The sequence below is a fragment of the Coregonus clupeaformis genome, chromosome 21 (genome assembly GCF_020615455.1).
Source record: "Coregonus clupeaformis isolate EN_2021a chromosome 21, ASM2061545v1, whole genome shotgun sequence".
Classification (NCBI taxonomy): Eukaryota; Metazoa; Chordata; class Actinopteri; order Salmoniformes; family Salmonidae; genus Coregonus; species Coregonus clupeaformis.
Window position 1 is genome coordinate 47,907,380 of NC_059212.1, and position 288,358 is coordinate 48,195,737.

At 44.1% G+C, this 288,358-nt stretch overlaps 6 protein-coding genes and 1 non-coding gene across 12 annotated transcripts; 4 read left to right on the plus strand and 3 right to left on the minus strand.

Moving 5' to 3' along the window:
* Positions 1-1,411: 1,411 nt before the first annotated feature.
* On the minus strand, positions 1,412-19,806 carry hhatla (hedgehog acyltransferase like, a). The gene is made up of 12 exons (XM_041842402.2): positions 19,579-19,806; positions 15,315-15,455; positions 11,630-11,697; positions 11,208-11,321; positions 9,664-9,858; positions 8,688-8,897; positions 8,255-8,426; positions 6,839-6,983; positions 6,415-6,450; positions 6,011-6,212; positions 2,278-2,419; positions 1,412-1,666 (listed from the first exon to the last, which is right to left on the minus strand). The coding sequence occupies exons 2-12, from the start codon at positions 15,418-15,420 to the stop codon at positions 1,491-1,493; spliced, it is 1,566 nt and encodes a 521-aa protein (XP_041698336.1). The 5' UTR covers positions 15,421-15,455; positions 19,579-19,806; the 3' UTR covers positions 1,412-1,490.
* An 8,153-nt stretch (positions 19,807-27,959) lies between these two features.
* LOC121535384 (CTD small phosphatase-like protein) lies at positions 27,960-75,101 on the plus strand. Of its 2 annotated transcripts, XM_041842403.2 has the most exons (8): positions 27,960-28,628; positions 56,757-56,914; positions 59,300-59,332; positions 64,146-64,247; positions 67,286-67,342; positions 71,491-71,583; positions 74,509-74,694; positions 74,967-75,101. In XM_041842403.2, the coding sequence occupies exons 1-8, from the start codon at positions 28,553-28,555 to the stop codon at positions 75,090-75,092; spliced, it is 831 nt and encodes a 276-aa protein (XP_041698337.1). In that variant the 5' UTR covers positions 27,960-28,552; the 3' UTR covers positions 75,093-75,101. The 2 variants fall into 2 exon arrangements, with proteins under 2 accessions (XP_041698337.1, XP_041698338.1); XM_041842404.2 differs by lacking the exon at positions 59,300-59,332.
* A 7,097-nt stretch (positions 75,102-82,198) lies between these two features.
* On the minus strand, positions 82,199-143,697 carry plcd1b (phospholipase C, delta 1b). 2 transcript variants are annotated; one of them, XM_045205945.1, is made up of 17 exons: positions 143,394-143,697; positions 129,632-129,739; positions 124,373-124,423; positions 117,303-117,409; positions 116,624-116,745; positions 101,269-101,398; positions 96,432-96,660; positions 95,903-96,104; positions 94,037-94,181; positions 93,597-93,749; positions 91,078-91,227; positions 87,855-88,014; positions 86,184-86,300; positions 85,628-85,806; positions 83,813-83,945; positions 83,525-83,674; positions 82,199-82,489 (listed from the first exon to the last, which is right to left on the minus strand). In XM_045205945.1, exons 1-17 carry the CDS (start codon positions 143,422-143,424, stop codon positions 82,401-82,403), a joined length of 2,256 nt encoding a protein of 751 aa, XP_045061880.1. In that variant the 5' UTR covers positions 143,425-143,697; the 3' UTR covers positions 82,199-82,400. The 2 variants fall into 2 exon arrangements, with proteins under 2 accessions (XP_045061880.1, XP_045061879.1); XM_045205944.1 differs by lacking the exon at positions 143,394-143,697 and adding an exon at positions 138,946-139,161.
* Positions 143,698-159,150: 15,453 nt separating this feature from the next.
* On the plus strand, positions 159,151-187,222 carry LOC121535386 (serine/threonine-protein kinase OSR1). Its single transcript, XM_045205946.1, has 17 exons — positions 159,151-159,365; positions 161,379-161,491; positions 162,810-162,918; positions 163,847-163,988; positions 164,898-164,953; positions 165,192-165,301; positions 165,499-165,600; positions 165,983-166,116; positions 169,176-169,224; positions 179,487-179,552; positions 180,682-180,804; positions 181,359-181,388; positions 181,894-182,066; positions 182,369-182,421; positions 183,281-183,349; positions 183,500-183,564; positions 183,683-187,222. The coding sequence occupies exons 1-17, from the start codon at positions 159,296-159,298 to the stop codon at positions 183,755-183,757; spliced, it is 1,539 nt and encodes a 512-aa protein (XP_045061881.1). The 5' UTR covers positions 159,151-159,295; the 3' UTR covers positions 183,758-187,222.
* Positions 187,223-211,966: 24,744 nt separating this feature from the next.
* Positions 211,967-251,473, plus strand: slc22a13a (solute carrier family 22 member 13a). 2 transcript variants are annotated; one of them, XM_041842412.1, is made up of 10 exons: positions 211,967-212,373; positions 212,488-212,591; positions 212,772-212,926; positions 213,064-213,232; positions 213,440-213,560; positions 219,854-219,948; positions 220,070-220,284; positions 236,568-236,676; positions 238,589-238,795; positions 251,287-251,473. In XM_041842412.1, the coding sequence occupies exons 1-10, from the start codon at positions 211,999-212,001 to the stop codon at positions 251,372-251,374; spliced, it is 1,638 nt and encodes a 545-aa protein (XP_041698346.1). In that variant the 5' UTR covers positions 211,967-211,998; the 3' UTR covers positions 251,375-251,473. The 2 variants fall into 2 exon arrangements, with proteins under 2 accessions (XP_041698346.1, XP_041698347.1); XM_041842413.1 differs by lacking the exon at positions 251,287-251,473 and adding an exon at positions 239,013-239,722.
* A 14,789-nt stretch (positions 251,474-266,262) lies between these two features.
* xirp1 (xin actin binding repeat containing 1) lies at positions 266,263-285,022 on the minus strand. Of its 3 annotated transcripts, XM_041842409.2 has the most exons (9): positions 284,943-285,022; positions 282,362-282,533; positions 280,557-280,611; positions 279,974-280,366; positions 279,744-279,825; positions 272,501-272,652; positions 272,188-272,229; positions 267,093-271,631; positions 266,263-266,593 (listed from the first exon to the last, which is right to left on the minus strand). In XM_041842409.2, exons 2-9 carry the CDS (start codon positions 282,496-282,498, stop codon positions 266,591-266,593), a joined length of 5,403 nt encoding a protein of 1,800 aa, XP_041698343.2. In that variant the 5' UTR covers positions 282,499-282,533; positions 284,943-285,022; the 3' UTR covers positions 266,263-266,590. The 3 variants fall into 3 exon arrangements, with proteins under 3 accessions (XP_041698343.2, XP_041698344.2, XP_041698345.2); XM_041842410.2 differs by lacking the exon at positions 284,943-285,022 and having other exon boundaries at positions 282,362-282,779; XM_041842411.2 differs by lacking the exons at positions 279,744-279,825; positions 279,974-280,366; positions 280,557-280,611; positions 282,362-282,533; positions 284,943-285,022 and adding an exon at positions 276,957-277,081.
* On the plus strand, positions 278,210-278,281 carry trnag-ucc. Its single transcript has one exon. It is a non-coding gene; the product is annotated as a tRNA-Gly (tRNA).
* Positions 285,023-288,358: the final 3,336 nt, after the last annotated feature.

Below are 288,358 nucleotides of genomic sequence, written 5' to 3' on the forward strand. Positions count from 1 at the left end.
GTTTGAACTTCTTGCGGTCAATTTGATCTAGAAATTATTTGTAATTTTGTTTCCGGTACCCCAACCATCCGCTCCAGAAAAAAATTGTCCCGTCGCTGAATATAGTTGGTGATCCCTGCTGTATGGAGATGAGCAGTCATGGATAATGTATGGAGATGAGCAGTTATGGATACTGTATGGAGATGAGCAGTTATGGATACTGTATGGAGTTGAGCAGTTATGGATACTGTATAGTCCCGTGTAGCTCAGTTGGTAGAGCATGGCGCTTGCAACGCCAGGGTTGTGGGTTCAATTCCCACGGGGGGCCAGTATGAAGAAAAAAATAACTGTATGCACTCACTAACTGTAAGTCGCTCTGGATAAGAGCGTCTGCTAAATGACTAAAATGTAAATGTATGGAGGGATGTACTGCAGTGCTATAAGGTTGGGGTTGGGGTTCATTCCATATGAAAAAAATATACACAAAGATCTATTCATAAGAATGTAATCCATTCTATAAATTATTTAATCCATTTTGAACCACATTTTTCTGTTCAATAATATTGTAACCCTTTGATCCTCGTTAGACATGGGCACCAACCAATTCAATAGCCGGAAGAGCTAAAGTAGGCCTCTTCTGTAACGTGGGCCTACTTAGTTACTCAGCAGGGACTACCACTGGATGTCTTACTTTAAGGTTTGTTACCGTTATTGTTAGGCTACTTCAAGTTAAAAAAAAGAAATTACCAAAAGAAATACCCAAGATGTAAGATGAGAAATGTTGATGTAATTTCGGACTCAAGTAGAAATAAACGTTCTGGAAAAAAAGGCTATGTAATGTTAACACAAACGTGACAGAGTTATGAGGTTTCAGCTTTGTATTACTGCAATACCTTTGGTACATTAAAAACACACATTAAAAGACACTTGAACAGAATGTAGAGACATTTAGCTCAGAGGTGTTTGATAAGACCTTGCAATGCCAATGTTGTGGGTTTGATTCCCACGGGGGACCAGTGCTAAAATGTGTCCAATCACTACTGTAAATTGTTCTGAATAAGAGCGTCTGCTGGATGATGTAAAAGTAATTCTGCATCTTCAATATATTAGCTGTGTCTGCATAAAATATTTGGCATGCCCATATTTTGTTTAATATGAATATACAAAATGCACTCTCGGTGTATGTACCAAAAAGGACGGGGTACTTGGCAAATGGTGATTATCTACAGCAAGTGCACTTCAGGACTTTTCACATAAAAACAATGCTTTGTTTTTCAAAAAACAACACACAGAGTGGTAAAGTAGTAGTTGTCATGGTGACAACTTGGTGGTAGCAGTAGAAGAGTTGCCGCGACGATGATTCCCTGTGACTTGTGACAGTCTGGTTTGGTTCAGTACAGTAGAGATACTCAAGGGTGTAAAAATATGGGGGGCGGGGGGGGCGTTGTTGACTGTTGACGTGAAAACCAGGTCCTCAAAAAACAAAATGAAGTTTTTCCTCGTTTGTGCGTTTACTCAACTTTATTTTTGCCGACCTCCTCAGGCTTGGGGGGCATGTCTTTAGGTGTAGGGGGCACAGCCGCTGGCTCGGGGTCTTCCAAAAGGGCTTGCTTCCTCTCCCTCTCCTTCACCAGCTGAACACCACAGTAGGTCACAAACAGTACAGACAGGGTGGACAGAGGGAAACCTGGAAGATAGAGACAATAAGTGAGAAATATACCAGAGAAAGACACGGTGATGTGAAATATAAGATGGAGAAAATATACTTTTGAACGACTGCAGTTTTCGATGTAATCAGTTTCCACGGAAGGAGTACATCTTTATCAGACTGGTCAAGAACAGTTTCCACGGAAGGAGTACATCTTTATCAGACTGGTCAAGAACAGTTTCCACGGAAGGAGTACATCTTTATCAGACTGGTCAAGAACAGTTTCCACGGAAGGAGTACATCTTTATCAGACTGGTCAAGAACAGTTTCCACGGAAGGAGTACATCTTTATCAGACTGGTCAAGAACAGTTTCCACGGAAGGAGTACATCTTTATCAGACTGGTCAAGAACAGTTTCCACGAAAGGAGTACATCTTTATCAGACTGGTCAAGAACAGTTTCCACGGAAGGAGTACATCTTTATCAGACTGGTCAAGAACAGTTTCCACGGAAGGAGTACATCTTTTGTCAAACACCTCAGACAAACAAGAAGTTATTCTCTGCAGTAACTACATACAATATTTACTTTTGACCTGTAATGTAAATATATTGTTCTTTGTGTTGTCCACAACAGTACTGCTCAATCTTACCTTGAACGATCAGTCTTTTTCCCACCAGCTTGGCGAACTCCAGACTGTTGAGAGCCAGGATGTTGTAGAGGATGATGGTCCAGAAGTTTAGGGCGCCGAAGATGGCTCTGATCCTACGAGACATAGCCTCACCTATGGCATACTGTGGACAGAGGGGACAGAAGGACAAGGCCATGGCTTTTGCTGAAGGCCCAATCGGTCTCCAGCCCCTACTTCCTATAGACACTCCTGCAGATCTGACTGGCAGGATTGGATAGCGAAGCAATATTGAAATATTGGGAGCAAAATGGCAACATTGGCAGCACACCTGATTCAGCTAATCATGAGTCTAAGGAACAGCTGATTCATAGAGGTATATAGCTGGGGTCCAGTAACCCCCCCCCAGAGGGTACAGTATCCCCCCCAGAGGGTACAGTATCCCCCAGAGGGTACAGTATCCCCCCAGAGGGTACAGTATCCCCCAGAGGGTACAGTATCCCCCCAGAGGGTACAGTATTCCCCCCACAGGGTACAGTATCCCCCAGAGGTCCAGTCCCCACCAGAGGGTACAGTATCCCCCAGAGGGTACAGTATCCCCCCAGAGGGTACAGTATCCCCCAGAGGGGTACAGTATCCCCCCACAGGGGTACAGTATCCCCCCAGAGGGTACAGTATCCCCCACAGGGTACAGTATCCCCCCAGGGGTACAGTATCCCCCCAGAGGGTCCAGTAACCCCCCCCAGAGGGTACAGTATCCCCCCACAGGGTACAGTATCCCCCCAGAGGGTACAGTATCCCCCCAGAGGGTACAGTATCCCCCCACAGGGTACAGTATCCCCCAGAGGGTACAGTATCCCCCCAGAGGGTCAGTATCCCCCCACAGGGTACAGTATCCCCCAGAGGGTACAGTATCCCCCAGAGGGTACAGTATCCCCCAGAGGGTACAGTATCCCACCAGAGGGTACAGTAACCCCCACAGGGTACAGTATCCCCCCAGAGGGTACAGTATCCCCCCAGAGGGTACAGTATCCCCCCACAGGGTACAGTATCCCCCCAGAGGGTACAGTATCCCCCCACAGGGTACAGTATCCCCCCAGAGGGTACAGTATCCCCCCAGAGGGTACAGTATCCCCCCAGAGGGTACAGTATCCCCCCACAGGGTACAGTATCCCCCCAGAGGGTCCAGTAACCCCCCACCAAGGGTACAGTATCCCCCAGAGGGTACAGTATCCCCCCAGAGGGTACAGTATCCCCCAGAGGGTACAGTATCCCCCCACAGGGTACAGTATCCCCCAGAGGGTACAGTATCCCCCCCACAGGGTACAGTATCCCCCAGAGGGTCCAGTAACCCCCCCCAGAGGGTACAGTATCCCCCCAGAGGGTACAGTATCCCCCCACAGGTACAGTATCCCCCCAGAGGGTCCAGTAACCCCCCACCAGAGAGGGTACAGTATCCCCCCAGAGGGTACAGTATCCCCCAGAGGGTACAGTATCCCCCCAGAGGGTACAGTATCCCCCCACAGGGTACAGTATCCCCCCAGAGGGTACAGTATCCCCCCAGAGGGTCCAGTAACCCCCCAGAGGGTACAGTATCCCCCAGAGGGTACAGTATCCCCCCAGAGGGTACAGTATCCCCCACAGGGTACAGTAACCCCCCCAGAGGGTACAGTATCCCACCAGAGGGTACAGTATCCCCCCAGAGGGTACAGTATCCCACCAGAGGGTACAGTAACCCCCACAGGGTACAGTATCCCCCCAGAGGGTACAGTATCCCCCCAGAGGGTACAGTATCCCCCCAGAGGGTACAGTATCCCACCAGAGGGTACAGTATCCCCCCAGAGGGTACAGTATCCCCCCAGAGGGTCCAGTAACCCCCCAGAGGGTACAGTATCCCCCCAGAGGGTACAGTATCCCCCCAGAGGGTACAGTATCCCCCCAGAGGGTCAGTAACCCCCCAGAGGGTACAGTATCCCCCCAGAGGGTACAGTAACCCCCCAGAGGGTACAGTATCCCCCCAGAGGGTACAGTATCCCCCCAGAGGGTACAGTATCCCCCCAGAGGGTACAGTAACCCCCCAGAGGGTACAGTATCCCCCCAGAGGGTACAGTATCCCACCAGAGGGTACAGTAACCCCCCAGAGGGTACAGTATCCCCCAGAGGGTACAGTATCCCCCCAGAGGGTACAGTATCCCCCCAGAGGGTACAGTATCCCCCAGAGGGTACAGTATCCCCACCAGAGGGTACAGTAACCCCCCAGAGGGTACAGTATCCCCCCAGAGGGTACAGTATCCCACCAGAGGGTACAGTATCCCCCCAGAGGGTCCAGTATCCCCCCAGAGGGTACAGTATCCCCCCAGAGGGTCCAGTATCCCCCCAGAGGGTACAGTATCCCCCCAGAGGGTCCAGTAATCCCCCCAGAGGGTACAGTATCCCCCCAGAGGGTCCAGTAACCCCCCAGAGGGCAGTATCCCCCAGAGGGTACAGTATCCCACCAGAGGGTACAGTATCCCCCCAGAGGGTACAGTAACCCCCAGAGGGTACAGTATCCCCCAGAGGGTACAGTATCCCCCAGAGGGTACAGTATCCCCCAGAGGGTCCAGTATCCCCCAGAGGGTACAGTATCCCCCCAGAGGGTACAGTATCCCCCCAGAGGGTACAGTATCCCCCAGAGGGTCCAGTATCCCCCAGAGGGTACAGTATCCCCCCAGAGGGTCCAGTAACCCCCAGAGGGTACAGTATCCCCCAGAGGGTCCAGTAACCCCCCAGAGGGTACAGTATCCCCCAGAGGGTACAGTAACCCCCCAGAGGGTACAGTATCCCCCAGAGGGTACAGTATCCCCAGAGGGTACAGTATCCCACCAGAGGGTACAGTATCCCCCCAGAGGGTACAGTATCCCCCCCAGAGGGTACAGTATCCCACCAGAGGGTACAGTATCCCCCAGAGGGTCCAGTATCCCCCCAGAGGGTACAGTATCCCCCAGAGGGTACAGTATCCCACCAGAGGGTACAGTATCCCCCAGAGGGTCCAGTATCCCCCAGAGGGTACAGTATCCCCCCCAGAGGGTCCAGTAACCCCCCAGAGGGTACAGTATCCCCCCAGAGGGTCCAGTAACCCCCCAGAGGTACAGTATCCCCCAGAGGGTACAGTATCCCCCAGAGGGTCCAGTAACCCCCCAGAGGGTACAGTATCCCCCCAGAGGGTCCAGTAACCCCCCCAGAGGGTACAGTATCCCCCCAGAGGGTACAGTATCCCCACAGGATGAGGGTTGGTCTACCATACAGTAGCTCCTTCCCATATAGCATCCATTCATTTTCAATAGCAATTTGCCAGGAATTTTTTTAACCCTTATTTTACCAGCTAAGTTGACTGAGAACACATTTTCATTTACAGGAACGACCTGGGGGATAGTTACGTGGGATGAATGAGCCAATTGGAAGCTGGGGATGATTAGGTGGCCAGATTGGGAATTTAGCCAGGACACCGGGGTTAACACCCCTACTCTTACGATAAGCGCCATGGGATCTTTAGTGACCACAGAGAGTCAGGACACCCGTTTAACGTCCCATCTGAAAGACAGCACCCTATAATGTCCCCAATCACTGCACTGGGGCATTGGGAAGAAAATGCCTCCTACTGGCCCTCCAACACCACTTCCAGCAGCATCTGGTCTCCCCATCCAGGACTAACCCTGCTTAGCTTCAGAGGCAAGCCAGCAGTGGGATGCAGGGTGGTATGCTGCTGGTATTAACTTACCTCGATGTTGGAGAAGGGAGGTATGGAGAAGAACTTGTCTACCCAGAGCTCCAGGTTGAGACCAAAGCAGTTGAAGAACGACCAGATGTAGACCAGCTCACATGGACCCAGCCACAAAGTGGTCACAACAAACGTACAGATGGTCGCCACCAGCTCCTTGAAGACATTTGTGTGGCTTCCTCCAATGTAGTCGTAAACATACCTGTTAGAGGAGATCAAGATTCGAGACACAGTTTGTTAGCACTGAAGAGTTCATAGCTTTGTCTTTGGTCATCAAAGGATGTTCCCCAATGATGGAAGTGGAAAAAGTGAGTGAACCATTAATATAGAGGAGTATATCATCTTCTGGGCATTAAGATGGTTTTGAAATGTTCTTCACCATCTATCGACTGTGGGACACTCACTTGCACAGCCAGTCGTTGATGCCTCTGTCAAAGTGCCTGCAAATCGAAGAGAGGATATTAGTTTGAGCATGTAGTCTATATTCATTGACCTAAAAGTCAATACTCATTGTGATGTCCACATCCAGTAGTAGACTGAATACAGTATCCTGAAACAGACCACAGCTTCCAACCATCACTTACCAAAGTCGCTAGACAAGTGTTCATATGTGAAGGGTTCTGAGACGTACATTTACGAGCCGCTCTTATCCAAAGCGACTTACAGGAGCAATTAGGGTTAAAGTTCCTTGCTCAAGGGCGCATCAACAGATTTTTTTTTCACCTAGTTGGCTTCGGGGATTCGAACCAGCAATCATTCGGTTACTGGCGCAATGCTCTTAACCAGGGATTCACTTCATGTGAATCCCTGCGGAGGTTGGACACTTACGTCTCAGCGAACACGTAGAGCATGGTGATACACTTGGGAGGCTGAGGAGGATCCAGATGATCCAGTCTGGCCACAGTGTTGATCACCCCGAACATCACCGCTGCCTTCACCCAGTCATACACCAGGTTAGAGTAGGCCAGACCAGCTACAGACGAGAAACAACAAGTTATGTTCCTAGCACCACGTGTCGTTGATAAGATGTATACACTATATAGAGAGAAGATAATACTGTAGCATAATATCATATTTGTATTAACCACAACCACAGACATTTCTGCTGCAGAGAAATCATGCTAAACTTGATATCTCTGTTAGGTAGTGATATAGGCCTATAAGATGAGGTTGTATTTTTAGTTTTACTGGTCAGGTTTCCTGGTCAGGTGAGGAAATAAATAATGGACAGGTCAGGATTCAATCCAGTGGATTTATGCCGGGCATACACTACACTATTTCGCCATGTTTTTTTTGCCGTCCTAGACACATTTTCATGATCGGGGTGAAATCCTATGAACTTGGACTAGGGTCAGTACGTCAGGACTGGTGTAATTTTAGCAGGTCAAGGACGCACCGATGATGACTGTTCCGTTCTCCAGACCCCTGTCGGATGACCCTATAATTTTCTGACATGTCTGAAATTTTTGTTGTGCATCTTGTAGTATGAGCAGTGCTACGACGCAATTGGGCAAGGACTACTGCCAATAGTCAATGAGCACTCAGCATGTGAGACCAAAACAAAGATGGTGAAGAGGAAAGCAACAACAGCATGCACCGTGCGGACCGAGGTGACAGAAGACAGATAGGTGGAGCTGTGGAGAGAACGCAGCTGCCTTTTCAATATTAAAGGTTTTATATTAACTCCATATTGTCCACGTCTGACCAACATTTGGCTGGTCCATATTCTCCGCCTCTGTCTCTTTTTTTATGTTTCTGAACATATTAATTGTGCACACTAATAAAGCAGCGTTGCGGCATTTCTTTCCTACGACAACCAAGAAATGCAGGGCATGATTAACTAGGGAATCATAATGTAATGTGAGCACCCACGTCCTGGGGTTGAGGATGGATGGAATGAAAGATTTGGGACACGGAAATCGGGAAATGTGAGCACGTCGTTGTTACTATTTAGAAGTCGTGTAGCGTATGCCCAGCATTAGGCAGACAATGCGCCATTAAAAGGTCATTTCCGATTGAGAAAACACATGCAGTGTTTACCGCGAATGCGGTCTCTGCGAACACGGGAACATTGCCTTTAAAAGGTGCATTGCCGACAAAGTGTGATGGGATTGAATCCCGGCCTTGGTGCATTTCGATCCTTGATACGAAGGTCTACCACCTTTTTCATGATTATGTGTCCCGACCAGGAAAAACTCCTGGCCCCACTGATAAAGGTTGAACCTTAAAGTTAGCCGAACTGACCCAGGGACCAGTCGGACAGCTGCTTGACCAGCTTCATGTCGTTGGGGATGGTCAGGATGTACAGGTAGTGGAAGAACACGTCCACCACCAAAATGGCTCCCAGGTGCAACAAAGCCCTGGTGGTAATGTTCCACATCTCTCTCTGCTTACGGGTCAGGTTAGGGTTGTTGGCCTAGGGGGGGATTAAAAGTTCAAAGTTTAAAGATCATGGTATGGTAAAAAAAAGAACTGACAAATACATTAGTTCTATAAAACACAGAATATATAGAAAACAAACTAAAGTGACAGCAAATTGACAGACTAAATACTCTAGAGAAATCTTACAATGTCAATTTAATTATGACTGCCAGCTTCACCTGCTCAAGGATATAACTCACCTGAACGTGGTACTGATGGAAGGTCTGGATGGGTCCAAAGTAGAAGAATGACTCACCTGGACGTGGTACTGATCGAAAGTCTGGATGGGTCCAAAGTAGAAGAATGGAAGGTAGAAGTTGTACTTGAGCAGGTCAGCGAAGCTGTAGTTGCCGTCCTTCTTCTCACAGTTCTCCAGAGCAAAGCTCATACAGCGCATGATGGTGAAACAGGATCCTCCGTAGAACAGGATGTCTTGCAGGTCGAAGTAGCCCGTCACAAAACCTTCCTGGAGGAGATGTGAACATGATGTCAGTCATTACTGAGGGGGTTTTGTCAAACAACTGACATCTTCCTAATATGGATGCCATACTTTAGAGTTTTGTCAAACAACTGACATCTTCCTAATATGGATGCCATACTTTAGAGTTTTGTCAAACAACTGACATCTTCCTAATATGGATGCCATACTTTAGAGTTTTGTCAAACAACTGACATCTTCCTAATATGGATGCCATACTTTAGAGTTTTGTCAAACAACTGACATCTTCCTAATATGGATGCCATACTTTAGAGTTTTGTCAAACAACTGACATCTTCCTAATATGGATGCCATACTTTAGAGTTTTGCTTCTTCAAGACTTCAAACGTCTAGTCAAGAGTAAATACACCAATGACTGTTAAAAAAAATCAATTCCGAAAGCTAAGCTACATAACTTTAGAATTTTGTTAATAATACTAATGACGTTTGGTGCATATTTACTTTGAAATGTGTGTCTAATCGCAGTCACAAAGATAGCACCTCCAGGACCGACGTTTATTCCCTCAGCTTCGGAAGAAAGTGCATTTACACTAGCTATGTACCATGATAGTGTTGGACTGTTAAAGGTAAGTTCTGAATACACAGGACATGGTGTTATAAATCCATTGTGCCAATAGTTGATTGTGAGCACAAACCTGACACTTGCTTTCATGTTGTTGAGACAGGGGCACGGATAGGGCAGATATTTCAAGTGGTTCAATCAATCAGAGAGATCTAAGTTCAGCCAACCCACCTGCCAGGTGTTAAACGGTTCCATCTTGAAGGTGGCCAGGCTGGCGAGACCGGCGACGAAGACAATCCACTTCCTCTTGACCAGGGCCACGCTGTAGAGGATGAAGCAGTGTGATAGGACGAGAGCCAGGAAGCCCCCGCCCATACTGACCAGCACCGTCAGTCCACCGTACAACCCATAGACCAACGACCTGTGCTGTGGAGCAGGAAGAACCAACGATATTACAAGGTTGTAACAAGGTTATTTTAATGTTGTTGTTTTTTATATATATATATATATATATATATATATATTTTTTTTTAAACGTTACAATAATATTGCAAGGCTGTTAAAAAGGTTCCCACAAGGTTATTACAATGTTGTTATTATAATGTTATTACAATGTTGTAATAATGTTGTGACGATGTTGTAAAATGTGTATGATATGTTATTACAACTATATAGCAATGTTATTAGAACTTAATTACAAGGTTAATACAATGTTAGCGGAAATGTCAATGGTTGTAGCGATAAAACTATGACTATACTCTAGTCTATGTGACATATACACTGTGTGAATCAAATCAATAATGCACAGACATTAGTAGCCAAACAGATACACTAGTAACCGATAACAGACATTAGTAGCCAAACAGATACACTAGTAACCGAACATCAGTGATGACTACGTCATAGATGGTTGATTACACTAAAGTGATGACGGTTGGGATGAAATGAATTACTTTTTTTTTTATATAAAGAGTTCATTACTGTGTTTAATAATGTTACCTTGCAATACCAATCATCCACACCAATCTTCATCGCAAGCGCAAAACAAAACAAAACAAAAGCATGTTTAAAGCATACATGAACACACGTTTGTCAGGTGTTTACCCATTCGATTATTGGGAGCATATGTTTGAGACTATCTTTGATTTGACATAAATGTGCTACTCCGTTAGTCAGCCAACTCGTGCTTTGTACTAGGCAGGATTATACAAAAAATTACAAAATACACTCCAAATTACATTGCTATGCAATTAACATGCAGTTACTGTGTAACAACATGTTAATACAATTTAGTTTCTGGTGTAATTACAGTGTTACTACACAGGTATGACAGCAATTAGGGGCGGCAGGTAGCCTGGCGGGTAGGAGCGCTGGGCCAGTAACCGAAAGGTTTCTGGATCGAATCCTCGATCCGACAAGGTAAAAATCTGTCGTTCTGCCTCTGAGCAAGGCAGTTAACCCCCAACAACTGGCGCCGATGACGATTAAGGCAGCCCCCCCCCCCCCCCCTGCAACTCTCTGATTCAGAGGGGTTGGGTTAAGTACAGAAGACACATTTCAGTTGAATGCATTCAGTTCTATAACTGACTAGATATCCCCTTTCCCTTAATGTAAATTGTGTTACCCCATACCTAAAAAGCTACATTTTCGCTTTATCCCAAATGGTACCCTAGTTCCTCTATAGTGTACTACTATATTGACCAGAGCCCCCTATAGGGTGCCTTTTGAGGCTTACATTTTGAGTGTGGGAAGTCATCGTAACTGTGAATACTCACCCGGGGAGATATCAGGGAGCAGACTTTGGCAAAGATCACATGACCGGCGAGGGCGAATAGGATGTGATTGCGGAATGTTGTGAACCACATCACCCATTCAAAATCAGCAACGTCCTATAACACATGAAAACAAATAGTTGAAAAACAAATATATATATAAATTCACACTCATCCATTTTTATCAATTCAATCAATTAAAAAAAGTGTGTAAAATGTGTTAGTGATGCAACATTGTCTCACGAGTAACAGAGAGACAAATATATTCCATTAGTTAGAACAGACTAGATTAAACCTAATCCTGGACTAAAAAAACATGCTCAATTGAGAATCTCACTTTTCAGTCCAGGACAAGGTTTAATATGTGTCCGAGATTCAGTGTATGGGAGGGCTTGTACATTACATACTGGGAATGAACCACTGACCATTTTCCTGCCAAAGTAGTGCCAACCTGGTTTCACGCTCTTCTTGAACACCTTCCTGTTCACATTGTCTGAAAATCAAATAGGAAAGGGAATACCTGTTCACTGACGACTGACGGACAAACCATTTAAAAACAATGAACTGAGAGTTTTGTTGGATTCCATCAGAGACAAGGGAACCCAGACAGGCTCTTTAGGAGTGGGTTACGTGGACTAGCTTGAACTGAGATCTCCAGAAACATGTCTATAGTGTGATTGATCTGTTGTTAATGTGTTTCTCCATTTTAGATCGTTTACATCATATCCTAGCCTGACGACTCAAACTGGGCCGGAGTAAGGAGTCTGTGTAGCCAATCAAAACGTATCCATCTCCTGTCTGATACGATCCTTTTTTTTTACCTTTAAACTTGTGTTATTGCAAAAAAATTACTATAAAAAAAAAAAAATGAACAGTTACATGTCGATATTTCCAGTAAGTGTGTTATTTTGGCAAGAGCAGTAGGATATTGAGCAAAACCCCAACAGCATTGCATAACCTACTTAGTTATCACAAAGCCCTTCATATTTTCCACAATAATAATCATAACCTAAAAGCCGTCCTCTATTTGGGGAGATTACGCTCCAGCATGCAGCGTGGCCCTCAATGATTAAACTGAAATATTCCATGGAACAGGAGACAAGGAAAACAACAGCGCTCTCTGGGGCAATACTCTGACAGGAAGCCATAGCGCTGCGCTTCTCCGGTCCAAGGCACAAACAGACACAGCCTTGCTGTCGGGTCCACCGGTCCATCTGAAGGCTGAAGGGCCATATGGTAGATAGATATCAGAGGAGGTCAGGAAGACGTAATGATAGCGCTCTCTAAAGTTCAACTGTACATATTGTGACAATGAGCACTAGTCCAGCAGTTCACACGTTCCTACCACAACCTACAGTACAACCTTACTGCAGGTGCTCTTGATAAACCTGATGGTTGGTCTCATTAGGGTATCAGATGTATTTAGACGGTCGGTTCAGTTAAGGGACGCTGTTAAGCCCTGGGGAAATAGGCTGATGGCCAGAGCAGTACCTAGAACCTCTACTCTAATGTACTGTAACCTACTCTACTCTAATGTACTGTACTCTAATGTACTGTACCCTACTCTAATCTACTCTAATGTACTGTACTCTAATGTACTGTACCCTACTCTACTCTAATGTACTGTACTCTAATGTACTGTACCCTACTCTACTCTAATGTACTGTACTGTACTCTAATGTACTGTACCCTACTCTACTCTAATGTACTGTACTCTAATGTACTGTACCCTACTCTACTCTAATGTACTGTACTCTAATGTACTGTACCCTACTCTACTCTAATGTACTGTACTCTAATGTACTGTAACCTACTCTACTCTAATGTACTGTACTCTAATGTACTGTACCCTACTCTACTCGAATGTACTGTACTCTAATGTACTGTAACCTACTCTACTCTAATGTACTGTACTCTAATGTACTGTAACCTACTCTACTCTAATGTACTGTACTCTAATGTACTGTACCCTACTCTACTCTAATGTACTGTACTGTACTCTAATGTACTGTACCCTACTCTACTCTAATGTACTGTACTCTAATGTACTGTACCCTACTCTACTCGAATGTACTGTACTCTAATGTACTGTAACCTACTCTACTCTAATGTACTGTACTCTAATGTACTGTAACCTACTCTACTCTAATGTACTGTACTCTAATGTACTGTACCCTACTCTACTCTAATGTACTGTACTGTACTCTAATGTACTGTACCCTACTCTACTCTAATGTACTGTACTCTAATGTACTGTACCCTACTCTACTCTAATGTACTGTACTCTAATGTACTGTAACCTACTCTACTCTAATGTACTGTACTCTAATGTACTGTACCCTACTCTACTCTAATGTACTGTACTGTACTCTAATGTACTGTACCCTACTCTACTCTAATGTACTGTACTCTAATGTACTGTACCCTACTCTACTCTAATGTACTGTACTCTAATGTACTGTACCCTACTCTACTCTAATGTACTGTACTCTAATGTACTGTACCCTACTCTACTCGAATGTACTGTACTCTAATGTACTGTAACCTACTCTACTCTAATGTACTGTACTCTAATGTACTGTAACCTACTCTACTCTAATGTACTGTACTCTAATGTACTGTACCCTACTCTACTCTAATGTACTGTACTCTAATGTACTCTACCCTACTCTACTCTACTCTACCCTACCCTACCCTACCCTACCCTACCCTACCCTACTCTACCCTACCCTACCCTACCCTACTCTACTCTACCCTACCCTACCCTACCCTACCCTACTCTACTCTACTCTACTCTACTCTACTCTACTCTACTCTACTGTAATGCATAATGCAGATTTGAGTGCAGGACATGTACTCTATATTATCCTCAGTGAAACCACGACTGACAGTGAGAGGAAAGCAAGTAAACATTATCCCCTAAAGAAATCCCTCTACTACAAGGTAGGCTGAGCAGAACACTAGGGCACAACGCTACACTGTTTCAGTTTCATACAATCGGACTGCAGTGCACACAGAGCAGAACACTAGGGCACAACGCTACACTGTTTCAGTTTCATACGATCGGACTGCAGTGCACACAGACCTCAGCACGTGTAATTCCCTCCCTGTTCATGCACCCATCCACAGAGGTTACATAATCTGCCGGTCACTTCATTCAAATCAATACATAAAAAGATAATAGCTTTAGTAAGCAGACTGACAAGGAAAACACTGGCTGGTAACACTTTTTATATAATGACTTTCATCAAAAATCCGTTACACATGCGTATAAATGCTGTATACGTGTTTACAAGTTATACAAAATATAATACGTCGGCAGACTATAGTATTTCTAGTTGCGTTTGACTCCTTGACACGTTCTGTCATTAGACACAAGAATATCCTCCTTGTGGTCCTCTGTAGCTCAAGCCTTGGTAGAGCACGGCGGTTGTAACGCCAGGGTAGTGGGTTCGATCCCCGGGACCACCCATACGTAAAAATGTACGCGCACATGACTGTAAGTCGCTTTGGATAAAAGCGTCTGCTAAATGGCGTATTATTATTATCTAAGGAGTTCAGAAGTAGGACATTAGCTGCTAATTAGGCCACTTATAATAACCTGACACTCATAATAGACAGATGAATAATAAGAATCCATTATGGCCTCTTAATTTCAATCAGATACTGTAGACGCAAACACTTCAAGCAACATGATGTGAAAGGTTTGAATACCATGCTTGACTGAGGATAATGTACAGGGAGAAAATCTATATACGAGAGACAAAACGCTGAGCCATGTTCTGCAGAGTCAGTTTTCAATCAGCATGTAGGCAGGTTAATTTGAAACTAGGGAACGAACGCAGGTTGGTTATGAACGTAGAGTCTATAGGACATGGTGTGGATAGCTATGAGATAAATATTTTACACAGGGAGACCTGTCCCAAGAAAACTGCAATTCAGACATTAGTTACATCAGATCAACAATACAGTTACACCATGGGCCCGTCCCAAATTGCATATTATTCCATAATTAGTGCCTTTATTTTGGCCGGAGCCCCAGTGCACTAAATAGTGAATAAGGTGTAATTTGGGACACATCCCCATAACAACTCATGGTCCACTACTCACCAGAGGAGGCATCCCAGATCCAGGTGCCGGCCCACAGCAGAGACAGGTAGAGAACCGCTGTATAGAGGTACAGCTCCAGCTTAGGAAGGGCTGCCTTGAGCCCCATGGTGAATTCTCTAGCACCAAACACACACAGGGGACCTGAGGGGAGGGAATGGAGGATATTAGGACAGGCTAAAACTGATAATAGGCATTATAGAGAGAGAGCGAGAGAGAGAGAGAGAGAGAGAGAGAGAGAGAGAGAGAGAGAGAGAGAGAGAGAGGGAGGGAGAGAGGGAGAGCGAGGGAGAGAGAGAGAGAGGAGGGAGAGAGAGAGAGAGAGAGAGAGAGAGAGAGAGAGAGAGAGAGAGAGAGAGAGAGAGAGAGAGAGAGAGAGAGAGAGAGAGAGAGAGAGAGAGAGAGGGAGAGAGGGAGAGAGGGAGAGAGAGAGAGAGGAGGGAGAGGGAGAGAGAGAGAGGCGCGAGAGAGAGAGAGAGAGAGAGAGAGAGAGAGAGGGAGAGAGGGAGAGAGAGAGGGAGAGAGGGAGAGAGAGAGAGAGAGGGAGAGAGAGGGAGAGAGAGAGAGAGAGGGAGAGAGAGAGAATGTAATTATAATACTGACCTGCTTTGGAGAATAATTTACCTCAAGGAGATGTTGACTATTCTCGGTAATACCAGTCGGTAGTGGTTCGAAACACAAAAACACCCCATAGTGAATCTTGTTCATGAACATAATGTGTTTTGCAAGCTTCTATCTCAGTCACTGTCACAGAAATGCACACGTTGCATAATATCTGTTTGACCATTTCAACCATCCTGTGTGAAAGCCACAAAGTACTCAGTTCAAATGTTGAAAATAGGAGACTGATCTTTTTAATTTTTATGTGAACAAGCAAAGAAATGAATGTATTCCATTACTTCAGCATAAAGATGTTTAGGTGCAATAAAAACCGAAAAAACAACCATTGACAACTGTAGGACTAAGCCTTGTATTACATTGTGGTTCTGCTGTCAGTGCCTTCACAAAGCATCACACCCCTTGACTTATTCCTCATTTGCATTATTATCTTTCAGAATTCTTCAAGCTCTAAATGGTTGTTGATCGTTGCTAGACAACCATTTTCAGGTCTTGACATATCTTTTCACGTAGCTTTAAGTCAGAAATGTAACTCGGCCACTCAGGAACATTCACTGTCTTCTTGGTAAGCAACTCCAGTGTATATTTGGCCTTGTGTTTTAGGTAATTGTCCTGCTGAAAGGTGAATTCATCTCCCAGTCTCTAGTGTAAAGCAGAGTGAGACGCGTTTTCCTCTAGGATTTTGCCTGTACTTAGCTCCATTCAGTTTATTTTTTTCCCTGAAAATCTCCCCAGTCTTTAATGATTACAAGCATACCCATAACATGATGCAGCCACCAGTATGCTTGAAAATATGAAGAGTGGTACACAATAATGTGCTGTATTCGATTTGTCCCAAACCTAACACTTTGTATTCAGGACAAAAGGTTAATTGCTTTGCCACATTTTTTGAAGTATTACTTTAGTTCCTTCTTTTCACTCTGTCATTTAGGTTAGCATTGCAGAGTAACTAAAATGCTGTTGATCCACACTCAGTTCTCTCCTATCACAGCCATTAAACTCTGTTTTAAAGTCACCATTGGCCTCATGGTGAAATCCTTGAGCGGTTTCCTTCCTCACCGGCAACTGAGTTAGGAAGGATGCCTGTATCTTTGTAGTGAATGGGTGTATTGATACACCATCCAAAGTGTAATTAATCATTTCACCATGCTCAAAGAGATAGTAAATGTCTGTTTTTTGTGTGTGTGTGTTTTTTTTTTTAATCTACCAATAGCTGCCCTTCTTTGAGAGGCATTGGAAAACCTCACTGGTCTTTTTGGTTGAATCAGTGTTTGAAATTCACTGCTCGACTGAGGGACTTTAGAGATAATTGTATGTGTGGGGTACAGAGATGAGGTAGTCATTCAAAAATCATGTTAAACACTATTATCACTCACATGCAACTTATTATGTGACTTGTTAAGCACATTTTTAATCCTGAATTTATTGAGGTTTGCCATAACAAAGGGGTTGAATACTTATTGACTCAAGACTTTTCTGCTTTTCATTTTGAATTAATTTGTAAAGATGTAGACAAATATTATTCCACTTTGACATTATGGGGTATTGTGTGTAGGCCAGTGACAAAAATCTCAATTTTATTCATTTTAAATTCGGGCTGTAACACAACAAAATGTGGAAATAGTCAAGGGGTGTGAATACTTTCTGAAGGCGCTGTATGTAACATGTATTCAGTTTCTGTCAAAATGCTACACAGGAACATGAACTACGGTTAACATGCCATCTAACTTAGGAACTTTGGCTTTACTTGAAATGCTAAACCTAGTCTTATAAAGGTTAAAAAGCCACAGAAGCTATTTGTTTGCATAACTTTGATCTTTGTTGATAATTACAATCATAACAATTAGCCTTTTGGTGGCCCTTAGCGAGATTTGGTTGGGGGGCCCCTCCCAACCAAGTGGGCAAATTTTTTTAGTGGCCCCCCTCTTTACCACGGAGAGAAACAAATTACTTTTTAAAGCACATTTTCTGCAGTTCTACGCATTTTTCCATGAGGCGGAGAGACAATTTGACAACATATTTCATGCAATTCTGAGACATTTTTGCAGTTTTAAAGCAAGTTTTCTGCAGTTCTACACATTTTGCCATAGGGCAGAGAAAAATGTTTGCAATTTTCTAAGACATTTTATGCAATTCTATTTATTTTGCCATGGGGCAGAGATAATTTTTTGCAGTTTTAAAGCTACTTTCCTGCAATTCTACACATTCTGCCATGACTTATGCCATGTTAATGATCTGAGTGAGAGTGACTAACAAAATGTATGTGGGCCCGTGCCGGGTCTGTATTCAGCCATGATTACTACAAGTTTAGATAACTGGCTCAGGCCTCCTGTAGCTCAGTTGGTAGAGCATGGCGCTTGCAACGCCAGGGTTATGGGTTCGTATTCCCACGGGGGCCCAGTATGAAAAATGTATGCACTCACTAACTGTAAGTTGCTCTAGATGAGAGTGTCTGCTAAATGACTGAAATGTAAAAATGTACCAATCAAAAAATGGTTAGCTGACATGGCTAATTCAGTGACAAAGCAAAACAAGAGAAACAATGCTGATGCACAACCAAATGTCGAACTTGCACCTTGTATAATCTACTATTGTAAATTGAGACCCTGAGTTCCCAAATTGTTTTATTAAAAAAAGTGATTACATTTTTTGGGTCGGGGCCCCCTATTGGCCGCTGGCCCTAATTGACCGCCGGTGTCCCTTATGCCTGTAACTGGCCATGATTGCAATACATAATATCTTGTACAGTTTGAAAATAAAATAGTCCTCCCTTATCAACCTCAACTGTAGGCCTACATTGTTTCACACACTGTTTCTAAATTGAAAACAATGATAATGGTAACAGTGGTAATGGTAACAGTGGTAATGGTAACAGTGGTAATGTATGAACAATTTGCCAACATTGATAGTTGGATCCCTAGAAATGCTGGTCATATAAAGAACACTAAACATTCTCAATAAAAAATAAATAAAATAAATGCTATTTTCCTGTTAAGCCTTGGAGGGACAGTCAGTGAGAGTGGCCGAGACAGTTTTCTAAATTGGACTGCAACGCCTCACAGACTGCCCTGCTCAGAGATCCACAGAATCAGCACTGTCAGCTGAGCAATCCTACCTCCTCTCCTATTTTAGCCCTAGCAGTTGATCTTTCTCACTCTCTCTGCCACGGTACAGCAGCTGCAATGCTACGTGATATATCTGCACTGAGACGCATCGGGGAATCACACCACAGTGTAAATTAGCATCGCATAAAATGACCAAGAAAGGCGCACTGGAATACACAACTAGCTATATGCCTAGGCTATGTTTATATTATGGCTATAGTTGGAAGAATAACGCACCTGTGCTGGCATTAAAAACAGGGTTATATGACCACACTGCACCAAGTTGAAAGAGTTACATGGAGTTGGAATAACAAACCCAATTGCCAATATCTTTTTAATGCCCAAGAAGAACTCCAGCTTCGGCTCGGAGTGTGTTGCATACAAATTAAACGCTATTTAGCAGTAGGTCTATTGTTCCAAAACCTCCTACGCTGCCAGCATGTAATGATACATTGTTGCAGTAAAATTCTACGGTATTTCTTTGCGATTATGTCACAGTCATCCGATAGCGCAAAAACATGAGAAAGTGCACCTGTTCTACTGACCTTTCTATCCGCTTCTCACTGTCAGTCAGCCACGGGACAGGATACAAGGTTTATTGCTGTCCCTCTCCCCAAAAATGCCCAAAAATAATAAGTAAAAGGGGATTGGGTTGGTAAGGCGTTTTGTTTTTCTAATTCATCCGTCCCTGCTTTTGGTAACGCCGGTGCCGTACCCCCTGTGATAGCCAGCCGAAGCAGTTGAGGATTTTGCAAACTAAGACGCCGGAGGGAGGGTGGGGGTGGGGGTGCGGGTGGGGGGGGGGGGGTGCCACTCTGCGGGGATATATTTATATTTTTCAGAACTGCGCCGCAGTGAGAGGTGGTCCACTGACTGCCTGTCAAAACAGACGCAGGCTCCTCAGCGCAGAGAGAATGGAATGGAGACTGTCGTAGCCTACTCTGACATGATGATGGTTCTGCTGTATCATATTCCAGAAAGCGTAGCCTACATGAATGTTCACATATTACAATGATAGGCTACCCACTGGACACACCGTGTCATTTCAACGTGGATAATTGGGTAATACTTGGTTGAGACGTTGATCAATGAGATTACCAGCTATATTCACCCACTCAAAAAGACAGCCAAAAGTTAGTTGAATTTCCAATGTGTTATCACTATGCTTTCAACCATCTAAAAGCACAACCAAATTCCAATGGAAAAACAATGTCTGATTTTTGGTTTAGTTGTCACCCAAATGTCTATCACTGCGCTTTCAAACATTTAAAAAGCACAGCAAAGTTCAAATGGGAATACACAATGTCAGATATTTTATTTATATTTACAGATTGTGTTATCACTGTGCTTCATCAAATAGCTAAACCAAATGACCTGGATTGCAGTTGAGATTACATTAAAACTACATGGTGCAAGTGATCAATGCCATTCGAGATTCTGCGCAGATTATTACACCAATTGTGAAGATCTCGACAGACCTGCAACTACCTATGCATGCTATCAAATAAAATAAGATGTTATTGGTCGTGTACACATACTTTGCAGATGTTATCGCAGGTGCAGTGAAATGCTTATGTTTCTAGCTCCAACAGTGCAGTAATACCGAACACAGTAGTGGGTCGCAGTTCCGGAGCCAACCACTAGGTGTCATCCTCCGACAACCATAGGCACCTCCTCACTCACAGTCGGGACTAATTATCTGCCTATTGGTGTCACCTGTGACTATCTGATTCACCTGTGTATTTATGCCCTCACTTCCCTGTGTTCCCTTGCTCAGTTTTCTCTGCTAGTTCCTTGATGTCAAGCAGTACGTGTCAGATCACGTGACGGAGTTACAGGTACTCGAGAAGTGTTCTCCCTGTGTCATTGTGTTTTTCCAGTCAGAGTTAGTATTTCATACTGCTTGTCGGCAGGGTGACCGTTCAGTTACGGACTACTCCGTGGAGTTCCGGACCCGGGCTCGGGAGGCAGGATGGGATGAGGCCGTCCTGGTCGTCCTGTACGCGATGAAGGACGAACTCTCCTTCAGGGAGCTGCCTGAGCAACTGGACGGCCTCGTCGACCTCTCGGTGCGGGTGGACAATCGGCGTTGTGAGAGGGCGTACGAGAGAGGCATGATGCAAGGCTCGCCTCCGCGTCTCCCCTATCAGCCCGGAGGCTTTCCGCCGATTCAGGGAGGAGACGCTTCAGGAGGAGGCTATGCAGCTGGGTGCGGCGCGCTGGTCCCGGATGGAGAGGCAGAGGGGTCTGCCCCAGGGACGTTGCCGGTACTGCGGCCACGCAGGTCACCATGGCGACTCATGCCTGGAGAAGCCGGAAAAATGGGAGGGCTCGCTGGTATCGGGAGGGGTGCTAGCGAGCCGAAACCAACTCCAGAGACGCCTGGACTTTTCACCCCGTCAGGGTTCAGTGGGCCCGCGCTGCGAGTCGGGCGCATGCACTGGTGGATTCTGGGGCCGTGGGAAACCTGATGGACGAGGGGCCACAAAGGTGGAGCGTTCTGCTACTCTCTCTCTCTCTCCGAGCTGGTCATGGGCCTGGACGGCCGGCCGTTGGGGTAGGGCTGCATCACCCGGCGCACTGTCCCTGTTTGTGTCCGGGTGGCGGGGGGCTATGGGAGTGTATCCAGTTTTTCATTGTCCCCTCGTCCTCGTGCACCCCTGGCTGGCCACAACCACCCCGGATAGACTGGTACACGGGGCGGCTCATCCTGGAGGGAGGCTCCGCCCCCGTCCTGTTCGGGTCGCCACCGACCACTCATCAGCCTAAACCACCGTCCCAGACCACCTACCAGTCCTCACCTCTTCCCCAGGAGTATTGGGATCTGGGGGAGGAGTTTAGTAAGAGGCGTGCCAAGGGCCTACCTCCTCACAGGCCTTATGACTGCGCTACCGATCTCCTGCCGGGCGCCATGCCCACACGAGGTCGATGGCTTTCCTTGTACCGGCCGGAGACGCTGGCCATGAGGGACGACCTCATTGTCCCCAATGCCCTGATGGCTGCCCCAGTTTCGTGGGGAATTGATAGGCTGGTCAGAGCAGCGCTACGGCGGGAGCCCGATCCGGGCGGGAGGTCCATCGGGAAGGATGTACGTACCCAAGGCTGCGCGCTCTTGACTGCTTCAGTGGGCGCACGCGTCCGACCTCACCAGCCATCCGGGGGGGGGGCAACAGGACGTTGGAGTTCGTGCGTAGAAGGTTCTGGTGGGCATCTGCTGAGGGGAATATGCGTGCCTTCGTGGCTGCTTGCCCGGTGTGCGCACGCACGAAGAGCTCACGTCAGCCCGCGGCAGGGCTGCTCCGACCCCCAAGCGCCCCTATTCCCCGAGCAAGAGAAGGAGGCGGCGGTTCCGTCGGGCCAATCAGAGTGGTCCGGTGAGTCAACCCAGTGACCTACCGTCTGCAACTTCCCCCCACCATGCGGGTGCATTCCACATTCCATGTGTCCCTCCTCAAGCCCGTCACCACCTGTCCACTGGCTCCCCCTCCTCATCCTGTTCCCCCGCTGCGCCTCATCAGAGGGCAACCGGCTTTTACGGTGGACCGGATCCTGGACTGCCGGCGGGTGGGGAGGGGTCTCCTATTTTTGGTGGACTGGGAGGGTTATGGGCTGGTGGAGCGGTCCGGGGTGCCCAGGAGGGACATTCTGGACCCAGGGCAGATACAGCATTCTGTCGCCTCCACCCGGAGGTGCCAAGGTGAATGGCTGGGGCTGTTTGTCAGGGGGGGGGGCACTGTTACAGGAGTGGGTCGCAGTTCCGGAGCCACCCACTAGGTGTCATCCTCCGACAACCATAGGCACCTCCTCACTCACAGTCGGGACTAATTATCTGCCTATTGGTGTCACCTGTGACTATCTGATTGACCTGTGTATTTATGCCCTCACTTCCCTGTGTTCCCTTGCTCAGTTTTCTCTGCTAGTTCCTTGATGTCAAGCAGTATATATCAGTGTCAGATCACGTGACGGAGTTACAGGTACTCGAGAAGTGTTCTCCCTGTGTCATTGTGTTTTTCCAGTCAGAGTTAGTATTTCGTATTGTTTGCTGTCAGCCTGTTTTTTGGAGACCTATGTGCTCCTCATTTGTTTTCATGTATAGTCTGTTGTTTTGTATCCTGGTCTTTGGACCACCAGTAAAGATCCTTGTTTCACCATCCTTGCCTACTGCCTATCCTGCACCGCACCTGTGTCACACCTCACACCAACCCTTACAATTCTACACATTTTTCCATGTTTTCTTTGTGTTTATATGATACCAAGGGTCGAAGCCTGACCACGTTTTTTTTTTTTTTTGTAGTCGTGACCCGATGTCCGTATTGACCCCATTCTGGGTCCGGATCTGGACAGCGATCCGCCAGTTGAGTACGGGGGTCTTAGACCTTCTTTTGTCTTCTCTGTGTTTAGTTAAATTATGAGTTGAATTGAAACAATAATAAATACAAATAGCTGTTGACGACTTTACAAATGGTATACAGGCCTAAATGGCATCATTGATAATACATGAGTGATAATGTTTGGTCACATTTCATTTGCCCTTTTAAACCTAACCTTTGGAATGACTTCAATAGTAACAGTGAATCTATTTCGTTTTTAAGTGGAGAACCCTGAACAATCATTCTCACGATAGCACATTGGTAGTAGTCAGTGACATACAGTGGGGAAAAAAAGTATTTAGTCAGCCACCAATTGTGCAAGTTCTCCCACTTAAAAAGATGAGAGAGGCCTGTAATTTTCATCATAGGTACACGTCAACTATGACAGACAAATTGAGAGAGAAAAAAATCCAGAAAATCACATTGTAGGATTTTTAATGAATTTATTTGCAAATTATGGTGGAAAATAAGTATTTGGTCACCTACAAACAAGCAAGATTTCTGGCTCTCACAGACCTGTAACTTCTTCTTTAAGAGGCTCCTCTGTCCTCCACTCATTACCTGTATTAATGGCACCTGTTTGAACTTGTTATCAGTATAAAAGACACCTGTCCACAACCTCAAACAGTCACACTCCAAACTCCACTATGGCCAAGACCAAAGAGCTGTCAAAGGACACCAGAAACAAAATTGTAGACCTGCACCAGGCTGGGAAGACTGAATCTGCAATAGGTAAGCAGCTTGGTTTGAAGAAATCAACTGTGGGAGCAATTATTAGGAAATGGAAGACATACAAGACCACTGATAATCTCCCTCGATCTGGGGCTCCACGCAAGATCTCACCCCGTGGGGTCAAAATGATCACAAGAATGGTGAGCAAAAATCCCAGAACCACACGGGGGGACCTAGTGAATGACCTGCAGAGAGCTGGGACCAAAGTAACAAAGCCTACCATCAGTAACACACTACGCCGCCAGGGACTCAAATCCTGCAGTGCCAGACGTGTCCCCCTGCTTAAGCCAGTACATGTCCAGGCCCGTCTGAAGTTTGCTAGAGTGCATTTGGATGATCCAGAAGAGGATTGGGAGAATGTCATATGGTCAGATGAAACCAAAATAGAACTTTTTGGTAAAAACTCAACTCGTTGTGTTTGGAGGACAAAGAATGCTGAGTTGCATCCAAAGAATACCATACCTACTGTGAAGCATGGGGGTGGAAACATCATGCTTTGGGGCTGTTTTTCTGCAAAGGGACCAGGACGACTGATCCGTGTAAAGGAAAGAATGAATGGGGCCATGTATCATGAGATTTTGAGTGAAAACCTCCTTCCATCAGCAAGGGCATTGAAGATGAAACGTGGCTTGGTCTTTCAGCATGACAATGATCCCAAACACACCGCCCGGGCAACGAAGGAGTGGCTTCGTAAGAAGCATTTCAAGGTCCTGGAGTGGCCTAGCCAATCTCAACCCCATAGAAAATCTTTGGAGGGAGTTGAAAGTCCGTGTTGCCCAGCGACAGCCCCAATACATCACTGCTCTAGAGGAGATCTGCATGGAGGAATGGGCCAAAATACCAGCAACAGTGTGTGAAAACCTTGTGAAGACTTACAGAAAACGTTTGACCTGTGTCATTGCCAACAAAGGGTATATAACAAAGTATTGAGAAACTTTTGTTATTGACCAAATACTTATTTTCCACCATAATTTGCAAATAAATTAATTAAAAATCCTACAATGTGATTTTCTGGAGAAGAAAATTCTCATTTTGTCTGTCATAGTTGACGTGTACCTATGATGAAAATTACAGGCCTCTCTCATCTTTTTAAGTGGGAGAACTTGCACAATTGGTGGCTGACTAAATACTTTTTTTCCCCACTGTATATCATAGCTGGGCTTGGTTAGGACCCTGGATGGGAGACCAAAGGGTAGCTGTAGATAGATTCAATTCTCCAGTAGGAGGCGCTGCCAATATATATATATATATATATATATATATATATATATATTTTTTTAAGTGGATATAGATCTGACGTTGTTTACCATGATGACATAATCTTGTGGTTGAAATTTCACCCTCAAAACAACAGTTGATTACTTTTTTTCAAATCCAATGTATTTTCCACGTAGATTCCACTTCACAATATGTTGACAAATGACGTTGAAACAACAATGATTCAACCAGTTTGTGCCCAGTGGGTATTGAATGAAGATCTCACTGTTTGTAACTACCACAGGCTACTAGACACCAAATACCCAGATAACTGTATACCAGACATGTCTAGGCTACTCAAGTCTCCCTCACCAGATTATAACTGATGGGTGATAGCCTTTACCTCTGGCTACTGGGGAGCCACAATACCCACCCTTATTCTGGTTCAGATAACGTTCCATGTTTATTGGCTATCCATATATAAACCCAGGCTATCAGGCTACGTCCTCCTGAGTGGCGCAGTGGTCTAAGGCACTGCATCGCAGTGCTAACTGTGCCACTAGAGATCCTGGTTCGAATCCAGGCTCTGTCGCAGCCGGCCGCGACCGGGAGACCCATGGGGCGGCGCACAATTGGCCCAGCGTCGTCCAGGGTAGGGGAGGGAATGGCCGGCAGGGATGTAGCTCAGTTGATAGAGCATGGCGTTTGCAACGCCAGGGTTGTGGGTTCAATTCCCACGGGGGGCCAGTATAAAAAAAAATATATTCACTAACTGTAAGTCGCTCTGGATAAGAGCGTCTGCTAAATGGTAAAAATGTAAAATGTACTATAGCCATGAAGTATTGTTTTCAGGGTGTACCCTGGTACATTCAGTAGACCCATAGGGCTATGTACAGTACGGCTCTGGGTATAGCCTATGTGCTATCATCACCACTATCAAATGACGAGGCCTGCTGTGAACCAACCCAGATAGTGTGCATCGTCCTCCCCGTCTGTCCATACCATTAGCCTCATCAGCTTGAGGCACTGGGCAGGCAGGGCAAACTGGTCGGGACAAACTGTTAGAATATAATATAACATAACAAAATATAATATAATGGAATTAAACAGAACAGAATATAACTACATTTAATGTAATAGGTTGCTACACAGCGAGATGTAGCCCAGAGGTGTTTTTCAAGTTTACAAGTTTTAATGTCACGTGCACAAGAACAGTGAAATGCCTTTCTTGCAAACTCAAAACCCAACAATGCAATAATCAGTAACAATGTATTGCTAGAAAAAAAACACGAGAAATAAGAATAGGAAATATGAAATACACAATCAAGTAGGTAAGTAAGCATACTATCTACAGGAAATATGAGAAAAAAAAGTCAGTGGTATAGGGTGTCGTTAACATCTGTGATCACTAGAGGAAGACTTCTAAAAAAATGTATATTCTACTGTGTGAAGTAATGTTGTCCTCGCAATAGAATTGTATTAATAAAATGTCAATGAATGTTTATACTCATAATTTTAGATGGTCAAAGTTACAGGAACCACCATCCACGTGTTTCTTGTGAGCTGTTGAGGGGCTCAGGGAGACCAAGAGGATGGTAACCTATAGGAGGAGCTGCAGAATTGAAATCTACAAATGCTCAATACAAAGGTCACAAATCCATAAAAATCCTGCAGCAATCAATAGGTTGTTAAGAATAATATAGTGCGCTGGTCTACAGAGAGCGGAAGAGGCCACGAGGACTTTGGTCCGTTATGATGATCAATTGTTTCATGCTTTACTGATGAATAACATGCACACACACAAATGGGGTCATGGAATCTAGCTTTATTGATGCATTCATTAAACAGTATTTCCCATCAGTGATAAGGAAAGTATGGGTAAATAAACATTAAAACATAGGCTGCTCTATACATATATATATATATATATATATATATATATATATATACTGTATACACAACCAACGTGTACTATGCAACTGGTGGGCCCAACTGCTGTGTATTTTCGCTCCTCAGCTGGAATCTAACCCAAATTTAGCCTCCACACTGAACCTCCACCCACACAAAGACAGAGATAGGTTACACAGCTCTGAAGGCATTCAAATGATGTGTCGGTAACGTGAGAGCAATGCCAAAAGGCAGCTTCTGATGCAATCGAACACTTCGGCCACCAGATGGCGCCCATGTCATTTCAGATAGATTGGTCCAGTGTTGTTGATAGGGTCCAAGCTGATTGTGGACCCATCCGTCCATCTCAAGGTTCCATATGCAATTGTTGAAAGAAAAACATTCACAAGCGTTTTTACAGGTGGAGTAGAGTTCTTGAGGTAAAATATTGATCTGTGTCAACATGGACATCTCCATGATACCCCCTGACTTTTTTTTTTTTACCCAATTCATGCATTGGCTGGAATCTGACCTAAATTGTGCAGAAGCTATGATGTACTGGCCATTAATCATAGACTGTCAATAATTTTGGAAGCAACATTTCATAAGGCAGTGACTCAAATATCATTGACCCAAAGTGGTATGTTGATACAGCCATAGCTACGGAGGTTTTATTTTTGATCCAGGGGAGGGGGTTCCTAGAAACCGCCCCCTCCCACTTGAGCGCTGCTAGCTTGTGATCCATTTCATGAATATCAAATACACACGACGCCTCCATGTTGGAAAGAGTGTAGAGGGGATACAATTATTTTGAAAATGAGAGTTCAAGAAACGGGATTATCGGAACTCGCCCACTTTCGTATTGAAACTTGACGGAGGCGACCGCGGGAGGGCTTTTTCATCGTTTCAGTCAACGTCAATTTTATGTGGAATTGAACACTGACCAGTTCAAGGCTAGCTCTAGTGGCTAGCCAGACGTTAGCAACGTTTTCTTATTTTTAGTTCAACGTTGGGAGTTTGTTTTGCCCATGCTGTTCTTGGATGTTGCTTGCTAAATTTGGGTATTCCCAGCGTTTGACAAGTGGTGGTATTTTGCGTTTAAACCACTAGTTAGTTACATGTAGCCCCTCCTGTGTCCTGTCTCAGTCCATTTGGCCATCGTTACACTAGCTAGCTAGTTTAGGGCCCGGCTGCCATTTCAACACAGTTAGCAAGGCAGCTACGGTAGCTAACGTTAACCTTTGTGGACTAGGACTAGCTGGACATCTTGCTTGTAGAAAACAAGCAAACAAACATAAAAAAATAACCAAAAAGGAATAACCATCGCGTCGCAATGGACCACACGTCTATAATAACCCAGGTTTCCAATCCAAAGGAGGAGGAGATTATCTCGTTTAATCAGGAAAAAGGTAAGAAAAAGCCCACGTTAATGTATGGGAGCTAGTTGACTAGCACCACCAGTGGTTGTTGGGAAAGTGTTCGCGCTGTCAGAAACTGTTGCAGTATTAGCTCTATGCTACAAATGGATAGACATGATGATGGCTTGGAGACGACTAACCCATTCATAGAGGCTACTTTAAAACAAACTTCCTTTTGATAGTTTTTTTTTTAACTGTTTTTCCATGTACAAATCTGTTATTCAATGCGTTTCAATGGGCTAATAGCAGAAAGGTCAAATTCAATGTTTCATTTTTTTTTTTTTGTCCTAACATTCAAAATCAAATAGCTAAATGATCCTTGGTATGACCTTCTTAAAACAATTCCATATGTTATCTTATTAGACCACGTCCCCCATCCCCAAAAATGTGGACCCATATTTTACCAAAAAAATATGGCCCTAAACTACTAACATATATTTTGATTTGATTTTATACAGTGCCTTGAGTAAGTATTCACACCCCTCGACTTTTTCAAAATGTTGTTACAAAAGTGGATTAAAATTGATTTAATTGTCATTCTTTGTCAATGATCTACAGAGAATACTTTAATGTCAAAGTGGAAGAAAAATGTTAACATCAAAAAATTAAACAGGAAAAATAAAACACTAATATATCTTGATTAGATAAGTATTCAACCCCTTGAGTCAATACATGTTAGAATCACCTTTGGCAGCGATTACAGCTGTGAGTCTTTCTGGGTAAGTCTAACAGCTTTCCACTCCTGGGTTGTACAACATTTGCCCATTTATTATTTTCTAAATTCTTCAAGCTCTGTCAAATTGGTTGTTGATCATTGCTAGACACCCATTTTCAGGTCTTGCCATAGATTTTCAAGCAGATTTAAGTCAAAACTGTAACTTGCCTACTCAGGAACATTCGCTGTCTTCTTGGTAAGCAACTCTAGTGTAGATTTGGCCTTGTGTTTTAGGTTATTGTCCTGCTTAAAGGTGAATTCATTTCCCAGTGTCTGTTGGAAAGCAGACTGAACCAGGATTTCCTCTAGGATTTTGCCTGTGCTTAGCTCCATTGTTTCTTTTTTATCCTGAAAGCCCCCCCAGTCCTTAACGATTACAAGTATACCCATAACAAGATGCAGCCACCACTTATGCTTGAAAATATGGAGCGTGGTACTCAGTTATGTTTGAGGTAAATCCAATACAACACATAACACTTTGTATTCAGGAAATAAAGTGAATTGCTTTGACACATTGTTTTGGAATATTTTTTATTCTGTACAGGCTTCCTTCTTTTCTCTCTGTCATCCTCAGTTTTCTCCTATCACAGTCATTAAACTCCAATTGTTTTGAATTCACCATTGGCCTCATGGTGAAATCCCTGAGTGGTTTCCTTCCTCTCCGGCAACTGAGTTAGGAAGGACGCCTGTGTCTTTGTAGTGACTGGGTGCATTGATATACCATCCAAAGTGTAATTAATAAGTTCACCATGCTCAAAGGGATTTTCAATGTCTGCTTTTAAATTTTTACCAATAGATGCCCTTCTTTGCGGGGCATTGGAAAACCTCTCTGGTCTTTGCGGTTGAATCAGTGTTTGAAATTCACTGCTCGACTTAGAGATTTCGCACCAGCTGTTGTTAACAAAGAGACACACACCTCTCTCCTTGAGCTTACCCGACTCTGCCGTTCTGTCCTGCCGATGCATAGAAAAACCATCTAGATGTATATTATCCGTGTCCTTGTTCAGCCACGACTCCGAGAAACAGGATATTAAAGTTCTTCAGGTCCAGTTGATAGGATAGTCTCGAACGGTGCTCGTCCAGTTTGGACACACCTACTCATTCAAGGGTATTTCTTTATTTTTACTATTTTCTACATTGTAGAATAATAGTGAAGACATCAAAACTATGAAATAACACATATGGAATCATGTAGTAACCAAAAAAGTGTTAAACAAATCCCAATATATTTGAGATTCTTCAAAGTAGCCACCCTTTGCCTTGATGACAGCTTTGCACACTCTTGGCATTCTCTCAACCAGCTTCATGAGGAATGCTTTTCCAACTGTCTTGAAGGAGTTCCCACATATTCTGAGCAGTTGTTGGCTGCTTTTCCTTCACTCTGCGGTCCAACTCATCCCAAACCATCTCAATTGGGTAGAGGTCGGGTGATTGTGGAGGCCAGGTTATCTAATGCAGCACTCCCATCACTCTCCTTCTTGGTCAAATAGCCCTTACACAGCCTGGAGGTGTCCTGTTGAAAACAAATGATAGTCCCACTAAGCCCAAACCAGATGGGATGGCGTATCGCTGCAGAATGCTGTGGTAGCCATGCTGGTTAAATGTGCCTTGAATTCTAAATAAATCACAGACAGTGTCACCAGCAAAGCGCCATCACACCTCTTCCTCCATGCTTCACGGTGGGAACCACACATGCGGAGATCATCCGTTCACCTTCTCTGCGTCTCACAAAGACACGGCGGTTGGAACCAAAAGTCTAAAATTTGGACTCATCAGACCAATGGACAGATTTCCACCGGTCTAATGTCCATTGCTTGTGTTTTTTGGCCCAAGCAAGTCTCTTCTTATTATTGGTGTCCTTTAGTAGTGGTTTCTTTGCAGCAATTCGACCATGAAGGCCTGATTCACGCAGTCTCCACTGAACAGTTGATGTTGAGATGTGTCTGTTACTTGAACTCTGAAGCATTTATTTGTGCTGCAATTTCTGAGGCTGGTAACTCTAATGAACTTATCCTCTGTAGCAGAGGTAACTCTTGGTCTTCCTTTCCTGTGGCGGTCCTCATGAGAGCCAGTTTCATCATAGCGATTGATGGTTTTTGCGACTGCACTTGAAGAAACGTTCAAATTTCTTGAAACGTTCCGGATTGACTGACCTTCATGTCTTAAAGTAATGATGGACTGTCATTTCACTTTGCTTATTTGAGCTGTTCTTGCCATAATATGGACTTGGTCTTATACCAAATAGGGCTATCTTCTGTGTACCACACTTACCTCACAACACAACTGATTGGCTCAAACGCATTAAATTAACTTTTAACAAGGCACACCTGTTAATTGAAATGCATTCCATGAAGCTGGTTGAGAGAATGCCAAGAGTGTGCAAAGCTGCCATCAAGGCGAAGGGTGGCTACTTTGAAGAATCTCAAATATAAAACATTTTGATTTATTTGTTTAACACTTTTTTTTTCTTTTTTTGGCTACTACATGATTCCGTATGTGTTATTTCATAGTTTTGATATCTTACTGTTATTCTACAAGGTAGAAAAAAATAAAAATAAACCATGGAATGAGTAGGTGTGTCCAAACTTTTGACTGGTACTGTATCTATCTAGTTAGCATGCTCCGAACACCTGTGTGTGTGTGTAACTGGGGAGAAAGTTGATCTAGTCTGTCAGCTGGAGGCAGACGGCGTATGGACCTCCTACAGTAAGTGTATCTTTTCATTTATTTATTTATTTATTTATTATTTCTCGCTGATATGAAAGACAAGGGCCAAATGTTCCGAAAACCGTTTCGCAAGCGATGATTACTGATGTTTCTAAACATTAAAACCTAAGCGTTTGAATTGTAGTTTACATTTACATTTTAGTCATTTAGCAGACGCTCTTATCCAGAGCGACTTACAGTTAGTGAGTGCATACATTATTCTTTTTTTATTATTCTTTTTTTTATTTTTTTTACTGGCCCACCGTGGGAATCGAAACCACAACCCTGGCGTTGCAAACGCCATGCTCTACCAACTGAGCTACATCCCTGCCGGCCATTCCCTCCCCTACCCTGGACGACGCTGGACCAATTGTGCGCATGGAGCCAGCCGTGGGTGAAGCTAACTGCAGAAAACCCTACAGAGAGAAGGGATTTTGAAAGCTAGGAGACGACTTGCTAGCTAACGTTGCCCACTTATTTTAGCTAGCTAGCTAATTAAACAGCTAGCCAGGTAAATTTATAGGTGGACTTGGATGTAATGCAGTACTGTAACTAGCTAGCTATCTGCTCTCTAGAGTTTGCAGTGAGCCCCACTCCTTTCTCACAAACACACACATGCACGCACACGCACACTAAAAGCATTGTATATGATTCGAAAAACATTCTCTAAGACCTAAACCTCAACTGGAGTTGTGCACAAACGGTGGGACCATTGAGCAGGTTGAGAAAGCTAAACTCCTAGTTATAACACTGGATGGTCACTTATCATGGGCAAGTCCTATTGACAAAGTTGTTGTGAAGATGGGGAGGGGTATGTCTGTTTCTAAAAAGATGTTCTCTGTTTTTGATACAAAGATCAACTGTACTAGTTGTTCAGACTCTGGTCTTGTCCCATCTTGATTACTGTCTGATAATATGGTCATGTGCAGCAAAGAAAGACCTAGCAAAGCTGCAGCTGGCTTAAAACAGAGCAGCACGCCTTGCCCTTAACTGCACATACATAACTAACATCAACAACATGCATGCCAGTCTTTCCTGGTTGAGGGTTGACGAGAGATGAACTGCTTCTCTTCTAGTTTTTATGAGAAATATTACCGTGATGAAAATTCCAGATTGTCTGCACAATCAAATAACATTCAGCTGAGATACACATACATACCCCCCTCCCCCCCCAAGACATGCCACCAGGGGTCTCTTCACAGTCCCCATGTCCAAAACGCATTCACGACAATGCACAGTATTTTACAGAGCCAGGATCGCATTCCATCTCCCAATGACTCAGCAAACAGCAAAATTACCGTTAAAAAAACAGATTAAACATCTCATGGGACGGTGGGGACTGTGAAGGGGACACAGACACACTCCAACACGCACTATTTGTGTTGTTGTAGAATGGTTTGTATATTGTTGTATTTTACATTTGTGTGACTGTCCTTGTCTCTCAGTCTTATCAGTGTTTTACTTGTCATGTTTTTGTGGACCCCAGGAAGAGTAGCTGCTGCTTCTGAAAAAGCTACTGGGGATCCAAATAAACAAACAAACAGCTGTAAATGGTATGCCTGTCACATTTTTCCTGGGGTTGATCCGGTGTTGTGCCATTTACAGCACGATTTTTGGCCCGGTCCTGCCACATTCCAGTAACATGCTGTACTCATAACGAGCGTTTTTTTCCGCCACTGTTTTCCCCACTACTGTTTACGTAGGCAGAGTACTAATGTAACTCTTGATAAAGTTCACTTACAGGCTTGTTCATATCAGAAAAACAGATGGCGCTTGCCAAAACATGAATGTCACGGTAGCTAACGAGGTTTTCAAAGGGACTAGGTGTCAATTGACAGGCATATAATAATAATAATAATAATAATAATAATAATAATATAGAGGGGACCTTTCAATTGACACACAAACACCGGTACAACTAGCAATGCAATATCTCTACTCCCGTAAAGAGGTGTCTTGTTTCCATCAGAGTTGAATATATAGCTGTCCAAAATGGCCACTCTTCAGCTGTTAAGCTAGGTCACTCCATGTTTAGCTGGACCCAAAATGGCCGCTCTACAGCTGTTAGCCTAGGTCACTCCATGTTTAGCTGGCCATAAATGGCTGCTCTACAGCTGTTAGCCTAGGTCACTCCATGTTTAGCTGGCCATAAATGACAGCTCTACAGCTGTTAGCCTAGGTCACTCCATGTATAGCTGGACCCAAAATGGCCGCTCTACAGCTGTTAGCCTAGGTCACTCCATGTATAGCTGGACCCAAAATGGCCGCTCTACAGCTATGAATAAGTGCGGTAGTGCCAATACTTTTGAGTGAATTGCCAAACTGCGCTGGAGAGCATAAATTAAATAATGTATGTGATTTCAGGGTGTTCTGGTTGTCTAACATTTTCAATAGCTATCTCCACACACTAAGGAGCCCTCTTGAGATCCATCATTCTGAATAGCCTGAGTGAGGCAATGACACAACCTTTTTATGTTAAGGGTAATTCCACATGAACAGATTTGATTTTTCAAAAACACAGTGCAGATGCAAAAGTTCGGTAACAGACTTGACGGCACAAACAGCACAGCGCAGACCATTCTGTTACCGAACTTTGCGTCGTAAAATCCTCTGTGGAAATTGTTCAACGTAGTCCGTGTGCATAGAGTTGTATGGTGTGTTTTAACTTTGCAATCATTGGTTTTTGGTTTGGCGTCCATTTTTTTAAAGTGAAAAAAAAACGCTTAAGTCTCAGCATCATTCTGTTACCGTGGAATTGCCCTAAGGCCAATGCTTCAGTGTGTGTGTGTGGTTCAGCATGCTGTGTCTCCGATGGCTACTGAACGCGTTGTGGTGGCACACCCACTACTTGCCATGGAGGCAAAATTTATTTTCTGGTGTAGGCCTAAACAGACAAATTTAAAGTTTTCATGATTTCAACATCGAGCCTAAACCTACTTCGCAAGTGTGAACAAGTCGATCCGTTCCGTCTTCATTGCTTTCCTTTTGCGCGCTTACGCCGTCAGGCCTCATGACATCGCTCATGACATCGCTCATGACATCGCTCATTCTCAGCCTGTGAGTGGATAAAGCGTCATGACGTTAAACCTCTTGTGCCCAATGTTGTTCCCTTTCAGTCAGTGGCTGCTACTGTACGTTACAGTGTGTGTGGTGACTGGGTTTCCCGGGTCATCCAGACGCTATCGGTACCAGTATCTGGTGTGGATCAGGTAGCTTAGTGGTTAAGAGCGTTGTGCCAGTAACCGAAAGGTCGCTGGTTCTAATCCCCCAAGCCGACTAGGTGGAAAAATCTGTCGATGTGCCCTTGAGCAAGGCACTTAACCCTAATTGCTCCTGTAAGTCGCTCTGGATAAGAGCGTCTGCTAAATGACTCAAATGTAAATGTATCGGTACCAGCCAGTTCCCTGAAGGTAGCAGGCTTTTAAACCAGAACAATGGCAGGTATTTCCCTGGTCCTTAGCTACCTGGACTGGTGAGGGTGTTGAGGTAGATGGAACTTTCATAAGTCCGAATAATACTGACTGTAGCTCAATAGACAGGAATAGGCTGGTGACTGTTTGAGAATTACTTCAAGGCTATGGGTGATTGATTGTCGTATTTATTTATTTAACTGAGGTTTAGGTCTAGTATTGGATAGACCAGTATTGCCTCTGCCCTTGCCTCACTCCCTTCTATACAATGATAGGGGAAACTCTAGGACTGTGACGATACCAGTATTGCACCAATTTTTTCCATGGGAAAAATTGACACATTTAACATTTTATGTCATTTAGCAGACGCTCTTATCCAGAGCGACTTACAGTTAGTGAGAGCATACATTTTTTTCATACTGGTCCCCCGTGGGAATCGAACCCACAACCCTGGCGTTGCAAGTGCCATGCTCTACCAACTGAGCTAACGGGGACACAAAGCGGCCCACTCTGTGGTCCTTTAAAAAAAACCTGCTGTATGTAAAATATTGTGTGCTATAGCTTGGACAATACACAGAGTGTACAAAACATTAGGAACGCCTGCTCTTTCCATGACAGACTGACCAGGTGAAGGCTTTCGCTTATTGATGTCACTTGTTAAAATACATTTCAATCGGTGTAGATCAGGGGTGTCAAACCTACGGCCCGCGGGCCGGATCAGGCCCGCAAACGGGTTTAATCCGGCCCGCGAGATGATTTTGAAAAAAAGAAATAAAAAAAAATATATATATATATGTGTATATATATATTTTTTTTTAAGTATAAAAATGCGCTGCAATTTTTCAATAAAATAAACTGCTGTTCCAATTGCGTCCACTGGATGGCGCAATAGCAATTGTGTTAAGCAAGCAAACTGTTTATACCGGGGCAGAGCAAGTAGGTCAAGCACGTGCAGCCAATGAGCTACTTTGTTTTGCCCGCGATATTTATTACGGCTTCTACTTTTAACATTATGTGCTTTGGCACCCTCATTGCCCCAATATGTCTCTGTCAAAAAAGAAAAGTGGACGCAGAGTGCAGAGTGTTCCAAGAAAAATGGTCATCCTATTTAATCACGGAATTGAATGGGAAAGCTGTTTGTTTGGTGTGTTCAGAGCATGTTGCAGTGCTGAAAGAATATAACCTTCGTCGCCACTATGTGAGTCTTCATGCCAACAAATATGACAACTTTCAAGGACAGCGGAGATGAGAGAAGGTGAATGAACTGTTGGCGGGTCTGAAGAAACAGCAGTCTGTGTTTACTCACAGCCGAGACATCAGTGACGCTGCAGTGAAAGCTAGCTACCTCATTGCTAATGAAATCGCAGTGGCTTCAAAACCATTTAGTGAGGGTGAATTTGTAAAAACATGCATGATGAAGGCAGCGGAGATTGTGTGCCCTGAAAAGCGGCAGGCTTTTTGCAAATATCAGCCTGACAAGAAACACAGTTGCAGACAGGATTTCCGATCTTTCAGTGGATTTGGACAGCCAGTTGAAGCAAAAAGTAAAGTCATTTATTGCGTTTTCGGTTGCAATTGATGAAAGCACGGACATTACAGATGTTGCACAACTGGCAATTTTTTCATTGAAAAACACATTGACCGTCACCGAGGAGTTCGTGGAGTTGGTGCCGATGACAGATACAACGACAGCAGCTGATATTTTTACCGCACTCGTCGGCGCGCTGGACAGGGTCGGAGTGGACTGGTCCCGCGCTGTCAGCCTGGCTACAGATGGTGCGCCCTCAATGATCGGGAAAAAAGCAGGCGTTGTGACAAAGTTCAGAGAGAAAGTGCAATCTGCAAATGGAGGACGTGATTTTTTGACTTTTCAATGTATTTTGCACCAGGAGGCTTTGTGTTGCAAGTCATTAAAGATGGATAACGTCATGAAGGTGGTCATCCAAACTGTTAATTTCATCCGATCCAGAAGCCTGAATCACCGTCAGTTTCACAGCCTTCTCAGAGAGAAAGACCACATCTATGGCCTGCCATACCACACTGAGGTAAGATGGTTAAGCCGAGGTGCTGTGCTGAGGCGTTTCTTTGATTTACGAGAAGAAATTGAACAGTTCATGGAAGAAAAGGGCAAACCAGTGTTAGAATTTCATTCCGCAGAATGGATGCCGGACCTTGCATTTATGGTGGATGTTACAGAGCACCTGAATAACTTGAACAAACAGCTGCAAGGGCGCAACAAAGTTGTCACGCAGTATTATGACAGCATACGTTCTTTCAAGTTGAAGCTGTCATTGTGGGAGACGCAACTTGCCGGTGGTGATGCAGCTCACTTCCCCTGTCTGAAAAATGTGCACGACCCAACATGTGGCAGACATGAAGCGGTTCAAAGATAAAATAACTGGACTGTTACGGGAGTTTGAGCAACGCTTTCAGATTTATGTTATATGTTTTTATGTTGATGTGCTATTGTTTTTAATTGATTTTATTTTATTTGTATATTTAACCTATTCTTGACTCTGTGGTTCTTGCACTTGTTTGGGGAACAGGATTTCATTATTTTTATCTACATTTCTGCCTGAGAAATGACACCCTGATATAGTTCTGTGATCTGTGATATACTTCTGTGAATCACTGAGGCATTGTGTGGTGTGTGTTCTTTGTCCTCAGAACTTTCAAATAACTTGAGGTGTTTTATGATTAATAGTGATGTTGTGCTTTTGGACACTGTCCTCAGGCTCCAGCTTTATGTTTATATGTTTTTATGTTGATGTGCTATTGTTTTTAATTGATTTTATTTTATTTGTATATTTAACCTATTCTTGACTCTGTGGTTCTTGCACTTGTTTGGGGAACAGGATTTCATTATTTTTATCTACATTTCTGCCTGAGAAATGACACCCTGATATAGTTCTGTGATCTGTGAAACAGTTCTGTTAATCACTGAGGCATTGTGTGTTTGTGTGTTCTTTTTCTTTAGAATTTTCAAATAAACTTGACGTGTTTTATGATTAATAGTGATGTTGTGCTTGTACTATTTTGGACACACTGTCCTCAGGCTCCAGCTTTATGTTGTATGTTGATCGTATTAAAACAAAGAAAACAATCTGAAGTTGTTGTTTTTAAGTTATATATACCATGATTTTTCCAGTCCGGCCCACTTGGGAATAGATTTTCCTCCATGTGGCCCCTGAGCTAAAATGAGTTTGACACCCCTGGTGTAGATGAAGGGGAGGAGACGGCTTAAAGAAGTAATTTTAAGCTTTGAGACGGATTGTGTAGGTCTGTTTGTGAATGGGCAAGACAAAATATTTAAGAGCTTTTGAACGGGGTATTGTAATAGGTGCTAGGCGCACCAGTTTGTGTCAAGAACTGCAACGCTGCTGGAGTTTTTCACGCTCAACAGTTTCCTGTGTGTATCAAGAATTGTCCACCACCCAAAGGACATCCAGCCAACTTGACACAACTGTGGGAAGCGTTGGAGTTAACATGGGCCAGCATCCCTGTGGAACGCTTTCGACACCTTGTAGAGTCCATGCCCCGACAAATTGAGACTTGTTCTGAGGGCAAAGGGGGCTGTAACGCAGTATTAGGAAGGTGTTCCTAATGATTTGTACAGAGTGTAAAATGTGAGTGGATGACAACATAATGGTGTTTGTTTCCAACATCAGAATCCACAAATACATTGTTAATTGGCCACATCAAAATACACAAAGAAATTATTTTAATTGGCCACAAAATCAACATTTTGCAACGGCCATCTCAGTCTCCGGACTTGAAACCCATTGAAAACCTTTGGTTTGAATTGTAGAGGGCAGTCCATAAGCGCGAACGTAGGATATCAAGGATCTGGAAGGATTCTGTATGGGGGAATGGACTACGATCCCTCCCAATGTGTTCTCCAACTCATTAAACATTTTAGAAAAAGGCTCAGTGCCGTTATCCTCGAAAGGTGAGGTATTTCAGTATGAAAATGTATGCACTCACTAACTGTAAGTCGCTCTGGATAAGAGCGTCTGCTAAATGACCAAAATGTAAATGTAAATGTAATTAGGGCTGTTTTCCTATAGAAGTTAAACCCGCTTTGTGTTTTGTTTCCTTGCCAATATACTAACGAGTATCGCGATACTGGTATCTCCCCGTCCCTAGGAAACACTGACAGGGCAGAGGCACACATTTCCCGGTTCCCAGCTGTTGCTCTTTCCTCCTCCTACCCAAAACATTCCAAAAGGAGCCAAACAGGGTCACACCGGGGTCAAGTAGGGTCATGGGGTCAAAGTGTGAAGGTATGGGCAGTGGCCAGTCTGGGAAAGGTCATGCACTTTGACCTGTGTCAACCAATCACTGAAGCCCAATGACAGATGGACCAATAATCTGCTATCCACCAGAAAAGACCAACCAGCAAAGAGTGAGATAGGATGCATCCCAAATGGCATCCTATTCAAATGGACCCTGGTCAAAGTAGTGCACTATAAAGGAAATGAGGTGCCATTTGGGATGAACCATAAGGACCTGTGTTGGTTAAACAGAGGGCCTAAAGCCTTTTACTAATGACCTTAGTCGTTCAGGTTTCATTAGATGAGTGTGGCTTTGTTCTAATCTCATTAGCGATGATTAGCCTAGCGCAGCACAGACAATTACCGTCGGCTCCTTCCTTCCTCCTAAGGAAGAATGCATGTTGTCAGTCTGACAGCCAAGTGAAAATTGCAAACATTTTCTTTCTTCTCAAACTTATGGCTGACTTACAATATCTCGATTTTTCTAAATGTTTTCTCTAAATAAGCTTTGTTGTACATTTTAAAGGTCAAATATACTACATTTCAAACAGTCAGCAATAATCTAATAAATTCAGGGCTTGTGAAATTATACCCAGGCTAAATATAAGCCTTCCACAACCAAAAGACCCACTAATAATTTAATTATTTTATCAAAATAGTTTAACCTGCTTTTTTTTTTGCAATAATCACTCATCTGGCTATCAAGGCTGTCTATGGAAAATACCCTTTTTGTTAGAATTTTAACCAGAACCATGCACATTCACTAATAATGACTAACTTATTTTATCAGGTATTATAGAAAATGAACACAGGTCTCATAAACAATTTCTCAAGCACAAGCCCACGTCCTAGTGAGTAGCCAGCTGATCTTTTATATTTCAAGTTTAGCCAACATGGATCTATTTGCTAGCTAACAAGGTAGAGCAGTTGAATTGTTATGAACACACCCTTCTGTCCGTCTCCAACTGTTTGAACAGCATGCTAGCCTGTCCACTTTAAGATGTTGAAATCAAATGGCCTACCTAATTTCTCAGAATGAGAATGAGTTGCCAATTGCACATTTATAAAACAGACTAGACAGCTGGTATAACAGTCTTTGGCTAAAATGCTGCTAGTGGTACCACAATGCTGCGCGCGACAAACTGAACATAATCCAGAATGGTGTTCATTGATACTCCTGTTTTTAGTAGTGTCTACTCTCCGCAATTTGACGAGTTGAGACATAAAGGGTATCTTTAGAAAGGTTAAATTGTCCTCTATTACCAGGGATCTAAAGTGCAACCAATTAGGTTGCATATGCGGCAAAATATTTTGCTGTGTGACCAGGGCCCCGTCTGGCTCTGTGGAGAAAGGGCCCCTTCTGGCTCTGTAGAGAAAGGGCCCCGTCTGGCTCTGTGGAGAAAGGGCCCCGTCTGGCTCTGTGGAGAAAGGGCCCCGTCTGGCTCTGTGGAGAAAGGGCCCCGTCTGGCTCTGTGGAGAAAGGGCCCCGTCTGGCTCTGTGGAGAAAGGTACCCGTCTGGCTCTGTGGAGAAAGGGCCCCGTCTGGCTCTGTGGAGAAAGTGCCCCGTCTGGCTCTGGGGAAGTAGAGAAAAGGCTCTGTCTGGCTCTGTGGAAGTAGAGAAAGGGCCCCGTCTGGCTCTGTGGAAGTAGAGAAAGGGCCCCGTCTGGCTCTGTGGAGAAAGTGCCCCGTCTGGCTCTGGGGAAGTAGAGAAAAGGCTCTGTCTGGCTCTGTGGAAGTAGAGAAAGGGCCCCGTCTGGCTCTGTGGAAGTAGAGAAAGGGCCCCGTCTGGCTCTGTGGAGAAAGGGCCCCGTCTGGCTCTGTGGAGAAAGGGCCCCGTCTGGCTCTGTGGAGAAAGGGCCCCGTCTGGCTCTGTGGAGAAAGGGCCCCGTCTGGCTCTGTGGAGAAAGGGCCCCGTCTGGCTCTGTGGAGAAAGGGCCCCGTCTGGCTCTGTGGAGAAAGGGCCCCGTCTGGCTCTGTGGAGAAAGGTACCCGTCTGGCTCTGTGGAGAAAGGGCCCCGTCTGGCTCTGTGGAGAAAGTGCCCCGTCTGGCTCTGGGGAAGTAGAGAAAAGGCTCTGTCTGGCTCTGTGGAAGTAGAGAAAGGGCCCCGTCTGGCTCTGTGGAAGTAGAGAAAGGGCCCCGTCTGGCTCTGTGGAGAAAGGGCCCCGTCTGGCTCTGTGGAGAAAGGGACCCGTCTGGCTCTGTGGAGAAAGGACCCCGTCTGGCTCTGTGGAGAAAGCGCCCCGTAATGATGTTAGTTATGTTCCAACATTCCCTCCATCTTGTGCCAATATCGTTTATTTTTAAGTCTTGGTTGCAATAGAAGAAGAAAAAAACTAATAGATTGTCAGTTGGATCGGCTCTCTGCAAGGTTTTGTATATATTACCTATCATATGAATTTATTTTTCTGACTCAAATATGATTCCCTCAAGATTGCTCTGATGTCCAAAAGATTTCGAATCAAAATTTCTTTATGAAACTTTTAAGTTGCATGTATTTGAAAATATCTACATGGGTCAGTCCAAAATTGCTTTTTAATTCTGTCATGGAAATAAATGTATTTCCTGTTACCAAGTCATTTACAGTTTCTATACCTTTAGTTTCCATGGGTACCAATTTATCAGGGAATTCTGAAAAGCTATCCAAGGATTGTTCCATAGGGTTGGGTTTTTAGGAAGTGATATTGATTATTGTCTAAAAGTTTCATTGTTATAGTGTTCTTAACTATGAAGTTGTTCATGTTCTTAGCTTTAGCCTTTAAAATAGACAAGTGAAAAGATTCTGGGGATGAGAATGTGCATCTTCAATATGTTACCCATTGTCCCTCTTTTGTGCATTTAACTATATGTCACAAGTAAAAGCCCTGGGTAGCGAGTTGATACAATTCCAAGTCTGGAAGGTTAAGAACACCCTCAGACTTTGGAAAATGTAAAACTTTTCCCTTTTTATTCTGAGTATACCTTTTTTTTTTTTTTGAATGTCTTCGGTGGGGTAATTGTTATTACCGAGAATAAATATAAGAAAATTGGGAGCCATGCCATTCTGAAGAGGTTTATTATAGCCTGTAAGATTTATGGGACGATTGTTCAGTTTAATTAGATCTGCTTTCATGTTGTTGAGTAATGGGATATATTTGTTGTTTTTTGTCACTTATTAAGCATCCTAAGTATTTGCTCTGTTTTTGTGGTCCGCTTAAAGGACTGCAGTAGATCGTGAGTTATTCTTTTTATTTTTCCCACGCTCATTTTATATCCTGAGATTTTAGAGTATTCTGAAAATGTTTTTTGCAGAAGAATTTAAGCAGGAATATGGCCTTTTACTTTTGAAGAGAACTACAGGTTAACTCAAATAAAGCATACTATTTTAATGGCAAATAAACCTGGTAAACATCTCGCAGCCCTCACAAAACTAATCCACACCAAACCAGTTATAATGTTATAAGATAAAGACACAAATGCATGAATGACGAACAACAATGTGATTTTAATTACCGTTTTTAAAATCTTATATGAAAATCTATATAAATCAGAATTAAACAACAGTTGGACTGATCCTACAGCCTTTCTTTTAGACTCAACAACCCTGAAGTAATTATCAGCAGTCAAAAAAATAATCACTGAAAACAGAGATCACCCAAGAATAAAAAATGAGCCACTGTTAAAACAGTTGTGCGGAGAAAAGCGCCAGGACTGCTTTCCCATAGAATTCTATTCAACAGTTTGGGACAAAGTAGATCCACTATTTACACCCATAACAACACACGTCACTCAATTCAGTGATTCCTAGTTCAGTGGATCAAACGGTTATTTCCGTTATATTAAAACCAGGAAAATCGGAAGTCTCCTGCTGATTTACAGACCCAGTTTTTAATAAATAGTGACGAAATAATAACAAAGCTCATAAGCAATAGAATGGCAAAAGTCTTACCAGACTTGATACATATTAATTAAACGGTTTATTTAAAAAATAGACACAAACAAATACAAGAACAGGTTTCAGTTTAATACAAATACGCTAAACAACAAGATATAGATTTATCAACAATGGCGGCTGATGCCGAAAAGGCTTTTGCCTGCCTTGAATGGCCTTTTCTATTCAAAACTTTGGAAGCTTTCAATTTTCCATCTGAAATAATACATTAAAAAAATATATATAAATGTCCTAAAGCAAAAATATACACACACAATACATTATCTGATGAAATTGCTTTAGAAAGGGGCACAAGACAGGGATGTCCCCCCTCCCCCCTCCTGTTTGCACTGGCAATTAAACCGCTTGCAGAAATGATGAGACGGGACCAAAACGTAACAGGTATCAGTATTGGTAAACATGAATATAAACTAAACTTATTTGTAGATCACCTGATATACCTGACCAATATTATTGAAACCACCCACCCCTTTACTACAAATGACTAATTTCAATGACAGGTATTCGTATCAACATTTTCGCTTTTATAATATATGAATGCGTCCTCCCGAGTGGCGCAGTGGTCTAAGGCACTGCATCGCAGTGCTAGCTGTGCCACTAGAGATCCTGGTTCGAATCCAGGCTCTGTTGTAGCCGGCCGCGACCGGGAGACCCATGGGGCAGCGCACAATTGGCCCAGCGTCGTCTAGGGTAGGGGAGGGAATGGCCGGCAGGGATGTAGCTCATTTGGTAGAGTATGGCGTTTGTAACGCCAGGGTTGTGGGTTCGATTCCAGTATTTAAAAAAATAAATAAATAAAATGTATGCACTCACTAACTGTAAGTCGCTCTGGATAAGAGCGTCTGCTAAATGACTAAAATGTAAATGTAAAATGAATGTCTTTACAGTGTTACATATTAGTTTCTAGGGCGCAGCATGTTCTTCAAAATTAGCAAGAATTCATATAGCCCCAATAAAGGCTCTATCCCAATCAATTTAAACAATCTTATTCTCTGGGGCTCCTAAATTTCATGTGGGGCTCCTAAACTTTTTAGTGCTACCAAATATTTTGTATGAATTTAAAGCCCCCTCTATTACAGTAAAATGTTTGTTTGTTTGTGTCCAAATGACCGATTCTGTTGGACCAAACCTCAAATGCAAATAGTGAGTTGAATCCACTTGTGAGATAGGAGGACGTGAATCTCTCATCTCTGTTGTTGTGAGTGGCAGGGGGAGGGGCTTGGTGTGAGTGGCAGGGGGAGGGGCTTGGTGTGAGTGGCAGGGGGAGGGGCTTGGTGTGAGTGGCAGGGGGAGGGGCCTGGTGTGAGTGGCAGGGGGAGGTGCTTGGTGTGAGTGGCAGGGGGAGGGGCCTGGTGTGAAGGGGGAGGGGCCTGGTGTGAGTGGCAGGGGGAGGGGCCTGGTGTGAGTGGCAGGGGGAGGGGCTTGGTGTGAGTGTCTAAAATGGGATTCATATTTAATTAATTCAATTAATTTATCACCCAGCCCTAATTTCAGTACACCCACAACAGTTCATTTGATGCTACTATCAGTTCTGAGTCTGACTGAAGTAACGGAACAAGGAGTGTCTGTATGCCGTAGTTTAGATGTGAGTAGGTCGGAGAGCAGGCCCTCTTCTCAGTTCAGAGCCGGCTCAGATGACTCTTAACTCCCCATGGCACTGACCCAGAGAGGGTGAGCTTGAGAGGCTGGGGAGAGAGGGAGGTTAAAGGGATGAAGGGAGAGGGAGTGTCTCTGTGGTTGTCATATTTGAGGCCAGGCCACTGAAAGCAGAGCTCCGTGCTGCTGCTTCTCAAACTGGTTGTGTTTTGCTGCTCTGCTTCCTTCACTCGCGTTCTTTCCCTAATCCAACATATCTCTCCTATCCATCCATGCTCTCTTGCTCGCTCTCGGTTTCTCTCTCTCTCTCTCTCTCTCTCTCTCTCTCTCTCGCACTGAATGAGTCACACAGAACAGTTCCTCAGGGGCCAACGCAAACATTAACATTGCAAATAGGATTGTATGAGTGAAGGGATTGTTGTTTTTTCGCCTGTGTTGTGTAGGCTGCGTCTGTTTCGTCTGATTTAGGATTTCACATGCATGAGAAAAAAATATATCCTCCTTGTGTTGCATTGTACAAATGGGTGTCATTTTCTTACCTATTTCAAGCAGTTGATTTGACCATGATGCACGTCCCAAACTGTCTTTTGAGTCTTGGTTAGTAGGCTAACGTGAATAAAGTAGGCTAAAGTTAATGGCAGAACAAGCACCGTACCAACTGCCAGGGACAGAATTAGCCACCACCTTTTGGCCTCAGTCCACCTCTGCTCTCCCGGCCCGCCGTCAAACACAAGTGTCCTTCTGTTCTCTCTGTCGACTCTACAGCCACTGTTAAAGCTGCTGCTGCCTGCCAGGCTGGCTAAATATAGGCTAACTACCCTGTTGGTGCTGGGGGGCTGGGGTATGGTGCTGGGGTATGGTGCTGGGGTATGGTGCTGGGGTATGGTGCTGGGGGGCTGGGGTATGGTGCTGGGGGGCTGGGGTGTATGGTGCTAGGGGGCTGGGGTGTGGTGCTGGGGGCTGGGGTGTGGTGCTAGGGGCTGGGGTGTATGGTGCTGGGATATGGTGCTGGGGTGGGGGGCTGGGGTGGGAGGCTGGGGTATGGTGCTGGGTGGCTGGGGTATGGGGCTGGGGGGCTGGGGTATGGTGCTGGGTGGCTGGGGTATGGTGCTGGGGGGCTGGGGTGTGGTGCTAGGGGGCTGGGGTATGGTGCTGGGGGGCTGGGATATGGTGCTGGGGTGTGGGGCTGGGGGGCTGGGGTATGGTGCTGGGGTGTGGGGCTGGGGGGCTGGGGTATGGTGCTGGGGTATGGTGCTGGGGGGCTGGGGTATGGTGCTGGGGGCTGGGGTATGGTGCTGGGGGGCTGGGATATGGTGCTGGGGGCTGGGGTGTGGTGCTGGGGGGGCTGGGGTGTGGTGCTGGGGGGCTGGGGTATGGTGCTGGGGGCTGGGGTATGGTGCTGGGGGCTGGGGTATGGTGCTGGGGTATGGTGCTAGGGGGCTGGGGGTATGGTGCTGGGGGCTGGGGTATGGTGCTGGGGGGCTGGGGTATGGTGCTGGGGGGCTGGGGTATGGTGCTGGGGGGCTGGGGTATGGTGCTGGGGGGCTGGGGTATGGTGCTGGGGGCTGGGGTATGGTGCTAGGGGGCTGGGGTATGGTGCTGGGGGGCTGGGGGGTGGTGCTGGGGTATGGGGCTGGGTTATGGTGCTGGGGGGCTGGGGGGCTGGGAAAGGGGTTAGAGCGGGGGTATATTAGTTTTTTTATTATTATGTCGTTGCCATTATCCTCAAAATTCTTACAGGTAATAGTCCTGTTGTTGACTAGTTTTGGCCAGATTTGACTAGCCCCATAGTCTCAGTTACTCTGATGTCCATGTAAAATAGCCTTTTGAGTGACTAGAATATTATAGGTCACCTAATACTATATTAGGGGATAGAAAGTACTTTCTCTCTCACGGCTAACTACCAGGAAGTTTGAAAAGACCTCTCACGGCTAACTACCAGGAAGTTTGAAAAGACGTCCTGAGTGGGCTGGGAGCTTTGACTGACAGCTCTTTTGAAACGCCTATGTTAAGAAACTTGGATGCAGTGTTGCAGTAAAATACATACAGTGCATTCAGAAAGTATTCAGACCCCTTGACGTTTTCCACATTTTGTTACGGTGCAGCTGCACAGCTATTCTCAGGTCTCTCCAGAGATGTTAGATCAGGTTCAACTCCGGGCTCTGGCTGGGCCACTCAAGGACATTCAGAGACTTGTCTCGAAGCCACTCCTGCGTTGTCTTGGCTGTGTGCTTAGGGTCGTTGTCCTGTTGGAAGGTGAATCTTCGCCCCAGTCTGAGGTCCTGAGCGCTCTGGAGCAGGTTTTCATCAAGGATCTCTCTGTACTTTGCTCCGTTCATCTTTCCCTCGATCCTGTTTAGTCTCCCAGTCCCTGCCTCTGAAACACATCCCCACAGCATGATGCTGCCACCACTATGCTTCACCGTAGGGATGGTGTTGGCCAGGTGATGAGCGGTGCCTGGATTCCTCCAGATGTGACGCCATGACGGCCTGATTTGGTGGAGTGCTGCAGAGATAGTTGTCCTTCTGGAAGGTTCTCCCATCTCCACAGAGGAACTCTGGAGCTCTGTCAGTGACCATCAGGTTCTTGGTCACCTCCCTGACCAAGGCCCTTTTCCCCCTCAGTTTGGCAAGGCGGCCAGCTCTAGGAAGAGTCTTGGTGGTTCCAAATGTCTTCCATTTAAGAATGATGGAGGCCACTGTGTTCTTGGGGACCTTCAATGCTGCAGACATTTTTTGGTACCCTTCCCCAGATCTGTGCTTTGACACAATCCTGTCTCTGAGCTCTACGGACAATTCCTTCGACCTCATGGCTTGGTTTTTGCTCTGACATGCACTGTCAAGTGTGGGACCTTATGTAGACAGGTGTGTGCCTTTCCAAATCATGTCCAATTAATTGAATTTACCACAGGTGGACTCCAATCAAGTTGTAGAAACATCTCAAGGATGATCAATGCAAACAGGATGCACCTAATAATAATAATAATAATAATAATAATAATATGCCATTTAGCAGACGCTTATATCCAAAGCGACTTACAGTCATGTGTGCATACATTTTTACGTATGGGTGGACCCGGGGATCGAACCCACTACCATGGCGTTACAAGCGCCATGCTCTACCAATTGAGCTACAGAGTACCACCACCTAAGCTCAATTTCGAGTCTCTCATAGCAATACTTATGAATACTTATGTAAATAAGGTATTAAGGTATTTCTTTTTATTATTTTATTTTAATTGTTTTTAAAATCTAAAAACCTGTTTTCGCTTTGTCATTATGGGGTATTGCGTGTAATTTAATCCATTTTAGAATAAGGCTGTAACGTAACAAAATTGTGAAAAATTGAAGGGGTCTGAATACTTTCCGAATGCACTGTAACTCTAGTCCTGGAGGTACTGCAGTGAATCTGTTATAGCCGGGGTTCATAACTTTTTCCACTGGTGCTACAAACGTTTTCAGTTGGTGGCACCAGAACATGATTTGTATTTGTATTTATTAGGGATCCCCATTAGCTGCTGCCAAGGCATTTGTTCCATAAGGTGTATTTTTACCTGTTTAAAAAAAAAATCTGATTCTACTGCTTGCATCAGTTACCTGATGTGGAATAGAGTTCCATGTAGTCATGGCTCTATGTAGTACTGTGCGCCTCCCATAGTCTGTTGTTGACTCGGGGTCTGTGAAGAGACCTCTGGTGGCATGTCTTGTGTGGTATGCATGAGTGTCCGAGCTGTGTGCCAGTATTCCAAACAGACAGCTCGGTACATTCAGCTTGTCAACACCTCATACAAAAACAAGCAGTGATGAAGTCAATCTCTCTTCCACTCTAAGCCAGGAGAGACTGACATGCATGTCATTAATGTTAGCTGTCCGTGTACTTTTAAGGGCCAGCCGTGCTGCCCTGTTCTGAGCCAACTGCAATTTATCCAAGTCCCTCTTTGTGGCACCTGACCACACTACTGAACAGTAGTATAGGTGTGACAAAACTAGGGCCTGTAGGACCTGCCTTGTTGATAATGTTGTTAAGAAGGCAGAGCAGCGCTTAATTATGGACATACTTCTCCCCATCTTAGCTACTGTTGTATCTATGCTTTGACCATTACATTTTTACATTTTGTCATTTAGCAGACGCTCTTATCCAGAGTGCATACATTTTCATACTTGACAGTTTACAATCCAGGGTTACTCCAAGCAGTTTAGTCACCTCAACTTGCTCAATTTCCACATTATTCATTATGAGATGTAGTTGAGGTTTAGGGTTTAGTGAATGATTTGACCCAAATACAATGCTTTTAGTTTTGGAAATATTTAGGACTAACTTATTCCTTGCCACCCATTCTGAAACTAACTGCAACTCTTTAAGTGTTGCAGTTATTTCAGTTGCCGTAGTAGCTGATGTGTATAGTGTTGAGTCATCCGCATACATAGACACACTGGCTTTACTCAAAGCCAGTGGCATGTCGTTAGTAAAGATGGAAAAAAGTAATGGGCCTAGACAGCTGCCCTGGGGAATTCCTGATTCTTCCTGGATTAAGTTTGAGAGGCTTCCATTAAAGAACACCCTCTGTGTTCTGTTAGACAGGTAACTCTTTATCCACAATATAGCAGGGGGTGTAAAGCCATAACACATACGTTTTTCCGGCAACAGACTATGATCGATCATTTCAAAAGCTGCACTGAAGTCTAACAAAACAGCCCCCACAATCTTTTTATCATCAATTTCTCTCAGCCAACCATCAGTCATTTGTGTAAGTGCTGTGCTTGTTGAATGTCCTTCCCTATAAGCGTGCTGAAAGTCTGTTTTCAATTTGTTTACTGTAAAATAGCATTTTATCTGGTCAAACACAATTTTTACCAATAGTTTACTAAGGGTTGGTAACAGGCTAATTGGTCGGCTATTTGAGCCAATAAAGGGGGCTTTACTATTCTTAGGTAGGGGAATAACTTTTGCTTCCCTCCAGGCCTGAGGGCACACACTTTCTAGTAGGCTTAGATTGAAGATATGGCAAATAGGAGTGGCAATATCGTCCGCTATTATCCCCAGTAATTTTCCATCCAAGTTGTCAGACCCCGGTGGCTTGTCATTGTTAATAGACAACAGTAATTTTTTGGATCGCACCAATTTCGGTTTATATATTTTTTTTTTTAAAGTAATGACCTGGCCTGTCCCTTAATGTGCATACCATACAGAACCAGGCTAATAATGACTAGACATCTTTCCAACAGGCATGTCCTTGTTTTCTTCCGTTGATTTGGATACTTCAACAACACTGCATACATAGTCTACTCCTTACATTCATTGTAATATTGGAAAAAGCTTTGAATTTAGATGACTACATTTGTGCTGAGAAGGTCTTGTTGCTAGCAGACCACTGTGATAGAATATTATATTTCATTTTAGTGCATTTATTTTGTGCAGACATCCTTCACTGTTTTAATGGTTCACACCTCTAGTAGTACACAGCTAAGGCAGTACAGGACCAGTCTGTGTGGACCAGGGGAAGCACATCAGGCCCAGTCTGTGTGGACCAGGGGAAGAACATCAGGACCAGTCTGTGTGGACCAGGGGAAGCACATCAGGCCCAGTCTGTGTGGACCAGGGGAAGAACATCAGGACCAGTCTGTGTGGACCAGGGGAAGCACATCAGGCCCAGTCTGTGTGGACCAGGGGAAGAACATCAGGACCAGTCTGTGTGGACCAGGGGAAGAACATCAGGACCAGTCTGTGTGGACCAGGGGAAGAACATCAGGCCCAGTCTGTGTGGACCAGGGGAAGAACATCAGGCCCAGTCTGTGTGGACCAGGGGAAGAACATCAGGCCCAGTCTGTGTGGACCAGGGGAAGAACATCAGGACCAGTCTGTGTGGACCAGGGGAAGAACATCAGGACCAGTCTGTGTGGACCAGGGGAAGCACATCCCAAATCTTACACAAGCAAACAATTTTATATGATGTGTCAACAACCACAAACCAACGAGACTGGACTGCAACGCACGTAGCGCACACACACACACACCTTCTGGCAGAGAGGCGGGCTGGTTGGCAAGCTGCTTTGGTGTTGGAATAACACATTCTCCTGAAATGGTTAGACCATGTTGAAGCTGTTGTTGCACCCTCTCCCTAATGCCTTATTTTCGTGTGTGTGTGTGTGTGTGTGTGTGTGTGTGTGTGTGTGTGTGTGTGTGTGTGTGTGTGTGTGTGTGTGTGTGTGCGTTTGTGAACAGTCTGGTGTTGAATGGAATGAGCGGCTGCCTGCTTTCCAGAACAACTGGGACCACAGGTGATTTTATTTGTGCTCTCCTGTGTAGATTGACAAATGTATTTGACTGTCAAGGTCTTCTTCCAAAATGTGTGTTCATCCCAAAGGTGTTTCGATGTGGGGGGGTTGAGGTCAGGGCTCTGTGAAGGTCAGTCAAGTTCTAAAGGAAACCCTGGTGTGTATGCAGCCAGCAGCATAAACCAACTCTGTTTGTATAGGTAGGCTATAGTGCTGGACAGTTCCCTTCATCTGTCTGTCTGTGTGCACTGCATCCTCCCCCAGCTGTGGGCTATATTTGGAGCCGTGCAGCGGACTGAGCAGAGCCGGTCCTGGTTGATGTTAGTTTGTGTGTGTGATGAGTCATACATAGGAAGCACAGAACGGCCTCGTCGCCCCGGCCAGCTCGTCGTTGCCTAATTTTAGCATGATATGGGTCGTTCCATGTCATTTTATAGCAAGCCTTGAAGCACAGTGGAAGTCCTATGAAGCGCTGTGGAAGTCCTATGAAGCGCTGTGGAAGTCCTATGAAGCGCTGTGGAAGTCCTATGAAGCGCTGTGGAAGTCCTCTGAAGCGCTGTGGAAGTCCTCTGGAGCGCTGTGGAAGTCCTCTGGAGCGCTGTGGAAGTCCTCTGGAGCGCTGTGGAAGTCCTCTGGAGCGCAGTGGAAGTCCTATGAAGCGCTGTGGAAGTCCTATGAAGCGCTGTGGAAGTCCTATGAAGCGCTGTGGAAGTCCTCTGGAGCGCTGTGGAAGTCCTATGAAGCGCTGTGGAAGTCCTATGAAGCGCTGTGGAAGTCCTATGAAGCGCTGTGGAAGTCCTCTGGAGCGCTGTGGAAGTCCTCTGGAGCGCAGTGGAAGTCCTCTGGAGCGCAGTGGAAGTCCTCTGAAGCGCAGTGGAAGTCCTATGAAGCGCAGTGGATGTTTTATGAAGCGCAGAAATGTCTCCTTCACTAGTGGTGTTCCACCTCCTCACTGATGACTCATCGTTGAAGACCAACTGTATCTCTAGCCTTAGTAGGCTCACCATCTAACCGGATTCATATTGCTTGAAAAATATCGTCTTTGTGGGGCTCTTGAATGTTATGTGGTGTTTACATGAACGTTCTTTCCTCAAATTTGAGAAATCAGCTTTCTGAGTATCTTTCTAGGTTTTTTTTAAGCAACTAGCTCTCACAGCCTCACGTCAGCGTTAGACATTCATCCGTGTTTCTCGAACGTCAAATTTCGAAGTTGTTGCAAAATTTAAGGTTAAGTTTAGGCATTAACTCCGAATGGTTAAGGTAAGAGTTAAGGTTTAAGAGAGGCTTAAAACAAAAATCTCAAAAACAACTTTCTATCGCTGGATTCTGACTTGCGACCTTTGGAATCAGAAGCAGATGCTGACGCCCATCCACCATCCCTGTCCTCAACGCCCTAGCAAACCAAAACCTACTTGAAGGTAACAGCGTTCACTGTTGCCCCTAGAAGCCGGTTTCCACATCAACTCCCATACAGATTTTATTTAATTTTCTATAATGATGATAAAAATATTGGTGAATATTCCACTCTAAAATCAGAAATCGGTATCGGATCCAAAACTCCCGTATCGGTCGTGCTCTAATCTTGATGCTCTATAGACCAGCTCTTTCATCGATGGATTGATGGATGCCTAGGCTAGTTCGTTAACTCTCTCTCCCTGTCGGTCTTAGATTGAAGGAGAGATTTAAATACCCAACATACTGAAGTGAGAGGAGCAGTCATTAATTTGACAGGAAGCCAGAGGGAGCGCGGGGGAGAGGGAGAGAGGATGATGATAGGAGAGGGAGGGGGGAGAGAGGGGGAGGGAGAGAAGATTGAGACAGTGTGAGAGAGACAGACACAGTCAGGGAATTTGAGAGAGAACGACAGACAGGGAGTAACAGACAGGTCAGTGAGAGAGAGACTGGGTAATAGAGAGAGAGAGACTGGGTAATAGAGAGAGAGAGAGACTGGGTAATAGAGAGAGAGAGACTGGGTAATAGAGAGAGAGAGACTGGGTAATAGAGAGAGAGAGACTGGGTAATAGAGAGAGAGAGAGAGACTGGGTAATAGAGAGAGAGAGAGAGACTGGGTAATAGAGAGAGAGAGAGAGACTGGGTAATAGAGAGAGAGAGACTGGGTAATAGAGAGAGAGAGACTGGGTAATAGAGAGAGAGAGACTGGGTAATAGAGAGAGAGAGACGGGGTAATGAGGAGAGAGAGAGACTGGGTAATAGAGAGAGAGAGACTGGGTAATAGAGAGAGAGAGACTGGGTAATAGAGAGAGAGAGACTGGGTAATGAGGAGAGCGAGAGACTGGGTAATAGAGAGAGAGAGACTGGGTAATAGAGAGAGAGAGACTGGGTAATAGAGAGAGAGAGACTGGGTAATAGAGAGAGAGAGACTGGGTAATGAGGAGAGCGAGAGACTGGGTAATAGAGAGAGAGAGACTGGATAATAAGAAGTGTATGAGAGAGACTGGGTAATAGAGAGCGAGAGACTGGGTAATAGAGAGAGAGAGACTGGGTAATAGAGAGAGAGAGACTGGGTAATAGAGAGAGAGAGACTGGATAATAAGAAGTGTATGAGAGAGACTGGGTAATGAGGAGAGCGAGAGACTGGGTAATAGAGAGAGAGAGACTGGGTAATAGAGAGAGAGAGACTGGATAATAAGAAGTGTATGAGAGAGACTGGGTAATGAGGAGAGCGAGAGACTGGGTAATAGAGAGAGAGAGACTGGGTAATGAGGAGAGAGAGAGACTGGGTAATGAGGAGAGCGAGAGACTGGGTAATAGAGAGAGAGAGACTGGGTAATAGAGAGAGAGAGACTGGGTAATGAGGAGAGCGAGAGACTGGGTAATAGAGAGAGAGAGACTGGGTAATAGAGAGAGAGAGACTGGATAATAAGAAGTGTATGAGAGAGACTGGGTAATGAGGAGAGCGAGAGACTGGGTAATAGAGAGGGAGAGAACTCATGTAACTGGGATGTCATCATGGTATTTGATCGCTCTCTACCCTGATAGATGTGACACCATCATCATGGTATCTGATTGCTCTCTACCCTGATAGATGTGACACCATTATCACCATCATCATGGTATCTGATTGCTCTCTGCCCTGATAGATGTGACTCCATCACCATCATCATGGTATTTGATCGCTCTCTGCCCTGATAGATGTGACACCATTATCACCATCATCATGGTATCTGGTTGCTCTCTGCCCTGATAGATGTGACTCCATCATCACCATCATCATGGTATCTGATTGCTCTCTGCCCTGATAGATGTGACTCCATCATCACCATCATCATGGTATCTGATTGCTCTCTGCCTGGATAGATGTGACACCATCATCATGGTATCTGATTGCTCTCTGCCCTGATAGATGTGACTCCATCATCACCATCATCATGGTATCTGATTGCTCTCTGCCCTGATAGATGTGACTCCATCATCACCATCATCATGGTATCTGATTGCTCTCTGCCCTGATAGATGTGACTCCATTGGAATAATGTCTATTTTGTCAGGAGATTACTCCAATCCTTTTAGAGGTGAAGTGATGGTGATTTGACATCCTGTCTGCGTCCCAAATCAAGTTGTATTAGTTGTGTGTACGGGATACGGGGAGGGGGGTTTGACTGGGAGTGTTGAGGGGCGGGTGACTGGGTGTGTGTGTGTGAGCGTGGGTGGACCGACCGCAGCTCTCGCTCGAGGGGAGGAGGAGAGAGAGGGAGGGAGAGGAATGCGGCCTTGTATAGGCTGGTTCTACCGGGGGTCTCTCTCTCTCTCCCCCCCCTCTTCTCTCTCCCTTTCTCACCATTTTCAGGCTGCTGTACTCCCTCACCTGCCAAACTAGACCCTGTCTATAGAGGCAGGCAAGCCCTCAAAGTGGATGCACCTACGACCAGCCAGACTGACTGACAGAGCTGTGGGGAGAGGGAGATGAGGGGTGGGGGGAGGGAGATGAGGGGGGTCGCAGGGAAGCGGGAAGAGACCGAGTGAGTGAGTGAGTGAGTGAGTGAGTGAGTGAGTGAGGGAGTGAGTGAGTGAGTGAGGAGTGAGGGAGTGAGGGAGTGAGGGAGTGAGGGAGTGAGGGAGTGAGGGAGTGAGGGAGTGAGGGAGTGAGGGAGTGAGTGAGTGAGTGAGGGAGTGAGGGAGTGAGTGAGAGAGACTACAGCCTACAGCCAGGCTATGTGTGACTGATGTCACCGGTTATTTTCTGATCAGTGGTTTAGTCTGTCACACCAGGGTCAACAACAGCTACTCTGCTACCGTCATCACATGGGTTGTTTTCTGTTGCAGGAAAGCGGCGAGCTATAAAGAATGTTATAGACCCTCTTCCACTGCGCTTTGCTACATTTAAGCTAGCAAGAGGCTCATTCATTCATTAGTATTTCTCTCTCCTCTGTTTTTCCCAGAATGCTATACTTCTGCTCAATAATATAGTTGAGGGTTGTTCATTGATTAGCTTAGTAGTGCGTCTCTACTCTCTTAGTTTCTCAGTCCAACAGCAGTCTAAAGATGAAGAAACAGAGGCTGTTAGTTTCTCAGTCCAACAGCAGTCTAAATATGAAACAGAGGAGTCCGGCGTCTTCAGTGCAAGAGATGCATCCATTCCTTGATTAGTGTTTCTCTACTCTGCTTCCCCCTGTAGTATCTCAGTCAACCAGCAGTCTAAAGAAGGCGATAGCAGGGTCGCGTTAGCTTTCAGAAATCAGCATTTTCAAAACGCAGACCATCAAAAACGTGCGTTTTAAACCATTTCACCTTTGTTTTATATTGAAAGGCAACAGTGTTTTTTTTGCTTTCTATAGAGCGATATGGGGCAGGCAACTAAATTCATTAATGCTAAACATTAGACAGAAAATAGCGTAGTTTTGTCTCATCTGAGTGGAGAAGTGCAACTGAAGCACAAAATTAGTCTGTGGCTGAGCAGAAATTACAATAAGAAGCATTTTAGATCTGCATTTACAAAACGCTGCAAGATGCTTCTTCTGTGTTTCATCTTTCTTTTTTTTTTCTGGGTTAAAAAACGAAAAATTCTGCATTAACACGACCGCCTGTATAGACTAGGCTATACCTACCTTAGTGTTTCCTCTCCTCTAGGTTCCCCCTCCAGTCTCACAGTCCAACAGCAGTTTGAAGAAGCAGAGGAGTCCAGGAATCTTCAGTAGCTCTGTTTCTTTACTCATAACGTTTTTAATGTCTCACCCTCTATTTCCCCCTCCAGTGTCCCAGTCCAACAGCAGTTTGAAGAAGCAGAGGGGCAGAGGCATCTTCAGTACGTTCTTCTGCTGCTTTAGGAAGTACAATGTGGAGCCTCCTGCCTCCAACAACACAACCACCTCCCTGCCTCCTGCCCCAGAGGAGAACGGGACACCACCAAAGGTACACGCAAGGTCAAGTCACAGACACAAGGTCAAGTCACAGACACAAGGTCAAGTCACAGACACACGGACAAGTCACAGACACACGGACAAGTCACAGACACACGGACAAGTCACAGACACACGGACAAGTCACAGACACACGGACAAGTCACAGACACACGGACAAGTCAGACACATGGACGCACACATAGAAATGTCATACACACACGGCCATGCAGATACACATGGCCATGTAACATACAGTACCAGTCAAAAGTTTGGACACACCTACTCATTCAAGGGTTTTTCTTTTGTTTTTTTAAACTATTTTTTACATTGTACGATAATAGTGAAGACATCAAAACTATGAAATAACACATATGGTATCATGTAGTAACCAAAAAAGTGTTAAACAAATCAAAATATATTTTATATTTGAGATTCTTCAAATAGCCACCCTTTGCCTTGATGACGGCTTTGCACACTCTTGGCATTCTCTCAACCAGCTTCATGAGGTAGTCACCTGGAATGCATTTCAATTAAACAGGTGTGCCTTATTAAAAGTTAATCTGTGGAATTTCTTTCCTCCTTAATGCGTTTGAGCCAATCAGTTGTGTTGTGACAAGGCAGGGGTGGTATACAGAAGATGGCCCTATTTGGTAAAAGACTAAGTCCATATTATGGCAAGAACAGCTCAAATAAGCAAAGAGAAACGACAGTCCATCATTACTTTAAGACATGAAGGTCAGTCAATACGAAACATTTCCAGAACTTTGAACTTTCTTCAAGTGCAGTCGCAAAAACCATCAAGAGCTATGATGAAACTGGCTCTCATGAGGACTGCCACAGGAATGGAAGACCCAGAGTTACCTCTGCTGCAGAGGATAAGTTCATTAGCGTTACCAGCCTCAGAAATTCAAGTCACAGACACATCTCAACATCAACTGTTCAGAGGAGACTGTGTGGATCAGGACTTCATGGTCGAATTGCTGCAAAGAAACCACTACTAAAGGACACCAATAAGAAGAAGAGACTTGCTTGGGCCAAGCAACACGAGCAATGGACATTAGACCGGTGGAAATGTGTCCTTTGGTCTGTAGTCCAAATGTGAGATTTTTAGTTTCAACCACCGTGTCTTTGTGAGACGCGGTGTGGGTGAACGGATAATCTCTGCATGTGTATTTCCCACCGTAAAGCATGGAGGAGGAGGTGTGGGGGTGCTTTGCTGGTGACACTGTCTGTGATTTATTTAGAATTCAAGGCACACTTAACCACCATGGCTACCACAGCATTCTGCAGCGATACGCCATCCCATCTGGTTTGGGCTTAGTGGGGCTATCATTAGTTTTTTAACAGGACAATGACCCAACACACCTCCAGGCTGTGTAAGGGCTATTTTACCAAGGAGAGTGCTGGAGTGCTGCATCAGATGACCTGGCCTCCACAATCCCCCAACCTCAACCCAATTGAGATGGTTTGGGATGATTCGGACCGCAGAGTGAAGGAAAAGCAGCCAACAAGTGCTCAGCATATGTGGGAACTCCTTCAAGACTGTTGGAAAAGCATTCCAGTTGAAGCTGGTTGAGAGAATGCCAAGTGTGCAAAGCTGTCATCAAGGCAAAGGGTGGCTACTTTGAAGAATCTCAAATATAAAATATATTTTGGTTTGTTTAACACTTTTTTTGGTTGCTACATGATTCCATATATGGTATTTCATAGTTTTGATGTCTTCACTATTATTCTACAATGTAGAAAATAGTAAAAATATGATTAGGTGTGTCCAAACTTTTGACTGGTACTGTACACATACACACACACACACACACACACACACACACACACACACCTACTTCTAGGCGGCAGATAAACAATGAAGAAGATAAATGTCTTTGAAGAACTCCAGAAAATCTGTTTCAACATTGACTGTTATGTTTCCATGTTTGTGACGTGCTCTCTCACTCTCTTTCTGTCTCTCTGTGTCTCTCGCTCTGTCTCTGTGTCTCTCTCGCTCTGTGTCTCTCTCTCTCGCTCCGTCTGTGTCTCTCTCTCTCTTGCTCCGTCTGTGTGTCTCTCTGTCTGTCTCCCTCTCGCTCCGTCTGTGTGTCTCTCTCTCGCGCCGTCTGTGTCTCTCTCTGTCTCTCTCTCGCGCCGTCTGTGTCTCTCTCGCTCTGTTTCTCTCTCTCTCGCTCCGTCTGTGTGTCTCTCTCTCTCTCTCTCTCTCTCTCTTGCTCCGTCTGTGTCTCTCTCTCTCTGTCTCTCTCTCGCTCCGTCTGTGTCTCTCTCTCTCGCTCCGTCTGTGTCTCTCTCTGTCTCTCTCACTCCGTCTCTCTCTCTCTCTCTCTCTCGCTCCGTCTGTGTCTCTCTCTCTCTGTGTCTCTCTCTCTCTCTCTCTGTGTGTGTCTAGTTTGACCAGGTCGAGGTTATTCCTATCCTTAGTGTATGTATCACTATTTATCTTTCCTTCTGCATGTGTCCTTAAATGGCTGAATCCTAACTTGAGATCCGTCTGCATGAAACAACTTGAGATCCGTGATCCTAACTCTGACTATTGACTATCGTGTAAATCATTAAGTCATTCATTGCTGTCAATGAGATATAAGTGAAAATGTGACTTATAGGCATGGATCTCAAGTCTAAGATTCGGCTCTGTATCTGTGAGAATCAGTGCTGCTCTGAATGTCTTGGCTCTATGTAGGGCTGCACGATTAATCCAATTTTAATCGAAATTGCGATATTAAGCTGCAAATGTGCCAACAAAATATGGGTTAGCCCCTAATGCTAATCGCTAGCTAGCTGGTTAGCTAAATCCACTGAGATGGAGCAAATCTTGCTAGCAAACTTTTTCTCTAATACAGGCCGGTACCAGTGGTGGGGTATATCAGCATTGTTTGTGCAACAGCTTGTTCTTAATCAGAGAGGAAAAGGCATAGAATATTCTAAAATCGTTGCATGAATGTACCTATCTATTTAAATCTAATTAGGGTCCCATGGGAAACACTGACCAACACTTTGGTTCCTACTCTGTCACAACCATCTCCTCCCTTACTTCTGTTGTCATGCCAACAAAACTACATTCCACTGTATTCCAACCATAAAATTAGAACGATCGTTCTATTTCTATGATTGCAACAGTTTACCCAAGTGTTTTGATCTAGAATCGCAAGTAAAATTGCAATATTTGTTACGCAATTCGCAATTCGATTTTATTGGCTATATTGTGCAGTCCTAGCTCTGGGACTGAAGTCCTCTTATATCAGAATTTTGCGTGGTGGTGGGCTTAATTTAAGGCGTTTGTAAACAATCAAACGGTGTTCAAGCTAATTGGATCGCCTGCATGAGTGATACAGTGGTTTGGTTGCCTTTGAAAACTTCCTAACAACACTAACTGCCAGCCTGACCAATCTAGTGTGATCTATCTTCCTCCATTCCTTCTAAAGCCAGTTAGCGACGTGTTGAGTTTCTACTATTTCTCTTGTATTGCTCTAATGAGTTGTCTTCATTTGGTTTAACAGACAGACAACGTAATAATCTGTTGGGACCAGAATGAGACGCTCTCTAGGTAAACAAAGTAACTGAACCTCCTAGACATCCTGCCCATCAATTATGTAGAATGTCAATTCGCAGCCAAGACCGCCTTTACTAGAAGAATCCACTATGGCCTCTTGAACACGTTTTGACAAGGAACAATAAATGTAGCTGTAGGGGCGACATGTTTGCTTCTTTTAAGGCACAAGAAGGAAATTGTCATTTAAGTCCTGTCTGCCTACAATGAGGTTTATGCTACATTCTGCACCTAATACATTGCTTTTGCACTATGAAAAAGTTGCCCCCGATTTGTCTTGCAGACATAGGCTTACTCTGTGAGGGGCTTCAATCCTATTGGTTCTTGTAGTCTACGGGCTACATCCCAAATAGCACCCTATTCTCTACATAGTGCACTACTTTTGACTAGAGCCCTGTGCACTACATAGGGAATACGGTGCTATTTGGGATGCGGCCATAGCCTTCTGCTCTCATGGAGAGTAGGATGTGATTGATCCCATTAAGCTAATATAGGGTATTAAAGGAGAGCTTGTTATCTAGTTACTAAGATAAACACTGGCTAGATCGCCTACCACTGTCTGTGTCTGAGCCTAAAGCCCATTAAACATAGATTCAGCTTCGGCCTCAAGGCAGGGAACAGATGGTACTAGTTGCAGTGGCCACTGTTCACTGTACAGTGCCTTGCAAAAAGTATTCATTCCCCCTTGGCGTTTTTTCCTATTTTGTTGCATTACAACCTGTCATTTCAATGTTATCTTTATTTGGATTTCATGAAATGGACGTACACAAAATAGTCCAAATTGGTGCAGTGAAAAAAAATAAAAATAAAGTTTAAAATAAAAAGTTTAAATAATTAACGGAAAAGTGGTGCGTGCATATGTATTCACCCCCTTTGCTATGAAGCCCCTAAATAAAATCTGGTGCCACCAATTAACTTCAGAAGTCACATAATTAGTTAAATAAAGTCCACCTGTGTGCAATCTAAATGTCACATGATCTGTCACATGATCTCGGTGTATATATACACACCTGTTCTGAAAGGCGCCAGAGTCTGCAACACCACTAAGCAAGGGGCACCACCAAGCAAGCGGCACCATGGAGACCAAGGAGCTCTCCAAACAGGTCAGGGACAAAGTTCTGGAGAAATATAAAAAAAATATCCGACACTTTGAACATCCCACGGAGCACCATTAAAGCCATTATTAAGAATATGGCACCACAACAAACCTGCCAAGAGAGGGCCACCCACCAAAACTCACGGACCAGGCAAGGAGGGCATTAATCAGTGAGGCAACAGAGACCAAAGATAACCCTGAAGGAGCTGCAAAGCTCCACAGCGGAGATTGGAGTATCTGTCCATAGGACCACTTTAAGACGTACACTCCACAGAGCTGGGCTTTACGGAAGAGTGGCCAGAAAAAAGCCATTGCTTAAAGAAAAAAATAAGGAAACAATTTTGGTGTTTGCCAAAAGGCATGTGGGAGACTCCCCAAACATATGGAAGAAGGTACTCTGGTCAGATGAGACTAAAATTAAGCTTTTTGGCCATCAAGGAAAACACTATGTCTGGCGCAAACCCAACACCTCTCATCACCCCGAGAACACCATCCCCACAGTGAAGCATGGTGGTGGCAGCATCATGCTGTGGGGATGTTTTTCATTGGCAGGGACTGGGAAACTGGTCACAATTGAATGAATGATGGATGGCGCTAAATACAGGGAAATTCTTGAGGGAAACCTGTTTCAGTCTTCCATAGATTTGAGACTGGGACGGAGGTTCACCTTCCAGCAGGACAATGACCCTAAGCATACTGCTAAAGCAACACTCGAGTGGTTTAAGGGGCAACATTTAAATGTATTGGAATGGCCTAGTCAAAGCCCAGACCTCAATCCAATTGAGAATCTGTGGTATGACCATGATTGCTGTACACCAGCGGAACCCATCCAACTTGAAGGAGCTGGAGCAGTTTTGCCTTGAAGAATGGGCATAGATCCCAGTGGCTAGATGTGCCAAGCTTATAGAGACATACCCCAAGAGACTTGCAGCTGTAATTGCTGCAAAAGGTGGCTCTACAAAGTAGGTGAATAGTTATGCACGCTCAAGTTTTCTTTTTCTTTTTTTATTATTTCTTGTTAGTTTCACACACAAAAAATATTTTGCATCTTAAAAGTGGTAGGCATGTTGTGTAAATCAAATGATGCAACTCCCCCAAAAAAATCTATTTTAATTCCAGGTTGTAATGCAACAAAAAAGGAAAAATGCCAAGGGGGGTGAATACTTTCGCAAGCCACTGTATATGATCATCTCCTGTTACCTTTTTAAATGGATTAGGCTAGATATGCTGCATGTCCATCTCTCACTAGCACCATCATGGCTTCCATTTAATATCACTTCAGGTCCATGCAGGAAATTGCAGTTGGCGACAGTGATCTGGTGTTAATATAGTCTGTGTTCCTGTGAAGGACAGTAAGTGATTTCCTGGAAAGTGGTCCTGCCTGTCAGTCTGGTTGCGTCACAAATTGCACCCTATTCCCTGGTTAAAAGTAGTGCCCTGTATCGGGAATAATAAAACATATTTTTAAAAAATGGGACGCAGGCTGTCTGTAATGATTGACCGCAACATGACCTGTTACTGTCTGTCAGAATGTGTGAAAATGGTTAACTTAATCTCTTCAGATTAGACTGGAGGGATTAAACACACTATATTACACTGGGTTGGTGTTGAGAGGGAAGGACAGAGATGAGAAGGGAAGAAGGGACTCTTGTGGAGGGGATTCCTGTTCTGAGGTGATGCCAGGAGAGAATGCACTCCATGCAGGGATGGGTAGCTTCAGTCCTCGGAGTGTTGTTGGGTAGCTTCAGTCCTCGGAGTGTTGTTGGTTCTGTTTGATGTAGACCCGATCTGTGCAAAAGAGAGAACCACAGACAGTTCCACAGTGTTAGCTAGCGCTAGTGTTCATGTTTCTCTCCATTCTTCCTTCTTCATGGGAAACATCAGACTCACTATTTATACTGGGCTGCTAATCACACATTAACTAATGATATCTCTATGTGTTGAATAATTCTCTCTCTCTCTCCTTCTCCCCTCTCTCTCTCTCTCTCTCTCTTTCTCTCTCTCTCTCTCTCCCCTCTCTCACTCTCCCCTCTCTCTCCTTCTCCTCTCTCTCTCTCTCTCTCTCTCTCTCTCATTCTCTCCTCTCTATCCTTCTCTCTCTCTCTCTGTCTCTCTCTCCTTCTCCTCTCTCTCTCTTTCTCTTTCTCCCCTCTCTCTCCCTCGCTCTTCTCTCTCCTCTCTATACCTCTCTTTCTCCCCCCCCCTCTCCCTCTCTCTTCTCTCTCGCTCCTCTCGCTCCCGCCGTCTCTCCTCTCTCTCTCTCTCTCTCTCTCTCTCTCTCTCTCTCTCTCTCTCTCTCTCTCTCTCTCTCTCTCTCTCTGTCTCTGTCTCTGTCTCTCTCTGTCTCTCTCTCTCTCTCTCTACCTCGCGCTCTCTCTCTCTCTCTCTCTCTCTCTCTGTCTCTCTCTCTCGCTCTGTCTCTCTCTCTCTCTCTCTCTCTCTCTCTGCTCTCTCTCTCTCTCTCTCTCTCTCTCTCTCTCTCTCTCTCTCTCTCTCTCTCTACCTCTCTCTCTCTCTCTACTCTCTCTCTCTCTCTCTCTCTCTCTACCTCGCTCTCTAACATATAATCTCTTCTCTCTCTCTCTCCTTCAGCCTCCAGCCAAATTCCTCCTACCAGAGATGAACATATCAGACTATGGGAAGAAGTGTGTAGTGATCGACTTGGATGAGACATTGGTACACAGCTCATTCAAGGTAAAAAAAAATTAAACCCTGGTAGGCTGGGTATTATCAATGTACAGTTTTCATGTCTTATGTTAGATTATTGCTTCAAAACCCTCTGAGACCATAAAGTCGAACTTGGTACTCGGCTCGTTCAAGGTAAAAATCCTCTAACTTTTGTTGCCAAGCTGGGGGGGAAAATGTGCACTACAGATTGTGCTCTTTTATCGCGTGTGTAATGATGTCCGATAAGAAAAAGGGTAGGGGGTTAGATGTTTAGTAACTTCTTTGTTGTTGTAATGTTGGCAAACAGATGATTCCCACTTTTTAATTCTCCCCTCATCAGCCTTTCTAGTATGTTGAACGAGGCTCATCTTGCCTTTTGTCATAATGTAGACACTTAGCCTACATGGTGTAGAACTGTGTCATGTTTACTTTCAGTTCCCCGAGATCTGCTTCTCTCATTCTGTTCATTGGCATCATGAAGGCATACACACACACTACAAACGGTGTGTTTGCAAAGCACTTAGTTCTGAGCCATTAACCGAAATGTCGGTTATTTTTCAGGTTTCTAAACAACTAATTGACAGACTTCCGTTTCGATTATTTAAAATCAAATGTATTTTTTTCTTCTTCTGAGAGCTCAATGTGCACATTGCAGATTTTCTCTAGAGATGAATCAGATCCAGCCTGAACTGTGCGATTTAGTAGGGAGTTGTAGTTTCCAACAGGCCAATATTCTACATAGTTTAGCACAGAAAAACATGGTAATTAACTACAATGACCACAATCCATTGCACATCTACTTGTCCGTTCTGTGTTGTTGTTTTTTTACCGCCTGCTACAGAAGAGAGTAGAATGCGTGATCGTCAGGTGATGTAGAGAGCAGCTGTTCCTACACAAGGTATCTCTACCTGAAAATACAAAGTGATGGATATTTGGTATTCAGCAGTCATAAATGTATGCCTTATTTACTTTGAAGAACTACTAAATAGTGATTTTATCTGACAACATAGGCAGCAGCTCTATAGAGATGAGATGACTTGGAATGAAATAATGAAGTCATCAAATAAAACAAATGTAATAAACACAACAACTGAAATATATAAAGTGATGTGAATAATTGATGGTTAATAAGTGATAAGCAGTAATGGGCAGTCACTACCATCATGGGACTTTTATTAATTGTTTTATTCTGTGTTGTTACAACATTCAAACCAAATAATTGAAACCGAAATTGAAAACCGTGATTATTTATAATTGAACCGAACCGACCACAAAAAGCACTTATCTCTCATCACTTAAAGCAGTCTGAGCTGTAGAGAAACAACACAGAGAGCGTCACCATTTACCTGTTCTGGAAAAAAAGTAATTTAAAGGTAGCTACTAGTTAGTGCACTGACGGGTAGATAAGGAGACTCAGAAAAGTATCCTCTTAGATCCATGCAAATGGCTTTCGGTCACAGTAGAGACTGTTCTGTCCCATGTTATAGAGTCAACAGCAGTAGAGACTGTTCTGTCCCATGTTAGAGAGTCAACAGCAGTAGAGACTGTTCTGTCCCATGTTAGAGAGTCAACAGCAGTAGAGACTGTTCTGTCCCATGTTAGAGAGTCAACAGCAGTAGAGACTGTTCTGTCCCATGTTAGAGAGTCAACAGCAGTAGAGACTGTTCTGTCCCATGTTAGAGAGTCAACAGCAGTAGAGACTGTTCTGTCCCATGTTAGAGAGTCAACCGCAGTAGAGACTGTTCTGTCCCATGTTAGAGAGTCAACCGCAGTAGAGACTGTTCTGTCCCATGTTAGAGAGTCAACAGCAGTAGAGACTATTCTGTCCCATGTTAGAGAGTCAACAGCAGTAGAGACTGTTCTGTCCCATGTTAGAGAGTCAACAGCAGTAGAGACTGTTCTGTCCCATGTTAGAGAGTCAACAGCAGTAGAGACTGTTCTGTCCCATGTTAGAGAGTCAACAGCAGTAGAGACTGTTCTGTCCCATGTTAGAGAGTCAACAGCAGTAGAGACTGTTCTGTCCCATGTTAGAGAGTCAACAGCAGTAGAGACTGTTCTGTCCCATGTTAGAGAGTCAACAGCAGTAGAGACTGTTCTGTCCCATGTTAGAGAGTCAACAGCAGTAGAGACTGTTCTGTCCCATGTTAGAGAGTCAACAGCAGTAGAGACTGTTCTGTCCCATGTTAGAGAGTCAACAGCAGTAGAGACTGTTCTGTCCCATGTTAGAGAGTCAACAGCAGTAGAGACTGTTCTGTCCCATGTTAGAGAGTCAACAGCAGTAGAGACTGTTCTGTCCCATGTTAGAGAGTCAACAGCAGTAGAGACTGTTCTGTCTCATGTTAGAGAGTCAACAGCAGTAGAGACTGTTCTGTCCCATGTTAGAGAGTCAACAGCAGTAGAGACTGTTCTGTCCCATGTTAGAGAGTCAACATCAGTAGAGACTGTTCTGTCCCATGTTAGAGAGTCAACATCAGTAGAGACTGTTCTGTCCCATGTTAGAGAGTCAACATCAGTAGAGACTGTTCTGTCCCATGTTAGAGAGTCAACAGCAGTAGAGACTGTTCTGTCCCATGTTAGAGAGTCAACAGCAGTAGAGACTGTTCTGTCCCATGTTAGAGAGTCAACCGCAGTAGCAGGGATAGACTGTAGTTCACAGAGAGACTGTAGACTAACGGTGACCTTGCTTGGCCTCTGGTGTCGTTAACCAGAATATCTCTCTCGTAATCCCCCTCTGCTCCCCCCCCCCCCCCTCTCTTTTACTTGGTCCAAGTTTTCTCTCTCTCTCTCTCTGTCCTATAGTTTGGTAGAAAGAAAGGCAGAGAGAAAAGGAGGTGGAGAAAGGGAAAGGGAGATTTGTTTTGGCAGAAAAATGGAAGGAGGAGGAGGATAATTAAAGGAGAAGATGAGTTTTCCTTTCTCGAAGGCGACTGAATGGGTGTGTTAGCCTACATCTATGGAACAGTACAAGGTCTCCCCCTGCTGTGTGACTGTTGTATTGCACAGCTGTGTGAACGGTTTCTGGGACACACTGGCTAACACGTTGTGTTTATCTCTCCTCTCTACAGCCCATTAGCAATGCTGACTTCATAGTCCCAGTGGAGATAGATGGAACAGTTCATCAGGTACTGTGGGATCACTACTCTATCTGTCTTAATTCACTTTTTAAAGCAACTGGTTATTTGATTATGTACACTGGAATCATTAGTGTCTCCAACAGTGTTGTCCGAAATGACCCGTTTTGCTTTTATAGAAGCCAAATTAAAAAAGTTATATTTTCACAAGTCTTTCAAAACCCCGACCAAATGTTCCACTGTTGCTCCCAGTTCCTCTGAGCTGAACTCCTTCAGAAGAAGAAGAGGAGGAGAGAGGTCGTGACCCAGTTCAAGTAATCCAGGATAGGCTGTGTGTATCCTGGTTGGCCTATCCATGATTACTTGTACTGGGTGTCGGCTACTGCTACTGGTCTGGGAAAGAGAAGAGGATGGCTGTCTGATTGTTTGACTTAATGTGTGTGTGTGATCAGTGCTTGTTGTAATTCTGACTCTGGTTTCAGTTATATGATCCTATATAAATCACTGGTTGTAGGTGTCATAGTATGGCATTGGTTGAAGCTCAATGTTTAATTCAAATCTCCCTACCATCATATCTAAGCCAATATGACAGCAATGTGGATTTTTTTTTAATCTCAAAAGTTGATTGGCACATTTTTATCGGATTGGAGGTACACAACACACTCCCTGCCTCTCGTCATGAGCTGTCCGGCCATTACCGAGAACCACATACCGGATTTTTAACAGGGTTGTTATTTCTTGCCCCAACCTAACTCAATATTTAGGTGTCGGATAAGAACGAGCCCACAGCGTCCATAAACTGACCATTAGACTTGCCATCTTTCGGACTGAATAAGTTTGTAGGTGCAATAGTTTTGATTTAAATGTATAATTTATCACTCAAGTGCTTATTTCTGGCCATTAAGAACCAACAATGGGCTAGCTACCTTTTTGTAGATTTTCTGACAACGCTAACATATTTTCAGCCAAATCTCAGAGTTCTGAAACCGGACCAAAGCACTTGGGTTGCGCAGCAACAGTGCTAGTAGCTAGCTAACGCCAGTCGGATGAGAGGTAAGCTACAAGCAAAGGAAGCTAGCTATATTCTGCTATGGAAAGTTTTTCACATGGCTGAAGTCATCTGTGTAAACTGTTGGCCTTGACACTTGCGTGTAATCAGAGCACAAACAAATAAGCACAAATAAAGATAGCGAACGTCCTTGGCTGCTATTGGCAGTTAGCTAGCCAACTAAGGTTAGCAAGTAATGTAAGCTACCTAGCAACAAGCCATTTTCAAATCGCAGACCATCAAGAAATCTGCGTTTTAAACCCATTCACCTGTGTTTTATATGGAAAGTCAACAGTGTGTTTTTGCTTCAATAGAGTGATTAGGGGCATGGAACTATAATTTTCCGTATCAAAAGATATATTAGTGCAACACATTCGGCCGAAAATAGCTTGGTATTCATCAGATGACAACAGAAGTGCAACTCTATTTGGCTAGCAGCCACACAAGTAAATGAGCTTACAATGATAAAGCAAGGTATTTTTTTGCAAAAACGATTCATGGCCATCAATCTTTCTAATGTTTATTATAGAAAGTATGTAGCCAGCTACATTTCCTAATGTTTTGCTTGAAGTTAATCCGAGAGAGTCTGCGGATAGAATGCCCGTTCGTGAATTCTCATCCAAGTGGAGAAGTGCAATTTAAGTACAAAATTAGTCTGATGCCAAGCAGAAATTACAATAAGAAGCATTTTTGATATATGTTTAAACGCAGCAAGATATTTCTACATAAAATAAAAAAAATCTGTGACCCCTGGTTTAGCAATGTAGCTAGCTAACTTTACAGCCCTTATCTTATGCGTTGATTCAGTACGCTCCCTCCTCTGTCAATGACATTTTATTCTTGTCACTATACTCCAAATGTGCTCTGACTGATTAACACAGTGTCAAGTTAGTTTTCAATGTGTTCCCGAAAAACTGAATTCGCCATCCAAGTAAAAAGTAGCCATTTACTTGTGTGGCTGCTAGCCAAATAGAGTTGCACTTCTGTTGTCATCTGATGAATACCAAGCTAGGTTAAATAACACCACCATCATTGCTTGCGCGACCTTTGCGCAGTCAATAGAAAATACCATGCTTGCTAACTTGGTTAGCTATGTGACTATTTTCAACACATCAGCTGTTTTCGACAACAACAAAAACATTTTTTTTTACCAAGCAAGATAAATAAACGTTCAATCAGTACTGAGTGAATGGCCAACACAAGTTTCCTGTCATCACCAAGGCTGTCCATTTGAAATAGTGTGAAGATAAATGCGTTCATGACAGGGTTTGTAGCGTAAGCGTAAACGTCACCACCATGGGATCTGAAGGTCCTGGGTTCGCTTCACGGAGGAGACATTTTGACCATTCTTTCGTGTGTAGTTTTATCCCCCCCCTTCTCAATCCTGACACGCAAGCATGGTGTGTGCTTATTTTCAATTATAAGGGTCTCTTAAAAGAGCATCGTTGCGTGGCAATGGACAGGGACTGTGGTGTGTACACACTACTGCGCATATCTTGCTACTATGGAGGAGAGAATGGTGGGAGACTGGAGAGAGCAACTCTCAAGGAGTATGTCATTGCCCTCATCAGTCGGATGCACTCCACTGCTACGGTATATCCCAGGGACACACTGCTTAATGGCAGGGGGTGGTGTTCCCTGAAATGTGTACACCAGCTGATGGGCGGAGCGCCAGACCCCCTCTATGCACTTGTTCATCTTCTGGTTCCACTGGAACTTCCGGCACCTTCCGCTGCATATTATCAGAGAAGACTACAGTTGTCCCGGGGACCAGTTGGATGACCACCTCCTGAATCCACCCATCTGCCGCACCAGTGCGGTCTACTTGGGTGTATCCCAAGTCGTTTCCACCGAGGGTGGGTGAGAAGTAGGTCAGGTCCTCTGCTGGTGCAGAACACAGAACAGTTTGTGTCACTTCATGCCTTGCTTGCTCTCTGAGCCACATAATGTGACAGTCAATAATGTATGGAAATTGTTAATGGGTTGGCTACATGTTGATTATTGGTGTATTTTCCAGGAGCTTGCTCGATTGTCTTGTTAAAAGAGATCAGGGAAGTTTGTTTTTGCCAGTTTACTCCATATTGGCTTAAATGGGTTTCTGGTTTTTCTATTATAATGTTATGCTGTATTATAACGTTATGCTGTATTATAATGTTATGCTGTATTATAATGTTATGCTGTATTATAATGTTATGCTGTATTATAACGTTATGCTGTATTATAATGTTATGCTGTATTATAACGTTATGCTGTATTATAATGTTATGCTGTATTATAACGTTATGCTGTATTATAACGTTATGCTGTATTATAATGTTATGCTGTATTATAACGTTATGCTGTATTATAACGTTATGCTGTATTATAATGTTATGCTGTATTATAACGTTATGCTGTATTATAACGTTATGCTGTATTATAATGTTATGCTGTATTATAACGTTATGCTGTATTATAACGTTATGCTGTATTATAATGTTATGCTGTATTATAATGTTATGCTGTATTATAATGTTATGCTGTATTATAACGTTATGCTGTATTATAATGTTATGCTGTATTATAACGTTATGCTTTATTATAATGTTATGCTGTATTATAATGTTATGCTGTATTATAACGTTATGCTGTATTATAATGTTATGCTGTATTATAACGTTATGCTGTATTATAATGTTATGCTGTATTATAACGTTATGCTGTATTATAACGTTATGCTGTATTATAATGTTATGCTGTATTATAATGTTATGCTGTATTATAATGTTATGCTGTATTATAATGTTATGCTGTATTATAAGGTTATGCTGTATTATAATGTTATGCTGTATTATAATGTTATGTTGTATTATAATGTTGTATAAAAGGTTGTCTAATCACTTTCCGGTGTAAAAAACATGGAAATTAGGTTTTTACACCGGAATGTGATTAGGCTGTTTGAGAAAGTTTGAATCCTAAGTGCAATAGACCAACATAGCTACTGTTGTAGGTCAAAGCTGTTTGCTGGAAAACCTTGGTAGAGCATGGTTGAAGTAGGCATTGTGGTGCTAATGTGAATTTCCTTTCTTTTTCTGCTTCAGACCAATGCCTACATCTCACATAAAACTGTTTTTTTTATTTTTAATGATCCTATATAAATCTGTGGTTGCAGGTGTACGTGCTGAAGAGACCTCATGTGGATGAGTTCTTGCAGAAGATGGGAGAGCTGTTTGAATGCGTTCTCTTCACGGCTAGTCTCGCAAAGGTACTTTCAACAACTCTAATCCTTCGTCACTTGTCTGACATACTCTAGTAGTGCACTGTAGGGAATAGGGTACATACTCTAGTAGTGGACTATAGGGAATAGGGTACATACTCTAGTAGTGCACTGTAGGGAATAGGGTACATACTCTAGTAGTGCACTGTAGGGAATAGGGTACATACTCTAGTAGTGCACTATAGGGAATAAGGTACATACTCTAGTAGTGCACTATAGGGAATAGGGTACATACTCTAGTAGTGCACTATAGGGAATAGGGTACATACTCTAGTAGTGCACTATAGGGAATAGGGTACATACTCTAGTAGTGCACTATAGGGAATAGGGTACATACTCTAGTAGTGCACTATAGGGAATAGGGTACATACTCTAGTAGTGCACTATAGGGAATATAATAATAATAATATAATATGCCATTTAGCAGACGCTTTTATCCAAAGCGACTTACAGTCATGCGTGCATACATTTTTTTGTGTATGGGTGGTCCCGGGGATCGAACCCACTACCTTGATGTTACAAGCGCCGTGCTCTACCAGCTGAGCTACAGAGGACCACATAGGGTACATACTCTAGTAGTGCACTATAGGGAATAGGGTACATACTCTAGTAGTGCACTATAGGGAATAGGGTACATACTCTAGTAGTGCACTATAGGGAATAGGGTACATACTCTAGTAGTGCACTATAGGGAATAGGGTACATACTCTAGTAGTGCACTATAGGGAATAGGGTACATACTCTAGTAGTGCACTATAGGGAATAGGGTACATACTGTACAGTGGGGAGAACAAGTATTTGATACACTGCCGATTTTGCAGGTTTTCCTACTTACAAAGCATGTAGAGGTCTGTAATTTTTATCATAGGTACACTTCAACTGTGAGAGACGGAATCTAAAACAAAAATCCAGAAAATCACATTGTATGATTTTTAAGTAATTAATTTTCATTTTATTGCATGACATAAGTATTTGATCACCTACCAACCAGTAAGAATTCCGGCTCTCACAGACCTGTTAGTTTTTCTTTAAGAAGCCCTCCTGTTCTCCACTCATTACCTGTATTAACTGCACCTGGTCAAGCCAGCGCATGTCCAGGCCCGTCTGAAGTTTGCCAATGATCATCTGGATGATCCAGAGGAGGAATGGGAGAAGGTCATGTGGTCTGATGAGACAAAAATATAGCTTTTTGGTCTAAACTCCACTCGCCATGTTTGGAGGAAGAAGGATGAGTACAACCCCAAGAACACCATCCCAACCATGAAGCATGGAGGTGGAAACATCATTCTTTGGGGATGCTTTTCTGCAAAGGGGACAGGACGACTGCACCGTATTGAGGGGAGGATGGATGGGGCCATGTATCGCGAGATCTTGGCCAACAACCTCCTTCCCTCAGTAAGAGCATTGAAGATGGGTCGTGGCTGGGTCTTCCAGCATGACAACGACCCGAAACACACAGCCAGGGCAACTAAGGAGTGGCTCCATAAGAAGCATCTCAAGGTCCTGGAGTGGCCTAGCCAGTCTCCAGACCTGAACCCAATAGAAAATCTTTGGAGGGGAGCTGAAAGTCCGTATTGCCCAGCGACAGCCCCGAAACCTGAAGGATCTGGAGAAGGTCTGTATGGAGGAGTGGGCCAAAATCCCTGCTGCAGTGTGTGCAAACCTGGTCAAGACCTACAGGAAACGTATGATCTCTGTAATTGCAAACAAAGGTTTCTGTACCAAATATTAAGTTCTGCTTTTCTGATGTATCAAATACTTATGTCATGCAATAAAATGCAAATTAATTACTTAAAAATCATACAATGTGATTTTCTGGATTTTTGTTTTAGATTCCGTCTCTCACAGTTGAAGTGTACCTATGATAAAAATTACAGACCTCTACATGCTTTGCAAGTAGGAAAACCTGCAAAATCGGCAGTGTATCAAATACGTGTTCTCCCCACTGTAGTAGTGCACTGTAGGGAATAGGGTACCATTTGGGACAGGCTCCATGGCTCTTCATCACCAGTCTGTTCTCATTGTTTTGGTTTCTGTTTCTTCTTCTCCCCTGTCTTCCTTCCCTCCCCCTGTCTTCCTTCCCTCCCCCTGTCTTCCTTCCCTCCCCCTGTCTTCCTTCCCTCCCCCTGTCTTCCTTCCCTCCCCCTGTCCTCCCCTCCCCTTTCCTCCCCTCCTGTCCTCCTTCCCTCCCCCCTGTCTTCCTTCCCTCCCCCTGTCTTCCTTCCCTCCCCCCGTCTTCCTTCCCTCCCCCTGCCTCCTTCCCTCCCTTCCCTCCCCCGTCTTCCTTCCCTCCCCCGTCTTCCCTCCCCTCCTCCCCCGTCTTCCTTCCCTCCCCCTCCTCTCTTCCTTCCCTCCCCCCGTCTTCCTTCCCCCCCCCCGTCTTCCTTCCCTCCCCCGTCTTCCTTCCCCCCCCCCGTCTTCCTTCCCCCCCCCGTCTTCCTTCCCTCCCCCCGTCTTCCTTCCCTCCCCCCGTCTTCCTTCCCTCCCCCCGTCTTCCTTCCCTCCCCCTGTCTTCTGTTCTTCCTGCGTTAATATCTTTCTACCCCCTCCTCTTGTCCATCTCTTTGAGCCGCTCTCCGTCTGTCTGTTAACCTCTAATGCATGATGGGCAAGTGTCCACTGTGTGGTAAATGAGCATCTCCCATTTTCAATGTGCCCTATCCCTCAGTAGTGGGATTTCACTGCATTACGGAGACTACCAACCAGCTGCATTAAATAAGTAAGATGTGCTAGTCTAGCCTGGGTACCGGTCTGTTTGTGCCATCATGCCACAGGTTTGGCAGCTGATAGCGGAAACAGAGTAGTTGTACCACGCTAGCTTCAGAGCTTCCTGCTTCCATCTCTGTACAGTGTCCTCTTTGACTCTGTACGGTCTGACCTCTGATCTGTAACCTCTGACCCCTGTGTGTCCAGTATGCGGACCCTGTGGCGGATCTTCTGGACCAGTGGGGTGTGTTCCGAGCCCGTCTGTTCCGGGAGTCGTGTGTGTTTCACCGGGGGAACTACGTTAAAGACCTGAGTAGGCTGGGTAGAGAGCTCAGTAATGTCATCATACTGGACAACTCTCCTGCCTCCTACATCTTCCACCCCGAGAACGCTGTGAGTTCACTAGTTACGTGTGTGTGTGTGTGTGTGTGTGTAGAAGACAACTCTCCTGCCACTGGCCAAATGATCTTCCTTAAAAGCTCCTGACTTTGCCAGGTTTTGTTGTAGCAGCCCGGCTCTAACACGCGTGATTCTTCTAATCAGCTGCTGATCTGGACATTGATTACTTGAATCAGGTGTGTTAGTGCAGGCCTGGAACTAAAGCAGTAGACCCTGTAAGCCCAACTGTTTGAACCAGCATGTCCTGTCCTGTCTGTCTGTCTCAGGTACCGGTCCAGTCGTGGTTTGATGATATGAGTGACACAGAGCTACAGGACCTGCTGCCTTTCTTTGAGGGGCTGAGCAGAGAGGAAGAGGTCTATGGTGTGTTGCAGGACCTCCGGGGAAGGTAGCGCCAGGATAACACCACCACCCTCCTTGTTGATCTCCCTCTCTCTCTCTCTCTCTCTCTCTCTCTCTCTGCCTCTTTAACGACACACCATCGCTCAGGCTCAGACAGATTTCCCAAACCAAGGGGGCGACCTGGATTCACACTGTGGACAGTAGTGGGTAACCCAACACCAAGCACCCCCAAAACAGTACACCTCTCTCCGCTATGGTATCCTCTCCTGGAGGCTGTGGGCTCACTGTAGTCAAGGGTGGAGAATACTCCGACTCCCATGGAGCACAGTTGGCGGAACGAGGAAGCCCGACTGTGACATCATCGGTTAGAAGATGTGTATGGAGCGGCAGAATGCGTATCTGTTTGAGGGAGTCGACGCAAGGAAGAAACCCTAGTCTTGTATTGTGACACCGACTAAGAGGCGGAGTTGTCCGGGCAGAGAAGTGCTTACTTTTAACCAAAAATCTATATTTTGTGTGGAGATGTTTTTGTTGTGACGATAACCGATAAATTCAGTCTTGAGTATTAGGTCCTTGTAATGTTGCTATGCATCAGGCTGTTTCTGGTAGTTTGAAAGGACTGTGATTTATTTTGTTCCTTTTCTTACCGAATGAAGTGCCTTGTTTGAATGTGGTTATGAGGAGATATTTTGTACATGGCATATTTCCAGAATACTTCTTCAGTATTTTATTGAATTCTGTCTATACTTTAAAATGGAGAATGCTATTATTCTTTATAACAAAGCACTGTTGTTATTTTAGCGGGAGGTTATCATAAGAATGCTGGTTACATGTCTCCGTTATATTGGTTACATGTCTCTCCGTTATATTGGTTACATGTCTCCGTTATATTGGTTACATGTCTCCGTTATATTGGTTACATGTCTCCGTTATATTGGTTACATGTCTCTCCGTTATATTGGTTACATGTCTCTCCGTTATATTGGTTACATGTCTCCGTTATATTGGTTACATGTCTCCGTTATATTGGTTACATGTCTCCGTTATATTGGTTACATGTCTCCGTTATATTGGTTACATGTCTCCGTTATATTGGTTACATGTCTCTCCGTTATATTGGTTACATGTCTCTCCGTTATATTGGTTACATGTCTCTGTTATATTGGTTACATGTCTCCGTTATATTGGTTACATGTCTCTCCGTTATATTGGTTACATGTCTCCGTTATATTGGTTACATGTCTCCGTTATATTGGTTACATGTCTCTCCGTTATATTGGTTACATGTCTCTCCGTTATATTGGTTACATGTCTCCGTTATATTGGTTACATGTCTCCGTTATATTGGTTACATGTCTCCGTTATATTGGTTACATGTCTCTCCGTTATATTGGTTACATGTCTCTGTTATATTGGTTACATGTCCCGTTATATTGGTTACATGTCTCCGTTATATTGGTTACATGTCTCCGTTATATTGGTTACATGTCTCCGTTATATTGGTTACATGTCTCCGTTATATTGGTTACATGTCTCCGTTATATTGGTTACATGTCTCTCCGTTATATTGCTTACATGTCTCCGTTATATTGGTTACATGTCTCCGTTATATTGGTTACATGTCTCTGTTATATTGGTTACATGTCTCCGTTATATTGGTTACATGTCTCTGTTATATTGGTTACATGTCTCTCCGTTATATTGGTTACATGTCTCTCCGTTATATTGGTTACATGTCTCCGTTATATTGGTTACATGTCTCCGTTATATTGGTTACATGTCTCTCCGTTATATTGGTTACATGTCTCTCCGTTATATTGGTTACATGTCTCCGTTATATTGGTTACATGTCTCTGTTATATTGGTTACATGTCTCTCCGTTATATTGGTTACATGTCTCCGTTATATTGGTTACATGTCTCCGTTATATTGGTTACATGTCTCTGTTATATTGGTTACATGTCTCTCCGTTATATTGGTTACATGTCTCTCCGTTATATTGGTTACATGTCTCCGTTATATTGGTTACATGTCTCCGTTATATTGGTTACATGTCTCCGTTATATTGGTTACATGTCTCTCGTTATATTGGTTACATGTCTCTCCGTTATATTGGTTACATGTCTCTGTTATATTGGTTACATGTCTCCGTTATATTGGTTACATGTCTCTGTTATATTGGTTACATGTCTCCGTTATATTGGTTACATGTCTCCGTTATATTGGTTACATGTCTCCGTTATATTGGTTACATGTCTCTCCGTTATATTGGTTACATGTCTCCGTTATATTGGTTACATGTCTCCGTTATATTGGTTACATGTCTCCGTTATATTGGTTACATGTCTCTGTTATATTGGTTACATGTCTCCGTTATATTGGTTACATGTCTCTCCGTTATATTGGTTACATGTCTCTCCGTTATATTGGTTACATGTCTCCGTTATATTGGTTACATGTCTCCGTTATATTGGTTACATGTCTCTCCGTTATATTGGTTACATGTGTCTCCGTTATATTGGTTACATGTCTCTCCGTTATATTGGTTACATGTCTCCGTTATATTGGTTACATGTCTCTCCGTTATATTGGTTACATGTCTCTCCGTTATATTGGTTACATGTCTCCGTTATAGTGGTTACATGTCTCCGTTATATTGGTTACATGTCTCTCCGTTATATTGGTTACATGTCTCTCCGTTATATTGGTTACATGTCTCTCCGTTATATTGGTTACATGTCTCCGTTATATTGGTTACATGTCTCCGTTATATTGGTTACATGTCTCTCCGTTATATTGGTTACATGTGTCTCCGTTATATTGGTTACATGTCTCTCCGTTATATTGGTTACATGTCTCCGTTATATTGGTTACATGTCTCTCCGTTATATTGGTTACATGTCTCCGTTATATTGGTTACATGTCTCCGTTATATTGGTTACATGTCTCCGTTATATTGGTTACATGTCTCCGTTATATTGGTTACATGTCTCCGTTATATTGGTTACATGTCTCTGTTATATTGGTTACATGTCTCCGTTATATTGGTTACATGTCTCCGTTATATTGGTTACATGTCTCCGTTATATTGGTTACATGTCTCCGTTATATTGGTTACATGTCTCCGTTATATTGGTTACATGTCTCTCCGTTATATTGGTTACATGTCTCTCCGTTATATTCAGTTTGCTTTTGCCACCATATAAAAGTGTTTTATTTTCTCTTTCTGTCTTCACAATACGGTAGAATAGTGCATTATTGTTAATTTGTTTTAAAAAAGCAAAGGAATATGTAACTTTCTACATAGCAATTAGGCCGAATTTTGGAAAAACATCCCAAACCATAGTTGAATATGTGCCAACATTTTTCTATGTAATTCTTTATTCGTTTTTTGCCAAACACGATTTAAATTGTTAAAAATCTAAATAGGGGTCCGACTCAGTCTATTTTAAGGAGTTTCGCCAGTTAACGAATGGCATTCAGTTGTATGTTTTTAAGTGAATGGATCCTACTTTGTTAACAATCCATTTAATTATTTTAGTCTGCTAGTTTTTAACTAGCATGCAAGTCATCTTATTTTCTGCACACTGATTTTAAGTCTTGCAACAAACAAAACAAATATCCTACAGGAGGCAGTAACCCCTACCCATCTCCCCCGGTGGTACACTGTTGCCATGGTATCCCTCTCATTGTTTCCAGTGATCTGGGTTGCGTCCCAAATGACACCCTATTCCATATTTAGTGCACTACTTTTGACCAGGGCCCATGGTCCAAAGTAGTGCACTACATCGGGATTAGTGTGTAATTTGGGACGCGGTCCTGGTGTTGTACAGTATTCTAATGGGTAGAGTGCCATGTTTCTCCTCACCGCAGTGCCTGACTTGAGTCCCGAGGACGGACACACACACACACGGAAACAGTACTGTAACCATGGGCGATGACTTTCAGGACACTCAACCTGGGTCAGTGTTAGGGCAGAGTTTTTCCCGTACCGTGTGACCTGATCAGGAAATACTCTGGCCCCTTTGTTATTGGCTATTACTAGGGCCTGAACTTGTGCCCAGAGTTTTTCCTGACTTATTCATTTATTTTAACAGGAAGTCCCATTGAGACCAAGGTCTCTTTCACAAGGGAGCCCTGTAAACACATACGTTACAAAATATAATACAAATACAACGATTACAAATACTTTCAAGAAAAACGGTCACATTCCTCAGCAAGGCGGTCCCCAATCCTGTTGTAGGGAACTCTGTAGGTTGTTCCATACATGAAATGCAAAGAAACTAAAAGCTGATTGACCTAACTCTGATCAGGTTAGGGAAAACTCCTGTCCCTCCCCCATCTCATTGTGTAGGAGTCTGGAACAGTGAATACAGGTTCTGTTGCATCACTCTGGGCACTGCTAAAGGACCGCAGGACTCCTTTGCATGGCAATAATGCCTTAAAGCAATTCTCAGTCATGAATCCCAAGGTATCTAGTCTAGCTATGACGTCATAGACAAGGAAGAAACGCAACGTCCCGACCAACGGTTAAAAGCAGTAGGCGGTCACGTGATCACCTGCTGGAGTGTCGACGAACGGTGCGATTCGTCGAGAAATGAAACAGAAAATGATGTTCTGTTCAGAGGCAGTAGGGGACAGTCACCCGCTGCTTTTAACGGTTGGCACGCTGTGTTTGGACCTTACGGCGACTATTGGTAGCTCCTATGGGGGTCATGGTGTGTACCACATTGTCAACCTGTGGTTGTTGGCATGGACATTTTAATAATAATGCTTGTGTATTATTGCTGATAATTGGGGTGTCATGCTTTCAAGATGTTACTTGGTTTTAATGCAATGAATACCCTTTAGTGTAATAGAAAGTGTTACTGGGTTTAACCTCTCTGACAAACTCTCTCTCTGAAACTGTTTTTCATATCATTGTGATGTTTTTCTAGTTACCCTTTTGTCAGTATTTGGTTTTGAAAAGTTGCTTTACCCATTTTTATCCAGCTGGTGTTTCATTAGTCTTCTCTCTCAGCACGGTAACGTCCCTCTCGCTCTGTCTTAGGTGATGACTAACACCTCTAGCGCACTTTGAGAAAACAGGTATTCGTGACAAATCTATTCAATTAAGTTTTCAATGAGGACTATTTTTTTACCACACATACATGAAGACTATGTGTACGTATGACGTCAGATATCACACTGCACTCAGTCAAACTCTCACACACTCAGTCACACCTTACTCATTGTCTAAACACCAGTCTTCTCTGATTTCAACTCACGGGGAAGTTCAGTAGTTATTCTTTGTCAAGTTTTTTTGTTAAGCCACCTTTCTCTTCTAATTTGTTTACTTTTGAGTGTCGGCATGTTTTGTTTTCACGCTGTACTCCCCACACTATCAACATTTCTTTGCCATCTTTAAATTGTAATAAAATGTTAATCGCAACTCATACCTTCATACCGCATATTTATTTCAATCCCTACCAGCCCATACCGACCCCTACCAGCCCATACCAGCCCCTACTAACCTATACCGTCAGGCATGACTTGTGATATTGATTTGTCAGTTGTGATTTAATCTATTGCTACACAGTTTAAAGCTAAAGTATGGCTACCGACGGTACATTGTTTAATTGAAGCGAAAGGATCATCAGAGAAGACTGAAGTGACAGAGATCTGGGCCTGTATTTGGTGTCAGAGTACCTGTGCTGATCTAGGATCTTGTTTAGGATTTAAAAGGTCAAACTGAGATCAGCACTCCTACTCTGAGACCTGAATACAGACCCTGTTGTGGCTCCATCCGAGTCTCTCAAACCCCAGCAGGTCGGAGAGGGACATTGCTGTACAGCGTATATTTTTACAGTATATTTCCTTCTTTGTCACAAAAAAAAACATTTTTAAGAAAATAAAAAAAGGTGTCATGTTTTATTCATTTTTTTTTAGCACTTTTTCCTCAATTGGTGGATAAGCCGTTGGCAAGTTGAATCGGTTTCCTCTAATGACGGATGCCTTATGAATGTACACTGAGTGTACAAAACATTATGAACACCTGCTCTTTCCATGACAGACTATCTAGGTGAACGCTACGATCCCTTATTGACGTCACTTGTTAAATCTACATCACCTAATACTTATATTACCCACGGACACAGGAAGTAATATAATATTTAATTCATTTGTAGTGTTCATTTCCCACACTGCTCGTAAGTAGTACATATATTTAACTACTCATACTGTGAATTACTGACACCAACGGACAACGCAGACACAGACAATTCATTTTGTATTCTTAATTGATCAGAGATCGCATATTCCCTGAACAAATTAAACATGTATATATTACTGTTGGTTGACGTCACAGATACAATGTGGATCTTGATTCATAAAAAAAACTGTAAAAGCTGAAACATCTAAGTGCTTATTTGTAAAACATTATTTTCTCTGGTCTATGTTTGTTGGTTTCAAATAGTGTTAATTCAATGAATTCTCCTAAAATTATCATTTGAATACCTTGATTTAAATAAACAGATTTTACAACACTGAAAATAAAATGGTGGACATGAAAAGAGGCAGTAGAAAAAAAATACAACAATCCCAAATTAAAGTTGTTTAACACTATAATAATACCTAGCATACAAAAACTATGGTTTGCACAATCCCTGGGATGTGGTTTGATAAACTTGTTCATTTGTCACAATTCCCCAAAATACCTAAACAAAAAGCTCAAATGGAGTTCTACTGTTACAAATAATCTTATTGCCTATATGATAAACTAATTATAATTGTTTTACAAAAAAAGAAATGCCCAAGTAAAAACAACTAAAATCCGCAGCTGGATTCCGGAGTCGTGACGCAATAACGGAGGACGTCCTCTGGGCCCAGGCCAACCCCTAACCCCGCCTCCCTAGGGCCCAATCCCAGACATTTCACATTTACATTTTAGTCATTTAGCAGACGCTCTTAACCAGAGCGACTTACAGTTAGTGAGGCATACATAATTTTTTTTATTTTTCATACAGACCAACCCTTAACCCCGCCTCCCTAGGGCCCAATCCCAGACCAACCCCAAGCCCCGCCTCCCTAGGGCCCAATCCCAGACCAACCCCTAGCCCCGCCTCCCTAGGGCCCAATCCCAAACCAACCCCTAGCCCCTCCTCCCTAGGGCCCAATCCCAAACCAACCCCTAGCCCCTCCTCCCTAGGGCCCAATCCCAAACCAACCCCTAGCCCCTCCTCCCTAGGGCATTTACAGCTATCCAATCATTTCAAATCCACACTAGTGCCCTAGGGTGTAGTGGTATAGGGGCTGAAGGTCTGTTTGGGACTGGGCGATAGTCACAGTGGTCATTATGGCACATTCATACAGGGAGTGTGTTAGGCATCCATGATCATGATGTGTACGAACAGATTTGATGAGGGAAGGGGGTCTCCTTCTTTGTTGAGTAGAGGCACGTGTCTGTAACCTAAACAGAGAGAAGAGTCTCAGTCAATCAACAGTCAGTGTGTATAGTTAGAGAGAGAGAGAGAAAGAGAGGAACAAAGCTTTAATTGTGTACTGCCATTATGACAGAGACTGTTCTCTGTGTCAGAGAGGAGACAATACTTCCCTGTCATCTGGTCACACTGACAGGAAAAGCATAGCATGGGCTTTCAGTCTTGGTTGATTGAGAATCGTTTTCATCAAAACAAAGAACTAATGGTTGAGTTTGGACTTTTGAACGATGACTCTTGCCAGTGTATTAAAAAACAGAAGGAACTGTTAGGAGTGATTACCAACTCACCCATCTCATCTGGCAAAGGGTATGACTACTAACTAATCTATAAACTAGTGAATGGCAGGGTATGAGTACTAACTAATCTGTAAACTATTGAATGGCAGGGTATGAGTACTAACTAATCTATAAACTAGTGAATGGCAGGGTATGACTACTAACTAATCTATAAACTAGTGAATGGCAGGGTATGACTACTAACTAATATATAAACTAGTGAATGGCAGGGTATGACTACTAACTAATCTATAAACTAGTGAATGGCAGGGTATGACTACTAACTAATCTATAAACTAGTGAATGGCAGGGTATGACTACTAACTAATCTATAAACTAGTGAATGGCAGGGTATGGCTACTAACTAATCTATAAACTAGTGAATGGCAGGGTATGGCTACTAACTAATCTATAAACTAGTGAATGGCAGGGTATGACTACTAACTAATCTATAAACTAGTGAATGGCAGGGTATGACTACTAACTAATCTATAAACTAGTGAATGGCAGGGTATGACTACTAACTAATCTATAAACTAGTGAATGGCAGGGTATGACTACTAACTAATCTATAAACTAGTGAATGGCAGGGTATGACTACTAACTAATCTATAAACTAGTGAATGGCAGGGTATGACTACTAACTAATCTATAAACTAGTGAATGGCAGGGTATGAGTACTAACTAATCTGTAAACGATTGAATGGCAGGGTATGACTGCTAACTTACCCATCTGTAAACTGGTGAACGGCAGGGTGAACTGTCCGACGAAGTCATTATCAGTAAAAGAGTCGTAGTCCTCGACCACAAAGCGGACCAGGGCCAGCTCTGGCACGTGCACGTCAAACTCAAAGTTTTCATTCCACATCGGGTTAAAACCTGGGTAGTCCAAAGGCAAGAAAGCAATAGGTTACACATTGTCGTATACTGTACATCTGCTAGTTAAAAGAGCTTTGTTGAATTCAGAAGGTCAGAACAGTGTCACTGCCAAGCACTTGGGTGTGTGAATTCTCATACCATTGTTCTCGATGTATGGCGTCTCTTTCTCTGCCGTGTCAGCAGGCACCCCATGTATCTCCACTCTGACCAGCGCGTCCACGATGGATGTCTTCTTCTGGTTCACTTTCGGAAGCTGCTGGGCTGAGATGATCTGGGAATAACAAAGGGGAAACAAGCTACAGTTGAAGTCGGAACTTTACATACACCTTAGCCAAATACATTTAAACTCAGTTTTTCACAATTCCTGACGTTTAATCCTAGTAAAAATTCCCTCTCTTCGGTTAGTTAGGATCACCACTTTATTTTAAGAATGTGAAATATCAGAATAATTGTAGAGAGAATTATTTATTTCAGCTTTTATTTCTTTCATCACATTCCCAGTGGGTCAGAAGTTTACATACACTCAATTAGTATTTGGTAGCATTGCCTTTAAATTGTTTAACTTGGGTCAAACGTTTCAGGTAGCCTTCCACAAGCTTCCCATAATAAGTTGGGTGAATTTTGGCCCATTCCTCCTGACAGAGCTGGTGTAACTGAGTCAGGTTTGTAGGCCTCCTTGCTCGCACACGCTTTTTCAGTTCTGCCTACACATTTTCTATAGGATTGAGGTCAGGGCTTTGCGATGGCCACTCCAATACCTTGACTGTTGTCCTTAAGCCATTTTGCCACAACTTTGGAAGTATGCTTGGGGTCATTGTCCATTTGGAAGACCCATTTGCGACCAAGCTTTAACTTCCTGACTGAGGTCTTGAGATGTTGCTTCAATATATCCACATCATTTTCCTTCCTCATGATGCCATCTATTTTGTGAAGTGCACCAGTCCCTCCTGCAGCAAAGCACCCCCACAGCATGATGCTGCCACCCCCGTGCTTCACGTTGGGATGGTGTTCTTCGGCTTGCAAGCGTCCCCCTTTTCCTCCAAACATAACGATGGTCATTATGGCCAAACAGTTATATTTTTGTTTAATCAGATCAGAGGACATTTCTCCAAAAAGTACGATCTTTGTCCCCATGTGCAGTTGCAAACCGTAGTCTGGCTTTTTTATGGCGGTTTTGGAGCAGTGGCTTCATCCTTGCTGAGCGGCCTTTCAGGTTATGTCAATATAGGACTCGTTTTACTGTGGATATAGATACTTTTGTACCCGTTTCCTCCAGCATCTTCACAAGGTCCTTTGCTGTTGTTCTGGGATTGATTTGCACTTTTCGCACCAAAGTACATTCATCTCTAGGAGACAGAATGCGTCTCCTTCCTGAGCGGTATGATGGCTGCGTGGTCCCATGGTGTTTATACTTGCGTACTATTGTTTGTACAGATGAATGTGGTACCTTCAGGCATTTGGAAATTGCTCCCAAGGATGAACCAGACTTGTGGAGGTCTATAATTGTTTTTCTGAGGTCTTGGCTGATTTCTTTAGATTGTCCCATGATGTCAAGCAAAGAGGCACTGAGTTTGAAGGTAGGCCTTGAAATATATCCACAGGTACACCTCCAATTTACTCAAATGATGTCAATTAGCCTATCAGAAGCTTCTAAAGCCATGACATCATTTTCTGGAATTTTCCAAGCTGTTTAAAGGCACAGTCAACTTAGTGTATGTAAACTTCTGACCCACTGGAATTGTGATACAGTGAATTATAAGTGAAATAATCTGTCTGTAAACAATTGTTGGAAAAATTTACTTGTGTCATGCACCGACTTGCCAAAACTATAGTTTGTTAACAAGAAATGTGTGGAGTGGTTGAAAAACGAGTTTTAATGACTCCAACCTATGTGTATGTAAACTTCCGACTTCAACTGTATAACCAACAAGCCAGAGAATGAATGAGTCTGACCATGAGGTGGAGCGTCTTGTGCTGCTGCCACGATCCCCTGCTCAGAGTGATGGGGTCAAACTCTGACCCCCGGTCCCTCATGTAGGCCGGCTTCAGGATGTATCCTGTCTTTCCATTGGTCAGGAACCGACCCTGGTTCACATCCATGTGATTACAGGACGTCTGGAAGTTCAGGGTCACTGACAGGAGGAGAGGAGATAACGGTTGTGGGGAGAATCCTTACCCTTCTAGAATGCTCACTCCTCATGGATTCCTCACTCCAGTCCATTCCTTTTAAATCCATGAGGGGGAGTGTACATTTACATTTCAGTCATTTGGCAGATGCTGTTATCCAGGATGCCTTGCTCAAGGGCACATCGGCAGATTTTTCAGCGAGTCGGCATCGGCGATTCAAACCAGCAACCTTTCAGTTACTGGCCCAACGCTCTTAACCGCTAGGCTACCTGCCGCCCAATGTACAAGTGCAAACTTCAAGAGAGAATTATACCACAGCCCAATTTACCACATGAAAACATTCCGTCTAGCCCTTGCCCCTTCTTCTTTTAGAAAGTCTTACCGAGCTGACAGCCTGCGTTCCACAGGGGTACAGGGTTATAGTTTGAGGAGTCTGTTCTGCTGCCTGCTGGATAGATACGACTCAGCTTGTCCACGTTGTGATGGATGTAGCTGTTGGCTGGAGCAAGACAAAGAGAGAGAACAAAGAGAGAGAGAGAGACAGAACAGAGAGAGAGAGACAGAACAAAGAGAGAGAGAGAGAGAACAAACAGAGAGAAAGGACAAAGAGAGAGAGAGATAACAGAGAGACAGAACAAAGAGAGAGAGAGAGAACAAACAGAAAGACAGAACAAAGAGAGAGAGAGAGAACAGAGAGACAGAACAAAGAGAGAGAGAGAGAGAACAAACAGAGAGACAGAACAAAGAGAGAGAGAGAGAACAGAGAGAGAGAAAGGACAAAGAGAGAGAGAGAGAGAACAAACAGAGAGACAGAACAGAGAGAGAGAGAGAACAAACAGAGAGACAGAACAGAGAGAGAGAGAGAACAAACAGAGAGACAGAACAAAGAGAGAGAGAACAAAAAGAGAGAGTGAGAAAGAGAACAAAATGAGACCAAGAACAAAAAGAGAGAGAGAGAGTGAACAAAGAGAGAGAGAGATGTCACTTAGCTATACAGAAATTCCAGAACAACGTCATTCTCATATTCTTACTGGAGTGTGATGAGAAACTATTAACAATAAGTTTTGTGTACTAGCTTTGTCCACAAGTTCAATAAAGTTTCAATAAAACCCACAAAAAGAGACAGAACTGATGCAGATACCATACAGTCTACAATCATGACCTTCACAGCAGTGACGTAGTGGTAAGAACCTTCACAGCAGTGACGTAGTGGTAAGAACCTTCACAGCAGTGACATAGTGGTAAGAACCTTCACAGCAGTGACGTAGTGGTAAGAACCTTCACAGCAGTGACGTAGTGGTAAGAACCTTCACAGCAGTGACATAGTGGTAAGAACCTTCACAGCAGTGACGTAGTGGTAAAAACCTTCACAGCAGTGACATAGTGGTAAGAACTTTCACAGCAGTGACGTAGTGGTAAAAACATTCACAGCAGTGACGTAGTGGTAAAAACCTTCACAGCAGTGACATAGTGGTAAAAACCTTCACAGCAGTGACGTAGTGGTAAGAAAAAGGGTGGATAAACTGATCGCCGTTCGTGGTGAATAAAATAACACTCCCTATATTTGTTAAACATTTTCCATGATAGGTAGCTTTAGGTAGCTTTAGGTAGCGATAGGTAGCTTTAGGTAGCTTTAGGTAGCGATAGGTAGCTTTAGGTAGCGATAGGTAGCTTTAGGTAGCGATAGGTAGCGATAGGTAGCGATAGGTAGCTTTAGGTAGCTTTAGGTAGCGATAGGTAGCGATAGGTAGCTTTAGGTAGCTTTAGGTAGCGATAGGTAGCTTTAGGTAGCGATAGGTAGCTTTAGGTAGCGATAGGTAGCGATAGGTAGCTTTAGGTAGCGATAGGTAGCTTTAGGTAGCGATAGGTAGCTTTAGGTAGCTTTAGGTAGCGATAGGTAGCGATAGGTAGCTTTAGGTAGCGATAGGTAGCTTTAGGTAGCGATAGGTAGCTTTAGGTAGCTTTAGGTAGCGATAGGTAGCTTTAGGTAGCGATAGGTGTTTGTTTACCCCCCACTACAGCCCTGCTTCAGTTAACATGTGGTCTCGCTCACCAGACTCCACAGCCAGCGTCATAGCTTTCCTTTCCTTGAAGGAGGACATCTCGTAGAAGCCCAGGTTGTCTTTAGCGTCCTGGAAGCCGTTGAAATGGACGCTCTTACAGTAGATCACCATGTCTGACAGCTCCTTCGCCAGCTTCAGCTTTTCACCTTCCTACAGACACTCACACTTCAGACACACTTCAGCTCTACGGTACAGTGGGTTGGGCAGAATGGTATTCCAGTACTGTGCAGCAGATAAGCATTTATTGTCCACAGAAATGCGATTTTACCCATTTAAAACAGGTAGGCAGAAACATACAGAACATATAAAACATACAGAAAGAACATACAGAACATATAGAACATACAGCACATATAGAACATATAGAACATACAGCACATACAGAATATATGGAACATATAGAACATACAGAATATATAGAACATATGGAACATACAGAATATATAGAACATACAGAACATACGGAACATACGGAACATATGGAACATACAGAATATATAGAACATATAGAACATACAGAACATATAGAATATACAGAACATACAGAATGAACATACAGAACATATAGAACATACAGCACATACAGAATATATAGAACATACAGAACATATAGAACATATAGAACATACAGAATATATAGAATATATAGAACATATAGAACATACAGAACATATAGAACATACAGAATGAACATATAGAACATACAGAATATATGGAACATACAGAACATATAGAACATATAGAACATACAGAACATATAGAACATATAGAACATACAGAACATATAGAACATATAGAACATACAGAATATGTAGAACATACAGAATATACAGAACATATAGAACATACAGAATGAACATACAGAACATATAGAACATACAGCACATACAGAATATATGGAACATATAGAACATACAGAATATATAGAACATATTGAACATACAGAATGAACATACAGAACATATAGAACATACAGCACATACAGAATATATGGAACATATAGAACATACAGAATATATAGAACATATGGAACATACAGAATATATAGAACATACAGAACATACGGAACATACGGAACATATGGAACATACAGAATATATAGAACATATAGAACATACAGAACATATAGAATATACAGAACATACAGAATGAACATACAGAACATATAGAACATACAGCACATACAGAATATATAGAACATACAGAACATATAGAACATATAGAACATACAGAATATATAGAACATATAGAACATACAGAATATATAGAATATATAGAACATATAGAACATACAGAACATATAGAACATACAGAATGAACATATAGAACATACAGAATATATGGAACATACAGAACATATAGAACATATAGAACATATAGAACATATAGAACATACAGCACATACAGAATATATAGAACATATAGAACATATAGAACATACAGCACATACAGAACATACAGAATGAACATACAGAACATATAGAACATACAGCACATACAGAATATATGGAACATATAGAACATACAGAACATAGAGAACATATAGAACATACAGAATATATAGAACATATAGAACATACAGAATATATAGAATATATAGAACATATAGAACATACAGAACATATAGAACATACAGAATGAACATATAGAACATACAGAATATATGGAACATACAGAACATATAGAACATACAGAACATATAGAACATATAGAACATACAGAACATATAGAACATATAGAACATACAGAACATATAGAACATACAGCACATATAGAATATATAGAACATATAGAACATACAGCACATACAGAACATATAGAACATACAGCACATACAGAATATATAGAACATATTGAACATACAGAATGAACATACAGAACATATAGAACATATAGAACATACAGCACATACAGAATATATGGAACATATAGAACATACAGAATATATAGAACATATGGAACATACAGAATATATAGAACATACAGAACATACGGAACATACGGAACATATGGAACATACAGAATATATAGAACATATAGAACATACAGAACATATAGAATATACAGAACATACAGAATGAACATACAGAACATATAGAACATACAGCACATACAGAATATATAGAACATACAGAACATATAGAACATATAGAACATACAGAATATATAGAACATATAGAACATACAGAATATATAGAATATATAGAACATATAGAACATACAGAACATATAGAACATACAGAATGAACATATAGAACATACAGAATATATGGAACATACAGAACATATAGAACATATAGAACATACAGAACATATAGAACATATAGAACATATAGAACATACAGCACATACAGAATATATAGAACATATAGAACATATAGAACATACAGCACATACAGAACATACAGAATGAACATACAGAACATATAGAACATACAGCACATACAGAATATATGGAACATATAGAACATACAGAACATAGAGAACATATAGAACATACAGAATATATAGAACATATAGAACATACAGAATATATAGAATATATAGAACATACAGAACATATAGAACATATAGAACATACAGAATGAACATATAGAACATACAGAATATATGGAACATACAGAACATATAGAACATACAGAACATATAGAACATATAGAACATACAGAACATATAGAACATACAGAACATATAGAACATACAGCACATACAGAATATATAGAACATATAGAATATATAGAACATATAGAACATACAGCACATACAGAACATATAGAACATACAGCACATACAGAATATATAGAACATATAGAACATACAGCACATACAGAACATACAGAATGAACATACAGAACATATAGAACATACAGCACATACAGAATATATGGAACATATAGAACATACAGAATATATAGAACATATGGAACATACAGAATATATAGAACATACAGAACATATAGAACATACAGAACATATAGAACATACAGCACATATAGAACATATAGGACATATAGAACATAGAACATACAGAACATATAGAACATATAGAACATACAGAACATACAGAATATATAGAACATACAGAACATACAGAACATATAGAACATACAGAACATATACTGTATGTTGCAAGATAGTTAAATGGTATAAAGGGGGGGGGGCGTCAATGATACTATTGGAGTGTCATAGTAGGTTTGGCTCCTCTTCCCCTACCTTGGCCTTCTTCTCCTCTTCCTCCTCCTCCTTTTCGTCGTCCTCCTCCTCAGTGAAGCTACCATCATCCACGGCTGTCGCCTCAGGGCCAAAGCAGGCCTCCAGTTTAGTTAACCTCTTCCCTTTGACCAGGAACCTCCCCTTCAGCTCCTGATGAATGTGACACATGCAGAAATGCAGTAGTTGGCCTACTTTAGAATGTGTCTCTCTTAATGTGTCAGTTCACAAATCCTCTGATAATGTGATGCAATAAAACTATATACACTGAGTTTACTAAACATTAGGACCCCCCCCTGTATGTTCTGTATACTAAACATTAGGACACCTTCCTAATATTGAGTTGCACCCCCCCCTTTTTGTCCTCAGAACAGCCTCAATTTGTTAGTGTCGAAAGCGTTCCACAAGGATGCTGGCCCATGTTGACTCCAATGCTTCCCACAGTTGTGTCAAGTTGGCTGGATGTCCAATGGGTGGTGGATCATTCTTGAAACAAACGTTGAGTGAGAAAAACCCAACAGTGTTGCAGTTCTTGACACAAACCGGTGTGCCTGGCACCTACTACCATACCCCGTTCAAAGGCACTTAAATATTTTGTCTTGCCCATTCACCCTCTGAATGGCACACACACACAATCCATGTCTCAAGGCTTAAAAATCCTTCTTTAACCTGTCTCCTCCCCTTCATCTACACTGATTGAAGTGGATTTAACAAGTGACATCAATAAGGGATCATAGCTTTCACCTGGATTCACCTGGTCAGTCTATGTCATGGAAAGAGAAGGTGTTCATGATGTTTTGTATACTCAGTGTATATTTTAAAGTTCTTCCTGACTAGGGACTAGAGACATTCCTGGACAGGAAATGCTCCTGGTCCTAGGAAGCACTAGGCTCATAAAACAGAGGGAAGTAAATCTAGCACGTGTTGTCAAAAGAGGGAACAGTGAGAATTCCACATATCATACACATGTAGCCAAACATACAGTGGGGGAAAAAAGTATTTAGTCAGCCACCAATTGTGCAAGTTCTCCCACTTAAAAAGATGAGAGAGGCCTGTAATTTTCATCATAGGTACACGTCAACTATGACAGACAAAATGAGGAAAAAAAATCCAGAAAATCACATTGTAGGATTTTTAATGAATTTATTTGCATATTATGGTGGAAAATAAGTATTTGGTCAATAACAAAAGTTTCTCAATACTTTGTTATATACCCTTTGTTGGCAATGACACAGGTCAAACGTTTTTCTGTAAGTCTTCACAAGGTTTTCACACACTGTTGATGGTATTTTGGCCCATTCCTCCATGCAGATCTCCTCTAGAGCAGTGATGTTTTGGGGCTGTCGCTGGGCAACACGGACTTTCAACTCCCTCCAAAGATTTTCTATGGGGTTGAGATCTGGAAACTGGCTAGGCCACTCCAGGACCTTGAAACGCTTCTTACGAAGCCACTCCTTCGTTGCCCGGGCGGTGTGTTTGGGATCATTGTCATGCTGAAAGACCCAGCCATGTTTCATCTTCAATGCCCTTGCTGATGGAAGGAGGTTTTCACTCAAAATCTCACGATACATGGCCCCATTCATTCTTTCCTTTACATGGATCAGTCGTCCTGGTCCCTTTGCAGAAAAACAGCCCCAAAGCATGATGTTTCCACCCCCATGCTTCACAGTAGATATGGTGTTCTTTGGATGCAACTCAGCATTATTTGTTCTATTTTGGTTTCATCTGACGTTATGACATTCTCCCAATCCTCTTCTGGATCATCCAAATGCACTCTAGCAAACTTCAGACGGGCCTGGACATGTACTGGCTTAAGCAGGGGGACACGTCTGGCACTGCAGGATTTGAGTCCCTGGTGGCGTAGTGTGTTACTGATGGTAGGCTTTGTTACTTTGGTCCCAGCTCTCTGCAGGTCATTCACTAGGTCCCCCCGTGTGGTTCTGGGATTGTATGTCTTCCATTTCCTAATAATTGCTCCCACAGTTGATTTCTTCAAACCAAGCTGCTTACCTATTGCAGATTCAGTCTTCCCAGCCTGGTGTAGGTCTACAATTTTGTTTCTGGTGTCCTTTGACAGCTCTTTGGTCTTGGCCATAGTGGAGTTTGGAGTGTGACTATTTGAGGTTGTGGACAGGTGTCTTTTATACTGATAACAAGTTCAAACAGGTGCCATTAATACAGGTAACGAGTGGAGGACAGAGGAGCCTCTTAAAGAAGAAGTTACAGGTCTGTGAGAGCCAGAAATCTTGCTTGTTTGTAGGTGACCAAATACTTATTTTCCACCATAATTTGCAAATAAATTCATAAAAAATCCTACAATGTGATTTTCTGGAGAAAAAAATTCTCAATTTGTCTGTCATAGTTGACGTGTACCTATGATGAAAATTACAGGCCTCTCTCATCTTTTTAAGTGGGAGAACTTGCACAATTGGTGACTGACTAAATACTTTTTTTCCCCCCACTGTACATGCAGACAGTGACTCTTATATAAAACAGTAGAGTAGAGACTATAGCCAACTCACCTCTGGGGAGGGGAAGTGTGTGGGCATCTGGTCCCTCAGGTGGGAGGTGAGCAGAGCGCTGCCCAGGATGGAGCTCATGTGCTGGGCCATGACCCTCTGCTGCTCCACACTACAGTGATTCTCCAAGGACAGGATCACTGGGTAGTCGGAGGTCTGAGGACAGAGGCAGTCAAATACAGTAGGCGCTTGATTTCGCATGTTTACACTTTGGGGAGTATTCCTTTGATTCCATTGTACTGGGTAAACAAAATAAAAGTGCAGCTCAAGTATTTGACAAAGGGCCAGGCCGAGCCTTTTGGGTCTGCTGTCGATGAGGATGATGACCGTCTGTAATTAATCCATTGCAAAAAAGGAAATCTGTGTCATCAAGCATGATATGAATTAAACATGACAGGACAGACACACAATTCTACAAAGTTGACATGGAACTCCTTTCCTACCTTAAAGGCGTACTCCTTGATGGCTTTGATGGTGTCTTTAAAGAGGATCTTGGAGGTGAGGGTGTAGCCATGGTAGATGACTGGCTCTCCGTCTGACCCGTCCCAGCAGTCCAGCTCCACACAGCGACAGCCCTTTAAAAGAGCCCTACGAAGGGTTATAACTGTTTTAAAAGAGCTCTACGAAGGGTCATAACTGTTTTATAAGAGCCCTACGAAGAGTCATAACTGTTTAAGAACATGTCCTGACTTGACTCATTCACAGGCAGACACTGACACGTTAAGGTTTCTAAACGTTAAACTCATTCACAGGCAGACACTGACACGTTAAGGTTTCTAAACGTTAAACTCATTCACAGGCAGACACTGACACGTTAAGGTTTCTAAAGCGTTAAACTCATTCACAGGCAGACACTGACACGTTAAGGTTTCTAAAGCGTTAAACTCATTCACAGGCAGACACTGACACGTTAAGGTTTCTAAACGTTAAACTCATTCACAGGCAGACACTGACACGTTAAGGTTTCTAAACGTTAAACTCATTCACAGGCAGACACTGACACGTTAAGGTTTCTAAACGTTAAACTCATTCACAGGCAGACACTGACACGTTAAGGTTTCTAAACGTTAAACTCATTCACAGGCAGACACTGACACGTTAAGGTTTCTAAACGTTAAACTCATTCACAGGCAGACACTGACACGTTAAGGTTTCTAAACGTTAAACTCATTCACAGGCAGACACTGACACGTTAAGGTTTTAAAATGTTAAACTCATTCACAGGCAGACACTGACACGTTAAGGTTTTTAAATGTTAAACTCATTCACAGGCAGACACTGACACGTTAAGGTTTTTAAACGTTAAACTCATTCACAGGCAGACACTGACACGTTAAGGTTTTTAAACGTTAAACTCATTCACAGGCAGACACTGACACGTTAAGGTTTTTAAACGTTAAACTCATTCACAGGCAGACACTGACACGTTAAGGTTTTTAAACGTTAAACTCATTCACAGGCAGACACTGACACGTTAAGGTTTTAAAATGTTAAACTCATTCACAGGCAGACACTGACACGTTAAGGTTTTAAAATGTTAAACTCATTCACAGGCAGACACTGACACGTTAAGGTTTTTAAACGTTAAACTCATTCACAGGCAGACACTGACACGTTAAGGTTTTAAAATGTTAAACTCATTCACAGGCAGACACTGACACGTTAAGGTTTTTAAACGTTAAACTCATTCACAGGCAGACACTGACACGTTAAGGTTTTTAAACGTTAAACTCATTCACAGGCAGACACTGACACGTTAAGGTTTTAAAATGTTAAACTCATTCACAGGCAGACACTGACACGTTAAGGTTTTTAAACGTTAAACTCATTCACAGGCAGACACTGACACGTTAAGGTTTTTAAACGTTAAACTCATTCACAGGCAGACACTGACACGTTAAGGTTTTTAAATGTTAAACTCATTCACAGGCAGACACTGACACGTTAAGGTTTTTAAACGTTAAACTCATTCACAGGCAGACACTGACACGTTAAGGTTTTTAAACGTTAAACTCATTCACAGGCAGACACTGACACGTTAAGGTTTTTAAACGTTAAACTCATTCACAGGCAGACACTGACACGTTAAGGTTTTTAAATGTTAAACTCATTCACAGGCAGACACTGACACGTTAAGGTTCTTAAATGTCCCCAGAGTCTTCCATAAGAATAGAAGCTAGTAAAACTTGCTCCAGACCAATTGAATGAAGTGTGCTAATACCAGAATGGATCAAATAAGTGGAACTAGATGGGGTTACTCCAGGAGAGGTTTGAGAAACACTGCCCTAGATGATGTCTGCCATTCATACCTGACATAGGCCTCAGTATTGCTGGGCCCTTTGAGCTGGTCTTCCATCAGGTATGTGTTGTGAGACGAGGAGATGAAGTAGTGGTTCAGGGGCTGGCTCATGTCCTGGTGCACGGCCTTATGGGTAGGATTCAGAACCAGACCCTCGGGCATGTGGAGATACATCAGGAAACCATCTTGGGTCATCAGCTGCTTCTCTTTGACTGCAGAGAGACCAGACAGATGTCAGACTCTAACTACTAAGATAGACTGGTGAGAATTCAAAAATGAACAGAAGTCTCGCTATTGAATAGAAAGTTAACTCAGAACTGTTTGAAATTATTTGGACAGCTCCCATCTGTCATTTGAGAGCTGCCCAGACTCACCCTACAGGGAACGCTGTGTTTAGTAGGATTTTTCTTATAAACGATTTGTGAAACATCTACTGTATGTAGGGCTTATGAAGACTTTATGAACGCTCGTATAAGTTGTTGTGAAGGCATAGTAACTAAAGTCAACATGGTCATTCCCGAAGAACAAATGGTAATCACCTTCATCATCCAGTTCGTACTTGTTGATGAGTCTGTGTGCGTCGGCTAGCGTCGCATCCTCTCTCTGCTCTTTAATCAGGAACTCCAGTAGATTTTCAGCGCTCATGAAGCCCGTGGTCTTGGCGTATTCTCCGTAGATCGTGTCTATTTCCTGGCGATGGGTCAAAAGGTTGTAGAAATGCTCTATCTCCTCACCAGCCAGGTGGCCACTATTAGACTTGTCACATTCCTACAGGATGGAGATAGGGAGAAAAAGATTCATTGGTGCTTCAAAATGCTGTTGCTCTCCTGACCCTGCCTCCTGACCCTGCCTCCTGACCCCTGCACCCTAACCCTGCCTCCTGACCCTGCACCCTAACCCTGCCTCCTGACCCTGCCTCCTAACCCTGCCTCCTGACCCTGCCTCCTGACCCCTGCCTCCTAACCCTGCCTCCTGACCCCTGCCTCCTGACCCCTGCACCCTAACCCTGCCTCCTGACCCTGCCTCCTGACCCCTGCACCCTAACCCTGCCTCCTGACCCTGCCTCCTGACCCTGACTCCTGCCCCTGTTCCTGACCCTGCCTCCTGACCCTGCCTCCTGACCCTGCACCCTGACCCTGCACCCTAACCCTGCCTCCTGACCCTGCCTCCTGACCCTGACTCCTGCCCCTGTTCCTGCCCCTGCCTCCTGAACCTGCCCCCTGCCTCCTGCCCCTGCCTCCTGATCCTGCCTCCTGACCCTGCCTCCTGCCCCTGCCTCCTGCCTCCTGACCCCTGCCTCCTAACCATGCCTCCTGACCCTGCCTCCTGATCCTGCCTCCTGACCCTGCATCCCTGCCTCCTGACCCTGCCTCCAGACCACTGCCTCCTGACCCCTGCCTCCTGACCCTGCCCCCTGCCTCCTGACCCCTGCCTCCTGACCCTGACTCCTGCCCCTGTTCCTGACCCTGCCTCCTGACCCTGCCTCCTGACCCTGCACCCTGACCCTGCACCCTAACCCTGCCTCCTGACCCTGCCTCCTGACCCTGACTCCTGCCCCTGTTCCTGCCCCTGCCTCCTGAACCTGCCCCCTGCCTCCTGCCCCTGCCTCCTGACCCTGCCTCCTGACCCTGCCTCCTGACCCCTGCACCCTAACCCTGCCTCCTAACCCTGCCTCCTGACCACTGCACCCTAACCCTGCCTCCTAACCCTGCCTCCTGACCCTGCCTCCTGCCTCCTGACCCCTGCCTCCTAACCATGCCTCCTGACCCTGCCTCCTGATCCTGCCTCCTGACCCTGCATCCCTGCCTCCTGACCCTGCCTCCAGACCACTGCCTCCTGACCCCTGACTCCTGACCCTGCCTCCTGCCTCCTGACCCCTGCCTCCTGCCTCCTGACCCCTGCCTCCTGCCTCCTGACCCTGCCTCCTGACCCTGCCTCCTGACCCCTGCCTCCTGACCCTGCCTCCTGACCCCTGCCTCCTGACCCTGCCCCCTGCCTCCTGACCCTGCCTCCTGACCCTGCCTCCTGACCCCTGCCTCCTAACCCTGCCTCCTGACCCCTGCCTCCTGACCCTGCCTCCTGACCCTGACTCCTAACCCTGTCCCCTGACCTTGCCACCTGACCCCTGCCTCCTGACACTGCCCCCTGCCCCTGCCTCCTGCCCCCCGCCTTCTGACCCTGTCCCCTGCCTCCTGACCCCTGCCTCCTGACCCTGCCACCTGACCCTGCCTCCTGATCCTGACCCCTGACCCCTGCCTCCTAACCCTGCCTCCTGACCCTGCCTCCTGCCTCCTGACCCCTGCCTCCTAACCATGCCTCCTGACCCTGCCTCCTGATCCTGCCTCCTGACCCTGCATCCCTGCCTCCTGACCCTGCCTCCAGACCACTGCCTCCTGACCCCTGACTCCTGACCCTGCCTCCTGCCTCCTGACCCCTGCCTCCTGACCCCTGCCTCCTGCCTCCTGACCCTGCCTCCTGACCCTGCCTCCTGACCCTGCCTCCTGCCTCCTGACCCCTGCCTCCTGACCCTGCCTCCTGACCCCTGCCTCCTGACCCTGCCCCCTGCCTCCTGACCCTGCCTCCTGACCCTGCCTCCTGACCCCTGCCTCCTAACCCTGCCTCCTGACCCCTGCCTCCTGACCCTGCCTCCTGACCCTGACTCCTAACCCTGTCCCCTGACCTTGCCACCTGACCCCTGCCTCCTGACACTGCCCCCTGCCCCTGCCTCCTGCCCCCCGCCTTCTGACCCTGTCCCCTGCCTCCTGACCCCTGCCTCCTGACCCTGCCACCTGACCCTGCCTCCTGATCCTGACCCCTGACCCCTGCCTCCTGACCCTGCCTCCTGACCCTGCCTCCTGATCCTGACCCCTGACCCTGCCTGCTGACCCTGTCCCCTGACCCTGCCTCCTGACCCTGTTCCTGACACCTGACCCTGCCTCCTGACTCTGCCTCCTGACCCCTGCCCCCTGCCTCCTGACCCTGCCTCCTGACCCTGCCTCCTGACCCTGCCTCCTGACCCCTGCCTCCTGACCCTGCCCCCTGCCTCCTGACCCCTGCCTCCTGCCTCCTGACCCTGCCTCCTGACCCCTGCCTCCTGACCCTGCCACCTGACCCTGCCCCCTGCCTCCTGACCCTGCCCCCTGCCTCCTGACCCTGCCCCCTGCCTCCTGCCCCCTGCCTCCTGACCCCTGCCTCCTAACCCTGCCCCCTGCCCCTGCCTCCTGCCCCCTGCCTCCTGACCCTGTCCCCTGCCTCCTGACCCCTGACCCCTGCCTCCTGACCCTGCCACCTGACCCTGCCTCCTGATCCTGACCCCTGCCTCCTGCCTCCTGACCCTGCCACCTGACCCTGCCTCCTGACCCTGCCCCCTGCCTCCTGACCCTGCCCCCTGCCTCCTGACCCTGCCCCCTGCCTCCTGACCCTTCCCCCTGCCTCCTGACCCCTGCCTCCTGACCCCTGCCTCCTAACCCTGCCTCCTGACCCCTGCCTCCTGCCCCTGACTCCTAACCCTGTCCCCTGACCTTGCCACCTGACCCCTGCCTCCTGACACTGCCCCCTGCCCCTGCCTCCTGCCCCCTGCCCCTGCCTCCTGCCCCCTGCCCCTGCCTCCTGCCCCCTGCCTCCTGCCCCTGTCCCCTGCCTCCTGACCCCTGACCCCTGCCTCCTGACCCTGCCACCTGACCCTGCCTCCTGATCCTGACCCCTGCCTCCTGACCCTGCCACCTGACCCTGCCTCCTGATCCTGACCCCTGCCTCCTGACCCTGCCTCCTGACCCTGCCTCCTGATCCTGACCCCTGACCCTGCCTGCTGACCCTGTCCCCTGACCCTGCCTCCTGCCCCTGTTCCTGACACCTGACCCTGCCTCCTGACTCTGCCTCCTGACCCTGTCCCCTGACCCTGCCTCCTGACCATGCCCCCTGCCCCTGCCTCCTGCCCCCTGACCCTGTTCCTGCCCCTGCCTCCTGACCCTGCCTCCTGACCCCTGCCTCCTGCCTCCTGACCCTGCCTCCTGACCCCTGCCTCCTGACCCTGCCCCCTGCCTCCTGACCCTGCCTCCTGACCCCTGCCTCCTGACCCCTGCCTCCTAACCCTGCCTCCTAACCCTGCCTCCTGACCCCTGCCTCCTGACCCTGCCTCCTAACCCTGCCTCCTGACCCCTGCCTCCTGACCCTGACTCCTAACCCTGTCCCCTGACCTTGCCACCTGACCCCTGCCTCCTGACACTGCCCCCTGCCCCTGCCTCCTGCCCCCTGCCCCTGCCTCCTGCCCCCTGCCTCCTGACCCTGTCCCCTGCCTCCTGACCCCTGACCCCTGCCTCCTGACCCTGCCACCTGACCCTGCCTCCTGATCCTGACCCCTGCCTCCTGCCTCCTGACCCTGCCACCTGACCCTGCCTCCTGACCCTGCCCCCTGCCTCCTGACCCTGCCTCCTGACCCTGCCTCCTGACCCCTGCCTCCTAACCCTGCCTCCTGACCCCTGCCTCCTGCCCCTGACTCCTAACCCTGTCCCCTGACCTTGCCACCTGACCCCTGCCTCCTGACACTGCCCCCTGCCCCTGCCTCCTGCCCCCTGCCCCTGCCTCCTGACCCTGTCCCCTGCCTCCTGACCCCTGACCCCTGCCTCCTGATCCTGACCCCTGCCTCCTGCCTCCTGACCCTGCCACCTGACCCTGCCTCCTGATCCTGACCCCTGCCTCCTGACCCTGCCTCCTGACCCTGCCTCCTGATCCTGACCCCTGACCCTGCCTGCTGACCCTGTCCCCTGACCCTGCCTCCTGCCCCTGTTCCTGACACCTGACCCTGCCTCCTGACTCTGCCTCCTGACCCTGTCCCCTGACCCTGCCTCCTGACCATGCCCCCTGCCCCTGCCTCCTGCCCCCTGACCCTGTTCCTGCCCCCTGACCCCTGCCTCCTGATCCTGCCTCCTGACCCCTGCCTCCTGCCTCCTGACCCTGCCTCCTGCCTCCTGACCATGCCCCCTGCCCCTGCCTCCTGCCCCCTGCCCCTGTTCCTGCCCCCTGACCCCTGCCTCCTGACCCTGCCTCCTGCCTCCTGACCCCTGCCTCCTGCCTCCTGACCCTGCCTCCTGCCCCCTGACCCCTGCCCCCTGACCCCTGACACCTGACCCTGACACCTGACCCTGCCTCCTTGTCTGTCTTGGAGGTGGAGTGGGAAAGACAGAAGACAAAGTTTTCCCTCAAGAACAAGCACCTTAGAGACGCACTGCTGTGCACAAGGCCTCTACATTTGAAGTCATATTTTATATTATGATGTGTTCACCTGGAAGAGGATTTGAGCTCTTAGATGTTGTTTTTCTGAGAATTATAAAAGTTATGTAATTATACAATAAAATAAAGTCTAATTCAAGTGTTCACCTGGAAGAGCTTCTCTGCGTATTCATCGTCCACCTCAATGTTGATCTGGTGCAGGAAGTCCTTCAGCTCCTTCTGACTCAGCTTGGCGTCACTGTTCTTGTCTGCTTTCCTCATGCAGTTGAAGATCCAACTGAAGAAGGGTCAATGTAAGGACTGAACTCACCATATAATTTGGGCACAGCATGCTGATATGGGTTACTGTTAGTGTTTATGATCAGTATCATTACCTACTGCAAAGAGGTGGCCAGCCCTCCTGCATCTACCCTTCTGCAGGGTTTTTGATAGATTAATTATTAATGACAAATTATTACACCCTGAAACTGTGTATAATGTGTTAGAAATGTGTGAGTGTAGGACCAGTAAAGGCTATGGCATTGAGCCACTATTTAGCAATGTGAGTAAGATTTAGGCCAGACAACAAAGACAACTGAGAAACTAAGATAAAGAGGCCTCCCAATTTAGGGAGGGTAGAAACTGTTATGAAAACATGGTGCAGAATATTGTGAGAACGGCAATAACTGAGTAATGCAGGGAGTAGGGTATGTGTGTGTGTGTGTGTGTGTTTGTGTGTGTATGTGTGTATGCATGTGTGTATATGTGTGTGTGTGTGTGTGTGTGTGTGAACTGATGGTCAGTAGAGCAGTTTTAGAGTGGAAAACTACAGCCCGCCTATTTTTTTGTATGACGTATGAGTATAAAAGATGGACTCTGAAATTGTGATGGCAGAATTCTCAATGAATAAATATCTCTGACTATGCAGACCGGGACTCTGGCCGTTACTTAAATCCCAAAAGACTTACAACCTTTTGGGAGACGCACAGAGAAACTGAAATAGTTTGTTAAATAATTCACATAACAGCTTGGTCCTTCTGAGCCGGACTCCAATACCCTGTTTCTGTCATTCCAGGTAACTCTGAAAACCGTCGACGGGCGAATGATACATTCGTAAATAGAAAGTCCTGCCCTTTGACATTAAGGGTTAAAACAGGCCAGAGGACACCTGATTAATGACAGAGACGGTGACGGAATCCAAACCTACATTGAATCTCGGCTGCAAGGATAAGGTCAGTAGTCTTTATTCATTACTTGGTGAAATTGATTTGAGAACTTGCTAAAATATTGATAAGTAGCAAATTGATCAATGCGTAGCCATTTTAAGTGAAATGTAGGGGACTGTCAGGAATTATCAAGATTACATTGTGAGGATAGACTCCTCCGTAGAGTAGGAGATAATTCTGGGGGACTAGTCAACCTGTTGGTGGGTCCGTAATGATTCACAGTAATAGGCCATTACCAAAAGAAACTACCCGGTGTTGAAATAGAAGGAACTATTAAAAGTACACCTATGGGATGGAACCTGTAAGAGATTATTGAACAGTCAACAAATAATCCGGGTTAAACAAATACAAAAAGTACACCAGAAGGAATTAAAATAGCATGTGTGAGAAATATAATATTAGTAAAGTCAAAAGTCACAAACAACTGTAGATTTTGCTGTAACTCTATCCGTTCTGGAGCCTTATAAACTCCAGGCTACCGATATAACACCAATAATCATGTAAGGTTGTATACGTGTGAGACCTAATGTTTGCTCAAAAGTCACATTTATGAATAATTCCAGGTGGTTGTATAGAGGGAGGGAGAACCCATTCCTGTTGTATGAGACTGTCAGGAATTATCAAGATTACATTGTGGGATCAAATCCCTCTGTAAAAGTATGAGATAATTCTGGGGGACTAGTCAAGATTACATATACAGGAAGGGGTGATTCAAGGTGTTGTTGTGTGAAGCTATTTTGAATTACTTGTTAAATTGACTTGTTATATAGAAGAGGTGGCTAAGGGATTTTTAACAGTACCAACCATGGGGGGCAAATCCTCACAAGAGGTCCCAGAATTTACTGGGGACGAGAAATACTTGATGTAATTAAAATGGAATCCAGGGATAGAAGAAATCTCCATTATGTAACCAGGTGGAGGGAGAGGTATGGTTTTGAGGGACGTCTAGACGCAGATAAACTCGAATCCATGCTTAAACAGATACATAAGGTGTGTAAAGGAGAAAGAAGCAGTGAGAGAGAGAGAGAGTAGGAGGGGGCCAGTACCCACTGATAGCCTTACCTAATCTATTGGCGGGGAATGAAAGGGGCCCCAGCAACCTTAGATGTATACAGTAATAATAATAATGCCATTTAGCAGACAGGCCATGAACACAGAGGACGTGGCCAGAGCGGTAGAAGGAATGACCCACCCAAAACAGGAATAGTAAGGTTTGGGCTGCCGTTAGAGGGCAGTGGGTTTCAGGGGATGCCCATAGGACACTTTTGCCATGGGCCGATCACGGAGAGTATGTTGGGAAAATAACTGAATTGTGTAATAGCCTCAGAGAGACATGCAATCCATCATGAGCAGAATAACAGACAGGACAGAGCCAAGAAAGAAGAGGAAGATGCAGAGTAACTAATTGCCACTCTGGGAGAGATGGCGGGTAGAACTAGAAACTTAGGAGAGAGAGGAGATAAGGCAGGAAAGAGTGAAGGCCACGGGGGGAATAGGGGCTTTAACTGTAACAAGGGAGGGCACTTCGCCAAAGAATGTGAGGCCCCGTGTAAATACTGTGGCAAGATAGGCCATAACTTTTCCCGATGCAAACATAAAGGAGAGGGCAAGAAGGGAAACCGGGGAGAGAAAAGAGAGAAGCCTAACAGACGTCCATCCCCCAGCTTTGAGCGTGAGTGAGAAAGAGTAGACTCTAGTGAGGGGAAGACTAAGGAACCCTTTTGATCAAAATTGTGAGGTGTTTGAATTGGCTACTATTGACTTAGCACTTCAACAGGAACAGAAACCTTATTTGACATTGACAGTAATGGGTAAGAAAATTAAATTCCTTTGTGATACGGGAGCCTGCAGGACAGCAATCTGTGCAACAGACAAGCCAGATGGAGTCAGGATTGATGGGGAGAAAATCATAGTGCGATCTGCCTCTGGTCATCAATTTATTGAAAGGTTATCAGCCCCAATAACCCTAAAACATGACCAATCAGGATGAGAGGCAACCATTCCCATCCTGATATCTAAGCTGTGTCCGGTAAATTTACTAGGACGTGATGTAATGACTAAATTGAATGTGGCCGTCATTTCCACTGAGAGGGGAATGAAAGTACACATAGTCAGAGACAATATGGTGGTCTGTGGGGAAGGGGAGCCATGTTATTGGTATAGGCAAGATTTGTTAAGGGGGGGAATAACTGATATTCCCCGAACCTTGATGGAACTTGCTGGTGATGTAGTACCAGGCCCCACTAAAATGTCCCCCGATGACCTACACTGTACTCTCTGGTATAACCAACACCCAGGTCCAGATGCAATCTATGAGGAAGCATTATTTAAAACCACAGAAAGGACTATAGCCTTGAAATGGTTTCACTACGACAACACCCACGCAGCAGTGGAGGTGGAACTAGGGCCCCAAAGTTCAGGGAAAGATGGAGCCCACATGTGTCCCTAGCAAAGGAGCCAGCAGAGGACTGGAAAGACATGGGCCAGTGGGTATCCAAGGGTAAGAGGATCACTGATTGGGTCAATATTGTGAGTGGCGATCAACACAGCCTATCCACAGATAGTACATTTAGATGAGAATAGCAGATGATGAGGAGAGGAATACCTGTTGACAGAACAACAGGAGTCAGACTTAAAAGAAGTTCCAGAGCATTTGTGGTCCCGGGGTCCAGCAGACGTAGGATTAATAAAAGGGGTAATTCCAGTACAGGTGATACCCAAATCTAATCATAGGCCATATCAGAAGCAATACCATATGAAACCAGAAGCAATAAAAGGTTTGCAGTTTACCAAGAGCAGATTGGGAGGGACCTTGAGGGAGGGCCAATTCCCGGGGAGATAGTGAGGCCAGAAACAAAGGTGCAGTGTCCTGGAAATCACAGTCTGTTTTTTGTTTTTTTTTCAGTTCTGCTGGGAGTACATTGGATGATGGGGTTTTGTGTTGAATTAGAGACAGTGAGACTATTAGTCAATACCTAGGAGAGAAGAGAGGTTACGGTAGCAAAGACAGACAAGAAGGAAATGGTAATAGTGGAGACAGGAGTGAGTGGAAGTGTTACAATTGTGACAAGACGGGACATTTTGCTAGAGAATGTGAGGAACCGTGTAGTTACTGTGCAAGGAAAGGGCACCAGTTAAGAAACTGTAGGCAGAAGGGGAAGAGAGAAATCAGGAGTCCTCATGACCTGGCTGTTTGGTTGTTGTTTTTTAATTGTGGTTTTCAAATAAAAAACAACACACCTAGTATGATGTTTATAAAGCCTTGTTGTTTCAATTTTGGGGGGTTTTCAGCAGGTCAAGGGTGATAGGTCTTGGAGGAGCACGCACAGTGAATTTTATGGAGTTTTCGGTTTTGGCTGAGTTTGGGGTATATATGATTTCTTATGAGAATGAATGTCATGAGGACTTAATGAACACTTGGGATAAGTAACATTTATTACATATTTAGAATAATGGTAATGTTTGGTATACTATGGGATGGAATTTCAATTGCCTCTGAACTCTGTTTTAACTTTCTGGTGTTAATTAATCATCCACACTGGTCAATTCTAAAGGCATGAGAGGAGGACTTTAAGATAGTTTATTTTACCAATAAATAAAAATAAGGGATGGCAATTGGATGATAAATTACCAATATTACCTAAGTGATTGTTTAGATAGGTGGTAATATTGACACATGGGCAGTGACGTGTCAAAAGGAGGGATGGATGGTAGAACAGATTAGACAACACTTTGTTGCACATGGGATTACTAATTATTTAAAATAAAAAATAAAAAAAACTTTTGTTCAAGATGTGTTATCTGTGCTCAAAATAATCACCAGGGCAGACAAAGGGCACCTCAGGGTGAGTATCCTCCGGCTAAGTACCCTTTCCAGCAATTGGAAATGGATTTTATAGAGTTATCACGGAGTGAAGGAAAGAAATTTAGAGTAACCCCAGATAAAGATGGGTTATCCCCCTTTGAGAAAGTGTTAGGAAGACCTTACAGAATGCCACAGTTGGCAGGACCAGACAGGCAGACATAGAACTAGAGAGCACCCTAGCAGAACACGTGAGAAGATAATTTATTAACCACACCCGTATGTCAGAGGTTTTGTGCCCCACAGGTGAACTAAAGGAGAAGGTGACCCACTCTATCTAACCAGGAGACTGGTGAGCATCCAGTCCCTAAAAGAAGAAAAACTGGAAGCAGGCCTGTTGGGAAGGGCCCTACCAAGTCCAATTGGTTACTGCCTTTGCCAGCAGAATAGCTGAGAGATCCATCTGGGTGCATGTCACACACTGCAAAAAGGTAAACCCAGTTACACCTGACGAACAAACACAGAGTTAGGAGAAAGAACCGATCACCACTAGGGCTCGGGGGTTGGCTCCTTAACGAAGATTCCCTTACCCTGTCTGATCATCCCTGTGTGAGTTCGATAGAAGGTGAAGCAATGGGTTGGCCTCTGGCGTCTGACATGTTCTCAGGGCGAGGGTGGGGATTCACAGGTCTCCTGACGGTAGGTAGCTGTCTGATTGTGGGGGTCATATTCCTAACACACTCAGGCCCTCCTGATCAGCCAGAAGTAGTAGTTAACCTAACACAAGTTGATAAAATAATACCTGAGCACAGTCTACGAAGGCATAGGAGACAGCTAGACGTAGGGAAAGGGGAAGTACTAGGGACTTTAGGGAAGGACATCACCATATGTATGTCACCATGTAGTTGCTCATACCGAGCGGGGGGATATGTCAATCTCCATACACAGTTTAAGGACAGGTGTAGTATTGTGAAAGTAGGGAATTACCAGAAATGGCAGTGCGACCCATATAAGGGTAGGTACTGTCTGAAAGTCTGAAATACGCTAAAACAGGTTACAGACCTGACAAGTGAGATATCCTCTTCAACTGGGGCACCCTATAGAGTAAACCTCTCTGAGGGAGGTAGTGAGACCGGGGCTGTGGAAGTAGTACAGGTGGAGACGGGGAGTGGAGATCCTAACCTGTGGTTGGAATGGATTCAGTATACGGCAAGAACTATGTCTAAAGAGGACTGTTATGCCTGTGGGACAGCCAAACCAAGGTTAACAACTACTCCGTTCCCCTTGACAGGCTTTGACTCTCTGTCAGGTTTATCCTCCATTATTAAATTGTTCAAGCCACCTGGGAATGTGGTGAAGGAGTCTTATGGTAACTTGCACTATCTGTATCCCCCGATAACAAAGTCACCCCGACCTAGGTTGCCTCCGTTTGAAGTCTCAGGGGATTATTCTTGTTTTTCTAGGACTAATAAGATAGGATACAGGGTAGGGCATCTTAGCTCCTGCTCCCACACAGAGAATGTCACAACTAAAGAGACCATGACTAATCTCTCCTCATTGTTGCAGCCAGAGGATTTTAGGAACCAAAACCAGGCCCGTGCTGACATCTGATGGTTGTATGGTGATAACAGATTGTGAACTCGCCTACATACGCAAACAATCAAACGTGTCAGAGACTGGTGAGTTGTCACGTAGAAAGTGGGACCTCCTCCCGGGATCCTTTGATGAAAGGATATATATTGATGGGATAGGAGTACCTCGAGGGGTTCCAGAAGAATTCAAAGCTAGGAATCAGATCGCAGCTGGGTTTGAATCAAGTATTTTCTGGTGGTCAACAATTAATAAAAGCGTAGATTGGATGAATTATATTTATTATAACCAGCGAAGATTTATAAACCACACTTGTGATGCAATAAAGGGATTAGCTGAGCAGACAGTGGCAACTAGCTTAATGACATGGCAGAATAGAATAGCTTTAGATATGCTTTTGGCTGAGCGGGGCGGAGTTTGTGTTCTGTTTGGATCTATGTGCTGTACTTTCATCCCCAAACAATACAGCACCGGACGGGTCCGTGACCAAAGCACTTCAGGGACTAACCACGCTGGCTAACGAACTGGCTGAGAACTCTCGTATTGATAGCTCCATAAACGGTTGGTTTGATAACATATTTGGTAAATGGAAAACTATTGTTGTAACTATTCTGGGTGAAGTTATAGCTTCTATGGGTATACTTGTTCTTTGTGGATGTTGTCTTATTCCCTGTGTCTGAGGGTTGGTGAGAAAAGGAGATGGAGAAGGTGGTTTCCCAACAGATGGTGAGATACGGCCCAATCCCGGACTCCGACCTAAGGAATGAAGGATATGACCTACCAGGCTTGGTGGAGGACGACGACGATCCAGTTTGAGACTGGATGTTTTCCTAGAACTATAAATCTCTAGTTTAAAAGTTATTGTAATGATCTTTTGTGTATTAAAGTCTCGTTTTAAGTATGATGTACTAGTTACCATTGCTAAAAAGTAACGTTACGCTTTTAATCATGGGGTAACCCTGATGAACCTGTAATGTTTTTATATGCAAACCAACTTATATACTTCAATGAGTGTGATTAATTTCTATAACAACATATATTTTGTATGTGTGTAATATTTAGTCAAAGGGTGGAATTGATAGATTAATTATTAATGACTAATTATTACACCCTGAAACTGTGTATAATGTGTTAGAAATGTGTGAGTGTAGGACCAGTAAAGGCTATGGCATTGAGCCACTATTTAGCAATGTGAGTAAGAGTTAGGCCAGACAACAAAGACAACTGAGAAACTAAGATAAAGAGGCCTCCCAATTTAGGGAGGGGAGAAACTGTTATGAAAACATGGTGCAGAATATTGTGAGAACGGCAATAACTGAGTAATGCAGGGAGTAGGGTATGTGTGTGTGTGTGTGTGTGTGTGTATGTGTGTATGCATGTGTGTATATGTGTGTGTGTGTGTGAACTGATGGTCAGTAGAGCAGTTTTAGAGTGGAAAACTACAGCCCGCCTACAGAGGGGAGGGATTTTTTTGTATGACGTATGAGTATAAAAGATGGACTCTGAAATTGTGATGGCAGAATTCTCAATGAATAAATATCTCTGACTATGCAGACCGGGACTCTGGCCGTTACTTAAATCCCTTTTGGGAGACGCACAGAGGAACTGAAATAGTTTGTTAAATAATTCACATAACAGTTTTGTTCCAGCCACACTAGTTTAATTACGTGTTTGTGTAGGGCTAGAGCAAAAGCCTGCTCAGCCAGTATTTCTACAAGAGGGTTCCTTGTCATATTGTAGGGCAACACCCGAAGGGACTCTCCTCTGTTTTCTTAGGAATTCAGCATTCTCTGTGCTGTCTTAGGAATTCAGCATTCTCTGTGTTGTCTTAGGAATTCAGCATTCTCTGTGCTGTCTTAGGAATTCAGCATTCTCTGTGCTGTCTTAGGAATTCAGCATTCTCTGTGTTGTCTTAGGAATTCAGCATTCTCTGTGCTGTCTTAGGAATTCAGCATTCTCTGTGCTGTCTTAGGAATTCACCATTCTCTGTGTTGTCTTGCCAACCCCCATTATCTCAACTCTGAGAAGCAGAGGTTACATCATATAGGTCTGATATCTGATTGGTGGTTAACTTTACAGTAATACTATTGGTCAACAACTCAGATGCTTATAAAAGGGTCTAAGATTCATTTTTCTTTTCTTATTTGTTCCTGACCTGCTGTGGTGAGATACTCACTCTCTCTCTCTCTCTCTTTCTCTCTCTCTTTCTTTCTTTCTCTCTCTTTCACTCTCTCTCTCTTTCTCTCTCTTCCTTTCTCTTTCTCTTTCTCTCTCTCTCTCTCTCTCTCTCTCTCTCTCTCTCTCTCTCTCTCCACTCCATGGACTTTTGGGGCATGGCCTTTCAGGCTATGGTTTCTCTCTCTCTCTCTCTGACCATGCTTAGAATAATGCCTTGTAATGCTTGTTAATGCTTTATAACGTAAGTTTTATGCCTTGTATGTGAATCCATTCATTTTACAAAGTAATTAAATACATATATCATCGAGTTTGTTTTCCAGTGATTGCACGTTGGCCAATAGAACCGATGGTAATTGCTGTACCATAGTGCCTTGTTAGGATTCGTAGGCGAGTGAGTAAATCGCCATTACCATCGGTTCTATTGGCCAACGTGCAATCACTGGAAAACAAACTCGATGATCTACGATCGAGACTATCCTACCAACGGCACATTAAAAACGGTAATATCTTATGTTTCACTGAGTCGTGGCTGAAGGACGACATGGATAATATAGAGCTGGCTGGGTTTTCTGTGCATCGGCAGGACAGAGCAGCTACATCTGGTCAGACGAGGGGCGGGGGTGTGTGTCTATTTGTCAATAACAGCTGGTGCCCGATGTCTAATATTAACGAAGTCTTGAGGTATTGCTCGCCTGAGGTAGAGTACCTCATGATAAGCTGTAGAGCACACTATCTACCAAGAGTGTTTTCATCTATATTATTCGTAGCCGTCTATTTACCACCACAAACCGATGTTGGCACTAAGACCACACTCAACGAGCTGTATAAGGCCATAAGCAAACAAGAAAACGCTCATCCAGAAGCGGGGACTTTAATGCAGGCAAACTTACATCCGTTTTACCTAATTTCTACCAGCATGTCACATGTGCAACCAGAGGGAAAAAAAACTCTAGACCACCTTTACTCCACACACAGAGACGCATACAAAGCTCTCCCTCGCCATCTATTTGGCAAATCTGACCATAATTCTATCCTCCTGATTCCTGCTTACAAGCAAAAACTAAAGCAGGAAGCACCAGTGACTCGTTCAATATGGAAGTGGTCAGATGAAGCGGATGCTACGTTACAGGACTGTTTTTCTAGTACAGACTGGAATATGTTCCCGGATTCATCCAATGGCATTGAGGAGTATACCACCTCAATCACCGGCTTCATCAATATGTGCATCGATGATGTGGATTACAGGCAACATCAGCACCGAGCTAAAGGCTAGAGCTTCCGCTTTCAAGGAGCGGGACACTAATCTGGATGCTTCTAAGAAATCCCGCTATGCCCTCAGACAAACCATCAAACAGAAAAAGCGTCAATACAGGACTAAGATTGACTACTACACCGGCTCTGATGCTCGTCGGATGTGGTAGGGCTTGCAAACTATTACGGACTACAAAGGGAAGCACAGCCGCAAGCTGCCCAGTGATGCGAGCCTACCAGACGAGCTAAATGCCTTCTATGCTTGCTTCGAGGCAAGCAACACTGAAGCATGCATGAGAGCCCCAGCTGTTCCGGATGACTGTGTGATCACGCTCTCCGTAGCTGATGTGAGTAAGACCTTTAAACAGGTCAACATTCACAAGGCCGCGGGGACAGACGGATTACCAGGGCGTGTACTCAGAGCATGCGCAGACCAACTGGCAAGTGTCTTCACTGACATTTTCAACCCCTCCCTGACCGAGTCTGTAATACCCACGTTTCAAGCAGACCACCATAGTCCCTGTGTCCAAGGAAGTGAAGGTAAACTGCCTAAATGAATACCGCCCCGTAGCACTCGGTAGACATGAAGTGCTTTGAAATGCTGGTCATGGCTCACGTCAACAACATCATACCAGAAACCCTAGACCCACTCCAATTCGCATACTGCCCCACAGATGACGCAAACTCAATCACACTCCACACTGCCCTTTCCCACCTGGACAAAAGGAACACCTATGTGAGAATGCTGTTCATTGACTACAGCTCAGCGTTCAACACCATAGTGCCCACAAAGCTCATCACTAAGCTAAGGACCCTGGGACTAAACACCTCCCTCTGCAACTGGATCCTGGACTTCCTGACGGGCCGCCCCCAGGTGGTAAGGGTAGGTAACAACTAGGGGTGTAACGATTCGTTTTAACAACGATTCGATTTGTATCACGATTCGTGGTTGTCGATACGATTCAAGGACGATATTGGTTCATTTAGAATGATACGATCCGAAACGATTCAGTGACTTGAAATCGATTCAGTAACCTTTTAGCCAAAAATTCAACCAGTGTGACTGAAATAAATACCTGGATACTGGACAGTGCAGGTGAAGTTTCCTAGATTCCTGTTTCTTGTAAGGACCGCAATGGTGGCTTGATAATTTCTCGCTCGTCGCCTTCTCCTCTGTCGTCCGCCATGCTATGTTTTGTTGTCTTGGTGCCTTTGCGCTGCTGCTGGCGCGATGACGTCACGGATAGGCAGACTGAATCGAGTAATGTTTAAAGCCTTTATCATTAAAAGTGCTAAGAAAAAACATCCATATAAACAGGGGTGCACATACCTTTTTCAGTGAGTTACTCAGGTGAGTACCAGCAGATGGTGTCTGGTACTCACCCCATATGTAGCGTGGTCTTAATAAGTACAGTCTTCCTCACTGTCCTCTTCAGTGTCGCCCCCCACTGTCCTCTGCTTCAGCTTCCTGCATGGTAGATGAAGATGCTGCAGATACACCTCCCTGTCCTTGGTTGAGCCTCCGATTAGCTGTCTCCATCCACAGATCAACAGCAAGCTTTGGGTCAAATGTCTCTGTGGTCTGCTTTGACAGGTGAATGTGCATCAGGGCTGAGAGACGAGCATGTGACAGACAAGATCTGTACTTGGTTTTTATTATGTTGAGATGTGAGAATCCCTCTCACAAGCTGCACTGCTTAAAGGCAGTGTAAGAGACAGCTTAACCACCTTGTTGATGTTGGAATAAGCATCTGGGTTACTTGTACTTACTATTTGGACCAAGTCATACACAGAAGAGGCTCCCAGGCGTTTTCCTGCCTGCTTTAAGCACATCCATTCTGTCACAGTGGTATCTTTGTCAAGTTGCAAGGTGGCCTCATATTTCTTGAGAATGCTGCAAACTGTTGTGTTTCCAAAACTGTGGAGGTCTTTCATTTCCTGAGGCCATGTTGAAGGATCAAATACTAAGAAATGATCACATGACTTGAGGGAGTCATATCTGATTTCAAACTCTTCAATTAACCCCCTGAGTAAGTGTGTCTTGTCTCTGTCAGCATCAGCATTGGAAACAGTGTGTGCCCTGTGGCTTTCACCATCAAGCAGAAGTGTGAACTGTCCAATGGCCACCATGAGTTCATCCTTACATTCTCCAATGGTCAGCTTTTTCCTTCTGAAACCTAATGGATGTGGTCTTCAAAATGTTGCAAATGTCAAGCATGTTTGACAGAAAGCACTGAAAACGCTCTGTGCAGATATGCTGCAAGTCACTTATCACTCGTAACCAGTTGCATTTTAATGGCTGGCAATAGTCTTGATATTTTTAACAGTGTTTCATGCCTCCATGCAGACCATCTGGTATTATGAAACTTACCCAGTTCCACAAAGGAGATCCCATTTTCTTCACATAGCTTTATTCAGTGCAGCAGTTTTTTTTGCTCCACCTTTTTGTAAATAAAACTGCAGCAGCTTGACCACAGAGCGATGAAATGTCTCACAGTAAGGAACGTTGCGATCAGCTGATTTCGCGCAATTCTCCAGTGTGTGTGCGGTGCACAGAATGTGCACAAGGGAGTCTCCACCCGCAGCATGTTGCCAGAGTTTTGGCACAACGCCGTTGTAGATACCTACGTTGACAGCAGCCCCGTCTGTGCACACAGCGACCAACTTTGTTGTCCAGTCATCCAAGCCTGTGTCCTGGAAAAGTCTCACAAGTCCGTCTGTTATGGCCTGTGCGGTTCGGTCAGCACCCAATTCAATCAGTCCAATAAAGTCCGAAGTAAACTCTCCGTTGCTGGACACAGACACAATGTAAACTATTTCCTGCTCAGTTTTTGTGATGTCCTCAGATCCACCAAAAAGCAGCCCCCAAAATTCAGCAGACTGCAACTTGGCTCGTAACTCCCCGCTGATGGTGTGAGCGATGCTCTGCATGATCCGTGTGCCCCCTTCACGTGAATGATATGCACCTCCGACATTTACTCCTAGCCGCTTCAGTAAAGGAACATCCTCAGAATAGGAAGACATGGGACGTGCGTGTTTAGCTTTATGGAAAGAGAAAAATATTAAACAGAGCTTGCCGCTGTTCTTCATTCAGCTTGTCTCGCCATCTGGCAAGTGGGCGACTGGACATTTATTCTCGGCTAGCTTTTAGCAATGGCTTGCGCCACATTCGTGTGCTCCTTGCTCTTTTCATGTTTGTCAAATAAAGGATGGTTGAAATTCTTTGAGCCTTTATAAAATGCACCTGTTTTGTCTGCTAGATGTGGATTTGAGCGGCAAATCTTGCACCACATTTCAGTGCGCTCATCGTTAGCTTCAAGCCACTGCACATCTTGGAGCCACTTTTCCGAAAAAAATTATTTTCTTCGGCTCTGGCTCCAGTTGGCGTTTCTTTGTAGGTGGCGAAACGCCAAAGAAGCTGCTTAATGTCTGTTGCTTTTTGGACATCCCTGACAGTAGTTGACAAGCAACATGTCATGTGTAAGGTTAGATGAGAAGATCGGTCAAGTACGCAAAGGCGCGTAGTAACACAAGTGGCATTACGCATTCCTGATTTTTGTCGCGCTTGCGTATCTGCGTACCAGTTATGTGCACCCCTGCATATAAAGTCTGACGTGCTTAAATCCAATGGGTTATTTCCTAGTATCGATACAATCGATTTATTACATTTTAAAACGATGTTAGATCGATATATGTTGTCCAAAAGGCCAACTGTTAGATTAATTTGGATTTTAAGAATAATGACTAAAGGATTTTACCCCAAATACAGTATAAATGTTAGAATTATCATGTAGTGTCAACCCACTAACAGAGGGGGTACTAAACATTCAAGGGTAAAGGAGAAGGCGGGAACTGTTAAAAAAGCCACCTAAAGGTGGGAGGAGCATAGTGCCTTTGTTTGTCAAGGGGTATAAAAACAGTATGTTTGTGTTTTTGGCCCCAGAGCTCTCGCCATGAATAAAAATACAGATAAGACTTGTGAGTTGTGGACCTTGAATCATTGATGATTAAAACCAGAGCCTTACAACCTCTGGTAATGATTCAAGCTTAGGGTGAATTAGAGATAAAAATTCACATGACACCAACTCGCCGAGCACAGATCGATGTAGTTGGATCATATGAATATAAATCGATACATCGATGTAGTAGATGGATCGTTACACCCCTAGTAACAACATATCTGCCACGCTGATCCTCAACACTGGGGCCCCTCAGGGATGCGTGTTTAGTCCCCTCCTGTACTCCCTGTTCACCCATGATTGCATGGCCAAACACGACTCCAACACTATCATTAAGTTTGCTGATGACACAACAGTGGTAGGCCTGATCACCGACAACGATGAGACAGCCTATAGGGAGGAGGTCAGAGACCTGGCAGTGTGGTGTCTGGAGAACAACCTCTCCCTCAATGTGAGCAAGACAAAGGAGATGATCGTGGACTACAGGAAAAGGAGGGCTGAACACGCCCCCATTCACATCGACGGGGCTGTAGTGGAGCGGGTCGAGAGTTTCAAGTTCCTTGGTGTCCACATCACCAACGAACTATCATGGTCCAAACACACCAAGACAGTCGTGAAGAGGGCACGACAAAGCCTATTCCCCCTCAGGAGACTGAAAATATTTGGCATGGGTCCCCAGATCCTCAAAAACTTCTACAGCTGCACCATCGAGAGCATCCTGACCGGTTGCATCACCGCCTGGTATGGCAACTGCTCAGCATCCGACCGTAAGGCGCTACAGAGGGTAGTGCGTACGGCCTAATACATCACTGGGGCCAAGCTTCCTGCCATCCAGGACCTATACACTAGGCGGTGTCAGAGGAAGGCCCAAAACATTGTCAAAGACTCCAGTCACCCAAGTCATAGACTGTTCTCTCTGCTACCGCGCGGCAAGCGGTACCGGAGCGCCAAGTCTAGGTCCAAAAGGCTCCTTAACAGCTTCTACCCCAAGCTATAAGACTGCTGAACAATTAATCAAATGGCCACCCGGACTATTTACATTGACCCCGCCCTCTTATGTTTTTACACTGCTGCTACTCGATGTTTATTATCTATGCATAGTCACTTTACCCCTACCTACATGTACAAATTACTTCGACTAACCTGTACAACCTTAGCCTTATTACGAGTCACATGTTATGTATATATAATATACTGAATATTCACTATCAAATATTACTGCCCACTACAATATCGATTCAGTAATTTCAAATGAATACAGGTTTCTCAAAAACAAATGGTTAGTAACTAAAGTATACTTTGAGAAATAGTACCCTAATCACAACTAGGCTGTTATGACCATGGAAATATAATCTATAGAACGGACCTCCCCATTCAAGTCAATGATCGCATAACGGGTGGACTGGCAGCCATTGTACTCATGAGTTTACCAGTCAAATTGGCAGAGTTAGAGGTTCCAAGCCCTTTCTATAGATTCTGTTTCTGTGGTTCTGACTCTATATCTGTGAGAAGGATACTGCTCGGTCTTCTGCCGACGGTTGACGTTCGCCATGTTGGACATGATCTTCTCCAGACTGGCGACCCACTGCTTAGCCTCCTCCTCAGAGCTGGCCATCAGGTCCACATTCTTTCTTCTGCCCTTAAAGATAATGGAGGGGCAAATGCAACTGTGATGTAAATGTGATCATGTAAATGCAATGCCGTACCTAATCTCAGAAACCCAGCACTATAATCTTGTGTAAATGTGTCAGATGATCCATTAGGTTCTGGGGTTTACTCTTAGTAAAGATATTAACGAGACAAGAGAACTCTCCACCCCCCTAAACAGAAACTCTCAGCCAAAGCATGGCCAAATGTCCCCTCCCCTTCTTACAGTCGAAAGATGCTAACACCTGCGAAATCGTGATTTGTCCAAATGATTAGTGACTAAAAAAATCTGCGCACCGGAACAAAGTTCCTCGTTAGTCGTCGCATCCCACAGTCTGTTGACAGACGCTTCGATATCACCCTATGTTACGTGCGTCTGTCCACGAGAGATTATGCTGTACCTAATCTCTGTCTGACCTCCAACCACTGCCATCTCTGCTTGAACTCCAACCACTGCCATCTCTGTAATACTGTACCACGAAATAAAGCCTGACTGAAATTCCATTGAATATACTGCAAATTGAGTTGTTAAAAAATATTTAAAAGAACCTTGAAGATTATGGAGAAACATCTCCCCTCCACCGGCTCCTCTGTGTTCTTCCTCAGACCATCCGATTGACGGCCAGCACGCACCGCCGAGATGTCCTCAATGGAGACTGTAGAAGAGAGGAGGGGAGGGGAGGGGAGAGGAGGGGAGAGGAGGGGAGGAGAGGAGGGAGAGGAGGGGAGAGAGAGGAGGGAGGGAGAGGAGGGGGGGGGAGGGAGGAGGGGAGGAGGGGAGGGGAGGAGGGGGAGGAGAGGGAGGAGGAGGGGAGAGGAGGGGAGGAGAGGAGAGGAGAGGAGAGGAGAGGAGAGGAGAGGAGAGGGAGAGGAGAGGAGAGGAGAGGAGAGGAGGGGAGGGGAGGGGAGAGGAGGGGAGGGGAGGTTATTGTCTACAACAGGATCACTCAGACTATATTGTTTATTTATTTATTTTATTTTATTTTTTATTTCACCTTTATTTAACCAGGTAAACCAGTTGAGAACAAGTTCTCATTTACAACTGCGACCTGGCCAAGATAAAGCAAAGCAGTGCGATAAAAACAACAACACAGAGTTACATATGGGGTAAAACAAAACAAAGTCAAAAATACAACAGAAATACATATATATACAGTGTGTGCAAATTTAGCAAGTTATGGAGGTAAGGCAATAAAATAGGCTATAGTGCAAAATAATTACAAATAGTATTAACACTGGAATGATAGATGTGCAAGAGATGATCTGCAAATAGAGATACTGGGGTACAAATGAGCAAAATAAATAACAATATAGGGATGAGGTAGTTGGGCGGGCTAATTTCAGATGGGCTGTGTACAGGTGCAGTGATCGGTAAGGTGCTCTGACAACTGATGCTTGAATACCAAAGAACCAGTGTTGAATACCAAAGCACCAGTGTTGAATACCAAAGAACCAGTGTTGAATACCAAAGAACCAGTGTTGAATACCAAAGCACCAGTGTTGAATACCAAAGAACCAGTGTTGAATACCAAAGCACCAGTGTTGAATACCAAAGAACCAGTGTTGAATACCAAAGAACCAGTGTTGAATACCAAAGAACCAGTGTTGAATACCAAAGCACCAGTGTTGAATACCAAAGCACCAGTGTTGAATACCAAAGCACCAGTGTTGAATACCAAAGCACCAGTGTTGAATACCAAAGCACCAGTGTTGAATACCAAAGCACCAGTGTTGAATACCAAAGCACCAGTGTTGAATACCAAAGAACCAGTGTTGAATACCAAAGCACCAGTGTTGAATACCAAAGCACCAGTGTTGAATACCAAAGCACCAGTGTTGAATACCAAAGAACCAGTGTTGAATACCAAAGAACCAGTGTTGAATACCAAAGAACCAGTGTTGAATTCCAAAGAACCAGTGTTGAATACCAAAGAACCAGTGTTGAATATCAAAGCCCGACTCCTCACCCTCAATAAGTCCAGGCAGCGCATAACCCCCCCCATCAAATCAAATCAAGTTGTATTTGTCACATGCGCCGAATACAACAGGTGTACACTTTACCGTGAAATTGCCCCAACGCATTGATTACAAGATCCTCCTTCTGACCTACAAAGCCTTTCACCACCTCACCCCCCCCACCACAGCAGGCCACCTTGTCATCCCCAGGTCCAAGCTCCAGCGCGTCGGTGACAGGGCTTTCTCCAGGGTTGCTCCTAGGCTCTGGAACTCCCTCCCTCATCTTTCAGTCCAGGGGGTGGAGAGGAGTGTCTTTGCTGTATTGCTTTGCGTGTCTGTGTGTGACACTCCTCGCTCCACCGTACTGAGCACCACTTAACATAAACCCTTACCCTACCTCTTACCCTAAACCGGGTTTGTATCCTAACCCCAATCCCGCCCCTTACCCTAAACCGGGTTTGTATCCTAATCCCAACCCTACCCTCCCCATACACTGATACATCACACGCTTTCCCTTTCTTGAGCCACCCCTCTCTTTATTCATTTTTTTTTTTAAACTTTGGGTCCTTGAAAAGCACTCTATAAATCCCATGTATTATTATTATTAAAGCACAAACAGAGAAAAATAATGATAAACAAGAGATAATTTGGATAAACAGGAAACCACATACAGTGGGGAAAACAAGTATTTAGTCAGCCACCAATTGTGCAAGTTCTCCCACTTAAAAAGATGAGAGAGGCCTGTAATTTTCATCATAGGTACACGTCAACTATGACAGACAAAATGAGAAAAAGAAATCCAGAAAATCACATTGTAGGATTTTTTATGAATATATTTGCAAATTATGGTGGAAAATAAGTATTTGGTCAATAACAAAAGTTTCTCAATACTTTGTTATATACCCTTTGTTGGCAATGACACAGGTCAAACGTTTTCTGTAAGTCTTCACAAGGTTTTCACACACTGTTGCTGGTATTTTGGCCCATTCCTCCATGCAGATCTCCTCTAGAGCAGTGATGTTTTGGGGCTGTCGCCGGGCAACATGGACTTTCAACTCCCTCCAAAGATTTTCTATGGGGTTGAGATCTGGAGACTGGCTAGGCCACTCCAGGACCTTGAAATGCTTCTTACGAAGCCACTCCTTCGTTGCCCGGGCGGTGTGTTTGGGATCATTGTCATGCTGAAAGACCCAGCCACGTTTCATCTTCAATGCCCTTGCTGATGGAAGGAGGTTTTCACTCAAAATCTCACGATACATGGCCCCATTCATTCTTTCCTTTACACGGATCAGTCTTCCTGGTCCCTTTGCAGAAAAACAGCCCCAAAGCATGATGTTTCCACCCCCATACTTCACAGTAGGTATGGTGTTCTTTGGATGCAACTCAGCATTCTTTGTCCTCCAAACACGACGAGTTGAGTTTTTACCAAAAAGTTCTATTTTGGTTTCATCTGACCATATGACATTCTCCCAATCCTCTTCTGGATCATCCAAATGCACTCTAGCAAACTTCAGACGGGCCTGGACATGTACTGGCTTAAGCAGGGGGACACGTCTGGCACTGCAGGATTTGAGTCCCTGGCGGGGTAGTGTGTTACTGATGGTAGGCTTTGTTACTTTGTTCCCAGCTCTCTGCAGGTCATTCACTAGGTCCCCCGTGTGGTTCTGGGGTTTTTGCTCACCGTTCTTGTGATCATTTTGACCCCACGGAGTGAGATCTTGCGTGGAGCCCCAGATCAAGGGAGATTATCAGTGGTCTTGTATGTCTTCCATTTCCTAATAATTGCTCCCACAGTTGATTTCTTCAAACCAAGCTGCTTACCTATTGCAGATTGTCTTCCCAGCCTGGTGCAAGTCTACAATTTTGTTTCTGGTGTCCTTTGACAGCTCTTTGGTCTTGGCCATAGTGGAGTTTGGAGTGTGACTGTTTGAGGTTGTGGACAGGTGTCTTTTATACTGATAACAAGTTCAAACAGGTGCCATTAATACAGGTAACGAGTGGAGGACAGAGGAGCCTCTTAAAGAAGAAGTTACAGGTCTGTGAGAGCCAGAAATCTTGCTTGTTTGTAGGTGACCAAATACTTATTTTCCACCATAATTTGCAAATAAATTCATAAAAAATCCTACAATGTGATTTTCTGGATTTTTTCCCCTCAATATGTCTGTCATAGTTGACGTGTACCTATGATGAAAATTACAGGCCTCTCTCATCTTTGTAAGTGGGAGAACTTGCACAATCGGTGGCTGACTAAATACTTTTTTTCCCCACTGTAGGAAACGTGCAAAAGACAGTTAAGGTTTGGCGTTCCCTAGAACCAGGAACTAGATTATTCCAGTCCTGCATAAATGACTACTACTCGGGGATGTTTTTTTGTGTACTTTGGATACTAAATTGGCTGAGGCTTTTGTTCAGTTAGTCTTCTGTGCATGTTCTGCATTCAAGTGAACTTTGCTTTGTGTCATAAAATATAATAGACTATAAATACTCAAAAATCAGCTCTGGAAATTTCCACTCAAGATGACAGAATTGACAAAAACAAAAACAACACCTAATTTCAAATGTATATAAAAGATCAAATAAAATAAATAAAATAAAATAAAGACTCACTTAAAGACCCATACATGTATGGAAAAAAATATTTAGACCCTTGAAACCCCTTGTTAAAAACTACGAACAAAATGCTCAGCTGAAACCCATTCCTTCAAATTCTTTCTTTAACTCCTTTTTGTGAAAAAAAAAAAGCTTATCCAATGAAAGCACTAATTTCTCTCTGACTCAGAGACCTGTCAGGGCTAAGAGAGATTAAGAAAGCCATAAACTCATATCACCATGGTTATTATCAAACTCTCTCTCTGTGTTGACACACTTTTATGGTCTGTGAACCTAAAGATTTAACCCATAAAAAGGTGACATCATGAAGCTGAATGAAATATCAAATCATGTCAAGTACATACATACAGTGAGGAGAACAAGTATTTGATACACTGCCGATTTTGCAGGTTTTCCTACTTACAAAGCATGTAGAGGTCTGTAATGTTTATCATAGGTACACTTCAACTGTGAGAGACGGAATCTAAAACAAAAATCCAGAAAATCACATTGTATGATTTTTAAGTTATTAATTTGCATTTTATTGCATGGCATAAGTATTTGATACATCAGAAAAGCAGAACTTAATATTTGGTACAGAAACCTTTGTTTGCAATTACAGAGATCATACGTTTCCTGTAGGTCTTGACCAGGTTTGCACACACTGCAGCAGGGATTTTGGCCCACTCTTCCATACAGACCTTCTCCAGATCCTTCAGGTTTCGGGGCTGTCGCTCGGCAATACGGACTTTCAGCTCCCTCCAAAGATATTCTATTGGGTTCAGGTCTGGAGACTGGCTAGGCCACTCCAGGACCTTGAGATGCTTCTTACAGAGCCACTCCTTAGTTGCCCTGGTTGTGTGTTTCGGGTCGTTGTCATGCTGGAAGACCTAGCCACGACCCATCTGCAATGCTCTTACTGAGGGAAGGAGGTTGTTGGCCAAGATCTCGCGATACATGGCCCCATCCATCCTCCCCTCAATACGGTGCAGTCGTCCTGTCCCCTTTGCAAAAAAGCATCCCCAAAGAATGATGTTTCCACCTCCATGCTTCACGGTTGGGATGGTGTTCTTGGGGTTGTACTCATCCTTCTTCTTCCTCCAAACACGGCGAGTGGAGTTTAGACCAAAAAGCTCTATTTTGGTCTCATCAGACCACATGACCTTCTCCCATTCCTCCTCTGGATCATCCAGATGGTCACTGGCAAACTTCAGACGGGCCTGGACATGCACTGGCTTGAGCAGGGGGACCTTGCGTGCGCTGCAGGATTTTAATCCATGACGGCGTAGTGTGTTACTAATGGTTTTCTTTGAGAATGTGGTCCCAGCTCTCTTCAGGTCATTGACCAGGTCCTGCCGTGTAGTTCTGGGCTGATCCCTCACCTTCCTCATGATCATTGATGCCCCACGAGGTGAGATCTTGCATGGAGCCCCAGACCGAGGGTGATTGATCGTCATCTTGAACTTCTTCCATTTTCTAATAATTGCGCCAACAGTTGTTGCCTTCTCACCAAGCTGCTTGCCTATTGTCTTGTAGCCCATCCCAGCCTTGTGCAGGGCTACAATTTTATCCCTGATGTCCTTACACAGCTCTCTGGTCTTGACCATTGTGGAGAGGTTGGAGTCTGTTTGATTGAGTGTGGGGACAGGTGTCTTTTATACAGGTAACGAGTTCAAACAGGTGCAGTTAATACAGGTAATGAGTGGAGAACAGGAGGGCTTCTTAAAGAAAAACTAACAGGTCTGTGAGAGCCGGAATTCTTACTGGTTGGTAGGTGATCAAATACTTATGTCATGCAATAAAATGCAAATTAATTACTTAAAAATCATACAATGTGATTTTCTGGATTTTTGTTTTAGATTCCGTCTCTCACAGTTGAAGTGTACCTATGATAAAAATTACAGACCTCTACATGCTTTGTAAGTAGGAAAACCTGCAAAATCAGTGCATCAAATACTTGTTCTCCCCACTGTATATGTATTTAATTATACCAGTCTAAATAAAAGAAATAAAAAACTATCCACCTTTTCCATTTATCTATATTAATGTCAGATTAGATACCTGTACAGATTGCAGTGATTACCATAACAGAAAAAGATAATAGTTATTTTAAGATTTTTATCTGAGAGACCTACTGAGTTTAAAGGTATTTATTTGACATCTCCCCAAACCACCAACGGCTATTCTATCTATTCAATCTCCCTACCACGCCCACAATTAACAAGATGTATGCCAAGCCCATATCCTGGCCAGGCCAGTCTTCCTACTCTGACTATACCCTGGCCTGGGGGGGCAAAGCTTTGGAGTTAGAGGATACTGGTGCCTTTGGAGTTAGAGGATACTGGTGCCTTTGGAGTTAGAGGATACTGGTGCCTTTGGAGTTAGAGGATACTGGTGCTTTTGGAGTTAGAGGATACTGGTGCCTTTGGAGTTAGAGGATACTGGTGCCTTTGGAGTTAGAGGATACTGGTGCTTTTGGAGTTAGAGGATACTGGTGCCTTTGGAGTTAGAGGATACTGGTGCCTTTGGAGTTAGAGGATACTGGTGCCTTTGGAGTTAGAGGATACTGGTGCCTTTGGAGTTAGAGGATACTGGTGCCTTTGGAGTTAGAGGATACTGGTGCCTTTGGAGTTAGAGGGTACTGGTGCCTTTGGAGTTAGAGGATACTGGTGCCTTTGGAGTTAGAGGATACTGGTGCCTTTGGAGTTAGAGGATACTGGTGCCTTTGGAGTTAGAGGATACTGGTGCCTTTGGAGTTAGAGGATACTGGTGCTGGTGCTGAATTCTAAAACATTCCCTACCCTAACCCTAGGCATTCCTGTAGATCTGAGAGGACTAGATAGGTTTCACCTTAAGGTAATTACGACTCCCATTTTCACAAGCAGATACACTACTAAATATAATATATAATATACTAAATACACCCCTATCTCCCACTGGACACCATAGAAGAAGAGTGAAAACAGAACAGAGAGCCAACAAACTCCTATCCACCACACGCCAACACTAGAGAGACAGACGGTCGGGTGGTGTGGATGGATTGCACCATGGTGGTTTGCACAGACAGCACTCACAGGTCTGGGTGGACTTGAAGATCTTCTTGGACTCGTGCCACATGGTCTGGCTGTCAGACAGGTGTGTGTGTGGATGAGTGTCGGAATCAAGCGCAGGCACCAGGATGACTTCAACCGTCTTTAGTAACGTAACCAAGCACGTACACAAAAATATAACCAACCCAACCGGGTGGCGCAAAACAATTACGCACCAAACACAGTGCGCAAATAACAACGAAAAAGCGCACGCAGTCGCGAACTCTCGGGCACAAGCCAACAACGAGAGAAACTAGACACGATACAGAGGCAGTCTGACATAAACAATCACGCATAACACCTGCCCCAAACCAAGAAACTAAATAGGAGAACAATCAAGACACAAACAAGGGACAGGTGTTATGCACAGACAAAACCAAACGAAACAAGAAACATAGAACGGTGGCAGCTAGTACTCCGGAGACGACGACCGCCGAAGTCCGCCCGAACAAGGAAGAGGAGCAGCCTCGGCCGAAACCGTGACAGTACCCCCCCCCCTTGACGCGCGGCTCCAGCCGTGCGCCGACCCGGAGCTCGGGGACGACCCCGGACGACGCGGAGCAGGGCGCGCAGGATGACCCCGATGGAACTCGGTCAGTAGGGACTGGTCCAATATGTCCCTCCTGGGCACCCAGCACCGCTCCTCCGGACCGTACCCCTCCCACTCCACGAGATATTGAAGACCCCCCATCCGGCGTCTAGAATCCAGGATGGACCTCACGGTGTACGCCGGAGCCCCCTCGATGTCCAACGGGGGCGGAGGAGTCTCCTCAATCTCAAAGTCCTGGAGTGGACCAGCTACCACCGGCCTGAGGAGAGACACATGGAACGAGGGGTTAATATTCTTGTAGTCAATAGGTAATTCTAACCTATAACTCACCTCGTTCAATCTCCTCAGGACTTTAAAGGGCCCTACAAACCGCCGACCCAGCTTCCGGCAGGGCAGGCGGAGGGGCAGGTTTCTGGTTGAGAGCCAGACTCGATCTCCCGGTGCGTACACTGGCCCCTCACTGCGGTGTAGGTCGGCGCTCGTCTTCTGTCGACGTATGGCACGCTGCAGATGGACGTGTGCAGCGTCCCACGTCTCCTCCGAGCGCCGCACCCACTCATCCACAGCGGGGGCCTCGATCTGGCTCTCGTGCCATGGTGCCAGAACCGGCTGGTACCCTAACACACACTGAAAAGGGGTTAGTTGGGTGGAGGAGTGGCGAAGAGAGTTCTGTGCCATCTCGGCCCAGGGCACATATCTCGCCCACTCCTCCGGCCGGTCCTGACAGTATGACCTCAGAAACCTACCCACATCCTGGTTGACACGTTCAACCTGCCCATTACTCTCCGGGTGATAACCCGAGGTAAGGCTTACCGAAACCCCCAACCGTTCCATAAAAGCTCTCCACACTCTGGACGTGAACTGGGGGCCTCGGTCAGACACTATATCCTCGGGTACCCCGTAATGCCGGAAGACATGGGTGAACAGAGCCTCAGCGGTCTGTAGGGCAGTGGGTAGACCCGGCATGGGAAGGAGACGACAGGCCTTCGAGAACCTATCCACAACGACCAGGATGGCCGTATTCCCCTGTGAGGGTGGAAGGTCGGTAACAAAATCCACCGAGAGGTGGGACCAGGGTCGCTGTGGAATAGGCAGGGGTTGTAACTTACCCCTGGGCAAATGTCTGGGTGCCTTACACTGGGCACACACCGAACAGGAGGAGACATAAATCCTCACATCCCTAGCTAACGTTGGCCACCAGTACTTCGTGCTAAGGCAGTGCACTGTCCGGCCCGATACCCGGATGGCCAGAGGAGGGGGACGTATGAGCCCAACAAATGAGGCGATCGCGTATCTCGAGCGGAACGTACGTCCGACCCACAGGACACTGAGGAGGACTCGGGTCGGTGCGTAACGCCCGCTCGATCTCCCCCATCAACCTCCCACACCACCGGAGCAACCAGACAAGACTCCGGTAGTATGGGCGTGGACTCAACTGACCTCTCCCCTGCGTCATACCGCCGGGACAGAGCATCTGCCTTCCCGTTCTGGGACCCAGGGATGTATGTGATCTTGAACACAAACCGGGCCAGGAACATAGCCCAACGAGCCTGGCGAGGATTCAGTCTCCTAGCTGCCCGGATGTACTCCAGGTTACGATGGTCAGTTTGAATGAGGAAAGGGTGTTGAGCCCCCTCGAGCCAATGCCGCCACACCTTTAGGGCCTGTACTACGGCTAACAGCTCCCTGTCTCCTACGTCATAATTCCGCTCCGCCGGACTGAGCTTCTTTGAGTAGAACGCACAGGGGGCGGAGTTTAGGTGGAGTGCCAGACCGCTGGGAAAGAACGGCCCCTATCCCGGCCTCTGACGCGTCCACCTCTACTTGGAACGGTAAGGAGGGATCCGGATGCGCCAACACCGGCGCCGAGGTAAACAGGTCCTTCAGTCTCCCAAATGCCCTGTCCGCCTCAGCTGACCACCGCAAGCGCACCGGACCCCCTTTAACAGAGACGTGATGGGAGCTGCCACCTGTCCAAAACCCCGGATAAACCTCCGGTAGTAATTCGCAAAACCCAAGAACCGTTGCACCTCCTTCACAGTGGTTGGGGTCTGCCAATTACGCACAGCCGAGACCCGGTCTACCTCCATCTTCACCCCTGACGCAGACAACTGGTAACCCAGAAAGGAGACCGACTTCTGAAAAAACAGACATTTCTCTGCCTTGACATATAGGTCATGCTCCAACAGCCTCCTCAATACTCGGCGCACCAGGGCTACATGCTCAGCACGGGTAGGGCTATACACCAGAATGTCGTCGATGTACACAACCACTCCCTGTCCCTGCATGTCCCGGAAAATCTCATCAACGAAGGATTGGAAGACTGAGGGAGCATTCATCAACCCATATGGCATGACTAGATACTCGTAGTGCCCAGAAGTCGTGCTAAACGCTGTCTTCCATTCATCGCCCTTACGTATGCGCACCAAGTTGTATGCGCTCCTAAGATCCAATTTTGTAAAGAACTGCGCACCGTGCAGTGACTCCGTCATAGTCGCAATCAGAGGAAGTGGATAGCTGTACTTCACTGTGATCTGATTGAGACCGCGGTAATCAATACACGGCCGCAGACCTCCATCCTTCTTCTTCACAAAAAAGAAACTTGAGGAAACGGGTGAAACGGAGGACCGTATGTATCCCTGTCTAAGAGACTCAGAGATGTATGTCTCCATAGATCTTTTCTCCTCTTGAGACAAGGGATACACATGGCTCGCGGAGAGCTGCGCCTGACTGGAGATCTATCGCACAATCCCCCGTCTATGAGGCGGCAGCTGAGCAGCCCTAGTCTTACTGAACGCCAGTGCCAAATCCTCATACTGGGGAATCTGCAATGCTGGCATTAGATTCGGACTCTCCACCGAGGTCGCCCCTATGGAAACACCCAGACATCGCCCCTCACATTGAGCAGACCACCCTTTAAGAGCTTTCTCTCGCCACCCAATAATAGGGTCATGAGTTATCAACCAGGGAAGACCCAACACCACCGGATACGCAGGAGAGTCAATCAAATAAAGCTGAATTCTCTCCTCATGACCCTCCTGCGCCATCATCTGAAGTGGTGCTGTGACTTCCTAATCAAACCAGACCCTAACGGACGGCTATCTAGGGCATGGACGGGGAAAGGCTTATCCACTGGGATGAGGGGAATCCCTAACTCTAAACAGAACTGGCGATCTATAAAATTCCCAGCTGCGCCTGAATCTACCAGCGCCTTATGCTGGGAACGAGGTGCAACCTGTGGGAAACAAACAGGCAAGGTTAGGTGCACGACAGAAAGCTCTGGGTAAGCAGGGCGCCTACTCACCTGGGGTGACCCCCAATGCCTGTCCTGCCATCTCCTCCTCTGGAGGACCCGCCCCAGCACCTAGCCGCAGTGTGCCCTCCACGACCACAGTTGGTGCAAGGGCCGGGTCCCCGTGGGCTCCTCCTCCTCCGTTCCCTAGCGCCAGCACCCCGAGCTCCATAGGACTCGGCTCGGAGGCGTTGGAGAGTGGAATGGGCGAACCCCCCTCCGGGACGCCCACGGGTGGCGAGCAGGGTATCCAGCCGGATGGCCATGTCGACCAGTTGGTCGAAAGTCAACGACGTGTCCCTGCACGCCAACTCTCGCTGGACGTCCTCTCGGAGGCTGCAGCGGAAATGGTCAGTCAGGGCCCGCTCATTCCACCCTGCATCAGCCGCTAGGGTCCGGAACTCTAATGCAAAGTCCTGGGCGCTCCTCATCCCCTGTCGGAGGTAGAACAGACGTTCCCCCCGCCGCCTTCCCTTCTGGTGGATGGTCGAATACCGCCCGGAAGCGGCGGGAGAACTCCGCGTAGTTCGTCGTTGCGGCGTCCATTCTCCTCCACTCGGCGTTGGCCACTCCAACGCCTTGCCGGTGAGACAGGAGATGAGGGCTGAGACGCTCTCGTGTCCCGAGGGCGCCGGGTGGACGGTGGCGAGGTAGAGCTCCACCTGCAGCAGGAACCCTTGACACCCGGCGGTGGAGCCGTCGTACGCCCTCGGGAGCGAGAGCCGAATCCCACTGGGTTCCGAAGAGGACACTGGAGGGCTGACCGCTGGATCTGGGTCGGTGTGTGGAGGTTTGGGAACCCCGCTGGTCTCCCAACGGTGCAGCGTGGTCATCACCCTATCCAGAGCGTGGCAGACCTGGTTCATCCGGTCCTCCTGACCTCGAAGACGTTCCGCCAAATCAGCTGGTGGCGCGGTCGCTCCTGCTGATTCCATCTTGATGCGTGATTCTGTCAGACAGGTGTGTGTGTGGATGAGTGTCGGAATCAAGCGCAGGCACCAGGATGACTTCAACCGTCTTTAGTAACGTAACCAAGCACGTACACAATAATATAACCAACCCAACCGGGTGGCGCAAAACAATTACGCACCAAACACAGTGCGCAAATAACAACGAAAAGCGCACGCAGTGCGAACTCTCGGGCACAAGCCAACAACGAGAGAAACTAGACACGATACAGAGGCAGTCTGACATAAACAATCACGCATAACACCTGCCCCAAACCAAGAAACTAAATAGGAGAACAATCAAGACACAAACAAGGGACAGGTGTTATGCACAGACAAAACCAAACGAAACAAGAAACATAGAACGGTGGCAGCTAGTACTCCGGAGACGACGACCGCCGAAGTCCGCCCGAACAAGGAAGAGGAGCAGCCTCGGCCGAAACCGTGACACTGGCAGTCCTCCTGTAGCTTGTAGAAGCGGGTCTTCTTCCAGGAGGAAGATTTCACCTTCAGAAGGTCTCCACCCACCAGCAAGAACTGGAGGTCTGCATCCCCCTCCATACCTGAGGATGGGAGAGACAGAGGCTCAGGAGGATAGTAGCTACTTTATAGGCAATAAAGGCAGGTTATTATTTTTTAAAGGAGGAAGTGGTGATTCGCATCTCCCTCAGGATGGATAGATATAAAATACAGACTATCAAGACAATAAAGCGATACTGTAAGAGGGAGACTTAGCTGGATCAATAAACAATGAATAAATATATAATGTAGCCTATAAGGGACAGATCTAAATTTACTGGGGGAGAGGGTTGGTCCAAAATAAGGAAGGGTTGTCAAACTTATTTTTTTTGTTTTGGGGAGGGTTGGGTGGTTTTTATTGGGAACAGGGGAGGGTTTGGTGGGTTTTATTGGCCACAGGGGAGGGTTGGGTGGTTTTTATTGGCCACAGGGAAGGGTAGTGTGGTTTATTATTGGGCACAGGGGAGGGTTGAGTGGTTTTTATTGGGAACAGGGGAGGGTTGAGTGGTTTTTATTGGGAACAGGGGAGGGTTGGGTGTTTTTTTATTGGGCACGGGGGAGGGTTGGGTGGCTTTTATTGGGAACAGGGGAGGGTTGGGTGGTTTTCATTGGGAACAGGGGAGGGTTGGATAGTTTTTATTGGGAACAGGGGAGGGTTGGGTGGTTTTTATTGGGAACAGGGGAGGGTTGGGTGGCTTTTATTGGGCACAGGGGAGGGTTGGGTGGTTTTTATTGGGAACAGGTGAGGGTTGGATGGTTTTTATTGGCCACAGGGGAGGGTTGGGTGGTTTTTATTGGGAACAGGGGAGGGTTGGGTGGTTTTTATTGGGAACAGGGGGAGGGTTGGGTGGTTTTTATTGGGAACAGGGGAGGGTTGGGTGGTTTTTATTGGGAACAGGGGAGGGTTGAGTGGTTTTTATTGGGAACAGGGGAGGGTTGGGTGGCTTTTATTGGGAACAGGGGAGGGTTGGGTGGTTTTTATTGGGAACAGGGGAGGGTTGGGTGGTTTTTATTGGGAACAGGGGAGGGTTGGGTGGTTTTTATTGGGAACAGGGGAGGGTTGGATGGTTTTTATTGGGAACAGGGGAGGGTTGGGTGGTTTTTATTGGCCACAGGGGAGGGTTGGGTGGTTTTTATTGGGAACAGGGGAGGGTTGGATGGTTTTATTGGGAACAGGGGAGGGTTGGATGGTTTTATTGGGAACAGGGGAGGGTTGGGTGGTTTTTATTGGGAACAGGGGAGGGTTGGGTGGTTTTTATTGGGAACAGGGGAGGGTTGGGTGGTTTTTATTGGGAACAGGGGAGGGTTGGGTGGTTTTTATTGGGAACAGGGGAGGGTTGGGTGTTTTTCATTCACTCTTCTGCTCGTATTTTCCCCATAAACAATGGCTTGACTTACTTTTGATATTACTCTAATAAAGTTTAGAAACGTTTGTGAAGGTTTGGTAGGGTGTGGCTATTATTAAGCTTTAGCTACTGCAGGCCTGTGATATGAAGGCAGTGCGCCCCGGCGCTCCAACTGACTCCAACAGTTGAACTTGAGGTGAGGACGTCTGTTTCAGGCCTACCAGGTGTTCGGACCATGCAAAATAGCTAATTGGCACAGGTGGCGGCCTATGTCTTCCGAGACAACAAAAAATAAGCAAAGCCAAGCATCACACAGTTCTGCTTCCTAAAGTTCCTTTCCCCTCTGTGTCTCACTCACTTAATTGCCTTCCGACACACGCGTGCTAAGGAAATAAAAGCCTATTAAAAACGTATCTAACTGATGGGATACACAAGCTGCATTCCTTGCCAAATGATGACAGTTTTATCACAAATTCTAAATGGACTGGTTGACTGAAATAGGGAAAATATGTGTTCCAACAATGAGCTACAGTTTTCGAATAATTGCATAATTTTACAGTTGTCACTACTTACCACAGCCACACAGTCAAAATTGTCTATATCGTGACAATTCATGAAAACACATTTGCTTTTTGGTCTTAATTTGAGGTTCGACATAAGGTTCACAGTGGGGTTAGGTTTAAAATCAGATTTTAAGAAGCAAAATTGTAGAAACGGGCAGGGTTTATGACTTTGTGGCTGTGGTAACTAACGTCAGTGACGACCCTACTTTGCGAACTGCAAGTGGCATTTAGAATTGGTTAGGCTATTAGCCCCCTAAACATAGACCGGTTCCACCCTGAAAATATGCAAAAATATTAGTTTGACAGAGAGCTTAGTTTCATCAGGCCTACTCAACAAACAGATGTCCTGGCCATAATTCATCCCCATGCAGTGTTCAATGTAGAATTGTTAATCCATTTAGAAAAATCCAAGGAAACAGGCATAATAACCTAAATAGAACGTCTGTATATCAAAAAGAAGACAGATTTTGAAAAATGTTTTTCAACTTGCCAAATTGAGCCCCGTTTTCACTCTTAAAGAATAACTTTTCTAGATGCCAGATGCGAATTACTTCTATTTTATTCTGTTATATACCATGGCATTGTTGAATACTCCTTTCTGATTGGCTTGAAGGGCATTCTAGAGTGTGCATTATTTCCCTATAACACACTGTATATTTGCACAGTAGAATTAAATGGCTATAGTTCATGTTGTTGTTGAATTCGGTTTTCATAATAGCAAGCTAGGACTGATGGTTTGGTAGCTAAGCTGGTAGAGCACGGCGCTTGTAACGCTAAGGTAGTGGGTTCAATCCCCGGGACCACCCATACACAAAAATGTAGGCACGCATGACTGTAAGTCGCTTTGGATAAAAGCGTCTGCTAAATGGCATATTATATTATTATATTATATACCAGAGTTACTCCTATAATCTAACAATATAACGCTTATCTTTATACAATATATTCTGATCGAAAATGTCTGAATTAGCCTCCTTCTGTACATCTATATTTGTACAGCAGATGCAGTAGCCAACTGACATGAAGAAATGCATGTTGGTGTCGTAGCATGCCACTCTCTATCTCTCTGGGGTTAGGCCTAAGCTTCTGTTTCTTTATATGTGACTTGTTTCAGGAAACTAGGCATACAGTGATGAGACCAAGTATTTGATACACTGCCGATTTTGCAGGTTTTCCTACTTCCAAAGCATGTAGAGGTCTGTAATTTTTATCATAGGTACACTTCAACTGTGAGAGACGGAATCTAAAACAAAAATCCAGAAAATCACATTGTATGATTTTTAAGTAATTAATTTGCATTTTATTGCATGACATAAGTATTTGATACATCAGAAAAGCAGAACTTAATATTTGGTACAGAAACCTTTGTTTGCAATTACAGAGATCATACGTTTCCTGTAGGTCTTGACCAGGTTTGCACACACTGCAGCAGGGATTTTGGCCCAGTCCTCCATACAGATCTTCTCCAGATCCTTCAGGTTTCGGGGCTGTCGCTGGGCAATACGGACTTTCAGCTCCCTCCAAAGATTTTCTATTGGGTTCAGGTCTGGAGACTGGCTAGGCCACTCCAGGACCTTGAGATGCTTCTTACGGAGCCACTCCTTAGTTGCCCTGGCTGTGTGTTTCGGGTCGTTGTCATGCTGGAAGACCCAGCCACGACCCATCTTCAATGCTCTTACTGAGGGAAGGAGGTTGTTGGTCAAGATCTCGCGATACATGGCCCCATCCATCCTCCCCTCAATACGGTGCAGTCGTCCTGTCCCCTTTGCAGAAAAGCATCCCCAAAGAATGATGTTTCCACCTCCATGCTTCACGGTTGGGATGGTTTCTTGGGGTTGTACTCATCCTTCTTCTTCCTCCAAACACGGCGAGTGGAGTTTAGACCAAAAAGCTATATTTTTGTCTCATCAGACCACATGACCTTCTCCCATTCCTCCTCTGGATCATCCAGATGGTCATTGGCAAACTTCAGACGGGCCTGGACATGCGCTGGCTTGAGCAGGGGGACCTTGCATGCGTTGCAGGATTTTAATCCACGACGGCGTAGTGTGTTACTAATGGTTTTCTTTGAGACTGTGGTCCAAGCTCTCTTCAGGTCATTGACCAGGTCCTGCCGTGTAGTTCTGGGCTGATCCCTCACCTTCCTCATGATCATTGATGCCCCACGAGGTGAGATCTTGCATGGAGCCCCAGACCGAGAGTGATTGACCGTCATCTTGAACTTCTTCCATTTTCTAATAATTGCGCCAACAGTTGTTGCCTTCTCACCAAGCTGCTTGCCTATTGTCCTGTAGCCCATCCCAGCCTTGTGCAGGTCTACAATTTTATCCCTGATGTCCTTACACAACTCTCTGGTCTTGGCCATTGTGGAGAGGTTGGAGTCTGTTTGATTGAGTGTGTGGACAGTTGTCTTTTATACAGGTAACAAGTTCAAACAGGTGCAGTTAATACAGGTAATGAGTGGAGAACAGGAGGGCTTCTTAAAGAAAAACTAACAGGTCTGTGAGAGCCGGAATTCTTACTGGTTGGTAGGTGATCAAATACTTATGTCATGCAATAAAATGAAAATTAATTACTTAAAAATCATACAATGTGATTTTCTGGATTTTTGTTTTAGATTCCGTCTCTCACAGTTGAAGTGTACCTATGATAAAAATTACAGACCTCTACATGCTTTGTAAGTAGGAAAACCTGCAAAATCAGCAGTGTATCAAATACTTGTTCTCCCCACTGTATGTCGCACGTCATTACTTCACAGGCGAGGCATTTGAAAGTAAACATTTATTTTTGATCAAAATTTATTTTTTGGCAGAAATGCCTTCTGGAACATTTGAACTTTCATGTGCATTAATAACAAATGTGTACGCCATCTGTAAATAGGAATACAATTGTTAAATTACGAGCCTAGTTGGTTGAGTTAACTGCACCTCAGATTGCAGCCCAAATAAATGTTTCACAGAGTTCAAGTAATAGACACATCGCAACATCAACTGTTCAGAGGAGACTGCGTTAATCAGGCCTTCATGGTCGCATTGCTGCAAAGAAACCACTACTAAAGGACACCAATAATAAGAAGAGACTTGCTTGGGCCAAGAAACACGAGCAACGGACATTAGACCGGTGGAAATCTGTCCTTTGGTCTCATGAGTCCAAATTTGAGATTTTTGGTTCAAACCGCCGTATCTGTGTGAGACGCAGAGAAGGTGAACGGATGATCTCCGCATGTGTGGTTCTCACCGTGAAGCATGGAGGAGGAGGTGTGATGGTGTGGCGGTGCTTTGCTGGTGACACTGCCTGTGATTTATTTAGAACTCAAGGCACACTTAACCAGCATGGCTACCACAGCATTCTGCAGCGATACACCATTCCATCTGGTTTGCGCTTAGTGGGACTATCATTTGTTTTTCAACAGGACAATGACCCAAAACACACCTCCAGGCTGTGTAAGGGCTATTTGACCAAGAAGGAGAGTGATGGAGTGCTGCATCAGATGACCTGGCCTCCACATTCACCCGACCTCAACCATCTGGCCACTCTACCATAAAGGCCTGATTGGTGGAGTTCTGCAGAGACGGTTGTCCTTCTGGAAGGTTATCCCATCTCCACAGAGGAACTCTGGAGCTCTGTCAGAGTGACCATCGGGTTCTTGGTCACCACCCTGACCAAGGCCCTTCTCCCCTGATTACTCAGTTTAGCTGGGCGGCCAGCTCTAGGAAGAGTCTTGGTGGCTCCAAACTTCTTCCATTTTAGATTGATGGAGGCCACTGTGTTCTTGGGGACCTTCAATGCTGCATATCCAATTAATTGAATTCACCAAAGGTGGACTCCAATCAAGTTGTAGAAACATCTCAAGGATGATCAATGGAAACAGGATGCACCTGAGCTCAATCTCGAGTCTCATAGCAAAGGGTCTGAATACTTATGTAAAGAAGGTATTTCTGTTATTTATTTGTAACACTTTTGCAAACATTTCTACAAAACTGTTTTCGCTTTGTCACTATGGGGTATTGTGTGTAGATTGATGAGGGAAAAAAATGTTTCATAAATTTTTTAATAAGGCTGTAACGTAACAAAATGTGGAAAAATGGAAGGGGTCTGAATACTTTCCAAATGCACTGTAAGTCCCCGACTTTATTGTGCAATCCTGGTCACTTTTAAAAATATTTGTGTACAGTCGTGGTCAATAGTTTTGAGAATGACACAAATATTAATTTTCACAAAGTCTGCTGCCTCAGTTTATATGATGGCAATTTGCATATACTCCAGAATGTCATGAAGAGTGATCAGATTAATTGCAATTAATTGCAAAATCCCTCTTTGCCACGAAAATGAACTTAATCCCAAAAAAACATTTCCACTGCAATTCAGCCCTGCCACAAAAGGACCAGCTGACATCATGTCAGTGATTCTCTCGTTAACACATGTGAGAGTGTTGATGAGGACAAGGCTGGAGATCACTCTGTCATGCTGATTGAGTTAGAATAACAGACTGGAAGCTTTAAAAGGAGGGTGGTGCTTGAAATCATTGTTCTTCCTCTGTTAACCATGGTTACCTGCAAGGAAACACGTGCCGTCATCATTGCTTTGCACAAAAAGGGCTTCACAGGCAAGGATATTGCTGTTAGTAAGATTGCACCTAAATCAACCATTTATCGGATCATCAAGAACTTAAAGGAGAGAGGTTCAATTGTTGTGAAGAAGGCTTCCGAGCGCCCAAGAAAGTCCAGCAAGCGCCAGGACCATCTCCTAAAGTTGATTCAGCTGCGGGATCAGGGCACCACCAGTGCAGATCTTGCTTTGGAATGGCAGCAGGCAGGTGTGAGTGCATTTGCACGCACAGTGAGGCGAAGACTTTTGGAGGATGGCCTGGTGTCAAGAAGGGCAGCGAGGAAGCCACTTCTCTCCAGGAAAAACATCAGGGACAGACTGATATTCTGAAAAAGGTATAGTGTTTGGACTGCTGAGGACTTGGGTAAAGTCATTTTCTCTGATGAATCCCCCTTCCAATTGTTTGGGGCATCCGGAAAACACCTTGTCCGGAGAAGACAAGGTGAGCGCTACCATCAGTCCTGTGTCATGCCAACAGTAAAGCATCCTGAGACCATTCATGTGTGGGGTTGCTTCTCAGCCAAGGGAGTGGGCTTACTCACAATTTTGCCTAAGAACACAGCCATGAATAAAGAATGGTACCAACACATCCTCCGAGAGCAACTTCTCCCAACCATCCAAGAACAGTTTGGTGACGAACAATGCCTTTTCAAGCATGATGGAGCACCTTGCCATAAGGCAAAAGTGATAACTAAGTGGCTCGAGGAACAAAACATCGAAATGTTGGGTCCATGGCCAGGAAACTCCCCAAACCTTAGTCCCATTGAGAACTTGTGGTCAATCCTCAAGAGGCGGGTGGACAAACAAAAACCCACAAATTCTGACAAACTCCAAGCATTGATTATGCAAGAATGGGCTGCCATCAGTCAGGATGTGGCCCAGAAGTTAATTGACAGCATGTCAGGGCGGATTGCAAAGGTCTTGAAAAAGAAGGGTCAAATATTGACTCTTTGCATAAACTTAATGTAATTGTCAATAAAAGCCTTTGACACTTATGGAATGCTTGTAATTATACTTCAGTATACCATAGTAACATCTGACAAAAAATATCTAAAAACACTGAAGCAGCAAACTTTGTGAAGACCAATACTTGTGTCATTCTCAAAACTTTTGACCACGACTGTATATATGTTGTTGTTTTTTACTGACAAATAAAATCCATCAATCAATCAATCCAAACTATGCAGCGACCAATTGATGAATGGAAAGAGGCATCTTTTACAAAACACCAAAATGTTTAATGAAATTCTGAGATTGTGAAAACAAGCCTTCGATATTGGGTAAGACCACATAGTAGGGAGGAATGTATGTTCTGTTTGTCCAGATTGACAGTCTATTTATTGTGGTGTTGAAAACACAAACCATGATTTTGAAGCGCCCGACGTCAGTTTACTGGTTGTGTGGTGCATTGGCACAGAAACCTGTTGGTGGAGAATTCGTTGCATATATTTTATATAATTATAAATATGGCATCAAATTGTTGAAAATCTGATTTCCCCCTAGCTGATCATTGTCTGCAGCCGGCTCTGATTGTAGTGTAATGAAACAGGCAGGGAGTGTGAGCTCGTCTGTGGTGGCACAAAAGCATGCTGAAGTGGCAAAGTCGATATCCAACGTTTATAAACACAGGGTCGCTATAGCTTTTGTTATTTTTGGTCGTAAACATTATTTTGAGTTAATTCTATGAGGGGGGAGGGTATTACATTTATTTTACAGTACAAGGGGACGATCATGTGAAAATATTTAAGGGGTGGTGCCTTTTTTTTTTTATGACACCTTGAGTTGGACCAGCCCCTCCGCCCCCAGTAAATTTCGATCTGTCCCTAACCTATTTCAAAATGGTCATTGTGAGTTTCCAGTGACAAGATCTTCATGACTTTGCTTGCTTTAGGTTTCTCCACATCATGCCCATCATTTAACTAATTAACAATATATATAATTAAGGGGTCCACTTGTCACTGAAGTTGACAGTTTGTATCCCATAATAACCACATGGAAGTATAAACTATCTGGGGCACTTTATAATAACTCCCACGAAATAAAGCATTTATAATAGTTTATTAATCATTTATGAATCATTACTCCAACCATAGTATGTGTAATATAGGTCCTTATAAATCATTTACTAATCATTAGCTAAGCATTTTTGTGTGGCCTCATCTAAAGTGTGAGCTATATATACTTTATAAATACTGTAGCGACCCTGGTGTATAATCGCGGATATCGACTCTGCCACTTGAGCTTGCTTCAGTGTAATGAAACAGGTAGGGAAGTGTGGCGCGAACCCTTAACCTTCTGGCCCATCGACTGTCGATATCCGCGCTTATACACCAGGGTCGCTACAATACTTTATAAATGTAGGGAGTATGGAAAGAGTGCTCTTGAATGTAGATAGTGTAGGGATAGTGCTTTCGAATGTTAGATACACTGAGCCTTTTTACGTTTGTGGCAAATGGATGGGAAGAGTTAAAAAGGTGTCAATATTAAAAGTCAGGCCATCTGATCCCAGGTACTTTGCTCACGGTTCCTGATCAATATATTTCACACCTGCCTCCATTCAGTCATTGGAAGTTCTATGCCTATTAAGTTCCGTATTGATAATGTGTCGCAGTATATATATTGGCTACAGTCGCAGGTAGAAACACATTATTCTAGGTTGACAGCTGTCAAACGGTTGACACAACATCTTACAATATCACAGGTGTTTCTCGTGGCTTAGATAAGTACACTTACCCAAGAGTTTCACATTTAAACGCGTAACCTTCTTGCTTCTTTCATTATGAAGTAATTCCTCTGATCTGGTGCGTTTGGGTTGCCTTTGTATACATTGCATTGTGACTTAAATTCCTTACAGAAGTATCCGTTGTTACAAACCGCTTCAACAAAACAAAAGTGACTGTCGGCGAGAGTACTATTCGTGCTTGGCGTTTAGAGGATCTTTTAAAGGGCGTGTACTACTCAAAGGCAACATTTTACTACTCATTTTACAGTCAACTCCACTCCTCAGTAAAGCGATAGGCAAGAGCTGGTTACGGTAAGAAGAAAGCATCTGTCACGTGTGTTCGCATTTTCACTGCGTGTATAGTACACTATAATAAAATATCAAAATTTAACAACCCCACTGTGTTAGTGTCATGATACTGGCTGCATATGCTATTAGATGGTTATACTCGGTTTAAATCAGCATCATTTTAACCAAGTGTAGTGACATACAGTACCAGTCAAAAGTTTGGACACACTTACTCATTCAAGGGTTTTTCTTTATTTTTACTATTTTCTACATTGTAGAATAATAGTGAGGACATTTTGTACTGTATCCTAGTATACTACATATACTCAAGTAGCCCTATGCCATCATTCATAACATAAATACAAAATACAATATCCAAATGTAAATGTTTATCATTAATATCATGAATGATGGCGTACTATTTATATGACTCATACTAATGAAGATATAGAAGAGATGTGATTATTTTCATTATGGACAGCCTCACCTTTGCCTGAGACATCTGTACTTGGATGATATTGATAATAAGACTAGGTTGCCCTCTTGTGGTGAGATTCTAGAAGACATTGTATGCTGGGCCGGTTCCAGGCATAAGCGATTTAAGCGGACTCAATCGGGGGTCTCAATTTACCATTGAGAGTAAGAATAGAAGCCCTAAAATGTTTTGCCGCGAGGTGGGGGACCTCCCAACCAAATCTCACGTAGGGCCCCCGAAAGGCTAGATGATGAAAAGGATATAACCTCCATCATTGCAGGGCTTATTCTAATGGATCTGTATAGCCTCAATCTGATAGCCTCAAAGTCGTCTTCTTACAGTTATGAAATGTGTTATTGTTTTGTTGTACAAATTGAGGTTACAACCCTGCCAGGAGCTACTATACACAACATACCAGTGAATGGTGAGTATGGTGATTATCATATGGAAACCAGAGAGTAAGCCACAGAATGATTCAGACTGAGACAAACAAGGCTAGAGACTTAGCTAGAAGAGGATTGGTTCGCTTCACTCTCAACTGTCTGCCACTTCCAAGCTCAGCTGAATTCAAAATGGACCCCTAGCCACTATCCCATAGCCACTATCGTATACTAGGGACGTGACAAACGGACAATTTTGCTTAACGTTTAAACGGCCTTTTTTTTCTTCTCGGTATTCCGCTAAAACGATAAGAACAAATCATAAAATTCCACGTCAATTTACAATGCAGAATAATGGTCATATTACGTATGTTTGACAGCTGGAGCCGGGCAATGAAGTTATCAACTTCAACCCTTTACAGACATAGAACGCAGCTACATTAACATGTCGACAGCGACAATTGATAACTTTTGAGACAATAAAAGAAAAAGTGCCGCATCAGGTCTGTACCTTTTCAGACAGTAGAATTCTTCTCCGGCGTAAAATGTTATGTATTTTTCCCCAGACAACAATAAACGTCGCTGATTGTTGTGCTGCTATGTTGTTGTTTTAATGCTGTTTTTTATTGTATGGTAGCCAGATGTGTATTATTTGTACTAAATGTCTTGGTAAGTCTCGGTATTTAACAAACTTTAAAGTACTTTTTTAGGAGAGTGGTCTGCGTGCAGCTGGAGATGATTTGATTGACGGTTCTGGTTGCCTAGTGAAGAAGCGGCATTCCTTTACAGACAAGTAAAATGTCCGTTCATATCACCAGAGAAGGTTTGGTGTCGGCATTTTAAAAACCGTAGTGTAGCCTACCCTAACAGACAATCAAACATGCCGTAGCCGAGGCGATTTCAAGGGGCCACATCCCAATATGTCTGAAAAGCGTAATCGATACAGGCTACCGTTAGACTACTGTAATTTCATATGAGGCCAAAACAAAGAGTAGGCTACCCAGTGCTCGCAAGACTGGCCCTAAAACATCGGTGCCATGAATAGGCTGGGATGTTCTACACTCAACAGACCGAAGACTGAACACACACTTGCATCATTAGCGAAGAGACGGAGCAGGCATGCCAGCGCCAGGGAGAGAGAGACAGAGGCTCATATGTTTTGGTAATGTCTTGTCTTGCATGCCTTGCAAATTCACCAAGTAGCCTACAATTCGCCTCTTCCTCTCTGATTTTATTTGGATTACACAACTTCCCAAGGCCTTTATAGCCGACACGGAAATCATGTTTTGTGATAACTAACCTGTGATTTTAATTAAGTGGGGGGAAAAAACAAAAAAACATCGTTTTTGGTTAGGGCTTTTTCTTAAAATTAAGGATCCCAAATTCGTTTAAACGTTTGAACTTTAATAGCCACTTCATGTAAATCTAAAAGGATGGGGATAGGCATAAACAATGTAGCAGTAGCTAATCTTGCCCTCATCTTTCCCTCTGATAGGCCATATTAGATACACCCAGAGCCTTATATTTAGATAACGCTATGGATACACCTATCCAATTGTGTCAGACCGACAGAAGTGCCCAGCGGTAGGGGCTAGGGGTCAAACAGAGGTGCCCAGCGGTAGGGGCTAGGGGTCAAACAGAGGTGCCCAGCGGTAGGGGCTAGGGGTCAAACAGAGGTGCCCAGCGGTAGGGGCTAGGGGTCAAACAGAGGTGCCCAGCGGTAGGGGCTAGGGTCAAACAGAGGTGCCCAGCGGTAGGGGCTAGGGGTCAAACAGAGGTGCCCAGCGGTAGGGGCTAGGGGTCAAACAGAGGTGCCCAGCGGTAGGGGCTAGGGGTCAAACAGAGGTGCCCAGCGGTAGGGGCTAGGGGTCAAACAGAGGTGCCCAGCGGTAGGGGCTGGGGTCAAACAGAGGTGCCCAGCGGTAGGGGCTAGGGGGTCAAACAGAGGTGCCCAGCGGTAGGGGCTAGGGGTCAAACAGAGGTGCCCAGCGGTAGGGGCTAGGGGTCAAACAGAGGTGCCCAGCGGTAGGCTAGGGGGTCAAACAGAGGTGCCCAGCGGTAGGGGCTAGGGGTCAAACAGAGGTGCCCAGCGGTAGGGGGCTAGGGGTCAAACAGAGGTGCCCAGCGGTAGGGGCTAGGGGTCAAACAGAGGTGCCCAGCGGTAGGGGCTAGGGGTCAAACAGAGGTGCCCAGCGGTAGGGGATAGGGGTCAAACAGAGGTGCCCAGCGGTAGGGGCTAGGGGTCAAACAGAGGTGCCCAGCGGTAGGGGCTAGGGGTCAAACAGAGGTGCCCACGGTAGGGGCTAGGGGGTCAAACAGAGGTGCCCAGCGGTAGGGGCTAGGGGTCAAACAGAGGTGCCCAGCAGTAGGGGATAGGGGTCAAACAGAGGTGCCCAGCGGTAGGGGCTAGGGGGTCAAACAGAGGTGCCCAGCGGTAGGGGCTAGGGGGTCAAACAGAGGTGCCCAGCGATAGGGGCTAGGGGTCAAACAGAGGTGCCCAGCGGTAGGGGCTAGGGGTCAAACAGAGGTGCCCAGCAGTAGGGGATAGGGGTCAAACAGAGGTGCCCAGCGGTAGGGGCTAGGGGTCAAACAGAGGTGCCCAGCGGTAGGGGCTAGGGGTCAAACAGAGGTGCCCAGCAGTAGGGGATAGGGGTCCATGGGCTGGATTGAAAATAGGGCATAGACGGGCCAGACCCAGGCCACACTTTTTGGCTACATGTGGAATGCAATTAAACCAAAACCTCAGACATATCCTTTTTTTAAATCAAAGTGTGCCTTCAGAGAAAAGTTACATTAGTGTTGTTGTGTGGGCAGTTGGTGAAGAACATGGGGGGTGATGATGTTCACATTTCATCCCCACCCCGTGGAACTTATCCCTGTGGAACTTATCCCCGTGGAACTTATCCCCGTGGAACTTATCCCCGTGGAACATTTGTATCTATTTGATTTAAATGAGAGCAGTAGGATGGACTGAGATACATACATACTGTACAGACATACATAAAGTCTACTGAAGATGGTTATTGAGAAATAATTGGTGTTGATTCAAATAGGTTATGGCTGTGTATTATATTGTGCTATGAGTCACCATTATGACTAACAGTACAATAGCTGGCTGAAATTATACACCTGTTGTAAACTAATTGGAATGTTGTTGGTCAAGACCATCACGATCAACAGTTGTACATTTTAAATGAATAAAACAATGAAAACAAATCAAACATGTCCTATTCGTGTTGCTTCAGATGGCAATTGTAACCTTTTTTTTATTTTTATGTCTAGATCAATAAATTATTTGATTCATAATAAATATTACCGTGTTTGCCGGTAATCCAATTTGTTTCCATTATGTCAGATTATCTTGTGCCTTTGATAGTACCAAGGAAAGTTATCCGTCCTCTCTCTCTAGTCATCCAATGTGTCCGAAAAATACACTTTTTGTTCCTCCACTCTTTGCCGTGTGCGTAATTACGCGTGCCTCGGATAGCCTAAAATCATTGTTTCTCTCATTGAAAGAGTGCATCTAACATCCTTAAATCAAAACGTGAACAAAGTAAAGGGTAGTTCTGAGGGCAGTTGCTTTTCTTGTGGAATCTTTAAATGGCACTCCTCCCCACGTGCTGTCGACGAGTGATGTCACTGTCATCATGGACCAGTTTTGGGTTACTCCTTACAATACCATATTTTTGTTGTTGTTGTGTGAAGTCAATGCTAAATGCATAACATTTATTTGCTACACTTCAGAGTGACTTCATTGTGAACAAATTCTGTAGTGTCACCATCCTATTTATATTCAGAATGTATCGATGTAGATGGATCAGTAAAAAAAAAAAACTGAAGTCAGCAGAGCCATAGGTTGTGTTGGGCGGTCAGCGCAACTCTAAACGGAGCCTGCCTACTCAGAATGTCACCCGATGACAAATTATTGGCAGATCATTCTCTGTGCCCAGAATCACGGACGAATCACTGACGATCTCTAGACAAGTGCTGGGCCCTCTGACCCCATTTCCACTTGGAACAGCTGGATGGTTGGAGGTTCGTATTGAACGGCTCGCGTTCTGTCACCAATCACAGACATCTGTTGACCTGAAAAAGATGCCAGACCAGTCTCAGAGCAGAACCTGAGGCTGAAATCCTCCCTGGGTACAGTGGCTGGCAACATGTTTGAAAGAACGCTTGAACAATAGGAAAGGTGGAGCAGGTGACAGACAGCCAAGTTAAATATTTCATAAGGATCTACTGTGTGTTGTTTTTGTCCATTTTAAAGAATAGAGGTTAGGTACGTTTTTTGTTTTCATGCATACAGTGGGGAAAAAAAGTATTTAGTCAGCCACCAATTGTGCAAGTTCTCCCACTTAAAAAGATGAGAGAGGCCTGTAATTTTCATCATAGGTACACGTCAACTATGACAGACAAAATGAGAAAAGAAAATCCAGAAAATCACATTGTAGGATTTTTTATGAATTTATTTGCATATTATGGTGGAAAATAAGTATTTGGTCAATAACAAAAGTTTCTCAATACTTTGTTATATACCCTTTGTTGGCAATGACACAGGTCAAACGTTTTCTGTAAGTCTTCACAAGGTTTTCACACACTGTTGCTGGTATTCTGGCCCATTCCTCCATGCAGATCTCCTCTAGAGCAGTGATGTTTTGGGGCTGTCGCTGGGCAACACAGACTTTCAACTCCCTCCAAAGATTTTCTATGGGGTTGAGATCTGGAGACTTGCTAGGCCACTCCAGGACCTTGAAATGCTTATTACGAAGCCACTCCTTCGTTGCCCGGGCGGTGTGTTTGGGATCATTGTCATGCTGAAAGACCCAGCCACATTTCATCTTCAATGCCCTTGCTGATGGAAGGAGGTTTTCACTCAAAATCTCACGATACATGGCCCCATTCATTCTTTCCTTTACACGGATCAGTCGTCCTGGTCCCTTTGCAGAAAAACAGCCCCAAAGCATGATGTTTCCACCCCCATGCTTCACAGTAGGTATGGTGTTCTTTGGATGCAACTCAGCATTCTTTGTCCTCCAAACACGACGAGTTGAGTTTTTACCAAAAAGTTATATTTTGGTTTCATCTGACCATATGACATTCTCCCAATCCTCTTCTGGATCATCCAAATGCACTCTAGCAAACTTCAGACGGGCCTGGACATGTACTGGCTTAAGCAGGGGACACGTCTGGCGCTGCAGGATTTGAGTCCCTGGCGGCGTAGTGTGTTACTGATGGTAGGCTTTGTTACTTTGGTCCCAGCTCTCTGCAGGTCATTCACTAGGTCCCCCCGTGTGGTTCTGGGATTTTTGCTCACCGTTCTTGTGATCATTTTGACCCCACGGGGTGAGATCTTGCGTGGAGCCCCAGATCGAGGGAGATTATCAGTGGTCTTGTATGTCTTCCATTTCCTAATAATTGCTCCCACAGTTGATTTCTTCAAACCAAGCTGCTTACCTATTGCAGATTCAGTCTTCCCAACTTGGTGCAGGTCTACAATTTTGTTTCTGGTGTCCTTTGACACCAGAGTGGAGTTTGGAGTGTGACTGTTTGAGGTTGTGGACAGGTGTCTTTTATACTGATAACAAGTTCAAACAGGTGCCATTAATACAGGTAACGAATGGAGGACAGAGGAGCCTCTTAAAGAAGAAGTTACAGGTCTGTGAGAGCCAGAAATCTTGCTTGTTTGTAGGTGACCAAATACTTATTTTCCACCATAATTTGCAAATAAATTCATAAAAAATCCTACAATGTGATTTTCTGGATTTTTTTCCCTCATTTTATCTGTCATAGTTGACGTGTACCTATGATGAAAATTACAGGCCTCTCTCATCTTTTTAAGTGGGAGAACATGCACAATTGGTGGCTGACTAAATACTTTTTTCCCCCACTGTACATCTTTTGTCCAAACAACCCATATTTTAACCAATGGTATATAATGATGTCATGTTTATTGGTGTTAGAGAATGTGTTTAATCCAGATGGTCTGTGGTGAAAGCATGGGAATGTATAGCAAACTGCAGGACAGACAGTATTGATGTACCAATCCTCAAATATACCCTGTGCATTCAAAGTCTGGCCCATATATATTTTTTGAACATTTTTTTTACATTTTATTTAGCAGACACTCTTATACAGAGCGACTTACATGAGCAATTAGGGTTAAGTGCCTTGCTCAAGGGCACATTGACAGATTTTTCCACCTAGTCGGCACGGGGATTCGAACTAGCGACTTTTCGGTTACTGGCCCTCATGGATGTTGGCAGATGGTTAACCAAAAAAGACAGTGCATGTGCATCACACTTAACTTGATTTGGACCATTGACCCCTGAACCCTAGTCAAGTTATCCATCTGGCTAACAACTCGACCAGTATGGTTAAAGATGGCACTGGCCGAAAGTAAAGGTCTACTCCAGGAGATGTGCTTTAAAGGTTGATTCATATAGACCTACTCTCTTTTACTGGTGTTCCTGCACTGGTAGTGCTCCTAACTAAAGGTTAGAGCACCATGCACTGCTACCAATGAAAAAGTTATTTTAGCGCCGGGCCCTGCCCCCAACCCAGTTTCCCCCGACAATAGTGATGGAGAGGCAGGATGCCGGGGGAGCTTGTGGCCCTCAGCACTTCCCTTTCAGGCCAGGCTTACCCCCGGGCGGCGCTCAGTCAGCACAGCAGGGCACAGGGATCATTAACACACAGGGATTAGTGGGCTTTTACACCGGGACAGGGCCTCACTTCTGGGAAGAGGGAAGAGGCATCCCCATACAGATGTAGGATCTTCATTTGATCACCCTGTTGCAGGAGTGTATTTGAGGTTTAAAAAGGGTTCTGAAGTTTGTAATTTCGACTTAGAAATTTCAGACTTGATTTTCCCTGACGAAAAATGTATCAACCCCCCCAAAACATTTAAATGAATTAAAATCCACATAATAACTCACATGTCCTGTTGCTGCAGGACTATTTTCCTGCTGTAGCAAACTGGCTCAAATTAAGATCCTACATCTGTAGATAAAGAACCCTAGATAGAACTAAGACTAGAATTCCCATCTATGGATGTATGGTCTGTGGGCATCCCTCTCTCCCAAGCCATCATAGAGGTCGACCCTCTCCCAAGCCATCATATTATTAGAGAAACTGGGAGAGTCAAATCCAACATCCAGGGAGAGAGCCGGAGTAGTAATGTGTTGCATTGGATTTGAGCTTGCACGTAATTGGTTACAGACTCGTTCCGAGGCACAACAGGGTTCACTACAATTGCCCAATATTTGTTCAGGCCTTTAAGCCCTGAGATGAATATAGTGCTACAGTAGGCTATTGTTATAGCACCAATACAGCTCTCTGACCTGAACAGCTGCTCTTTATGCAAACAAGACTGATCGTTTGTGATAAAAACAAAGTGCTTTGAAGGTGCATGAAAAGGGTTGCCTGGGTTGTCTGTGATGTGTGTCAATAACAACACACCATCTACCGCTAAATTAACTGACTATTCAATAAATGACAAATGTATATTTGATACATATACAGCGCCTTCAGAAAGTGATCACACACTTTTTTTTCCACATTTTGTTGTGTTACAAAGTGGGATTAAAATTGATTTAATTGTAATTTTTGTCAATGATCTACACAAAATACTCAATGTCAAAGTGGAAGAAAAATTCAAGCGTTTGAAAAAAATGTTTTATGAAAAACAAAACTCAAAAATATATTGATTAGATAAGTCTGTAAGTCGCTCTGGATAAGAGCATCTGCTAAATGACTAAAATGTAAATGTAATGTAAAATAAGTATTCAACCCCCTGAGTCAATACATGCTAGAATAACCTTTGGCAGTGATTACAGCTGTGAGTCTTTCTGGGTAAGTCTCAAGTGGCTCGGGGAACAAAACATCGACATTTTGGTTCCATTGCCAGGAAACTCCCCAGACCTTAATCCCATTGAGAACTTGTGGTCGATCCTCAAGAGGCGGGTGGACAAACAAAAACCCACAAATTCTGACAAACTCCAAGCATTGATTATGCAAGAATGGGCTGCCATCTGTCAGGATGTGGCCCAGAAGTTAATTGACAGCATGCCAGGGCGGATTGCAGAGGTCTTGAAAAAGAAGGGTCAACACTGCAAATATTGACTCTTTGCATAAACTTAATGTAATTGTCAATAAAAGCCTTTGACACTTTGAATGCTTGTAATTATACTTCAGTATACCATAGTAACGTCTGACAAAAATATCTCATAACACTGAAGCAGCGAACTTTGTGAAAACCAATACTTGTGTAATTCTCAAAACTTTTGACCACGACTGTATATTTGGCCTTGTGTTTTAGGTTATTGTCCTGCTGAAAGGTGAATTTGTCTCGCAGTGTCTGTCAGAAATAAGACTGAACCAGGTTTTCCTCAAGGATTAGCTCTATTCCATGTATTTTATTATAAAAAAAAAAAACTAGTCCTTAACGATCACAAGCATACCGATAACATGATGCAGCCACCGCCATGCTTGAAAATATGAAGAGTGGTACTCAGTAATGTGCCCCAAACGTAACACTTTGTATTCAGGAAATAAAGTTAATTTATTTCGCAACATTTGTTGCAGTTTTACTTTAGTGTGCCTTATTGCAAACAGGATGCATGTTTTGAAAATGTGTATTCTGTACATGCTTCCTTCTTTTCACTCTGTCAATTAGGTTAGTATTGTGGAGTAACTACAATGTTGTTGATCCATCCTCAGTTTTCTCCTATCACAGCCATTAAACTCTGTAACTGTTTTAAAGTCACCATTGACCTCATGGTGAAATCCCTTAGCGGTTTCCTTCCTCTCTGGCAACTGCATCGTTGTAGTGACTGGGTGTATTGATACACCATCCAAAGTGTAATTAATAACTTCACCATCTACCAATAGGTGCCCTTCTTTGCGAGGCGTTGGAAAACCTCCCTGGTCTTTGTGGTCGAATCTGTGTTTGAAATCCACTGCTCGACTGAGGGACCTTACAGATAATTGTATGTGTGGGGTACAGAGATGAGGTAGTCATTCAAAAATAATGTTAAACACTATTAGTCCATGCAACTTATTAAGTGGTGTGTTAAGCACAGTTTTATTCCTGAACTTATTTAGACTTGCCATAACAAAGGGGGTTGAATACTTATTGACTCAAGACATTTCAGCTTTAGATTTTTTATTAATTTGGAAAGAATGTCTACAAACATAATTACACTTTGACATTATGGGGTATTGTGTGTAGGCCAGTGACACAAAATCTCAATGTAATACATTTTAAATTCAGTCTGTAACACAACAACAAGTCATGGGGTGTGAATACTTTCTGAAGGCACTGTTCATTATTGTTATTGCTTAAGTATGCCATGTCAAATTGTATTTTCGTAAAAGTCTGTGCTTTTCAAGACTGCCTATGGCAAGATCTAATGTTTCCCTCGAAATGAAACGATAACAACCACATTCATGCCATTCTGTCAGGCTGTCAGTGTGATGCGGTAGGACGAAGTCAGGCGCAGGACACAGAGCTAATCGAAAACGTACTTTACTCGTAGGTAAAGTAAAGAACCTAACCTCCACGCAGGGAGGAACAAACCCGCTCACCAGACGACAACCAAAACATGAACAAACACGCACAACATACAGTGGAAGTAATCAATACCTAATTGGAACCAGGTGTTAACAATAAAGACAAGACAAGTAGAACACAGAAACATGGATCGGTGGCAGCTAGTACTCCGGTGACGACGAACGCCGAAGCCTGCCCGAGCAAGGAGGAGGAGCAGCCTCGGCTGAATCCGTGACACATTCATAGCGTAGTACAAGTTCCAGCACATCTTTCGACATCTTTCAACATCTTTCAACATCTTTCAACATCTCATCCTCCAAAACTGTGTTGTCCTTTTTATTAGCGCTCATGTTTATCATAGTTGGGTTTCACTTCCTCTGATCCTCTGGTGTTTCCTCTGTCATGTGTCTACAGTATGTCATAGTCAGTCAAACTATATCAGGGGAATACATCAAATGCATTCATGAAATACTTATGGACTGCTTATGAATGTGTTATGTATGGGTTATGAAGTCCTTATGTAGCCTCGATACCCTTCAAGTTAAGGGTTACCACATGTTTAACCTTGTATCCTGAGTGGCGCAGTGGTCTAAGGCACTGCATCGCAGTGCTAACTGTGCCACTAGAGATCCTGGTTCGAATCCAGGCTCTGTCGTAGCCGGCCGCGACCGGGAGACCCATGGGGCGGCGCACAATTGGCCCAGCGTCGTCCAGGGTAGGGGAGGGAATGGCCGGCAGGGATGTAGCTCAGTTGATAGAGCATGGCGTTTGCAACACCAGGGTTGTGGGTTTGATTCCCACGGGGGGCCAATATAAAAAAATTAATATGTATTCACTAACTGTAAGTCGCTCTGGAAACGACTTACATTGTATATCTTAAATGTATGCCTACATTCAGATACAGATCTCTCTGTTCAATATCAAGTACCCTTCCATTTCTTGACCAGCTGTCTGGGACAGGGGTGTTGTTTCAATTTGCCAATTCGTAGGCAAGTTCTCTGCATTTGAGGCTACTAAGGCCATGAAACTGTGAGATTCTTGATATGTTTAGCAAGCTCAGACTCCATGTCATCAGACAAGACCTTGTGGACCTCTGCTACTCTACACTCTTAGTAAAAAAAAGGTGCTATCTAGAACCTTAAAGGGTTCTTTGGCTGTCCCCATAGGAGAACTCTTTAAAGAACCATTTTTGGTTCAAGGTGGAACCCTTTTGGGTTCCACGTAGAACCCTTTTCACAGAGGGTTCTACATTGGAACCCAAAAGGGCTCTACCAGAAACCAAAAAGGGTTCTACCTGGAACCAAAAAGGGTTATTCTATGGGGACAGCCAAAGAACGCTTTTGGAACCATTTTTTCTAAGTGTGTATCATAGCCTCTCTTCACACAGGTACATGTTAGTTTTCTTATCAGTTAATGTACCTCTTCAGTGTCATTCAGTCTGTTTCCATCCATTGCTGCTGCTCGAATGGACTTCTCCCCTTCTCTCACTTCCTTGGCTGCTCTCTCCAGAACCTCAAGGGGGGGTGGCTAGACCCCTGCTTGTTTTTACGTTTGTATACACGGGGCATGATGATGTCTGATCTGTAACAATAAAATGCACGATCTTGAGTTCATACGCCTCACCGAAATACTATGCATGTTATTCATAAAACGGAATAAATGTAATCATCATTGTATGGGTTATTGTGGACACCGGCTCAACTTACCCCAAGGCAAACATTTTGACTATGGTAGCCTTTTGACTATGGTAGCCTTTTGACTATGGTAGCCCTTTGACTATGGTAGCCTTTTGACTATGGTAGCCTTTTGACTATGGTAGCCTTTTGACTATGGTAGCCTTTTGACTATGGTAGCCCTTTGACTATGGTAGCCTTTTGACTATGGTAGCCCTTTGACTATGGTAGCCCTTTGACTATGGTAGCCCTTTGACTATGGTAGCCCTTTGACTATGGTAGCCCTTTGACTATGGTAGCCTTTTGACTATGGTAGCCCTTTGACTATGGTAGCCTTTTGACTATGGTAGCCCTTTGACTATGGTAGCCCTTTGACTATGGTAGCCTTTTGACTATGGTAGCCCTTTGACTATGGTAGCCCTTTGACTATGGTAGCCCTTTGACTATGGTAGCCCTTTGACTATGGTAGCCCTTTGACTATGGTAGCCCTTTGACTATGGTATCCCTTTGACTATGGTAGCCTTTTGACTATGGTAGCCCTTTGACTATGGTAGCCCTTTGACTATGGTAGCCTTTTGACTATGGTAGCCCTTTGACTATGGTAGCCCTTTGACTATGGTAGCCTTTTGACTATGGTAGCCCTTTGACTATGGTAGCCCTTTGACTATGGTAGCCTTTTGACTATGGTAGCCCTTTGACTATGGTAGCCCTTTGACTATGGTAGCCCTTTGACTATGGTAGCCCTTTGACTATGGTAGCCTTTTGACTATGGTAGCCCTTTGACTATGGTAGCCTTTTGACTATGGTAGCCCTTTGACTATGGTAGCCCTTTGACTATGGTAGCCCGCACAGCTACAAGGAGGCGCTTTCATGTATAACTATCTGCTTTGGTTTAGATACAAGCATCATGAAACCTATAACAACATAAATTCATTTGAATGGTTTACCTTGTTTTCTTACCACTTTTTTTCCCATGTGGTTTCTTCCTTCACAGACTCCATGAAATGATGAGCTAAATATTTGGTCACAAGATTAATTTCGTATATGGTTTCCTAGATACATTTACATTTTTGTCATTTAGCAGACACTCTTATCCAGAGCAACTTACAATTAGTGAGTGCATACATAATTTTTTTTTTTTTCATACTGGCCCCCCCGTGGGAATCGAACCCACAACCCTGGCGTTGCAAACGCCATGCTCTACCAACTGAGCTACATCCCTGCCGGCCATTCCCTCCCCTACCCTGGACGACGCTGGGCCAATTGTGCGCCGCCCCATGGGTCTCCCGGTCGCGGCTGGCTACAGCAGAGCAGAGATACAAGGGGTGTCTCAACTAACCCTTTGGCTCAACTTACCCCACTCTCCCCTATGCCTATGGCCATTTAGAAAATAATAAGGAAACTTGATTCCTTGCAGGTCAGGAATGTCACTATTCCTGTTGTTGGGCAAAGTAGAGCATTGGACTGGTGCGCCATAGAAACATGTGACCTCTCGTGGCTTACCCACAATCCTCAGGAATGTTGCTGCTCTCCAAGATCCTCTCGCTCATAGATCTTGTTTTCGAGATCATCCTCATAATATTTGAGGTTTTGAATAGTTACTTGGGGCTATAACATTTAGCCAGACCATCGAGAGTAATTGACTCAACGTCGTTTAGGCTTACCCAATGTGTTAAGTGTACTCCTACTTTTTTTAAATAGGTGTTCTCTCCTACTTCCATGTAAATTAATTTATTTCTACATTAAACTAACAGAAAAAAAAAAACACGTTTTACACATTTCACATGAACAGCACAGGTTTAGGACTTGATGCCACCTGTGAAGTTTGGGTGGAAGTCTTTTGCTGATGCCTGGGAGCATTCTGTTTAGCCACTATCTGTAGTCTTTTTCTTCTTAGAATTAGCATCATGTGTCATCTTTGTTGTGGCAGAATTAGGCTTAGCTGTTGTCACTTCAAGTGTTATGCTCTGCCCTGTGTTGAACTGTGATGTTATGCTATTTCATAGACTCCTGTTATGTCTTCACCCTAACACAAGGCCATTGTGTTCCGGATCTGCTGCTTGTATAAAATAACTGTTGCATATATTGTTTACACAGCAACCTCATGAAACTGGAGACGTATAATGATGACGTTCCCCAGGGTATTCACTGGTTACCACAGTCACAAACATTTTTTTTTTTCAAATTTAGATTTTAAACCTAACCTTAACCCACACTGCTAACCTTATGCCTAACCCTAACCTTAAATGAAGACCAAAAAGCACATTTTTGTTTTCATGAATTTTTAAGATATAGCCAGTTTTTACTTTGTGGGTGTGGTAACTAGTGAAAACCCTTCCCAAGAGCCAGATAGTGTGTGATGTGCGCCCTCTTGTGGGGAAACGTTGTAATATCATGGCCTGGGGCCCGCGTTTAGATCCTTAGACCGAAGACCATGAAGATAGGCAGAAACTGATTCTATCACACTTGTACACTCTAAAAATTAGGGGTCCAACAAGGGTTCTTCTAAGATCCTCAAAGTTCTTTGAAGAACCTTAGGGTTCTTAGGACTGAAAATTGCCCCCAAAAGGTTCTTTCAAGAACCCAATAGGAGGTGGGGTTCATCGAGGAACCTCCTTAGTTGGTGGGGGTTCTGGCAGGAACCTAACTGCCCAACAGAAACATTTTGATTTTAATTTGAAAGGACAGCAGGTGCAGGCACTTAACTTAATATTTTTAAAGATCTTCTCAATTTAAGGTAATGTTTGTCCCTTGTGTGATCTAAATTGATATTGTTTTATGAAGATACCATCTATCTTTTCATATTTGTGCAAATCTTTCTAAAACAGAAAATTGACACAATTCAATGGATATCAATCAACAAAGAGGTAAGAATATGTAGGCTATAAGAATATGTTGAAGGCTAGCTGTATTGGGTGCGGGGGGAGAAGGATTACTTTATACTATTCCAGGTATTCCTTAAAGAAGTAGGGTTTCAAGTGTCTCTGGAAGGTGGTCAGTGACTCTGCTGTCCTGGCGTCGTGGGGGAGCTTGTTCCACCATTGGGGTGCCAGAGCAGCGAATAGCTTTGACTGGGCTGAGCGGGAACTATGCTTCCGTAGAGGTAGGGGAGCTAGCAGGCCAGAGGTGGATGAACGTAGTGCCCTCGTTTGGGTGCAGGGTCTGATCAGAGCCTGAAGGTAAGGAGGTGCTGTTCCCCTCACAGCTCCGTAGGCAAGCACCATGGTCTTGTAGTAGATGCGAGCCTCAACTGGAAGCCAGTGGAGTGTGCGGAGGAGCAAGTGAAATAGATAATTAACAAAAGTGAAATAAACAATAAAAAATGAACAGTAAACATTACACTCACAAAAGTTTCAAAGGACTAGTGACATTTTCAAATGTCAATGTCAATAGTCTGGGTGGCCATTTGATTAATTGTTCAGCAGTCTTATGGCTTGGGGGTAGAAGCTGTTAAGGAGCCTTTTTGACCTAGACTTGGCGCTCCGGTACCACTTGCCATGCTGTAGCAGAGAGAACAGTCTATGACTTGGGTGACTGGAGTCTTTGACAATTTCTTGGGCTTTCCTCTGACACCACCTGGTATAGAGGTCCTGGATGGCAGGAAGATTGGCCCCAGTGATGTACTGGGCCGTATGCACTACTCTCTGTAGCGCCTTACAGTCGGATGCCGAGCAGTTGCCATACCAGGCAGTGATGCAACCGGTCAGGATGCTCTCGATGGTGCAGCTGTAGAACTTTTTGAGGATCTGGGGACCCATGCCAAATCTTTTCAGTCTCCTGAGGGGGAACAGGTGTTGTCGTGCCCTCTTCACGACTGTCTTGATGTGTTTGGACCATTATAGTTTGTTGGTGATGTGGACACCAAGGAACTTGAAAGTCTCGACCCGCTCCACTACAGCCCCGTGGATGTTAATGGGGGCCTGTTCGGCCCTCCTTTTCCTATAGTCCACGATCATCTCCTTTGTCTTGCTCACATTGAGGGAGAGGTTGTTGTCCTGGCACCACACTGCCAGGTCTCTGACCTCCTCCCTATAGGCTGTCTCTTCGTTGTCGGTGATCAGGCCTAACAGCTGGTGCTCTCATGCATGCTTCAGTGTTGCTTGCCTCGAAGGGAGCATAAAAGGCATTTATCTCGTCTGGTAGGCTCGCATTACTGGGCAGCTCCCGGCTGGGTTTCACTTTGTAGTCCGTAATAGTTTGCAATCCCTGCCACATCCGACAAGCGTCAGAGCTGGTGTAGTATGATTCAATCTTAGTCCTGTATTGACACTTTGCCTGTTTGATGGTTCGTCTGAGGGCATAGCGTCCGGATTAGTGTCCCGCTCCTTGAAAGCGGCAGCTCTAGCCTTTAGCTCAGTGCGGATGTTGCCTGTAATCCATTGCTTCTGGTTGGGATATGTACAGTGGGGAAAAAAAGTATTTAGTCAGCCACCAATTGTGCAAGTTCTCCCACTTAAAAAGATGAGAGAGGCCTGTAATTTTCATCAAAGGTACACGTCAACTATGACAGACAAAATGAGAAAAATGTTTCCAGAAAATCACATTGTAGGATTTTTAATGAATTTATTTGCAAATTATGGTGGAAAATAAGTATTTGGTCACCTACATAACAAGCAAGTTTCTGGCTCTCCCTGTAATTCTTTAAGAGGCTCTTGTCCTACTCTTACTTATTAATGCACCTTTTGAACTTGTTATCAGTATAAACTCCCTCACCCATGACCAAGACCAAAGAGCTGTCACTTGTTGCGGCTGGGAAGACTGAATCTGCAATAGGTAAGCAGCTTGGTTTGAAGAAATTCAACTGTGGGAGCAATTATTAGGAAATGGAAGACATACAAGACCACTGATAATCTCCCTCGATCTGGGGCTCTACGCAAGATCTCACCCTGTGGGGTCAAAATGATCACAAGAACGGTGAGCAAAAATCCCAGAACCACACGGGGGGACCTAGTGAATGACCTGCAGAGAGCTGGGACCAAAGTAACAAAGCCTACCATCAGTAACACACTACGCTGCCAGGGACTCAAATCCTGCAGTGCCAGACGTGTCCCCCTGCTTAAGCCAGTACATGTCCAGGCCTGTCTGAAGTTTGCTAGAGTGCATTTGGATGATCCAGAAGAGGATTGGGAGAATGTCAGATGAAACCAAAATAGAACTTTTTGGTAAAAACTCAACTCGTCGTGTTTGGAGGACAAAGAATGCTGAGTTGCATCCAAAGAACACCATACCTACTGTGAAGCATGGGGGTGGAAACATCATGCTTTGGGGCTGTTTTTCTGCAAAGGGACCAGGACGACTGATCCGTGTAAAGGAAAGAATGAATGGGGCCATGTATCATGAGATTTTGAGTGAAAACCTCCTTCCATCAGCAAGGGCATTGAAGATGAAACGTGGCTGGGTCTTTCAGCATGACAATGATCCCAAACACACCGCCCGGGCAACGAAGGAGTGGCTTCGTAAGAAGCATTTCAAGGTCCTGGAGTGGCCTAGCCAGTCTCCAGATCTCAACCCCATAGAAAATCTTTGGCGGGAGTTGAAAGTCCGTATTGCCCAGAGACAGCCCCAAAACATCACTGCTCTAGAGGATATCTGCATGGAGGAATGGGCCAAAATACCAGCAACAGTGTGTGAAAACCTTGTGAAGACTTACAGAAAACGTTTGACCTGTGTCATTGCCAACAAAGGGTATATAACAAAGTATTGAGAAACTTTTGTTATTGACCAAATACTTATTTTCCACCATAATTTGCAAATAAATTCATTAAAAATCCTACAATGTGATTTTCTGGAAACATTTTTCTCATTTTGTCTGTCATAGTTGACGTGTACCTTTGATGAAAATTACAGGCCTCTCTCATATTTTTAAGTGGGAGAACTTGCACAATTGGTGGCTGACTAAATACTTTTTTTCCCCACTGTACGTAATGTCACTGTGGGGATGTTGTCGTCGATGCACTTATTGATGAAGCCGGTGACTGGAGAATTGGTCATTGGAGAATCCAGTGGGTTCTGGTAGTCTTTAATAGCTGATTCTAAGATTTGTAATTGATCATGTATATGTTTTTGCTGTTTGTTCTTTGTTATAGAGCCAACAAGATTGTAGAAGTGGTTTATCCATACATCTCCGTTTTGGATAGAAAACTCCTCGTTTTATTGTTTGTTTAGTGTGTTCCAATTTCCCCAGCAGAGGTTAGATTATATGGATCAGTGGAGGCTCCTCAGGGGGGGAAGAGGAGGACCATCCTCCTCAGTGAATTTCATAAAAACAAAAATTGTAAAACATTGAAAAACGATACTAAATATATTTACGTCACCAAATAATTGATTAAAACACACTGTTTTGCAATGAAGGTCTACATTGGCCTCAACAGCACTCTGTAGGGTATCACCATGGTGTAGCTGGAGGACAGCTAGCTTCCGTCCCCCTCTTGGTACATTGACTTCAATACAAAACCTAGGAGGATCTTGGTTCTAACCCGCTTTCATAGACTTACACAGTAACTATGACAACTTCCGGAGGACTTCCTCCAACCTATCAGAGCTCTTGCAGCATGAACTGACATGTCCACCCAATCAAAGGCTTAGAGAATCTAGTACTGAAAGCATAAACTACAGCTAGCTAGCACTACAGTGCATAAAATGTGGTGAGTAGTTGACTCAAAGAGAGAGAAAGACAATAGTTGAACAGTTTTCAACAAATTAATGTATTCAAAAATGAAGGAGAAGCAAGAGAGAGAGAGAGATTTCATCATATTTTTTTCAGTTTCAGTTACTTAGCTAGCATATGCAGCTGGCTAGTTTAGTTACTCAAACACCAGGCTCAAACAGAGGGATGCTATGTTAGCTAGCTGGCTATGACTATCCAACACAACACTGGAACTCTTCCAAGTCAAGGTAAGCTTTTGGTTTTATTAATTTATTGCCACCGGGGCCCACTGGTCTAACTGCTTACTGACTATACACTGTAATGTTACTGCATGATTGTAGAGGGTTTACTATGCATTAGTTATATTAGCTATGTTGACTAGGACTTTACTTTAGCTAATATGGGGACAACGATGTAGGCTGTGTGTAGCGGTTATGACATGGTTTGGCTTGGAAAGGTTTTTTCGCCTGGTCACATACAGCTGATGTGTTGTTCATTGAAGTCCACAAACCAAGGGAAAATGTGAGAGGAGGAGAGTGCATAGAGGCTAGAATGAATACAACGTGGCTGCTATGAAAGTGAACTCTGTTTATGCGTGATCAGGGGTGTATTCATTCTGCCCATTCTGTTGAAAAACGTTTCTTAAACGGAAGCAAACGAAACAGAGAGAAAAATACCTGAATTTGTCCAGTATAAACTCTCGTTTGCAACTGTTGGACTAATGATTACACCCTAGATAAGCTAGATGCAGGCAATAGTGTGCAAGGTGGTATTGAATGTGTCACTGTCTGTCATCTCACATTTTTCTCTCGACCTGTGTGCACCTACGTTGCAAACTTTCATTCATAGGCTAGGTTGTAGCAACCTCATGATGGGTATAGGGAAATGTCGAGTATCATGTAGTAGCCTAAACCTATCGATGTTACATTGAATTAGGTGAATGGAAAATGAATGACAGTCATCCAACATGCTGTAATATAAATAAGGCCATGCTCATGAAAAAAAATTATATGTCCAACCTCATCATGAACTTCACTGACCGCCACTGATATGGATTCTTCAATTACATTGAACTGATTTTAAGACGTGCTGTTCCTTCTTTTTACGTAGTGTATTTCTGTATCGTTTTAGTGCCACACTCAAGATGGCGGCTTTTTCATTCCAATTTTGGCTACGCAAAGGACGTGAGGCGCCTCGCAATTGTCAAAGTTGTGTTGACAGTAGTAGCAGCAGAAACTGGCAGGGCGAGGTAGCTAACATCACGAGCCGAATGGAGTAATTATCGCGTTACATTTCAAGAAAACCGACCCACCACATTCCTTATAACATTGTTAACCTCCAACGAAGCCATGGCAGAGGACTCGAGTGCTCAAACTTGGTCTATCAACAAGGACGACTATGTACTCAACGAGGTGATTGGTGAGTATGTCGCTAGCATGCTAACCTCTTAGCTAGGTTTCTCGCAAGACAGCTAGCTAGCTAACGTTAGTTCACTAACTTATAGCTGGTTAGCTAACGTTAAACCTAGCTACAGCTAACCAATCTTACTTTTGACAGCTAACTAAGCTATTGAAGTAACGTTAGAAATAGCTAGCTAGGCCAAGCATATGTTTCTCAGTTGTCGTTCATAGGTTGATAGCTAGCTAATTAGCTATCTAGTTAGCTAACGTTAGCTATTTTCCAGACGCTAACTTGAATAACTAGCCTAGTAGCTAACGTTAGCTACAGTAGCTAGCTAGCTAGCTAAATCGGGCAGCATAGTTGCTTAAGGGTGAAGTATGGAGGTGGGTGGTGCCTTACTTCGCTGAAAGAGAAGGCATGATGGGGCTTAGTGAGTCACTCATACCTTGTGGTAGCAAGGAGTTGGTATTAGTCAGGCTTTTCTTTTTGTGATATTGACCGGGTTATGTTTGTTATTCTTTCTGTACAATGCATAAGACATGTAGCTAGCTATATGCGTGATATAGTTAGTTGAAGTTTGAGACCTCAGACTTGATACAGATAAAGTGTCTTAAAGGCCAAATGTATCTCACTAGCTAATGACTTTTGATACAAATGGCAAAGATATGTCAAAGATCCTTCCAACAAAGGATATTTCTTTGTAGTAAATACAGGAAAATAGTAGTTCCTTGTTGTAGTTGTCTGGTATCTTGCCAAGTACCTCAACTCCTCCAAGAGTTATCTGCATACTAGAGTTTTTTAAAATGAACCTTCGACTCCTTCAGGTCATTGCCTCGCATACTTCAAAAATTTACATTCTTAAACCCTTACGGTGTACCTATGTTTGCCCTCTGTTGTTGCATGCCTTTCCTTGTTTGCTGAAATTAATGCTTTTTAATCAAACGTGAATCAAATACAGCCACCGACTGTTTCCTTGTTGAGATTCAATTGGCCCATTCGTACTGATGTGCCATCTTATTTTGTCTTCCTCTTGGGTTGTTCCAGGGAGTGGTGCCACTGGCTTCCCTTTGGATGTGTGTTACATTGTAATTCTTCCCCCTTCGTTTCCTCTTCAGGGAGTGGTGCCACTGGCTTCCCTTTGGATGTGTGTTACATTGTAAATCTTCCCCCTTTGTTTCCTCTTCAGGGTGTGGTGCCATTTGCTTCCCTTTGGATCAAATCAAATTGTATTTGTCACATGTGCCGAATACAACAGGTGCAGACCTTTACAGTGAAATGCTTCCTTCCAAGCCCCTTAACCAACAATGCAGTTCTAAGAAAAATATGTGTTAAGTAAAAAATAGATGAATAAAAAATGATGAAAGAGCAGCAGTAAAATAACAGTAGCGAAGCTATATACAGGGGGCACCGGTACAGAGTCAATGTGCAGTGGCACAGGTTAGTTGAGGTAATATGTACATGTAGGTAGAGTTAAAATGACTATGCATAGATGATGAACAGAGAGTAGCAGCAGCGTTAAAGAGGGGGTGGGGGCGACGACAATGCAAATGGTCCAGGTAGCCATTTGATTAGCTGTTCAGGAGTCTTATGGCTTGGGGGTAGAAGCTGTTAAAAAGCCTTTTGGACCTAGACTTGGCGCTCCGGTACCACTTGCCGTGCGGTAGCAGAGAGAACAGTCTATTACTAGGGTGGCTGTCTTTGACCATATTTAGGGCCTTCCTCTGACACCGCCTGGTATAGAGGTCCTGGATGGCAGGGAGCTTGGCCCCAGTGATGTACTGGGCTGTACGCACTACCCTCTGTAGCGCCTTGTGGGCGGAGGCCGAGCAGTTGCTATACCAGTCAGTGATGCAACCAGTCAGGATGCTCTCGATGGTGCAGCTTTATCACTTTTTGAGGATCTGAGGACCCATGCCAAATCTTTTCGGTCTCCTGAGGGGGAATAGGCTTTGTCGTGCCCTCTTCACGACTGTCTTGGTGTGTTTAGATGTGTGTTACATTGTAATTGTTCCCCCTTCGTTTCCTCTTCAGGGAGTGGTGCCACGGCCGTGGTGCAGGCGGCCTACTGTGAGCCCAGGAAGGAGAGGGTGGCCATTAAACGCATTAACCTGGAGAAGTGTCAGACCAGCATGGACGAGCTCCTGGTAACCCACCCACATGTTCAGAGCACAATTTATTTCAGGAGTTGACAGTATAGCAATCAATACTATCTAATCAATACTAGCTAATCATTTGACATAAAGCCAATTATGGCCTCTGGTAAAGCTTAGCTGTAAAGGCGGAGCTGGGAACGATGAGAGTACAGCAGCAGGAACACACACACACACACACACACACACACACACACACACACACACACACAACCATGTACACACACACAACCACGTACACACACACAACCACGTACACACACACAACCACGTACACACACACACAACCACGTACACACACACACAACCACGTACACACACACACAACCACGTACACACACACACAACCACGTACACACACACACAACCACGTACACACACACACAACCACGTACACACACACACAACCACGTACACACACACACAACCACGTACACACACACACACAACCACGTACACACACACAACCACGTACACACACACACACAACCACGTACACACACACACACAACCACGTACACACACACACAACCACGTACACACACACACACAACCACGTACACACACACACACAACCACGTACACACACACACACCACACACACACACACAACCACACAACCATGTACACACACACAACCACGTACACACACACAACCACGTACACACAGGCTGTCAGTGTAAATCAGACAAGCTCAGGCCAGCAGCTGGACAGATACCAACACAGTGTTTTCAGCCCTTATTGCATAACATTCAGTAGGCCCTGTCTTGGCAACTCAATCAAGCCTCTCTTGGAGACACGGCCGGTAGCGACATAGAAATAGAATTACTAGAACGGGAAAAAAGCCACAGTGATTTGGACTGCACCCATCGTGGCACATTGACTTGAATGTGTGTGTCCTAGTAATTCTATTTCTACGGTAGTGACATAACCCAGGTCACTCCTCGCTCATTCTTCCCTATTGGGGGGCCTGCTCTGCTCTGTCATGTGCTCAGTCGGGTTGAGAACAAGCAGAGGAAGCAGAACAGCTGTGGCGATTTAGCCTTCCTCTAGACACTGATACCCAATCATCAAATCAACCCCTAAACTCTTGTGTGGATCTGGCTATGATTGGATAAATATAAGCAATACGAAGAGAGTTTCCCCCCCTAGCCTGTCAAAATGGAAATACATTACTGCATTGTTGGAGAGTCGAGACCTGTACAATTCTTTCAGATCTGCTGTCTAGACTCAAAACGCTTTACTGTACGATGTGCTGAGCCATTGGAAGCTCATTCGTTCTGTTTTCTCTCTCTCCCCCGTCTCCTTGCAGAAAGAGATCCAGGCCATGTCCCAGTGCCACCACCCCAACATTGTGTCCTACTACACGTCTTTTGTAGTGAAGGACGAGCTGTGGCTGGTGATGCGGCTCCTCAGTGGTGGTAAAGTATTGCTTTAGGGACTGTAACCAGGCAGGGAAGCAGAGGAGGATAAATACCACTTATGTAGCTCTTTAGTTGGTGGTGGCCCACCTTTGTATAAACATTGCATAAACATTGCTAGGGGAAACACTGCGGCCTGCTTAACAATACTATAACGGGTGGGTTGTTGGTTTTGCTCCAGCCCTACTGTAATCACCTGATTCAACAAATCAGAGAGCAGGGCTGGAGCAAAACCCTGCATGACCCGGTAGCTCTCCAGGAGGTGGTTGTCCACCCCTGTTCCTGCCCTCCAGCTGTTATAGCAGGGCTGAAGCAAAACCCTGCACACCTAGTAGCTCTCTAGGAGGATGGTTAGCTTGGTTCATCTCCATCCCAGCTGCCTGACTACCAGACACTATAGGCCCCCTTTCTGGATGAAGCAGGGCCCTGAGCAGCAGCTTCTCTCCAGCTGTGGCCTTGGCTCTCCGCCTGCTACGGTACTGTCCATCCTCCTGGCATGCAGTAACACTGTCAAGAGATAGAGGGATTAGGGTTCTCAGCTATCACACACGTTTCATTACAAGCCAAGGTAAAAACACAGCAGTAATAAAGATCAGAGCCCTAGTTCAAACACCGCTCTATCGCTGCAACAAACAAAAACAATGTCACTTCCCCTTTGGAAGAGCGAGTATAGAGTGCCGTCTGAAACCATTCAAGGCATTCTTCAGCTAACTAATAGTAACCTGGTCCTTTTGTTACTCACTCTATCTCCCCCTCCTCTTTCTCCGTGCTTTCTCTCTCTGTCTCTGTCTCTCTGTGTCTCTCTCTGTCTCTCTGTCTCTCTCTCTCGCTCTCTCTCGCTCTCTCTCTCTCGCTCTCGCTCTGTCTCTCTCTCTCTGTCTCTCTCTCTCTCTGTCTCTCTCTCTCTCTCTGTCTCTCTCTCTCTCAGGCTCAGTACTGGACATCATTAAACACATCATATCTCGTGGGGAGCATAAGTCTGGGGTGCTGGATGAGTCGTCCATAGCCACCATCCTCAAAGAGGTCCTAGAAGGACTAGAGTATCTGCATAGGAACGGACAGATCCACAGGTCAGGGCACATCCTTGTTTTCAACTAGAAATATTTAGAACGGACAGATCCACAGGTCAGGACACATCCTTGTTTTCAACTAGAAATATTTAGAACGGACAGATCCACAGGTCAGGACACATCCTTGTTTTCAACTGAAATTCAACTTGAAATATTTAGCGTTGATTTTTACCTCTTTTTTTTTTCTCACTGACCACAGTCACATTATAGGTGTACATTGAGGATGTTGTCAGATTCAACAGCCAGTCAAAGAAATTGGCGCACTTCCCTGTTTTTATTGTTAACTCCATCATTCATTATTTCATTCATTCATTTATGAACCAAACTACTAGCTCCAATTTGAAATGGCAAAGCCACATTCGGTAAAGTCACATTCTTCGGGTTCGTGAGCTTTCACATTGTCCCATATTTATCAATATTTCATAGAGGGCTTTATGCATTGTTAAAGAGGTTTGTTTTATGTAACAGCTTTTCTCCCCAGGTAACACTACATATGAAACACTACAGTATCGCACATCTAAAAACAGGCCACAGACACACAGAATATTGACTACTCTTTTAGTAGTATGCGCTGAACCAGCATGTTTGGCTCAGATTCACAATAGTTAAGTCCTGATAAGTAAAAGGGCTTGGGTCGTCGAGACGGTGTGCACTAAACTGGATGGCACTTATCGTGAGCTAATAAAAAGAGCTGACGGTTTACAGCTAAAACAGGCCACACAGACTGGATAATGACTCCTCTTTAGTAGTATGACCAACATGTCTGTGTAGTAACTAGGCCTCTACTATAGAAACCTTGATATAGACGAGGCCACTGCTTATCATTCCCCGGCATTTACGTGTAGTTTAGTTTCATTTACAGGTGACTCCTGATAAATACTGGTTCGTCTGGCTTCTGCTGTTTCACAGGGATCTAAAGGCTGGAAATATTCTTCTTGGTGACGATGGCTCCGTGCAAATCGCAGGTATGGTCACATGTCCCAAGACCTTAACTCCCCACTTCTAATCGATTTTATGCTGTCGAATGAATTAATGAATGAATGAATGCCAAAAACGTGCACCCCTTGGGGTCCCGAGGATCGAGTTTGGGAAACGCTGCTTTATGGCATTCATTCCTCTGGAACAAGTCCATTGGTTATATCCGTCTGTCTGATCTTTCTCTCTCACTCACCACTCTTCACCTCTCGTGTCTGTCTGTCCCAGACTTTGGTGTGAGTGCCTTCTTAGCGGCGGGAGGAGACATGACCAGGACTAAGGTCAGGAAGACGTTTGTTGGGACGCCATGTTGGATGGCCCCAGAGGTCATGGAGCAGGTGGGGGGCTATTCTCTCTCTCTCGCTCTCTCTCTCTTTGTCTCTTTGTCTCTCTCTCTCTTTGTCTCTCTCTCTCTCTTTGTCTCGCTCTCTCTCTCGCTCGCTCTCGCTCTCGCTCTCTCTCTCTTTGTCTGTCTCTCTCTTTGTTTCTCTCTCTCTCTAAAAATATCTTACCATTATCCTTCATGTCTCCTCAGGTCCGAGGTTATGACTACAAAGCAGATATCTGGAGTTTTGGGATCACAGCCATTGAGCTGGCTACAGGCGCTGCTCCATACCACAAATATCCACCCATGAAGGTCATTTCTACTTTTTACTTGGAGAGATGGAAGGGGTGTGATCTTTGACTTCCTGAAAAGCAGTTGCTAAGGAGACTATCCTGGCTAAATATGTAGGAATTAAATTCAATTGTCAGCCGATGGTGTCTAACATGTTGTGTGTGTGTGTGTGTGTAATGACCTGGTAGTAACCTGATGGTGTGTGTGTGTGTGTGTGTGTGTGTGTGTGTGTGTGTGTGTGTGTGTGTGTGTGTGTGTGTGTGTGTGTGTGTGTGTGTGTAATGACCTGGTAGTAACCTGATGGTGTGTGTGTGTGTAATGACCTGGTAGTAACCTGATGGTGTGTGTGTGTGTGTGTGTGTAATGACCTGGTAGTAACCTGATGGTGTGTGTGTATCTGTAGGTGCTGATGCTAACCCTGCAGAATGACCCTCCCTGCTTGGAGACCGGCATCCAGGACAAGGAGATGGTGAAGAAGTACGGGAAGTCCTTCAGGAAAATGATCTCTCTATGTCTGCAGAAGGAGCCTGAGAAAAGGTGACTATCCCAAACGCTCATATTTTATCCCATTTTAACAGACGTTTTTAATCCAAAGTTACTTGCAGTACGCAGGGCTCGTACAGTCATGAAAATCCTGGAAAAGTCATGGAATTTTTAAATGGTGTTTTCCATGCCTGGAAAAGTTTTGGAAAATAATCAAATCTGAAAAGTCGCCGAAATTAATTTCATAATTTCTGTTAATGTAATTTATTTAGGAATAGTTAATAATAAAAATCAACACATCAGCTAGGATTGGAATGACACTTCACCTGCATGTATGCGAGACGAGTGGGCCGTTTCCCAAGGAGAGACAGACTGTAGGCCGTTTCCCAAGGAGAGACAGACAGTAGGCCGTTTCCCAAGGAGAGACAGACAGTAGGCCGTTTCCCAAGGAGAGACAGACAGTAGGCCGTTTCCCAAGGAGAGACAGACAGTAGGCCGTTTCCCAAGGAGAGACAGACAGTAGGCCGTTTCCCAAGGAGAGACAGACAGTAGGCCGTTTCCCAAGGAGAGACAGACAGTAGGCTGTTTCCCAAGGAGAGACCGACAGTAGGCCGTTTCCCAAGGAGAGACGGACAGTAGGCCGTTTCCCAAGGAGAGACAGACAGTAGGCTGTTTCCCAAGGAGAGACAGACAGTAGGCCGTTTCCCAAGGAGAGACAGACAGTAGGCCATTACAGCAGGTAGGCCTATCCTATAAACTATGATAGAGCAGACTGACTAGGAAGCCAAGTCAAAACATATCTTCTACCCTCTAGTTAACTGTTTAGCTGTTGTTAGCATGTAGTCATGTTTTCGTCATGTCCCAAAAAACTTTCCACCAACACTCGCGAATAAGCCCATACAAAGTTGATTAACCTTTGTGAACGATTCATGATTCTTTTATTTTTTATTTTTTTGGGACGAAACAAACTATAAACTTCGACATTGTATTTGTTGGGATTCGGTTCAATTGCGATGAATCGAATCATGTGAATCAAAATAATAACTTGTGAATTGTGAAGAGTAAATTTAGGAAAAAATGTTAGACGTCGCCTTTCTTTTGGATTATGTGGCTTCAACTTGTTTTGTACAGTACATTTACATTTAAGTCATTTAGCAGACGCTCTTACCCAGTTGCAGTAATCCAGACGGGAGATGACAAGTGCCTGGATTAGGACCTGTGCCGCTTCCAGTTGATTTAGGCGTTTTAATTATGGGACATTCAACTCAATAGATGCTAGTCAGCCCGCGAAGTAAACACTTCTAAAGGTAGCTCAGATAGAAATATGACTAAACTAGAAAAGGTACATTTCCTGAAGTAAATTTGTGGGCTTGTTTCAGCTGAATAAAAAGATTTGTAGCCTGCCATAGCCACTTGATCTTTGATACAGTGCATTCGGAAAGTATTCAGACCCCTTCTCTTTTTCTACATTTTGTTACGTTGCAACTTTATTCTACAATGGATTAAATGTTTTTCCTCATCAATCTACACAATTCCCCATAATGACAAAGCGAAAACAGGTTTTTAGAAATGTTTGCAAATGTACAAAAAATATAAAACAGAAAAACCTTATTTACATAAGTATTCTTTGCTATGAGACTCGAAATTGAGCTCAGGTGCATCCTGTTTCCATTGATCATCCTTGAGATGTTTCTACAGCTTGATTGGAGTCCACCTGTGGTAAATTCAATTGATTGGACATGATTTGGAAAGGCACACACCTGTCTATTTAAGGTCCAACAGTTGACAGTGCATGTCAGAGCAAAAACCAAGCCATGAGGTCGAAGGAATTGTCCGTAGAGCTCCGAGACAGGATTGTGTCGAGGCACAGATCTGGGGAAGGGTACCCAAAAATGTCTGCAGCATTGAAGGTCCCCAAGAACACAGTGACCTCCATCATTCTTAAATGGAAGAAGTTTGGGACCACCAAGACTCATCCTAGAGCTGGCCGCCTGGCCAAACTGAGCAATCGGGGGAGAAGGGCCTTGGTCAGGGAGGTGACCAAGAACCCGATGCTCACTCTGACAGAGCTCCAGAGTTCCTCTGTGGAGATGGGAGAACCTTCCAGAAGGACAACCATCTCTGCAGCACTCCACCAATCAGGCCTTTATGGTAGAGTGGCCAGACGGAAGCCATTCCTCAGTAAAAGGCACATGACAGCCCGCTTGGAGTTTGCCAAAAGGCACCTAAAGGACTCTCAGATCATGACAAACAAGATTGAACTCTTTGGCCTGTATGCCAAGCGTCATGTCTGGAGGAAACCTGGCACCGTCCTACGGTCTAACCAACTCAGTCACAAAGGACCACTGACTGTAATTGAAGTGGGAGGGGTGTAGTACAGGGGTTATTCCTGGAGAGCTTTCCCCATTTAGGCTTTTGCTCCAACCCTAATCTAACCAAATGTGATTCTACTAATCAGATATGTTACAACAGGGTCGGTGGCTCCTAGTATTTAGTAAACTAATTCCACCTTGACACCATTTCTCCAAGTTAGCGTTGTCCTTTGTGTGGTGCACCAATTACATTTACATTATTAAATATATTTTTTTATATATATAATTTTCTACCAAAAAGAAGATTGGGTAAATAATAAACTGTCATCTTATTCTGGGTCTCGACCGTTCTCAGTCCCATTTTCTATCTGAGTGGATTCTCTTTCCTAGTCTGATTTCCTGCCGTGATGTGTTCTAATGTCCTGTAGTGGTAAAGCATGTTGTGTCGTTGTCTAATGTCCTGTGGTGGTAAAGCATGTTGTGTCGTTGTCTAATGTCCTGTAGTGGTAAAGCATGTTGTGTCGTTGTCTAATGTCCTGTAGTGGTAAAGCATGTTGTGTCGTTGTCTAATGTCCTGTAGTGGTAAAGCATGTTGTGTCGTTGTCTAATGTCCTGTAGTGGTAAAGCATGTTGTGTCGTTGTCTAATGTCCTGTAGTGGTAAAGCATGTTGTGTCGTTGTCTAATGTCCTGTAGTGGTAAAGCATGTTGTGTCGTTGTCTAATGTCCTGTAGTGGTAAAGCATGTTGTGTCGTTGTCTAATGTCCTGTAGTGGTAAAGCATGTTGTGTCGTTGTCTTTCAGACCAACTGCTGCTGAGCTGCTAAAACATAAATTCTTCACGAAAGCAAAGGTAAAGCCCATGTGTGTGTATGTATGTATGTATGTATATACAGTGGGGGGGAAAAGTATTTAGTCAGCCACCAATTGTCCAAGTTCTCCCACTTAAAAAGATGAGAGAGGCCTGTAATTTTCATCATAGGTACACGTCAACTATGACAGACAAAATGAGAAGAAAAAAAATTCAGAAAATCACATTGTAGGATTTTTAATGAATTTATTTGCAAATGATGGTGGAAAATAAGTATTTGGTCAATAACAAAAGTTTCTCAATACTTTGTTATATACCCTTTGTTGGCAATGACACAGGTCAAACGTTTTTCTGTAAGTCTTCACAAGGTTTTCACACACTGTTGCTGGTATTTTGGCCCATTCCTCCATGCAGATCTCCTCTAGAGCAGTGATGTTTTGGGGCTGTCGCTGGGCAACACGGACTTTCAACTCCTTCCAAAGATTTTCTATGGGGTTGAGATCTGGAGACTGGCTAGGCCACTCCAGGACCTTGAAATGCTTCTTACGAAGCCACTCCTTCGTTGCCCGGGCGGTGTGTTTGGGATCATTGTCATGCTGAAAGACCCAGCCACGTTTCATCTTCAATGCCCTTGCTGATGGAAGGAGGTTTTCACTCAAAATCTCACGATACATGGCCCCATTCATTCTTTCCTTTACACGGATCAGTCGTCCTGGTCCCTTTGCAGAAAAACAGCCCCAAAGCATGATGTTTCCACCCCCATGCCTCACAGTAGGTATGGTGTTCTTTGGATGCAACTCAGCATTCTTTGTCCTCCAAACACGACCGAGTTGAGTTTTTACCAAAAAGTTCTATTTTGGTTTCATCTGACCATATGACATTCTCCCAATCCTCTTCTGGATCATCCAAATGCACTCTAGCAAACTTCAGACGGGCCTGGACATGTACTGGCTTAAGCAGGGGGACACGTCTGGCACTGCAGGATTTGAGTCCCTGGCGGCGTAGTGTGTTACTGATGGTAGGCTTTGTTACTTTGGTCCCAGCTCTCTGCAGGTCATTTGTTACGAACCCTGTGGCTCTAAACATCTAGGGTGGATGGACATGAGACCCGTAACATAAATTCATGTAAATTATAAGTGTGACATGGAATAGTGAGAACAAATAAGACACAACTACCAGGAACTACCGTCAAACACAAAGTGTTTATTTATGAACACACGGTAAGGGTTTGGGAAAAAGGGCTGAGCAGGACCCAAGAAATGAAACAATAGTGTAAAACCCCCTAAACTGATCTAGCCTGCCTAAAGAACCGCTAGGCTACTGCTACCATACAAAAATACAGTGGGTGGTCCGCTCCAGGTCTAACTGGTGTTTATAGACAGATTTCGTCCTACGGGTAATGTACGCCCAAGGGCATCTAGCTTAAACCCCCCCTTTCCCAAAAAAACACACAAAGCTACTAAACAGGGTAATCATCAACTAGCGAGTACACAACACACAGGACACCACCGTGTCCATACTCACATATGGCAAAAGTCTCTCTCTCTCAACAAACACAAGTCTGTTTTTTATAAAATGGGATGTGTGATTGAACAAACGAATAACAGGTGGTGCAATTAACAGGAATGTTCACTGATTGGTCCAATCAGCAGACACCTCAACGACCACCAATCAGGAACATACAGGACACCTGTGATTAGGGCAGAAAGAGTAGGAACACACAAAAACACAGGATACCTGTATCCGTAACACTCCCACCCTTAAAAGAGCAAACCAAAATGGTTTGCGACACACGTACTATCACAACACCCAAATTCACAAATCATCCTATCGGGATAACAAAAAAAACCTAGATCATTACACACGAGACAAAGCATCTGCCAACACATTATCTAACCCCTTTTTGTGGCGGATCTCCAAATTATAATTTTGCACGACAAGTGCCCAACGCATAAGGCGTTGGTTCTGGTTGTACATCCGGTGGAGAAAAACTAAGGGGTTATGGTCAGTATACACTACCACTGGTAATGCACTGGAACCAACATAAACTTCAAAGTACTGCAGAGCTAACAACAAAGCTAGAGCTTCTTGTTCAATGGTGGAATAGTTTGTCTGACATTTGTTAAATTTCCGTGAAAAATAACAGACAGGATGGTCCACTCCACTCTGGTCTTGCTGCAGTAGAACAGCACCAGCACCTCTGGCACTTGCATCTACCTCCAGTTTAAACGGCCGCTCAAAATCTGGCGCAGCAAGAACAGGAGTACTACACAAGAGTGCTTTAGCAGTGTTGAAAGCAGTACAACAATCTTCAGACCATACAAATTTTCTCGCCGGACTGAGCAAATCCGTTAATGGAGCAACTACCGCAGAGAAATTTTTACAGAAACTACGGTAGTAGCCAACCATCCCTAAAAAACGGCGTAGCTCTCTTCTGGTGGTAGGTGCGGGAAATGCGTTTATAGCTGAGACCTTAGCATCTACAGGGCGCACCTGACCATGGCCGACCTGTTTACCAAGATAAGTAACAGTAGCCTTCCCAAACTCGCACTTTGCTAAGTTCAGGGTTAGAGAAGCGGTTGCTAGACGTTCACACACTACCCTTAGAGTGTTAACATGATCAGACCACTCAGTTGAATAAATGACCAGATCATCAAGGTAAGCACTACAATTAGGAACTCCAGCCAATACTGTGTTAACCAGGCGTTGGAAAGTGGCTGGTGCGTTCCGCATCCCAAATGCCATGACAGCATATTGTAGGAAGTGATCTGGGGTCACAAATGCAGAGATGTCGGAGGCCCGTGGGGTTAACGGCACCTGCCAGTAACCTTTAGAAGATCTAATTTGGTTACATAGGTAGCAGCACCAACAGTATCAATACAGTCATCCAGTCTGGGTAACGGGAACGAGTCGGGCACTGTGACAGCATTGACTTTCCGATAGTCCGTACATAATCTGGATGTCCCATCAGGTTTAGGAACCAGAATGCACGGAGAACTCCAAGGACTTGAACTTGGCATAGCCAGGTTATTCTCCAGCAAATAACCGACCTCACCCCTCATTATCTTTCTCTTAGCGACGTTGACACGATACGGATGTTGCTTGATAGGTGCAGCGTTTCCAACATTAATGTCATGTTCTAACACATTTGTACATGTAGGAACATCATTAAAAAGACATGGAAAGCTGTGTAATAGTCTCACAATATCATCTGCCTGTCTGTCCGTTAAATGAATCAGGCTTGACGGGAGAGACAGCAGCATCTCTGAATTGGGCAATCTAGCACACTGCTGCTGAGTATTGCGCAACTCCAAACCATCTCCGTCCACATCATTAACATGACCTCCCACTACAGCCGTAGCAGCAACAGAGACAGCCGACTCGGCCAGTTTCTCTGGACTGTCTACCTGAGTAACGGGTCTGTTGTGGTATGTCTTCAACATGTTAACGTGGCACACACGAGATTGGCGTTTTCTATCAGGAGTCTGTATCACATAGTCAGTTTCAGTTAGTTTCTTTTCAATGACATAAGGACCAGCGAAACGTGCTGACAATGACGCTCCTGGCACAGGCAACAACACAAGAACTCGGTCACCTGGCTGCAGTGAACGAGAAACAGCCTGTGTGTCATAGTGTCGTTTCATCCGTTTCTGTGAGGAAGACAGCGCTTCCTTTGCTAGAGCACAGGCAGCATGTAGGCGCTCACGAAAGCGACTAACGTAGTCCAACACATTTTCTTTCACACACAACTCTTGTGACAAAAACTGATCCTTAAGGACTTTCATAGGTCCTCTCATGGTGTGTCCAAACACCAGTTCAGCTGGGCTGAACCCTAGGGATTCCTGTACTGTCTCACGGACAGCAAACAACACTAGAGGAACTCCCTCATCCCAATCTTTCTCAGATTCCAAACAATATTTACGGAGCATAGACTTCAGGGTCTGATGCCAACGTTCAAGCGCACCCTGAGACTCTGGGTGATATGCGCTTGACACACGGTGTGTAACTGACAAGGATTTTAACACTTGTTTGAAAAGTTTAGAAAGGAAATTGCGTACCCTGATCAGTTTGTATCACCTTAGGTAATCCAAAAGTTGAGAAGAATTTGATCAACGCTTTACTCACCACCGGAGCAGTAATCCTTCGCAGAGGAATGGCCTCTGGGTACCTGGTGGCCACACACATAATTGTCAACATAAACTGGTTACCAGATTTTGTTTTTGGTAATGGTCCAACACAATCAACCATCACATGTTCGAATGGTTCACCTATGGCCGGTATGGGACAAAGAGGCGCGGGGAAATAACCTGGTTCGGTTTCCCAACTACTTGACAGGTGTGGCAAGTCCGACAGAACTGAGCCACATCTTGTTTTAAACCAGGCCAAAAGAAATGTCGCAAAACACGATCATAAGTCTTGGTGACTCCCAGATGTCCGGACCACTGGTGATCATGAGCGAGGGATAAAACATTTTGTCGAAAGGCTGTAGGAATCACTATTTGGTAAACAGCATTCCAATCTCCGCCAGCGTCAACATGGGATGTCCATTTACGCATGAGGAGATTACCATCAATGAAGTATGCCATGTTTTTCTTCTTTAGCTCGTCCTCTGAGACAACACTAGAAAAACATTTAGCCAGACTAATGTCAACCTGTTGGTTAGCGATCAGCTGCTCACGAGTAACTGGTAACTGTATTGCTTCAGCAACAAGTTCCACATCCTTCTTCCTTTCTCTGGGCTGTTGGTCAGACTGCACCAGCTTACCAGAGGTAGCACTCAAACTATCCTCTGGGTCACACTCTCTGAATAGAATCGTGTCTGACAAATCTACCACTTCACCCACTTGTCGTGCTTGAGCACGTGTGACAGCACAAGCGGGGAACACATCTGGATAACCCTGTGCCAGCTCCTCGGAGAGAGACTGGTCACTTTTATCCAATACCTCCAATATGGGTATTACCTTTCCTCCGGCAATATCGTTGCCCATTATAAATGTCACACCTTTTACTGGCAACATAGGACGTACGCCCACTCTGAACAATCCACTGACTAACTCAGAGTGTACGTTCACAAAGTGCAATGGCACTGGGACGAAACCCATTTCAATTCCTTGTACTAACACACTGGAACCACAATATGTATTACTGGACAAGGGCAACACATCAGCTAGTATGAACGACTGCGCCGCACCAGTATCTCTGAGGATTCTAACTGGACGCTGAGACGCTTCGTCATCTGATATAGAAACAAACCCCTCAAAAATGAACGGTTCATAACTGTGATCTGGGACAGGGACTTTCAAACCACATTCACTATGAGGCTTCTGTCTTGATTCCGGCCCTACAACCGTACTGAATCAGCCCAACACCCGTTGGCGGCCTGGCGTGCTGAGGCATCCCCGGCTTGCGTTTAAGCAAAAGCAATCACTAACCAAATGTCCCACCTTATGACAATAGAAACAGTGACGCACATCTTTTGGGCGCGCTGGATGTACTGCTGGTCGACTAGGACTAAAAGTTAGCAACTCCGCAGCCCTGCTCTCCGTACGAGCCGAAAACACGCTCTTATGCGTCAACACAAACTTCGTCTGCCAATACAGACGCTTCCGACAGTGAGGATACTTTCTGTTCGTTCAGATAAACTACAATGCGTTCCGGTAAACAATTTTTAAACTCTTCTAACAAGATTAACTCCCGTAGAGAGTTAAAATCAGTTACTTTACTAGCACTGTGCCATTTGTCAAACAGATTTCCTTTGTCTCTAGCAAACTCCACATAAGTCTGAGTAGGAGACTTTTTATGAGACCTAAATCTCTGTCGATATGCCTCAGGAACAAGCTCATAGGCACGAAGAACAGTAGCTTTGACCACTTCATAATTCAAACTGTCTTCAAGAGGTAGCGCTGCCAGAACCTCTTGGGCTTTACCTGTTAGTTTACACTGAAGTAATAGGCACCATACCTCTTCGGGCCATTTCAATGCTACCGCTATACGTTCAAACACACTGAAATAGGAATCAACCTCTGACTCCCTGAACACAGGTACCAAGGTGATCTGTCTACTAATATCAAATGTAGCAGACGACACCGCTGGTGAGGCTGGCTCACTAGCAGGCATAGTATGAGCAGAGACTAACCTCGCTGTTTCTGCCTCTAGTTCCATTTTACGCATCTCCAGTTCCATCTTACGCGTCTCCAGTTCTTGATCAAGCCTACGCGTCTCCAGTTCCATCTTACGCGTCTCCTGTTCTGCCTCTAGCTTACGCGTCTCCTGTTCTGCCTCTAGCTTACGCGTCTCCTGTTCTGCCTCTAGCTTACGCGTCTCCTGTTCTGCCTCTAGCTTACGCGTCTCCTGTTCTATCTTACGCGTCTCCTGTTCTGCCTCTAGTTCCATTTACGCATCTCCAGCTTGTCTTGCCTGATTTGTGCCCGCTCTTCCGCCTCTATTTGGAGCCGTGTCGAGCGGACATCCATCCTGGCATCACTGTCAGTCAGTGGGGAGAGTGGGTCATAACGGGCAATGTGGCTGGAGCCTTAGCCTCGTCCTCAGACACTGATGGGCTTACAGGAACAGCAACCACATCCCCTACAGGAGCAGCAGACTCAGGCGGCGGTAACTCAAGCACTCGCTCGTTTAACAATATCGCTAACACTACTTCCCTAACTTCTGCTTTCACTAAACCCCTCGGTATGGGTACAGAAAAGTGGTCAGCCAAAGCCTGTAGATCCACTCTACGGCAATTATCAAAAACCTCCCACGTAGGGTTTTCCAAAAATGCCTCCAACTCAAAAGTAGCCATCCTACTAGCAACACAAGCCGTCGACTACTGAACACACAAAAAAAACAGGTAGTTACAGCTGCTAAGCTCAACACTGAACCAGACACTACTAATTTACATGAGTAGCATGGGATAGATAGGATCCCAGACGAGCCCCCACTTTATGTTACGAACCCCGTGGCTCTAAACATCTAGGGTGGATGGACATGAGACCCGTAACATAAATTCATGTAAATTATAAGTGTGACATGGAATAGTGAGAACAAATAAGACACAACTACCAGGAACTACCGTCAAACACAAAGTGTTTATTTATGAACACACGGTAAGGGTTTGGGAAAAAGGGCTGAGCAGGACCCAAGAAATGAAACAATAGTGTAAAACCCCTAAACTGATCTAGCCTGCCTAAAGAACCGCTAGGCTACTGCTACCATACAAAAATACAGTGGGTGGTCCGCTCAGGTCTAACTGGTGTTTATAGACAGATTTCGTCCTACGGGTAATGTACGCCCAAGGGCATCTAGCTTAAACCCCCCCTTTCCCAAAAAACACACAAAGCTACTAAACAGGGTAATCATCAACTAGTGAGTACACAACACACAGGACACCACCGTGTCCATACTCACATATGGCAAAAAGTCTCTCTCTCTCAACAAACACAAGTCTGGTTTTTATAAAATGGGATGTGTGATTGAACAAACGAATAACAGGTGGTGCAATTAACAGGAATGTTCACTGATTGGTCCAATCAGCAGACACCTCAACGACCACCAATCAGGAACATACAGGACACCTGTGATTAGGGCAGAAAGAGTAGGAACACACAAAAACACAGGATACCTGTATCCGTAACATCATTCACTAGGTCCCCCCGTGAGGTTCTGGGATTTTTGCTCACTGTTCTTGTGATCATTTTGACCCCACGGGGTGAGATCTTGCGTGGAGCCCCAGATCGATGGAGATTATCAGTGGTCTTGTATGTCTTCCATTTCCTAATAATTGCTCCCACAGTTGATTTCTTCAAACCAAGCTGCTTACTTATTGCAGATTCAGTCTTCCCAGCCTGGTGCAGGTCTACAATTTTGTTTCTGGTGTCCTTTGACAGCTCTTTGGTCTTGGCCATAGTGGAGTTTGGAGTGTGACTATTTGAGGTTGTGGACAGGTGTCTTTTATACTGATAACAAGTTCAAACAGGTGCCATTAATACAGGTAACGAGTGGAGGACAGAGGAGCCTCTTAAAGAAGAAGTTACAGGTCTGTGAGAGCCAGAAATCTTGCTTGTTTGTAGGTGACCAAATACGTATTTTCCACCATAATTTGCAAATAAATTCATAAAACATTCTACAATGTGATTTTCTGGATTTTTTTTCCTCAATTTGTCTGTCATAGTTGACGTGTACCTATGATAAATTACAGGCCTCTCATCTTTTTAAGTGGGAGAACTTGCACAATTGGTGGCTGACTAAATACTTTTTTCCCCCACTGTATGTATGTGTGTATATATATATATATATATTATATATATATATATATATATATATATATATATATATATATATATATATACACACACACACACAGTGGGGAGAACAAGTATTAAATACACTGCCGATTTTCCAGGTTTTCCTACTTACAAAGCATGTAGAGGTCTGTAGTTTTTTATCATAGGTACACTTCAACTGTGAGAGACGGAATCTAAAACAAAAATTCAGAAAATCACATTGTATGATTTTTAAGTAATTAATTTGCATTTTATTGCATGACATAAGTATTTGATACATTAGAAAATCAGAACTTAATATTTGGTACAGAAACCTTTGTTTGTAATTACAGAGATCATACGTTTCCTGTAGGTCTTGACCAGGTTTGCACACACTGCAGCAGGGATTTTGGCCCACTCCTCCATACAGACCTTCTCCAGATCCTTCAGGTTTCGGGCCTGTCGCTGGGCAATACGGATTTTCAGCTCCCTCCAAAGATTTTCTATTGGGTTCAGGTCTGGAGACTGGCTAGGCCACTCCAGGACCTTGAGATGCTTCTTACGGAGCCACTCCTTAGTTGCCCTGGCTGTGTGTTTCGGATCTTTGTCATGCTGGAAGACCCAGCCACGTCCCATCTTCAATGCTCTTGCTGAGGGAAGGAGGTTGTTGGTCAAGATCTCGCGATACATGGCCCCATCCATCCTCCCCTCAATACGGTGCAGTCGTCCTGTCCCCTTTGCAAAAAAGCATCCCCAAAGAATGATGTTTCCACCTCCAGGCTTCACGGTTGGGATGGTGTTCTTGGGGTTGTACTCATCCTTCTTCTTCCTCCAAACACGGCGAGTGGAGTTTAGACCAAAAAGCTCTATTTTTGTCTCATCAGACCACATGACCTTCTCCCATTCCTCCTCTGGATCATCCAGATGGTCATTGGCAAACTTCAGACGGGCCTGGACATGCGCTGGCTTGAGCAGGGGGACCTTGTGTGCGCTGCAGGATTTTAATCCATGACGGCGTAGTGTGTTACCAATGGTTTTCTTTGAGACTGTGGTCCCAGCTCTCTTCAGGTCATTGACCAGGTCCTGCCGTGTAGTTCTGGGCTGATCCCTCACCTTCCTCATGATCATTGATGCCCCACGAGGTGAGATCTTGCATGGAGCCCCAGACCGAGGGTGATTGACCGTCGTCTTGAACTTCTTCCATTTTCTAATAATTGCGCCAACAGTTGTTGCCTTCTCACCAAGCTGCTTGCCTATTGTCCTTTAGCCCATCCCAGCCTTGTGCAGGTCTACAATTTTATCCCTGATGTCCTTACACAGCTCTCTGGTCTTGGCCATTGTGGAGAGGTTGGAGTCTGTTTGATTGAATGTGTGGACAGGTGTCTTTTATACAGTTAACGAGTTCAAACAGGTGCAGTTAATACAGGTAATGAGTGGAGAACAGGAGGGCTTCTTAAAGAAAAACTAACAGGTCTGTGAGAGCCGGAATTCTTACTGGTTGGTAGGTGATCAAATACTTATGTCATGCAATAAAATGCAAATTAATTACTTAAAAATCATACAATGTGATTTTCTGGATTTTTGTTTTAGATTCCGTCTCTCACAGTTGAAGTGTACCTATGATAAAAATTACAGACCTCTACATGCTTTGTAAGTAGGAAAACCTGCAAAATCGGCAGTGTATCAAATACTTGTTCTCCCCACTGTATATATATATATATATATATATATATATGTGTGTGTGTGTGTGTGTATATGTATATATAATGTGTATGTATATGTGTGTGTGTATATATGTGTGTATATATGTGTGTGTATATATATATATACATATATGTATGTATATATATATATATATATATATATATATATATATATATATATATATATACACACACACAAACATGCGTATATATGTGTATATATGTGTGTGTGTATATATATAGCTCTGTAGAGTACAGGACCATTTACAATATGCATGCTGTTGCAAAGGAAAATCGAACCTTCTTGTCATGTGCTTTAATGTTGTCTGTCTCTGTCTCGCAGAATAATGAATACCTGGAAGAGAAGCTGCTCCAGAAGGGTCCGTCGATAGGAGACCGATCCAAACGAGTACGACAATAACCCTTGGATGTGTATAGTGGAAGTCCACACGACATTCAGATCTGCTCCACTCTATGCAGTTCTATATTAACGCTGCGTAATGTTGCATCCCCTGAACAGGCCCCAGTTGTTATGTCAGTATAGTGGAAGAAGTGGTATGCATATTAGAATTTGTACAATATATTCAGCATGAAACATCAGGCTCTGTTGCCATGTACACCATCAAACACTACAGGGGAAAATATACTAGTTTCAAGGGATTAGATAGCGATTAAAAACTAATATTATTGAGATAAAAGATGCATGTATATACGTTTTTAAATGTATAATGTATCTCTATAGTGTTTGTCTCACTGTATGATCCTAACCAGACAGACAGTTTGTCAGCCGAGTACTCGAGGCTTACAAGAAATGAGTTAGCCATTTTTATAACTAACCCACTAATATCTTGTAGCCTATAATGTGTCTAAAAAGAATTGGTCTCTGTGTGTTTTGAGCCTAACCACGACAACCAGTCTGTGTCCAATCTGCTCAGTGCTTGTGCCAGGGTAGGCAGGCAGGCCTGCCTGCGTAGTGTCAGAAGGAGGAAGTATCCGCTGTAACGTAGAGTGCATCTTTAATATTTCAGCAGCACTAGCTAACACACAGGACCTGAAACATGGCCGGTCATGCAGAAAGTCAACATCGCATCACAAACTGTGTGCAGTAGTAGTCTAGGTCCCTTTTTTTATTTTATTTAACTAGGCAAGTCAGTTAAGAACAAATTCTTATTTACAACGACGGCCTACACCGGCCAAACCGGACGACGCTGTGCCAATTGTGCGCCGCCCCTATGGGACTCCCAATCACGGACGGTTGTGATACAGCCTGGAATCGAACCAGGGGGGTCTGTAGTGACGCCTGCAAGCACTGAGATGCAGTGCCTTAGACCGCTGCGCCACTCGGGAGGCCTGTATGGGAGGAGGGGAATAGTCCAGAATGGGTTTGTTTTGGTTTTTTGCCCATTTTTATATGTTTATGTGGTCGAGGGAATGGTCACGTGTATCCTTTTTTTTTCCTCAAAATGCCATGCTGAAGATCAAAGTGTGTTACTGTGAGTGTGTGTGTGTGTGTGTTGACCTTTTGTGCGTTGATGCAGGTGCGTCGTGTTCCTGGCTCCAGCGGTCGTCTCCATAAGACCGAGGACGGGGAGTGGGAGTGGAGTGATGACGAGTTGGACATGGAGAGTGAGGAGGGCAAGGCTGCGGTTGCGGCTCTACGGGTGAGACTACCCTAGACTACCCTACCCTAGACTACCCTACCCTAGACTACCTAGCTAGCACACCTGGCTTCAAATACTATCTCAGACCTTTCAAATACTTAAAGGGCTGATTTCCCAGACACAGATTAAGCCTAGTCCTGGGCTAAAAAGCGTCGTCAATGGAGATTCTTCATCTGAAGTGCTTTTTTTTTTTTTTTTTTGTCTAGGACTAGACTTAATCTGTGTCCGGGAAACCGGTCCTTAGGGTTTGCTCTAGCCTTGCCTGGAGTGGGTTGTGATTTCGAGACTATTCTATTGGTGTCATTGTGCCTGGCAAGCTCAATCAAGCCCAGATAAAGTATTTCAAAAATGATTTTAACTCGTATTTGAACCCAGGTGTGATAGCTGTAACCTTATTGTAGCCCTCTAGTGGTTCAAAGCCACCTAGGACTCAATCAAATTAAATAAATAAATCAGATGTTCAATCAAACCTGTTACTGTGTTGGGGGAGGAAAAAAACCTTCATCGCGTGTTCTTCTGACGTCTGTTAATCTTTGTGTCGTATTTCATTCTAGTCTCCCAGAGTGAAAGATGGATCCATCGAGGTAAGCCCTGGTGTTGGTATCAAATCAGAACACCTCAAACCTTTTTATCTGTTCATTGCAGAAACAATAGTGTGCCGACTTCAGTTGTGCGTGAAATTTGCATGAAATTGAATTAGAAGAATCATTGCCAAATGTCCTGATCTAACTCTCTCATCTGCTTCCCACAAAACATGTGTATGGACATGTAGTTAATGGGGTAACACTTTACTTAAGGCATACAGGTATAATGCATTATGGTGCGGTCATAATACATTATAAGCATCTATAGCCACGTTCACACTGCACTGAGCCCAGGGCTGACAGCCTCCTTACTCATTGGCTAAGAGAATGCACTGTGAAAAGGCCTTACATTTTAAGTCATTTGGCAGATGCTCTTATCCATAGCATTCATCTTAAGGTAGCTAGGTAAGACAACCACATAATGGTCACAACCACATTCGCATTAAACAGTTAATGAATCTCTTCCTGAGACAGTAGGAGTTTATCTTTCGTTGGTCCTCCTCAGATTTTCCCTCCAGAGGATGGTTCTCCCAGTCTGCTCCGTCCAGGAGAGGCAGGACAGGACAAGGACAAGGACAAGCCAGGTGAGGCCACCCTGATCCAGGGAGACGTCCCAGCGCAGGACCCTGCTGCCTCCACCGCCACCAAAGTCCCCATCAGCCTGGTGTTAAGGTTGAGGTATGCATCATTTAGTGCATAGGTCTTCAACCCCTGGTCCGTGGACCGGTGCTGGTCCATGGTATGTTACTGACTGGTTCCTCAGATGCTTCACTGATATGACAGTGGTTCAGTCCGTTCCCCAAGTGCTAGTTTTAATCTGTGGTCCTCCAAGGAGGAAGGGCCATAGCTTGTCTGTCCCTGGTACACATTGTTTTAGAAACACTGACCTAGTGGATGTTTCTCAAGCCTTTCTACCATGCCACACAGTTATTTCACATATCTAAATCTTATAATAACCAGTTCTAACGTTCTTCTCCCAGAAACTTGAAGAAAGAACTGAATGACATCCGGTTTGAGTTCATGCCTGGAAGAGGTAGGTGTTTGTGTTTTAAACATCACCAGGTGTTTTCTGCTCAGGAGGGGAGCGAACAGTCTGACTTTATTGCAATCTTTGTGTTTGCTTGTGTCAACAATCCTCTCTGTCTCTCTCTCGCACTTCTCTCTCTCTCTCTCTCTCTCTCTCTCTCTCTCTCGTCTCTCTCTCTCTCACCCACTCTCTCTCTCCTGTCTCTCTCTCTCTCTCTCTCTCACCCACTCTCTCTCTCATGTCTCTCTCTCTCACCCACTCTCTCTCTCCTGTCTCTCTCACCCACTCTCTCTCACCCACTCTCTCTCTCCTGTCTCTCTCTCACCCTCTCTCTCTCTCTCTCTCTCTCTCTCTCTCCTGTCTCTCTCTCACCCACTCTCTCTCTCCTGTCTCTCTCACCCACTCTCTCTCCTGTCTCTCACCCACTCTCTCTCTCACCCACTCTCTCTCACCCTCTCTCCTGTCTCTCTCTCTCTCTCTCACCCACTCTCTCTCTCTCACCCACTCTCTCTCTCTCTCACCCACTCTCTCTCTCACCCACTCTCTCTCTCTCACCCACTCTCTCTCTCTCTCCTGTCTCTCTCTCACCCACTCTCTCTCTCTCCTGTCTCTCTCACCCACTCTCTCTCTCTCCTCTCTCACCTACTCTCTCTCTTGCCTGTCTCTCTCACCCACTCGCTCTCCCTCCTGTCTCTCACCCTCTAGCTCTCTCCTCTCTCCTGTGTCTCTCTCTCCGTCTCTCCTGTGTCTCTCTCTCCCTCTCTCCTGTGTCTCTCTCTCCCTCTCTCCTGTCTCTCGCTCAACCTCTCTTCTGTCTCTCTTTCTCTCCTTCAATTCATTAGTAAACATTCTCTCTCTCTCTCAGACTCCGCTGATGGAGTGTCTCAGGAGTTGGTGTCAGCAGGACTGGTCGATGGAAAAGATTTAGTGGTCGGTGAGTAAGAAACCTAGGATAAGTCACACAAAGGCCAACAGAGTTCAGGCTGAAATGATGAACCAGCAATGACTCCAGAGCTAAAATTAGAGGATTATCTCAATGACCCCCCTCAGTAACTCCTGCTTCCCATCTCTGGGTTCTTTCCAGTTGCTGCCAATTTGCAGAAGATTGTTGATGATCCTCTCAACAATAGAAATGTCACTTTCAAACTTGTAAGTTAGCAAAACACTCCACCATTGGCCTATTGAAACAACTCTATGGCCCTGTTCAACAGCCTACGAGGAGAGATGCACTGGGAATTTCTCAATTCTCCTTTTTTTCCCTTCTCAGGCGTCTGGCATAGACGAGTCGGAGATCCCTGACGATGTGAAGCTGATGGGTTTCGCTCAGCTCAGCATCAGTTAACTCAACGTTCCGTCAACAAAGAACGACAAACAGTATTGCACAGCAGCATAGTTCTAAATTCCAAGACACCACCGCTGCCAAAGAGGAGAGCTGCATTTGTCAACCTGTAGGGATCTTTTCTTTACTGAAACCTGCTGTGTTAGTTAAAATGGACGGGCTATGAGAACGGGACCAGCGCAACAATAAAAACAACAACAACAACAACAACAGTTAGAACAGGAAATCACATTTTGAAAGAGTTTATAGCAGGACCGATCGACAACGTGTATCTGGGAGGGAGGACGACGTCGCAATCAACGATGTCATCATCGACTTAAAAAAAATAAAACAACAAACCGTTTCTTAGTTAGTGTTGTACAATCCAAAGCGTTATATAATAAAAATGTAACTGCTGCCAGTTCTGGAAGTGGGAACAACAACAACAACATAAATGCCTTTTTATCAACCGTGCCACTGAACCAAATGAGTGTTGTGTGTGTGTAGTGGCCTCCACTGGTAGACATCCTCATCTGAATCATACAGGATGCCACGTCCCAAATGGACACCTTATTCCCCTATATAGTGCATTTCCTATGGGCCTTGGTCGAAAGTAGTTTACTAGGTAGGGAATGGGGGTGACATTTGGGACGCGGACATGGTATATTAGGAAGTGTAAAGGAGGGGGGGCCTTAGTTAGTACAGATCTATTACAGTATGGATCTAAGTAGAGGGAATGAGTGACTTGAGTTTCCTTGATAATATTATTGATATTAAACTATAGGGGCCCCTAGTCTCACACAGTTAACCCCTTATTACACAGTAACTAGCCAGTTTTTCATGAACCAGAAATAACTGGCATTTATCTTTTAGTGTTTATCATAACATAAGTTGACATAAGCTTTCTGAGGTGTATCTGTTGATTATAAGCTCTCATAGGTGTATCATAAGTTGACATTAGCTGTCATAAGTTATCTTAACTGTTGACATCAGCTGTTATAACCGCTCATTGGTGTATCATTATGTTGACATAAGCTGTGGTGTTAGTTGTTCAGGTTATCCCAGACAAGACAGAAGGACAGACAGACATCGTTGCTCTAATATGAAAGGGGTCTGTTCAGGAGTGAGTCGGTGTCTGCTCTGTTCATTACATTTCTATCTGCAAACGTTCTGGACCATTAGCCGGTGTTAATACACAAAGAAGGTAAAACAATACCTTACTGAGACCTTGATTATTATGGTAAAACAATACCTTACTGAGACCTTGATCATTATGGTCTTGGGAGTGACTATGCAACTTTGTCTCTGATGTCCAGCACCAGCGGTACACTAGCCACTGGATCTCCGTTATCTCACTAGCTAGCTAGCTGTCATCATTATGTCTGTTATCTCACTAGCTAGCTAGCTGTCATCACTGTCTGTTATCTCACTAGCTAGCTAGCTAGCTGTCATCACTGTATGTTATCTCACTAGCTAGTTAGCTGTCATCACTGTCTGTTATCTCACTAGCCAGCTAGCTGTCATCAGTATGTCTCTATACATTTGTCTGTTTCGTCATCGTAGATGGACAAAATAATTTGTCGTGCTCCAATCCATCCACTCACCTGAAAGTCACCGACTGTTGTCACTCCCACTTTACGTTGTATGTTGGTTGGTTGGCAGTGTTGGGGAACCTACTATGAAAATATAGTTTACCAAGCTACCAATTACTTCACGCTAGAAGAAGTTAAGCTGCACTAAAAGCTACCCTTAAGAAAAACATAGCTTACTTAACTTAAGTTACATCCAAACTACTTTGTGAAAAATGATATCTAACTGAAATGTCAGACTACAAATTGCAGGAACAGATCTCACTGGAGTCAGATGTTAACACTATAATTTAGCCTATTAAACACAAAATAGTGAGAATTAGGCAGGTCTGATTCCAAAAAAGAATGTACATTCTTGCCTACTTCACACATTTTTATTAAATCGTTGCAACAAAAAAAACAAGTAGTGTGTAGTTCCAGTAGTTAGCTACACCGCTACATGGCTATAAAGTAACTGACTACTGAAAACACTACCTAGACTTGAATTTTGTTCGACTACCACCAACCAAGCTACTGCAAAATGGAATTCCAATTACTAGTTGAACTAAAATTTTTAATGTAGTTCACTACTCCCCAACACGGTTGGTTGATGTGTGACGTGTGTTTCCTAGTTCAGGTACTGTTGTAAATCGGTCTATTTAGCAGGGGTGTTCAAAAAAGGTACGTACATTATTATAATGGGAACGGATGATGGATGCCACAACATGCACGGTCAGTCACACACCCTCCCAAAGGTCTGTTTTTGTGAGTAGGAGGCAAAGCAAAGCATTGACTGTTTTCTGGAGTACATTTCCAAAATGGGAAGAAGGTTCTTATTGTACATATGATTACGTCAGAAAAACAACTGGTATACTTGATCAGCTCATCCAGTCTATAGGTTAAAACAATGAAACTACAGTGAGGTGTTTGTTTTTGTTTTTTTTGATTTTGTATTGAGTTTTCCCACTGTTGGCCTTCTGTTTAGATATTCATCACTAATTCCAAGTTTTGTTGCTAATCATGCCACATCTGATTTGCTAAGTTCGCACCTTTATTATTATCAATATATATATTAACATAGCTGCATATTTTAGTTAGTTCAAAAGGCTTGTGATCTGGCTCACATGCTATGCTTTTGTTTTCATGGAGATATTAATATGCAATTTGTATTTTTTGTTTTGTTTTTCCATTGTTTGTTTTTTCTTCTAATCACTGAAACCTGTCCAGTTTTAGAGTTGGTTTTCCCGTAGTAAATCACACAAACTGGAATGATGTTCCTATACAAATGTAAAAGTAGTTCTAGCTAACAAATGCAAATGACACAACTGACACCATTCCCGCTAGTGTGATATGTTGCTTTCAGACTGAGCAATATGTTGAAGAAAGTTAGCCTGGGTGCCAGTCTCTTTGTACCATCATGCCAAATCCCTGTCACTCATTGTCATGGAAAACAATGTAATTGGCATGAGAATAAACAGATTTGAGACACCCCTCCTATATTGTGATACCATTTGGAAAGCCACTGTTGTCAGGTAGATATGTCACAAGGCAAACTCTTTGAATGATGAGTATTTATTATGACACTCACTTGGATCTGAATGAACTTTATGATTTGGTTATTTTTATTTGTTGGAAGTTGGTTTACTTAAAACCAATGCATATATTTTCGATGTTATGTGTATCGTCACAAAACGTGCAAGTGATCAAAATCAATTGTGTTGATTATTTGAAGAATGTTATTTGTGAAACCTTAGAATTAAATTACAAAACTTGATGTCATGAATTAAAAGCCCTTTGCAGAATCAATGTTGTAAATGTGCTGTTAACATTTTTTGCCATCACACAAAAACATGAAAATAATTCTGGTCAACTATTATTTCAAAAAACTGGTGAATAGGCAAATAAAATCTCATGATTTGAACCAAGTCCCAAGAGTTTTCTTTATATACGTTCATAGTCCGTTTTATGCAGGTGTTTGGTAAATAAAAACATTGTGAATCTGGGTCATGGCACAACTGTAGCCGGCGTCACTGTGCTGCTACCAGTAACGCTTCCTTCCCTGGCTTGAACTAGTGACCCTTAGCTCGCAAAAACACGTGACTTCCCGCTTGACAACATACAAACCAGTTGCGCCACTGAAAAGGATCCAATTAATTGCCAACATTTCAAACTGTGGGTGAGTTTTGTACCAGATAATCTCAATCCGTTTAGATGTGCTTTTCCTGATCATGTGACCTGAACCGGAACAACTCTTGTGTCCTAGTTACAGCCTGTAAATGGTTTTCAGAGTCTGGTCACAAGGTCAGGAAAATCTACTGGCCATTGCAAGCATAGCCAGATAATAGTTTCAGTTAAAGTGATGCTACAGAGGTTTTGTATAATTTCAGCCAGTAGTTTTGAAAGTAGCCTAGTGCTCACAAGACAAGTCACAATTGTCTACAATGTCAACCATTTCGTATATATGTTACGTCCTGCAATTTGTATGATATGTTACGGATTCCAATTTGTACAATATGTTACGAATTTGTAAGTGCTTTCACTATGAAAGGGACGAGCACGCAACTCACATGAACAAAATATTTCAAGCATTGAATGTAAGGATTGCGTGGCGTTCTCGGCCAGGAGAAGATTACAGATGGTATACTATGCAGGTCAGGAGAGGAAAGGATAATTTGACCGTATGAGTCATAAAAACCTGCTGGAGAAGAGACTTAGTACAGTAGTTTTACGACTTGTTCCTCAAACAGAATGATAGATATATAATTAATTGTCAAAACAAACAAAAAGGACAAAATATATTTTAAAAATGACACGGTGAGATTTGAAAACATAAGATGTTATTATGCTTTTAATTCATTGTTGGTGTTCTTATCTGTGTTATCTATTTCCCTGTAGGAATGTGACCGTCTTGAAGAATGCAAGCGATCTGAAATTGGATGATACTGTAGTAACCGTGGGAGTTCAACCAAACTTCAAACCGTGTGGAGGCTTCTCCTTCGGGATATTTCGGGTTAAATCTTATATAAAAAAAAAATAAAAAAAAACATCTACAACTCTCTACCTTGTTCACAGCAAGGCTGTGGTTTAGGTCAGGTCATTTATTTATTTATTTATTTATAGTCATTTAGCAGACGTCATCTGAGGGTGCTACAACGAGAGAATCTCAATTGTATACTCCTCTCGCCGCCTACTCAAAACGCATTAGAGGTCAGAGGTGAGGGACCTCTGGCTTTTTCATCCAATGGGTTTTGAGGAGGAGAGAGGACGCAAGGAGTATGCAATTGAGATTCTCCCTTTGACAAAACAATGGCAGCCAATGCCACCGTTATTAACACACTTAGAAAGTATTCAGACCCCTTGACTTTTTCCACATTTTGTTACATTACAGCCTTATTCTAAAATTGATTTATATGTTTTTTTCCCCCTCAAAAATCTACACACAATACCCCATAATGACAAAGCAAAAACAGGTTTGTATTTTTTAATACATTTGCAAATACCCCATTTTCATTATGGGGTATTGTGTGTAGATTTGAGGAAAAAAATATATTTAATCCATTTTAGAGTAAGGCTGTAACGTAACAATGTGGAGAAAGGGGTCTGACTACTTTCTGAAGGCACTGTAGTATACATACATTTATGTGGATATATTGCGATGACTGTTTCCCATATCAACAAATAACTATAAGGATGTTTTTTTAAAGTATTTTGTTTGTTGTTGAAGAGAACTGTATTTGTCGTTTTCTTTATAGAATATATAATGTAAATGTTTTATCTAAATACATTACATTAAATATTTATATTTCATATATACTGAACATAAATATAAATGCAACATGCAAGAATTTCAAAGATTTTACTGAGTGAGTTACAGTTCATATATGGAAATTAGTCAATTGAATAAAAATAATTAGGCCCTAATCTATGGATTTCACATGACTGGACAGAGGTGCAGCCATGGGTGGGCCTTGGAGGGCATAGGCCCACCTACTTGGAAGCCAGTCCCACCCTATCAGAATGAGTTTTTCCCCACAAAATGGCTTTATTAGAGACATAAATACTCCTCAGCACCCCCCCGCTCAGACGACCCTGTAGCTGAAGAAACCGGATGTGGAGGTCCTGGGCTGGTGTAAGGCCGGTTGGATGTAGATTGCGCCAAATTCTCTAAAACAACGTTGGAGGCAATTTATGGTCGAAAAATTTACATTTAATTCTCTGGCAACAGCTCTGGGGGACATTCCTGCAGTCAGCATGCCAATTGCACGCTCCCTCAAAACTTGAGACATCTGTGGCATTGTGTTGTGTGACAAAACTGCACATTTTAAAGTGGCCTTTTATTGTCCCCAGCACAAGGTGCACCTGTGTAATGATCATGCTGTTTAGTCAGCTTCTTGATATGCCACACTTGTCAGATGGATGGATTCTCTTGGCTAAGGAGAAATCCTCCCTAACAGGGACGTAAACAAATTTGTGCACAACATTTTTGAGAAATAAGCTTTTTTTGTGCGTAATTGTGAGAATTTCTGGGATTTTTTATTTTATTTCAAGTCATGAAAAATAGGACCAACACTTTACATGTTGTGTTTATATTTTTGTTCAGTGTAATAAAAATGGTAAGTGATATATTAGACATTATACAATACAATATTTTGTCTATATGGCACAATAAATTGGTTGCCTGTGGTGTTCCAGTTAAACCTTCTTACATTCAAAAGTCACACAACATACCCTGACCTGAACCCCTATGCTACTGACAGTGTTTTGGCTCAGTAGCTTAGATTTCAGTTCATTTTTTTAAACGAATATGATATTATGCAAGGCCTTATCTAATCAAACTCACCAACTGGATTTCAAAGCAAAAAACGAAACCAACATTTTTCTCAGGCAAGTATTAATTTAGATGTTTCTTGTTGGCTCATACTGTAGCCTTAATATTGTTTTGAGGAGCCACTAACTCAGTGTGGTTTTCTTTTGCTCCAAGAATGACCTTTTTGGTATGTTTTTGTTTACTTATCCCAGAAAGCATGGTTTGAATGAACTTGGCCCAAAGGCTGTGAATGGGGGCGTGTTTGGCCCTCCTTTTCCTGTAGTCCACGATCATCTCCTTTGTCTTGCTCACGTTGAGGGAGAGGTTGTTGTCCTGGCACCACACTGCCAGGTCTCTGACCTCCTCCCTATAGGCTGTCTCATCATTATCGGTGATCAGGCCAACCACCGTTGTGTCGTCAGCAAACTTAATGACGGTGTTGGAGTCGTGCTTGGCCATGCAGTCATGTGTGAACAGGGAGTACAGGAGGGGACTGAGCACGCACCCCTGAGGGGCCCCAGTGTTGAGGATCAGCGTGGCAGACATGTTGTTGCCTACCCTTACCACCTGGGGGTGGCCCGTCAGGATGTACAGGATCCAGTGGCAGAGGGAGGTGTTTAGTTCCAAGGTCCTTAGTTTAGTGATGAGCTTTGTGGGCACTATGATGTTGAACGCTGAGCTGTAGTCAATGAACAGCATTTTCACATAGTTGTTCCTTTTGTCCAGGTGGGAAAGGGCAGTGTGGCGTGCGATTGAGATTGCGTCATCTGTGGATCTGTTGGGGCGGTGTGCGAATTGGCATGGGTCTAGGGTTTCCGGGATGATGGTGTTGATGTGAGCCATGACCAGCCTTTCAAAGCACTTCATGGCTACCGACGTGAGTGCTACAGGGCGGTTGTCATTTAGGCAGGTTACCTTCGCTTTCTTGGGCACAGGGACTATAGTGGTCTGCTTGAAACATGTAGCTATTACAGACTCGGTCAGGGAGAGGTTAAAAATGTCAGTGAAGACATTTGCCAGTTGGTCCGCGCATGCTCTGAGTACACGTCCTGGTAATCCGTCTGGCCCCGCGGCCTTGTGAATGTTGACCTGTGTGGTGGATATTATAAAATAAGGATTTGCTGGAGTCCAAGTCAAACTAAGATTCTTTATTTTTCTGAGCTCAGGAGAATAACAGAGTTACACAGCGCAGTGTAGACAGTCTAAATTCCGAAGCGTTGGGTGATAAGCACATATCTTTATAGTTTCCTGTTCTTGGGCGGGACTTTCAGTTCTCCTTTTATCTATACAAGGACATAGGAGCAAGCTGGTTTGCAACACAGAATTATACTCAGAAGAACAGGAGAGAACATAATAGGACCGTTTCACAAGGTTAGCCAAATACTCAGTTATGTGGACACATAAAATAAACATTTCCCATTACACCTGTTTAAAGGTCTTGCTCACATCGGCTTCGGAGAGCGTGATCACACAGTCGTCTGGAACAGCTGGTGCTCTCATGCATGCTTCAGTGTTGCTTGCCTCGAAGCGAACATAAAATGCATTTAGCCCGTCTGGTAGGCTCGCGTCACTGGGCAGCTCCCAGCTGGGTTTCCCTTTGTTGTCTGTAATAGTTTGCAAGCCCTGCTACATCCGATGAGCATCAGATCCGGTGTAGTTGGATTCAATCTTAGTCCTGTATTGACGCTTTGCCTGTTTGATGGTTCGTCTGAGAGCCTAGCGGGATTTCTTATAAGTTTCCAGATTAGTGTCCCGCTCCTTGAAAGCGGCAGCTCTAGCCTTTAGCTCGGTGCGGATGTTGCCTGTAATCCATGGCTTCAGGTTGGGATATGTACGTACGGTCACTGTGGGGACGACATCGTCGATGCACTTATTGATGAAGCCGGTGACTGAGGTGGTATACTCTTCAATGCCATTGGAAGAATCTTTTTTCTTTTCTTTTCTTTTTTTCTTTTTCTTCTAGGGGGTAGATCAGCTTTAATATTGAAGATAGATTGTAACTTCCATCAATGTAATTGTCTGGATCACTTCCAATCCCCCATATGTTTTTTTTATTCTCGCAAATATATATTAGAAAATGGAAGAAGTTCAAGAAGACGGTCAATCACCCTCGGTCTGGGGCTCCATGCACGATCTCACCTCGTGGGGCATCAATGATCATGAGGAAAGTGAGGGATCAGCCCAAAACTACACAGCAGGACCTGGTCAATGACCTGAAGAGAGCTGGGACAACAGTCTCAAAGACCATTAGTAACACACTACGCCGTCATGGATTAAAATCCTGCAGCGCACGCAAGGTCCCCCTGCTCAAGCCAGCGCATGTCCAGGCCCGTCTGAAGTTTGCCAATGACCATCTGGATGATCCAGAGGAGGAATGGGAGAAGGTCATGTGGTCTGATGAGACAAAAATATAGCTTTTTGGTCTAAACTCCACTTGCCGTGTTTGGAGGAAGAAGAAGGATGAGTACAACCCCAAGAACACCATCCCAACCGTGAAGCATGGAGGTGGAAACATCATTCTTTGGGGATGCTTTTCTGCAAAGGGGACAGGACGACTGCACCGTATTGAGGGGAGGATGGATGGGGCAATGTATCGCGAGATCTTGGCCAACAACCTCCTTCCCTCAGTAAGAGCATTGAAGATGGGTTGTTGCTGGGTCTTCCAGCATGACAACGACCCGAAACACACAGCCAGTGCAACTAAGGAGTGGCTCCGTAAGAAGCATCTCAAGGTCCTGGAGTGACCTAGCCAGTCTCCAGACCTGAACCCAATAGAAAATCTTTGGAGGGAGCTAAAAGTCCGTATTGCCCAGCGACAGCCCCGAAACCTGAAGGATCTGGAGAAGGTCTGTATGGAGGAGTGGGCCAAAATCCCTGCTGAAGTGTGTGCAAACCTGGTCAAGACCTACAGGAAACATATGATCTCTGTAATTGCAAACAAAGGTTTCTGTACCAAATATTAATTTCTGCTTTTCTGATGTTTCGAAATACTTATGTCATGCAATAAAATGCAAATTAATTACTTAAAAATCATACAATGTGATTTTCTGGATTTTTGTTTTAGATTCCGTCTCTCACAGTTGAAGTGTACCTATGATAAAAATACAGACCTCTACATGCTTTGTAAGTAGGAAAATCTGCAAAATCGGCAGTGTATCAAATACTTGTTCTTCCCACTGTATATACATACATACATACACACATATATACATATATATACACATACATATATATTTCCCTTTATTACTTTCCAACCCCACCACCCCTTCCCTAATTGGAGTAAACTAGTGAACAACAACGCTTAGGCCTCTACTTCCAGCTTATACATACTATATACATTTTATGGCACAGTCAATTTTACAATAATTCTATTTTGTTTGTTTTTACTCCTGAACGTCCTCTACCCTTAAGCTCTCCGATCATTTTCATGATGTCCATCCGGTTTGCTTCTATATGCCATATCTTTCTAACTGTGCTCTTTCACAAAAGCTCTCAACCTATAACCAGACCCTGTGTAGCTCAGTTGGTAGAGCATGGCTGTCACGTGAATTTTTATCTCTAATTCACCCTAAGCTTGAATCATTACCAGAGGTTGTAAGGCTCTGGTTTTAATCATCAATGATTCAAGGTCCACAACTCACAAGTCTTATCTGTATTTTTATTCATGGCGAGAGCTCTGCTCAAAAACACAAATCTCCTTTCTTTATACCTCTTGACAAACAAAAACACTATGCTCCTCCCACCTTTCTTAAACAGTTCCCGCCTTCCCCCTTGAATGGTTAGTAACGCCCCTTCTGTTAGTGGGTTGACACTACATGATAATTCTAACATTTATACTGTGTTTGGGGTGAAATTCTTTAGTCATTATTCTTAAAATCCAAATTAATCTAACAATCCACCCCTTTGACTAAATATTCCCACATTCAGGATAAATGTATTTTACAAGCATGATTAATCTCAGAGATCACATCAGAACTAATAAACATTTCATCCAATTGCGGTCTTTCAGGGTCCAAATCTTCGTCATCCACCAAGCCTGGAGGATTGTTTTTCACATTCCCCTGGTCAGAGTCCGAGTCAGTCCATCTCTCATCATTGTTTAGATACTGCATTTCACCAACGCCTGACTCACCAATCCTCGGACACAGGGAACAAGACAACAACCACATAATACAAGAATACCCATACAAACACTGATCGCTCCTAAGATGGTGGCTGCTAGGGTTTTCCATTTACCAAATATTTCATCAAACCACCCTATCCACAATGTACTAACTTCTGAGTTCAGTTCATCCTTCACTCAGTGCAGTTAATTCTGTAAGAGCTCTGGTGACTGTCCCATCCAGTGTGGTGTTGTTAGGGATAAATATGCAACAATGGCTTATCTTTCTATAGACACCGGCCCTTTCTGCCTGATCTAGAACCAACCTCTACTAAGTTACGAGCGGGATGGCGGATAATCGCTCAGAGATCCCCTTACTGCATCTCTAGTCTTGTCAATAAATCGCTGTTGGTTGTAATAGATATAATTTATCCAATCCATATTTTTGTTTGTCCCCCACCAGAAAAATGTTGTAGTAAAACTCTCCCATATTTGATTTATAGCTTTGTATTCGTCTAGAACACCCCTGGGGATGCCTATACCATCTATCCAAATTGGGCTATTTCATTCCTGACTTATTAATTTTTCTCCTAATTATTCTTCCTGTCACTGGTCTTTGATGACCAATTCTTACAGGTTGGACCAACAATACTGGTACACAAGTACCCACCCATCCCTCTGGTAATGTCTGCCGAATGCTCCCTGTTTAGTGCATGCCCACCACACATCAGTCAAAGGGATGGTTAGGTTCCTAATCTTTTTTCCCTTCCTTCCTTATCTAAATCAGTCACATTAATTATCTCCTTACAGCCATCAAAATCACCCAAGTTACGGGTGCCATTTCTATGTCTGTAACACTGGTATTCGCCAGGAGTTAAAGTGAATCTAGGTGGACTGGCCGAGTATGTCGATTTTGCCAGCCCAATCCCTGTGCAATTTGGCTCTTTTTGATTGGACCCCAGGTCTAATACACAGGGAAACATTGCCTTTGGCATTGGGGCGGTCAACATTGCTGGTCACCCAATGGAGCATGCATAACAATTTGTCTCCCCCAAGGCCCTAGCGGTGTATTTCATCCACTTTAACCAGAGATTCTCATCAGGGACCCCCTCCACTTCCCCATTGTTCCATTCCTGGAGGAGAAAATCTTTCATAGTGGACGGGTTAGTCAAATTGACTCCGTCATCCCTTGACTGATTTACTCGGTCTATTGTCATTAATGGATTAATGCCAGTACCTGCTCCCTCTATATCTTTTAACTCCATTAAATATAATCTTAGACAAGTATCCCGTCCGTATACGTCCGCGCAAGCCCAGTAAGTTCTTTTCATGTCCTCTTTAGTGACCTTTACTATTGTTACTACCATCTTCGTGGGGATGTCGTTATACCTTCTTATCCTCCATCTGGACGTCCAGCCCCCCCGTCTCATATCTCCTTCCCCCAGTATGTCTAAATACCTGAGCCCAGGAACAATCCGCTGAGGGGGCTGAACATAAATACAACGGGATCTTATAATCCCATGTTGCTTGCTTATCCGCTCTGATAAGATCCCTAATCATAATTTTGAATCTTACTCCCCACCCTTCTCTGACTCCTATTTTGTAGATCACTCGCCCTTGATGGTCAGTATGTCGGGTCGCTTTCCCTTTATTTCTTAATAATGGTAAGGCCATAGTGTAATTGGTGTGAGGTGGTGGTGGATTTTGACCTACCACGACTATTGCCGAGACTATGATGTAGTTCAGGGTCACCCATATTCTCAAAAAAAAAAACAACCCTCTCCTGTCTTGAGTCCTTCTGCTCGGTACCACCCCATACTCACACCCTAGGAACACACTACAGTGATGATAGGTCTGGGTAGGAGATCTTCGTTGACAGAGGTGACCCCCGCACCCTGTGGCGCAGTTCCGCTCGTCAACTCTGCGTGTGCTAAGCGGTGCTTGTATGTGGTCCTACCTTCTTGCAGTGGGTAACATGGACCCAGGTTCCTCTCTCTGCTATTCTAATGGCAAAGGCGGTTACCAACATAACCTGATAGGGGCCCTTCCCAACAGGCCTGCTTCCAGTTTTCCTTCTAGTGTCTGGATGCTCACCAGTCACCTGGTTAGATAGTGGGTCACCTTCTCCTTTAGTTCACCTGTGGGGCACAAAACCTCTGACATACGGGTGTGGTTAATAAACTATCTTCACACATGTTCAGATTAATGTAACAATTTCTGACTGCATTCTCTTTTTAGACTATCTAAAAAATGTTTTTTTTTAAAAGTATTTTGTCCTCTCCTTCGTATATTATCTAATACAATTAGCCTCTTCCCCCCTCTTGACACATAGTTCTGCTTATGTGTCAATTTTTTCCACCTTCCTAAACATTCCCTTAGATTATTTATCAACCAATTGCCATGCCTTTCATTTTTGAGATTCTTTTTTGCTTCTTTATTGCTCCTCCCACTTCCTTTCTCTTTATGGCGGCTAAATTCGACTTTCATTCAGTTCAGAATCAATTAGTAATCCAATCAAACAATCTCTTATCTTGTAAAAACACTTATGTTTAGTTCAACCTCTGTTCTACCCCGGCTCTCCCGGGCTTGACCTGAAGACTGATTGTTGGACATGACAAGTCTATTTTTTAAGTCACCTAAGTCTTCTGTCTAGCAACAAAGAATAAAAAATCTCTATGTTCATGATTAACCCAGTTATATCTAATAGCCCACCAAAAAAACTTCATCATCTCTAAATCACTACCAATGTCATATCCCTCGTTACTCTCTACCATTTGGATAACATCCCTGATGTATGTATGCCTCCTTAGAGTTCCAAATTACTTTACCATGGGCTACCATTGCCTTCCCATAGATAAGATCACTTAATTTACCCGTATGCAGTACATAATGGAGTACGCAAACTTTACAGCACTTTATCATTATCAATAAGCTCATCATTTGTTTTTTGTTTTAACGGTTTTGGCGCTTCAAATATAGCAGTTTTCCTGGATGAGTTTAACATTCGCCCCTCCTGTGTTATAGTGTGTCCTAGGTAAATGACCTCTACCAAAGTTGAAGTTTCTTTTTGCTCACTTTGTGTCCCTGTTCTGCCAGGAAGGTTAACAATTGGATTGTATCCCTCTTACATCCTTCCTGAATGGGATTAGCCAATAGAATATCATCTACATAAACTAACATTTGCGTCCTTCCCTATGTTCAAACTTTCCCAAATTCCTAGTTATAGCCTGGTCTAAGATTGTAAGACTTTCCGAGTAGCCTTGAGGCATCCTAGCCTAAGTCCATTTCCTTCCCTGAAAAGTAAAGCCAAACCACCCCTGACTATCCGGATGAACTTGGATACTAAAGAAAGCATTAGCTAAATCTATCACTGTAAAATAGGAGTTCTCTGGTTTCAATTGGTTCAGCAATGTATTTCAGCAATTATATTTCTATTAACCCCCTGCAAGTCCATGACCATCCTCCAGTCGGCGCTAGGTGCCTCCTTTCTAACAGGAAAAATTGGAGAGTTTCATTGTACCTCATCTCCAGGAATTATCACCTCTCCCTTAAATAAATGCTCAAATGTAGGTGTTATCCCTTTTATTGCTTCTGGTTCCATAGTATATTGCTTTTGGTATGGTCTATTATCGAATCGAGGAATCACTTGTACTGGAGCTACCCCCTTAATTAGTCCTACATCTGCTGTCCTTGTCTATCCTGGAGTTCTACCGATCCCAGCTATTTCCCCTAGTGGCCATTAAATACTCTGCTCTTGTCTGTTCCTTTTCTTACTCTGTTAGTCTCTGCTTTTCAAGCTCCAGAAACTGTTATCTCTGTCTCTCAGCCTTTTATTCTCTCCCTCTCTAACTTCCTCTGTCTCTCTAAGTATGTCTCTGCCTCTCCTTTTTCCCGCCAACCAGAGCCACAAATCATTCTCCTTGTCCTCAACTCTCAACCCTCTCAGCTCTATCGCTACTTCCCTCCTATCATTACTGAATCAATGATAATACATTTACATTCTAGTCACCCAGCAGACGCTCCTATCCAGAGCAACCTAGTGAATACATTTGTATTATTTTTATCTTTATTTTTTTTTTACTGGCCTCCCCCCGTGGGAATCGAACCCATAACCCTGGCGTTGCAAACACCATGCTCTATCAACCGAGCTCCATCCCTGCCGGCCATTTTCCCCCCTACCCTGGACGACACTGGGCCAATTGTGCACCGCCCATGAGTCTCCCGGTCGCTGTCGGCTGCGACAGAGCCTGGATCCGAACCAGGATCTCTAGTGGCACAGTTAGCCCTGCGATGCAGTGCCTTAGACCACTGCGCCACTCAGGATAATAACTGCAATAACTATCAATAATAATTATAATAACTATTACGAATTATATTGTCCTTTTTCTGATGTTCAAATTGTAGTCTATTTATTTTAGTTTAAAATATAAAGTTATTTATAACAAATCCAGAACCCACCACAGGCTGGCGCTATTTCCCCAGCACAACAGCCAATGCCACTTGCTTCCTTGTAACGAAAATAAATTATCGTTTTAAAATTGTCCAATTGTTTGTATTCCATGCCTTTCATTTTCAGTTCGCTATTCAATATATTTAACAGTTTTCTCTGATTCGGCCCCAATCAATAAAACAAACGTTTGATATTATTTATCAGCATACACTTAATGACATCCCTACCATTTGAACGATGTCCTGTCTCTCACTCCCCCCCTCCCCTGCTCCTTCCTACATTATGGGGAGGCGCGGGAAAGTACTTATAACATATTTTCATAGCTTTAGTAATATTCTAGATATGTCTATCTAATGCAACTTTTAATACACGTAAAAAACTCTCTCTCCACCCATTCCTTTTTGAATAAGTGCGTCTTCCTAGTTCCCCCATAACCACGCCTCAAATCTTTATTTAGCATTTAACCAACCAAATACTAAGTAGTATCCGGTTATCATTCATACCCGCCGTTGAATTTCCTCATACACACATATTTCACCTTCTGCCATTCAAATGCCCAACACGACAGAATAGTTCCATGCAAACCACTATTGGCTCTTCAAGTCGCTCCGGATTAGAGCGTCTGCCAACTGACCAAAAACGCAAATATTCTCTACTTTCCCACTCATAACGTACGTCTACGCTTGAGTGCGAAAGCTCATACACACGCATAATAACATGTCATTTAGCAGACGCTTCCATCCAAAGCGACTTACAGTCATGCGTGCATACATTTTTTAAAATTATTTAAGATTTTTTTTTTATTAGTGGTCCCGGGGATCGAACCCACTACCTTGGCGTTACAAGCGCCGTGCTCTACCAGCTGAGCTACAGAGGACCACTCGTTGGACTTATATAGGTACCTCTCAAATAATCGCTTTGTGGTGTTTTTAGCCAATTCTTAATTGACACGAATCATTTTTTCAAACATTTTACCCGTTGAACCAAAAAAATTGACTGTCCTATTCCTTTTCCCCTGCAGTCATGATGGTTAAATATTCCTTTGTTCCCGTTAAAGCACTTTCGCGCTTAAAAAAACACACTCCCTGTCTTCAGCCCCTCCTTTCGCTTTTTTTTCCCCATCTAATTTTATATGCATCTGCCCACTAACTTTTTTACTTCGAGATGCCCAATAAATTCATACCTCTTCTCCCAAATGGATCCCTAAAACATATTTCTTTCATCTCCCGTTAATTCTCGGACTTGTTTAGAAGATGTCTTGGCGGAACAATAAGAAATCCCTCCCCCCCTTTTTGTTTTTTAAATAATTCCCTCCCGAATTATTTTCGTAGGAGCTAATCTCTTAGTGCCCCGCTTGCTTTTGTAATTAACCCTTTAAAATTATTTAACCCCTAACCCCGAGTTTCTATTTAAAACTCCGGTTTCAGGAAAAGAGTAAGTTACCCAATTTTCCTCACGATTTTTTTTTTTTTCCCCTCCACCCCTGAAATAATGATCACGTCTCCGAGGGATTAAGTCTCACACACATACGACCTTATCATCCGTCAAACTTGTTTGCACAGTTCTAGCAAATGCCCAGTCGCATATGAACTCCCGACACACCCCTATCATACGATGATAATTATTTCCCTGTTTATACTGAACATTGCAATTCGTACAATGACAATATTAACTTAGTTTATATTTGTGATTGCAATTCACTACCATGTCATTTCGGACTAGTTTTTTTTTGTAATAGCTATTTACCTCTAGGATCAATTGCGGACCCTCCCTGTCGTAATAATTATTACCTTCTTTGGTAACTAAGTTCAACTCATTTTACCAAAATCCATGAATAAAAATTACTGACCTTTTCCTTGCAGTCTGGATTAAAATGCTTTTTCAAACTTGTTAACGTCTTTATCGTTCATAAAGAGTAATCACCGGCCTGTTTTTTCACCTTAACGTGGAAGGCCAGGACTCTGTAACGGATGCTATCACCCGCCCGTGCACGGATTTCGGTGTCTCTAGAACGATAAAGATGTATTAAGCTCCGCTTCGAAGGACCAATCTGTCACGTGAATTTTTATCTCTAATTCACCCTAAGCTTGAATCATTACCAGAGGTTGTAAGGCTCTGGTTTTAATCATCAATGATTCAAGGTCCACAACTCACAAGTCTTATCTGTATTTTTATTCATGGCGAGAGCTCTGCTCAAAAACACAAATCTCCTTTCTTTATACCTCTTGACAAACAAAAACACTATGCTCCTCCCACCTTTCTTAAACAGTTCCCGCCTTCCCCCTTGAATGGTTAGTAACGCCCCTTCTGTTAGTGGGTTGACACTACATGATAATTCTAACATTTATACTGTGTTTGGGGTGAAATTCTTTAGTCATTATTCTTAAAATCCAAATTAATCTAACAATGGCGCTTGCAATGCCAGGGTTGTGGGTTCGTTTCCCACGGGGGGCCAGTATGAAACAAATTTATGCACTCACTAACTGTAAGTCGCTCTGGATAAGAGCGTCTGCTAAATGACTAAAATGTAAAAAAATAACCTATATACTTATTATGGGCACAGTATGCTTACATTATTAGTTATCTTGTTGTTATTAGTTGTTGTTAGTTGTTATTAGTCCCATCCTTCAACTCCATTCAACACCACCCATCTATCTCTTAACACCATCCATATTGGATTTCTATTTGCCATATATTTTTCAACTGTACTGTGATGTTTTACAAAAGTTCTGAGCCTTTCTATTCTCATTGTTTCTACAGATTGTAAATAGAAAATAAACATTTATGCTAAAAGTATTATTATATTATTGATCGATTGACTATGACTTTTCAGATCACCCAGTAATGCTATCTGCAGGGTTAGCTCCAGGTAAATATTGCAATCCTTTAGCCATTCCTGGACCTGTGTCCAAAAACAAGCTACAAATGGACAGGACCAAAACAAATGATCTAATGATTCTGTCTCTTCGCAGCAAAATCTGCAGAGCTGGGAAGATTGTATCCCCCATACAAATAACTTTCTATTGGTAGCAAGATTTTTATATAATAATTTGAATTGAACAATTCTAAGTTTTGAATCCGGCGTCGTTTTGCATATCAGTTCATAAACACTATGCCATGGGATCGGTACGTCAAAAATCTCTTCCCAACTATTTTGCAATCTATATGGGACGGCTGTCAATTCTTTGGTCCTTAAATGAAACTGGTATACTTTGTTATTTATCACAGTTTTCTTTAACCAATGATGTTCTTTAATGCAAGGCCGACAGACAAGTTCCTTAAATTTTCACCCTTCCACTTTCCTCTTCCATTTTTGCGGTAATGCTGCAATTATTTGGTTGTAATTTTGGGTAGAGCAGACATTTCCATATGTTTTTGTTAGCTGCATGTGCGACATAACTCCACCAGTCCTACCGATGATATCATTTACGAAGATTATACCTTTTTTAAATATTTTTTATCAATTAGTATATTTGAGTTTAACCACAATATTTGTTGCATTATTTGTTTTGTCGTTTCTGGAGGATTAAATTGAAATTGCAACCAACTTTCTATGGCTTGTTTTAGAAATAGTGATATTTGGGAGATTATTTCCTTTTCAAATAACTGAAAGTGAGTGGTTGTAATCTGAATAAAGGGAAAAAGGCCATTCTTGAACATTGGGTGAGACAATTTTACTAATTTGCTAGAGAACCAGTTTGGATTTAAGTATAACTTTTCCATGGTAGCAAGATCTTATCTATTTTTGCTAACTTTCTATTAAAATGTATTGGAGTGAGATCATTTATTTCATTTGGGATATGTATTCCGAGTATATCCACATCACCATCAGACCAATACGTAATATAGTACATGTATCATAATTTGGTTGTAATCCAGAGCGGTTAGAAAATGTATCTAGATCCTCTATGAGGCTGTGGAGGGATTCAAGTTGTGTATTTAAAAGAAAACATGAATCATCAGCGTACAATGACACTTTTGTTTTTAAGCCCTGAATTTCTAATCCTTTTATATTATTGTAATGACCTGACTAGATCATAAAAGAACAACTGTCCAGACAGAGGTTTGAGTTTACGAATGGACGGTTTATTAAGCCAACTTTACACAGGCTACTGTTTGGCCGTAGCCCACGCCAAATAAATGAAAGATAACCCACAAGCCAATCGCGACCTTTCTCTTGTGAAGCCCAGACGTAAAAAGAGAGAGAACAAAGGCTAAACCTGGTCTTAACTTCCAATGCTCCATCCCCCTGCCCAACCCCCCTCCACGCCACTCCGCCAACCGCCAGGATGCCCGGCATCAGAACATTCCAGGCATTCCCGGGATTGGCAGATAGCAGGTTGATTGACATGTCGGACCCGCGAACACTGGGTACTGGTAGGTACAACACAACCATCTACTAGCCTAACACATAACACACAGCTGTCTGTGCGGGTCGCTACACAGCCCCCCCACCACAAAGTCCCTCGTCCCCGAGGGAACAAACAAAGTCTCTGAAGCGACCCGGAGGTCTCCTTTGCCTGCGTGGCTGTGATGGCCGCAGAGTGCCCCTCTGGGAACCAGGGGATGAAGGCAAGGACATGGGGGACAAGGAAGCGGGAACGGGTAATACAGTCCGTGGCTCTGGGGAACCACGCGGTGACACAGGGGGAGTGGGCTGTCTGGAGCCTTGTCTGCGGCACCTGGGGGTGGGTGCCTGGAGAATGTCATTGCCAGAGAGGGGAATTGTGGGGGTTACTGGGGTTTGGGGAGAAGAGGCCCCTCTATATGGGGCTAACCTGTCCCGGTGCAGTGTCACCTTTCTCCCCCTGGGAGGAAGCTGCACCCGGTAAACAACCTCCCCTACCCTCTCCAGGACACTGCAGGGTCCCACCCAGTGACTGTCCAACTTGGGGCATCTGCCTTTTTTCCTTAGCGGGCTGTAGACCCAGACCAGCTCCCCAGCCACAAAGTGCCTTCCCCGGGTGTGCACGTCATAGTTCCTCTTCTGCCTCACACCTGCATTCAGCAGCTGCTCTCTGGCGAAGGTGTGGGCTGTCTCCAGGCGGTCCTGGAGTCTCCGGGCATACTCCGGCCCCGGGAAACATGAGGGCTATCCAGGGGCCGACCAAACGCCATCTCCGCAGGGGTACGGATCTCTCTCCCCAGCATGAGGAGGGCAGGCGTGCAGGAGGTGGAGTCTTGGACAGCGGAGCGGCATGCCATGAGGACCATAGGCAGGTGCTTGTCCCAGTCACGCTGGTGTTTGGAAGAGACGATGGCCAGCTGCTGTCCAAGCGTTTTGTTGAAGCGCTCCACAAGGCCATCACTTTGAGGATTTGGAGAGGAGTAGTGCGGGTCTTGTGCATACCCAGCCTCTCACACATGGTGGCGAACACACGGGACTCAAAGTTTCTGCCTTGGTCGCTGTGGATGGACTCTGCAGCTCCAAACCTGCTGAACATCCCCGCTGTCAGGGCGTCGACGATGGTCTCTGCCTCCTGGTCAGGCAATACATAGGCCTCGGGCCATTTTGTGAAATAGTCTATGGCCGTGAGCACCCAGCGGTTTCCACTGTCTGTGGTGGGGAACGGCCCAACTACATCCACTCCCACCCTCTCCATGGGAGCCCCCACTGGGAACTGTTGGAGCTGAGCATGAGAGCGGCCTGGGGGGCCCTTTCTCGCTGTGCAGTTGTCACAGCGGCGGGAAAAGTCTTCAACATCCCTCTTGTGCTGCCCCCAGTAAAAGCCCTGACGGAGGCGGCGCAGTGTTTTTGTGACCCCAAAGTGTCCAGTCCCCACCCCCCCATGAGTACTCTGGAGCACAGCCTCCCGCAATGCTTTTGGGACCACCACCTGCCACCTCTCCTCCCCCGTAGCTGACTCCTTCCATGCCCGCTGTAACACGCCATCAGCCAGCCGCAGTCGCTCAAACTTTGACCACAACCCTTTGGTCGCGAGTGAGAGCGCTGTCACCTCTTCCCATGGTGGCCTCACCTGCGCCTCTACCCACTGTAGCACTGGCTGTAGGTCTGTGTCCCGTCCCTGCTGCTGCCCCCATTCAGCCACGTCGACAGTCTGCAGCTCACAGCAGACAGGCCCGCTCGCCCGACACACTGTGGCACAGACCCCCTCCTCTGCACACAGCTCTCTCTCCCGTCCCTCTCTCCGTTCACAGTGGCGGCAGCCGTCTGCAGTACAGGGCCGACGGGACATGGCGTCGGCGTTGGAGTGGCGTGCCCCTGCCCTGTGCACCACCGTGAAGTCATACGGCTGAAGCTCCTCCAACCAGCGTGCCACCTGCCCCTCTGGCTCTCTGAAAGACATGAGCAACTGGAGAGCAGAGTGGTCAGTCCTTACAGTAAAGGGCAGACCACCCAGGTAGTACTTGAAGTGTTTGACGGAAGCCACAACAGCCAAGAGCTCCCGCCGGGTGACACAGTAGCGGCGCTCATGTTTGTCAAATGTTTTGCTGAAGTACGCCACCGCTCTCTCCCCCTCTGGCCCCACCTGGGCCAGCACCCCACCCATGCCCACATTGCTCGCGTCTGTGTCCAGGATAAAGGGCAATGTGAGGTCAGGGGGGGCGAGCACGGGGGCCTCGATCAGTGCACGTTTGAGGGTGTTGAACGCCTCCTCACACTCCACTGTCCAAGTGAAAGCCTTGTCCTTCGGCAGCAGGTGGGTCAGTGGAGCAGCAACGCTTGAGAAGCCCCGTACAAACCTCCTGTAGTACGAGGCCAGGCCCAGGAAGCTCTTCAGCTGACGCTGGTCGGTGGGGGTGGGCCAGTCTCTGACAGCCGCTACCTTGTCCTCCATGGTGCTGATCCCCTCCTTCCCCACTCGGTGGCCCAAGAAGGACACCTCTCTCCTCATGAAGTGGCACTTCTCGGGGTGGAGCTTCAGACCTGCGGCAGCCACCCTCTCCAGCACACACCGTAGCGCCCCCAGGGCTGACTGGAAGGAGCTGCCATGGGCCAGGATGTCATCGAGGTATACCAGACACTGCTGTCGGGGGATGCCATCCAGCACCCTGTCCATCAAACGCTCAAAAGTAGCTGGAGCGTTGCACAGGCCAAAGCACAGGACCTTGAACTGCCAGTGTCCTCTGTTAGTGGAGAACGCAGTTTTGGCTCTGGCCTCTGGGAAAGAGGGGCACCTGCCAGTAGCCACTACGGAGGTCTAGTGAGGAGAACCAGGAGGACCCCCTAACCAGGTCCAGCGACTCATCGATACGTGGTATGGGGTATGAGTCCTTCCTGGTTACCTCATTCAGCCGCCTGTAGTCCGCACAGAACCTCAGCTTGCCCCCCTTCTTCGGAACCATGACGACTGGCGCCGCCCAGGGGCTGTCTGAGGGCTCAATGAAGTCTGCCCGCTGCTTCTCCAACACAGCCTTGTCTGCCGCCTCCTGGCGTGCCAGCGGGATTACGGCGGGGACGCATCTTGATAGGTCGAGCATCACCTGTGTCGATCTCATGCTGCACCAGATGAGTCTGACCCACCTCTTCCTCACTCAGCGCAAAGCTGTCTCTGAATTCAAACAGCAACTGCCTCAACCGTTCCTGCTGCTCGGGGTCAAGACCAACACAGTTCCTCCCCCATATCTCCCTCACTGCAGACAGTGTCCTCTCCCCCTCCCATCTGGGGTAGCTGGGCTGGGGGGCGCGGCCCGGGCTCACAGAGGACTGTGTCGTGGAGGTAGCTGGGGGAATGTAACGCAACGCCGTAGGTGACAGGCGGGCTGGGGAAAAGTCACACCCAGATGTGGGGGGGAGGGGGGCAGCCATGAGTCTCTGCTGCTTTAACTGTTGGAGTAAAGGGTTTGTTGGGTTGAGTGAATGTGACATTAGGGGCCATGGTGACCTCCGGCCCTCCCTGGAAGCTCAGTGTGCCCCTATTTAGGTCTAACTGGCAGCCTGTGCTCCTAAGAAAGTTCAACCCCAGGATACAAGGGTCCTGCACAGCCGCCACCCACACAGGATGACGCACAGTCCTGCCCCCTACTGTCAGAGTCATTATTCCCTTCCCTTTCATGGGTGCCAGCTCACCTGTGACTGTGCGGAGCTGCACAGTTGTAGGCTCACACTGAGTCCAACCTGGCACAATATCTGGCCTCACCAGGGTTACTGTGGACCCAGTGTCCACCAGGGCGGAGCAGGGCACCCCCTCCACAGTGACAGGGACATGACAAAAGTCCCCAACACAGGTCCGGCCCACCACAACAACAGGCTCCATCCGCTTGCCCTCGTCTGCTTCTGGGGGAAGTGGAGCCTTGCTTCCCCGTCTGTGCCGGTGGGCTCCTCCTGAAGAAGATGGTGGTTGGGATAGAAAGCCAGGGGTCCGCACTACCCGGTCTATGCGGACCCCGAGCCGTTTCCCCTGAGCTCTGGGGGACATGGGGCAATCTCGGCGCAGATGGCCTGGCTGGCCACAACCCCAGCAGACCCTGGGACCAGGGCGTGTGTTTCGTGCCGCCTGTAGCGACACAGCACGAATGAGTTCTGTCATTTCAGCCACCCATGCAGGCTTTTCCGGCTCCGGGCTGCTCTGCCCCCCAGCTCGCACAGAGGGTCTGTCTCCCTGCACCCCCACCAAAGCCCCAGCTGAAGCCCCAGCCCACACCAGCTCCCTCTCCAAAGCCATCTCCAAGGCTACCTGCAATGACTCAGGATGAGCCAGCTGGGTCTGTATGCGCAGCTCCGTAGGAGAGAGCGCCTGTATGAACTGGTCCCGTGCTAGCTCGCTCTGCACGGAGGGGGGCATGTGAGCATATGCCCGCCGAGAGAGGCTCTCAATGTCATTAGCTAGCACCCGTAGAGGCTCTCCAGGCTGCCTGCGTCTATTACTCAGTTCGGAGCGCAGTAGCCCGGGCTGTACACACTGTCCATAGCGCCTCCTCAGTGCTCCCACTAAAGCACCATAATCACGTCTGTCCTCGGGGCTAATCAATATCAAACAGGCCAGAGCTTCATCCGTGAGGCATAAAGCCAACTGCAGTGCCCTATCTTCATCCGACCACCCCCTAAAATGAGCTAACAGTTCAAACTGAGCATGAAAAGCTTCCCAATCCGCCTTACCGGAATACTTCGGGGTCTTAACGGATACGGACGCAGCCGGGAACTGGGCGCCGCCATGTTTGTTTACATCCTGAGCCCCAGATTCCTCGTCCCGCTGCGTCGACGTCACCCCTTCGGTCCGCCCACCAGAATCCGCGAAACACAGTCGACGAAGCACTCATGCCCGCTTCAGCCGCCATCACTCTAACGTCCTCCCTCAAGCGGCCTCTGGGCTCCGATGCCCTGGCGATCTCCTCAGCCAGAACCCCCGACGCCCATGCACACGCACCTCCTTGGCCATAATCGTCCCCTACCTCCACCTTCACTTTCGGATTCCCTCGAAGCATCTTCAACCCCCGTTCTCACCTACGGTAGCTAGCCACAGAAGTCAGCTAGCTAGCTGGCTAACTTTTATCAACGTTTTTACTTCTGACACCAATGTAATGACCTGACTAGATCATAAAAGAACAACTGTCCAGACAGAGGATTGAGTTTACGAATGGACGGTTTATTAAACCAACTTTACACAGGCTACTGTTTGGCCGTAGCCCACGCCAAATAAATGAAAGATAACCCACAAGCCAATCGCGACCTTCTCTTGTGAAGCCCAGACGTAAAAAGAGAGAGAACAAAGGCTAAACCTGGTCTTAACTTCCAATGCTCCATCCCCCTGCCCAACCCCCCTCCACGCCACTCCGCCAACCGCCAGGATGCCCGGCATCAGAACATTCCAGGCATTCCCGTGATTGGCAGATAGCAGGTTGATTGACATGTCGGACCCCGCGAACACTGGGTACTGGTAGGTACAACACAACCATCTACTAGCCTAACACATAACACACAGCTGTCTGTGCGGGTCGCTACATTATTGTTGGATCTGATTTTAATAGCTAACATCTCGATGGCCATAATAAATAGATAAGCCGATAGTGGAAGAATTCGAAGAATCTTGCTTGTAAGCAGGAATCAGGAGGATAGAATTATGGTCATATTTGCCAAATGGAGGGCGAGGGAGAGCTTTGTACGCGTCTCTATGTGTGGAGTAAAGGTGGTCTACAGTTTTATTTCATCTGGTTTCACATGTGACATGCTGGTAGAAATGAGGTAAAGCGGATTTGTTTGCCTGCATTAAAATCCCCGGCCACTAGGAGCGCCGTTTCTGGATGAGCGTTTTCTTGTTCGCTTAAGGCCTTATACAGCTCGTTGAGTGCAGTCTTAGTGCCCGCGTCAGTTTGTGGTGGTAAACAGACGGGTACGAAAAATATAGATGAAAACTCTCTCGGTAGATAGTGTGGTCTACAGCTTATCATGAGGTATTCTACCTCAGGCGAGGAATACCTCGAGACTACCTTAATATTAGACATCGCGCACAAGCTGTTATTGCTGTTATACAGGATGGGATCACAACACCTCTAAATGTCCCGACAACGTAGACATATGCCTTCTTCTGCAATCACACATAAAATGAAAAATGATTGCCCAGCACTGGGCGTGAACTCGTAATGCTCAGTGTTGAGTCAGAGCGAACTGCTTAGACCTCTGCCCTTCGACAGTTCATAATGCTGTAATAAGCCGCGAGAATTCGGAGAATACTGATGAGACCTGATGGTAATAGCGTGTCATTTTAAATTAATTAAATCCCAAAACCATAGCCCTAACCTTAAGCACTTGGAATTAATGGCTAAACTGTTCAACTTTGAGTTGTTTCTGTTTCAACCCTGTAACCATGGAGAAATAACCCTGTAACCCTAGAGAATTAACCCTGTAACCCTGGAGAATTAACCCTGTAACCCTGGAGAATTAACCCAGTAACCACATGGAATTAATGCGTCAGAAATAGACATTACTCCATAATACGTCGAATTTCGAAGGGAAAGTGTGATCTTAAAGGCAGCCTAAATCCACTTCTACATGAAAGTCAGAGAATCTGACTGTTTAAGATATTTTTAATAGTTGATGAATGGTGGAAACTGTATTTAAACTGTCTTGATTAGGACTGCAAAAAGTGTACATTTTGCCTGAGTATGAAACAGAATATAAGGACAGACTCTTCTTGTAAATGTAAACCATCCACTCATCTGCTGAATCATCCTTGATTAAACATTGTGGTTTAGTTAAAAAAATTATTTAGCTCGTTTAAAGATGCTTCTGAGACTCAACACGTTCTTTCTTGGAACTCCTCAAGCAGAGATCCACCAGTATCAACACCATCACTGATTTTGGTGCGATCCTGAGGACCATTTGAGACTTTGGATTATCCTGCCTTTCCACCTGGCCAGTTAAGACCTCATAACCTGGTAATGACCACCTGACTACAGCTTATTACCTACTGTAAAAAGTATTGCAGAGGATAAAGTTGGCTATTGAAGACGTTGTTCATTGGTCAACCGTGCCCGTAATTGATAATAATATGCCATTTAGCAGACGCTTTTATCCAAAGCGACTTACAATCATGGGTGCATACATTATTTTATTTTTTGTGTATGGGTGGTCCCGGGGATCGAACCCACTACCTTGGCGTTACAAGCGCCGTGCTCTACCAGCTGAGCTACAGAGGACCACAAGATTTAGGCTTGTCCAAAATTGTTTATTTGGGGTATCAGGTTGATTGTGGAGGTCTGCACACATTGCGAAATGTATAGTAATTTAGACAAAACATTTATTGAGATACCGATCTGTCATTAACCTCTACTGGATCGGATCGGATCCCCTGTATTATAAATGGAAGTCCACCAGTTTCACAAGTAGTCCTTGCAGTTCCACAACAATAATACTTTTTTCTGAGAGAGCACGTTGTCCTCTGTAGCTCAGCTGGTAGAGCACGGCGCTTGTAACGCCAAGGTAGTGGGTTCGATCCTCAGGACCACCCATACACAAAAATGTATGCACGCATGACTGTAAGTCGCTTTGGATAAAAGCGCCTGCTAAATGGCATATTATTATAACCCAAAGGGCAGTCCTGCATCAAGTTAATTAAATGGTCTTACCTCTACAGCTACAGTTCTGGGAAGTCACCTGACCTTCCAAGTGTTACATAGTCTTTGAAAGGTTTCATTATGCAACATTCATTCTACAAGAGATAAGGAACGTTTATGATATCTATGTAATGAATAATCAGTCATTCGTTGACTGGTAAAAACAATGGATTAACTCTTAATTCATGTCTAAAATCAGATACTATGATGTGAGTCTGAAGGACGTTTATTTATATAATGTTGAACTGCTTGCATGATTTCGGAGCTCCTAAGCAAGTTCATTAGTGAAACTAAAATCATGTCTGGCACGAACTTGATGGCAAAACATTCAAATTAGGGGTTTGTTGAAAACTAGCCGGCTGGCTAAAACTGGCACTTTTACAGCAATGTTGATTAATGTGCACTTGTCCCTGTAAAACTACATGTAATAAAAGGAAATATGTATAATTAGGGATTAGGGAACTGAGCGTGCAGAATGTTCGTTTCAAAAGTCACGTTTCCATTAATGCTGAATCATGACTGTTGAAAGACTGTGGGACAATAGAGTTAAACATTAATTTATCTTGTTCAAAGGTGCTTCTTTCTGGGGCTCCTCAAGCAGCATTAACATGTCTGATTTTGGCGAGATCCTGAGGACCATTGGAGACTTTGGATCATTCCAGAAGCTTATAGTTTTGGGAATATGCTTCCCGAATCTTATCCTGCCTTTCCACCTGGTCAGTTTGATTTTCATCCAGTCAGACCCCTGAGCGTCATTGTAACACTGACTGGATCCTTAGAGCTGGTTCTAATCTGAGCAGTGAGGCTGCTGAAGGGAGAACGGATCATAATAATGTCCGGAACGGCGCAAATGGAATGGCATCAAACACCTGGAAACCATGGAAACCATGTGTTTGATGCATTTGATACCATTCCACTGATTCCGCTCCAGCCATTACCACGAGCCCATTCTCCCCAATTAAGGTGCTGTCAACCTCCTGTGGTTCAATTTTATAATGTGGTTCTGCTTGCTTAATTTTGGAACACCTAAGCGATATTATAACGCAACTAAAATATTTTTGGGGACTTTGTTCAGAGTGTAGATGGGCAAAATATTCATATTGGGGGTTTGGTAAATTGTATAACTAGGGAAGTGACGGTACAGATACATTACTTCTTACAGTTCTTGTTAAAAAGTCATGTTTCCACACATGCTGAATCATGCTTGCTGAAATACTGTGGGACAGTAGAGTTAAACATTAATTTATCTTGCATAAAGGATTCTTTGTGACAAACACCTTCTGTCTGGAGCTCCTCAAACAGAGAATCGCTTGATTCTTGAACATGGCTGATTTTGGTGAGATCCTGAGGACCATTGGAGACTTTGGATTATTCCAGAAGCTTATACTATTTGGACTATGCTTCCCGAATCTTATCCTGCCTTTCCACCTGGCCAGTTTGATTTTCATCCAGTCAGACCCTGAGTGCCACTGTAACACTGACTGGATCCTTAGAGCTGGTTCTAATCTGAGCAGTGAGGAACAGCTGAATCTGACCGTGCCCCGGGAGGAGGATGGAGCCTTCAGTAGGTGTCTGATGTTTACCCCTGTGGACTGGGACATTGACACCATCAGGGAGCATGGACTCAATCAGACCACTGAGTGCCAGAATGGATGGGTGTACAACAAGATAATGTACGAGGCCACCATAGTCACTGATGTAAGTAGGACAGGATGAGTGCTGGGGATGAACTATTGTTTTTACTAACCATAAGACTGTATTTTGTCATGTCATTAATGAGCTTATATGTTATCAGATTTTATTTTGTTGCAGTTTGATCTTGTCTGTGGCAAAGCTAACGTTGTCGGACTTGCACAAACTGTGTTCATGGCTGGCATTCTTCTTGGTTCACTCTTGTTCGGACCTTTTGCTGAATCGTAAGCACACTTGAAGTTGTGAATAACATGTCCTATACTTCTTGGTTTCTTTCTTTCTCTTTTGTAAAAACACCACCAAACATAAACAAGTAAACCAAGAGGAACATTCATCAAACCTTCAAAAGGAGGTTTAAAACTGTTTTAACCAACATGGTTTTCTGCACTTTTTTTCTCTTCTAGATTTGGTCGCCAACGAGCAACTCAGATACCCATGGTTATTATGCTAATCTTTACTGTAACAACAGGCCTGTCTCCAAACTTTTATTTGTATCTGGCATCCCAGTTTTTAGTAGGGATCGCATATGGTGGATTTCGAATCAACGGCATTGTATTAGGTAAAGTGATGTCCATTTCAAATAGACTATGCTCTATAATAAAAAAAACATGAGATAACAGAACTCAGTCAATGATTTGTCAGGCAGCTGGTCAAAATAACAAGTTGTATAACATTATAAAATGTTCCTTTCTACAGCAACTGAATGGGTCGGAGTGACAAGACGTTCTTATGCGTCTTGTTTGAGTCAGACGTTCGGTGGAGTTGGCCAGTGCATCCTTGCTGGCATGATCTTCTTCATCCGAGACTGGAGACTTGCGCAGTTTGTCATGGCTGCACCAATAGCAGTGGTCGCCGTATATATATGGTGTGTACACGTGTCGTCTTTCACCAATATTAAAACGGATCGTTTTAATCCAGAGAGGCATTACACATCCCAAACAGAAGTTATTCAAACTGATAAAGACCTCAGGGACATTACAAAGCCAAACGGAGCATTACAGCACCCAAGCTGAATATTAATATTAGCAATATTAATTATAATTTGTAAAATCTGCTTGTTATGTATTTCCAGGTTTATTCCTGAATCAGCCAGATGGTTATTGGATCAGGGGAAATCAGAGGAAGCTAAGAAGTTGATACTCAGGGTAGCAGCCATCAACAAACGCACAGTTCCAGATACTATTCTGGAGAAGGTAAAGTGCATGAATTAGGAATTAGAATACTAGAATGGAAATGAAACTTTTTATGATCAGGGAGGGAGTTGGTCAACCATGGTTTGCCAGTGCTGTGATAAGATATTGTAAAAATAATGAATTTGAAGAATTTATCTGCACTGTATGTTTGTTAGCTAGCTAGCTAGCTAGCTAGTCAGCCAGTTTTAGAAGAAATGTCACAATAATTGTTCAAATTAACTGCCAATATGCCAACATTCCATTCTGTCAGCTTCCTGCCTCCTGTTTGTCTCCGGGCCTCTAGAGGTCATCTGTGTTCCCCTCTGCCTTAGTTCTTCCTCGTGTGTCCTAATTAGCTTGATCCAGGTCACCTGTGCCTTGTTTCCCCTTGTGTATTTTAGCTGTGTGTTTTCCCCTTGTTTCTCACTTGGTTATTGAGTCCTGGCTATGTGTCTCCTGCTTTGTTCCACCGTGTCTTTCCAAGTAAGGTTTTCTAAGTTATCTTTAGTTTGTTTTTCTCCCCTCGTGGAGTTATTTTGTTTTGCCTCCTGTTTTGTTAACATACCTCTTTCTGAGAAGAACTTTTGTTGGACTATTTGTGAATGGCGAAGAACCTTTGTTTTTACATTAAATCTACTGGCCTGGAGTATTGCCTTGGGTGTTTCATTTGGGTCCTACTACACCTCCTCTGTGGCTAAGGGGTATTACCCCCAGCTCTCCACATCTGAGACCGGAGTTCTAGCACGGCTTGTGACAGAATAACCAAGTCAATCATGGACCCAGAAACACTCAGTTCCCAGGACCTGTTGGCGGTGATCACTCGACATGAGGCTTCTTTCCAGCGCCATGAAGCCGTTCTCAGCCGACAAGAGGAGCTGATGGCTAGACATTCTCAACTCCTGGCCGAAATGATGAGTTCCCTTCACCAGCTCTTTGAACGCCTCCTTGGTCCTCTCCCTTCCCCCAGGTCACCTCCCAGTGACGACAGGCCTTCTCGGTTGGCGGAGCCCCCGACTACCACCTCCCAAGCCCTTTTCTGGGGATCCAAGCTCTTGCCAGGGTTTCCTCACCCAATGCTCCCTCACCTTCGAGCTCCAATCCTCAAGTTTTCCCACAGACCGTTCCAAGATTGCCTACATCATTACCCTTCTTTCAGACAAGGCGCTCGCCTGGGCCTCTGCGGTGTGGCAGTCCCAGGAGGTCTGTTGTGATTCCCACGCTGCATTTGTAGAAGAGTTCAAGCGGGTGTTCGATCATCCTGTCAGTGGGCGGGAGGCTTCCAGCGCCTACTGTCTCTCCGTCAGGGCTCCCGAAGCACGGCAGATTTCGCCATTGATTTTCGGACCATAGCAGCAAGGAGCGGATGGAATGATGAAGCGCTGAGGGTCTGCTTTCAGGGAGGGTTATCTGAGCCCCTTCAAGATGAGTTAGCCACCCGAGAACCAGCTGGAGATCTCGAGTCCCTCATAGCCTTGGCCATCCGCCTGGACAATCGTCTAAGAGAGCGGAGAACGGCTCGCCGCCAGGTGTCTCAGTCCCAAGTTCCTCGGAGCAGCTCTGTTTCTCCTGTTTGGACTCCGTCATTCAGAGCTTCCCCGGCTCCTGAACTGCTCCAGGATTCCCCGGAGAGCATGCAGTTAGGCCGTTCCAGGCTTTCTCCCAATGAAAGGGAACGTCGCATGAGGGAGCGTCGGTGCCTCTACTGCGGGGTTGCCGGCCACTTCCGATCCACTTGCCCCGAGCTTTCGGGAAACGCCAGTCCCCGCCCAGCTACAGGAGGGCTGTGATGAGGAGAATTAGAGCTCCTCCTACTAACGCTGTCCTGGCTATTCCAGCCACTCTGTCCTGGGAGGGCCACCAGCATCGGGTCCAGGCTATGATCGATTCCGGTGCCGCAGGTGATTTCCTGGATGTAACCTTGGCTAAGGAACTTAAGATCCCTACCCAACTACTTCCTCATCCCCAGGCAGTTACAGCCTTAGATGGCAGACCTCTGGAACCAGGTAAGGTTACAGAGGCGACTCAGTCCCTGCGACTTACCATCTCTCAACACCAGCAGGAGGAAACCTTCTATCTCATTGACTCTCCCGAGTATCCTATTATCCTGGGTCACCCTTGGCTATGCAGACATAATCCCCAGATCGACTGGCCTACTGGCACCATTCTAAGCTGGGGTCCCACTTGCCAACTCACCTGCATGCTTCAGAGTCCCTCAGCCCCTAGTACCCAGTTTCAAGAGTCTGTTGACGTCTCCCTAGTCCCCAGTGTTTACCATCGGTTCAAGGCTGTGTTCAGCAAGGCCCGGGCTACTTCCTTACCGCCTCATCGCACGTATGACTGTGCCATTGATCTACTCCCTGGGTGCTGCCCTCCTAGAGGTCGGATCTTTTCCTTGTCCTCCCCGAGCACGCAGCTATGGACACCTACATTAAGGAGTCCTTGGCAGCCGGCCTCATCCATGCCTCTACTTCCCCGGCTGGGGCGGGCTTCTTTTTTGTTGAAAAGAAGGACGGGGGTCTTAGGCCTTGTATTGATTACCGGGGACTCAACAAGATCACGGTTCGAATCGATATCCTCTTCCTTTCATGGCCACTGCTTTTGAGCTGCTTCAAGGGGCTTCCATTTTTTCTAAACTGGATCTCCGCAATGCTTACCATCTCGTGCGGATCCGGCAAGGTGACGAATGGAAGACGGCGTTCAACACGCCTACGGGGCACTATGAATATCGGGTGATGCCGTTCGGGCTCACCAATGCCCCCGCAGTATTCCAAGCCCTGATTAATGATGTTCTCCGGGATATGCTTAATCTGTTCGTCTTCGTGTACCTGGACGATATCCTCATCTTCTCGAGGTCACTGAAGGAGCATGAGGGGCATGTTAGCCGGGTTCTCCAGAGGCTCCTTGACAATCACCTCTATGTTAAACCTGAGAAGTGTGAATTTCATGTTTCTCAGACTCAGTTTCTCGGGTTTATTGTCACTCCCGGGCACCTAGAGATGGATCCCAAGAAGGTCGAGGCGGTCCGCAGCTGGCCCACACCTGCCACGGTCAAGGAGGTTCAACGGTTCATTGGCTTTTCTAACTTCTATCGGAAGTTCATCAAGAATTTCAGCTCAGTGGTAGCCCCCTTGACGACGCTTACCAAGGGAGGAGGGACCAAGGTTCACTGGGGTCCGGAAGCAGCAGGGGCCTTCGAGGATCTCAAGCGCCGCTTCACGTCTGCTCCGATTCTGGTGACTCCTGACCCAGAAAGACCTTTCGTGGTGGAGGTGGACGCCTCAGAGGTGGGGGGTGGGAGCCGTCCTGTCACAGAGGGGTGAGGATGGGAGATTACACCCTTGTGCCTTCATGTCTCGCCGCCTGTCTGAGGCCGAGCGCAACTACCACGTGGGGATCTAGAGTTGCTTGCAGTAAAACTGGCCTTGGAAGAGTGGCGCCATTGGCTTGAGGGGGCTCAGCACCCGTTCCAGGTTCTCACAGACCACAAGAACCTGGAATATCTCCAACAGGCTAAGCGGATGAACCCTCGGGCAAGCACGATGGTCCCTTTTCTTTAATCGATTCCAGTTCCTCCTGTCTTACCGACCTGGCACCAAGAACGTCAAGCCGGATGCCCTGTCTCGAGCCTATTCTCCCGAGGTACAAGAGAAGCCCTTGGCATCGATTATTCCGAGGTCTAGGATCGTCGCACCTCTTCAGTGGGAACTAGAAAGAGGGGTACGAGAAGCCCTTGTCCATGAGCCCGATCCAGGCGGTGGTCCTGCCGGTCGCCTGTACGTTCCTCTCTCTGTTCGGGCCCGCGTCTTGCAGTGGGGTCATGAGTCGCCCCTTGACATGCCATCCAGGCAGTGCTCGCACACTGGAATTCCTCCGACGGGCGGTTTTGGTGGCCGTCCATCAAGAAGGACGTGCAGGTCTATGTTGAGGCCTGCCCGGTGTGCAACCAGGGAAAGTCGACGCGCCAGCGACCCCCAGGGACTGCTCCATCCCTTACCTATTCCTCGAAGGCCATGGTCACACCTTTCTCTGGACTTTGTTACGGGACTTCCTCCATCCCAGGGCAACACCGTCATCCTAGTGATCGTTGACCGGTTCTCTAAGGCTGCCCGGTTTATTCCCCCTGCCCAAGCTGCCCTCGGCTAAGGAGACTGCTGAGCTCCTCATGAACCATGTCTTCCGGATATTTGGCATTCCCCTGGACGTGGTCTCTGACCGAGGTCCCCATCTCGTCCCGGTTTTGGGGGCCTTCTGCAGGCTTATTGGGGCCACAGCCAGCCTATCGTCAGGGTTCCATCCAGAGTCTAATGGCCAAACGGAACGGATTAATCAGGATCTGGAGACCACCCTGCGGTGTATGGCGGCCAGTAATCCCACGTCTTGGGCCACCTATATCATTTGGGCTGAATATGCCCACAACACCCTCCAGTCTTCAGCCACCGGATTGTCCCCCTTCGAATGCCAGTTCGGTTACAACCCTCCATTATTTCCAGAGGAAGAGGCGCAAGTTGGTGTTCCCTCGGCCCAGCGCTTTGTCCAACGCTGTAGGCGGACCTGGAAGAAGGCCAGGTGTATCCTCCTTCGGACCTCCCAGAGATACCAAAGTCAGGCTAATCGACACCGCCGGACGGCCCCTAGTTTCCGAGCTGGTCAGAGAGTTTGGTTGGCCACTAAGAACCTGCCCCTCCGGGTCGAATCCAAGAAGCTTTCCCAGAGATACATCGGCCCTTTCCGCATTGCTAGAAAGGTTAACCCTGTTTCGTATCGTTTGGTTCTGCCTCGCTCCCTTAGAGTTAACCCCACTTTCCATGTTTCACTCCTTAAACCTGTCTTGTCTTCTCCTTTTGCCCCCCCACGCAGACCCCCGCCACCTCCCAGGATCATTGACGGCCAGCCAGCCTACACAGTCCGCCGGATACTGGACTCCCGGAGGGTCCAGAACTCTCTGCAGTATCTGGTGGACTGGGAGGGCTACGGGCCAGAGGAGCGCTCCTGGGTTCCAGCCAGGGACATCCTGGACCCAGGTTTGATCCGAGATTTTCGCACCCTGGGGCCGGGGTGTTCTGGAAGGAACGTCAGGAGTCGTTCCTAGAGGAGGGGGTCCTGTCAGCTTCCTGCCTCCTGTTTGTCTCCGGGCCTCTAGAGGTCATCTGTGTTCCCCCTCTGCCTTAGTTCTTCCTCGTGTGTCCTAATTAGCTTGATCCAGGTCACCTGTGCCTTGTTTCCCCTTGTGTATTTTAGCTGTGTGTTTTCCCCTTGTTTCTCACTTGGTTATTGAGTCCTGGCTATGTGTCTCCTGCTTTGTTCCACCGTGTCTTTCCAAGTAAGGTTTTCTAAGTTATCTTTAGTTTGTTTTTCTCCCCTCGTGGAGTTATTTTGTTTTGCCTCCTGTTTTGTTAACATACCTCTTTCTGAGAAGAACTTTTGTTGGACTATTTGTGAATGGCGAAGAACCTTTGTTTTTACATTAAATCTACTGGCCTGGAGTATTGCCTTGGGTGTTTCATTTGGGTCCTACTACACCTCCTCTGTGGCTAAGGGGTATTACCCCCAGCTCTCCACATCTGAGACCGGAGTTCTAGCACGGCTTGTGACACATTCAAACAATGAAGTCAATCCACAGCCATACACTGGCTGAAATCCGTTGATGATAGGACGTAGACAAGTTGTAAATGTAACTGATATTGTATCACTCACAACTTTCCAAGAAAACAAACATTTAGACATTTATGCTCTGTTTATATATATCCTAGAGGCTATTTATACAGAAAATTGGCATAAAACCTGTATCAACTGCATTTATACTTCTATGACAAAATTTTAGGTTGACAATAATTAGATTACACAATTTCTGATATTCTTATTTGGCAGTTTTCGCTGCATAAATTGTCCCTTTTCAGGTATAGAAGAAGTGACTGCTAAATGCTAACCCTCGTTCTCATAAGCTGGGTAGCATAGCTAACATACAGAAATGTGGTGGTGGCAGTCAAAGTCGTTTTTTTAACTGTAATGCAGTTGATTGGTAATGATGACATGAACATGTGTTTGGGGTTGACATCCATACAAGCATTTACTCAGATTTCTATCTCAATATAGTGTGAAATGTACATATAAACAAAAGCCTAAATGCGGGTACATTTTGCTGGTGGGCAATGAGGCGAATCGGGATCTTTCCCTCACGGCCCTTTCCCTCGTGCGTTTCCATGGCAATTGCATTGTATTGCTCGAGTTCGATTGACCTTTCAGGCACTGATTATGGTAAACGTACATCTACCCCCAAAGAGCAATATCTAACACAAAGATCACCTCTATTCCAGATAGCTGAGGAGAAAGTTGTTCAGAAGGGAGGCGTACTCATTCTCATCAGATCTCCTGTACTTAGGAAATACTTCTTAACTATTACTCTTGGATGGTACGTTCTTTAAAACCTTAATATCTCAAATTGTCCAACCTTTAGCCAATACTAAATCTCATCATGACAAACAAATGTGATGTCTGTTTTTGTGTCTCTCTCTCTCTCTCTGAAATCACAGGTTCTCGTTAAACCTCTCCTACTACTGTTTGTCCTTCAACGTCGGGAACTTTGGCTTGGACATCTTCTTGACACAGCTCATGTTCGGACTCACAGAGATACCAGGTCATATACTCTGCATCTTTATACTGGAATATTTGGGGAGGAAGATATCCTTAATGTCCACCCTTCTGACTGGTGGTTTCACCTGCTTCCTAATCCTGGCTGTTCCACAAGGTAAAGTTCCAACTGGAATACATTTGACATTTTAGACATTTAGTAGATGCTCTTATCCAGAGCAACTAACAATTAGTGCATTCATCTTAAGATAGCTAGTTGAGACATCGACACATCACAATCGTATCAAGTACATTTTCCCTCAACAAAGTATTTATCAGAAAAGTCAGTGCTAGTGGGAAAATATCGGTGTTTTTTTGTTTGTATTTTTTGCGGGGGAGGCCGTGGAGTTGTCAACCATGTGAGGAGATGACAGAGAAGAGTGTACAAAACATTAGGAACAGCTTCCTAATATTGAGTTGCACCCGCTTTTGCCCTCAGAACAGCCTCAATTTGTCGGGGTATGGACTCTACCAGGTGTCAAGCGTTCCACGGGGATGCTGGCCCATGTTGACTCCAATGCTTCCCACAGTTTGTGCCAAGTTGGCTGGATGTCCTTTGGGTGGTGGACCATTCTTGATACACACGGGAAACTGTTGAGCGTGAAAAACCCAGCAGCGATGCAGTTCTTGACACACTCAAACCGGTGCGCCTGGCACCTTCTACCATACCCCGTTCAAATGGACTTAAATATTTTGTCTTGCCCATTCACCCTCTGAATGGCACACATACACAATCCATGTCTCAATTGTCACAATGCTTAAAAATCTTTCTTTAACTTGTCTCCTCCCCTTCATCTACACTGATTGAAGTGGATTTAACAGGTGACATCAATAAGGTATCATAGCTTTCACCTGGATTCACCTGTTCAGTCTATGTCATGGAAAGAGCAGGTGTTCCTAATGTTTTGTAAACTCAGTGTACATACACAGTGCATTCGGAAAGTATTCAGACCCCTTGACTTTTTCCAAAAACATTTACGTTACAACCTTATTCTAAAATGGATTAAAAAAAAAAAAAATTCCCCCTCATCAATCTACACACAATACCCCATAATGACAAAGCAAAAACTGGTTTTTAGACATTTCTGCAAATGTATTAAATATAAAAACGGAAATATGACATTTACATAAGTATTCAGACTCTTTACTTAATTCTTTGTTGAAGCACCTTTCGCAGTTATTACAGCCTCAAGTTTTCTTGGATATGACACTAAAAGCTTGGCACACCTGTATTTGGGGAGTTTCTTCCATTCTTCTCTGCAGATCCTCTGAAGCTCTGTCAGGTTGGATGGGGAGCATTGCTGCACAGTTATTTTCAGGTCTCTCCAGAGATGTTCGATCGGGTTCAAATCCGGGCTCTGCATGGGCCACTCAAACACATTCAGAGACTTATCCTGAAGCCACTCCTGCGTTGTCTTGGCTGTGTGCTTAGGGTTGTTGTCCTGGTGGATGGTCAACCTTCGCCCCAGTCTGAGGTTCTGACCGCTCTGGAGCAGGTTTTCATCAAGGATCTCTCTGTACTTTTCTCCGTTCATCTTTCCCTCGATCCTGACTAGTCTCCCCATCCCTGCCGCTGAAAAACATCCCCACAGTATGATCCTGCCACCACCATGCTTCACCGTAGGGATGGTGCCAGGTTTCCTCCAGACGTGAAACTTGCAATTCAGACCACAGCGTTCAATATTGGTTTCATCAGACCAGATAAGCTTGTTTCTCATGGTGTGAGAGTCCTTTAGGTGCCTTTTGGCAATGTGGCTTTTACTGAAGAGTGGCTGATTGGTGGAATGCTGCAGAGATGGTTGTCCTTCTGGAAGGTTCTCCCATCTCTAGAAAGGAACTCTGGAGCTCTGTCAGAGTGATCATTGGGTTCTTGGTCACCTCCCTGACCTAGGCCCTTCTCCGCCGATTGCTCAGTTTGGCCGGGCCGCCAGCTCTAGGAAGAGTCTTGGTGGTTCCAATCTTCATCCATTTAAGAATGATGGAGGCCACTGTGTTCTTGGGGACCTTCAATGCTGCAGAAATTCTTTGGTACCCTTCCCCAGATCTGTGCCTCGACACAATCCTGTCTTGGCGATCTACGGACAATTCCTTCGACCTCATGGCTTGGTTTTGCTCTGACATGCACTGTCAACTATGGAACATTATATAGACAGGTGTGTGCCTTTCCAAATCATGTCCAATCAATTGAATTTACCACAGGTGGACTCCAATCAAGTTGTGGAAACATCTCAAGAATAATCAATGGAAACAGGATGCACCTGAGCAAAATGTCGAGTCTCATAGCAAAGGGTCTGAATACTTTTGTAAACAAGGTATTTCTGTTTTTGCAAAAAATTCTAAAAACCTGTTTTTGCTTTGTCATTATGGGGTAATGTTTGTAGATTGATGCCGCTTGTTTTTATTTAATCCATTTTAGAATAAGGCTGTTACGTAACAAAATGTGGAAAAAGTCAAGGTGTTTGAATACTTTTCGATTGCACTGTACATAAAAGATCTACCGAGACAGTGGACTGATCGTACAAAGTTGAGAAACATGTTGATGAACAGTACAGTTAACTCTACTTCAGACAACAGAAACATGTTGATGAACAGTACGTTAACTCTACTTCAGACAACAGAAACATGTTGATGAACAGTACGTTAACTCTACTTCAGACAACAGAAACATGTTGATGTACAGTACGTTAACTCTACTTCATGTTGATGAACAGTACGTTAACTCTACTTCATGTTGATGAACAGTACGTTAACTCTACTTCAGACAACAGAAACATGTTGATGTACAGTACGTTAACTCTACTTCATGTTGATGAACAGTACGTTAACTCTACTTCATGTTGATGTATAGTACGTTAACTCTACTTCATGTTGATGAACAGTACGTTAACTCTACTTCATGTTGATGAACAGTACGTTAACTCTACTTCATGTTGATGAACAGTACGTTAACTCTACTTCATGTTGATGAACAGTACGTTAACTGTACTTCATGTTGATGAACAGTACGTTAACTCTACTTCAGACAACAGAAACATGTTGATGTACAGTACGTTAACTCTACTTCATGTTGATGAACAGTACGTTAACTCTACTTCATGTTGATGAACAGTACGTTAACTCTACTTCATGTTGATGAACAGTACGTTAACTCTACTTCATGTTGATGAACAGTACGTTAACTCTACTTCATGTTGATGAACAGTACGTTAACTCTACTTCATGTTGATGAACAGTACGTTAACTCTACTTCATGTTGATGTACAGTACGTTAACTCTACTTCAGACAACAGAAACATGTTGATGAACAGTACAGTTAACTCTACTTCAGACAACAGAAACATGTTGATGTACAGTACGTTAACTCTACTTCAGACAACAGAAACATGTTGATGAACAGTACGTTAACTCTACTTCAGACAACAGAAACATGTTGATGAACAGTACAGTTAACTCTACTTCAGACAACAGAAACATGTTGATGTACAGTACGTTAACTCTACTTCAGACAACAGAAACATGTTGATGAACAGTACGTTAACGCTACTTCAGACAACAGAAACATGCTGATGAACAGTACGTTAACTCTACTTCAGACAACAGAAACATGTTGATGTACTGTACGTTAACTCTACTTCAGACAACAGAAACATGTTGATGAACAGTACGTTAACTCTACTTCAGACAACAGAAACATGTTGATGAACAGTACGTTAACTCTACTTCAGACAACAGAAACATGTTGATGACACACAGAATATGTACGTCTAACTCTACTTCAGACAACAGAAACATGTTGATGTACAGTACGTTAACTCTACTTCAGACAACAGAAACATGTTGATGAACAGTACGTTAACTCTACTTCAGACAACAGAAACATGTTGATGTACAGTACGTTAACTCTACTTCATGTTGATGAACAGTACGTTAACTCTACTTCATGTTGATGAACAGTACGTTAACTCTACTTCATGTTGATGAACAGTACGTTAACTCTACTTCAGACAACAGAAACATGTTGATGAACAGTACGTTAACTCTACTTCATGTTGATGAACAGTACGTTAACTCTACTTCATGTTGATGAACAGTACGTTAACTCTACTTCATGTTGATGAACAGTACGTTAACTCTACTTCAGACAACAGAAACATGTTGATGAACAGTACAGTTAACTCTACTTCAGACAACAGAAACATGTTGATGTACAGTACGTTAACTCTACTTCAGACAACAGAAACATGTTGATGTACAGTACGTTAACGCTACTTCAGACAACAGAAACATGTTGATGAACAGTACGTTAACTCTACTTCAGACAACAGAAACATGTTGATGAACAGTACGTTAACGCTACTTCAGACAACAGAAACATGTTGATGAACAGTACGTTAACTCTACTTCAGACAACAGAAACATGTTGATGTATAGTACGTTAACTCTACTTCATGTTGATGAACAGTACGTTAACTCTACTTCATGTTGATGAACAGTACGTTAACTCTACTTCATGTTGATGAACAGTACGTTAACTCTACTTCATGTTGATGAACAGTACGTTAACTCTACTTCATGTTGATGAACAGTACGTTAACTCTACTTCATGTTGATGTACAGTACGTTAACTCTACTTCATGTTGATGAACAGTACGTTAACTCTACTTCAGACAACAGAAACATGTTGATGAACAGTACGTTAACTCTACTTCAGACAACAGAAACATGTTGATGAACAGTACGTTAACTCTACTTCATGTTGATGAACAGTACGTTAACTCTACTTCATGTTGATGAACAGTACGTTAACTCTACTTCATGTTGATGAACAGTACGTTAACTCTACTTCAGACAACAGAAACATGTTGATGAACAGTACGTTAACTCTACTTCATGTTGATGAACAGTACGTTAACTCTACTTCATGTTGATGAACAGTACGTTAACTCTACTTCATGTTGATGAACAGTACGTTAACTCTACTTCATGTTGATGAACAGTACGTTAACTCTACTTCATGTTGATGAACAGTACGTTAACTCTACTTCAGACAACAGAAACATGTTGATGTACAGTACGTTAACTCTACTTCATGTTGATGAACAGTACGTTAACTCTACTTCATGTTGATGAACAGTACGTTAACTCTACTTCATGTTGATGAACAGTACGTTAACTCTACTTCATGTTGATGAACAGTACGTTAACGCTACTTCATGTTGATGAACAGTACGTTAACTCTACTTCATGTTGATGAACAGTACGTTAACTCTACTTCATGTTGATGTACAGTACGTTAACTCTACTTCATGCTGATGAACAGTACGTTAACTCTACTTCATGTTGATGAACAGTAAGTTAACTCTACTTCATGTTGATGAACAGTACGTTAACTCTACTTCATGTTGATGAACAGTACGTTAACTCTACTTCATGTTGATGTACAGTACGTTAACTCTACTTCATGTTGATGTACAGTACGTTAACTCTACTTCATGTTGATGAACAGTACGTTAACTCTACTTCATGTTGATGAACAGTACGTTAACTCTACTTCATGTTGATGAACAGTACGTTAACTCTACTTCATGTTGATGAACAGTACGTTAACTCTACTTCAGACAACAGAAACATGTTGATGAACAGTATGTTAACTCTACTTCATGTTGATGAACAGTACGTTAACTCTACTTCATGTTGATGAACAGTACGTTAACTCTACTTCATGTTGATGAACAGTACGTTAACTCTACTTCATGTTGATGAACAGTACGTTAACTCTACTTCATGTTGATGAACAGTACGTTAACTCTACTTCATGTTGATGAACAGTACGTTAACTCTACTTCATGTTGATGAACAGTACGTTAACTCTACTTCATGTTGATGAACAGTACGTTAACTCTACTTCATGTTGATGAACAGTACGTTAACTCTACTTCATGTTGATGAACAGTACGTTAACTCTACTTCATGTTGATGAACAGTACGTTAACTCTACTTCATGTTGATGAACAGTACGTTAACTCTACTTCAGACAACAGAAACATGTTGATGTACAGTACGTTAACTCTACTTCATGTTGATGAACAGTACGTTAACTCTACTTCATGTTGATGAACAGTACGTTAACTCTACTTCATGTTGATGAACAGTACGTTAACTCTATTTCATGTTGATGAACAGTACGTTAACTCTACTTCATGTTGATGAACAGTACGTTAACTCTACTTCATGTTGATGAACAGTACGTTAACTCTACTTCATGTTGATGAACAGTACGTTAACTCTACTTCATGTTGATGTACAGTACGTTAACTCTACTTCAGACAACAGAAACATGTTGATGTACAGTACGTTAACTCTACTTCATGTTGATGAACAGTACGTTAACTCTACTTCATGTTGATGAACAGTACGTTAACTCTACTTCATGTTGATGAACAGTACGTTAACTCTACTTCATGTTGATGAACAGTACGTTAACTCTACTTCATGTTGATGAACAGTACGTTAACTCTACTTCAGACAACAGAAACATGTTGATGTACAGTACGTTAACTGTACTTCATGTTGATGAACAGTACGTTAACTCTACTTCATGTTGATGAACAGTACGTTAACTCTACTTCATGTTGATGAACAGTACGTTAACTCTACTTCATGTTGATGAACAGTACGTTAACTCTACTTCATGTTGATGAACAGTACGTTAACTCTACTTCATGTTGATGAGCAGTACGTTAACTCTACTTCAGACAACAGAAACATGTTGATGAACTTTACAGTTAACTCTACTTCAGACAACAGAAACATGTTGATGTACAGTACGTTAACTCTACTTCAGACAACAGAAACATGTTGATGTTGAGTACGTTAACTCTACTTCAGACAACAGAAACATGTTGATGAACAGTACGTTAACGCTACTTCAGACAACAGAAACATGTTGATGAACAGTACGTTAACGCTACTTCAGACAACAGAAACATGTTGATGAACAGTACGTTAACTCTACTTCAGACAACAGAAACATGTTGATGAACAGTACGTTAACTCTACTTCATGTTGATGAACAGTACGTTAACTCTACTTCATGTTGATGAACAGTACGTTAACTCTACTTCATGTTGATGAACAGTACGTTAACTCTACTTCAGACAACAGAAACATGTTGATGAACAGTACGTTAACTCTACTTCATGTTGATGAACAGTACGTTAACTCTACTTCATGTTGATGAACAGTACGTTAACTCTACTTCATGTTGATGAACAGTACGTTAACTCTACTTCATGTTGATGAACAGTACGTTAACTCTACTTCATGTTGATGAACAGTACGTTAACTCTACTTCAGACAACAGAAACATGTTGATGTATAGTACGTTAACTCTACTTCATGTTGATGAACAGTACGTTAACTCTACTTCATGTTGATGAACAGTACGTTAACTCTACTTCATGTTGATGAACAGTACGTTAACTCTACTTCATGTTGATGAACAGTACGTTAACTCTACTTCATGTTGATGAACAGTACGTTAACTCTACTTCATGTTGATGTACAGTACGTTAACTCTACTTCATGTTGATGAACAGTACGTTAACTCTACTTCAGACAACAGAAACATGTTGATGAACAGTACGTTAACTCTACTTCAGACAACAGAAACATGTTGATGAACAGTACGTTAACTCTACTTCATGTTGATGAACAGTACGTTAACTCTACTTCATGTTGATGAACAGTACGTTAACTCTACTTCATGTTGATGAACAGTACGTTAACTCTACTTCAGAAACAGAAACATGTTGATGAACAGTACGTTAACTCTACTTCATGTTGATGAACAGTACGTTAACTCTACTTCATGTTGATGAACAGTACGTTAACTCTACTTCATGTTGATGAACAGTACGTTAACTCTACTTCATGTTGATGAACAGTACGTTAACTCTACTTCATGTTGATGAACAGTACGTTAACTCTACTTCAGACAACAGAAACATGTTGATGTACAGTACGTTAACTCTACTTCATGTTGATGAACAGTACGTTAACTCTACTTCATGTTGATGAACAGTACGTTAACTCTACTTCATGTTGATGAACAGTACGTTAACTCTACTTCATGTTGATGAACAGTACGTTAACGCTACTTCATGTTGATGAACAGTACGTTAACTCTACTTCATGTTGATGAACAGTACGTTAACTCTACTTCATGTTGATGTACAGTACGTTAACTCTACTTCATGCTGATGAACAGTACGTTAACTCTACTTCATGTTGATGAACAGTACGTTAACTCTACTTCATGTTGATGAACAGTACGTTAACTCTACTTCATGTTGATGAACAGTACGTTAACTCTACTTCATGTTGATGTACAGTACGTTAACTCTACTTCATGTTGATGTACAGTACGTTAACTCTACTTCATGTTGATGAACAGTACGTTAACTCTACTTCATGTTGATGAACAGTACGTTAACTCTACTTCATGTTGATGAACAGTACGTTAACTCTACTTCATGTTGATGAACAGTACGTTAACTCTACTTCAGACAACAGAAACATGTTGATGAACAGTATGTTAACTCTACTTCATGTTGATGAACAGTACGTTAACTCTACTTCATGTTGATGAACAGTACGTTAACTCTACTTCATGTTGATGAACAGTACGTTAACTCTACTTCATGTTGATGAACAGTACGTTAACTCTACTTCATGTTGATGAACAGTACGTTAACTCTACTTCATGTTGATGAACAGTACGTTAACTCTACTTCATGTTGATGAACAGTACGTTAACTCTACTTCATGTTGATGAACAGTACGTTAACTCTACTTCATGTTGATGAACAGTACGTTAACTCTACTTCAGACAACAGAAACATGTTGATGTACAGTACGTTAACTCTACTTCATGTTGATGAACAGTACGTTAACTCTACTTCATGTTGATGAACAGTACGTTAACTCTACTTCATGTTGATGAACAGTACGTTAACTCTACTTCAGACAACAGAAACATGTTGATGAACAGTACGTTAACTCTACTTCATGTTGATGAACAGTACGTTAACTCTACTTCATGTTGATGAACAGTACGTTAACTCTACTTCATGTTGATGAACAGTACGTTAACTCTACTTCAGACAACAGAAACATGTTGATGAACAGTACGTTAACTCTACTTCATGTTGATGAACAGTACGTTAACTCTACTTCATGTTGATGAACAGTACGTTAACTCTACTTCATGTTGATGAACAGTACGTTAACTCTACTTCATGTTGATGAACAGTACGTTAACTCTACTTCATGTTGATGAACAGTACGTTAACTCTACTTCAGACAACAGAAACATGTTGATGTACAGTACGTTAACTCTACTTCATGTTGATGAACAGTACGTTAACTCTACTTCATGTTGATGAACAGTACGTTAACTCTACTTCATGTTGATGAACAGTACGTTAACTCTACTTCATGTTGATGAACAGTACGTTAACGCTACTTCATGTTGATGAACAGTACGTTAACTCTACTTCATGTTGATGAACAGTACGTTAACTCTACTTCATGTTGATGTACAGTACGTTAACTCTACTTCATGCTGATGAACAGTACGTTAACTCTACTTCATGTTGATGAACAGTACGTTAACTCTACTTCATGTTGATGAACAGTACGTTAACTCTACTTCATGTTGATGAACAGTACGTTAACTCTACTTCATGTTGATGTACAGTACGTTAACTCTACTTCATGTTGATGTACAGTACGTTAACTCTACTTCATGTTGATGAACAGTACGTTAACTCTACTTCATGTTGATGAACAGTACGTTAACTCTACTTCATGTTGATGAACAGTACGTTAACACTACTTCATGTTGATGAACAGTACGTTAACTCTACTTCAGACAACAGAAACATGTTGATGAACAGTATGTTAACTCTACTTCATGTTGATGAACAGTACGTTAACTCTACTTCATGTTGATGAACAGTACGTTAACTCTACTTCATGTTGATGAACAGTACGTTAACTCTACTTCATGTTGATGAACAGTACGTTAACTCTACTTCATGTTGATGAACAGTACGTTAACTCTACTTCATGTTGATGAACAGTACGTTAACTCTACTTCATGTTGATGAACAGTACGTTAACTCTACTTCATGTTGATGAACAGTACGTTAACTCTACTTCATGTTGATGAACAGTACGTTAACTCTACTTCATGTTGATGAACAGTACGTTAACTCTACTTCATGTTGATGAACAGTACGTTAACTCTACTTCATGTTGATGAACAGTACGTTAACTCTACTTCATGTTGATGAACAGTACGTTAACTCTACTTCAGACAACAGAAACATGTTGATGTACAGTACGTTAACTCTACTTCATGTTGATGAACAGTACGTTAACTCTACTTCATGTTGATGAACAGTACGTTAACTCTACTTCATGTTGATGAACAGTACGTTAACTCTATTTCATGTTGATGAACAGTACGTTAACTCTACTTCATGTTGATGAACAGTACGTTAACTCTACTTCATGTTGATGAACAGTACGTTAACTCTACTTCATGTTGATGAACAGTACGTTAACTCTACTTCATGTTGATGTACAGTACGTTAACTCTACTTCAGACAACAGAAACATGTTGATGTACAGTACGTTAACTCTACTTCATGTTGATGAACAGTACGTTAACTCTACTTCATGTTGATGAACAGTACGTTAACTCTACTTCATGTTGATGAACAGTACGTTAACTCTACTTCATGTTGATGAACAGTACGTTAACTCTACTTCATGTTGATGAACAGTACGTTAACTCTACTTCATGTTGATGAACAGTACGTTAACTCTACTTCAGACAACAGAAACATGTTGATGTACAGTACGTTAACTCTACTTCATGTTGATGAACAGTACGTTAACTCTACTTCATGTTGATGAACAGTACGTTAACTCTACTTCATGTTGATGAACAGTACGTTAACTCTACTTCATGTTGATGAACAGTACGTTAACTCTACTTCAGACAACAGAAACATGTTGATGAACAGTACAGTTAACTCTACTTCAGACAACAGAAACATGTTGATGTACAGTACGTTAACTCTACTTCAGACAACAGAAACATGTTGATGTACAGTACGTTAACTCTACTTCAGACAACAGAAACATGTTGATGAACAGTACGTTAACGCTACTTCAGACAACAGAAACATGTTGATGAACAGTACGTTAACGCTACTTCAGACAACAGAAACATGTTGATGAACAGTACGTTAACTCTACTTCATGTTGATGAACAGTACGTTAACTCTACTTCATGTTGATGAACAGTACGTTAACTCTACTTCATGTTGATGAACAGTACGTTAACTCTACTTCAGACAACAGAAACATGTTGATGAACAGTACGTTAACTCTACTTCATGTTGATGAACAGTACGTTAACTCTACTTCATGTTGATGAACAGTACGTTAACTCTACTTCATGTTGATGAACAGTACGTTAACTCTACTTCATGTTGATGAACAGTACGTTAACTCTACTTCATGTTGATGAACAGTACGTTAACTCTACTTCAGACAACAGAAACATGTTGATGTATAGTACGTTAACTCTACTTCATGTTGATGAACAGTACGTTAACTCTACTTCATGTTGATGAACAGTACGTTAACTCTACTTCATGTTGATGAACAGTACGTTAACTCTACTTCATGTTGATGAACAGTACGTTAACTCTACTTCATGTTGATGAACAGTACGTTAACTCTACTTCATGTTGATGTACAGTACGTTAACTCTACTTCATGTTGATGAACAGTACGTTAACTCTACTTCAGACAACAGAAACATGTTGATGAACAGTACGTTAACTCTACTTCAGACAACAGAAACATGTTGATGAACAGTACGTTAACTCTACTTCATGTTGATGAACAGTACGTTAACTCTACTTCATGTTGATGAACAGTACGTTAACTCTACTTCATGTTGATGAACAGTACGTTAACTCTACTTCAGACAACAGAAACATGTTGATGAACAGTACGTTAACTCTACTTCATGTTGATGAACAGTACGTTAACTCTACTTCATGTTGATGAACAGTACGTTAACTCTACTTCATGTTGATGAACAGTACGTTAACTCTACTTCATGTTGATGAACAGTACGTTAACTCTACTTCATGTTGATGAACAGTACGTTAACTCTACTTCAGACAACAGAAACATGTTGATGTACAGTACGTTAACTCTACTTCATGTTGATGAACAGTACGTTAACTCTACTTCATGTTGATGAACAGTACGTTAACTCTACTTCATGTTGATGAACAGTACGTTAACTCTACTTCATGTTGATGAACAGTACGTTAACGCTACTTCATGTTGATGAACAGTACGTTAACTCTACTTCATGTTGATGAACAGTACGTTAACTCTACTTCATGTTGATGTACAGTACGTTAACTCTACTTCATGCTGATGAACAGTACGTTAACTCTACTTCATGTTGATGAACAGTACGTTAACTCTACTTCATGTTGATGAACAGTACGTTAACTCTACTTCATGTTGATGAACAGTACGTTAACTCTACTTCATGTTGATGTACAGTACGTTAACTCTACTTCATGTTGATGTACAGTACGTTAACTCTACTTCATGTTGATGAACAGTACGTTAACTCTACTTCATGTTGATGAACAGTACGTTAACTCTACTTCATGTTGATGAACAGTACGTTAACTCTACTTCATGTTGATGAACAGTACGTTAACTCTACTTCATGTTGATGAACAGTACGTTAACTCTACTTCATGTTGATGAACAGTACGTTAACTCTACTTCATGTTGATGAACAGTACGTTAACTCTACTTCATGTTGATGAACAGTACGTTAACTCTACTTCATGTTGATGAACAGTACGTTAACTCTACTTCATGTTGATGAACAGTACGTTAACTCTACTTCATGTTGATGAACAGTACGTTAACTCTACTTCATGTTGATGAACAGTACGTTAACTCTACTTCATGTTGATGAACAGTACGTTAACTCTACTTCATGTTGATGAACAGTACGTTAACTCTACTTCATGTTGATGAACAGTACGTTAACTCTACTTCAGACAACAGAAACATGTTGATGTACAGTACGTTAACTCTACTTCATGTTGATGAACAGTACGTTAACTCTACTTCATGTTGATGAACAGTACGTTAACTCTACTTCATGTTGATGAACAGTACGTTAACTCTATTTCATGTTGATGAACAGTACGTTAACTCTACTTCATGTTGATGAACAGTACGTTAACTCTACTTCATGTTGATGAACAGTACGTTAACTCTACTTCATGTTGATGAACAGTACGTTAACTCTACTTCATGTTGATGTACAGTACGTTAACTCTACTTCAGACAACAGAAACATGTTGATGTACAGTACGTTAACTCTACTTCATGTTGATGAACAGTACGTTAACTCTACTTCATGTTGATGAACAGTACGTTAACTCTACTTCATGTTGATGAACAGTACGTTAACTCTACTTCATGTTGATGAACAGTACGTTAACTCTACTTCATGTTGATGAACAGTACGTTAACTCTACTTCAGACAACAGAAACATGTTGATGTACAGTACGTTAACTCTACTTCATGTTGATGAACAGTACGTTAACTCTACTTCATGTTGATGAACAGTACGTTAACTCTACTTCATGTTGATGAACAGTACGTTAACTCTACTTCATGTTGATGAACAGTACGTTAACTCTACTTCATGTTGATGAACAGTACGTTAACTCTACTTCATGTTGATGAACAGTACGTTAACTCTACTTCATGTTGATGAACAGTACGTTAACTCTACTTCATGTTGATGAACAGTACGTTAACTCTACTTCAGACAAATGTTGATGAACAGTACGTTAACTCTACTTCATGTTGATGAACAGTACGTTAACTCTACTTCATGTTGATGAACAGTACGTTAACTCTACTTCATGTTGATGAACAGTACGTTAACTCTACTTCATGTTGATGAACAGTACGTTAACTCTACTTCATGTTGATGAACAGTACGTTAACTCTACTTCATGTTGATGAACAGTACGTTAACTCTACTTCATGTTGATGAACAGTACGTTAACTCTACTTCATGTTGATGAACAGTACGTTAACTCTACTTCATGTTGATGAACAGTACGTTAACTCTACTTCATGTTGATGAACAGTACGTTAACTCTACTTCATGTTGATGAACAGTACGTTAACTCTACTTCATGTTGATGAACAGTACGTTAACTCTACTTCATGTTGATGAACAGTACGTTAACTCTACTTCATGTTGATGAACAGTACGTTAACTCTACTTCATGTTGATGAACAGTACGTTAACTCTACTTCATGTTGATGAACAGTACGTTAACTCTACTTCATGTTGATGAACAGTACGTTAACTCTACTTCATGTTGATGAACAGTACGTTAACTCTACTTCATGTTGATGAACAGTACGTTAACTCTACTTCATGTTGATGAACAGTACGTTAACTCTACTTCATGTTGATGAACAGTACGTTAACTCTACTTCATGTTGATGAACAGTACGTTAACTCTACTTCATGTTGATGAACAGTACGTTAACTCTACTTCATGTTGATGAACAGTACGTTAACTCTACTTCATGTTGATGAACAGTACGTTAACTCTACTTCATGTTGATGAACAGTACGTTAACTCTACTTCATGTTGATGAACAGTACGTTAACTCTACTTCATGTTGATGAACAGTACGTTAACTCTACTTCATGCTGATGAACAGTACGTTAACTCTACTTCATGCTGATGAACAGTACGTTAACTCTACTTCATGTTGATGAACAGTACGTTAACTCTACTTCATGTTGATGTACAGTACGTTAACTCTACTTCATGTTGATGAACAGTACGTTAACTCTACTTCATGTTGATGAACAGTACGTTAACTCTACTTCATGTTGATGAACAGTACGTTAACTCTACTTCATGTTGATGAACAGTACGTTAACTCTACTTCATGTTGATGAACAGTACGTTAACTCTACTTCATGTTGATGAACAGTACGTTAACTCTACTTCATGTTGATGAACAGTACGTTAACTCTACTTCATGTTGATGAACAGTACGTTAACTCTACTTCATGTTGATGAACAGTACGTTAACTCTACTTCATGTTGATGAACAGTACGTTAACTCTACTTCATGTTGATGAACAGTACGTTAACTCTACTTCATGTTGATGAACAGTACGTTAACTCTACTTCATGTTGATGAACAGTACGTTAACTCTACTTCATGTTGATGAACAGTACGTTAACTCTACTTCATGTTGATGAACAGTACGTTAACTCTACTTCATGTTGATGAACAGTACGTTAACTCTACTTCATGTTGATGAACAGTACGTTAACTCTACTTCATGTTGATGAACAGTACGTTAACTCTACTTCATGTTGATGAACAGTACGTTAACTCTACTTCATGTTGATGAACAGTACGTTAACTCTACTTCATGTTGATGAACAGTACGTTAACTCTACTTCATGCTGATGAACAGTACGTTAACTCTACTTCATGCTAAAGAACAGTACGTTAACTCTACTTCATGCTGATGAACAGTACGTTAACTCTACTTCATGTTGATGAACAGTACGTTAACTCTACTTCATGTTGATGTACAGTACGTTAACTCTACTTCATGTTGATGAACAGTACGTTAACTCTACTTCATGTTGATGAACAGTACGTTAACTCTACTTCATGTTGATGAACAGTACGTTAACTCTACTTCATGTTGATGAACAGTACGTTAACTCTACTTCATGTTGATGAACAGTACGTTAACTCTACTTCATGTTGATGAACAGTACGTTAACTCTACTTCATGTTGATGAACAGTACGTTAACTCTACTTCATGTTGATGAACAGTACGTTAACTCTACTTCATGTTGATGTACAGTACGTTAACTCTACTTCATGTTGATGAACAGTACGTTAACTCTACTTCATGTTGATGAACAGTACGTTAACTCTACTTCATGTTGATGAACAGTACGTTAACTCTACTTCATGTTGATGAACAGTACGTTAACTCTACTTCATGTTGATGAACAGTACGTTAACTCTACTTCAGACAACAGAAACATGTTGATGAACAGTACGTTAACTCTACTTCATGTTGATGAACAGTACGTTAACTCTACTTCATGTTGATGAACAGTACGTTAACTCTACTTCATGCTGATGAACAGTACGTTAACTCTACTTCATGCTGATGAACAGTACGTTAACTCTACTTCAGACAACGCCGTTGCTATCACTGCTCTTGCAGCTGCTGGGAGGTTTTTCATGAACAACGCTGGATCCATATGCAACGTCTATGTTCAGGAGCTGTTTCCCACCTCTGTTAGGTAAGACCTGTTATTTCTGTATACGTGCATAGAGACCTCTTCACTTTTCGCACATTTTGTTGTACGTTACAGCCTTATTCTAAAATCGATTAAATTATTTTTTTTCCCCTCATCAATCTACACACAATACCCCATAATGACAAAGCGAAAAAAGGTTTTTAGATTTTTTTTGCATATTTATTTAAAAAAATTAAAAACAGAAATAACTTATACACATGTATTCAGACCATTTGCTATGAGACTCGAAATGTAGCTCTGGTGCATCCTGTTTCCATTGATCATCCTTGAGATGCTTCTATAACTTGATTGGAGTCCACCTGTGGTAAATTCAATTGATTGGACATGATTTGGAAAGGCACACACCTGTCTATATAAGGTCCCACAGTTGACAGTGCATGTCAGAGCAAAAACCAAGTCATGAGGTCGAAGGAATTGTCTGTAAATATCAGAGACAGGATTGTGTTGAGGTACAGATCTGGGGAAGGGTACCAAAAAATGTCTGCAGCATTGAAGGTCCCCATGAACACAGTGGCCTCCATCATTCTTAAATGGAAGAAGTTTGGAACCACCAAGACTCTTCCTAGAGCTGGCAGCCCGGCCAAACTGAGCAATCGGCGGAGAAGGGCCTAGGTCAGGGAGGTGACCAAGAAACCAATGGTCACTCTGACAGAGCTCCAGAGTTCCTCTGTGGAGATGGCAGAACCTTCCAGAAGGACAACCATCTCTGCAGCACTCCACCAATCAGGTCTTTACAGTAGAGTGGCCAGACGGAAGCCACTCCTCAGTAAAAGGCACATGACAGCCCGTTTGGAGTTTTCCAAAAGGCACCTAAAGTACTCTCAGACCATGAGAAACAAGATTCTAAGTTCTGTTGAAATCAAGATTGACCTCTTTGGCCTGGATGCCAAGCGTCACGTCTGGAGGAAACCAGGCACCGCTCATCACCTGGCCAACACCATCCCTACGGTGAAACATGGTGGTGGCAGCGTCATGCTGTGGGGATGTTTTTCAGCAGCAGGGACTGGGAGACTAGTCAGGATCGAGGGAAAGAACGGAGCAAAGTACAGAGATCCTTGATGAAAACCTGCTCCGAAGCGTTCGGGAAGTCAAATTGGGACAACGATTCACCTTCCAACAGGATAACGACCCTAAGCACACAGCCAAGACAACGCAGGAGTGGCTTCAGGACAAGTCTCTGAATGTCCTTGAGTGGCCCAGCCAGAGCCCGGACTTGAACCCGATCGAACATCTCTGGAGAGACCTGAAAATAGCTGTGCAGCGACGCTCCCCATCCAACCTGACAGAACTTGAGAGGATCTGCAGAGAAGAATGGGAGAAACTCCCCAAATACAGGTGTGCCAAGCTTGTAGCATCATACCCAAGAAGACTCTAGGCTGTAATCGCTGCCAAAAGGTGCTTCAACAAAGTACTGAGTAAAGGGTCTGAATACTTATGTAAATGTGATATTTCTTATTTTTTCTTATTTTTTGTGCAAAAATGTATAAGAAACCTGTTTTTGCTTTGTCATTATGGGGTATTTTGTGTAGATTGATGAGGAGAAAAAACGATTCAATCAATTTTAGAATAAGGCTGAACGTAACAAAATGTGGGAAAAGAATAGATCTCTAAATACTTTCAGAGTTTTGAAGTCTTCACTATTATTCTACAATGTAGAAAATAGTAAAAATAAAGAAAAAAAAGTTTGACCGGTAGTGTGTATATATATATATATATATATATATATATATATATATATATATATATATATATATATATATATATATATATATATATATGTGTGTGTGTGTATGTGTGTATAAATATATACATGTACATATGAGGCCCATAGCTATAATTAATGCTAGATTGTTTAATAACCCTTAATGTATCATTCATTTGCTCCTTCATTCAGACAAACGGCCACAGGCTTAGGTTCAATAGCAATCAGAATTGCTGGAATGCTGTCTCCAATGCTCAACATATTGGCCACGTACCATTGGTCTATCCCCACCATCGTGTTCAGCAGCCTGTCATTGGCTGGTGGGGCTCTGGTCGTCCTTCTTCCTGAGACCAGGAGGACAGAACTACCTGACTCTACAGATGAGGCCGAGGGGAAGAGGTAGGTGCACCAGAGAATGTGTGAGGAAAGATGCACATACATAAGACTTGGCAGATCGTTTTGCATTTGTAGGAATGCTGTGGAACTATAAGAGGGTATTCGTTCATATATGAGGCAGATGGAGTAACACAATAAGGTACAAAGGAGTTGTTTAAGGGTGTATAACTTGTTGTCGTCTTTTGAAGCTTGGTTTCATTGATATCTACTTTTCCTGTAGAAATGTGACTACAACCACGAAGAAAAAAGTGGATGTTTGCGACTGTGAAAAATCGACTAAACTATAAAGTGATTTTTATGTAAGTCTTTTTCTGGGTACATTTCTTTTCAAGGCTTAGTTAGTAAGACAGTTGGCTGGTGCAGGTGCTTGTAACACCAAGGCTGTGAATTAAATTCCTGGATGGGCCACATACCTGCTGTTTTTAACTTTGGCTTATAGAATCTATAGAATTAATCTACTATATTTGTAACTCTTATTAACCGCTAAGTTGATCAAAAACGTATGATAAAAGTGTCAACTAAATGAAGATATTATTATTATATTTGAATTTAAATACATTTGCAGTGTATCAAGGAATCGAATAATATATACACCGTTACTCACGTTTGTATAAAAAACGGTGACTGCCTCCCATGTTACCCAATGAATCTGTAAATGTTGTTATGAAACCACCTAGCTAGCCTACTGCTACCTCTCCACTCCCAGTGTCCAGGGGTCCTGTAGGCCTGGCTAAATCATCTGTATCCTGATTGAATGTGTGCATTTATGTGAAAAATAAGAGTTTGCAGATCAGTTGTTGAATAGTGAAGAAGAGAAGACAGCAAACTCTGGATCCAGAGCCAGCTCCTGCTTGACTGCTTGGTCGGCCATCCCAAGTAGTTTAGTTATGTTGACAATGGTTGGTGACAAAAATAAACATACAGTACCAGTCAAAAGTTTTAGAACACCTACTCATTCAAGGTTTTTTTTTTTTTTTTATATTTTCTACATTGTAGAATAATAGTGAAGACATCAAAACTATGAAATAACACATATGGAATCATGTAGTAACCAAAAAAGTGTAAAAAAAAAAAAGTGTTAAGAAAGTGTTAAACAAATGCACAAAGTAGATGTCCTAACCGACTTGCCAAAACTATAGTTTGTTAGCAAGAAATTTGTGGAGTGGTTGAAAAACAAGTTTTAATGACTCTAACCTAAGTGTATTTTAACACCCCCGACTTCAACTGTGTGTATATATATATATATATAGTACCAGTCAAACGTTTGTACACACCTACTCATTCAAGGGTTTTTCTTTATTTTTACTATTTTTTACATTGTAAAATAATAGTGAAGACATCAAAACTATGAAATAACACTTATGGAATCATGTAGTAACCAAAAAAGTCTTTAAAAAGTCTGACAATATTTGAGATTCTTCAAATAGCCACCCTTTGCCTTGATGACAGCTTTGCACACTCTTGGCATTCTCTCAACCAGCTTCACCTGGAATGCTTTTCCAACAGTCTTGAAGGAGTTCCCACATATGCTGAGCACTTTTTGCCTGCTTTTCCTTCACTCTGCCGTCCAACTCATCCCAAACCATCTCAATTTGGTTGAGGTCGGGGGATTGTGGACGCCAGGTCATCTGATGCAGCACTCCATCACTCTCCTTCTTGGTAAAATAGCCCTTACACAGCCTGGAGGTGTGTTGGGTCATTGTCCTGTTTAAAACAAATGATAGTCCCACTAAGCCCAAACCAGATGGGATCGTGTATCGCTGCAAAATGCTGTGGTAGCCATGCTGGTTAAGTGTGCCTTGAATTCTAAATAAATCACAGACATTGTCACCTGCATAGAACCCCCACACCTTAACACTTCCTCCTCCATGCTTTACGGTGGGAAATACACACTGCGTCTCACAAAGACACGGCGGTTGGAACCAAAAATCTCCAATTTGGACTCCAGACCAAAGGACACATTTCCACCGGTCTAATGTCCATTGCTCGTATTTCTTGGCCCAAGCAAGTCTCTTCTTCTTATTGGTGTCCTTTAGTAGTGGTTTCTTTGCAGCAATTCGACAATGAAGGCCTGATTCACACAGTCTCCTCTGAACAGTTGATGTTGATGTATCTGTTACTTGAACTCTGTGAAGCATTTATTTGGGCTGCAATTTCTGAGGCTGGCAACGCTAATGAACTTATCCTCTGCAGCAGAGGTAATTCTGGGTTTTCCATTCCTGTGGCGGTCCTCATGAGAGCCAGTTTCATCATAGAGCTTGATGGTTTTTGCGACTGCACTTGAAAAAAATATATTGATGGACTGTCGTTTCTCTTTGCTTATTTGAGCTGTTCTTGCCATAATATGAACTTGGTCTTTTACCAAATAGGGCAATCTTCTGTATACACCCCATACCTTGTCACAACACAACTGATTTGCTTAAACACATTAAGAAGGAAAGAAATTCCACAAATTAACTTTTAAGAAGGCACACCTGTTAATTGAAATGCATTCCAGGTGACTACCTCATGAAGCTGGTTGAGAGAATGCCAAGAGTGTGCAAAGCTGTCATCAAGGCAAAGGGTGGCTACTTTGAAGAATCTCAAATATAAAATAGGTTTTGATTTGTTTAACACTTTTTGGTTACTACGTGATTCCATATGTGTTATTTCATAGTTTTGATTTCTTCACTATTATTCTACAATGTAGAAAATCAACTTCTCATCAAGTGTTGATATTTCAATCAGGTGTGTAGTGCCAAGTCAAAAACCAAAATGTGTGCCCCTTTTGGTCCCCATGACCAGGATTGAGAAACACTACACTAATCTATTATATAACAATATTGTTTCAGATAACTTTTTTATTTGCTACATGTCACATGAAATTGCCATACTGTCTACTTGTTTGGTTGCCAAGATTGTTTACAATAAATCGTTTTTTTTTTTTTACAAACATGTAACTTTGTCATCTCAATTCTTACATTCAGCAGCTACCCAGATCATTAACTTAAAATTAAAACAAAAAATTATTATATTCAGAAGTCGAACCCTAAGTAAGTCGTCCTTGCTGTTCCACAATATTTTGTTGTTGTTTTGTTGACAGAATAAAGCCCAAAGGGCGTTCCTATTTTACAATAAGCTAATTAGATAAGGCACACCTGTTAATTGATATGCATTCCAGGTGACTACCTGTAATTGTCTCTGGCCCCCTCCCAGTTAGGGTGAGTTATGAGCTCTACAGCAGAATCTCACAACTCAATCGCTGGTTGAAAACTGTTTTCTGCCCCTCCCAAAATATAGAATTTGTAGATAATTGGCCCTCTTTCTGGGACTCACCCACAAACACTCCCGCTGAGGAGTGACGGACTCTATCCTAGCTGGAGGGGTGCCGTCATCTTATCTACCAACATAGACAGGACGTCGGAGTACAGAAATCAGTTAACGACCTAACTGAGGATCTAAATTTTACCTTGCGTAATACCCTAGATGCAGTCGCACCCCTAAAACCAAAAAACATTTGTCACAAGAAACTAGCTCCCTGGTATACAGAAAATACCCTGAAGCAAGCCTCCAGAAAATTGGAACGGAAATGGCGCTCCACAAAACTGGAAGTCTTCCTACTAGCTTGGAAAGAAAGTACAGAGCAATATCGAAGAGCCCTCACTGCTGCTCGATCATCCTATTTTTCCAACCTAATTGAGGAGAATAAAAACAATCCAAAATGTATATTTGATGCTGTCACAAAGCTAACTAAAAAGCAGCGTTCTCCAAGAGAGGATGCCTTTCACTACAGCAGTGATGAATTCATGAACTTCTTCGACGAAAAGATCATGATCATTGGAAAGCAAATTGCGGACTCCTCTTTGAATCTGCGTATTTCTCCAAAGCTCAGCTGTCCTGAGTCTGCACAAAACTGCCAGGACCTAGGATCAATGGAGACACTCACATTTTTTAATCCTATATCTCTTGACACATTCATGAAAATAGTTATGGCCTCTAAACCTTCAAGCTGCATACTAGACCCTATTCCAACTAAACTACTGAAAGAGCTACTTCCTGTGCTTGGCCCTCCTATGTTGAACATAATAAATGGCTCCCTATCCACTGGATGTGAACCAAACTCATTAAAAGTGGCAGTAATAAAGCCTCTCTTGAAAAAGCCAAACCTTGACCCAGAAAATGTTTTTAAAAACTATTGGCCTATATCGAATCTCCCATTCCTCTCAAACATTTTAGAAAAAGCTGTTGTGCAGCAACTCACTGCCTTCCTGAAGACAAAAAATATATAGGAAATGCTTCAGTCTGGTTTTAGACCCCATCATAGTACTGAGACCGCACTCGTGATGGTGGTAAATTACCTTTTAATGGCGTCAGACCAAGGCTCTGCATCTGTCCTCGTGCTCCTAGGCCTTAGTGCTGCTTTTGACGCCATCGATCACCACATTATTTTGGAGAGATTGGAAACCTTTAATTGGTCGACACGGACAAGTTCTTGTCTGGTGTAGATCTTATCTGTTGGAAAGATATCAGTTCGTCTCTGTGGATGGTTCGTCCTCTGACAAATCAATTGTAAGTTTCGGTGTTCCTCAAGGTTCCGTTTTAGGACCACTATTGTTTTCACTATATATTTTACCTCTTGGTGATGTCATTCGGAAACACAATGTTAACTTTCATTGCTATGCGGACGACACACAGCTCTACATTTCGATGAAACTGTCACGCCCTGGCTCTGGGGACTCTAATATGTTGAGCCAGGGTGTGTAAAGTCTATGTGTTTTGTTCTAGGTTTCACTTTCTAGTATTGTTGTTCTATGTTGGCCAGTGTGGTTCTCAATCAGAGGCAACGTGATTCAGCTGTTGCTTGTTGTCTCTGATTGAGAACCATACTTTAGCAGCCTGTTTCCCCACAGAGTTTGTGGGATCTTGTTTCTAGTCTGTTGTGTTAGACCGTGAACTGTCACGTTTTAGTTTTGTTGGTTTTGATCGTGTCTCTAATAAAGAGTATGTTTGCCTGCAACGCTGCGCCTTGGTCCTCATCTCTGTACGACGATCGTGACAGAAGATCCCACCAAGACTGGACCAAGCAGCAAGTCCAGGAGCCAGCGCCTGAGAGATCTCTAGCGGATCTCCTTCGCCTCCTCGACTGGGTCAAGCCATGTGAGGAAGAGAGGGGCTTGACGTGGAGGCAGAAGGGCGAAAGGCTGGCGAGAAGCATGGAGACCTGGTCCACGGGTAGGAGTGAAGCCCATAAATTTTTTTAGGGGGGCTAACGCCGTGGACGACGGGGCAGCAGGAGGCCGCCAGGTTACGGGAGTCACTGGTCACCAGGGGGAAGGAGGATGTAGAGGCACGGCGAGAGGTACTGGCGTGTGTTGCCAGTCCGGTCCGGCCTGTTCCTGATCCCCACGTAGGGCCAGTGGTGTGTGTTCCCAGTACGGTCCGGCCTGTTCCTGCCACTCGCACCAAGTCTACGGTGCGCGTCGCCAGTTCGGCCCGGCCTGTACCTGCTCCCCGCACCAAGTCTGTGGTGCGCGTCGCCAGCCCAGTCCGGCCCATTCCTGCTCCCCGCACCAAGTCAGTGGTGCGTTTCGTCAGCCCTGTCCGGCCCATTCCTGCTCCCCGCACCAAGTCAGTGGTGCGTTTCGTCAGCCCTGTCCGGCCCATTCCTGCTCCCCGCACCAAGTCAGTGGTGCGTTTCGTCAGCCCTGTCCGGCCCGTTCCTGCTCCCCGCACCAAGTCAGTGGTGCGCGTCGTCAGCCCGGTCCGGCCCATTCCTGCTCCCCGCACCAAGTCAGTGGTGCGTTTCGTCAGCCCTGTCCGGCCCATTCCTGCTCCCCGCACCAAGTCAGTGGTGCGTTTCGTCAGCCCTGTCCGGCCCGTTCCTGCTCCCCGCAACAAGTCAGTGGTGCGCGTCGTCAGCCCGGTCCGGCCCATTCCTGCTCCCCGCACCAAGTCAGTGGTGCGTTTCGTCAGCCCAGCTCGGCCCGTTCCTGCTCCCGCACCAAGTCAGTGGTGCGCTCGTCAGCCCGGCACGGCTCGTTCCTGCTCCCCGCACCAAGTCAGTGGTGCGCCCGTCAGCCCGGTCCGGCCCGCTCCTGCTCCCCGCACCAAGTCAGTGGTGCGTTTCGTCAGCCCGGCTCGGCCCGCTCCTGCTCCCCACACCAAGCCAGTGGTGTGCGTCGTCAGACCGGCACGGCCCGTGCCTGTTCCACCGGTGGCTGGTCCGGCACCGGTCAGATGCTTCACGCCGGAGCTAGAGCAATCCGCTCCACCAGTGTGCAGTCCAGCTCCGGCCAGCGGGGCCAGACCGGACCAGGGGTACTTTGGGGGGTTGGAGAGGGAGCGGGGATCAGGCCCGGAGCCGGATCCGCCGCCTAAGCGGAGTGCCCACCCGGTCCCTCCCCTGTGGTATTTGGTGGGCATGGTCGGAGTCCGCGCCTTTAGGGGGGGGTACTGTCACGCCCTGGCTCTGGGGACTCTTATATGTTGAGCCAGGGTGTGTAAAGTCTATGTGTTTTGTTCTAGGTTTCACTTTCTAGTATTGTTGTTCTATGTTGGCCAGTGTGGTTCTCAATCAGAGGCAACGTGATTCAGCTGTTGCTTGTTGTCTCTGATTGAGAACCATACTTTAGCAGCCTGTTTCCCCACAGAGTTTGTGGGATCTTGTTTCTAGTCTGTTGTGTTAGACCGTGAACTGTCACGTTTTCGTTTTGTTGGTTTTGATCGTGTCTCTAATAAAGAGTATGTTTGCCTGCAACGCTGCGCCTTGGTCCTCATCTCTGTACGACGATCGTGACAGAAACATGGTGAAGCCCCAAAATTGCCTACCCTGGAAGCCTGTGTTTCAGACATAAGGAAGTGGATGGCGGCACATTTTTTACTTTTAAACTCGGACTAAGCAAAGATGCTAGTTCTAGGTCCCAAGAAACAAAGAGATCTTCTGTTTGATCTGACAATTAATCTTGATGGTTGTACAGTCCTCTCAAAAAAAACTGTGAAGGACCTCGACGTTACTCTGGACCCTGATCTCTCTTTTGATGAACATATCAATAATATTTCAAGGACTGCTTTTTTCCGTCTTCGTAACATTGCAAAAATCAGAAAAGTTTTTTTCCAAAAATGATGCAGAAAAGCTAATCCATGCTTTTGTCACTTCTAAATTAGACTACTGCAATGCTCTACTCTCCGGCTACCCGGATAAAGCACTAAATAAACTTCAGTTAGTGCTAAACACGGCTGCTAGAATCTTGACTAGAACTAAAAAATTTGATCATATTACTCCCGTGCTAGCCTCTCTACACTGGCTTCCTGTTAAGGCTAGGGCTGATTTCAAGGTTTTACTGCTAACCTACAAAGCATTACATGGGCTTGCTCCTACCTATCTCTCCGATTTGGTCCTGCTGTACAGACCTACATGTACGCTACGGTCACAAGACGCAGGCCTCCTTATTGTCCCTAGAATTTCTAAGCAAACAGCTGGAGGCAGGGCTTTCTCCTATAGAGCTCCATTTTTATGGAATGGTCTGCCTATCCATGTGAGAGACGTAGACTCGGTCTCGACCTTTAAGTCTTTACTGAAGACTCATCTCTTCAGTAGGTCCTATGATTGAGTGTAGTCTGGCCCAGGGGTGGTAAGGTGAACGGCAAGGCACTGGAGCGACAAACCGCCCTTGCTGTCTCTGCCTGGCCGGTTCCTGTCTCTCCACTGGGATTCTCTGACCCTATTACGGGGGCTGAGTCACTGGCTTACTGGTGCTTTCCATGCTGTCCCTAGGAGGGGTGCATCACTTGAGTGGGTTGAGTCACTGACGTGATCTTCCTGTCCGGTTTGTCGCCCCCTCGGGCTCGTGCAGTGGAGGAGATTTTCGTGGGCTATACTCAGCCTTGTCTCAGGGTAGTAGGTTGGTGGTCTGTTGATATCCCTCTGGTGGTGTGGGGGCTGTGCTTTGGCAAAGTGGGTGGAGTTATATCCTGCCTGGTTGGCCCAGTCTGGGGGTATCGTTGGACGGGGCCACAGTGTCTCCCTACCCCCCCCCTGTCTCAGCCTCCAGTATCTATGCTGCAATAGTCTATGTGCCGGGGGGCTAGGGTCAGTCTGTTATATCTGGTGTTATTATCCTGTCTTATCCGGTGCCCTGTGTGAATTTAAGTATGCTCCCTCAAATTGTCTCTCTCTCCCTCTCTCCCTCCCCTCCCGGAGGACCTGAACCCTAGGACCATGCCTCAGGACTACCTGGCCTGATGACTCCTTGCTGTCCCCAGTCCACCTGGTCGTGCTGCTGCTCCAGTTTCCACTCTTCTGCCTGCGGCTATGAAACCCTGACCTGTTCACCGGATGTGCTACCTTGTCCCAGACCTGCTGTTTTCTACAACCACTGTGATTATTATTTGACCCTGCTGGTCATCTATGAATGTTTGAACATCTTGGAGAAAAATCTGGCCTTAATGGCCGTGTATTGTTATAATCTCCACCCGTCACAGCCAGAAGGGGACTGGCCACCCCTCAGAGCCTGGTTCCTCTCTAGGTTTCTTCCTAGGGTTTCTGCCTTTCTAGGGAGTTTTTCCTAGCCACCGTGCTTTTACATCTGCATTGCTTGCTGTTTGGGGTTTTAGGCTGGGTTTCTGTATAGCACTTTGGGAAATCTGCTGATGTAAAAAGGTCTTTATAAATAAAATGTGAGTGATTGATTGATTGATTAAATGTAAGTGACGTTAAGTCCCAGCTTATTCATCTACAGTTCCGAGACGGCACCTGCCAAGTGATAAGTGAGGTTTATAGTATCTGTAAAGAATCATCAGTCGTCCGTTGACCGGTAACATCTCATTACTCAGCAGTACTGTAGAAAACCCCATCACAGTCACGCTCTCTGGCCCTGGGACACACTCACAAAACACTCTGTTACTTCTAACTCCTCCCCCGCTGGAGCCTAGGACACAGGGGGGGGGGGTTGGAAACTGGCTTCCCTTACCTCAGGCCCTAGCCATACCCATTGGTTTCTTGTTGCCAGGGGCCCTTACCACACATGGAGTCAGCCAATCGCAGGTGTGTCATCTAGGGTCTCTGATCCTCCTCCCAGTCTTCAGCAAGCAGTGGCAGAGTGAGGAGCTCTCTCAGAAACCTGGTGTTCTCGGGGTGATGAGAGGTTTGGGTTTGCGCCAGACATAGCGTTTTCCTTGATGGCCAAAAAGCTCAATTTTAGTCTCATCTGACCAGAGTACCTCCTTCTATATGTTTGGGGAGTCTCCCACATGCCTTTTGGCGAACACCAAATGTGTTTGCTTATTATTTTCTTTAAGCAATGGCTTTTTTTCTGGCCACTCTTCCGTAAAGCCCAGCTCTGTGGAGTGTACGGCTTAAAGTGGTCCTATGGACAGATTCTCCAAACTCCGCTGTGGAGCTTTGCAGCTCCTTCAGGGTTATCTTTGGTCTCTTTGTTGCCTCTCTGATTAATGCCCTCCTTGCCTTGTACGTGAGTTTTGGTGGGCGGCCATCTCTTGGCAGGTTTGTTGTGGTGCCATATTCTTTCCATTTTTTAGTAATGGATTTAATGGTGCTCCATGGGATGTTTTTTACAACCCAACCCTGATCTGTACTTCTCCACAACTTTGTCCCTGACCTGTTTGGAGAGCTCCTTGGTCTCCATGGTGCCGCTTGCTTGGTGGTGCCCCTTGCTTAGTGGTGTTGCAGACTCTGGGGCCTTTCAGAACAGGTGTGTATATATACTGAGATCATGTGACAGATCATGTGACACTTAGATTGCACACAGGTGGACTTTATTTAACTAATTATGTGACTTCTGAAGGTAATTGGTTGCACCAGTTCTTATTTAGGGGCTTCATAGCAAAGGGGGTGAATACATATGCACGCACCACTTTTCCGTTATTTATTTTTTAGAATTGTTTGAAAAAAGTTATTTTCTTAATTTCACTTCACCAATTTGGTCTATTTTGTGTATGTCCATTATATGAAATCCAAATAAAAATCTATTTAAATTACAGGTTGTAATGCAACAAAATAGGAAAAACGCCAAGGGGGATGAATACTTTTGCAAGGCACTGAGTGTGTTATTTCATAGTTTTCATGTCTTCACTATGATTCTACAATGTAGAAAAATTGTAAAATAAAGACGGCCGACCACTGCGCCTCCCGAGTGGTCTAAGGCACTGCATCACAGTGCTAGCTGTGCCACTAGAGATCCTGGTTCGAATCCAGGCTCTGTCGTAGCCGACCGGGAGACCCCATGGGGCGGCGCACAATTGGTCCAGCGTCGTCCAGGGGAGGGAATGGCCGGCAGGGATGTAGCTCAGTTGGTAGAGCATGGTGTTTGCAACGCCAGGGTTGTGGGTTCAATTCCCACGGGGGGTATGAAAACTAAAAAATAATGTATGCACTCATAAGGATAAGAGCGTCTGCTAAATGACTAAAATGTTAAAAAAAATGTTAAATCCTGTAATGAGTAGGTGTGTCCAAACTTTTGCCCGGTACTGTTTATTCTGTTGTTACCTCTCATTCATAGGTGTCCATCTCATTGAACCTGCACTACCACTACTCCCGTTGTCGGAGAGTCATAGAATGCATTCAGCATCATGGCTGCAAGGATGAGGATTCTTGGTCGTCCAATCCGAGTGTACCCCTGAAGGCTAGGGGCATATGTGGCCTTCCACAACTACAGTTGAAGTCGGAAGTTTACATACACTTAGGTTGGAGTCATTGAAACTTGTTTTTCAACCACTCCACAAATTTCTTGTCAACAAACTATAGTTTTGGCAAGTCGGTTAGGACATCTACTTTGTGCATGACACAAGTCATTTTTCCAACAATAGTTTATAGACTGATTTTTTCACATATAATTCACTGTATCACAATTCCAGTGGGTGAGAAGTTTAAATGCACTAAGTTGACTGTGCCTTTAAACAGCTTGGAACATTCCAGAAAATTATGTCATGGCTTTAGAAGCTTCTGATAGGCTAATTGACATCATTTGAGTCAATTGGAGGTGTACCTGTGGATGTATTTCAAGGCCTACCTTCAAACTCAGTGCCTCTTCGCTTGACATCATGGGAAAATCTAAAGAAATCAGCCAAGACCTCAGAAAAACAATTATAGACCTCCACAAGTCTGGTTCATCCTTGGGAGCAATTTCCAAATGCCTGAAGGTACCACGTTCATCTGTACAAACAATAGTACGCAAGTATAAACACCATGGGACCACGCAGCCGTCATACCGCTCTCCTACAGATGAACGTACTTTGGTGCGAAAAGTGCAAATCAATCCCAGAACAACAGCAAAGGACCTTGTGAAGATGCTGGAGGAAACAGGTACAAAAGTATCTAAATCCACAGTAAAACGAGTCCTATATCGACATAACCTGAAAGGCCACTCAGCAAGGAAGAAGCCACTGCTCCAAAACCGCCATATAAAAAAGCCAGACTACGGTTTACAACTGCACATGGGGACAAAGATCGTACTTTTTGGAGAAATGTTCTCTGGTCTGATGAAACAAAAATAGAACTGTTTGGCCATAATGACCATTGTTATGTTTGGAGGAAAAAGGGGTTGCTTGCAAGCCGAAGAACACCATCCCAATCGTGAAGCATGGGGGGTGGCAGCATCATGCTGTGGGGATGCTTTGCTGCAGGAGGGACTGGTGCACTTCACAAAATAGATGGCATCATGAGGAAGGAAAATTATGTGGATATATTGAAGCAACAACATCTCAAGACATCAGTCAGGAAGTTAAAGCTTGGTCGCAAATGGGTCTTCCAAATGGACAGTGACCCTAAGCATACCTCCAAAGTTGTGGCAAAATGGCTTAAGGACAACAAAGTCTCAAGGTATTGGAGTGGCCATTACAAAGCCCTGACCTCAATCCTATAGAAAATGTGTGGGCAGAACTGAAAAAGCGTGTGCGAGCATGGAGGCCTACAAACCTGACTCAGTTACACCAGCTCTGTCAGGAGGAATGGGCCAAAAATCACCCAACTTATTGTGGGAAGCTTGTGGAAGGCTACCCGAAACGTTTGACCCAAGTTAAACAATTTAAGGCAATACACTCAATTAGTATTTGGTTGTATGTAAACTTCTGACCCACTGGGAATGTGATGAAAGAAATAAAAGCTGAAATAAATAATTCTCTCTACTATTATTCTGACATTTCACATTCTTAAAATAAAGAGGTGATCCTAACTGACCTAAAACAGGGAATTTTTACTAGGATTAAATGTCAGGAATTGTGAAAAACTGAGTTTAAATGTATTTGGCTAAGGTGTATGTAAACTTCCGACTTCAACTGTACCTGTCCTCCACAGATTAAGCTCATGAGCCAAACACAAGATACGTGCCTCCCGCTTTTGCTGACATGCCTCTCCTTTCTGGCAACTACCAACCTGGAGAGTGGAGGAGTGTTGTGGCAGGGTACAACAATCTCCAAGAGCCAAACTCTCTTGTGCAAGGGTGACATAGCTTGCAAGTTAATGAAGTTAAAGGACTTCTTCCTCTCGTGTGCCATTGCAGGAAGTCATGGTTAGGAGAGGACAACTCAACCCAAGACCATCCGATCATGAATAGGCCTTTGTTTGGACTACTCACACACAACCCTTGATGGGCGGACAGACTCAGTTCTTTGTGTGCACTGTGAACCAAAGTACTTTGTACTAATATGTAGCTTTAATCTTGTTAATAAAATGAAACCTGATTCTGACATCTCAGTGTGTAGTAATTTAGATTAGATTGAACTACACCACCAGTAAAAAGCCTGTAAAGTCTGTGGAACACAGCTCTTCTGTACGTTGTCAGCACTTGATGTTCAAATATAATGCATTCAAACACCTTGTATTGACACGAAGCAATGCCAACAGCTTTTTCATGTTCAAATAGAATGCATTGAAACACCTTGTATTGACATGAAGAAATGCCAACAGCTTTTTCATGTTCAAATAGAATGCATTGAAACACCTTGTATTGACATGAAGAAATGCCAACAGCTTTTTCATGTTCAAATAGAATGCATTGAAACACCTTGTATTGACATGAAGAAATGGGGGGGGGTTAGGAGTGTCTGGAGAGCAGTGTGCATGGTGAGGAGAGGAGGGGGGACATTAGGAGTGTCTGGGAGAGCAGTGTGCATGGTGAGGAGAGGAGGAGAGGAGGGGGGACATTAGGAGTGTCTGGGAGAGCAGTGTGCATGGTGAGGAGAGGAGGAGAAGGACAACAGAAGATAGGAAAGGGGATCAGAGTAAAGGAAGAGAGTCAGAATTTTAAAAATGTATTTACCTCTGGGACAAGCTGGTGGCTCGGTGCATGACGTTCTCCAGATCTTGAGACCTGTCTTCAATCATTTGCAATGTCTTTGAGTCTGCAGCTCTTTTCTCACACCCGTGCTACTACTGATGCAGATAGAGGACTATTTAGGACACATATCCAAACCATCCAAAATGATCAATGAACATAATTTCAGGAAGTACCAAAAACTAAAACAGGAAGTACCAGGTGACTCGCTCAATATGGAAGTGGTCAGATGAATCGGATGCTACATTACAGGACTGTTTTGCTAGCACAGACTGAAATATGTTCCTGGATTCATCCAATGGGCATTGAGGAGTATACCACCTCAGTCATCGGCTTCATCAATAAGTGCATCGACAACGTCGTCCCCACAGTGACTGTACGTATATATCCCAACCAGTAGCCATGGATTATAGGCAACATCCGCTTCGAGCTAAAGGCTAGAGCTGCCGCTTTCAAGGAGCGGGACACTAATCCAGACGCTTATAAGAAATCCCGCTACTCCATCAGATGAACCACCAAACAGGCAAAGCGTCAATTCAGGATTAAGATTGAATCCTACTACACCGGCTCTGACGCTCGTCGGATGTGGCAGAGCTTGAAAACTATTACTGACTACAAAGGGAAACCCAGCCGCGAGCTGCCCAGTGACGTGAGCCTACCAGACGAGCTAAATGCCTTTAGCTCGTCTGGTAGGCAAGCAACACTGTAGCATGCATGAGAGCATCAGCTGTTCCGGACGACTGTGTGATAATGCTCTCGGTAGCCGATGTGAGCAAGACCTTTAAACAGGTCAACATTCACAAAGCCGCGGGGCCAGACAGATTACCAGGACGTGTACTCAAAGCATGCACGAACCAACTGGCAAGTGTCTTCACTGACATTTTCAACCTCTCCCTGACCGAGTCTGTAATACTTACGTTTCAAGCAGACCACCATAGTCCCTGTGTCCAAGGAAGTGAAGGTAACCTGCCTAAATGATTACCGCCCCGTAGCACTCACATCGGTAGACATGAAGTGCTTTGAAAGGCTGGTCATGGCTCACATCAACAGCATCATCCCGGATACCCTAGACCAACTCCAATTCGCATACCGCCCCAACAGATCCACAGATGACGCAATCTCAATCGCACTCCACACTGCCCTTTCCCACCTGGACAAAAGGAACATCTATGTGAGAATGCTGTTCATTGACTACAGCTCAGCGGTCAACACCATAGTGCCCACAAAGCTCATCACTAAGCTAAGGACCCTGGGACTAAACACCTCCCTCTGCAACTGGATCCTGGACTTCCTGACGGGCCGCCCCCCAGGTGGTAAGGGTAGGCAACAACACGTCTGCCACGCTGATCCTCAACACTGGGGCCCCTCAGGGGTGTGTGCTTAGCCCCCTCCTGTACTCCCTGTTCACCCACGACTGCATGGTCAAACACGACTCCAACACCATCATTAAGTTTGCTGACGACACAACGGTGGTAGGCCTGATCACCGACAACGATGAGACAGCCTATTGGGAGGAGGTCCGTGGAAAAGGCGGGCCGAACAGGCCCATATTAACATCGACAGGGCTGTAGTGGAGCGGGTCGAGAGTTTCAAGTTCCTTGGTGTTCACATCACCAACGAACTATCATGGTCCAAACACACCAAGACAGTCGTGAAGAGGGCACGACAAAGCCTATTCCCCCTCAGGAGACTGAAAATATTTGGCATGGGTCCCCAGATCCTCAAAACGTTATACAGCTGCATCATCGAGAGCATCCTGACTGTTTGCATCACTGCCTGGTATGGCAACTGCTCGGCATCTGACCGTACGGCCCAGTACATCACTGGGGCCAAGCTTCCTGCCATCCAGGACCTATATACTAGGCAGAGGAAAGCCCCCAAAATGGTAAAAGACTCCAGTCAGCCAAGTGAAGGTCCAAAAGGCTCCTTAACAGCTTCTACCCCCAAGCTATAACATTTACATTTACATTTTAGTCATTTAGCAGACGCTCTTATCCAGAGCGACTTACAGTTAGTGCATACATTATTATTTTTTTCATACCCCCTGTGGGAATCAAACCCACAACCCTGGCGTTGCAAACGCCATGCTCTATCAACTGAGCTACATCCCTGCCGGCCATTCCCTCCCCTACCCTGGACGACGCTGCCCTGGAAGACTGCTGAACAATTAATCAAATGGCCACCCGGACTATTTACATTGACCCCCCCCCCCCTTCCATTTGTTTTTACACTACAGCTACCCGCTGTCTATTATCTATGCATAGTCACTTTACCCTTATCTACATGTACAAATTACCTCGACTAACCTGTACCCCCGCACATTGACTCGGTACCGGTACCCCCTGTATATAGCCACGTTATTGTTATTTTATTGTGTTACTTTTTTATAATTTTTTACTTTAGTTTATTTGGTAAATATTTTCTTAACTCTTTCTTGAACTGCATTGTTGGTTAAGGGCTTGTAAGTAAGCATTTCACGGTAAGGTCTACACCTGTTGTATTTGGCGCATGTGACAAATAAAGTTTGATTTGATTTGATATCAAATATCATTAACCGAGACTACAATTGATTATATAATGTTGCAAAGGTTGGAGCAGAGATGAGTAGGCCTGGCTACTTAACTCTGTTCAAATGTTTACAACATTTAGTCTAGCTGGACCTTGCTACCAAACTTTGACTTTGGTGTTACCAATGTGGGAAGCTTATGATTTTCTTTTTCTGACAAAATTATGTTTGATCAAAAGTTATCAATATCGGTCTTTAGTTTAGTTGGTTGGCTTGCTTTCTCTGCATGAGCATGCAGCTAGGCTAGCTATCCACTAGCCAGCCAAGTAGCTAGCGCTAGCTGGCTAGCTATTGTTAGCAAAACATGGCTACTATTTTCGTCGACTACAATAGAAAATACAACATTCTTTGGTGAAGACGGCATGTTGCTTTCAGTCTTCACGTGCTTCACGTGCCGAACAAGCCAGCAGCAACATTTCTGGAGTAGCCTTTTGACCGGCATCTCCACCGGGGCCTTTGTTTATTTTCTTTGCCTTGACGAACTTGTCGCGAACCCTATGCCACTTTTTCGAACAAGTGGTTGGGTCGGACCCCAGCGTCCCTCCATGAATTGGCCTTTACATGCTGGTCTTTATATAATGCATGGCTGGAATCGTACTGGTGAAGGTACTTCTGTACCTCAGTCAATCGATGCTCGAAGTTGTCGTTCGCCATGTTGACTCCACACTGAGTTTCGGGCTGAATTGACAAGAATAAGAAACTTGTGTCACCCCTACAGTTGACTAATCAGCCGATAAAACCCTAGCCGAACACCAAAACGAACCAAAACATCACAAAATGTTGTTATAATATGAACTGCACAAATTGTTCTGAACTGTTTCGGTTGGGAAGCATGCGGCCGCCTTTAATCAGCACGGAAGTTGCACATTTATCCGGGTTGGGCTGCCTTGGGGTGCGGCAACGCGGTAATTATCAGGGTTACCACAGGTTTGAGCCTCGGGCTGCCGTGGTTCATCGACTCTGGTCGACGTTACGCAGCGCATGTGCGCTTTACCAAGTCACGACAGGTGTTCTGTTGTTTTGGACTTGCTGTTCCTTGTGTGAGTTCTGACATTTCAGGCTCGCAAGGTAAGTATTGTTCTTGGAACTATGTGGTCTATTGAATTGGGTTGCAGTGGCAGCGTGTCAGCGCGCATAGCCAAGTTGCAGCAGGTTCTGGTTCCCGATATGGAGATCTGACAGTTAAGGCTTCATGAGGCTCTGTCAGTTCAGGCTTCTCAGGTAAGTATTAGGGGGAAAAGGTGTCTTCTGTAACCCCTTTTTGGAGCCGGTGGAACCTGTGTGTGCTTGGGCCGCTGTGGGCATCCTAGTTCGGTAGGTACCCTCTGAGCCGGCTTGGGGCGTGATTGTATGTCCCTATAGTATGTTACACCGAGTGACTGACTGAAAGGGAAAGTAAAGTTATGAAAATAACTACTGTTCCCTGAAGGAGGAAAAAATAACTACTGTTCCCTGAAGGAGGAAAGAAGGCATTACATATTTTGGCCCCGCATCGTCAGGGGGTTTGGGCTCACTAAAGAGCGGTACTGAATTGAGGAAATGAATGCGAGCCCCGGTATTATAGGCAGGAAGTGGGGCTTCTGAGGGCGGGCTCTGCATCCATTGGCTTATTGGGCGTGATTTTAGTTTTCTTCAGGTGAATATGATTGGTTGTTCACTCCCCATAGTATGTTATATCTCGTTCCCTCCTTCAGGGAACAATAGTTATATTCATAACTGTACATTTTGAATGACGTCTTTTACTTCTTGTCTTCTGTAAAAATGCGACCAAACATAAATAAAGTTTATTAAGAAGAACATTAATCAAATCTTTAAATAGAAGTTTCAAACTTCCAGATTTAGTCGCCAACGAGCAACTCAGATACCCATGGTCATTATGCTCATTTTTATTGTAACGACAGGCTTGTCTCCAAACTTTTATTTGTATATGGCATCCCAGTTTTTAGTAGGGATATAATATGGTGGATGATACTAGGTTAAATAATTTCCATTCCAAAAAAGCCTACGTTCTAAAGGAATAAACATGAGATAACAGAACTCAGTCAATGATTTGTCAGGCAGCTGGTCAAAATAACAAGTTGTATAACATTATAAAATGTTCCTTTCTACAGCAACTGAATGGGTCGGAGTGACAAGACGTTCTTATGCGTCTTGTTTGAGTCAGACGTTCGGTGGAATTGGCCAGTGCATCCTTGCTGACGTGACAGTATTCTTCCTAGACTGAAGACTTGCCCAGTTTGTCATGGCTGGCACCAATAGCAGTGGTCGCTGTATACAGTGCCTTCGGAAAGTATTCAGACCCCTTGACTTTTTCCACATTTTGTTGCGATACGGCCTTATTCTAAAATGGATTAAAAAAAAATGCTCAGCAATCTACACACAATACCCCATAATGACAAAGTGAAAATATGTTTTTAGAAATACCCTTTGCTCTGAGACTGGAAATTGAGCTAAGGTCCATCCTGTTTCCATTGATCATCCTTGAGAGTTTTCTACAACTTGATTGGAGTCCACCTGTGGTAAATTCAATTGATTGGACATGATTTGGAAAGGCACACATCTGTCTATATAAGGTCCCACAGTTGACAGCGCATGTCAGAGCAAAAACCAAGCCATGAGTTCGAAGGAATTGTCCGTAGAGCTCCGAGACAGGATCGTGTCGAGGCACAGATCTGGGGAAGGGTACCAAAACATTTCTGCAGCATTGAAGGTCCCCAAGAAGACGATGGCCTCCATCATTCTTAAATGAAGAAATTTGGAACCACCAAGACTCTTCCTAGAGCTGGCCGCCCGGCCAAACTGAGCAATCGGGGGAGAAGGGCCTTTGCAGGGAGGTGACCAAGAACCCAATGGTCACTCTGACATAGTTCTAGAGTTCCTCTGTGGAGATGGGAGAACCTTCCAGAAGGACAACCATCTCTGCAGCACTCTACCAATCAGGCCTTTATGGTAGAGTGGCCAGACGGAAGCCACTCCTCAGTAAAAGGCAAATGACAGCCCGCTTGGAGTTTGCCAAAAGGCACCTAAAGACACTCAGACCATGAGAAACAAGATTCTCTGGTCTGATGAAACCAAGATTGAACTCTTTGGTCTGAATGCCAAGCGTCACGTCTGGAGGAAACCTGGCACCATCCCTACAGTGAAACATGGTGGTGGCAGCATCATGCTGTGGGGATGTTTTTCAGCGGCAGCGACTGGGAGACTAGTCAGGATCGAGGGAAAAATGAAAGGAGCAAGTACAGAGGGATCCTTGATGAAAACCTGCTCCAGAGCGCTCAGGACCTACGACTGGGGTGAAGGTTCACCTTCTAACAGGACAACAACCCTAAGCACACAGCCAAGACAACGCATGAGTGGCTTCGGGACAAGTCTCTGAATGTCCTTGAGTGGCCCAGCCAGAGCCCGGACTTGAACCCGATCTAACATCTCTGGAGAGACCTGAAAATAGCTGTGCAGCGATGCTCCCTATCCAACCTGACAGAGCTTGAGAGGATCTGCAGAGAAGAATGGGAGAATCTCCTCAAATACAGGTGTGTAGCGTCATACCCAAGAAGACTTCAGGCTGTAACCGCTGCCAAAGGTACTGAGTAAAGGGTCTGAATGTAAATGTGATATTTCCGTGTGTGTTTTTTTTGGGGGGGGGGGGTTTGCGGAAAGGCCATAACTTAACAAAATGTGAAAAAGTAAAGCGGTCTGAATACTTTCTGAATACACTGTATATTATTTTTATTTTTCATTGTTTAAATGTTTTTAAGGCACTATACAAAAAAAACTCAATATTTGAGGTTCATTCAATTAGAAACATCTCAAGAACAAATGCAACATTTAAAATATCAATTAAGGTTCATACACTTCAGATTAATTCAAATATGTTTGACTTTGTACTTTTGGACAAACTGCAAGACTGTCTTGCAGTAAAACAGGTTGTAATATATACAACATAAAGTCAATAAACTTTCAGACAAACTGCCATGAAGATTAACTCATTGTAAATCATCTGAAAAGAAGATGGGCTATACAGTATGCACAATCATTAAAGATGATTGGACAGAAAACTGTGGCATTCTGTTTATTACATCATGACTTTAATAAAAGTTATATGTCAGTGCTTAGGATATAATTTGCAGTATATAGTGCAATATGATGCATTTGATGTGAAATCTGTTAGAAACAGTATTTTATTACACATTTCTCATAATTCAATGTTATTAATGACAACACAAGAAACAGAATAGTTTTCAATCATTCTAAAATGCAGTTTGGATTGAGACACATCAAATCAACAGTATATACTTATGTATCACTAGAGCAATGCTTTTTCGAGCTACTAAATCATAACTACGCAAGAAACATATTTATTGTTTAATGAAGATGTTTTCACATTCATTTTATACATTGTTGGATGCATTTACAGTTCATTTTGGTTGTGTTTCAGATTATTTTCTGCCCAATAGAAATGAATGGTAAATCATGTATTGTATTGTCACTTTTATTGTAAATAAGAATAGAATATGTTTCTAAACACTTAATGTGGATGCTACAATGATTACAGATGATCCTGAATGAATCGTTAATAATGATGAGTGAGAAAGTTACAGAGGGTCAAAGATCATACCCCCAAGACATGCTAACCTCCCCTGTTATTGGTAATGGTGAGAGGTTAGCATGTCTTGGGGGTATGATCTTTGACCCTCTGTACCTTTCTCACATGAATTCTCAAATGCATCCAACAAGTTTGTAGAGTCACAAGCTTGATGTAGTCATTGCGTGCGATGAATATGGGACCAAATACTAAACTTCTGACTACTTTATTTATAAGACTCTTTAGGGGTGTCAATAATTTTGACCCATTCCTTCTTTTTTTGATCAATTGTATTAGTATAAAATCAATTTTTTTGAGCATACGATATAGCTCTGTATTTGAAATATTTATTTTATACAGTCATTATTGCTCATCTTTATCAAGGGTGTCAATAAGTTCAGGACCCACTGTATATAGCATTACTCTCAGATCAAGGCATCCTAACTAGTGCTTAACTAGTGCTTAACTAGTGCTTAACTAGTGCCTAACTCGTGCAGGTTGCATGTGGTACAAATCACATTGTGGGAGCACCTCTGAGTATGAATTAGGCTGTTTGAGAAGGTTTGCGTCATAAACCTGCAATACACATTGTTTTAAGTACAATAGACCAACATTGCTACTGTATTAGTTCAAAGCTATGTGCTGGAAAACCTTAGTAGAGCATGGGTGAAGGTAGGCCTGGTGATGCTCATGTGAATTCCCTTTCTTTTTCTGCTTCAGAACAATCCCTACTTCTCACTTAGAATGTGTTTTTGTGTTTAATTATCCTAAAAGGTCATCCATCCAGCTATTGTCAGATGCAGACGTTGCAGTCACTGTGGTTGTTGCAGTGTTTCCACCGATAGGATCCAGAAATCCATCCATGAACGTATCGGGATTGCTTGGTGCAGAAGATGGCGGCATTACAGGCTCTGAAGAGAAGGTATCATCAGTAAATAGACTATGGTTCTGTGCAGAAGCAACAGGGGTGGTGGCAATTTCTGGAGTCTCTAACCCTAGGAAATCAACAAAGGTGTTGGAGTTGGAATTGGTTTGACTGGGCTTCTCTGTCACAGTGTCTCCACTCACTGAATTATTACTCATCCCAAAGATGTCATCAGAAAAGGTGGAAGGATCCGTGAAGGGGTCTGTTCCGTCTTGGCCAAACACATTGGAAGCAGGTGATTGAGCAGGGAAACTAACACTACTCTCTGTGCCGAATATGTCAAAATCAATGTCGTTCGACACTGCCTGGGTTGGTGTGGGTGTACTCAAATCGAAAATATTTTGGCCCTGCATCTCAGTGTGATCTTGTTCAGTGGTATTGGTTTCATCCTGCCCTGCTTGGTCAGGGACTATAAGCTCGTCACCAATCCCGAATATATCTTGATTCTCTGTAGATTTCAGTTGTGACCCTAACATGCTGAAGGAATCAGCAGCAGGAGCATTGGCAGTGAGAAAAGCATGGCTCAGAGATACTGTTGATGACGATGTGTCTCCTGAGACGTTGATGAATATCTCCTCTTGAGGTTGTGGTGGACCAAAAGGATTGGGAGGTTCTTGAGAAACCTCTCCACCCAGATTAAAAAGCCCTCCTTCACTGAGATTGTTTTCTTCTACCCCCAGCTCGCCAAACATCTGATTCATGAGGTTGAGAGATGAGTCCGGGTTTGTCTGAGTGGACAGTGGGACAGCTAATTTACACCATTTCCAAAAGGGTCGTCAACTGTGTCCCAAAGTGATCCAGGAACTGGATGGGATACGTCGTCACCACTCTTAGAAGTTAAAGTCTGATCGGTTGAGGCCTCTAATATCTTGTCAGTAACTGTCATCTCTGTATCGTTCACAACGGTGGCACTAGAATTGAGATCACTGGAGACCGGCATAACAGTGTCGATAATTGACAGGCTTTCAACTTCGCTTCTCTGTGACGTTGGCTCGGGGTCACCGAATGGATTCATATCCTCAGCATCCACCACGGCGCTGATATATCCAGAGGCAAGCAGATTAGGCTCTACAGGAGATAAAATGTCACCTGTGAAATCAGGGACAGTCAAAGGAACTGTAGACTCAAGTGATGGGAGGGTGTCTGTGGTATTACTTTCAATTAGAACACTGTTAAATGGATTGAGGTCTGCAGAAAGGGAGTTTTCAATGACATCGCTTACACCCTCTGGTTGTTCCAAAAGTGAGGGTTTAACTAGGTCACCACCTTTTCCTTTTTCTGTATCAAATGCCTCATCCTTCACACCTTCAACGTGTTTCTCTTCTGTCTGAACATTCACCGTTTCTTTCCTTTCATCTTCTGTGTCTGTTTTGGTCTCTTGAGTTTTCTTCATTTCCTGTCCTTTATCTGGTGATGATTGGAACAGTTTTCCCAAGATGCTCCTGGGTTTGGCGTCAGGTTTCTTCTTATCCGTAGCTTCAGCCTTGCTGTTTTTTTCATTTCCACCAGACGTGAAAAGTTTGGACAAAGGACTTTTTCGATTAGACCAGGATCCTCCCTTTTTCATTGGTGTCTTCTCATTCTGTCTGTTAACAGAGCTCTTCAAAGAGTTGGATCTCACCACACCCTTCGACTGGTCAATGGTCGTCTCCTGCTGTTTTACTTGATCACTGCTATCAACTTGATTTTCATTATTTGTACGATTCTTCTCCTCGAGGTTCGGCTCGCTTTCCTTTACCTTTTGATCCACGGAATCAAATGGTTCCAATTGTTCTGCTCCAATGTCCGTCTTCCCTGCAGGTTCTGGGAGACCAACTGTTTTCACCTCAGGAGTTGAATGATCATTTACTTGGACAACATGTGGTTCATTTACACTCTCACTGCTTGTGTTGACAGCCACTGGAACCTCGAACTGTGGGTTCTCCTGGCTGATACCAATACCTGCATGTTCTGAAACAGATGCTTGAGGACTGTCAACGTGTTCACCATTGAGTCCTTCCATTTTCTCATGGTAATTGTATTCATAGGGATCTGTCATTTTTTCATGGGAATTATACTGACGTGGATTGTTAATCGCCTCACTTTGTACTTCTCTTTCCTCTGCTTCAACTGACGAATGGTCTTGCTTCATTTTTATCCTGTTATCTATCCCCTCAATAGAAGCATAACCTGGGTGACCATTTTGATTCTCATTTTCTGTATCTGAATTCAACTCAGAGGCAGATGGACTGTCCTCTGTGTCCAGATCGTCATCAAGGCTTGGTGAAAACCGAACATACTTTTTAGTTTTGCCCGGAGAATCAGTCTTCCCATCAGAAATCGAATTGTATTTATTTATTGCTGACGGCGATGAGTTAACCTGCTCTGTTTTCTGTTTTGTGGTGGTGACTGAGCTTCCTGGCACTGTACGAGATGAAGAGACAACCGTTTTCACCGTTGTCACTGTTTCCTGTTGAAAGAGGGCTCTTTTGGATGAAACACTCCATGGTCTGACCTTCTCTGTACAAGGTGTCTCAGGTGAGTCAATCACATCTGTTTTGGATATTTCCCTCCTTCTTGAAGGTGTAGCAATAGAGTGCATCTTGTCCTGTCCTGAAAGCACCTCTTTCCTTACTTCAACCTGGTTGCTCTTTGGTGTATTTTTCCCTGCTAGGTTTTCTGATCTATGATTAATCAACGACCTTTCCTGAGTTGATGTGTCGGTAACTGGAACGCTTGGTCTCGGTGTCCTTGGCGTGTTGACCTGCTGTGCACCTGGACGACTAACCCCTGTCCATTTCTTCTCTGGTGGCCAACTATGCTTCAGCTTGTTCCTGCTCTCAGGACTACTGTTACTAATAGGTTCCCTGACTGACTTTGGAATTAGAGACAACACACCTGCAGAGGGCTCTGCTAAACCATCGACAAAATTACCAACTGTCATGTTAGCTTTAGAGCCTTTAGACCTTGTAGAGCCTTTGGGGGTCTTCTTGTCATTCTTGTTATCTGGTTCAGGTTCTTGGGGTTTTGGAAGCCAGCGATCTTTGTGTTGTTTGTGCCCAAACCCCTCATCATAATTTCCCTTCCTTTTAAAAAGCTGGTCGTAGTGGGAAATGCAGTAGAATTCTCCGTAAAGAGATGAATAGTTTCGAATGCTGCAATGAAGTCAAAAACAAACATATATATATATATAGTGATGTTGTAGGCCTTTTAGAAATTATAAATGGACAATTTTTTTTGTTTTTGTTTGCTTGATTTAGTTTCTCATTCCTTTTTAAAATGATTTAGAATGGCTTCAATTAGAAATAGATTTTGAGAATTCACACATTAAAGATCATAGGTGGTTGCATATCTCATGTAACGGTAAATTCTATATTTGTTGATTGATTGATTTTGCATTGGATAATATACTGGTATCGCAGGAAACATCTCACCTGAGCTTCTTTTTACAATGTTTGCAGCAGAAGCAGTTGTTGTGAAGCACCAGCTTAATGGCCACCATTTTCTCCATGGGGTAGACAGGGGTCAGGCAGGCGGAGCATATCTCCTTCTCAGGCGACTGGAACTATGATGATAGCAACAATGTGATGATGATTGTACTGTTATACCATATATTTACACAGTTTTTCCACTAAATGCATAGATACTGTAAGTGTTCATCATTTGCTGCACTGAAAGTGGACTGTGAGCATGTAATCAGAGAGTTGTGTTGCATTTAAATTGAGTTCGGCAATGTTGTGATAGTGTTGGTGATCGTTCCCAAAATAGAGCAAACAGTGTTCCATAAAACATATCTGGACAGAAGGAAGTATGAGAAATATCCACACGAGCGTCTGCTAAATGACTAAAATGTAAATGTAAAATGTAAATATCATTATTTAATACAATATTTATTGATAATTTACACAACAGAAAATATATCAAACATATTGCAATTATTTGATAAAAGGACTAAACATTTGACTATGGTTACAGTTCAAAAAGTCCATGAGACCCAATTTAACACCAATACTGTTAAGTCTATTACAAATCTTTTAATAATTATGATAACATCATCTGCAGCTAAGAATAAATATTTATATGACATAATTAACTAAATGGGTCCTACTGGATACAACATGTGGGTTACAATAATACATCAAGGAAATTATTTGTCATACCATGCAACATTTAAATTTGCCATTTCAACGTTTTCCAGCTTTTGGTTGACCAAATGTTACAAAAACTGTACCACCCTCTTTGGCGTTGGACTGAGCATTTTCTGAAAAGGGATGACCGGACCTTTGCATGAGAGGGGATGTCACGACTTCATACCTAGTTGGACTGGCGACTACTCCAAACTTCTCAGACTGCTTCGTGACAAACGTCGAAGTCTTTGACGAGACAAATGTGTTGCCGAAGCAGTCCATCTCCTCGTATTTCTCACTGACAGTCTTTGTGCCGATGATTCCGCCAGGAACAGACTCGGGAACAGTTTGCACCTCCAGTACGCTGACCTTTCGTCTTGGACTAGCAGGACTGTAGAAGTGGTTTGGGGAATCAGAGGCAGATCGTTGACCCAGGTCACCATTGGCTCCACGGGAGCTTGGGGAAGGACACCCCTCTGGATTCGGCTTGAATGATGAGAACTGTGGCTGTGGTGACTTTGGCTGTTCTGCAGGCTTCCTGGCAGCCGAGTGAATGGAGATGAATGATGGCGAGGACGGGGAGGTGGAGCATTGTTTGATTTGGGACTTGTCAAGTACCGGAGAGAGTGATGCTGGCTCTGATCTTTTTGACGATCCTGATACACCTTTTGTTTTCACCTCAGATGTCTCCTTAGCTTGTTCTGTTTTGGCCTTAGCGGCCTTGCTGGATGCGATACTGATTTTTCTTATGTTGTTGGTGGGTTGATAGCTTTGCTCGGTCTGCAAGGATTCGTTAAAGAGTCCTGATAAACCTGCGATATCAGCCTCAGATTTTAAATTGGATACAGAATACAAAGCCTTTCTGATCGCCTCCTCTATGTCAATAAGTTTTGCTAACGTCTGCTCTTTCAAATGCATTATCTCTTTGCTTGCCTTTTCTAGGTCTCCAAACACAGTCTCTACCGAAGATCCACTTTCCATATCATTGCTCACTGACTCTATTTCAACTTTCTTTTCCACTTTTGTGTGACTTTGCTGTGTATGTTTACAAGGCGTGACTATCCAAGCAGGTACATTCTCGAATAAGCTCTTTAATGAACTGACATCCACTTCCCTGGTCTCTCCCTCTATCTCTTGAACCTGAGACAGGATTGTCTTGAGTTCCTCTCGTTTCCTCAGATTCTCGAATATCTCCATCGCTGCCTTCACGTTCCCTCTCATGATGTCATCTTTGTGAACAGACAGCCTCTGACGTCGCTGGTCCTCTGTCTCTACATTTCCTTTCTTCTTCCTCAGAACTACTTTGTCCTCCAGTTTCTGGTGTTTCTCCTCCCGGCAGCTTGTCACTGTTATGGATGCTCCTCCTGGCAGCTTGTCACTGTTAGGTTGGATAATTGGAAGTCTATCTGTTGCGGTTGGGGAGTAGGGTTCTTGGAGATCTGTATTGCAGCCCTGATTGTGAATATCTGTTCTCCCCTGCTGCACAGTGGGGGGGTTTCTCCCCTGCTGCACAGTGGGGGGGTTTCTCTCCTGTTGCGTGGTGGTGATTTTTGTGATCTGTTTTTCCTGGCTGACCTTTTCCCTAATCACTTTGATCTTATTTGGCAGCACAGGGGCTGTGTCCACAACATTCTTCTCCTTCCCCCCGAAGTTTTGGATTGCGACCTGAAAGCCCATGTTTATTTCCTGTTGTGCATTACCATCTTCTGTGTAGCTCTGCATGCACATTCGGATCTCTTTTGCTGCATTGATTTTCTGTATTACGTTTCTGTCGATCTCCTTTTCAGTGCCGTTTGACATGGCCAAACTATGGTCAACTGCTATTGTTTGAGTTTCCAATGTTGTTCCAATGTTTTTCTGTTCCCTCTTTTGCTTTAGCTGAACTGACTTTTTGTCCTCAGCTGGGATGTTATTGGTAGCACTGGCCTGAGGTAAGTATTGCTTTGCTTTATTAATAAATGTCCTATTGCCTGTTTCATTGGAGGCCAGTTTGGGTTGTGAATCCTTTGTGGTTTGTTGTCTATTTGATGAAGGTTTCTGAGGCAGAGGAGGGGGAGATGGGTTCCCTGTTTTCATTTTTGGGGGAATGACTGGGCTCTGCTGGTTACCTTTGATCGGGCTAGGTGTTTTTGGAGGAGGGGTATTCTCTGTTGCATCGCCGGGTGTTTGTTTTAAGCGTTGTGGTTTCGGTGGTAGAGCCGGCTTCTGGTATTGTGTTTTTTCATTTGCTTTGGGAGGCAGTGGAGGTGGCCTTAGGGCTTCTGTGGAGGGCGTTTGAGGGTTTTCATCAAGATTTGTAAGAGTGACAGTTGCCGAAGTCTGTGCTGCGATGGCTGGCGGTTCGCCAAGAGTTACTGAAACCGAAGGAGACAATTCAGTGTCAGATGGAGGCATAGATACTGTAACAACCTGATTTTTCACAGTCGCTGCATCCCTTTTCTTACTGCTCCCTGCACAAGCTTTACCTGAGTTCCTGTATATCATGGCAGCTTTATAGTCTCCTTTGGACACATTTACACTAGACTTTTCAAGATATTGCAGCGCCATCTGCATGTTACCTCTTACAATTTCCTCTTTGTCTACTGGTGGTCTCTGCTCCGTCGCAGCACTGTGCAGAGACCTAATAGCAGCTTTTACATCTCCTCTCACCACTTCTGCTTCTGCCTCTTCTGTCCCTATCCTCTCAATATCACCATACTCTGAGTTTACATAAGGGTGGGTTTGTGCTTGTATGCTGCCGGAGACTGCTGGCGGTGAATCCGCTGCGCTAACATGTATTACATCTGAACTCCTTGATACGTAGCCCTGTTGGCAAGCCTCAATTGTCTCCTGATCTCTTTCTGCGTCACTGACCTTTCGGAAAGTCGTCGTGATCCGCTGGCTTCTGGAGGTTGACGAAGACGCAGACTGCCTCACTGTCGTGGAGCTCTGTTCTTGAGATGAGATGTTGACATTGTATATTTTGCCTGGGACGATGATGTCACGCTCCACACACAGACTCTGGTTCTTTGCCAGCTCAAGGGACTGCTTCGCTGCCTTCACATCTCCCGATACTATTTCCTCTTTCTGTGTCTGGTTTCCCTCTGATTCCAGCCCCTGTGTTGCTAGATCCATGTCATAGATAGTTCCCGGGGTTATGACTTCGCGCTCCACGTGCATACTCTGCTGCTTTGCACGTTCTAAAGACTGCAGAGTAGCTTTGATGTCACCAGCCACAATCTCCTCCTTTTCCACTGAGAGAGTGTGTTTTAAAGCAAGTTGCTGCTTAGCTGAGGAGATATCCCCACGGATGATCTCTTCTTTAGAAATGCAGTTTTCAACACTAAGGTCAATGGAGCCCTCCGTTGAAAAGACTCTTTTGGCGTTCTTCACATCCCCCGGTAAGACATCTGAAATGGTACGTTCCACTTGATCTTTCTGTTTCTGAAGATTCTTCTTCGCCTCCTTCACATCTCCTTGCACAATCTCAATCTGTTCCTTTGTCATGAGGTCAAGTTCATCCAATTCTGATTGCTCTATTTGAAGACTCTTCAGTTTTTGGAGATCTCCTTTCTCAATGCAACTCCTGTATAAGTTGACGTTCCCCTTTTCATTTTCATCTAGTCTACATGAAGCGGTTGTCCTCTGATTGTTAGCAGTAGCTAAAAGGTTGCCTATAGTTGACTTCACATCTCCCCTTGTAATGTCTTGACTCTCCATTTTGGTTTGACAGAGAAGGGAGTAAACGGTCATCTCTGCATGTCCTCCCTCAGATTCCTGCATGATGATCCCCTTCTTCATCAGCTTATCTTGAACAAGCAAGCTTTCGATGATCCGAGCGAGTTTCTGTATACTTTGATCTTCGTCTTGGTTAGTTGATGCTGGCTGATTGACTGGGACTTCTAATACTGTTGTGTGAACTTTACCCTGTTCTACCTCTTTCAGAAGAGTGATCTGGGGCTTCAGGGTTGATCTGGACAATAACTGTAGCATGATGTTTCTGATGTTCCCTTCAACTATCTCCTCCTTCTGAATCTGTGCTCCCTCGGTTTTAATAAACTGGTATTTCACCATGTTGACGTTTGTGATCTCATTTGCCTCTATTAGGATTCCACTTGAGTGGATGAATTCAAGCTGATGTAGACGAGACAGCGTGTCAATCACACTTTCAACTGTGACAATTTTGTCTAAGGGTGTGGTCTCGAACAGCCAGGTTGTGCTCTTCACATCTGCTTTTGGGATCTCCTCCTCAACAACCTGTGCTGCATTCGTATTGGATTCAGCATCCTTGATCTTGTCCAGCGTCTGGGATTCGAACAGCCACGTGCAGCGTTTCACCTCTCCTTTCTGGTTGTCTTCTCTGTGGACCGTCTGGACAGGGCCCTGCTCCTCTGGTTCTCCCTTCAGCCTGTCGATGGGCTGGTTTTCAAAGAGCCAGGTGGATGTCCTGACATCTCCTTGCTGAACATCTGTCACACTAACCATCCTCACATACTTCTTACTGGCTGACTGTTCGGACTCGAAGAGCTGTTTGTTGAGCTTCACATTTCGGTTCCCAAAATCTTCCACAACCTTGACTGTGGGTTCCTCATCTTCCTCCTTAGCTGTTAGGGAGTCCAGAGGCTGGGTCTCGAACTTCCACCTGGCTGACTTGACATCACCCTTCTTTACATCTTCCTGGGTGACAGCTCGGATCACGTAGATCTCCTTTTCCGCCTTGATGGCATCGAGGGGCTTCGTCTCGAACATCCACCGAGCTCCTCTCACATCGCCACTCATCACTTCCTCCTTCTGGACTGTGGTAACCTCGTGGAACTGGCCTTCCTTGTCTCTAATGGCGTACAGTGGCTGGGACTCAAATAGCATGGTGCTGGACTTGACATCGACGTTGCTCACTGGCTTTTCCACGGATTCCGACTTGTGTTCCAGAAACTGATCTTTATCATGGATCTTGTCCAGAGAGAACGTTTCGAATATGAACTTCTTGTTATGGACGTCACCACCCTCCATGTCGTTGACACAATGAATGCCATTTTTCTCCTTGTCGTGTATCGCGTTGATGGGACGGTTCTCAAAAAGCCAGGTGCATTTACGCACGGATCCTTTCTGAATGCTTTCGTCTTCATCACACACCTTTATAGACTCTGAACCTATTTCATCTAAGGACTTGGACTCGAAGATCTCCTTGACCCTAGAGACATCACCAGACTGGACATGCAACTCGCTGACATATCTAACATCTTGCTCTGTGTCTGTGTCCTTCCTTATCCTATCTAAAGTCTCTGTCTCGAAAAGGTGCTTCACTGTTTTCACACCAACCTCAGCCTTGACACCATCCTGAATGGTACTGCATAATTTCAAACTATGCTCCTCACTGTCTTTAATGCTATCCAGAGCCTGTGATTCGAAAAGCCAAGTGACAGACTTCACGTTGGTATTCTCAATCTCTTCTTCTTTATCTGGGATCTTTTCTGATTTGTCGTACAGAATGTCCATAGGCTGAGTCTCGAACAGCCACTTGCAGGTCTTGACATCACCTTTCCTAGTCTCCTTCTGTTGCTCTGTTGAATTCTGCTGCTGCTCTGACTGGTTGAACTTGGAATGGATGCCATCTATGGTCTGTGTCTCAAAGAGCCACTTGGCCATCTTGACGTCTCCTGACCTATCCTCCTGCCTGGTGATTCCTTTGATAACCTCAACGTTCTTCTTTCCCTCCTCAAACTGGTCAATGGGCTTGGTCTCAAACATCCACTTGTAATTTTGGACACTTCCTTTGATGGACTCCTCTCTGTTGACAGTTGTGACCTCGTGGAAATTCCCTGAGCAGTCTTTGATCGCATATAAGGGTGTTGTCTCGAAGAGCGCTCTGTTTCCTTTCACATCTCCTGCAGTGATGTCATTTTCAGTCTTTCCGTTCAGCACTTCCTCCTCAGATTGGGTGATATTGCAGAGGGGAATTGTTTCGAAGAGATGCTTGTATGATTTAACGTCACCCTTCTCAATCTCATGATCTTTACTTATGATTTCTGCTCCGACTGAGGTCTCTTTTCTAATGTCGTAGTTCTCGAACATGTGCTTTTTGCCTTTGACTTCTCCTTGTTCATCAGTAGAAAGGATCACTTTCTTCAAATGCCCAACTTCATAGTGTTCCTTCAATGTCTCCATGGGTTGAGTTTCAAACAGCCAGAGGGAGGATTTGACATCTCCTCCAAGTATCTCCTCCTTCTCCAGAGCTACTTCTGTTGAGTCTCCTTTCAGTGCTGCCAAGGGCTGGGTCTCAAACATCTTTAGTTTGTTCCCAACATCAGCGTCAGGCACAACTTCGACCACTGTCCCCTGAAACCGGTCTTCTATGCCCTCCTCCCGGATGGTGTTGAACGGCTGAGTCTCAAACATCCACCTCTTTCTGTCCACCCCTCCTTTCTGCCCTTCCTCCAGCGATATCCCCCGGATTATCTGCATCCCGGATGTCCCCTTGTTGATGATGTCCAGAGGCTTAGTTTCGAAGAGCCAGCGTGCCGTGCTAATGTTGCTGCTACGGATCTCCTCCCTACAGATGGACTTGATCTTGTGGATGTTGCCGCTTGCGTCTCTGAGTGCACAGCAAGGATCGGCCTGGAAGAGCTTCACTGTCTTCCTCACATCTCCTTTCTGCTCCTGGAGCTCTGACTTCAGCTTGAGGAAGCTCTGGTCCTCTACAGAGCTACAGCGGCCTAAGGCATCCAGTGGCTTGGATTCGAAAAGCAGCCGAGCTCCACTCACGTCTCCAATCTGGATCGGTTCCTTGAGAACAGCCTCGACCAGCTCGCCCTCCTCTGGCTTGAGTTTGTTGAGTGTATCCATGGGCTGGGTCTCGAACAGCCAAGTCGATGTCCTGACATCCCCTTGGACTGAACTCTGCCTTTGGACAATCTGTTGGGTTCCGTCCACCATGCAGTGCTCGAACATGGAGGATGTTCCTCTAACATCACCGCCTTGAAGAGTCTCATCTTCCAGAAGCTTCTTGGTCATGTGGGGGTGGTCCCCAATGTTGTCCAGGGTCCAGTTCTCAAAGATCCACCTCATGGACTGGACCTCTCCCTGGTACCCCGCATCCGCCGCAGTCTGGGCGCCTCCGGATTGCATCGCTGCAACCAGCTCATCATCGACTACGTCATTGATGTTTTCCCTCAGGTCTGGGTGAATGTGTTTGAAGAGTCTCTTCAGCTCGTTCTTCTGTCGCTGCTGATAGAACGTCGAGAAGGTTTCCTTCGGTGGGGGCACAGGAATGGAGGCTTGGTTGGGGCCGCCTGCGGCTGGGGACTCTTCGTAGTTCTGAGGTCTGGGTGGAATAGGGGGAGGTGGAGGCAGAGGGAGGTCGTCTTCCTCGTGACATGCCTCTGAAACTCTGTTTTTTGGGGCTACGTCGGCCATCTTGGAAAAGAGAGAAAAGGGTAGGGTCTTTGTGTTATTGTCAGTGTTCAGTCGGTTAGAGAGTAGTATTAGTCAGGTATAAGAAAATGTTAGGTAGCCATGCATGTAGCAATTGGAGCCATACTTTACCTTTCTCTGTGCTTGTTCGATGTCTTTCACAGCAAACCATCTTCACTCAAGCTAAGGTTAGCCGAACTTCACACCAGTTAGTAGAGCAGCGCTAATGCTTATGTCTTAAAGTCACTGAGTAGTGTTTGACGCAAGGTATTTCTTTCAGTTTCTGTTATTGCCTTGTGTTTTGCTTTTCATATCAATATTATACATTTATACAAAGTAGGATAACTTCCGTGTTAAAAATGTGGGTAGATTACGTATTTTAAAGTATTTACCGTATGTATTTGACCGAGTTCTGGTAATAATAATTATGGTTAATGTGACCACCATCATCACCATTGTTATGCAAAACCCATTGCCCATCAGCTCTGAGTTGGATGTTTTTTTTTTTTTATATTAATTTCACAGCACTCACACATTGTGTTAGATTGACATATTATACCTTGCTGGCTGTAGTCTTCTTTCCTGAGGAACTGCTGGATTTCTGTTGAATGAAAACAAAGCAATTTATAATTCAGATAATCGTTCGTTCAAATGTATGCTTGAAAAGTAATGCAACTCATATTGAATCCTGAGAATGATGGTCTGCCTGGGCATTTGATCCCTGTGTGTGTGTGTGTGTGTGTGTGTGTGTGTGTGTGTGTGTGTGTGTGTGTGTGTGTGTGTGTGTGTGTGTGTGTGTGTGTAAGTAATTTCGTGTATGTGTGTCCGTCTTTGTGGTGTGTGGAGGAATGGGAGGAATGCCAGGCACTCACTGTGTGTGCGGAGCTTCCTGGGGATTCGGCAGCTGTTACTCTTGACAGGTAGAGAGCTGATCTGTCTCTCACTGAGCTGGAGGTCCTCTCTCTGTCTCGACCTTGTCTTGACGGGGTGTCTCTGTAACTCAACTGGAGACGCCTCCTGTCATCTACAACACAGACACAGATAGATTGATTTATTAGGAATTGATTTCATGAATGCTTCTGATAATGTTGTCAATAGGATATGTAATCTGGGTCTCAGTTTGTATCCTAGTCTATACCAATAGCTACAGCTCTGGTAACAGACCAGTGTTTCTTCTCTGTAGTATAACACAATTTGAATTATTAAAAGACAAATGACTGGAAAATTAGCACATGATTGAAAGGTATGAAATGTATGGTTGTTTAAAAGGTCCATTGCAGTCAAAAACGTGATTGTCCTGTGTTTTATAGATGTTTAGACACTATGAGGTTAGGAATAATAATGTGAAATTGTGAAAATTATTATAATTCCCTATTAGTGTAAGAGCGGTTTATAAAGACCGCCTGAAATTTCAGCCTGTTTTGGTAGGATGGAGATTTAGACCCATAAGAAAGAGAGTTCCAAACCTCTCTGCCAATGAACAGCTAGTTTTCAGTTTTCCCCTCCCCGCTCAGACCACTCCCAGATAGTCCTAGCAAAATTCTTGCTAGAGAAATTGCTCTTTGCTAAGAAGCTATTTTTGTTTCTTTTTGACAATTTTTTTATTGAAAACAATCACAGTAAGGTACTTAATTGTTACCCAGAAAAGGATTTGATATTGATATTTTTTTATTTTAAACGGCTGCATTGGACATTTAATATCATAGCAGACACTTTTTGTTGATTTACACACAGTATGGTAACAGTCAGTGTTTAAAAGTGCAGTGACCCACATTCACAGTGATAAGGACAGTGATATTCCTGTGCCCCATTGGTATGCTATGCACCGCACAGCTTTAATAAGCTGTGCCTCTGTCGTTGGCTATGCCACGTTGGCTGATAATGGAGTGTGTATATATATAGCTGGGTGGTGTTGGTATGTGTGGCTATCCTATCTGTTCACTATTGTTACACTGTGGAAACTATTCCCTCTCAGACATGGGCCTTTATGTGCCAATCAGGACCGACTCTGCAAAATAATTGACCTTAGAACAAAACAAAAAAATAATGTAACTTGCAACAATGTAATAAATGCATTATCAAGTGTTATTGCATCATCAGTTGTTACAGAAAAAAAAAATACATATTGTTGCTAAAATAATGGAAAATATACACTTATAAAAAAACATGCCTTTAACATATTATATTAGTCATTTATGTTTAATGAATGGGTAGGCCTAAGTCCTAACCAGCTCCAGAGAAAGGATCTACACAGTAGCAAAAACTAAAGATTAATGGATGCTCTGGTCCTTCTGGATGACAAACCAAACGCCCTGCCTCACACACTGTAGCTACAGCCTGCCACCAGTTGCCTTAGACCCTCAACAAACACCATTCCATGGCCTGACCATCACGACCTGGAGGAAGAAACAAAAACGACAACTGCTAGCTCAGCTGGAGTGACCCCTGATTGTTTTGAGCAACATTGTTGGTGTGACTCACCTCCATCCCAGCCATCCATACCTGACCAAAAACACAACAGGTCAGAAGAATGCCTGAATGGAATCTATCTATGGCTGTCGCCGTGGGGACTGTGGCACGAACACTAGAATGTTAGAATGCTTGCAATTCTATCTGAACATCCTAGTTTTCCTATTTGAAACACAAAATGTGTTGAGTGGTGTTTTATAGCCTGCGTCTGTGTTTTGGTTGGCTTTGTGTGCCACAAGATGCCCCCATTCACTACAGGCACATAGAAAATATATTGAGGCAAACATCTACAGTAGCGTCAACTACAAAAAACATCATCCCCAAGTTCGAAATAAGCGTTGAAACAATAGCAGCCCCAACCACTGAATACCACCAGCCCTAGTGAGTGTAGACCAGGGCCTATAGCCTCCGAGCATTTTCACGCTGTTCTGTCAGTCCAGACAACAGAAGCTAAGCCTCCCCTGCAGGCGTGCTTTGACAGGGGTCAGCAGTAGTCCCTGGGACCCGCTGGATAAACCCATCATCTCTAACTAAAGGCCAGATTCGAACATACCTCTGTCCGTTTTATTCACGCAGTAAGCTCTTGCCGGACAAAAGGATTGGGCCAGCTAACTGGCGCCACTCACGAGTCGGGACTTAAAGCATTTTCCATAGCTGGGTGAGCAGATAGAATGAGACAACATAACGTCACGCGAGGCTGTGGATGAGGTTATAACCCCAGAGAAGTGCCAGGGTCAAGTTGAACACTTACTGGGAACACGATAATAACGCATGTGTTATTGATGCTTATTGATCAGCTATTGATGAGGTGTTGGTCATTGTTGGTTAGGTCCTTTGACCCACGCTAATTGATAAACTCACACTTTAAATTTGAACACTTCCTGGGAATATGGTAATAATTAACGTGTTTTTGATGTTTATTGATCAGGTGTTAATAAGTTAAGTTGATAAGATGAGAGGTAATTTGGGGGGAAAACAATAGTGTTTTCTTGGTAGCGCTTAGTGTTTCAGTCATCACTAGTTACCACAGCCACAGAGTCATAAACCCCACCTATTTCTGAAAAATTTCTTCTTAAAATATGATTTTAAACCTAACCTTCACCCTAACCTTAACCACACTGCTAACCTTATGCCTAACCCTAACCTTACATTTTTGTTTTCATTAATTTCTACGATATAACCCATTTTTATTATGTGGCTGTGGTAACTAGTGACATCCATTAATGTAATCAACGAGTGCTTCCTGCTGATTTCCCTTCTGACAGAGCATAGCTGACTTTTGCCGCTGCACAGAGGAGGAAACATGAAAAATCCAACTATGGACAATTCTATGAATCTCAACTGAAGTAGCTGCATATCAGCATTCTTTAACATGTTCGCTAGCTAGCTGGCTTTGAGTTATTTCCACAGTCAGACACCTTTTAGGGGCCTGGCTACCCCTCTTCCAGTCTGGCTATCCTCTCCTCAATCTCCACAGGAATGGAGAGAGAAGCTATTAGCAGATCAGCAATGTGGGGCTTTTGCACTACTGACAGCTGTCCAAATCATGCATAAACGCAGTAGGTATTTGTCCCCAACCAACCAGCTCAGCTGCTTTCGATTGTAGCCCACAGATTCACAGACAGGTCATAAAACTACTACCGGTTTACAAAATGGTTGTCTAGGAAAATTCCAAAAGACCTTAAAAATAGAACATTTCCTGAAATCTTGAATTGGGATTTCGATACATCTCCTGAATTGGCAGATTTATAAATGGAATCGATACCAACCGTCATCCAAATTAAAAACAAGAAAAAGAAATGAAATAAAATACATTGTGATGCTATTACTATCGTTCTCACTGTGCTGATTCCACATCAACTCTATCATGATGCGTTTAGGTTTCCAGAGAGGAGGTCGGTGATTGGTCAACCATGACCTCTGACCCTCCATTCTTGTCTTATCTAAGGATTAGGGTCTGAGAGACGATAGCCACTCACTTAAGAAATTGCAAAGATGGCCCATGGGAAAAACTCTAAGACACTTGGTTCCATGACCTTGGGTGGGTGGCTGGCTGGCTGCATATAGCCTTCTTAATTTGACTCCTAAGTGTGTGCATATATGCACACGCACGCACGCACACACACACACACACACACATAAGATATTAGTGTGTGACAAAGACAGGGAGGTCTGGGGGCAGGATTTGATCCATTAGAGGTGACTATGACCCATCAGTTAAGATTAAGTTGTCATGTAGACTTTTCCTTTTTCGTATTAATATTTGCTATTATATGAAAGAGATTTTGATTAATTAATTATACTAAACTCTGCAGACTTAACTTTGAAGCAGACAACATTAAATGGACAGGCAATGTATGTTAGGCTAAATTATTTATATTTTTGTGTTGTACAGTGTTGATGACAGCAAAGCACTTCAGGCTAAACTCAAAGCATTACTGATTAGTTATTTCCTTTGCCGAAAATCCCCATATCCACATATCCCCATATCCCCATATCCACATATCCCCATATCCCCATATCCCCATATCCACATATCCCCATATCCACATATCCCGTGTGCACATATCCCCATATCCACATATCCCTGTATCCCCATATCCCCATATCCACATATCCCCATATCCCCATATCCCCATATCCACATATCCCCATATCCACATATCCCCATATCCCATCTCCCCATGTCCCCATGTCCCCATATCCACATATCCCCATCCTAATTTTACTCACTGGCATCTTTTGTCTTATTGACATGATGCTACAAAGCCTCCTCGTCGACCGGAACAAAACAATAAAATCTACAGCACCCATTCATTTAGAATAAACACCTTCTGTAACTGAATCCATAATACTTACAAACAGTACAGCCAGTGTAGTTGTTATTCTCCTGCTGTGGTTGTCTCTCTGAATACAGATCAAACCGCTGGTTGTCGGCTGAGACAGTTCCTGTGATGGCTGTAGGATGGTCTGTGTTTCTCTGGTAGTGTTAGCCCTTTAAGACTGTGTCTGTAGCTGTTCCCCTCTCTCTCTCTCTCTCTCTCTCTGTGTGTGGCTCTCTGTCTGCCTGTCGTGTCACTGTGCCTCTCTTTAGTCTCTAGTCCTGTGGCTAGTAGTGACAGCTGATTTTTATCAGGACTGCTGCCCCCCCGCTGGGAACGTTGGGTCTATTTTGGGAGGGTGGGTGGCGGTGTGTTGGGGGGCAGTGGGTTGGGCAGTCACTATAATTTAGGACTGAGTCAATCCTCTCTGTTAGTCACTGAGAGACTGGACTAGGGCACCCCCTCCTCACACTGTCACCCCTCCTCACCCCTCCTCACCCCCTCCTCACACTGTCACCCCTCATCCTCACCCCCTCCTCCCATTACAATAGAGATACGTCACCTCACCCCTCCTAACCCCCCTCCTCCCATTGCCATAGCGATACCATCACCCCCCTCCTCCCATTACAATAGAGATACGTCACCTCACCCCTCCTAACCCCCCTCCCCCATGCCATAGCGATACATCACCCCCCTCCTCCCATTACAATAGAGATACGTCACCTCACCCCTCCTAACACCCCCTCCCATTGCCATAGCGATACCGTCACCCCTTTCCTCACCCCTCCTCCCATTCCCATAGCTACACCCATAATCACCCCCTATACTAGGTACTGCATGGAGAGGGATATGCAGTCCTAGTGATGTTATCAGGTGCTCAGTGGGCGCTTGGCAAGACGATACAAAAACAAAACAGTCAACTGCTGTGCAACTGCTATTTTGGTCAAGTGGCACATTGATAATGTAGACTGAAATATGATTAGCTCTCAGGTGCTTTATTGCAGTATTTGCTAATAAAAACTAAAAGAGGAGATTATGAAGAGTAGAGACTCTGAGGTGATTCATATGCTTGAGGAATGGAGATATCTTTATCAGAGAAAGTATTTTATAAGTATTGGTGTCCTGACATTCTCCTGACATTTTTGGGGGTGATGATATGTTGCCCAAGATCACTTGGGACCCACATCTACTTTGTTTTCTTGTGTCTCCCTCACAGCCGTTTTTGTCACTAACAGCGAAACTCAAAGTTAAAACTCTTAGGATCTCTGAGGATCTTTCTGTCAATCACAGGGATGTAGCTCAGTTGGTAGAGCATGGCATTTCCAATGCCAGGGTTGTGGGTTCGATTCCCACGGGGGGCCAGTATGAAAAATAAAAAAAAATAATGCATGCACTCGCTAACTGTAAATCGCTCTGGATTAGAGCGTCTGCTAAATGACTAAAATGTAAATGTGAATCACATTCCTGACAGATTCTCTGTCACAAAGGTGATCCCAGACACATCACCAGGTCACAGAGTCATAGACGATATCCTGGAAATATGTCACCTCTACGGAGGTTCGCGGCCATACCGGCTGCGTCACGGTTATACCAGCAAGCACTGCGACACTCCCTGTTTTGAGCATGTGTGCGGAGCTGCATAGTTATGTGTCTACAAATCTACATCCTACTCTGTATATAGCTTCATAGAGCTCCCAGGGCCAGTCGCACCTGGGTTCAAACACTATTTGAAATCCTTTCAAATACCTTATCTGTTCTTGATTGAGTTTGCCTGGCTTAATCAACCAATAGAATAGTCCCAGAACTGCAAACCCCGCCTATCTGGCACTCCAGGCAGGTTAAAGCAAACCTCTCAAAGTCTTTGAAAGATTACAAATAGTGTTTGAACCCTGGTGTTGGTCCAGGAACCATGGGGCTGCTGTTTACCTAATGGGTTTCTGCTTTCTGGAGGCATGCTGAGGCTGTGACGTGTCGGGATTACAGAGAGATATTTATAACATGGCCGCCATGCTGTGGCCCTGGCATTCTGACTCGGTGGCAACTTAAGACTGCTTCACTCACTAGATGACTGGTGTGTGTGTGTGTGTGTGTGTGTGTGTGTGTGTGTGTGTGTGTGTGTGTGTGTGTGTGTGTGTGTGTGTGTGTGTGTGACTTTGGATGCCCTCCACCCTAGACAAATGGATATTCTGTCAGTATCATTCACTCTTTATGAGATATACCTATATTTTGGTATTACTGTAGAGTATGCCAGAAAACTATCACACAGGAAGTAAAAAGGGACGTCTTGATTGTTAACCTACACAAACACCAATATTGACGTCAGTGTTGCATGTATAGCGGGAATCATCGTGGGGGGGGGACAAGGGTTTGATTCCAAGCTGTTTTTATAGTCACAGGACACCTAGGCAGTGAACAGTTCCCCCAGGGAAGGCGATGACCTAATGTTGGCGGGGTTGCCCCTCCGTTGTGCCATGTCATGCTGACTGTTATAATAACCCAGTGACCGTAGTGATGCATTAGCGTGTTTCCATCTCACCCCTCTGTCATTTCCAGTATATTGCACACTGACTGTAGTTGTGTGTGTGTGTGTGTGTGTGTGTGTGTGTGTGTGTGTGTGTGTGTGTGTGTGTGTGTGTGTGTGTGTGTGTGTGTGTGTGTGTGTGTGTGTGTGTGTGTGTGTGTGTGTGTGTGTGTGTGTGTGTGTGTGTGTGTGTGTGTGTGTGTGTGTGTGTGTGTGTGTGTGTGTGTGTGTGTGTGTGCGTGCGTGCGTGTGTGTGTGTGTGTGTGTGTGTGTGTGTGTGTGTGATTTGGTCCTACTACTCACCCTGTGGTGTATCTCTGGAACCCCTGACGTAGGACTCTGGGACACCACTTATGGTCTTCCTCCTATCGCTCTGAACAGCACGCTGGAAAAAAAAAAAAACATTAACATTGAGATTAAGAAAAGGGGAATTTACTTTATGCAGAGAAACTTTTTCAAGAGAGAGAGAGTAGCTTTATGAAACAAATGGTTGAATTTACACTAATCGCATAAATAAATAAACACACACACACCTGAGCGTTGTCCTTCCTCCCAAGAGTCCCTTCAGTGCTGTAACCCCTCCTCGCCCCCAGAGGGCGCTCTTTCTCCTTCTCACTAGACTGAATCCCTGCCTCCACCACCTCCACCCTGCTGGCTGGAGAGGCTACATTCAGCCTGGGGGAGCTGGAGAAGTCCTTCTGCAGGGTGGCCTTGGACTCGAACAGGGCTCGCAGTGCGCTGGTCCCTTCCGGAGCCCGGTCCCGCTGGGGAAGATAGTCCATGGAGCGACTCCGGGACAGCAGGAGAGAACCAGAGCCAGTACCCAAACGGTCCACATGGTCCCCCCGGCTCTCTAACCTCCTCCAAGGGGAAACTAGGCCTACTGACATCTCTTCTCTGGAGGAACAGAACAGGGACAGGGAGACCTGGGAGAGAGGTGGATATATTATTGATCAGTAAGTAATCAAATTCAAGAAAACTTTATCTAAAGTTAATTTATTGAAAAGGAAAAGGCGCAACCCATCGCTCAACATTAAAAACATATAATTTTATTTAAGCAACTATTAAAAGCTCCTTTCTAGAGTTCCTTTGAAAATCTCAACACACATTACAAACCTTCCGCTTGTCTTGATTGGATTCAGAGGTGCTTAGTTCCACACAGCTCTGGTACCTGTCAATAAAGAAAGGGGGTTATTAAAGCCTAGGCTATATTTAGGGTCATGAGTTTTTCCTACTCAGGTCAAGTGTTCTGGCTGCAAACACCATTGAAATATTGAATCCATGACTCACGACCATGTTAGCTCACTGAGCTAAAGCTTGGGTTAGTGCTAACACAGGTCTTCAGGGCTCAGGCAAGCATAGATCATCAAGCCATCTCTGTTCCATCAACTTGGTTAAAAGTATATTTTATTACACATGCACCTACAGTACCAGTCAAAAGTTTGGACACACCTATTCATTCAAGGGTTTTTCTTTATTTTTTATTATTTTCTACATTGTAGAATAATAGTGAAGACATCAAAACTATTAAATAACACCTATGGAATCATGTAGTAACCAAATAAGTGTTAAACAAATTTTATATTTGAGAGTCTTCAAAGTAGCCACCCTTTGGCTTGATGACAGCTTTGCACACTCTTGGCATTCTCTCAACCAGCTTAACCTGGAATGCTTTTCCAACATTCTTGAAGGAGTTCCCACATATGCTGAGCACTTGTTGGCTGCTTTTCCTTCACTCTGCGATCCAACTCATCCCAAACCATCTCAATTGGGTTGAGGTCATCCTACACCATCACACCTCCTCCTCCATGCTTCACGGTGGGAACTACACATGCAGAGATCATCCGTTCACCTACATATTATGGCAAGAACCGCTCAAATAAGGAAAGAGAAATGACAGTTCATCATTACTTTAAGACATGAAGGTCAGTCAATACGGAAAATTTCAAGAACTTTGAAAGTTTCTTCAACTGCAGTCGCAAAAACCATCAAGACCTATGATGAAACTGGCTCTCATGAGGACCGCCACAGGAATGGAAAACCCAGAGTTACCTCTGCTACAGAGGATAAGTTCATTAGAGTTACCAGACTCAGAAATTGCTGCCCAAATAAATGCTTCATAGATTTCAAGTAACAGACACATCTCAAGATCAACTGTTCAGAGGAGACTGCATGAATCAGGCCTTCATGGTCGAATTGCTGCAAAGAAACCACTACTAAAGGACACCAATAAGAAGAAGAGACTTGTTTGGGCCAAGAAACACGAGCAATGGACATTAGACCAGTGGAAATCTGTCCTTTGGTCTGATGAGTCCAAATGTGAGATTTTTGGTTCCAACTGCTGTGTCTTTGTGAGACGCAGAGTAGGTGAACGGAAGATCTCTGCATGTGTAGTTCCCACCGTGAAGCATGGAGGAGGAGGTGTGATGGTGTAGGATGACCTCAACCCAATTGAGATGGTTTGGGATGAGTTGGATCGCAGAGTGAAGGAAAAGCAGCCAACAAGTGCTCAGCATATGTGGGAACTCCTTCAAGAATGTTGGAAAAGCATTCCAGGTGAAGCTGGTTGAGAGAATGCCAAGAGTGTGCAAAGCTGTCATCAAGCCAAAGGGTGGCTACTTTGAAGACTCTCAAATATAACATTTGTTTAACACTTTTTTGGTTACTACATGATTCCATATGTGTTATTTCATAGTTTTGATGTCTTCACTATTATTCTACAATGTAGAAAATAGTAAAAAATAAAGAAAAACCCTTGAATGAGTAGGTGTGTCCAAACTTTTGACTGGTACTGTATGATCTAATATAACATATGAACAAAATCTAATATAACATATGAACTATGTTATTAGATCTGTCGGTGTGAGGGTGTGTTGTTGTTTATGGTGAGCTAGCAGACACTGAGTAGCCTTTAAACTTACTGTTGTACAAGCTGAGAGACAGACTTCTTGTTGTCCCAGAGAGAGGACTTTGATGTGACCCATGACCTCTCCAAAACCCCAGATCCAGACAGGCTCTTCAGTGATTGGCTCCTCCTCAGGGTGTTCATCATCTCCATGGCGATACCTCAGGCAACCTCAGCATCTGATTGGACTGGCAGTAAAGTCAGGTGGCATCAAAGACGGAGTTCTTTATTTGACTGTTTCCACTGGCGTAAACACATTAATATGAATATCTCTGAGTTACATTATAACAAAGAAACACACAAGGAAAGTGATTGGCTCCTCCTCGGGTTAGATTACTAAAATGAAAGTGTATTTGGAGAGAGTTTTTTTTACCAGAAATATATTAAAGCTGACAGTAGGTCCACAGTGCCACTAAAAGTAGAGGGAGACGTTACTGTTACACGAGGGGGATGGTTCCACAGCTTGTCACCACACACTGTCTGTCATATGATCCTGTTAATGTTTAATGGGCCTCAATGCTTTGACAGAACAGTTACAGGCTACCACCACTGACTACAATTGTTCACCACTGGAACACCTGTTTACCACTGGAACACCTGTTTACCACTGGAACACCTGTTGACCACTGGAACACCTGTTTACCACTGGAACACCTGTTTACCACTGGAACACCCGTTTACCACTGGAACACCTGTTTACCACTGGAACACCCGTTGACCACTGGAACACCTGTTTACCACTGGAACACCTGTTGACCACTGACTACACCTGTTGACCACTGACCACGTTTACATGCACGCCAATAGCCGGTTATTATTCGGGATACTCAAGTATTCTGTTTTTGAGTTGAAGCATATAAACATCATATCCCGTTTACAATAACCCGAAAAAGCTTGTATCCTGGTTATGAGAAACCCATTTAAGATGGCTGGGATATGCTGAACTAAGATGGGATACTGTGGCATTTAAACATCTTATCCCGTTTACTGTTGTTTTTGCGGTCTGCACAGGCTCAGTTTCACATATCATGGGGTGTTGTGTGATGACGTTTTCGTCTGATTGTCAATAAAAATCACTTCAAAAAAATGGCTACCTGCGCAGTTCGATCCAACATAATAATTCCATAATAATTTAGCCTACTATAATTAATTTACTAATTTACTACTTTCACCCCTAATTTAGACAAGTTTCTGCTTATAATTTATGACATTTGGTAGGCCATATTATAATTTCCGACATTTCGTAGGCCATTTGTTTGTTAACTATAGTTTGATACATGCAGCTTCTCTTCTGTCATAGCTTGTTGCCCCAGAAGACTAAATAAAAGTAGTGCTCACCAGAATAATGTCTTAGATCGATGGAATGAATGCATTAGTAATCTAGTTAACACCCGTAAAGTTGTCTGTTTCGTTCAGGGACCGGGGAGAAAACGCAATAACTCCAAAACAATGGAAAGATTGGTCCTGTACAAAATGTCCAAATGTCATCAGTTCGACCGGTTTTAAGGAAATGGAGAGCTGAGAAAATTAGGAAACACGTTTCTGATAAGACTTCAGTTCTTCTTGGGTGCATATTTTATGTGGTTGAAATACTGTCTGCTTGCATATCAGTGTCAAAGATAACACATTACACGCGCATTCGCATTTTCTCGAGAGATTCTGAAAGAAATAAATCATATTTCTCCACTCCTGTCCCCAAGACAAAATAGAAATGTGTTGCATAATTTCACTGCAAGAAATGCATAATTCTGCAGGAGTTCATTATATATTACGCTACATGTGAGAGGTTATAGGCCTACAGTCAGTGTCCATATTTCAGTTACTATTCCATTTAACCCATATACTTAAATTAGGAATATTCTGTTGATTCATGGATACAGGGATACTCATGAGAGGGATATCAAAGGTCCATGTAAACAGCTTAACCCCAATAAGACCTTAAGTGGGATATGAGCTACTATCCGGAATACTGTGGTCACTGACTAAACCTGTTTACCACTGGAACACCTGTTTACCACTGGAACACCTGTTTACCACTGGAACACCTGTTTACCACTGGAACACCCGTTTACCACTGGAACACCTGTTTACCACTGGAACACCTGTTTACCACTGGAATACCTGTTTACCACTGGAACACCCGTTTACCACTGGAACACCTGTTTACCACTGGAACACCCGTACACCACATACTAAAGGGTCACAGGTATACTGTTTATATCCCGGTACGTCTTCTACATACACAAGTCCTTTGCTATGCAATCCGACGTTTGCACACTCTAGCAATAGCTAACACATACTCGATCACTACACTTAGCAAGACTGTCTGTGACTCAATCTGAGTTATTAAGATCTCACAGAAACGCACAACAGATAAACATGAAGATACCATTTACATTTCAGTCATTTAGCAGACGATCTTATCCAGAGCGACTTACGGTAGTGAATGCATACATTTTCATACTGGTCCCCTGTGTGAATCGAAGCCAAAACCCTGGTGTTGCAAGCTCCATGCTCTACCAACTGAGCCACATTGGACCAGCATAACGAACAGTTAACCGTTCGTTATCCAGAGATATATTCATTAATATCCTTACCAGAGTGGAGAGGTCTTCTGTGCATTCCCGTCTGTGCTATTCAGTCCAGTGCTGTTTCAGAAGCATCAGTCACTCACAAGACACAGCAATTCCCTTTGGCCAAAGTCCCCTGTTTTACACCCTGTGATTCCAGGCTTCCGGAATCCAGACAGATACAGTTCCTCAACAGAACTCATAATGAATCCACTCTGATTACACCATAAAACAAAGTACATAGACTTGTTTCAATCAGTCCTTGCTAAGCCATGCCTTATGCTGTGCAGTAAAGAGTAAGGCTTTGCAGGTGTAATGGAGATGGTTCTTTAACATGTGATGAGTAACCTTGCCTGAGACATGAAGACTTGCATTTGCTCCCTGAGCTAATGCCTAGGCTTTAGCTCAGTTGGATAATAGGATACCTGTGTTTGAACCCAGTCTCTCTCTCCCCTCTCTCTTTCCCTCCCTCTCTCTCTCCCCCCCCCTAGCTCTCTCTCTGCCTCTCCCTCTCTTTCCCCCTCCCCTCTCTCTCTCTTTCCCCCATCCACTCTCTCTCTCTCTCTCTCTCCTCTCCCTCTCTCTCCCCTCCCCCCCTCTCGCTCTCTCTCTCCCTCTCCCTCTCTTTCCCCCTCCCCTCTCTCTCTCTTTCCCCCATCCACTCTCTCTCTCTCTCCCTCTCTCTCCCCCTCCCCCCTCTCGCTCTCTCTTTCCCTCTCTCCCCCTCCCCCCTCCCTCTCGCTCTCTCTCGCTCTCTCTTTCCCCCTCCCCTCTCTCTCTCTCTCTCTCTCTCTCTCTGTCTGTCTGTCTGTCTGTCTGTCTGTCTGTCTGTCTGTCTGTCTGTCTGTCTGTCTCTCTCTCTCTCTCTCTCTCTCTCTCTCTCTCTCTCTCTCTCTCTCTCTCTCTCTCTCTCTCTCTCTCTCTCCCTCCCTCCCTCCCTCCCTCTCCCTCCCTCCCTCCCTCCCTCCCTCCATGTGAACCAGTGCAGCTGGTCTAGCCAGCTGGAATGCCTAGCATAGCCTTGATGTTACACTACCTAATACCACGGTTCTGTCCCAAATAGCATCCTATTCCCTATACAGTGCACTACTTTTGACCAGGCCACATACGAATCGGGTCAAAAGTAGTGTACTATATAGGGAATAGGGTGTCATTTGAGAAACAACCCAAACACTCAAACAGCAACATTTTATTTATCTCTCCTCATAGCTTATCATACTGACTTTTTCAGCATAACGGAAATCACCTTTATAAAACCTCAGTGAAAAAATGTGCTGTCGCTTTAGTAAGTGATCAATATGGCCTGTGTTGTTAGATAGTGCTAATTCTAGATGTAATAATGCTGGCCACCCCATGGACAATACAGAGACCCATTACAGCTGGTAAAGTTATTTCTGCTTCTTACGTTAAGGCATGTTGTGTTGTTGCTATGGGAACCAACGTGATAAATGAACAGCGGTTTTATTCGCTGATCTGTAAATAAGTGTTTGCTCAATTGACAGATCTATGCAGTCCGGGATCTTAAGAACAACAAATTCGTAACATATTGTACGAATTGGATTGCACAATGTTATTTTTAATTTTTTTTGCAGGACACAACATATCATACAAAATGGATGACTTAGTACACAATTAGATGATGTAGTACTGAAGCTCTGCGACCCGAGCCCGATGGGCCCCGACATTATACATAGGGCCGGGTAGGGATCGTTTTTTAATCAATAACTAGGGTACGGGCAGGGCTTGGGTATCTAAAACTAAACTGATCATTAACATTTTGAAGCTGGGCCATTTGCTCATGCTCTGCTACACAGTACAGTCATATCTGACTGATTAAGATCATAACATGGTGTCAGAAGTGCTTCAACCTCGTCAAATATAAGACAGGAGAGATTATTTCACGGAAAATAATAATGTTCCTTGAGTTTAGAGTGACAGAAAGTAGCTAACAGCTGTCTCATGTCTCATCATTGAGCAGAGCAGCCCAAGCGGAGCTGTTGCTATGGTTACTCACAGACTCAGAGCAGCCATGAGTAGAGTGCATGCAGAGTGAGCAGCCTGCACACAGAGAGCGAATGACAGACAGAGAGGAATCGCAAATGGATTTAGTCATTTTGAGTTTTGGGCAGGGCCGGGCCGGGCCGGGCCTTAAATTTGGCAGAAGCAATCGGGCCTGGGTAGGGTAGGGCCTGAACGTCACGGGCATAGGCTAGGTCTTAAAATTCATGCCTGTGCAGGGCTCTACGTAGTGCACAAAAAACGGGGACTCGTTTTGGCTCGTGAGCACTACCTTCAAAACTACTGGCTGAAACGTTCCGGAGCATCACTTTAAGTCAGTCTCTGCAATATCACTCCGCACATTAAAATGAGAGTCCTCCTGAAACCTGCATTTTATGAGTACTTTCATAGTACAGTATGTCCTTTCTGAAATGCATTCTCTTAGAAAAATGTACCATGGTAGTACAATGAAAAAAAAAAAAAATACCATGGTATTTGCACCAGTACCATGGTATTTTCCTGCCATGGTAGTGACCAAAAAACATGTTTTTTTTTTCATTGTACTAGCTACCATGGTACACAAATGAACCATACCATGGTTTTGTACTAGCGGCATGTAATGAAACATGAAGGCATAGTAGCTAGTTGTTTACAATGTATTATGATTGTCTGTGTCCAACCGTTTTTCAGGTAAAGTGACCAAAAGCATAGTCATTTATGGTACTCACATAATGCAACACTGACTCCTCACTCTGCAATGGAAAAGTGTAACCGGTGTGAAATGGCTAGCTAGTTAGCGGCGCGCGCTAGTAACGTTTCAATCGGTGACGTCACTCGCTCTGAGACCTTGAAGTAGTTGTTTCCCTTTGCTCTGCAAGGGCCGCGGGGGCTTTTGTGGAGCGACGGGTAACGGTGCTTCGAGGGTGACTGTTGTCGATGTGTGCAGAGGGTCCCTGGTTCAAGCCCAGGTAAGGGCGAGGAGAGGGACGGAAGCAACACTGTTACAAAAGCGTAGGTCCTAGTACCCTCTTAAACCCCCTTTAGCTCATAGTGAAAAACCACAACACACGTGGTCTAGTAGTTGTAGTGTACCTTTTAAAACCTTGGGACCTGGATAGGGTGTGAAGAATGAAGGACTGAAACCTTGAAGATTTAAAATAGTTTATCTGGTGCATCTCTCTTCAATACAGTTTTCAGTTGGCTCTCTCTCATTCAACTGACTTGGCTACTCTTCTACAATTCTAGACCGTCAACATACTGATTTTTTTTTTTTTTTTTTTAATTGCTATGCTAACGGACTTTTGTAAATTATTTAAACTATCAAAACATAATTTTAAATAAATAACAACAATTATATCATTACACTTAACTTGGTGTTTCATATCCTATGCTTTATAACTCGCCCGCCGTGATGATAACGTTTAAAATATGTGATTTATCTTGTG

What these genes read in the sequence shown, in the direction of transcription:
- xirp1 (XM_041842409.2), bottom strand. Translation starts at nt 282,498, where the DNA reads ATGGAGATGATGAACACCCTGAGGAGGAGCCAATCACTGAAGAGCCTG. An exon ending in TTCCAGAGATACACCACAGG is followed by an intron (nt 272,653 to 279,743) that starts GTGAGTAGTAGG and finishes TCTGTGTTGTAG; the next exon opens with ATGACAGGAGGCGTCTCCAG. An exon ending in AGAAGACTACAGCCAGCAAG is followed by an intron (nt 271,632 to 272,187) that starts GTATAATATGTC and finishes CTCTTTTCCAAG; the next exon opens with ATGGCCGACGTAGCCCCAAA.
- LOC121535386 (XM_045205946.1), top strand. Translation starts at nt 159,296, where the DNA reads ATGGCAGAGGACTCGAGTGCTCAAACTTGGTCTATCAACAAGGACGAC. An exon ending in TGTACTCAACGAGGTGATTG is followed by an intron (nt 159,366 to 161,378) that starts GTGAGTATGTCG and finishes TTTCCTCTTCAG; the next exon opens with GGAGTGGTGCCACGGCCGTG. An exon ending in TGAAAGATGGATCCATCGAG is followed by an intron (nt 181,389 to 181,893) that starts GTAAGCCCTGGT and finishes GGTCCTCCTCAG; the next exon opens with ATTTTCCCTCCAGAGGATGG.
- plcd1b (XM_045205944.1), bottom strand. Translation starts at nt 139,045, where the DNA reads ATGCAATGTATACAAAGGCAACCCAAACGCACCAGATCAGAGGAATTA. An exon ending in GTTTCTCCATAATCTTCAAG is followed by an intron (nt 116,746 to 117,302) that starts GTTCTTTTAAAT and finishes ATTATCTTTAAG; the next exon opens with GGCAGAAGAAAGAATGTGGA. An exon ending in AAGAGGAGAAGAAGGCCAAG is followed by an intron (nt 88,015 to 91,077) that starts GTAGGGGAAGAG and finishes GAGTGTCTGTAG; the next exon opens with GAAGGTGAAAAGCTGAAGCT.
- LOC121535384 (XM_041842403.2), top strand. Translation starts at nt 28,553, where the DNA reads ATGGACCACACGTCTATAATAACCCAGGTTTCCAATCCAAAGGAGGAG. An exon ending in CTCGTTTAATCAGGAAAAAG is followed by an intron (nt 28,629 to 56,756) that starts GTAAGAAAAAGC and finishes TTCCCCCTCCAG; the next exon opens with TGTCCCAGTCCAACAGCAGT. An exon ending in TCACGGCTAGTCTCGCAAAG is followed by an intron (nt 71,584 to 74,508) that starts GTACTTTCAACA and finishes CTGTGTGTCCAG; the next exon opens with TATGCGGACCCTGTGGCGGA.
- slc22a13a (XM_041842412.1), top strand. Translation starts at nt 211,999, where the DNA reads ATGGCTGATTTTGGTGAGATCCTGAGGACCATTGGAGACTTTGGATTA. An exon ending in GTGGTCGCCGTATATATATG is followed by an intron (nt 213,233 to 213,439) that starts GTGTGTACACGT and finishes ATGTATTTCCAG; the next exon opens with GTTTATTCCTGAATCAGCCA. An exon ending in GATGAGGCCGAGGGGAAGAG is followed by an intron (nt 238,796 to 251,286) that starts GTAGGTGCACCA and finishes GTGCCATTGCAG; the next exon opens with GAAGTCATGGTTAGGAGAGG.
- hhatla (XM_041842402.2), bottom strand. Translation starts at nt 15,420, where the DNA reads ATGGGGCTCAAGGCAGCCCTTCCTAAGCTGGAGCTGTACCTCTATACA. An exon ending in TCGATCAGTACCACGTCCAG is followed by an intron (nt 8,427 to 8,687) that starts GTGAGTCATTCT and finishes ATCCCCCCCTAG; the next exon opens with GCCAACAACCCTAACCTGAC. An exon ending in CTCTACGTGTTCGCTGAGAC is followed by an intron (nt 6,451 to 6,838) that starts GTAAGTGTCCAA and finishes TTCGATTTGCAG; the next exon opens with GCACTTTGACAGAGGCATCA.